The following is a 203,773-nucleotide window of genomic DNA, read 5'->3' on the forward strand; positions in this document are numbered from 1 at the left end:
CCCTGCCCAGAGGGGGGAACACATCTGCTGCAATGGCCCTGCATTCTGCTACTATGGCCCCTGCCCAGAGGGGGGAGCACATCTGCTGCAATGGCCCTGCATTCTGCTACTATGGCCCCTGCCCAGAGGGGGGAACACATCTGCTGCAATGGCCCTGCATTCTGTTACTATGGCCCCTGCCCAGAGGGGGGAACACATCTGCTGCAATGGCACTGCATTCTGCTACTATGGCCCCTGCCCAGAGGAGGGAGCACATCTGCTGCAATGGCACTGCATTCTGCTACTATGGCCCCTGCCCAGAGGGGGGAGCGCACCTGCTCTGGGTGCTCACCTCGCCCCAGGGGGCTTACGCAGCTCCCCCTAGTGGCGCTCTGTTACCATCGTGTACAATCGGGGCCGCTGCACCATGGATAGCACAGGATAGCACCAGCACGAATGATACAGTAGAATCACCGGCGTCTGTTGCTATAGCAGCTGACAGCGGGAGACGTTTCCGGTCACTGATTTGTCCATTGCAAGATTCGAAATTCTGGTAATGCGAATACTCCCCCACCCGCCAGTCGCTTCCTATTGGTTCAAGTCACTGTCTATTCTAGCCTATCAACATCTCAGTCTTGGTGAGCCAAAACAAGTCCACGCCGGCTCTCCTTCAGCCTATCAGGAGTGACAGAGTGGAGTGATTGACAGCTCGTCTGCCCAGTCCGCGCACAGAGTCCTATGCGTGTTCTCTAGCTGGGCGGGACATAGATAAGGAAATGTTTTGTGACAGGCTAACTGAAATAGACAGCTGTCAGGGCCAATGGAAACTGCGCCTGTCAGAATTCTGGCCAATCAGCATAAAGCAGAGGCGAGTGGCCGGGGCATGGGAGTTTAGAGGAAGGTGCATGTTGTTGTGGAAGGTGCTGAGAAGATGGCGGTAGCCGGGGATTGTGCGGTCCTGCTGGGAGCGTTGTGGCTGTGGTTCGGGGTGACAGCGGCCTCCATAGGTTTCCTGAACCTGGAGGAGCTGACGGAGATGAAGTACGGGATAGAGATCCTGTCCGAACCCGTCATCAAGGGGCAGGTAATGCCGGGCAGGGAGCAGCTGTCAGCCCGGGGGCAGCACGTGTGTCCGTACAGAGTGCGGGGGTATGGAGGATGCTTGCTGTGCTGGGGTCTGCGGTGCAGGGCATATGGTACCAGACTGCAGATGTTCTGTGTGCGGAAAGGGCATCTCCAGATGGCACCGCGGGGGACAGGGCATCTCTGGTGCACCGCGCGGGGGGGGGGGGGGACAGGGCATCTCTGGTGCACCGCGCGGGGGGGGGGGGACAGGGCATCTCTGGTGCACCGCGCGGGGGGGGGGGACAGGGCATCTCTGGGGCACCGCGCGCGGGGGGGGGGGACAGGGCATCTCTGGGGCACCGCGCGGGGGGGGGGGACAGGGCATCTCTGGGGCACCGCGCGGGGGGGGGACAGGGCATCTCTGGTGCACCGCGCGCGGGGGGGGGGGGGGGGACAGGGCATATCTGGTGCACCGCGCGTGGGGGGGGGACAGGGCATATCTGGTGCACCGCGCGTGGGGGGGGACAGGGCATATCTGGTGCACCGCGCGTGGGGGGGGGGACAGGGCATATCTGGTGCACCGCGCGTGGGGGGGGGGACAGGGCATATCTGGTGCACCGCGCGGGGGGGGGGGGGGCAGGGCATATCTGGTGCACCGCGCGGGGGGGGGGGACAGGGCATCTCTGGTGCACCGCGTGGGGGGGGGGGGACAGGGCATCTCTGGTGCACCGCGCGGGGGGGGGGGGGGACAGGGCATCTCTGGTGCACCGCGCGGGGGGGGGGGGGGACAGGGCATCTCTGGTGCACCGCGCGGGGGGGGGGGGGGGGGGGGACAGGGCATATCTGGTGCACCGCGCGTGGGGGGGGGGACAGGGCATATCTGGTGCACCGCGTGTGGGGGGGGACAGGGCATATCTGGTGCACCGCGCGTGGGGGGGGGACAGGGCATATCTGGTGCACCGCGCGTGGGGGGGGACAGGGCATATCTGGTGCACCGCGCGTGGGGGGGGGACAGGGCATATCTGGTGCACCGCGCGGGGGGGGGGGGACAGGGCATATCTGGTGCACCGCGCGTGGGGGGGGGGACAGGGCATATCTGGTGCACCGCGCGTGGGGGGGGGGGGGGGGACAGGGCATATCTGGTGCACCGCGTGGGGGGGGGGACAGGGCATATCTGGTGCACCGCGTGGGGGGGGGGGGACAGGGCATCTCTGGTGCACCGCGCGGGGGGGGGGGGGGGGACAGGGCATCTCTGGTGCACCGCGCGGGGGGGGGGGGGGACAGGGCATCTCTGGTGCACCGCGCGGGGGGGGGGGGACAGGGCATCTCTGGTGCACCGCGCGGGGGGGGACAGGGCATCTCTGGTGCACCGCGCGGGGGGGGGGGGGAGACAGGGCATCTCTGGTGCACCGCGCGGGGGGGGGGGGGAGACAGGGCATCTCTGGTGCACCGCAGGTGACATGGGAGTGAAGGGCGTGCACTTGCCTTGTGGCCCACAGAGGGCACACTCTTGCGACAATTCATATTAATGAATGAACATAAATAGGCGGGTTTGCTGGGACACTGGATGTAGGGATTTCCTATAGTGTTGCTTTGTGATTCGCCGTCAGTCACAAATGTTTCCAATGTGACGGATTTCCTGACACACCGCTCACTTGCCATAAACTCCAGTGCACGGCGCATGTGATGTGCAACTTGTCTGTTGTGGTTCAACAAAATCCGAGCCCTGAAGTGATCACATGACGGCAAGTCACAGACAAGGTGAAAAGTCGTCCGTCCTGTGCCCCGCGTCGCCCCAGCCTTAATGATAGCAATAAGGAGAGGAGTAATAGACTTTCAGGGCATCATATAAATGATTTTATTTCTATAGCGTCAACATATTCCGCAGCAATTTACAATTCACAGGGGCCGTGTACGGACGATATCAGACATTGCAGAGTAACACCTAATTCTACTGTTATCAAGCAGTGAGGGCGCTGCTGACAATCTGTGACCATGAGATGTACATTACCGGGCTCTGATCATATTCCATATGACTTGCACTGCTTTGTTATGAATTATATTTGTCCATGGATCATAACATTAATGAGGAGTGAAATCCAAGGGTCCTGGTGTCCTGTCCTGATATAGCACATGTGTACAGAACCTGACACTCATCGATGCCGACAGGACAACCCCTTTAAGGGTAAATGTTTTCTGACATCTGGTGCAAAGTAATGACAGCAGCCACCTGTAGTCTCACACGTCGGGCACGCGTCCTATTCACTGATTGCATCAGCCGGGTCCTCTCTGCCATCCGGTGCACAGCAGCGTTCAGCACCAGGTGTCAGACCAGAGCATGTCGGTCCAAACCTCCCACTAGTGCCGTGCTTCGCTAATAAATTAAAGACGAAAATACATTGACCCGTGTAGATTTTTTGGGATGTGTGTTCATCTGCACATACTCCATATTTGACGCATCTATCAAACATAGGACATGCAATAAACATCTGTATGTACGGGATAGGCTGCTTTCACACTACGTTTTTTTAGCATTCGTCATGAATTTTTTTACTGCAAAAGCGGATCCTGTTTTTGCAAAGAAAAACGCATGCAAACGCATGTTATTTTGCAGGATCCTGTCACTTTAAGTTTATGGGCGGGCATTGGACTCATGTAATCGGGAGTGAGGGGAACTGAACGTGATAGACTGGGAGCCGACAGCTTCAGAGGCTCGTAACCAAGGTAAACATCGGGTAACTTGCTTGGATACCCAATATTTACCTTGGTTAAGAGTGTCTGCAGCTGCTAGGAGCAGGGCTGCCTGCACATGTAACCAAGGTAAACATCAGGTAACGAAACCCGCGGTTACCCGATATTTACCTTGGTTATGAGCGTCCTCCGCTCTTAGGCGGGGGAGGGGGAGAGGGACTGACTGACTACGCGAGGCTGGTTTCTGGGCATGCTCAGTAGAGTAAGCAGGATCCTGTCTATCAGCATGCCAGCGTTTACATGCGTTTGCATGCTGTTTACTCAGGATCCAGCAATTTGCAGTATTTGGACGCAGGTCAAAAACACTAAAAGTAGCGTTTATGAAAAAAGTTAAAAAACTACAAGTCGCTGGATCCTCAATATAACGCACGCAAGCGCAGGTGAACGCATGTTGATGCGAGTCCATTGCAAATGCATTGAAATGAAACCGCACTTGCACTGGATCCGTTTTTTGCGTTAAAAAAACGTTCAGGACGCATGTTAAAATAACGTAGTGTGAAGCAGCCTAAACCAGTATGTTCCTTGCCCACCTAACAATAGGAAACTTATTATACCTCCTTTTTTTTTTTTTTTTTTTTTTTTTTTTTTTTTTTATTTTCACAAATTATTAGATTTTTTTTTGTTTTATAAGCTGCACTGGATTATAAGATGCACCCCAAATTTAGAGAGAAAAAAAAAATGGATACGTCTTATAATCCGGTGGTGTCTTACCGGAGAGGGGGCGGCAGCGGTGGTGGTGCGGGGTCGGAGGAGGCAGGGGCAGTGCTGGAGTAGGGCATTGCTCTCATTGGTGCAGCGGGTGTCCCAGATGGTCACTGCGGACGGTGGTACTGAGAGGCTCTGCTGCGCTGCGGGTGATGAGGCAGGTGCTGCCATCCTGAATGTCGGCAGTGCAAGCTTCAAAGATATGGCGCCCGGAGTCTGTGCATGTGGACATTGAGCTATTGGCTTAACCACAAGCCTAGATCTCATATGCGCACGCACCACCTCCGGGCACCATTTACCTTAAGCCCACTGCAGGGAGATTAACAGGCCTGAGGCGGCACAAGCGCAGATGAGATCTTGAGCCGAGAACTCCATATGCACATGCGCTGACTCCAGGCATTATTATTTGAAGCCCACACCGCTGAAATTCAGGATGGAGACCCCTGCCTTACCGCCCGCAGTGCAGCAGAGCCCACAGCGCACCGCCCGCAGTGCAGCCTAGCGCACAGCACAGCCTGCAGCATCGCCCCCTGCCTCCTGTGACCCCTCTCCAGCACCCCCCGGCAAGCTATATTCGTCATATTAGACGCACCCTTCATTTCCCCCCCAATTGTTTGGGAGGAAAATGCATCATGTAATCCGAAAAATACGGTAATTACCGTATTTTTTGCATTATAAGACGCACTTTTGTTCCCCCATACTTTGGGGGAAAGTAGGGGGTGCGTCTTATAATCCGAAAATACTGATTATATACTGCAGGACCCAGGGGAGGTGGGGGCAGCTCTGGAGCGGTGCTGGCGGCTGAGGCAGGCTGGTGGAGGCAGCGGGAGATCTCATATAATATGCACTGCCGCTGTCCATCACCGTGGTGCTGAAACCGCACTGCGGTGATGGGCTGGGGGAGCGGCGCCTATATGTGCCTGCGCCCCCCTTTGATGTCACATGCCCCTCTCTCCCTGCCGTGTTAGATATGGCCCCCATACTGCTGCCCATCCTAAAATAAAACAGCTTTTACTTATCTCCTCCAGCGTTGATCTACCAGTGTCTCCCCGTTCTCCCTGCTGCCGCTGTGATCAGGCACGCAGAGATGATGTCACTTTGCTGTGCCGATTACATGACCTGCACTGAGAAGCAGGAAGTGGAGGAGCTCGGAGCACGGAGGGAGACACGGGAGGACAGCACTGGAGAAGATAAGTAAAGAGTTTTTTATTTTACTATGGGCAGCAGCATGGGGGCCATATCAAACACAGGGGGATGTGCGCCATCCATAGGCAGCCATGGGCAGCACAGTGCAACATGTGCCAGCTGTAGGGGGCGTGTGCCAGCTGTAGGGGGCGTGTGCCATCACTGGGGGACATGTGCCAGCACAAGGGGGCTATATTCAATATAAGGGGGCCATATCCAGATTAAGGGGGCTAATTTTAGGATGGGAGGCTATGAGGGACATATACCCTATATGATTTGTTAGACGGACACTGGCATTATAAGACGGACCCCATTTAACGTTTTAAAAAAAAAAATCTTTTTCCTTCACCAAATTTGGGGGTGCGTCTTATAATCAGGTGCGTCTTATAAAGCGAAAAATTTGGTGTTAATTTAAATTCTTGTGTTTTATTTCATTTGTTTTGCTGGGGTGACGGCGTCCGGCCTCCCTCCGAGGGTAACTGGAATGGGGTCCAGAGGTCATGTTTCATTCCTCTGCACAACTTGCCCTAAGATGGAGCGTGAATGTAGCGATGGACACACGTAACCCACCCTTCACCTCTACATTCAATATTTATGGGACTGAGGGAAAGGGCCAATCATTGTACTCCACAGTCTCTTTGATTACATGGACTATAAAATGAGTGCACCCTAGTAGATCTGCCCTCTTGCGTCGCCTCCATTAAAGTAATATGTTGTCTTTGTTGCGGCGCTCAGTGTTGGCATCAGTCATGTAGACGCTATTGACGTGTCGCTTCCTTTGCTTATTTTACATCTTACCAAGGAACGGAAAAAGATCTGTTCCCAACACTGAGGGGAATCATTCCTTAATGCTTCCTATTGGTTTCTTTCATCAGTCAGGCCAAGATCTGATTCTTCCTTGGTCAAAACAGTGAGGCTGGTCTGATGAACTTTATGAACAGGGCAATGACTGATATCTAATGAGCTCAGTCCTGAAAACGTGGGTCATAGTGACCGGGGTCAGACGAGCGAATAGCATCGGATATGAGATCCTAATGACACTGCTCAGGCTCTGCTGGGGCCATGATCCGAGCGACATTATACAGTGGTCTGATTCTCTCACATGCGTGTCAGATCACAGGTGAAAAGGAGAGATTAATTTCTCCATCTTCTCCATTGCCTGTCCCTGTGTATATCGCAGTCCGATGTTTCACTCGCGCCTCCTGTAGACTTGTAGGGAGCGGCTGATGCGAGACTCACTGACCATCGTAACTTGCTATGAATTTTTTTTTTTCCTCAGTCTGATTAGAGCTGAGGAAAAACTCACAGACCTGACCTCATCATTGACTAAGATTGGTCCGACTTTCTCACATTGCGCTTGTCTGATTTATTTGCTAATATGCACGAGCTCTAATATTCCGCCTGGCAGTTGTACGTCTCTTCTTGCCTTGGGCACTGTATGTAAATGGGCTGTAGAGTAACAGTACCCATGTCTTATGTCTCCTCCGTGGTGGGTGTCCATATTGTAGTTTGTCTCAGTCTCCTCTCCCCTTCACTATTGTTGAGCTACGCTGGGAAGCAAACTGGATCTCGTTATTCGGATTACTTTCTCTCCATATTGGTAAAATATACGTCTGAAGTGTTTACTGTAGACTAAAAACAAACTATAAATTGCAGAAAGTCTATTTCCATACCTCCACCCCAAGTCCTGGCCTCTTTCTCCTTCCATTACATTCTGCAACTTTCTACAATAGGCTGACCGTGGTGAGGTAAATCCTGCTCTCCTCAGGATGGAGCCGGTCTTCTTTGTGTTGGTGCAGAAGAAATTCTGCATAAAGAAAGCTGAAAACAAGTAGACGCTTTCCATCCTCTCGTAAACTTAGACGTCTGGAGTTCTCATCAGTGTTCTGCCCATAAACCCACCGCTCTCTGACCCATAGAATTTACAGGGCTATTCCTATGTTGGACATTTATAGCATATCCATATTAGAATATTATCTATCTATCTATCTATCTAAGTAGCAGATGCAGATCGGAGGGGGGTGGGAGGCCTTTACTGCTTTTAAATAAAGAGGTGTTCAACTTTCTATACAAATTAATGGGAATCCTGACCACCTCCACAATGGCAGTGGCGTATGTCATGGATGGTCAAAGATACTTGCAGGTTAGTTTTGAGCGAGTAGTTAACTATTTGTACTAGCTATGCTGTTAGCGAGTACTGTCTGCTACTCGTGTATTCGTTGCGAGTAGCGGACGCAATGTAAGTCAATGGGAAATACTCACTAAGTAGCGAGTAACCCAAAAGCCGTACTGTTCGCTACTCGCATGAAGAATACAGCTTTCGGGTTACTCGCTACTTAGCGAGTATTTCCCATTGACTTACATTGCGCCCGCTACTTGTAACGAGCATGCGAGTAGCGGACAGTACTCACTAACAGCATAGAGAGTACGAATAGTTAACTACTCGCTCCACACTAGTGCTAGTCCCATCAATGGGATCAACATCTACTGGACATTTATGGCATAGTTGGCGCATATAGCATAAAGATAAGCACATGGGAATACCCTTTGCTGAAACTTTTCACATATCTACAACCTGGTAACATACCGTATATCGGTGGCCGTGTTGGACTTTCAGAGGGTGCGTGTACTAATTTTATTAATTTTACAGTGGATAACACTGACATACAGTATGTGGAGATAAATGTCTGATAGATTATGGTTCCACCTCTAGAACCAGAAGCTATGTGCAGTAGTTCATCTCGCCCTCCCATGGACGGAGAGGTGGCCATGGATGTCTTCATTGGGATATGCGATTCTCTGAACTGGGAAATACCCCTTTAGACTTGATGTAAATATAAGGTGAGATGTCTGGACTTGCTGATCTTGTGTGTTTTGGGGGCATACCCGGTAGCGGATGTTTGGTGTAGGGGAGTTGGCCATGTTGAATTTTTCCATGTCTGATGTTTTGTTGAGATAAACATGTATGTTGGCCAGAGCTTGCATGACTGATGAAATAGTGGTCTACCTCAACATCACCACTGTGACTGCAGTGGTCTCACATTGTAGACGTGATGTCAGCCATTCACTGGGGCTGAGGGGCTTCAGTTGGTAAATTATTGTTGACTTGATATGTTACTACCTAATCAACCAAGGCCCCGGTTCAGACAAATTCTGTAATCTTTCTATGTCAATATCTGATCTATATGTTCAGTCTCATTTTATCTCTTGTAGAGCAAAGCTGACAACATAGTTACCATCTCCTCGAAGTACAAGCAGAACTATGAGTGTAAGCTTCCCGCAGTCGCGGTGCAGTTTCAGCAGGAGAAGGACGACGACCCTCTGGCGTACTCAGGACTTGGGATATCGGAGCTTTTGAAACCCATGGACGCAGCGCCATGTTTAACGAAGGTATAGGTTACGGCACAGACAGGACTGTTTATCTTCCTTTTATATATTCACTTGTCATCGTGCTAGGAGTCTCTACTATGGATATACGCTGATGATCTGCTGTTAAATGTTGTTTTTTTTTCCCAGACCAAAGACTGGTGGACGTATGAGTTCTGCTACGGAAAGCACATACAGCAGTACCATATAGAAGGTATGTTGGAGAACGAAGTGTACGGTATGATTTCAATGTCTAATACTCTCTCGGGTGATGTGGCCAGTGTCCCCGAAATATACTACTGTCTCAGGTTTAAAAGGGGTCACACGCTCTGTAAGACCGTGGATTCTTTAGGACATAGAGGGATGAAACATTACATTTTTAAGCTTTAATATAAAAATACAGTGCTTACAATAAAAGGTGTAATAGATAAAACGCCACACAAATATGCAGAACAGTTCTAATATAAAAACGGAGAAATAACAGAAATACCTAAACAATTCAATCTACAGTATCCTTGACGTGAATTATGGATCACAATCAGCGTAGACCGACCCCCACCCATCTTGTTATACACCTTGTCTTGGGCTCTTGTTTCCAGGATGGTTTAGATTATTGTCATGAGTGTTTCCTGGTCTGAGGAGAGCTCTGTGGAGTCTGGGACCAGAGGATCACAACGCCTTATTATGCACAAGTCTACAATTTGCATTTGAGTGAATCTACTTTCTTTAGTGCTGTAGGGGTTAAGCACTCTTTCCTATCTGACTGTTCTTTGTAGCCTTAATCTCAGGTGCAGCTCTTTTGTGACTTCTCTCTTCATTATAAAATGTCACGTGTCTTACCACTTGATGCCGTTTATAGATGTTCTTTCTATGCTGACCACTTTGGAAGGAGCTTGTCATTGGAAGAAGCTGTGGAGTCATGACTATTGCATTGGTATTTAGCTGCATTGGAGGAGCCTGGAGTGTTTTTCCTTTTTGTGTTTATTTTCCCTCTTTTTTTTTTTTTTTCCCTTACCTAGTGTTACTGCAGTGGTGAGACTAATGCTGTCACCGGCCTTCTCACTAGCAATGTTGAGTTTAGAGCAAGCAAGGGCCTAGGCATACAACTGGGGAAGGACCAGTAAGGGACTTTAGGGAGCATAGGATACAGACTCAAGTGAATGCAGGAGCATTTCCCATCTCCCTATTGGCAGAGCCTACCTTCTATTACATTGTTACCCTTCTCTTTGGCTGTATGCTCTGGCTTGACAGGTATAAAATTGCAATAGCTGGTCCGTGACTGGACCGTGAGCTAATTTAGGTACACGCACCTTGCATGTTAAAAAAGGTTTTGTCTTCAGCTACCCCTCCATATAGTAACTAGGGAATACCCAACCAGGCTGCAATGATCTTCCCACCCTTTAAAGATTGGCTTACTAGGCCGAGGTGTCACTATTGACACTTCTCAGTATTTTACCAGGGAACACCCAATGGTTTAGAGTTCCTGCAATAAGAATAGGCAGTTATTTCTTTTGTAGAGCCAGTCATGTGGATGCAGACTTACTAATCTCACTTGACTGATGTTAGAATTTCCCTTACACCTCCCCTTTTTTTGGTAGTGCATGGGAGATTGGCATAGGCTGGAGTTACACTTGCGTGATGATCACGTCGCATCACCCGGACCGGCCGGCGGCTCTCTTGACAGGAGTGTTTCATCTCCATAGAAATACATGCAGCTGACATGCTCCTGTCAGGAGAGCCGCCGGCTGGTCCAAGCTATGTGATCCTTGCTTGAGTCACACGCAAGTGTGACTCCAGCCTTCTTGGCCATTTCTCCAGTGCATCTCTAAGTTTGGTCCCTTACTGTGCGATAACTCAAGGTTATGATCTGTGATCACTGTGAAGTTGCAAAAGAACAAACCTAGTAAACAAAAGAAAAGTAAAATAATAAGACAAAAAAACTGTATAAATAAACACACAATGCAACCATGTTATAACCTTGTTTGCCCCTGCTTGTAGAGTTTAATTCAACGCATTACTAAAGTTCAAACTTACTCTTTCCACCTTTTGTAATTGGTCATTTTGGCCCTTCTGCACATGAAACTGAGATAAACCACTTTTATCACTATTTTGTCTGTGTAAATGCCTATTCTTCATCACAATATTGCTAGTTTCCTCCAGGGCTGTGGAGTTGGAGTCTGTGTTCATTTTGGTGGAGTCTGAGTCTGTATAAATAAAATGGACAGACTCCGACTCCTAAAATATATAATAAATTTGGTACATTAGTTTAGTGCAGAATGTGCTGAATATTTTTTCATAGGAATTTGGGAAAGAAATGTCCTATAAATGGCTGTTCTATTCCTGATCTAAAGGCCACTTTACACACAGAGATAAATCTTTGGCAGATCTGTGGTTGCAGTGAAATCATGGACATATTGTTCCATTTGTACACAGCCACAAACCTGGCACTGATTGTCCACAATTTCTCTGCAACCACAGATTTGCCAAAGATTTATCTCTGTGTGTAAAGTGGCCTTAAGGCTACATTCACACACAGCGTTTTTTGAGGATACGTTTTTCAGCTGCAAAAGCAGATCCGCTTATAAAACCGCATCACCTGAAAGGTTTTTGAGCTCATAGATAATGTTTTCAATAGCAAAAGCAGATTAGAAAAATAATGGACAATGCTTCAAACATAAGTACAATTAAACTGATGAATGAGAGTAATGAACATCAGCTAGAAGAAAATTTAGAATTCAGTATGTGTGAGATGGAGCCACAGCGCTGTTCATGTAACTTAGGAACAAACAGATATTACAACAGAAGAACAGCAAAATGATACTTTAGAATTAGATGATCTTGTTGAAGCTGCTTCAAAACACTTTCATATTCATCACATGCGCTGTGTTGTGCACACGCTGCAGCTGGCAAGAAGAGACAGTCTGCAAGAGGGACATGCTAGAAATCTGATTGGAAAAGTGAGTAAAGTGGTTATTGCTGCCAGAACCCCTAAAATTGATTCCATCCTGGAGACGTGCTGGGAGAGGGGCAATTGTCGATCAAGCCACTCGGTGAGGCAGCACTTATTTAATGATTGAGCGATTGCTTGAACTAAAATCATTTCTTATAGATATGGCAAACCCTCAGGTAACCCTAAATGAAGGTCAATGGACATAGGTGGCAGAATTGAAGGAATTGCTTAATCACCCATTTACCGTGACTAAAAAAATACAAGCTGAGGATTTAACTCCTGGCATTTTCATAAGGGAGTGGAAGAACTTGCTATTTTGCCTGTCCCAAAGAGGAGGTTTAATCTCAGATGGCATTTCTGCTTCAATGAAATGGAGAGAGACACAGCTATTGGAAAATAAAATTCTTCTGGCAGCTGTTTATGTGGACTCAAGTCATCGTATACTGCTTGATGATCAACAACTTACTAAAAGAAAAGAAGCTCTGACTGAGGTAGCAGTTAGGATGACCGGCTACAGGACTGCCAGGCGCAAGAGGACTTGGGTCCTGACAGTGCTACTGCTGCCATATCTTCATCCTCATCAGATGAGGAGTTTAACTTTGAGAAGTATTTGGATGACCTGGAGCAGGCAAAGCGTTGCCGCAAGCAAAAAGATTTCACTGCATCTCCTATAGCAGCAGATTGACCAGATTTCAGCAAAATTTTTCACTTGCTCTCAAAGAAATAGAAAACTTCAACCGTTCATCAAAACTGACTGTGCAAGAGGCAATTCTTTTATACCCGGAAATTGTTAGAGATGTTGCCCATATGGTTACAGCTTTGCCTCCAACCCAAGTTAGTGTAGAGAGGTTGTTCTCTAGCCTTAAAACTATTAGGTCAGATTTGAGGTCATCTGCGAAGGAGGATCTGATGGAGGCAAATCTATTTCTTACAACTAATTCATAGACTTCACAAATGTTAAGTGTATTTTTGTTGAAAACTGCTCTCATAGTTTATTACATTGTGTACACACACACACACACACACACACACACACACACACACACACACACACACACACACACACACACAATGTGTGTGTATGTATGTATAAAATGTGTGTGTATACATTTAAAAACAGACCAAAAGTTTGGACACACCTCATTCAAAGGGTTTTCTTTATTTTCATGACTCTGAAAATTGTAGGTTCACATTGAAGGCATTTAAAACTATGAATTAACACATATGGAATGAAATACTTAACAAAAAAGTGTGAAACAACTGAAAATTACTGATTACTGCTTTTCACACTCTTGGCATTCTCTTGATGAGCTTCAAGAGGTAGTCACCGGAAATGTTTTTCACTTCACAGGTATGCCCTGTCAGGTTTAATAAGTGGGATTTCTTGCCTTATAAATGGGGTTGGGACCATCAGTTGTGTTGTGCAGAAGTCTGGTGGATACACAGCTAATAGTCGTATTGAATAGACTGTTAGCTGCTTTTTCTTGACATAATGCAAATGACAAGTAAAGAAAAACGAGTGGCCATCATTACTTTAAGAAATGAAGGTCAGTCAGTCCAAAAAATTGGAAAACTTTGAAAGTGTCCCCAAGTGCAGTGGCAAAAACCATCAAATGTTCCAAAGAAACTGGCTGACATGAGGACCGCCCCAGAAAAGGAAGACCAAGAGTCACCTCTGCTGCGGAGGATAAGTTTATCCGAGTCACCAGCCTCAGAAATTGCAGGTTAACAGCAGCTCAGATTAGAGACCAGGTCAATGCCACACAGCAGCAGACACATCTCCAGAACAACTGTTAAGAGGAGCCTTTGTGCAGCAGGCCTTCATGGTAAAATAGCTGCTAAGCACCCATTGCTAAGGTCATGCAACAAGAAGAGATTTTTTTGGGTTAAAGAACACAAGGAATGGACATTAGACCAGTGGAAATCTGTGCTTTGGTCTGATGAGTCCAAATTTGAGATCTTTGGATCCAACCACCGGGTCTTTGTGCGACGCAGAAAAGGTGAACGGATGGACTCTACATAGCTGGTTCCCACCGTGAAGCATGGAGGAGGAGGAGGAGGAGGAGGAGGAGGTGTGATGGTGTGGGGGTGCTTTGCTGGTGACACTGTTGGGATTTATTCAAAATTGAAGGCATACTGAACCAGCATGGCTACCACAGCATCTTGCAGCGGCATGCTATTCCATTTCGGTTTGTGTTTAGTTGGACTATCATTTTATTTTTCAACAGGACAATGACCCCCAAACACACCTCCAGGCTGTATAAGGGCTATTTGACTAAGAAGGAGAGTGATGGGGTGCTACGCCAGATAACCTGGCCTCCAGTCACCAGACCTGAACCCAATCGAGATGGTTTGGGGTGAGCTGGACCGCGGAGTGAAGGCAAAAGGGCCGACAAGTGCTAAGCATCTCTGGGAACTCCTTAAAGACTGGTGGAAGATCATTTCCGGTGACTACCTCTTGAAGCTCATCAAGAGAATGCCAAGAGTGTGCAAAGCGGTAATCAAAGCAAAAGGTGGCTACTTTTTTTACAAGTGTTAATTAATAGTTTTGATGCCTTCAATGTTAATCTACATTCTTCAGAGTCATGAAAATAAAGAAAACTCTTTGAATGAGAAGGTGTGTGCAAACTTTTGGTCTGTACTGTGTAACATAGTGTATTACATATTTACAATTTATTACAGTTTTTTGTGTTCTAAAGTTGTATTCTAATAAATATATTTTATCTAAATATCTTGATTATTGTATCATAACAATGATGAAATGTCTGATGTTCATACATATGTTCATGTACTACAATGTATTTTTCACTTAAATATAAGCAATATATGTGGGAGTCGGTGGAAGGGAAATTGAGTAGTCGGAGTTGCACATTTGGCTTACCGACTCCACAGCCCTGGTTTCCTCACAATTACTTTTGCAGTGACAATTTCTTTCAATATGTCCAAAGTCAAAGTGACCACATTTAACACATGTAACAGCAATATTGCCTCTCTATTTTTGTATCTGACAATTTGCAGTACCTCGCACTATGACCTGAGCCAACACAGATATAACATCTAACACATGCCTAGACAAGCCCAAAGGGGGCTTTACATGCTGCAACATCGCTAGCAATAGCACCCGCCCACGTTGCTGTTTCGTTTTGGGGGTGATCGCTACGGCAGCATCACACGCACATACCTGCTTAGCGATATTGCTGGAGACACCGAACAATCTCTCCTTTAAGGGGGCGGTTTGTTTGGCGTCACAGCGGCGTCACACGGCAGCCGTCCAATAGCAGAGGGACGGCGGAGATGAGCGGCCGGAACATCCAGCCCACCTCCTTCCTTCCTCATTGCCAGTGGACGCAGGTAAGGAGATGTTCGTCGTTCCTGCGGTGTCACACATAGCGATGAGTGATGGCGGAGGAACGACTAACAACCAGCGGCATGCACCACCAACGATATGAAAAGGAGCGACGTGTCAACGATCAACGACTTTTGACGTTTTTGCGATCGTTGGATCGTCGTTCCTTTTAGTCAAACACAACGATATCGCTAACGGCGCTGGATGTGCGTCACGAACACCGTAACCTCGACGATATATCGTTAGCGATATCGTGTGTAAAGTACCCTTTAGTCTTTTGTTTTCCAAGGTGCCCAGCAAGAGGTACTGTATGACCGATTTTATAATAACTGTTCTCTGAATGGATCGGGAATAGCCAGACGCTTCTCACAGTCCCAAGACTCTGTCAGTGCGGTGAGTCTCTTTATACAGATTTCACTGGCCCCAGTCAGCAAGGCCTTCTGGAAGATCTATTTGTCTGCAGGCCACGGCTTAGTGGGGATACCAGACACTGATCAGATGCTGAGACTGCAAACTGGAACTTCTGTAGGTCTGCCATGTGGGGAGGCTCCTGGGCTGTATTAGGACCCTATTATCCTGGCGGTTCTGTCTAAGACTAATATCTGAGGTTGCGTCTTATCAGCCTGACTTCGAGTCACAGGTGCCCTAGTGTACATCTAGTGTACATTGCTTATACGGCCTCCACCTAGGCCCAGTGAACATCCATTATGTTTTTCTTCTGTACGTTTCGCTGCATCACACAGGACCTCAACCTGGGTTCAAACGTCTCTATGGCATCCACTTGCCCAGCAGGAGCATATTGAGATACCACCCTGCCCCGGTCCGTGCCCAGGAACACATTGCTAGGGATATAACTCCCTTTCCTCAGTCCTTTCTCTGCTTCCCAGTCGGTTTTACACACAGGCCAGGGCATGGCAGGCCTGACTCCTCCCTAACTCCGATTAGACAGTCTTTCGTGGAATTATATCCGCATTGGTCACGATCTCTGAATGCACCAGGGTTACCTCTGCTCCAGTGTCTGAGGCCAATGGTAATCTTATTGCCCAAAGTGAGAGATAGACAGTCACCATTATTCCTCACTTCAGTGCCAGCCATAAATAAAACTGAACATGAATGAGCACCCAGACAGCTTTGTGGTCATAGTGGGGTTTTCTGTACTATTGGGGCAAGCGACACTAACATGTAACCTTGTTAAACATAAAGCATCGGCGTGTATCACCAAATGAATTTCTGGACCCAGAGGCCCCAGTGAAAATAGATGTAGAATGTCCGGATGCTCGGCTGGCAGAGTGACGGGGATCCCCGACTGGCTTACTTCCCTTCCAGCTGAATCCCGATGGCTTCCATGCTTTTGGCATCCTGTTGGCTGCATAAGGGGTGCTTCACACATAGCGAGATCGCTACCGAAATCGCTGCTACGTCGCGGTTTTGGTGACGCAACAGTGACCTCATTAGCGATCTCGCTGTGTGTGACACTGAGCAGCGATTTGGCCCCTGCTGTGAGATCGCTGCTCGTTACACACAGCCCTGGTTCGTTTTCTTCAAAGGCGCTCTCCCGCTGTGACGCACACATCGTATCGAGAGAGCGACGAAATGAAGCGAGCAGAGAGCAGGAGCCGGCGTCTGGCAGCTGCGGTAAGCTGTAACCAAGATAAACATCGGGTAACCAAGGGAAGCCCTTTCCCTGGTTACCCGATATTTACCTTCGTTACCAGCCTCTGCCGCTCTCGCTGCCAGTGCCGGCTCCCTGCTCTCTGCACATGTAGCTGCAGTAGACATCAGGTAATTAACTCGATATGTACTGTAGCTAGGAGAGCAAGGAGCCAGCGCTAAGCAGTGTGCGCGGCTCCCTGCTCTCTGCACATGTAGCTGCAGTACACATCGGGTTAATTAACCCGATGTGTACTGTAGCTAGGAGAGCAAGGAGCCAGCGCTAAGCAGTGTGCGCGGCTCCCTGCTCTCTGCACATGTAGCGACGTTATGATCGCTGCTGCGTCGCTGTGTTTGACAGCTAAGCAGCGATCATAACAGCGACTTACAAGGTCGCTGTTGCGCCACAGAAAATGGTGACGTAACAGCGACGTCGTTGTCGCTATCGCTATGTGTGAACCCAGCCTTAGAGTCGGCAATCTTTGCAGCCTGATAAGCAGTCTTTGTCTCTTGATCAGACAAATTGGCGTCCATCCATGGGACAGATGTGGAATTGATCCTTGACAATGAGATTCTCAAGTTCATCAAAGCTGGTTACAGAAAGTCCCCAGATCCATTGACTGAATATGGTCCTCACAATATCCGTATTGCTGTCAATTTACACCTGCTGTAAATGCCGGAACTTTTTTCGATCCACATCTGGGGTTGAGTTTGTACCTCCTGACCAATGCCTCTTATTGCATTGTAGTCCTCATCTAGCTCTGGTGGAAGGTCAGAAAAAATCTCCAAGGCTTTGCCCTTTTAATCCTGGAGTTAAATACGGAGTCCACTGATCACTGGATCTATGGTATAGCCTGCAGGTTTTTCCAAATCCCCGAAGAAACGTATGTTTGTTTCCATCCTTCTCCTTTACAGGGACGTTTTCCAAATGCAGTCTCCTTGGAATTATGTCCTGAGAATGGGGTTGTAGAGAACTGTTACCCCATTGCATTTGGTTCATCTGAAGCTGGAAATCTGTCAGACTGGCGTTCTGCAGCCTCTCTCTTTGCCCTGGCGTTCTGCAGCCTCTCTCTTTGCCCTGGCGTTCTGCAGCCTCTCTCTTTGCCCTGGCGTTCTGCAGCCTCTCTCTTTGCCCTGGCGTTCTGCAGCCTCTCTCTTTGCCCTGGCGTTCTGCAGCCTCTCTCTTTGCCCTGGCGTTCTGCAGCCTCTCTTTTTGCCCTGGCGTTCAGCAAGCCTCTCTTTTTGCCCTGGCGTTCTTATGGTACTTATGGTAAAAATTAGTCCTGAGCAGTTTAATAGTAAATTAAACTGGGCACATTAACTTCAATGGATTAAATGTTTGTTTTTTTTCCTTTCAGAATCTGAAGTAAAGGGGGATATACTCTATCTGGGCCACTATCAGTCCGAATTTGACTGGAATGATGAAACTGCAAAGGTCAGTTGTGTCCATCTTCCCCCCCCCCCCCCCAATACCAAAATAAAAATAAAAACCTATCACAGCATTTGGTACTTCTGATGATTAACTACTTGGCCCCTTGCGCGTGAGTCATTTATTGATCGTATTTGTGTATATTTAAGGGTATATGCACCACAAAACCAATTTTGTTAAGTGGTCCTCAATCCCTACATGAGTCTGGTTACTTTTAAGAGGGCCTACAAATAGGGATGAGATTAGGGTTAAAGGGGTTTTCTAATCCTAAAACACTTGTGCCCACTAAATAAACTTTGATAGTATCCTCTTCCTCAGGTCCAGTGCCGACTCTCAGCCGCTGATCAGTCTGTTTTGGTTGCAGTGGGGATGTCACATCTATAGCACATGTCACCACTGCAGCCGATCACTGAGCTCAGCGGTTCATGTCGCCTACGTCAGCAGAGCTGCTAAGTTCAGTGATTGGCTGTAATGATGTGTGTGTGTGTGTGTGTGCTAGACGTGACATCACCACTGTAACCAAAACACAGCGGCAGCGAAGAGCCAGCGGTAGGCTGGGGGGGAGGTAGGGTAGATGTTGTACAGTCTTCACTAGACGTGTGTGTCATGTCTTCCATCCTTGAGCTGACTTACAGTTTTCTTCTGTTAAGGTATCAAAACACCACAGACTAAAACGTTACCACAGCCAGATGTATGTGAACGGCTCCAAATGTGATCTGAATGGCAAACTGCGAGAAACTGAAGTCCGAGTAAGAATATGATTTGTGGGTTTGTCGTCATTGCTCCGCTTAGTGTGTAATTTGGTTAACACACTATTTTTAGGAGATTTGCACCTGTGGTTTTGCTTCCTTATTCATAGTCATTAACCCTTTCAAAAAATATACAGCTGCACTCTGAGACGCTATGGTATCCAAATATTGAATATAGGAATTTGGACATGTATTACTGCTAAGGAACTAACTAATTGCAGCTCTATATTTGTAAGAGTATAATTTATGCTCAGTTTGCACCTGTTCACATTTGTCTGTTTTGAAGTGCTGTCAATGTTCTCATTTCTGATAAATCCATTTTTAGTTTGCTGGCTTTTTAAAGGGAACCTGTCACCAGATTTGGTGACTATAAGCTGTGGTCACCACCAGTGAGCACTTATATACAGCATTGCGGAATATTGTATATAAGAGCCCAGGCCGATGTGTAGAACATAAAAATCACTTTCTCTATCGTTTCATTGGGGGACACAGGACCATGGGTTATGCTGCTGTCACTAGGAGGCTGACACTAAGTAAACATAAAAAAGTTAGCTCCTCCCTAGCAGCATACACCCCGAGCCGGAGGCGGGCTCAGATCAGTTTTAGCTTAGTGTCGTAGGAGGCTGATGTGGGCCGTCTCGGCCCCCCTCAGCCATGTATTTTTTGCGCTTTTTTTCTTTTATTCGGCGCCGCTCATCGCTCTCATACCTGTCGTCTTCTTCTTCTCTGCAGGTATTCGCTTCACTCATTCTCCGCAGCCCCGTGGGTACCGCTCCCCAGGGTCGCAGGGGCTTGAGACTTCGGGGCCCTCTCCCCCGCCCGTCCCCGTGGTACCACTCCCGGGGGTGCGCGTGTGGGCAGGTTGTTTTGTGGGCACCCCTGATTCGCCCTGAGGTATCACCCCAAAGGGCGTACAGGGGAGTACAGCAGGGATGGATCCTCCGCAGCGTGTGTGAGATAGATGGGGCCCTGTCACGCTGCATTCTCCTGGAGGGGGCTGTCTACCCCCATCATGATGTCCACTACCCTGCCTTCAGCACGCTCTCCCCCGGAGCCTTCCTGGACGAGCAGCGCTGTTCACAGGCAGGGCAGGGAGCCCTGCCTGCACCGCATCCATCGCTGAGCCGGCGCCGCCGATTGCAGGTAGGACCGACTTCCCTGCTCTTTCCCCCGGCCCTCTCCATAAATTTAGTCCCCGGTCTGGGCCTAGTCGCTCCTGCGTCCTAGCCACGCCCCCGCTGCAGCGCTATTGGCCGATGGTCGTCTCCCTCTCTATCCTCCCACTGCTCTGCCTCCTGGCTGATGGTGGGGGCTGTGAATCCTCCTGGTTTTTTCGCGCCGGAATCCTGCTCCTCCCCCAGCCTCCTCCAGCGTCCCCTCGCCATTTTAGCCTGCCTCTGGTCCCCTGAGGCTGCAGCGCGCCGGCGTTCTGAGTTTTCTGGCCAGCTCATTCCTGGACTCCACTTCTGGACTGGTGGGCAGCACGCAGGACCTGGGTAAGCTCTGCTCCTAAGGAGTAGCCCTCACTAGGTAGCATTCTCTGAGTTTAGGGACGAGTTAACCCTCTCCTGTCTCCTTCATAGCAGCCACCAGGGAGAGTACCTGTTTGCACCATGCCTAAGGCTAAGCCCACCCAATCCAAGCAGGCCCCCTTTGCACTATTTTTTGCATGCTCCTCCTGCAGCTCCAAATTTTCCCAGGGTCAGGACGCCCCACTATGCTCCGTCTGTTCTACAGACGCGCAGCCTCCGCAGAACTCCGCGGCCGACGTTTCTGATACCGCAGACGCCACAGCGCCATATGCTGCAGGGCCCTGCGTCCCGCCCCCCCCCCCCGACTGGCTAGCGTCCCTGTCCTAGTCCGTAGATTCCCTCTCTGAGGCTTCTCGGACCATCGCGCAAGCTCTACGCCTGCTGCCGACGCTCGCCCAGATTCCCGCAGACCCGGCGCAATTGCCTCCGGAGCAGGTGAGCCCCGTTGCAGGGTCCTCCTCTGCTGCTCAGAAACGGACCCGCCAGGTCTCGTCCTCAGACTCTTCCCAGGTTTCACCTTCATCCCCAGGTCCAGACCGTCAGTCCTCCAGGGAGGCTTCTGACTGCTCCGAGGATGATTCCGATGCGGTACCCCTGCAGGACTCAGAGCAGGCGGCCGATATCCGGCACATGGTAAATAGCCTGATAGAAGCAGTAAACCAGACCTTGAAGGTACAGGTGGACCCAGTCTCCTCCCAGAGCACCCAGATCTCCTTTAAGCGGGTGAAGCGGGCCCAGAACACATTCAGCGGACATCTAGAATTCGCTGAGTTACTGCGCAGCCACAGGCAACAGCCGGACAGGGTATTTACCAGCGGTAAGTCCATCGATTTGCATTATCCCTTTCCTGAGGGTCTTAGAAAGGATTGGGCAGGTTCCCCTGTGGTCGACCCCCCCCCCCCAATCTCCCGCCTGTCTTCTCACACAGTCCTTCCACTCCCTAACGGTACGTCTCTCAAAGACCCTACGGACCGTACTATTGACAGGTTGGCCCGTTCCGCCTTCGAGGCAGCGGGCTCATCCCTCTCTCCGGCCTTCGCCTCGGTTTGGGTTGCGAAGGCCCTGATGTCCTGGGCGGACACGCTACGCTGCGGTCTCCGCGCCATTCCTGCCAATCCGGACCTGGTTCCCATCGCCTCGCAGATTTCCCTCGCGGGTGAGTACTTGCTCAATGCAGCCCTGGCGTCTGCAAGTTGCGCGACCCAGGCCGCCAGCAACAATGTGGCCATCCATCGAGCCCTTTGGCTCCGGTCCTGGAACGCGGATGCGGCCTCTAAGAAGTCACTAACTTCCCTGCCCTTCCTAGGGGAGCGTCTCTTCGGAGATAGGCTGGACCAGCTGATCTCCGATGCAACGGGAGGAAAGAGTACATCTCTCCCCCAATTGCGTCCCAAGCGCTTCCAGAATCGGCGCCCCACCGCTCGTTTCCGGCCCTTTCGCAGCTTCAGCTCCAATCCCCAGCCGCGGAAAAGCCGCTCTCCGAGAGACAGGAAGACCCCGTCATTCAAGACCAATCCCGCCTGGCGTTCACGCCTCCGCCAGTCCACGAGATCCTCTTCCGGCTACCGCCGTCGTTCATCCAAGTGACTCGCGGTCGGCGCGCAACAGCGCCAGACTTGTGGGAGGGCGTCTGTCTCGTTTTCAGCATGTGTGGATCCCCCTGACCGCCGATGCCTGGGTCAGAGAGATCATCACATCAGGCTACAAAATAGAATTCGAGGCAAAGCCACCGAGACGTTTTTTCCTATCTCGCCCTCCCGAGTCTACCGCGCGGGCTCGCGCGTTCTTTCACTCCATAGACTCCCTCCTCCGAACCGGAGTCGTGGTACCAGTCCCTCCCGCAGAGCGTTTCAAGGGGTTCTATTCCAACCTTTTCGTGGTCCCCAAAAAGGACGGCTCTGTCCGTCCCGTCCTCGACCTAAAGCTTCTGAACAGGTCGGTGAGACCTCGGCCGTTTCGAATGGAGTCACTCCGGTCCGTCATCGCGTCCATGGAGGTAGGCGAATTCCTGGCATCGCTGGATATTCAAGACTCCTATCTTCACGTCCCGATAGCCACCTCTCACCAACAGTTCCTCCGCTTTGCAATAGCGGAAGATCACTTCCAGTTCACGGCTCTTTCCTTCGGCCTCGCATCCGCACCCAGGGTCTTTACGAAGATCATGGCTGCTGCCATGTCTGTCCTGCATGCCAGGGGTGTCATGGTCATCCCGTACTTGGACGATATGTTGATAAAGGGCTCTTCCTTCGAGGACTGTCGTCTTGGGGTTCAGGTCACGATCGACACCCTTTCACGGTTAGGGTGGCTGATAAATCGGAAGAAGTCCTCTCTGAGCCCGGCCCGTCGGATCACCTTTTTAGGTATGGTATTCGATACCATCCAAGGGCGAGTTTTCCTCACACAGGAGAAGATCTCCTCCCTACAACGAGGACTCCGCGCTCTCCGGCGTCAGCGCCAAGTGTCCATCAGGTTCGGCATGCGAGTCCTCGGTCGTATGGTGGCGGCGATGGAAGCGGTACCCTTTGCACAGTTCCATCTCCGACCCCTCCAGCTGGCCTTGCTGAAGAAGTGGGACAGATCTCCCTTTTCTCTGGACCGCAGGTTTCATCTTTCGCCGGAGACCCGCCACTCCCTCCGTTGGTGGCTCAATCAGCGCAACCTCGCATCAGGGAGGTCTTTCCTCCCGCTCCACTGGAAGATAGTGACCACCGACGCCAGTCTCCAGGGCTGGGGAGCAGTGTTTCGACATCACACAGCGCAGGGCCGATGGTCACCGAGAGAGAGTTGCCTCCAGATCAACATTTTGGAGATAAGAGCCATCCGGCTAGCCTTGCAGCAGTTTCGGCACCTCGTACAGGGTTGCCCGGTCAGGATCCAGTCGGACAATGCGACGGCGGTGGCGTACATCAACCACCAAGGCGGCACAAGAAGTGTCGGGGCGATGCGAGAAGTCAAGAAGATCTTGCACTGGGCCGAGTGTCATCACTCCCTGATCTCAGCGGTACACATCCCAGGCGTGGACAATTGGGCGGCGGACTTCCTCAGCAGGGAAGGCCTCGCCTCCGGAGAATGGTCCCTCAACCGGGAAGTCTTCAACCAGATCTGCGACAGATGGGGAGTTCCAGACGTGGACCTAATGGCCTCCCGGTTCAACCGTCAGGTTCCGCACTTTGTAGCGCGGTGCCGCGACCGCTTGGCTTTAGGAGTCGACGCCCTCACCCTGTCATGGAGCCAGTTCAGTCTCCCGTACATCTTCCCTCCGCTCCCTCTAATTCCGAGGGTCCTCAAGAAGATCAAGGCGGAAGGGATACCGGTCATCCTAGTGGCTCCGGACTGGCCCAGGCGAGCATGGTTCGCGGAACTAACTCCGCTCCTCGCAGACGCTCCGTGGCGCCTTCCAAACCGTCCAGATCTCCTGCAGCAGGGGCCTCTCTTCCATCAGAACTCACAGGTCCTAAATTTGACGGCCTGGCCATTGAATCCTGGGTTCTAGCTAAGGCTGGTTTTTCCTCAAGAGTGATTCAGACAATGATTAGGGCCAGGAAGCCATCTTCATCAAAGATTTACCACCGCACGTGGAAGGTTATCTTCAGGTGGTGTGAAGAGCAGAATATTTCTTCTCCTCTCGCCTTCTCCCTTCCTTCCCTATTGGCATTCTTGCAGTCAGGCCTAGATGCGGGTCTCTCGCTCGCAACACTAAAAGGCCAGATATCGGCGTTATCAATCCTGTTTCAGAAGCCACTGGCCGCTCGTTCACAGGTTAAGACCTTCATCCAGGGAGTTGCCCACCTGGCACCGCCGTACCGGCGGCCTCTAGAACCGTGGGACCTTAATCTAGTCCTAGGGTCACTTCAGGGCTCCCCATTCGAGCCCTTGCGAGAATCTTCCCTTTCTCACCTGTCATGGAAGGTGGTGTTTCTTGTTGCCATCACTTCTATTCGCAGGACGTCAGAGCTGGCAGCTCTCTCTTGTCGTTCCCCCTTTTTGATTTTTCACCAGGACAAAGCGGTTCTCCGGCCAGATCCCGCTTTTCTCCCAAAGGTGGTCTCCCCGTTCCATCTTAACGAGGAAATCGTCCTTCCGTCCTTCTGTCCTGGCCCCTCTCACAGCTTGGAGAGGTCCTTGCACACCCTGGACCTAGTGCGTGCACTTAGAATTTATGTCTCCAGAACCGCGCCGTTCCGTAAGTCAGATTGTCTGTTTGTTCTCCCTTCTGGTCCCAAGAAGGGTGAATCGGCATCCAAGGCCACAATTGCCAGATGGATCCGTTCCGCCATATCAGAGGCCTATCGGATTCGGGACAAGTCTCCGCCGCGGGGGGTAAAGGCGCACTCTACCCGCGCAGTGGGAGCCTCTTGGGCGATTAGGCATCAGGCGTCGGCCGACCAGGTCTGCAAGGCCGCCACCTGGTCTAGCCTGCACACCTTTACTAGGTTCTACCAGGCTCACACCCAAGCATCGGCAGATGCTATTTTTGGGAGAAAGGTCTTGCAGGCAGCAGTTGCACACCTGTAATAGGGTGGCAGCATTCAATTATAGTGCAAGCCCGCCGAGGGAGGTTGTTGTTTTTCTTCCTCTGCGGGTTTTTCGGTATTCCCACCCAGGGACTGCTTTTGGACGTCCCATGGTCCTGTGTCCCCCAATGAAACGATGGAGAAAGTAGGATTTTTGTGTACTCACCGTAAAATCTCTTTCTCTGAGTCTTCATTGGGGGACACAGCACCCACCCTGCTTGGTTTTTTGGTTGATTCAATTACGTTTGCCAGCTATTTTTTCAGTGGTCTTCTGTTCATAGACCTCTTGTTTGCACGGCTGCATTGTTTTAGTTACAACTTGTGTTTATGTATGGTGATTCTGGTACTCCTCCTACTGCTTGTGCACCAACTGATCTGAGCCCGCCTCCGGCTCGGGGTGTATGCTGCTAGGGAGGAGCTAACTTTTTTATGTTTACTTAGTGTCAGCCTCCTAGTGACAGCAGCATAACCCATGGTCCTGTGTCCCCCAATGAAGACTCAGAGAAAGAGATTTTACGGTGAGTACACAAAAAATCCTACTTTTAGAATATTCACCTAGGGGGCGGTCCGGTCCGATCGGTGTCGCTGCTCTCCGGTCCGATGGGTGTCACTGCTCTCCGGTCCGGCACCTCCTGTCTGCAGCGATCAACGTCCTCCTTCGACCCAGCCCAGTATGGATGACGTGTCCTATGTCATCCACACAAGCCGGCATTGTGGTCCTGTGCAGGCGCGCTTTGATCTGTCGTAAAATAACAAAAAAAAATAGTGGCTTGTGTTTGTAGCTATTGCAGAGTTTGTCGTCATTATTTGCAGAGTGCGGCTGCATAGTTTGCATCTGTTAGTTTAGTACATTGGTTATGTGAATGTATTAGAAACGTAAGAGATGTGTAATTGTTCTGTTGTCATTGCAGTTCATGTGTGAAGACGGCTCGGGAGACTACATCGCTCGTGTGGATGAACCTCAGTCTTGTACTTATGTGCTAACCATTCATACCACTCGTATCTGCAATCATCCCTTCCTACGTCCTCCTTCTACGGGCACACCACAGCCTATAAAATGCCATCCGGCTCTAAGCCCGGAACAGTATGTAGAATATGTAAAAGCACAAGTGTGTAAGTATAGCCATAGTGAGCATGGCCACATCATTGAATAGTGACTTCAGAGCTGAATGAAATGTCGCTTTTTGTTTTTGATTTTTCATCTCGGAAATATTAGCTTTAATGTTTTGGTTCTAATTCCCCCTTCAACTAAGGGGTCGTTAACAGAGAGAGGTCATTGGGACACATCCCTTTTCTTTGTCGCTCTATTGGGAGACCCAGACAATTGGGTGTATAGGCTATGCCTCCGGAGGCCGCACAAAGTATTACACTTAAAAGTGTTAAGCCCCTCCCCTTCTGCCTATACACCCCCCGTGCTCCCACGGGCTCCTCAGTTTTTTGCTTTGTGCGAAGGAGGTCAGACACGCACGCACAGCTCCACAGATTGGTCAGCAGCAGCTGCTGACTATGTCGGATGGAAGAAAAGTGGGCCCATATAGGGCCCCCAGCATGCTCCCTTCTCACCCCACTCTTGTCGGCGGTGTTGTTAAGGTTGAGGTATCCATTGCGGGTACGGAGGCTGGAGCCCACATGCTGTTTTCCTTCCCCATCCCCCTCAGGGCTCTGGGTGAAGTGGGATCTTACCGGTCTCCAGGCACTGAGACCGTGCTCCATCCACAGCTCCTAAGACTCTGCTGGATAGGAGCCGGGTATCGTTCAGGGACATGGCCCTGCTACTTGAAGGTACTCTGTGTCCCTGTGGGGACCGCGCACAGCAACACTCCAGCATTGCTGGGTGTGCTAGTGCACCGGGGACCGCGGCGCTGACCGGGTTAATGTGCCATTACACACTCAGCGTCGCTGAGTGTGTTTATGTAGGGGGACTACCGTACTACCGCCGCCGCCATGTTTTTAACACTGAGGCGCGGCTGGGACTTGTAGTGCGCCGGGGACTTCCGCGCGGCCGCGCTTTTATGGCAGCCGCGCTCATTACTTGAGTCCCCGGCTTGTACGGCCTAGTGTTTCCTCCTCCCGCCCACAGCCCTGACAGGCAGGGCAAGGGCGGGACGCTTTACAGACGAGCTGCAGTGACTGGAGCATGCTTTGCATACTCCACTCCCCTTACTGCACTGTGAGGCACCAGTTCCCGCACTTTCTAAGGGTCACGCCCACGGCTTCCTCCTCTCTCAGGACGCCGGCAGCCGTGCCATTACACACTCAGCATCGCTGAGTGTGTTTATGTAGGGAGACTACCGCGCTGACCGCCGCCGCCGCCATGTTTTGACACTGAGGCGCGGCTGGGACTTGTAGTGCGCCGGGGACTTCCGCGCGGCCGCGCTTTTACGGCGGCCGCGTTTATTTCTCGAGTCCCCGGCTTTTGCGGCCTAGTCTTTCTTCCTCCCGCCCACAGCCCTGACAAGCAGGGGAAGGGCGGGACGCTGCACAGGATGAGCAGCACTGAGGGCTGGAGCATGCTTTGCATACTCCACCCCCCTCACTGTCCTCTCCTCAGAAGCCGGCAGCCATTCCTGTCAGCTCCTTGAATGCTGCAGAGGGGGACAAATTCTGACAGACCCAGGCAGGGACCCTGGTGGCCTCACAACCGCTTTATGCGGGGGGTATGCAGCATCTGTGGTGCTAGCCACATTTGTGCAGGAGTGTAATTTTAAATCATATGTTTATAAGATATGCTTTACACTGTATGGTGCACAGTTGATTCTGTATATATATTGTGTTGCTCAGGGAAGTCAACAGCATGGCGCCCATAAAAGGCAGGAGCGCCAAACCACAGGCATACTATGCTGCCTGCGCCGCATGTACGACCCCTCTGCCGGCAGGATCCACTGAGCAATCCAGACCGGTATCTCAGCACAGGGGCACTGTTGAATCATTGCTCCCTGGCCCACCTCAGTTGGACCAGAGGTCTCCCCGGGGTGTCTCATAGATCCCAGAGTGAGGTCTCTGATACAGACCCCAGCCCCTGACCGTCTAAGCGAGCTCGCTGGGAAATTCCCTCGACATCTTCATATTGGTCAGGGTCTCAGCGGGGGGAATCCCTGGATGATGAAGCGGAGACAGCTGATCAGGATTCTGATCCTGAGGCCGCTCTCAATCTTGATACGCCTGACGGGGACGCCATAGTGAACGATCTTATAGCGTCTATCAATCAAAGATGCCACTCACAGGCAGATGGAGCTCTGGTTGAAATCCATCTATGAAGCTATCAGCGCTTCTTTTTACACCAGCATTTGCAGCCGTATGGGTGCTACAAGTTATCTCAGCAGGTCAAGCGCAAATTGACGCAGCCACACAGACGTCGGCATTTGCGTCTTACGCTATTAATGCTGTCCTGGACTCTGCGAGCCGTATGGCGGTTGCTTCCGCCAATTCGGTGGTACTCTGCAGGGCCTTGTGGCTACGGAACTGGAAGGCAGATTCTGCTTCCAAAAAAAAACGTTTAACCAGTTTGCCAATTTCTGGCGACCGACTGGCGAACGTTTGGATGAAATCATCAAACAATACAAGGTAAAGGATACATCTTTACCCCAGCCCAAACCGAACATACCCCAACAGAGGATGGGGCAGTCGAGGTTTCGGTTCTTTCGGGGCGCGGGCAGGTCCCAATTCTCCTCGTCCAAAAGGCCTCTGAATAGATCAAGTGCTCTCCGATTCATGGCGGTCTAAGTCAAAAAGACCACCGGAGGTGCCGCTACCAAAGCGGCTTCTTGATGGCTTTCGGTCTCCTCAATCCGCATCCTCGGTTGGTGGCAGGCTTTCCCGCCTTTGCGACTCCTGGCTGCCAAGGGTAAAAGACCGTTGGGCGAGAGACATTCTGTCTCACGGTTACAAGTTAGAGTTCGCCTCTCGTCCCCCGACTCGATTCTTCAGGTTATCCCCGCCTCCCGAGCGAGCCGAGGCTCTTCTGCAGGCGCTGGGCACCCTGAGGGCAGAAGGAGTTCAGCAACAGGGTCACGGGTTTTTCTCCAACCTGTTTGTGGTTACAAAGAAGGACGGGTCTTTCCGTCCTGTCCTGGACCCGTAACTGCTCAACAAACACGTATAGACCAGACGGTTCCGGATGGAAACCCTCCGCTCCGTCATCGACTCAATGTCCCCAGAAGATTTCCTTGCATCGATTGATATCAAAGATGCTTTTCTCCACGTACCGGTGGCTCCAGAGCACCAACGCTTCTTGCGCTTCACCATAGGAGACGAACACCTGCAGTTCGTGGCACTGCAGTTCGGCCTGGCTACAGCCCCACGGGTTTTCACCAAGGTCAGGGCTACAGTAGTTGCGGTCCTCCACTCTCAGGGTCACTCGGTGATCCCTTACTTGGACGATCTGCTGATCAAGGCACCCTCTCAAGAGGCATGCCAACACAGCCCCGACGCTTCTCTGGGGGCTCTCCAGAGTTTCGGGTGGATCATCAATTTTCCAAAGTCAAATCTGACACCAGCCCAATCGCTGACATATCTTGGCATGGAGTTTCATACCCTATCGGCGATAGTGAAGCTTCCGCTGATCAACAAGCGTTCACTACAGAAAGGGGTGCAATCTCTCCTTCAAGGTCAAGCACACCCCTTGAAGGGCCTCATGCACTTCCTGGGGAAGATGGTGGCAGCAATGGAGGCAGTTCCTTTAGCGCAGTTTCACCTGCGTCCTCTTCATTGGGACATCCTACGCAAATAGGACAGGAAACCGACGTCCCTCGACAGGAACGTCTCCCTCTCTCAGGCAACCAAAGCTTCCCTTAGGGGGTGGCTTTCTTCCCACTTCATTATCGCATGGGAAATCCTTCCTACCCCCATCCTGGGAGGTGGTCACGACGGACGCGAGTCTGTCAGGGTGGGGAGCAGTCTTTCTCCACCACAGGGCTCAGGGTACGTGGACTCAGCAAGAGTCCTTGCTTCAGATCAATGTTCTGAAGATCAGGGCAGTGTATCTTGCCCTAAAAAGTGTTCCAGCAGTGGCTGGAAGGCAAGCAGATCCGAATTCAGTCGGACAACTCCACAGTGGTGGCTTACATCAACCACCAAGGCGGAACACGCAGTCGGCAAGCCTTCCAGGAAGTCCGGCGGACTTTGATGTGGGTGGAAGCCACGGCCTCCACCATCTCCGCAGTTCACATCCCGGGCGTCGAAAACTGGGAAGCAGACTTTCTCAGTCGCCAGGGCATGGACGCAGGGGAATGGTCTCTTCACCCGGGCGTGTTTCAGGAGATCTGTTGCCGCTGAGGGAGGCCGGACGTCGACCTAATGGCGTCCCGGCACAACAACAAGGTCATGGCATTCATGGCACGCTCTCACGATCACAGAGCTATGGCGGCAGACGCCTTAGTTCGGAATTGGTCGCAGTTTCAACTCCCTTATGTGTTTCCTCCGCTGGCACTGTTGCCCAGAGTGTTACGCACGATCAGGGCCGACTGCCGCCGCGCCATCCTCGTCACTCCAGACTGGCCGAGGAGGTCGTGGTACCCGGATCTGTGGCATCTCACGGTAGGCCAAACGTGGGCACTACCAGTCCGACCAGACTTGCTGTCTCAAGGGCCGTTTTTCCATTTGAATTCTGCGGCCCTCAACCTGACACTGTGGCCATTGAGTCCTAGATCTAGCGTCTTCAGGATTATCTCAAGAGGTCATTGCCACTATGAGACAGGGTAGGAAACCAACGTCCGCCAAGATCTACTACAGGACGTGGAAAAATTTCCTGTCGTGGTGCTCTGCTCGGGGTTTTTCTCCCTGGCCTTTTGCCTTGCCCATTTTTCTGTCCTTCCTTCAATCTGGACTGGAAAAGGGTTTGTCGCTCGGCTCCCTTAAGGGACAAGTCTCAGCGCTCTGTGTTTTTTCCAGTAGCGCCTAGCCAGACTTCCACAGGTATGCACGTTCCTGCAGGGGGTTGTCACATCGTTCATCCTTACAAGCGGCCGTTAGAACCCTGGGATCTGAACGGGGTACTGATGGTTCTTCAGAAACCACCATTCGATCCAATAAGGGATATTTCTTTCTCACGCCTTTCGCAGAAAGTGATTTTCCTAGTAGAAGTCACTTCACTTCGGAGAGTGTCTGGGCTAGCAATGTTGTCGTGCAAAGCCCCTTTCCTGGTGTTCACCAGGACAAGGTGGTTCTGCGTCCGGTTCTGGAATTTCTCCCAAGGGTGGTACCCCCCTTTCATCTCAATCAGGATATCTCCTTACCCTCTTTTTGTCATCATCCAGTTCACCAATGTGAAAAGGATTTGCACTGGTTAGATCTGGTGAGAGCACTCAGGCTCTACATTTCTCGTACGGCGCCCCTGCGCCGCTCGGATGCACTCTTTGTCCTTGTCGCTGGCCAGCGTAAAGGGTCACAGGCTTCCAAATCAACCCTGGCCCGGTGGATCAAGGAACCAATTCTCGAAGCTTACCGGGCTGCCGGTTCCCTCAGGGCTCTAGGCCCATTCTACCAGAGCCGGGGGCGCGTCCTGGGCTTTGAGGCACCAGGCTACGTGTCAGCAGGTGTGTCAGGCGGCTACCTGGTCGAGCCTGCACACTTTCACGAAACACTATCAGGTGCATACCTATGCTTCGGCGGATGCCAGCCTAGGTAGACGAGTCCTTCAGGCGGCGGTTGCCCACCTGTAGGAAGAGGCCGTTTTACGGCTCTATTACGAGGTATTATTTTACCCACCCAGGGATTGCTTTTGGACATCCCAATTGTCTGGGTCTCCCAATAGAGCGACAAAGAAGGGAATTTTGTTTACTTACCGTAAATTCCTTTTCTTCTAGCTCTAATTGGGAGACCCAGCACCCGCCCCTGTTTTTTTGTGTACTCATGTTGTTTGGTTTCAGTTCTCCGATATTCCTTCGGATTGAATCTACTTTACACCAGTTTATAATCTTTTCCTCCTTCTTGCTTTTGCACCAAAACTGAGGAGCCCGTGGGAGCACGGGGGGTGTATAGGCAGAAGGGGAGGGGCTTAACACTTTTAAGTGTAATACTTTGTGCGGCCTCCGGAGGCATAGCCTATACACCCAATTGTCTGGGTCTCCCAATTAGAGCTAGAAGAAAAGGAATTTACGGTAAGTAAACAAAATTCCCTTCTTTCCCCTTGTATGACCGCCCTGTTCTCCTACCTGATCTCATTGCTGGCATCTACTGTGATCACAAGCGTGGAGCAGAGCTGTGTGTCAGTACAAACACCTCTCGCAGCTTTCCATTTTAATTGCTCCCCCCTTCCCCCTCCTCCATCCTAACGGTGCATTGACCGAGAGCTGCAATAATTGGTGGAAAGCAAACTGTTGGTTATAAGACTGAACATTAATGAACAGTTATGATGTCTAAACAAATGTTAAATGGGAATTCTGCTTTCTGTCCCTCTATTTCTTTCACACATAGGCTTAGTTGCAGGTAGATCTTGCAGTAAACAAATTGCATTTTCTTTACAGACGACACAAAGCGTATAGTGGAGGAACTTTCTGAAGAACTGAAGACCCTTGATCTTAAAACGTTAGCATCCAAAAGTGCAGGCTCTTTAGATGACGGAAAACCTGTGAAGACAACAGAAACCAATGATGAGCATCAGCAAGTGGAGACTGGTGGGTAGTAGCTTTGTGGACGAAGAGTCAGATCACTATTATGACTCCATAGAAAATACTATATCGTAGTTTAATTGTAAACTATATCTGTATTTCATATTATCCAATTCCATATCACTGTTTTGGCACAAGGACATATTGAAATCCTTCTTACTGAACCCCTTTTCTCTTGACATTTGCTGTTAGGAGAGGCCCTGATACATTATACTTTGGTTTGTTGAAAAGTCTGTGGATTAGCCCAGCTGTCTATATACATTAGATAAATGTATTAGAAGGGTAGAATTCGAAGGGACTTCAAGAGCTATCGGGTCCAAATGCTGTGAGTGCGGGTTTTCCTAAATCATCCCACCTATATGTTTATCCATTTTCCTCTTGAAGGTTGACATTAATGGAGAGCGCACCACCTCCAGTGGCAAATTTTGTCAGCTCTCTCCAACAATGTATAAGGGCCTCCTAGGTTGGGTTATTGAGATGGGATGGATGGAGGTATGTCAGGAGATGTTGAACTGTCTGTGCATATTAATGTAGAGGTCAGAAGAGGTTGGGTCTGTTGGAGTGATATGTTGTGTGTAGGCCTACTTGGCACCTAGCGCTAGTGCTTGGTTTGAACAGTCATTTTGTTCTGCTATATTCTCTTTAAAGGGAATTTGTCAATAGGCTTTTGCTATTTCATCTGAGAGCAGCATATTGTAGGCAAAGAGATTCTGAAACTAACCATGTTAAATTTCGATTACTGGGTAAAATTGTTTTCCTGCATATTTTCAAAGAATTTAGATCCTGGAAAACACCAGAGCTGATTGAGCTTCCCCTCCTGCCCCAGGCTCTCAATAGAAATTGTGCATTGACTTGAGGGGTCAATCACAGTAGGGGGCGTGCTGGAGAACATGGCACTCACCAGTCAACCACAGCAATGTTAATCAGCAAGTGATAAACGCTTTAGTTTACGTAAACAATAGCTCACACACGGAGAAGAGAAGCACAGTTGTTTTTTTCTTTTTTAACCATTGCAGCTTGCTGTCCTTAGTGTACATTACAAAATCCTGCTGACCGATTCCTTTTAAGGACCCTCTTAAACTGGCGTATAAAACAGAGGAGTGCAATGTGAGAAAAATAATTGCCTTGTACTTGGACCAATGTTAATCAATGAGGCAGAGCCGATCTGCAAGTTTTTCCTCAGCTCAAATTAGACTGAGGAAACAATGGCAGCATGCTGTGATTGCATTTGTCTATTGGACACGACTCGTCAATGGGTGCGAGAAAAGAATTGGATGTCTGTTTAGGGATACATTACCTTTCTGTAGCATAGAACACTGCAAATGGACCTGTAAATTACTGTAGAATAATAGCTGCTGAGAAAAAAAATCACATGTCCTATAAGGATGGTAGGTGAACGACATATGGAATTCCAAACAGATTTCACTCATCCCACCTTTCCGGATAAGAATTCTATCCATATTTTTTTAGATATATTTACCTATATCTACCTATATTTATCTATATCATAATTAATATATATATTTCTTCGGCGCTCCATTGGGAGACCCAGACGATTGGGTGTATAGCACTGCCTCCGGAGGCCACACAAAGCAATTACACTAAAAAGTGTAAGGCCCCTCCCCTTCTGGCTATACACCCCCAGTGGGATCACTGGCTCACCAGTTTTCTGCTTTGTGCGAAGGAGGTCAGACATCCACGCATAGCTCCACTGTTTAGTCAGCAGTAGCTGCTGACTATATCGGATGGAAGAAAAGAGGGCCCATATGGGGCCCCCAGCATGCTCCCTTCTTACCCCACTTGTGGTTTGTAAGGTTGAGGTACCCATTGCGGGTACGGAGGCTGGAGCCCACATGCTGTTTTCCTTCCCCATCCCCCTGAGGGGCTCTGAGGAAGTGGGATCTTACCGGCCACCAAGCCCTGAGGCCGGGCTCCATCCACAGACCCATTGAACCTGCTGGATGTGGAGCGGGAGTGCCGTTCAGGGACAAGGCCCTGCAACTTTCAGGTACTCTGTGTCCCCGTATGGCAGGCCACGCACACCCCAGGCTTGCTGGGTGTGCTAGTGCGCCGGGGACTGTAGCGCTGTGCGCTGGGCTTATAGTCCCCGCAGATTACTGGGGGACTTTGTGTGTGGATCGCCGCGCCGACCGCCCCTGGAGCGGCGGCGCAGCTGCGACTTGTAGTGCGCCGGGGACGCGCCGACCGCGCTTTTACGGCGGCGGCGCTTCTAACTTTAGTCCCCGGTTTTCTGCGGCCTAGCTCCGCTTCGTTAACGCCCCCCACCCTGTCAATCAGGGTAGGGGAGAGACGTTGTTCAATCGGCAGCGCCGAGGGCTGGAGCACGATTTACATGCTCCAGCCCTCTCACTGAGCACAGTAGGACACAGGCTTCGCGCTTTTTTCTCTGTGCACGCCCTAGGCCCGCCCCCAGGCTTGCTGCTCCCCAGGACGCCGGCAGCCATTATACACATGCAGTCTGGCTGGAGAACGGACGCAGGCTCTGAGGGACCCAGGCTAGGGGTTTCTGGCGACCACACACCCGCGCTAAGCGGGCGGTAAGCAGCACATACGTGCGACCCCACTAGTGCCACAGTGTTATATTTGTGTACTGCACTGTAAGGTCGCTTCTTGGCTGTACACCCTATATTGCTTTGAGGAGACAACAGCATGTCATCCGCAAAACGCAAGGGTGCCAAGGCACGGGCTGTATACACTGCTTGTACAGCATGTGGGGCTAATCTACCAGCAGGCTCCAACGACTCTCATTGTGTGCAATGTTCAGTCCCAGTGGCACTTCGTCAGCCAGAGCCTATTGTGGTGGTAGCCCAGGCAGAGACGCCTGTGAACCCTACCCCGGTGACGGGGACAGAATTTGCAGTCTTTGCTGATAAAATGTCTGTGACTATGACAAAAATCCTGGAGACCTTGCAGTCCAGGCCAGTTGCTCAGACCATGGACACCGCTGTGTCTATGTTCCCCGGCCCCCCTCAGCTGGAATTAATCCGTAATTCAAGGGGGTCCCAGGCATCACAGGCTGAGGGCTCTGACTCCGATGACAGTCCCAGTCCGCCTAAGCGAGCTCGCTGGGAGAGACCCTCCACGTCATCACGCGGATCAGGGTCTCAGCGAGAAGGGTCTCTATATGATGGCTCAGAGGTGGGTGATCAGGAGTCTTGTCCTGACGCCGCACTCAATTTGGATACGCCAGATGGTGACGCCATGGTAAATGACCTTATAGCGGCCATCAATAGGCTGTTGGATATTTCTCCCCCAGCCCCTTCTGCAGAGGAGGCAGCTGCACAGCAGGAGAAATTCCATTTCCTGTATCCCAAGCGTAAATTGAGTACTTTTCTGGACCACTCTGACTTCAGAGAATCCATCCAGAAACACAATACTTATCCGGACAAGCGTTTTTCTAAACGCCTTAAGGATACACGTTATCCTTTTCCCCCTGACGTGGTCAAACGCTGGACCCAGTGTCCAAAAGTGGACCCTCCAATATCCAGGCTTGCAGCTAGATCCATAGTTGCAGTGGAGGATGGGGCTTCACTTAAAGATGCCAATGACAGACAGATGGACCTTTGGTTGAAATCTGTCTATGAAGCTATTGGCGCGTCGTTTGCTCCAGCATTCGCGGCCGTGTGGGCGCTCCAAGCTATTTCAGCTGGTCTGGCACAGGTGGACTCTCTCATACGTCCAGCAGTGCCGCAAGTGGCGTCCCTAACTACGCAAATGTCTGCGTTTGCGACCTACGCTATCAATGCGGTACTGGACTCTACGAGCCGTACCTCAATGGCATCCGCCAACTCTGTAGTTTTGCGCAGAGCCTTGTGGTTAAAGGAATGGAAAGCAGATTCTGCTTCTAAAAAATGTTTAACCAGCTTGCCATTATCTGGAGACAGACTGTTTGGTGAGCAATTGGCGGAAATCATTAAACAGTCCAAAGGTAAGGACTCCTCCTTACCCCAGCCCAGATCAAGCAAACCTCCACAGAGGAAGTGGCAGTCAAAGTTTCGGTCCTTTCGAGGCTCGGGCAAGCCCCAATTCTCCTCGTCCAATGGGACTCAGAAAGAGCAAAGGAGCTCTGATTCCTGGCGGGCTCACTCACGCCCCAAGAAAGCAACCGGAGGTACCGCTTCCAAGGCGGCTGCCTCATGACTTTCGGCCGCCTCCCTCCGCATCCTCGGTCGGTGGCAGGCTCTCCCGCTTTTGCGACATTTGGCTGCCACAGGTCAAAGACCGGTGGGTAACAGACATTTTGTCTCACGGGTACAGGATAGAGTTCAGTTCTCGTCCTCCGCCTCGGTTCTTCAGAACTTCCCCACATCCCGACCGAGCAGATGCCCTTCTGCAGGCGGTGAATTCTCTAAGAGCAGAAGGAGTGGTGGTCCCTGTTCCTCTTCAGGAACGAGGTCAAGGTTTTTACTCCAATCTCTTTGTGGTGCCAAAAAAGGACGGCTCATTCCGTCCTGTTCTGGACCTAAAACTGCTCAACAAGCATGTGAACGCCAGGCGGTTCCGGATGGAATCCCTCCGCTCAGTCATTGCCTCAATGTCTCAAGGAGATTTCCTAGCATCAATAGACATCAAGGATGCTTATCTCCACGTGCCGATTGCTACAGAGCACCAACGCTTTCTACGCTTCGTGATAGGAGACGACCATCTTCAGTTCGTAGCTCTGCCATTTGGTCTGGCGACAGCCCCACGGGTGTTCACCAAGATCATGGCGGCAGTGGTAGCAGTCTTGCACTCTCAGGGACACTCTGTGATCCCTTACTTGGACGATCTACTGGTCAAGGCACCCTCTCAAGAGGCATGCCAACTCAGCTTGACTGTTGCACTGGAGACTCTCCAGACGTTCGGGTGGATCATCAACTTCTCAAAGTCAAATCTGTCACCGACCCAATCACTAACATATCTTGGCATGGAGTTTCATACTCTCTCAGCGATAGTGAAGCTTCCGCTGGACAAGCAGCGGTCTCTACAGACTGGGGTGCAGGCTCTCCTTCAAAGTCAGTCGCACTCCTTAAGACGCCTCATGCACTTCCTCGGGAAGATGGTGGCGGCAATGGAGGCGGTTCCGTTTGCGCAGTTTCATCTGCGCCCACTTCAATGGGACATTCTCCGCCAATGGGACGGGAAGTCAAAATCCCTGGACAGGAAAGTCTCCCTTTCCCAGACGGCCAAGGACTCTCTGCAGTGGTGGCTTCTTCCCACCTCATTATCACAGGGAAGATCCTTCCTACCACAGTCTTGGGCGGTGGTCACGACAGACGCGAGTCTGTCAGGGTGGGGAGCAGTTTTTCTCCACCACAGGGCTCAGGGTACGTGGACTCAGCAGGAGTCCACCCTTCAGATCAATGTTCTGGAAATCAGAGCAGTATATCTTGCCCTACTAGCCTTCCAGCAGTGGCTGGAAGGAAGGCAGATCCGAATTCAGTCGGACAACTCCACAGCGGTGGCATACATCAACCACCAAGGGGGGACACGCAGTCGGCAAGCCTTCCAGGAAGTCCGGCGGATCCTGATGTGGGTGGAAGCCACGGCCTCCACCATATCCGCAGTTCACATCCCCGGCGTAGAAAACTGGGAAGCAGACTTCCTCAGTCGCCAGGGCATGGACGCAGGGGAATGGTCCCTTCACCCAGACGTGTTTCAGGAAATCTGTCGCCGATGGGGAAGGCCGGACGTCGACCTCATGGCGTCCCGGCACAACAACAAGGTCCCAACCTTCATGGCACGGTCTCGCGATCAAAGAGCGCTGGCGGCAGACGCCCTAGTGCAAGATTGGTCGCAGTTCCGGCTCCCTTATGTGTTTCCACCTCTGGCACTCTTGCCCAGAGTGCTACGCAAGATCAGATCCGATTGCAGCCGCGTCATACTCGTCGCCCCAGACTGGCCGAGGAGGGCGTGGTATCCGGATCTGTGGCAGCTCACGGTCGGCCAACCGTGGGCACTACCAGACCGACCGGACTTACTGTCCCAAGGGCCGTTTTTCCGTCGGAATTCTGCGGCCCTGAACCTGACTGTGTGGCCATTGAGTCCTGGATCCTAGCGTCTTCAGGATTATCCCAAGGGGTCGTTGCCACCATGAGACAGGCTAGGAAGCCCACGTCCGCTAAGATCTACCACAGAACGTGGAGGATATTCTTATCCTGGTGCTCTGCTCAGGGAGTGTCCCCCTGGCCATTTGCATTGCCTACCTTTCTTTCTTTCCTGCAATCTGGGTTAGAAAAAGGTTTGTCGCTCGGCTCCCTTAAAGGTCAGGTCTCGGCGCTATCCGTCTTTTTTCAGAGGCGTTTGGCACGCCTTCCTAAGGTGCGCACGTTCCTACAGGGGGTTTGCCATATCGTACCCCCGTACAAGCGGCCGTTAGATCCATGGGATCTGAACAGGGTACTAGTTGCCCTCCAGAAGCCGCCCTTCGAGCCTCTGAGGGAGGTTTCACTTTCTAGACTATCACAGAAAGTGGCTTTCTTTTTCGCTCCTAATTGGGAGACCCAGACAATTGGGGTGTATAGCTATTGCCTCTGGAGGCCACACAAAGTATTACACTTAAAAGTGTAAGGCCCCTCCCCTTCTGGCTATACACCCCCAGTGGGATCACTGGCTCACCAGTTTTGTGCTTTGTGCGAAGGAGGCAACACATCCACGCATAGCTCCACTGTTTAGTCAGCAGCAGCTGCTGACTATGTCGGATGGAAGAAAAGAGGGCCCATACTAAGGGCCCCCAGCATGCTCCCTTCTCACCCCACTTCATGTCGGAGGTGTTTGTTAAGGTTGAGGTACCCATTGCGGGTACGGAGGCTGGAGCCCACATGCTGCTTCCTTCCCCATCCCTTTTTACAGGGCTCTGGGTGAAGTGGGATTCTATCGGTCTCCAGGCACTGAGGCCGTGCTCCATCCACAGCCCCTGGTACTGCTGGACATGGAGCGGAGTATCTTCAGGGACATGGCCCTGCTACATGGAGGTACTCGGTGTCCCTGCGGGGACCGCGCAGACACACGGCAGCACTGCTGGGTGTGTTAGTGCGCCAGGGACAGCGGCGCTGTCCGCACTAGTGCCATCGCACACCACAGCGTTGCTGGGTGTGTTAGTGTATTGGGTGACTACCGCGCTAACGCCGCTGCCGTTTTTATTTAAGGCGCCGCTGGGAGTTGTGGTGCGCCGGGGACTTCCGCGCCGGCCAGCACTGATATGCCGGCCGCGCTTATTAACTCGAGTCCCCGGCTTCTGGGCCTAGTCTCCCTTCGTTACCGCCCACAGCCCTGACAGTCAGGGTAGGGGCGTGACGCTGCATAGCACAGCAGCACTGAGAGCTGGAGTATGTTTTGCATACTCCACCCCTCTCACTGTGTGCACTGTGAAACCGGATTCCCGCACTTTCTCAGGCACGCCCACGGCTTCCTTCTCTATACAGGACGCCGGCAGCCATTAGTGTCAGTTTCTGTACGATACAGAGACAAGTGTGGAAGATCCTGGCATTCTGATAGTCACACAATCGCTGCAACAGGCGTTAAGCAGCACCTGTGGTGCTAACCCCACTAGTGCAGAAGTGCACTTATAGATATGCTTGTACTATATACATTGCACTGTTTGGTCGCACGTTGTATATACCCTCCTGGATTGTGCGGAGGAGTTATCAGCATATTCTCTGTGTAAAACAAAGGTGCAGAACCACATGTTTTTCTATGCAGCCGGTACAGCATGTACGGCTATACGGCCGGCAGGTTACATAGACCCCCATTGTATCCAACTCAGCCGGAGTCTCTGCTAATGGCCAGAGGATGAGGACGGTGTCTGCAGTATTTACTGACAGATTTTCTGAGACTATGGCTATGATACTAGAAGCCTAGCAGTCCGGACATGTCTCTCACAACATGGGCACTGTTGAATCATTGATCCATGGCCCCCCTCAGTGTGAACAACTAACAGCTCCGGGAATGTCACACGCATCCCAGAGTCACGGCTCTGCACAGACGTCAGTCTCAGACAGCCTAAGCGGGCTCACTATGAGCGGCCCTCGGTTTCATCAGGGTCCTAGCAGAAGGACTCTCTGTGTAATGAGGCGGAAGTAGCGGCTCAGGATTCTGATCCTGAGACCGCTCTCAATCTGGATACACCTAATGGTGACGCCATAGTGAATAATCTTATAGCGTCCATCAATAGAATGTTGGTTATTTCTCTCCCAGCTCCTCCAGTGGAGGAGTCAGCTTCACGTATTTTTCTGGACCACTCTGCCTTCAGAGAGGCAGTCCAGGAACACCACACTTATCCAGATATGCGCTTCTCCAAACGGCTTAGGATACACGTTATCCCTGCCCCCTGACGTGGTCAAGGACTGGACCCAGTGTCCCAAGCGGCATCCTCCAATCTCCAGGCTTGTAGCTAGATCCATAGTTGCAGTGGGAGACGGAGCTGCACTTAAAGATGCCACTGACAGACAGATGGATCTCTGGTCTAAATCCATCTATGAGGCTGTCGGCGCACCGTTGGCTCCAGCATTCTCACCCTTGGGGCACTCCAAGCTGTTTCAGCTTGTCTTACACAGATTGACACGGTTACACGTACATCTGTGCCGCAGGTGGCATCCTTAACCTCTCAAATGTCTGCATTTGTTTCTTACGCGAGTCAGGTTGCCCTAGACTCTGCGAACCGTGCGGCAGTAGCCTCCGCTACTCCGTGTTTTTAAGCAGAGCCTGGTCTGCTAGTTAAGTGAATGGAAGGCACATTCTGCTTCCAAAAAAGGGTGCTTAACCAGTTGCCTTTTTTCTGCCGACCGACTGTTTGGTGAGCGTTTGGATGTAACCATTAAACAGTCCAGGGGTAAGGATTCATCCTTTCCTCAGCCCGGACACAACAAACCCCAACAGAGCAGGAGGCAGTCGGGGTTTCGGTCTTTTCGAGGCTCGGCCAGGTCCCATTTTTCCTCGTCCAATGTGGACTCAAAGGGATCAGAGGAGCTCAGATTCTTGGCGGGCTCAGTCACGCCCAAAAAAGAGACAGTCTGAAAACCCGCTTCCAAGGCGGCTTCCTCATGAATTGCGGCCTCCTCTCTCCGCATCCTCGGTCGGTAGCAGGCTCTCCCGCCTTGGCGATATTTAGCTGCCATAGGTCAATGACCGTTGGGTGTGAGACATTCTGTCTCACGGGTACAGGATAGAGCTCACTTCTCGTCCTCCAACTCGATTCTTCAGAACTTCTCCACCTCCCGGCCGAGCCGCTGCTCTTCTGCAAACAGGGTGCACTATATAGGCAGAAAGAGGGATGACCCCCGTTCCTCTTCAGGAACAAGGTCACGGTTTTTACCCCAAATTATTTGCGGTGCCTATAAGAACGGGCCGTTCCGTCCCGTTCTAGATCTAAAACTGCTCAGCAAGCTCGTGGACACCAGGCGGTTCCGGATGGAATCCCTCCGCCATGTCATCGCCTCAGTGTCCCAAGGAGATTTCCTAGCATCATTAGGCATCAAGGATGCCTATCCACACGTGCCGTTTGATCCAGAGCACTAGCGTTTCTACGCTTCGTTATAGGAGACGAACACCTTCTGTTCGTAGCTCTACCTTCCGGCTAGCGACAGTCCCACTGGTCTTCGCCAAGGTCAGGGCAGCAGTAGTCACAGTCCTGCACTCTCAGGGTCACTCTGTGATCCCATATTTAGACGGTCTACTTGTCAAGGCACTCTCTTAGGAAACATGCCGACACTGCCCGAACGTTGCGCTGGAGACTCTCTAGAGTTTTGGGTGGATCATCAACTTTTTAAAGTCAGATCCGACCCCGACCCTATCGCTAACATATCTAGGCATGGAGTTTCATACTCTCTCAGCGATAGTGAAGCTTCCGCTAGACAAACAGCATTCACTACGGGCTGCAATCTCTTCTTTAAGAACCAGTCGCACACATTGAGACGCCTCATGCACTTCCTACGTAAGATGGTAGCAATGGAGGCAGTTCTTTTCGCGCAGTTTCATCTCCGTCCACTACAATGTGACATTCTCCGCCAATGGGACGGGGAGTCGACCTCCCTCAACAGAGTCGTCTTTCTTTCTCAGGCGGCCAAGGAATCTCTACGGTGGTGGCTTCTTCCCACCTCATGGTCAAAAAGAAGGTCCTTCCTATCCCCATCCTGGGCGATAGTTACGACAGACGAGTCGATCAGGGTGGGGAGCAGTTTTTTCTCCACCACAGCGCTCAGGGTTCGTGGACTCAGCAACAGTCCACCCTTCAGATCAATGTTCTTGAACACAGAGCAGTGTATCTTGCCCTACAAACCTTCCAACAGCAGCTGGAAAGCAAGCAAATCCGACTTCAGTCGGACAACTCCACAGCGGTGGCATACATCAACCACCAAGGAAGAACGCGCAACCGACAAGCCTTCCAGGAAGTCCGGCAGGTTCTGATACGGGTGGAAGACACGGCATCCACCATATCCACAGTTCACATCCCAGGCGTGGAAAACTAGGAGGCTGACTTCCTAAGTCGCCGGGGTGTGGCCGAAAGAGTATGGTCTCTTCACCCGGACGGGTTTCAGGAGATCTGGCGCCGCTGACAGAGGCCGGACGTCGATCTAATGGCGTCACGGCACAACAACAATGTGCCAGCTTCATGGCACGGTTTCACAATCATCGAGCTCTGGCGGCAGACGCCTTAGTTCAGCATTGGTCGCAGTTCCAGCTACCTTATGTGCCACCTCTAGCATTATTGCCCAGAGTGCTGCGTTAGATCAGGACCGACTGCGGCCGCGCCATCCTCGTCGCTACAGATTGGCCGAGGGTGTTGTGGTTCCCGGTTCTGTGGTGCCTCACGGTAGGCTAACCGGGGGCACTACCAGACCAATCAGACTGGCTGTCTCAAGGGCCATTCTTCCATTTGAATTCTAAGGCCCTCAACCTGATGGTGTGGCATTGAGTCCTGGAACCTAGTGTCGTCAGGGTTACCTCAGGACGTGGTTGCCACCATGAGACAGGCTAGCATACCAACGTCCGCCAAGATTGACCACAGGACGTGGAAGATATTCTCAGTGCTCGGCGCAGGGTGTTTCTCCCTGGCCGGTTGCATCGTCCATGTTTCCTTCCTTCCTGCAATCTAGGTTGGAAAAAGGGTTGTCGCTCAGTTCCCTTTAGGGACAAGTCTCAGCGCTATCTGTATTTTTTCAGAAACGACTTCCTCAGGTACGCACGTTCCTACGGGGAGTTTGTCTTCTCAGCACTCCGTACAGGCGGCCGTCAGAGCCCTGGGATCTGAACAAGGTTCTAATTGCTCTCCAGATGCCGCCTTTCGAGCCTTTGAAAGAGGTCTCCCTTCCCGCTTTCTCGGGAAGTGGCCTTCTAGTAACGGTCTCGTCTCTTGGGAGAGTTTCCGAGCTAGCAACGCTCTCATACAAATCTCCCTTCCTGGTCCTTCACCAGGACAGGGTAGTTCTGCGTCCGATTCCGGAATTTCTCCCTAAGGTGGTATCCCTTTTTCATATCAATCAGGATATCACCTCACCTTCTTTGTGCCCTCGTCCAGTCCATCAATTTCAGAAGGATTTGCATCTGTTGGTTCTGGTGAGAGCACTCAGGTTCTACTTCCCGCATGGCGCTCCTGCGCCACCCGGATGCACTCTTTGTCCTTGTCGCTGGTCGGCGTAAACAGTCGCAAGCTTCTGAATCCACCCTGGCTCGGGGGATCGAGGAACCAATTCTTGAAACCTACAGTTCTTCTGGGCTTCTGGTTCTCTCAAGGCTGAAGGCCCATTCTACCAGAGCCGTGGGTGCATCCTGGGCATTACGGCACCAGGCTACGGCTCAGCAGGTGTGTCAGGCACCTACCTGATTGAGTCTGCATACTTTTACCAAGCATTTTCAGGTGCATACCTACGCTTCGGCAGACGCCAGCCTAGGTAGATAAGTCCTTCAGGCGGCGATTGCCCACCTGTAGGGAAGGGCTGTTTGACGGCCCTATCACGAGGTATTCTTTTACCCACCCAGGGACTGCTTTTGGACGTCCCAATTGTCTGGGTCTCCCAATTAGGAGCGAAAAAGAAGAAGGGAATTTTGTTTACTTACCGTAAATTCCTTTTCTTCTAGCTCCAATTGGGAGACCCAGCACCCGCCCTGTTTTCTCGGGGTTTTTCTGTTTTTTCGGGTACACATGTTGTTCATGTGGTATGGTTCAGTTCTCCGATGTTTCCTCGGATTGAATTGGTCTTTAAACCAGTTATTGGCTTTCCTCCTTCTTGCTTTGGCACTAAAACTGGTGAGCCAGTGATCCCACTGGGGGTGTATAGCCAGAAGGGGAGGGGCCTTACACTTTTAAGTGTAATACTTTGTGTGGCCTCCAGAGGCAATAGCTATACACCCCAATTGTCTGGGTCTCCCAATTGGAGCTAGAAGAAAAGGAATTTACGGTAAGTAAACAAAATTCCCTTCTTTCTGGTAGCGATCACATCTCTTCGGAGAGTGTCTGAGCTGGCAGCTCTATCATCCAAGGCTCCCTTCCTGGTCTTCCACCAGGACAAGGTTGTGCTGCGCCCTATTCAGGAGTTTCTCCCGAAGGTGGTATCCTCTTTTCATCTTAATCAGGATATCTCTTTGCCTTCGTTTTGTCCTCATGCAGTTCATCGGTATGAGAAGGATTTACATTTGTTGGATCTGGTGAGAGCACTCAGAATCTACATTTCCCGCACGGCGCCCTTGCGCCGTTCGGATGCACTCTTTGTCCTTGTCGCTGGTAAGCGCAAAGGGTCGCAGGCTTCTAAGGCCACCCTGGCTCGATGGATCAAAGAACCAATTCTTGAAGCCTACCGTTCTGCTGGGCTTCCGGTTCCATCAGGGCTGAAGGCCCATTCTACCAGAGCCGTGGGTGCGTCCTGGGCATTGCGACACCAGGCTACGGCTCAACAGGTGTGCCAGGCAGCTACCTGGTCGAGTCTGCACACTTTCACCAAACATTATCAGGTGCATACCTATGCTTCGGCGGACGCCAGCCTAGGTAGAAGAGTCCTGCAGGCGGCAGTTGCCTCCCTATAGGGGAGGGCTGTCTTGCAGCTCTAACATGAGGTATTCTTTACCCACCCAGGGACAGCTTTTGGACGTCCCAATCGTCTGGGTCTCCCAATGGAGCGCCGAAGAAGGGAATTTTGTTACTTACCGTAAATTCCTTTTCTTCTAGCTCCTATTGGGAGACCCAGCACCCGCCCTGTTGTCCTTCGGGATTTTTGGTTGTTTTTCGGGTACACATGTTGTTCATGTTGAACGGTTTTCAGTTCTCCGACGTTACTTCGGAGTGAATTTGTTTAAACCAGTTATTGGCTTTCCTCCTTCTTGCTTTTGCACTAAAACTGGTGAGCCAGTGATCCCACTGGGGGTGTATAGCCAGAAGGGGAGGGGCCTTACACTTTTTAGTGTAATTGCTTTGTGTGGCCTCCGGAGGCAGTGCTATACACCCAATCGTCTGGGTCTCCCAATAGGAGCTAGAAGAAAAGGAATTTACGGTAAGTAACAAAATTCCCTTCTTTCTGTGACTCCTCATTGGGGGACACAGGACCATGGTGTTATGCTGCTTATCCATAGGAGGACACTAAGTAGATGCAAAGATGTTAGCTCCTCCCCTGCAGTATACACCCCCTGGCCCAGCCAGGCTACTTCAGTTTTAGCTAAGTGTCTATAGGAGGCACATCTCTGCAGACTACTGCAGCAAGAATTTTTTGTTTCTTTATCGATCCTTTGGGAGACCCAGACCTTGGGTGTTTAGCTTCTGCCTCCGGAGGACACACAAAGTACTACACCTAAAAGTGTAGCTCCTCCCTCTGAGCTTATACACCCCCTGGTGAGCCAGTCCCAGCCAGTTTATCGCTTTGTGTTCAGGAGGCATACATCCACACATGCATTCTCATATGATTTTTTCCTTTTTGGAATGAGATTGAAGAAGTGCGGGTCCATGTCTGGACCCACGGCATGTCCCTTCTCACCCCACTGTGTCGGTTGTGTTGTAAGGTTGATTTCCAAGGCTGAAGCCTTACATGCCGTGCTCCTTCACCATCCCTCCTGGGCTCTGGCTTGAAGTGGGAGCCAGCGCGGTCTCCATGCCTGGCAGGAGACCGGTCTCCATCCGCAGCCCTTTAGGACCCTGCTGGACCGGAGCACTCATCCCCAGGGACCTGGCCCTGCGTCTCAGCAGCTAAGTACCTGAGACGTTTATATGTTGGGGGTCCCTGTGCTTTATTGTATGGGGAGCGTGTGCTTACTGTATTTATTTTGGCATTTCCGGCGGGTTCTCTAGCTTTCGCCCGAGAACCGCGCCGATGGTGCCTGCGCATCGGCCTCGCCGCTCAAATTTAGGCCCCGGCTTTGCCGGAGTCCTAGTTTCTGTTCACTGCCCTCGCATGTCACTCATGCAGAGGGACAGGCACGGCTCCTCCCGGCAGCCGTCCTGCACAGGGGAGGGACACTCCCCACTGCTGTGCGTGTCTCCTCCCCTGCAGGTCTCTATGGCCCTCCAGATCCTGCTTTCCTATAGGAGCGCCCCAAGTCCCGCCCCCTCTCTTCGCTCCGGCGGCCATTTTCTCAGACAGGGTTCACTCTGCGCTGGCCTGCACTCTGCATCCTTGCTGAGGTGCTGTGCATTGGGGGTCCGGGCTTCGGGATCTGGAGGGCACACAACACCGCTTCCAGCGGTCTGGTAAGCCACAACCGGTCTCTGGTTGTGGACCTCTGTATATACTCCCTGGGGTTCATTCTCTTTGTAGAGTCCCCACTCTAGCAGCATGTCTCACACGAGGAGCAAGGCTCCAAAGCTTTATACTGTATGCGCTGCATGTAAGCTCCTGCTGCCTGAACCGAGCACCTATCCACACTGTGATGTCTGCTCTAACTTGGCGGTGCCACAGCCTGGAGTCTCACCCCCAGTGGTCTCTCAGGCTGCTTCTGCACCTGTGGCTGAACCTCCGGCCTGGGTAGAATCCTTTTCTAGGTCTATCTCCCAGTCTTTTGCTGAGTCCATGGGACTTCTGTCCAGGACTTTGATGAATATGCATCAGCCCCCTTTACAGGGTGCCTCTACTGCTAAGGGTCCCTTTAGGATCTCTATCATCTGACCTCCGTCCACCGGAGCTCACAGAGGATTCATCATCAGGGCCCAGACCCCGTCCTCCTAAGAGGAGGCGCAGGGTTTCCTCTCCCTCCTCATCCCGCGGCTCTGATTCAAGAGCTGACTTGCAGGATGAGGAGGATGCCTTTACAGGGGGCTCGGAGGCTAACTCCATGTACCCCATTGATCTTTCTGAGGGTGACTCAGATCTTAGTGACTTGATTGCTTCCATTAATTCTGTACTGGATCTCAATCCGCCAGTATCAGAGGAGCAACCCTATCTGGCAGAAAAGCACCAGTTTACCTCGCCTAAGAGAGTAAAGAGTGTGTTCTTTAACCACTCCAGTTTTCAGACCGCTGTGACCAAACCCAGGGCCTGTCCTGACAAACGCTTCCCAAAGCGTGGTTCTGATGACCGTTTTCCCTTTCCACCCTGAGGTGGTCAAGGAGTGGGCTCATTCCCCAAAGGTAGACCCTCCGGTGTCAAGACTTTCAGCCCGGACCGTTGTGTCGGTGGCTGATGGCACCTCCCTTAAGGATTCCACTGACCGTCAGATTGACCTTCTGGCCAAATCCGTGTATGAAGCGGCGGGGGCCGCGTTTTCCCCATCTTTTGCAGCAGTGTGGGCTCTCAAAGCCATCTCTGCTTCTCTAGAGGAGATGCATTCCCTCACCAGGGAATCTATGCCCGAGATGGTTGCCTTAACTTCTCAAGCTTCAGCTTTTTCATCTTATGCCATGTCTGCCATGCTAGAGGCTTCTCACCGCACTGCGGTGGCTTCGGCTAATTTACTCGTTATCCGCAGGATCTTGTGGCTTTGAGAGTGGAAGGCAGATGCTTCTTCAAAGAAGTACCTTGCTGGGCTCCCTTTTGCTGGGTCCCGGCTGTTCGGTGAACAGCTGGATGAAATTATTAAAGAAGCTACTGGCGGGAAGAGTACTTCCATGCCACAAACCAAAACCAGGAAACCTGCCCAGGGTAGGAATCAGTCGAGGTTTCGCTCCTTTCGTTCCTCCGACTGGTCGTCCTCTAAGCCCTCCGCCTTGTCTGCTAACTCAGCTAAGGACCAGAAATCCAACTGGCGCCCAAAAGCGCGTCCATAGAAGACCGCAGGAGCTCCTGCCACTAAGGCAGCCTCCTCGTGACTCTCTGCCCGCTCCAGCAACGTCCTTAGTCGGTGGCAGGCTCTCCCACTTTGGCGACGCTTGGTTTCAACAAGTCTCCGATCAGTGGGTGAGAGATATCATATCTCACGGCTACAGGATAGAATTCTCTTCCAGCCCGCCAAACAGATTTTTTTCTCTCAACTCCCACCTGCTCCAAGGCAGCCGCCTTCTCACAGGCCGTGGCAGCCTTGCAGGCCAACGGAGTAATTGTACCAGTTCCCGCCCGGGAACGGTTCAGAGGTTTCTACTCAAACCTCTTCCTTGTTCCCAAAAAGGACGGTACCTTCCGGCCCATCCTGGATCTCAAGCTTCTCAACAAGCATGTTCGGGTGCGGCACTTTCGCATGGAGTCTGTGCGATCAGTCATTGCCTCAATGACCCAAGGGGATTTTCCTGGCGTCCATCGACATCAGAGATGCCTATCTACATGTGCCAATTGCAGTTTCACACCAGCGTTGGCTACGTTTTGCAATAGGAGAAGATCATTTCCAATTCGTGGCTCTCCCCTTCGGGTTAGCCACGGCCCCTGGGGTATTCACCAAGGTCATGGCAGCAGTGATTGCGGTTCTGCACCTCCAGGGGTTGGCAGTGCTCCCTTACCTGGACGACCTTCTAGTCAAGGCTCCATCCAGCGCAGACTGTCAGCGGAGTGTCTCGCTCACTCTCGCCACTCTAGCCCAATTCGGGTGGCTTGTCAATCTGCCCAAATCCACTCTCACTCCGACCCAGAGTCTCACGTACCTAGGGATGCAGTTCGAGACTTTGCCGGCACTCGTGAAGTTGCCCTTAAACAAACAGCTGTCACTCCAGCTGGCGGTGCGCTCTTTCCTGAGGCCCCGCCGTTATACTCTCAGGCGTCTGATGCAGGTGCTGGGTCAAATGGTGGCGTCCATGGAGGCTGTTCCCTTTGCCCAGTTCCATCTGTGCCCCTTGAAGCTGGACAGTCTCCGCTGTTGGGACAAGCGGCCTTCCTCCTTACACAAGTTAGTGGCTCTGTCGCCACGGACCAGGAGCTCTCTTTAGTGGTGGCTTTGGCCCCTCTCCCTGTCCCAAGGGCGCTCCTTCCTGGCCCCGTCCTGGGTGATTCTCACCACGGATGCCAGTCTATCTGGCTGGGGAGCGGTATGTCTCCACCACAGAGCGCAGGGCACTTGGACTCCGTCCGAGTCAGCCCTTTCAATCAATGTGCTGGAAACCAGAGCCGTGCTTCTAGCTCTCCTAGCATTTCACCACCTGTTGGCGGGCAGGCACATTCGAGTCCAGTCGGACAACGCGACAGCGGTTGCCTACATCAATCATCAAGGCGGGACACGCAGCCGCCTGGCAATGATGGAGGTACAACGCATTCTTCAATAGGCGGAGGACTCCAGGTCCACAATATCCGCAGTCCACATCCCAGGCGTGGACAACTGGGAGGCAGATTATCTCAGCCGTCAAAGCGTGGACGGTGGCGAGTGGTCCCTGCACCCGGCAGTGTTTCAGTCGATCTGCCGCAAATGGGGCACTCCGGACGTGGACCTAATGGCATCCCGTCACAACAACAAGGTTCCTGTTTACGTGGCTCGCTCCCACGATCCTCAGGCCTTCGCCGCGGACGCTCTGGTTTAGGACTGGTCCCAGTTTCGTCTGTCCTACGTGTTTCCCCCTCTAGCTCTTTTGCCCAGAGTCCTGCGCAAGATCAGAATGGAGGGCCGTCGAGTCATCCTCATTGCACCGGACTGGCCCAGGCGAGCTTGGTATCCGGACCTGCTCCAACTGTCCATAGAGATGCCGTGGCATCTCCCGGATCGTCCAGACCTACTCTCGCAAGGTCCGTTTTTCCGCCCGAATTCTGCGGCTCTCACATTGACGGCGTGGCTCTTGAGTCCTGGATTTTGACGGCTTCTGGTATTCCTCCTGAAGTCATCTCCACTATGACTCTGGCCCGCAAGTCTTCCTCCGCTAAGATCTATCACAGGACTTGGAAAATTTTCCTGTCCTGGTGTCGCTCTAACGGCCATCCTCCTTGGCCATTCTCCTTGCCGACCCTTCTGTCTTTTCTACAGTCCGGTCTGCAGCTAGAACTGTCCCTTAACTCTCTCAAGGGACAAGTTTCAGCTCTGTCAGTACTGTTTCAGCGGCGTCTCGCTCGGCTGTCTCAGGTCCGCACCTTCATGCAAGGCGCGTCTCACATCATTCCGCCTTACCGGCGGCCCTTGGATCCCTGGGACCTTAACTTGGTTCTCACGGTCTTGCAGAAGCCCCCCTTCGAGCCTCTTAGGGATGTTTCTTTGTATCGGCTTTCACAGAAAGTGGCCTTTCTGGTTGCCATAACTTCTCTCAGGAGAGTCTCTGATTTGGCTGCGCTCTCCTTGGAGTCACCTTTTTTAGTTTTTCATCAAGACAAGGTGGTTCTCCGTCCGACTCCAGACTTTCTTCCTAAGGTGGTTTCTCCTTTCCACCTTAACCAGGACATTACCTTACCTTCCTTCTGTCCGGCCCCTGTTCATCGCCTTGAAAAAGCGCTGCATACTCTAGATCTGGTGCGTGCTCTCCGGATCTATGTGTCTCGCACCGCTGCGCTTAGGCGGTGCACCTCTCTTTTTGTGCTAACCACAGGTCGGCGCAAAGGCCTCCCTGCTTCTAAGCCGACCTTAGCCCGTTGGATTAGGTCGACCATTTCGGACGCCTACCAGAGTACTCAGCTGCCTCCCCCGCCGGGGATCAAGGCACACTCGACAAGAGCTGTCAGTGCCTCTTGGGCTTTCAGACACCAGGCTACGGCTCAACAAGTCTGTCAGGCTGCCACTTGGACTAGCCTGCATACCTTCTCGAAGCACTACCAAGTGCATGTTCTTGCTTCGGCAGATGCGAGCTTGGGCAGACGCATCCTTCAGGCGGCTGTCGCCCATTTGTGAAGTTAGGTTCTGCCTACTTCTTAGTTTTTCTGTTTATTCCCACCCAGGGACTGCTTTGGAACGTCCCAAGGTCTGGGTCTCCCAAAGGAACGATAAAGAAAAAGAGAATTTTGTTTACTTACCGTAAATTCTTTTTCTTATAGTTCCGTCTTGGGAGACCCAGCACCCTCCCTGTTGCCTGTTGGCAATTTCCTTGTTCCGCGTGTTATCACCGGCTGTTGTCGTGGACAGAGTCTCCGGTTGTTCCGGCTCTTGCTCTGTTCTACTTGTGGGTGGCTATTCTCCTTCAGCTTTTGCACTAAACTGGCTGGGACTGGCTCACCAGGGGGTGTATAAGCTCAGAGGGCGAACTACACTTTTAGGTGTAGTACTTTGTGTGTCCTCCAGAGGCAGAAGCTAAACACCCAAGGTCTGGGTCTCCCAAGACGGAACTATAAGAAAAAGAATTTACGGTAAGTAAACAAAATTCTCTTTTTTTAGAGGGCGACAGTTTCCTTCGGGGACTGATTTCCCAAAACCATCAACAGGCGGGAACGCGGAGTGTCGCCTCTCGTACCCCCTCCTGCGACGCTGGATCCTGGCCTGTTACTCACTGGACGACGGGTCTCATGGCACCGATTTTCCAGAGCCCAGAGCAGATGAAAACTTCCTCAGTCTCTCTTGCAGGCTCTGAGTTGATACACGCTCCGCACACAGCGTGACCAGGCAGCAGACTGCCATCTCCACATGAGGTGAGATCCTTCCGATTTCCAGAGCAGATAAAAAAACTTCCTCAGTTCTTCTGGCAGGCTCTGAGTTGATACACGCACAGCAGGCATCAGAATCTTCACACTGGCTCCCTGACAGGAATTGGAGCAAAGGTCAGCTCCTCCCTGACTGGATTCACATGGGCTGATTGCAGACTCCTGCAGAGCATTCCACCTGTGGCGGGGGGAGGGGGAGAGCTACCAGGACTCAGTGCACCCGCAGCTGTGGTACACTTAGAGTTTTTTCTATATCCTCACCTGCACATTAGTCCACCATTGCTGTGCAGGGCTGGAGGGGGGAAGAGGAGTCCCTTCCCACCATTTTTTTTGGTTTATTATATTTTCTCATGCCTTCTTGTCGGAGCTAAGCCCCGCCCCCTCCGACACACGCTAAGCCACGCCCCCTCACAAAAGCGCGCGTAACCCTCCTCACACAGGAGCTCTGCAGAGCATTGCTCCCTCTTGTGATCAGAGCCTGTGGGCGTCTCTGAGCTGGCTTCCTCCCTCCCACAGGAACTGGGACGCAGGAGGAGGGAGGGGGGAGGGGTCATCAGCGTTCTGGGTCAGTTATAGCCTCACTTGCACTTTAGCTCTGCAGAGCATTGCTCCCTCATTACAATCAGAGTTTGTGGCTCATCAGCCAGGGGCTGCAGTCACATGTTTTATGCCCTGCACAACTACAGCAACAACTACAAGACTTTTAATGAATCTTGCCACGCTGAGCTACTAGGGGATGATAGCACCTCTTCCTTCTGTGAGTCCGGTGCCCCTGTATCCCCCCCCCCCCCCCCCCGCGCCGCCACCGCAGCAACCGCTGCCAGCCCAGAGCCTACGGCTCCCAGTCCCCCAGAATAGGCACAGTTCCCGGAACCTGGTGCTGGCTATACAACATCGTCCTCACACCCCTCGGGGCCCCTGGACAGAACGCAGCCTGATGACTCCTCTATAGAGGGTCCTTCTGAAAAGACTCAGCCCTCTGCTTCACCGGTTGCAGATCAGAAAAAGGGCATGACCCCCATGGTTCTCCCTCCGGGGTACACAGATGGGGTTCTCCCACATGTTCCATGGTCTCTGAGGAGCCGAAGCAAGGGGGATGATTCCTTGGTTTCAACCTCCAAGAGCGATCAAGCTGCGATGGACTTCCTTATTGCAGCAATCAACCAAACTCTGCATGTGGAAGATCTCCCATCCATTACTACTGACCCTGCGGTCTCACGTAAAAGGGTGAAGAAACCTCAAAAAAAAGTTTTTTTGACGCCGCTTTGGTATCTGTAAACTCATGGAGTCCCGGTACCCCTTTGGCTTAGCTGTCTATAAGGGCTTGGCCGATCCGACCTCGGTGGACCCTCACCCGGCTTCCCGCTTGCCTGAAGGACCCTCCTGTCTTTTACAGACGGACAAGTGGAGCAGCTCGAACGCCTCGCCTTGAGGCTGCGGGTCCCTCTCCCCTTCCGTGTGGGTCGCACAGGCACCAGTACTACCAGTTTCCCTCAGACCCTCACAGATGTAACAGTTCACATTGCTGCGGCGGCTGAGTACCTCATGCAGGCCTCCCTCGACGCTGCTACCTGTGCAGTTATTGCCGCCTCAAATACCATAGCCATCCATAAGGCCCTTTGGTTCTGATAATGGAGAGTGGACTTGGTCTCTAAGAAGCCTCTCACAGTACTCCTTTCCAGACCGATGGTTTGCCGATCGTCTGGACAGGCTTTTTTTTTTTTTTTTTTGTCTGACGCCACGGGAGGAAAAGAGTACCTCCCTCCCCCAACTCTAGCCCAGGATGTTTTTTTACTAGACACGCAGGACCCGACCTTCTCAGCCCTCCCAGAGTCCACCTCGTCCTGGCAGTCTAGACAAAGACCGAGGAGTCTCGTCTTCCTCCATCTGGGCCGCCGCTTCAGACCACAAATGGGTGCGATACCTTGTGTCTTGCGGTTACCACATTGAATTCCGGACCCGATCCCCTGGTCTTTTCTCTCAAACCCCCCCAAAGGCTCCAAAACACCGCGAGGCCTTCTCCTCAGCAATCCACTCCCTCCAAACGGCGGGGGCGATGGTACCTGTTCCGGACGGCGAGAGGTTCAAGGCCTTCTATTCCAACCTCTTGTGGTCCCCAAAAAAGGTCGGGTCAGTTCGACCCATCCTGGACCTCTAACACTTGAGCAAACATGTGCACGTAAGGAGATTCAGAATGGAATTCCTAGGGTCCATTATTACCTTTATGGTCGAAGGAGAATTCCTTGCCTCCCTAGCTATCAGGGACGTGTACCTGCACATACCCATCGCTCCAGCTCACCAAAATTTCCTCCACTTCGCTGTTTAGGACTTTTTTTTTTTTCTTTTCATTTGTGGCCCTACCCTCGGCTCTGCCACAGCACCAGGGGTCTTAACAAAGGTCATGGCGGCCTCCATGAGTGCCCTTCACGCCAGGAGAGTGGCTGTTCTGCCTTGCTTGGATGACCTGTTCATCAAAGGCTTAACCAGCGTGCAGATCTCTGTGGGCATCCTATCCCGCTTAGGGCAGCTTCTGACTCCAGTCAAATCATCCCCGGTCCCGTCAAAATCCGTCACCTCCCTGGGCATGTCCCTGGACACCCTTTGGGGCTTGATATTTCTCCGTCAAGACAAGGCGACCGCTCTCAAACAAGCGGTACACTGCCCTCTACGTACTCCTCTCGCTCCATACGATTCAGTATGAGAGTGCTAGGTAGGATAGCGGCAGCTATAGAGGCAGTGCTGCTCGCTTAGCCACACCACCGCCCACTGCAGCTTGCGCTTCTAGCTGCCTGGGACAAGAGCCCCTTTTTCCGTGGACGAACTTTTCACCTGACACCTTCAGTCAGGTATGCGCTTTGCTGATGGCTTCAGTCCTCTTATATATCGAGAGGGAGTTTTTCTCCCCCAAGTGAACTGGCTACTCCTGACCACGGACGCCAGCCTCTTAGTCTAGGGAGCAGCGTACTGGCTCCACACTGCTTCGGGATGTTGGACGCCCCAGGAGTCTTCCCTTCCCAGAAATCATCCCGAAAATCAGCGCGATCTTCTCATGCTCAGGTCATTCCACCCTTTTGCTAGCAGGTCATTTGATTCGGGTCCAATTGGACAATGCTACAGCTGTGGCCTATGTCAATCGGCAGGGAGGTACCAGCAGCAAGACAGCTTATCTCGAGGTCCTCAGGATCCTCACCTGGGCCGAATCGACGTGGGTCTGTGTTTTCAGTGTTACACATACCGGGAGCAGAGAACTGGGTGGCGGACCTTGTAAGTCGCCAAGGCCTGGCCGCCGGAGAGTGGTTTCTCCACCCAGAAGTGTTCCCACACATCTGCACTCGCTGGGGTACACCAGACGTGTATCTAATGGCCTCCAGGTTGAACGCAAAGGTACCCATGTTCTTAGCCAGGTCACGTGATCCACAGTCCATTGGCGCGGATGCTCTAGTCTCCTGAAGTCACTTCCGTCTACCTTACATGTTTTTTGCCTCTGCCCCTGCTGCCGCGAGTAATCGGGAAGATCAAGGCAGAAGGCGTCCCGGTGATACTAATAGCACCGGACTAGCCCAGGTGCGCCTGGTATGCTGAATTAGTACAATTGCTCATGGCGCCTCGTAAGCATCTCAGACCTGCTGACCCAAGGGCCCATTTCCCATCAGAACTCCAGAGACCTGAAGCTGACGGCCTGGCCATTGAGACCTGGACTTTAACAAGAGCAAGATCCTCTCCTGCGGTCATCGCCACCATGTACAGTGCCCGAAAGCCGGCCTTCTTCCTGTATTTACCACCGTACGTGGAAAACTTTCCTTTCCCAGTGCAGGGAATCTAATGTCCAACTTATGCCTCTGGCGATCCCCAGAATTCTTGATGATTTTTTTTTTTTTTTTTTGCAGTCAGGTTGCAAAAGGGGTTGGTCCTCAGCTCCCTTAAAGCCAGCTTTACAATCTGCAATGTATCTTACAATGTGTCGGCAGGGTCACGTCGTAAGTGACGTACATCCAGCATCGTAAGGTACATTGCAGTGTGTGACAGGTACGTCCGATTGCGATTGAACGAAAATCCGTTCATCGCATGCACGTCGTTCATTCCTCATGAATTGAACGTGATGTTGTTCAATGTTCCCGAGGCAGCACACATCGCAGTGTGTGACACCCCGGGAACATTGAACAGATCTTACCTGCCTCCCGCGGCTCCAGACGGCTATGCGGAAGGAAAGAGGTGGGCGGGATGTTTACGTCCCGCTCAGCTCCGCCCCTCCGCTTCTATTGACCGGCTGGCGCGTGACGTCGATGTGACGCCGAACGTCCCTCCCACTCCAGGAAGTGGACGTTCGCCGCCCACATCGAGGTCATATGGATGGGTAAGTACGTGTGACGGGGGTTAATCGTTTGTGCGGCACGTTCAACAAATTGAACGTGCCACACATACGATGGGGGCGTTGCAAATCGCATATGATATCGTATGCAAAATTGCAACGTGTAAAGCTGGCTTAAGGGGCAGGTTTCATCTCAATAGTCTATCAATACCGCCTAGCTTGCAATCCGCAAGTCAAGACTTTCCCATCTAGTTTCCTCGTATAAATGGTCACTGGACCCATGGGACTTCAATCTCGTTTTGGACGGTATCCAGAGGTCCCCCTTTTGAACCTCTTAAGGAATCTTCTCTTGCTCTTCTCTCCCGGAAGGTAACATTCTTAGTGGCGATTACGTCCATCAGACAAGTTTCGGAACTGGCAGCACTCTCTTGCTGCGAACCCTTTCTGATCTTTCATCAGGACAAAGTGGTTCTACGCCCCCTTCCGGATTTTCTTCCGCAGGTTACTTCCCCGTTTCATATGAACAAGGACATTGTTCTGCCTTCCTTTTCTCCACACCCAGTCCATAGGGTGCAAAGGTTTCTTTAGTCGCTAGACCTTGTGAGGGCTCTTAGATATTATGTACCCAGGACAGCCCCTTTAGGAACATGGACTCCTTGTTCGTCATTCCTGAAAGGCTTAAGAAAGAAGAGGCAGCTTCATAGGCAACGCTGGCTCGCTGGATTTGCTCTGCGATCCAGGTCTACCGCTTGCAACTCAAGCCCATTCCTAGTGGGCTGTGGACTCATTCCACGCGAGCAGTTGGTGCCTCTTGGGCCATTAGGCATCAGGCTTCAGTGGAACAGAGGTGTAAGGCTGCGACCTGGTCTTGCCTACATACTGTTTCAAAGCATTACCGAGTCCATACCCAGACTTTGGCTGAGGCGATCCTAGGTAGGAAAATTCTGCAAACGATAGTGGAGCACCTATCTCAGTAGGCGCTCCTGGCTATCTGGGACTGGTTCCTAGTCCTTGGGTTGCGTTTGTTTACCCACCCAGGGACTGCTTTAGGACATCCAATGGTCCTGTGTCCCCCAATGAGGCGTCAAAGAAAAACGGATTTTTGTGTACTCACCGTAAAATTGTTTTCTCTTAGCCATCATTGGGGGACACTGCACCCTCCCTGTTGCCCTGTTGGGCATTAGCTTTTTTCTCTCTCAGTACTTTTCTTCGTCGCTCCATTGGGAGACCCAGACGATTGGGTGTATAGCTACTGCCCTCCGGAGGCCACACAAAGCATTACACTAAAAAGTGTAAGGCCCCTCCCCTTCTGGCTATACACCCCCAGTGGGATCACTGGCTCACCAGTTTTCGGCTTTGTGCGAAGGAGGTCAGACATCCACGCATAGCTCCACTGTTTAGTCAGCAGTAGCTGCTGACTATATCGGATGGAAGAAAAGAGGGCCCATATAGGGCCCCCAGCATGCTCCCTTCTCACCCCACTGGTGGTTTGTAAGGTTGAGGTACCTATTGCTGGTACGGCGGCTGGAGCCCACATGCTGTTTTCCTTCCCCATCCCCCTGAGGGGCTCTGAGGAAGTGGGATCTTACCGGCCCCAAAGCCCTGAGGCCGGGCTCCATCCACAGACCCATTGAACCTGCTGCATGTGGAGCGGGAGTGCCGTTCAGGGACATGGCCCTGCACCATTCAGGTACTCTGTGTCCCCGTACACGCAGGCACAGCACACTCCAGACTTGCTGGGTGTGCTAGTGCGCCGGGGACAGTAAAGGGTTACAGTCACTGCAGCCTAGCTGAGTGACTTTATTTATTGGGAACTACCGCGCCGGACGCTCCGGGAGCGGCGGCGCGGCTGGGACTTGTAGTGCGCCGGGGACTTAGCGCCGACCGCGCTTTTACGGCGGCGGCGCTTATAAATCCAGTCCCCGGCTTTTGCGGCCTAGCTCAGCTTCGTTCCCGCCCCCACCCTGTCAATCAGGGTAGGGGAGAGACGCTGTACAATCAGCAGCGCCGAGGGCTGGAGCCTTATTTACATGCTCCAGCCCTCTCACTAGACACTGTGGGACGCCGGTTTCCCGCTCTGACTTGGGGCACGCCCACGGCCCGCCCCTACTCATACGAGCTGGAGAAGGACGCCGGCAGCCATTCCTGCAGCCCGAGCTGAGAGAACGGACTCTGGGCAAACAGGACTAGGGCGACCACACACCCGCTTATAGGCGGGCGGTAAGCGGCACCTGGGGTGCTGACACTAAATACCGCAGTTTGTCTATTTGTATTTTAAGTACACTGCATAGGTCGCTATTTTGGGCTACATGCCCTCTTAGATGGCGACACATCAGCAGCAGGAAAGCATGGGTGCTAAGGCACAGGCTTTCTATGCTGCTTGTATTGCACGTACTGAAGTGTTCATGTGTATTTATGCTTGTATGATATACACTGCACTGTACGGTCGCTAGTCTTGGCTATATTCGCCATAGAATGGCTAGACTACAGCAGCAGAAAAGCAAGGGTGCTGAGGCACAGGTTTTTTTCTATGCTGCTTGTATTGCAGGTGTTGCAGTGTTCATTTGTACTTATGCCTGTATGCTATACATTGCACTGTATGGTCGCTATTCTGGGCTATATTCCCCTAGATGGCTAGTCTACAGCAGCAGAAAAGCAGGCTTTCTATGCTGCTTGTATTGCATGTGCTGCAGTGTTCATTTGTACTTTATGCTTGTATGATATACATTGCACTGTACGGTCGCCATTCTTGGCTCTATAAGTCGGCAGCAGCATATAAGCAACACAGGCTTTCGATGCTGTTTTTGCTGCATGTGATACTGTTCCACGGCACTGCTCCCCATTGGGTGCAATGCTCCCCTGTAGTACTTGGTCAGCCGGGGTCTCTACTTGACGTGGCCAAAAGAACCACCTCTCAACCCTGTCCAAGGACAGGGACGGAGTTGCAAGGGGATAGAGACTTGCAGTCCGGACAGGCCATGGGCAATCTGGATCATTGCTCCCTGGCCACCCTCACTTGGAATAAAATCGGTGCTCCGGGGGGGGTCCCAGGAGGCTCTCTGTATGATGAGGCAGACGTAGCTCATCAGGACTTTGATCCTGACACCGCTCTCACTCCGGATACACCGGATGGTGACGCCATAAGGCATGATCCTATAGCGTCCATCAATGGAATGTTGGATCTTTCTCCCTCAGCTCCCCCAGCGGAGGAGTCAGCTTCACAGCAGGAGAAGTCCCATTTCAGTAGCTCAAACGTATATTGAGTATTGTTCTGGCCACGCTGACTTCAGAGAAGCAGTCCAGGAACACCACGCTTCCCAGATAAGCGTTTTCTCCAAACGTATTACGGATACACGTTATCACTTTCCCCCTGACGTGGTCAGGCGTTGGACCCAGAGGTCCAAAGGTGGATTCTCCAATCTCCAGGCTTGCGGCTAGAGCCATACTTGCAGTGGAGATGGGACTTCACTTACAGATGCCATTGACAGACAGATGGACTCTGGTTGAAATCTGTCTATGAGGCTATCGGCGTGTCGGTTGCTCCGGCATTCACAGCCGTATGGGCACCCTAAGCTTTTCAGCTGTTCTTGCGCAGCTGGTCTTGAGCACAGGTACATCTGTGCCGCAGGGGCGTCCGTAACCTCGCAATGTCTGCATTGCGACTTACTCTATTAATGCTGTCCTGGAAGGACAGTCGAGGTTTCGGTCCTTCCCAGGCTCGGGCAGGTCCCAATTGTCCTCGTCCAAAAGGGCTGAAAAGCCTCAGAGGGGCTCAGCTGCCGGCCGGGCTCAATCACGCCCAAGGAAGGCAGCCGGAGGAACCGCTACCAAGGCGGTCTCCTCATGACTCTCAGCTCTCTCATCTTTCCGCATCCGCGGTTGATGGCAGACTCGCTCGCCTTTGGCGACATTTAGCTGCCACAGGTCACAGACCGGTGGGTGAGGGACAGTGTGCCCACGTGCACAGGACAGAGTTCTGTTCTCGTCCTCCGACTCGATTCTTCAGAACGTCCCCACCTCCCCACCGAGCCGATGCTCTTCTGCAGGCATAAGGAGTGATTATCCCGGTTCCTCTTCAGGAACAAGACACGGTTTTCCTCCAATCTGGTTGTGGTGCCAAACAAGGATGGCTCTTTCCGTTCCGTTCTGGACCTAAAACTGCTCAACAAGCACGTGGAGGCCAGGCGGTTCCGGATGATACCCTCCGCTCCGTCATTGCCTCAATGTCTCAAGGAAATTTCCTAGCATCAATAGACATCAAAGATGCTTATCTCCACGTGCCGATTGCTACAGAGCACCAATGTTTTTCTACATTTCGTGATAGGAAACGACCATCTTCAGTTCGTAGCTCTGCCATTCGGGCTGGCGACAGCCCCACGGGTGTTCGCCAAGGTCATGACGGCAGTGGTAGCAGTCTTGCACTCACAGGGACACTCTGTGATCCCTTACTTGGACGATCTACTTGTCAAGGCACTCTCTCAAGAGGCATGCCAACTCAGCCTGAATGTTGCGCTGGAGACTCTCCAGACGTTCGGGTGGATCATCGACATTTCAAAGTCAAACCTGTCACCGACCCAATCACTAACGTAGCTTGGCATGGAGTTTTCATACCCTGTCAGCGCTAGTGAAGCTTCCGCTGGACAAGCAGCGGTCACTACAGACTGGGGTGCAGACTCTCCGTCTAGGTCAGTCGCACTCCTTAAGACGCCTCATGCACTTCCTCGGGAAGATGGTGGCGGCAATGGAGGCGGTTCCGTTTGCGCAGTTTCATCTGCGTCCTCTTATTGGGACATTCTCCGCCAATGGGACGGGAAGTCAACATCCCTGAACAGGAAAGTATCCTTTTCGGAAGGACTCTCTGCAATGGTGGCTTCTTCCCACCTCATTATCACAGGGAAGATCCTTCCTACCACCGTCTTGGGCGGTAGTCACGACAGACGCGAGTCTGTCAGGGTGGGGAGCAGTTTTTCTCCACCACAGGGCTCAGGGTACGTGGACTCAGCAGGAGTCCACCCTTCAGATCCATGTTCTGGAAATCAGAGCAGTGTATCTTGCCCTACTAGCCTTCCAGCAGTGGCTGGAAGGAAAGCAGATCCGAATTCAGTCGGACAACTCCACAGCGGTGACATACATCAATCACCAAGGAGGGACACGCAGTCGGCAAGCCTTCCAGGAAGTCCGGCGGATTCTGACGTGGGTGGAAGCCACGGCCTCCACCGTATCCGCAGTTCACATCCCCGGCGTAGAAAACTGGGAAGCAGACTTCCTCAGCCGCCAGGGCATGGACGCAGGGGAATGGTCCCTTCACCCGGACGTGTTTCAGGAAATCTGTAGCCGCTGGGGAAGGCCGGACGTCGTCCTAATGGCGTCCAGGCACAACAACAAGGTCCCAACCTTCATAGCACGGTCTCGCGATCACAGAACTCTGGCGGCAGACGCCTTAGTGCAAGATTGGTTGCAGTTCCGGCTCCCTTATGTGTTTCCACCTCTCGCACTCTTGCCCAGAGTGCTACGCAAGATCAGATCCGACTACAGCCGCGTCATACTCGTCGCCCTAGACTGGCCAAGGAGGGCGTGGTATCCGGATCTGTGGCATCTCACGGTCGGCCAACCGTCGGCACTACCAGACCGACCGGACTTACTGTCCCAAGGGCCGTTTTTCCATCGGAATTCTGCGGCCCTGAACCTGACTGTGTGGCCATTGAGTCCTGGATCCTAGGGTCTTCAGGATTATCCCAAGGGGTCGTTGCCACCATGAGACAGGCTAGGAAGCCCACGTCCGCTAAGATCTACCACAGAACGTGGAAGATATTCTTATCCTGGTGCTCTGCTCAGGGAGTGTCTCCCTGGCCTTTGGCATTGCCTACCTTTCTTTCTTTCCTGCAATCTGGGTTAGAAAAAGGTTTGTCGCTCGGCTCCCTTAAAGGGCAAGTCTCGGCGCTATCCGTCTTTTTTCAAAAGCGTCTAGCACGGCTTCCTAAGGTGCGCACGTTCCTGCAGGGGGTTTGTCATATTGTACCCCCGTACAAGCGGCCGTTAGATCCATGGGATCTGAACAGGGTACTAGTTGCCCTCCAGAAGCCGCCCTTCGAGCCTCTGAGGGAGGTTTCACTTTCTAGACTATCACAGAAAGTGGCTTTACTGGTAGCGATCACATCTCTTCGGAGAGTGTCTGAGCTAGCAGCGCTGTCATCCAAGGCTCCTTTCCTGGTCTTCCACCAGGACAAGGTAGTGCTGCGCCCCATTCAGGAGTTTCTCCCGAAGGTGGTATCCTCTTTTCATCTTAATCAGGATATCTCTTTGCCTTCTTTTTGTCCTCATGCAGTTCATCGGTATGAGATGAATTTACATTTGTTAGATCTGGTGAGAGCACTCAGAATCTACATTTCCCGCACGGTGCCCCTGCGCCGTTCCGATGCACTCTTTGTCCTTGTCGCTGGTAAGCGCAAAGGGTCGCAGGCTTCCAAAGCCACCCTGGCTCGATGGATCAAAGAACCAATTCTTGAAGCCTACCGTTCTGCTGGGCTTCCGGTTCCATCAGGGCTGAAGGCCCATTCTACCAGAGCCGTGGGTGCGTCCTGGGCATTACGACACCAGGCTACGGCTCAACAGGTGTGCCAGGCAGCTACCTGGTCGAGTCTGCACACTTTCACCAAACATTATCAGGTGCATACCTATGCTTCGGCAGACGCCAGCCTAGGTAGAGGAGTCCTGCAGGCGGCGGTTGCCTCCTCGTAGGGGAGAGCTGTTTTGCAGCTCTAACTTGAGGTATTAATTTACCCACCCAGGGACAGCTTTTGGACGTCCCAATCGTCTGGGTCTCCCAATGGAGCGACGAAGAAGAAGGGAATTTTGTTACTTACCGTAAATTCCTTTTCTTCTAGCTCCTATTGGGAGACCCAGCACCCGCCCTGTTGTCCTTCGGGATTTTTGGGTTTTTTCGGGTACACATGTTGTTCATGTTGAACGGTTTTTCAGTTCTCCGATGTTACTCGGAGTGAATTTGTTTAACCAGTTATTGGCTTTCCTCCTTCTTGCTTTTGCACTAAAACTGGTGAGCCAGTGATCCCACTGGGGGTGTATAGCCAGAAGGGGAGGGGCCTTACACTTTTTAGTGTAATGCTTTGTGTGGCCTCCGGAGGGCAGTAGCTATACACCCAATCGTCTGGGTCTCCCAATAGGAGCTAGAAGAAAAGGAATTTATGGTAAGTAACAAAATTCCCTTCTTTTTTTATTATGAGTATTCACTCACGTTTTTTGTTACTTGTTCTCCTACTGCTTGTGTACTAAAACTGAAGTAGCTTGGCCCGGCCAGGGGGTGTATACTGCAGGGGAGGAGCTAACCTCTTTGCATCTTAGTGTCCTCCTATGGATAAGCAGCATAGCACCATGTGTACCCCAATGATGGCTAAGAGAAAACGATTTTACGGTGAGTACACAAAAATCCGTTTATTTGGAGAAATGGGATTCAGCAAAAAGATGAATTTTCAACAAATAATTAAAAAAATCTTCTTCTTTATTAATCCATTAAAATGTTATGACAAATATGTGAGTTCCTCACATATTTGTCATAACATTTTAATGGATTAATACAATTTTTTTTTTTTTTCTTCTTCAATTATTTGGTGAAAATTCATCTTTTCGCTGGATCCTATTTCTCCAAATTCTCTATTTGTTTGGGCACACTCCCTGCCTGGATCCCTGCAGAATACAAGGTGAACACCAACTATTGCAATAAGAGGAACTCCTTTATGGTGAGTTGACTACATGCTTTACACATTGTTTGAGATATAAATATATACTGTATATTATATACACGCCAGTGTGATAGAACACCAACAAAACAAACATACAGAGCACATGAGTATATTGTGCTCCCTGTACTTATTCTAATAGGATTGTCCTGTATCTGAGATTTGAAAGAGAAAATTATTCTGGTTCTTTTAAGGATCCGAATTTCCTCAAGAAACTGAGAGCACCGAAGACGAAACTGCTGTAAATCTAGAACAGGAAGAAGCTGAGGCTGATCTCTGGAATAAAATAGTCCAACCCCGAGGCTCCGACACCCAGGATGCAGACACTCCGGTGAGTCTCCAACAGCTTCTCCAGGGTTTTGTGCTCGATGATCTGTCAGCTGATTCTGTTCTGTCCTATAAAAATGTAATAGAGTAGTCACAAAATGTCACCACACTCGGCTTATTAGGAACTCGCAATTCTTTATCCCTATGAGACCTCTGGACTTTTGGTTTCAGCTCTGACAAAAAATATGCAATCGGCTGTCACCAGCATTGATCTTCTAATGATGTCACCTAGCTCTGTATTATAACTATAGGAGTGTAAGTATAAGAGCCAAACACAAGATTCTAGTGTATGTATGTATGTATGTATGTATGTATATGTATATCTATCTATCTATCATACATACATGCATACATACATGCATGCATGCATACATACATACATACATACTGTGAGACTGTGACCGGGGTTATCTATGACGGCCGGTATGTCTCGCCCCGGTTGTGCTCACTCCATGATAGAAAGTAAATCCACTCTAGGGTTAATGCTGTTTCCCTACAGGCTGAAGGAAGGGTTAAATGGAAACAGGAACAAGGGCAGGTGTGCCGGCTGTGAGGGAGTGAACAGAACTCCCTGAGTTCTCTGCTGGAGAGGCACATGTATATTGTTGTGGACTTTTGTTTGGACATTAAACCGTGTGCTGTGAACCTTAATGCCTGGATCCCGTGTCTTCTGCTGCGCAGCCGACCACGCCACCTCACATATGGTGGAGAATCGGCGGGCATGCCAGCCCGGTGAGGTGTAGCTTCCATTTCTGGTGACCCGGTAGCACATGTCCTGGATTCAAGCGGCTATACTACAGCCCAAACCCGGCAACGCCATGGAGGACATACTAAAGCAGCTGGCTCAGGCTACTGCACAGCAACAACAGATGAATACACACCTGATCCGGACGTTGGATCATCAGCAGCAACAGCACCAGCAATCCTTGAAATTGCAGGAACAGAGGCACCAAGAACAGATGGTCCTCCTGGCCAAGTCGATCCGTGCCGGACCGGCAGCAACAACCCCGGGACCGGGTGACGACGGCAGCGTCCGGAAAGCGGTGAGACAAGCGTTGCAAAAGATGACCCCGGGGGATGATGTGGAAGCGTTCCTGGCGGTGTTTGAGCGGGTGGCCGAGCGGGAAAAGCTGCCGACCCCCCAGTGGGCTGAGGTATTGTCGCCCTATCTGACGGGGGAACCCCAAAAAGCGTACCTGGACCTCTGTACCGAGGACGACATTGACTATGTGACCCTGAAAGCCGAAATACTGGCTCGGTTGGGGGTGAATACCTATGTACGGGCTCAGCGGGTAAATCGGTGGTTCTCTGAGGAAGCCAAACCCGTACGCTCCCAGGCCTATGACTTATTGCATCTTGTAAAAAAAGTGGTTGCAGCCTGACACTCTGAGCCCGGCGCAAATGGTGGAAAGGGTAGTAGTGGATTGTTTTGTGCGCACTTTACCCGTCACCGTTCAACGGTGGGTAGGACAGGGTGACCCGAGTACCCTGGACCAATTAGTGTCCCTGGTAGAGCGGCATGTGGCTACGCAGGACTTGATACGGGACACTGAGACTTTGCGTACCGCCCGTCGGTCCGGCCCCTCCAAGCCTAGGGCCAAGGACCCAACGGTGCAGGAGTCCCCTACCGTCCCGTCAGAGGCCGCGCCCGCCATTCCTGAGGTCCGGAAGGTTCTGTACCCTAAACGACAACCCGTCAAGGGGGTTTCCGTCCCCATTAGATGTTGGCGGTGCCAGCGGGTGGGACATATGGAAGCCCAGTGTCCACTCACCACGGAGCCCATGGATTGTGGGGTTACCCGGCGGGGTTCAATGTATGCTCAGGTGGTGTGTACCGCTGACCTGGTCTCCCCAAAGACGGAGCCCCACTTGTGCCAAATACAGGTGAATGGATGTCCGGTTACAGGATTGTTGGATTCCGGGAGCTTAGTGACCCTTGTGCGATCCACCTTGAGGGCTAAAGTAAAGGCCACAGGACGTACCGTGGGGGTGGTTTGCATACATGGGGACCGCCGAGACTATCCCACGGGGATTGTCACCATCACAGCACCTTGCGGTCAGGTGCAACATGAGGTGGGACTTCTTAACACTCTTCCTTATGACGTGATCCTAGGAAGGGATCTGCCCTATTTTTGGACTTTATGGAGGGGACCCCCTAAGTCCCCTCAGATATTGGTCAGTCCGGGACCTGAGCCCTACAATCCTGAATCCGGGACGCCGGCCGTAGGGGTCACCATGATGGGGACAGAGTGTGAACCCGATAGGTCACCCCTAGAGGTATTGGCAGGAGAGGCTGAAATGGTCGAGCCCATCCCGGAGTTGGGGGCGTCCCCGGATACGTTTGGGACAGCCCAACTCCAGGACCCTACGTTAATACATGCCCGGAGTCGGGTGACAGTAGTTGACGGGGTGGCACAGCTGCCCGGTGCCCAGGTAAGGTACCCCCATTTCGCTCTTAAGCAAGATTTACTCTACCGGGTAGATGAAATACGGGGCGTGGGGGTAGAACAGTTGGTGGTGCCCCAGCCGCATCGCCGGCGGGTCCTCGACTTGGCTCATAAACACCTGAGTGGCCACCTAGGGGTCAAGAAAACGCAGGAGCGAATATTGCAAAGGTTCTATTGGCCCGGGGTTTTTGGGGAGGTAAAACGGTTCTGCGAAACCTGCCCGGAGTGTCAGCTTACCGCACCCCTGACCCATTTTCGCAGTCCGTTGGTACCGTTACCCATTATAGAAGTCCCTTTTGAACGGATAGGGATGGATCTGGTGGGGCCCCTCGTAAAGTCCGCTCGAGGGCACCAACACATCCTAGTGATCGTTGACTATGCCACCCGGTATCCCGAGGCGATACCTCTCAGACATACTGCAGCAAAGCTTATAGCTCGGGAGTTGTTTGCTGTGTTCTGCCGGGTGGGGTTGCCCAAGGAGATCCTTACGGATCAGGGGACCCCATTCATGTCTAAAGTGACCAAAGAGCTATGCCGGCTACTCCAGATCAAGCAGTTGCGTACGTCTGTGTATCATCCTCAAACGGACGGTTTAGTCGAGCGTTTCAATAAAACCCTGAAAACCATGCTCAAAAGGGTGATTTCAAAAGACTGGAAAGACTGGGATATGATGCTTCCCTATTTGATGTTTGCCATCCGTGAGGTGCCACAGGCATCCACGGGGTTTTCGCCTTTTGAATTGTTATACGGGCGACATCCCCGGGGATTGTTGGACCTGGCAAAGGAAACATGGGAGCAAGAGCCCACCCCCCATAAAAGTGTGATTGAACACATTTTGGGTATGCAGAACCGCATAAGCGCGGTCATGCCAATTGTGAAGGAGCATTTACAGGAGGCTCAGGCCGCGCAAAGCGGCCGCTACAATAGACAAGCCACCGTGCGGACCTTTAAACCCGGGGATCGGGTGTTGGTATTAATCCCCACGGCGGAGAGTAAATTCCTGGCTCAGTGGCAAGGCCCCTACGAGATAAAGGAAAGAGTCGGGGTGGTTAACTATAAAGTACTGCAGCCCGGTAGGCGGAAACCTGAACAAATATACCATGTTAACCTATTAAAACCTTGGCAGCAACGGGAAAGCCTGATGACTGTTTTTTCCCCATCTCCCTCCTCTTCGGGTCGTTCACCTCCGGCTCCAGCGACCTCCGGAGAGGACGAACCGGAAGTAAGGATTGGAGAAGCCCTCACCAAGACTCAGAGGCGAGAGGCCAGACGGTTGGTTCAGCAGAACCCCGATGTCTTCTCCGAGCTGCCCGGTAGGACCAGTCTGATACGACATGATATTGTCACCGAGCCCCACCTGAAGGTACACCTGAAGTCATACCGGGTACCGGAGGCTCGACGACAAGCCATATCGGAGGAAGTAAAGACAATGTTACGCCTGGGGGTCATCGAAAAATCCCGGAGTGAATGGGCTAGTCCGATTGTCCTAATACCAAAACCCGATGGCTCCTTAAGGTTCTGCAATGACTTTAGGAGATTGAACGAAATATCCAAGTTCGATCTCTACCCCATGCCCCGGGTGGATGAGCTGATTGATAGGCTGGGACAGGCGCGATATTTCTTCAGCGCTCTATTGGGAGACCCAGACGATTGGGGTATAGCTACTGCCCTCCGGAGGCCACACAAAGCACTACACTAAAAAGTGCAAGGCCCCTCCCCCTCTGGCTATACCCCCCCGTGGTATCACGGGTTCTCCAGTTTTCAAGCTTTGTGCGAAGGAGGTCAGACATCCATGCATGGCTCCACAGATTTTAGTCAGCAGTAGCTGCTGACTATTTCGGATGGAAGAAAAGAGGACACATATAGTGTCCCCAGCATGCTCCCTTCTCACCCCTGGATGGTGTTGTAAGGTTGAGGTACCTATTGCTGGTACGGAGGCTGGAGCCCACATGCTGCTTTCCTTCCCCATCCCCCTGAGGGGCTCTGAGGAAGTGGGATCCTGCCGGCCTCAAAGCTCTGACGCCGGGCTCCATCCACAGACCCATTTGAACCTGCTGGATGTGGAGCTGGAGTACCGTTCAGGGACATGGCCCTGCACCATTACAGGTACTCTGTGTCCCCGTACACACAGGCACAGCACACTCCAGACTTGCTGGGTGTGCTAGTGCGCCGGGGACAGTAAAGGGTTACAGTCACTGCAGCTTTGCTGAGTGACTTTGTGTTTTGGGAACTACCGCGCCGGACGCTCCGGGAGCGGCGGCGCGGCTGGGACTTGTAGTTCGCCGGGGACTGGGCGCCGACCGCGCTTTTACGGCGGCGGCGCTTATAACTCCAGTCCCCGGCTTCTGCGGCCTAGTGCCGCTTCGTTCCCGCCCCCTCCCTGTCACTCAGGGAAGGGGACAGGCGCTGAGCAATCAGCAGCGCCGAGGGCTGGAGCCTTTTTACATGCTCCAGCCCTCTCACTGCACTCTGTCGGACGCCGGATTCCCGCTCTGCCTTGGGGGCACGCCCACGGCCCGCCCCTCCTCACACGAGCTGGGGAAGAAGCCGGCAGCCATTACTGCAGAGCTCGGGGCACCAAGGCAGGACAGTGGCGATCATACACCCGCTTATAGGCGGGCGGTAAGAGGCACACATAGTGCTGACCACGATATAACTGCATGTATACATGTGTTGTTTTTAACTACATAGGTCGCTATATGCCCGCTTGGGGAGCGACACATCAGCAGCAGGAAAGCAGGTGTGCTAGAGCACAGGCTTTCTAGGCTGCTTGTTTTGCACGACTGAGGTGTTCATTTGTGTTTATGCTGATATGCTATACATTGCACTGTACAGTCGCTAGTCTTAGCTATATTCTCCTGGAATGGCTAGACTACAGCAGCAGAAAACCAAGGGTGCTGGGGCACAGGTTTTTTTCTATGCTGCTTGTATTGCATGGGCTGCAGTGTGCATTTGTACTTGTGCTTGTATGCTATACATTGCACTGTATGGTCACTCTTCTGGGCTATATTCCCCTAGATGACCAGTCTACAGCAGCAGAAGAGCAGAGGTGCCAGGGCACAGGCTTCTATGCTGCTTGGATTGCATGTGCTGCAGTGTTCATTTGTACTTGTGCTTGTATGCTATACATTGCACTGTAGGGTCACTCTTCTGGGCTATATTCCCCTAGATGACTAGTATACAGCAGCAGAAGAGCAGGGGTGCCAGGGCACAGGCTTCTATGCTGCTTGTATTGCTTGTGCTGCATGGTCATTTGTACTTTATGCCTGTATGCTATACATTGCAATGTACGGTCACCAATCTTGGCTATATACTTCTAGATAGCTAGTCGGCAGCGGCAAAAAAGCAACACAGTTTTCAGTGCTGTTTTTACTACATGGGATGCTGTTCATGACACCGTCCCATTGTGTGCATGCTCCCCTGTAGCACGTCGTCTGCCGGGGTCTCTAGCACTTCGTCTGCCGGGGCTCTACTAGTTGTGGCCAAAGAAACCTCCTGTCAACCCTGTCCATGGACAGGGACGGAGTAGTCATAATATAGAGACTTGCACCCATGGGCAATCTACTTGAACAAAAGGCAGCTCTTCAGGGCTTTGATACTGACATCGCTCTCAATCCGGATACACCGGGTGGTAACGCCATACGGAATGATCCTATACCGTCCACCAATGGAAGGTTGGATCTTTCTCCCTCAGCTCCCCCAGTGGAGATAGGAGACGAACAGGAGAAGTTCCTTTTCAGTGTCTCACGCAGATATTGAGTATTTTTCTGGCCACGCTGACTTCAGAGAAGCAGTCCAGGAACACCACGCTTACCAGATAAGCGTCTTCTCCAAACGTTTTTAGGATACACGTTATCCCTTTTTTCCCCTGACGTGGTCAGCGCTGGACCCAGGGTCCAAAGGTGGATTCTCCAATCTCCAGGCTTGCATATAGAGCCATAGTTGCACTGGAGATGGGGCTTCACTTCAAGATGCCATTCACAGACAGATGGACTCTGGTTGAAATCTGTCTAGGAGGCTATCGGCGTGTCGGTTGCTCCGGCATCCACAGCCGTATTGGCAACCTAACCTTTTCTGCTGTTCTTGCGCAGCTGACCTTGAGCAGGGACATCTGTACCGCAGAGGCGTCCGTAACCCCGCAATGTCTGCACTGCGACTTACCCTGTTAATGCTGTCCTAAAAGTACAGTCGAGGTTTCGGTCCTTCCCAAGCTCCGGCAGGTCCCAATTGTCCTCGTGCAAAAGGGCTACAAAACCTCAGACGGGCTCAGATTCCGGCCGGGCTCAATCTCGCCCAAGGAAGGCGGTCGGAGGAACCGCTACCAAGGCGGTCTCCTCAGGACTCTCAGCTCTCTCTCTCCGCATCCGCGGTTGATGGCAGACTCCCCCGCCTTTGGCGACATTTAGCTGCCACAGGTCACAGACCGGTGGGTGACGGACATTGTGCTCACGTGCACAGGACAGTGTTCTGTTCTCGTCCTCCGACTCCATTCTTCAGAACGGCCCCACCTCTCCACCGAGCAGATGCCCTGCTGCAGGCGGTGGACGCTCTAAGAGCAGAAGGAGTGGTGATCCCTGTCCCCCCTCAGGAACGAGGGCGAGGGTTTGTACTCCAATCTCTTTGTGGCTCCAAAAATGGACGGTTCCTTCCGTCCTGTTCTGGTTCTGAAACTGCTCAACGAGCATGCGAACGCCAGGCGGTTCCGGATGCGATCCCTCCGATCCGTCATTGCCTCAATGTCTCGAGGAGACTTCCTTGCCTCAACAGACATCAAAGATGCCTATCTCCACGTGCCAATTGCTACGGAGCACCAACGTTTTCTACGTTTTGTGATAGGAGACGAACATCTTCTGTTCGTAGCTCTGCCATTCAGTCTGGCGACAGCCCCACGGGTGGGCACCAAGGTCATGGCAGCAGTGGTAGCAGTCTTGCACTCTCACGGACACCCGGTGATTCCGTACTTGGACGATCTACTCGTCAAAGCAACCTCCCTCGAGGCATGCCAACGCAGCCTGAATGTTACGCTGGAGACTCTCCAGACTTTCGGGTGGATCATCAATTTGGCAAGGTCAAATCTGTCTCCGACTCAATCACTAACGTATCTCGGCATGGAGTTTCATACTCTATCAGCCATAGTGAAGCTTCCGCTGAACCAGCAGCGTTCACTGCGGACAGAGGTGCAGTCTCTCCTTCCAGGCCAGTCGCACCCCTTAAGGCGCCTCATGCACTTCCTAAGGAAGATGGTGGCAGCCATCGAGGCAGTTCTCTTTGCGCAGTTTCATCTGCGCCAACGGCAATGGGACATTCTCCGCCAATGGGATGGGCAGTCAACCTCCCTGGACGGGAAGTCTCCCTTTCCCTGACGGCCGAGGACTCTCTGCAATAGTGGCTCATTGCCATAGCCCCCATCCTGGGCAGTGGTCACGACAGATACGAGTCTGTCAGGGTGGGGAGCAGTTTGTCTCCGCCACATGGCTCAGGGGACGTGGACTCAGCAGGAGTCCACCCTTCAGTTCGATGTGCTGGAAATCGGGGCAGGGTATCTTACCCTATTAGCTTTCCAAAAGTGGCTAGAAGGGAGCAGATCCGAATCCAGTCGGACATCTCCACAGCGGTGGCATACATCAACCACCAAGGAGGGACACGCAGTCAGCAGCCTTCCAGGAAGTCCGGCGAATCCTCATGTGGGTGGAGGACACAGCATCCACCATATCCGCAGTTCACATCCCGGGCGTAGAAAACTGGGAAGCAGGGTTCCTCAGTCGCCAGGGCATGGACGCGGGGGAATGGTCCCTTCACCCGGACGTGTTTCAGGAAATCTGTTGCCGCTGGGGGGGGGGCCGGACGTCGACCTAATGGCGTCTCGGCACACCAACAAGGTCCCGGCATTTATGGCACGATCGCGCGATCACAGAGCTCTGGCGGCAGACGCCTTAGTGCAAGATTGGTCGTAGTTCCGGCTCACATATGTGTTTCCACCTCTGGCACTCTTGCCCAGAGTACTGCGCAAAAATCAGATCCGATTGCAGCCGCGTCATACTCGTCGCACCAGACTGGCCGAGGAGATCGTGGTACCCGGATCTGTGGCATCTCACGGTCGGCCGACCGGGGTCACTACCAGACCGACCAGACTTACTGTCTCAAGGGCCGTTTTCTCCATCGGAATTCTGCGGCCCTGAACCTGACTGTGTGGCTTGTGTGTCCTGGATCCTAGCGTCTTCAGGATTATCCCAAGGGGTCGTTGCCACCATGAGACAGGCTAGGAAGCCCACGTCTGCTAAGATCTACCACAGAACGTGGAAGGTTTTCTTAATCTGGTGCTCTACTCAGGGAGTGTCTCCCTGGCCATTTGCATTGCCTATCTTTTCTTCCTTCCTACAATAGGAGTTAGAAAAGGGCTTGTCGCTAGACTCCCTCAAAGGGCAAGTCTCAGCACTATCCGTGTTTTTTCAGAAGCGTCTAGCACGTCTTTCTAAGGTGCGCACGTTCCCGCAGGGGGTTTGTCATATCGTACCCCCGTACAAGCGGCCGTTGGATCCATGGGATCTGAACAGGGTTCTAGTTGCTCTCCAGAAGCCGCCTTTCGAGCCTCTGAAGGAAGTTTCCTTTTCTCGCCTGTCACAGAAGGTGGCGTTTCTCGTTGCGATCACATCGCTTCGACGAGTGTCTGAGCTGGCAGCTCTGTCATCCAAGGCTCCCTTCCTGGTGTTTCACCAGGACAAGGTAGTGCTGCGCATCATTCCGGAGTTTCTCCCTAAGGTAGTATCCTCGTTTCATCTTAATCAGGATATCTCCTTACCGTCCTTTTGCACTCATCCGGTTCACCGGTATGAGAATGATTTACGTTTGCTAGATCTGGTGAGAGCACTCAGAATCTACATTTCACGCACGGCGCCCGTACGCCGTTCCGATGCTCTTGTCGCTGGTACGCGCAAGAGGTTGCAGGCTTCTAAAGCCACCCTGGCTCGATGGATCAAAGAACCAATTCTGGAAGCCTACCGTTTTGCAGGGCTTCCGGTTCTTTCAGGGCTGAAAGCCCATTCAACCAGAGCCGTGAGTGCGTCCTGGGCGCTACGACACCAGGCTTCGGCTCAACAGGTGTGCCAGGCAGCTACCTGGTCGAGTCTGCACACTTTCACCAAACATTATCAGGTGCATACCTATGCTTCGGCGGATGCCAGCTTAGGTAGAAGAGTCCTGCAGGCGGCAGTGACATCCCCGTAGGGGAGGGCTGTTTTGCAGCTCTAACATGAGGTATCTCTTTACCCACCCAGGGACAGCTTTTGGACGTCCCAATCGTCTGGGTCTCCCAATAGAGCGCTGAAGAAGAAGGGAATTTTGTTACTTACCGTAAATTCCTTTTCTTCTAGCTCTTATTGGGAGACCCAGCACCCGCCCTGTTGTCCTTCGGGATTTCTTGGTTGTTTGCGGGTACACATGTTGTTCACGTTGAACGGTTTTTCAGTTCTCCGACGTTATTCGGAGTTAATTTGTTTAAACCAGTTATTGGCTTCCTCCTTCTTGCTTTGGCACTAAAACTGGAGAACCCGTGATACCACGGGGGGGTATAGCCAGAGGGGGAGGGGCCTTGCACTTTTTAGTGTAGTGCTTTGTGTGGCCTCCGGAGGGCAGTAGCTATACCCCAATCGTCTGGGTCTCCCAATAAGAGCTAGAAGAAAAGGAATTTACGGTAAGTAACAAAATTCCCTTCTTTACCACGTTCGACCTGACCAAGGGGTACTGGCAGGTGCCACTGACTGAGTCCGCCAAGGAGAAAACCGCTTTTGTTACGCCGGAGGGTCTCTTCCACTATGTTGTCGTGCCTTTTGGGTTACATGGCGCTCTGGCCACGTTCCAGAGGTTGAGGGACTTAGTCCTGGAACCCCACCAGGCGTATGCATCAGCTTACCTTGATGACATCATTATTTACAGCTCCGATTGGCAGACTCACTTTGAACAGGTACAAGCGGTGGTGGACGCGCTTCGAACAGCCGGATTGACAGCCAATCCCAAGAAATGTGCGTTGGGACTCACGGAAGCCCGCTACTTGGGCTACGTGATAGGCCAAGGAGTGATTAAGCCCCAAATTAACAAGGTTGAGGCGATCCAGAAGTGGCCTAGACCCCTGACCACGAAGCAGGTTAGGGCCTTCCTGGGTATCGTGGGGTACTACAGGAGGTTTGTAAAGGATTTTGCGGGACTATCAGCCCCCTTGACGGACCTTCTCAAAGGCAAGAAGTCCGTCATGGTGCGCTGGACTCCGCAGGCCGAGGACTCCTTCCGGGCCCTGAAGGGGGTCCTGTGCGGACAGCCCGTTCTCGTACACCCTGATTTCCGGAAGGAGTTCATAGTACAGACTGACGCCTCAGAGGTCGGCCTGGGGGCAGTGTTGTCTCAGGTGGTTCAGGGGGAGGAACACCCCGTCACCTTCTTAAGTAGGAAGCTCACCCCTCCCGAGCGGAATTATAGCGTAGTGGAGAAGGAGTGCCTGGCGATCAAGTGGGCCTTGGAGTCCCTACGCTATTACCTGCTGGGACGGCAGTTTCGCTTGGTGACGGATCACTCTCCACTGGTCTGGATGAGGTCCGCCAAGGAACGGAATGCCCGGGTTACCCGGTGGTTCCTTTCTCTGCAGAACTTCCGGTTTATGGTTGAACATAGGGCCGGTGGGTTGCAGGGCAACGCCGATGCCTTGTCCCGCGGCCCGTGTTTGATGGCGGGAGTTCAACCCCGCACGCTTGAACTGAGGGGGGGGGGGGTATGTGAGACTGTGACCGGGGTTATCTATGACGGCCGGTATGTCTCGCCCCGGTTGTGCTCACTCCATGATAGAAAGTAAATCCACTCTAGGGTTAATGCTGTTTCCCTACAGGCTGAAGGAAGGGTTAAATGGAAACAGGAACAAGGGCAGGTGTGCCGGGTGTGAGGGAGTGAACAGAACTCCCTGAGTTCTCTGCTGGAGAGGCACATGTATATTGTTGTGGACTTTTGTTTGGACATTAAACCGTGTGCTGTGAACCTTAATGCCTGGATCCCGTGTCTTCTGCTGCGCAGCCGACCACGCTACCTCACCATACATACATACATACATACATACATACATACATACATACATACATACATACATACATACATACATTCATTCATTCATTCATTCATTCATTCATTCATTCATTCATACATACATACATACATACATACATACATACATACATACATACATACATACATACATACATATCCCTCTCATATATATATATATATATATATATATATATATATATATATATAATGTATATGTGTGTGTGTAAATATATTTGTGTGTATATGTATGTATGTATGTATGTGTGTGTATATATATATATATATATATATATATATATATATATATATATATATATATATATATATATATATATATATATATATATATATATATATATATATATATATATATGAGAGAGAGAGATTTTTATTTCAACAAGCTGTTGCTTAATTAAATTAATTTAAAAAATTAATATAAAAAAATATATATATATTACAGTGGAACCTTGGATTACGAGCATAATTGGTTCCGGGAGTGTGCTCTTAAACAAAGTTACTCTTATATCAAAGCGAATTTTCCCACTGGAAATAATTTAAACACAGACAATTCGTTCCACAACCCAAAAACATTTACTGTATTTATACAAACTTATTACAGTGATACAAAATAATGTACTGTATTCATATAAAATTAGTACAGTGCACTAATACAAAATACTGTACAATAAAAGCATTTAAACCAAATTTAAACTGCACTTTAGCTTACAATAGAATTGTTTGTGTGCGAGAGGTACAGTACAAGCAATGTGCTGCACTGCAGAAAGAAAGTACAATACTGTATCCACAAATGCAAATTGATAGACATGCTATATAGCATATACTGATATACTGTACTGTACAATGTTATACTGTATACAGTACATATGTATAGAAAGTTACGTCCAGAGCGCGGTGAACGGACAGAACCAGAAGTGTGCACGGTGAGTATTTGCTCTTCTTGCAAAGCATTGCTCTTAAACAAAGTTACAAATTTGTAAAAAGCTTTGCTTGTCTTGCAAAATGCTCTTAAAAAAATTTACTCTTAACCAAGGTTCCACTATATAGATATCGTGCGTAGTCACTATCGATGCTTCTAATCTGCTAGAAAGAACAGGACATTAATTCTTCCAATGTCCGCTAGATGGCAAAATCCTTTGCGTGTATTATCAAAGATAACTGATTGATGAATAATGCGAAAAAGGAAGAAATATCTGCATGATCACATGCTAAAAAATTATTAATTCACAAAATATTTGTGAGACGTAATACTTATGCTGAAAGCTATTTATACAGGTCTTTGCACAGTGTTCACATATAGATATGCCAGAACACATGAGAAAAAACAGGACTGCTAATGCATAGAGAGACCGCTAGAAAGCCTTGGTGAAGAAACCAGCAAGCAAAGGGAAGAATGACCAAAGCAACGATAAAAGAAAAAAATCCCAGAGTGTGAGATCTGGGATGAGATACAGGACAAGATAGGCCAAACAACCTGGGGTATTGGGGGGCTCTGACGCACTTTTTGCCTACTGCGTCTTCCTGGGAGCTGAATTGGGAGAGATACCTAGGGTTTTTAGAACTGCTCACCTATTGCTGCAGTGGTCATGGCACTTTCTTCTCCCTGTGACCGCAGAGGTAGATGCGGGAGATGCAGTCACATCTACAGATCAAGCCTAGAAGGGTTAAAAACAAAAAACCTCAGCACCATTTACTTTGAAAAGAAATTGGGTTTCATATTCTAATTTTTGTTTGTTTTTTTTTTAGGAAGAAACAATCCCCAGTCTCAGTGCTCCAGATGGAAGAACAGCAGGTTTGTGCTTCTTGTTAAATACACTTCCTCTGTGCTACCTTTGATCCTGGCTCTTGGGGTACATGCTATAAAAAAAAAAAAAAAAAAAAAAAAAAAAATCGCTCCAATTCTCATCCTGAAAAGTGGGACAAGTTTAATGCATATATGATATCATATATCATGAATGCTATGTGAGTTTGATTATTTATATATATATATATATATATATATATATATATATATATTTTATTTTATTTTATTTTTTCCCTCCACCACTTGGCATACGTTTGTCATATAGATACTATCTGTATACAATGCATTTTTAACTTTTACGTACTATAATGTCATATTAATAAACCGATCTTATCTTTCGATCTTCTATCTAGATCTTTATATATTACATATATAATGTGTAGATAATAGATTTATATTAGATGGCTATCCTGGAGCTATATAATATCACAACCCCACCTACATATTATACACTTGCACCCTTTAGTGCCTTTCATGTGGACTTTATTCTGCAGCTGTTTAGGCTTTTTTTAACTTAATAAATAAATTTATTAAAAACGGATTTTGTGTACTCACCGTAAAATCTTTTTCTCTTAGCCATCATTGGGGGACATAGGACCTTGGGTGTTATGCTGCCTATCCATACGAGGACACTAAGTAGATGCAAAAGCATAGCTCCTCCTCTGCAGTATACACCCCCTGGCCGGGCCAGGCAGTCTCAGTTTTAGTACACAAGCAGTAGGAGGAAAAAAAGCAGAGGAACATGAGAAAAGAAGAGTCAAAACCAAATAAGGTACTGAGAGAAGCAGGGCAACAGGGTGGGTGCTGTGTCCCCCAATGATGGCTAAGAGAAAACGATTTTACGGTGAGTACACAAAAATCCGTTTTTCTCTGATGCCTCATTGGGGGACACAGGACCATGGGACGTCCTGAAGCAGTCCATGGGTGGGAAACATAAAAACAAGACAACACAACCCAAGGACTAGGAACCAGTCCCAGACAGCCTGGAGCGCCTACGGAGAGAGGTGCTCTACTGCCGTTTGCAGAATTTTCCTACCCAGATTTGCCTCAGTTGAAACCTGGGTATGGACTCTGTAATGCTTTGAAAACGTATGTAGGCTAGACCAGGTTGCAGCCTTACACACCTGTTCCACTGAAGCCTGATGCCGAATGGCCCACGAAGCGCCAACTGCTCGTGTGGAATGAGCCCGCAGCCCACTAGGAATGGGCTTGAGTTGCAGGCGGTAGACTTCCTGGATCGCAGAGCGAATCCAGCGAGCCAGAGTCGCCTTTTGAAGCTGCCTGTCCCTTCTTAGGCCCCTCAGGAATGACGAACAAAGAGTCCGTTTTCCTAAAGGGGGCTGTCCTGGATATGTAATATCTGAGAGCTCTGACGAGGTCTAACGAATGCAGAGACCTTTCCACCCTATGAACTGGGTGTGGACAAAAGGAAGACAGAACAATGTCCTCGTTCAAATGAAACTGGGTAAGAACCTTTTGGAAGGAAATCCGGAAGGGGGCGCAGAACCACCTTGTCCTGGTGAAAAATCAGAAAAGGCTCGCGGCAAGAGAGTGCTGCTAGCTCCGAAACCCGACTGATGGACGTAATTGCCACCAGGAATGTTACCTTCCAGGACAGAAGAGCAAGGGAGGATTCCTTGAGGGGTTCAAAGGGAGACCTCTGGAGACCGTCCACAACGAGATTGAGGTCCCATGGGTCCAGCGGCCGTTTGTACGGGTGAACTAGATGGGAAACGCCCTGAAGGAAGGTCTTGACTTGCTGTTTTTGAGCCAGGCGGCATTGGTAGAAGATTGAGAGTGCTGAGACCTGCCCTTTAAGGGAACCGAGAGCCAACCCCGCTTGCAAGCCAGACTGTAGAAAGTCGAGAATTCTGGGGATGGCCAGAGGCATAGGCTGGACGTTAGTTTCTCTGCACCATGAAAGGAAGATTATCCACGTACGGTGGTAAATGCGGGATGAAGCAGGCTTTCGGGTGCTGATCATGGTGGAAATAACAGCGGGGGAGAATCCCGCTCTTGTTAATACCCAGGTCTCAATGGCCATGCCGTCAGCTTCAAGGCTCTGGAGTTCTGATGGGAAATGGGCCCTTGGGTCAGCAAGTCTGGGATGTCTGGAAGGCGCCACGGTGCGTCTGTGAGCATTTGTACTAATTCGGCGTACCAGGCGCACCTGGGCCAGTCCGGTGCTATCAGTATCACCGGGACTCCCTCTGCCTTGATCTTCCTGATCACCCGCGGCAGCAGGGGTAGAGGTGGAAATATGTAAGGCAGGTGGAAGTGGTGCCAGGGGCAGACTAGAGCATCCGCGCCGATGGACTGCGGGTCGCGTGACCTGGCTATGAACGCGGGTACCTTTGCATTCAACCTTGAGGCCATTAGGTCCACGTCTGGTGTGCCCCAGCGAGTGCAGATGTGTAGAAACACATCTGGGTGGAGAGACCATTCTCCGGCGGCCAGGCCTTGGCGACTTGGAAAGTCTGCTGCCCAGTTCTCTACCCCCGGTATGTGTACCGCTGATATCACTGATCCCGTCGACTCGGCCCAGCTGAGTATTTTGTGGGCCTCGAGATAATCCGCTTTGCTGCGGGTGCCTCCCTGCCGATTGATATAGGCTACAGGTGTCGCATTGTCCGATTGGACTCGAATCTGACGACCCGCTAGCAGAGGGCAGAACGCTTTGAGCGCGAGGAAGATCGCGCAGAGTTCCAGGGTGTTTATGGGTAGGGAAGACTCCTGGGGCGTCCAGCGTCCTTGAGCAGTGTGGTGCCGGTACACTGCTCCCCAGCCTAGGAGGCTGGAGTCCGTGGTCAGGACCAGCCAGTTCACTGGGAGAAAAGATCTCCCCTTTTGATAGGGATGAGGACCGAAGCCACCAGCGGAGTGCGTACCTGACTGAAGGCGTCAGGTGAAGATGTCTGTCCAGGGAGAAGGGACTCTTGTCCCAGGCCGCTAGAAGGGCTAGCTGCAGTGGGCGGAGGTGCAGTTGAGCAAAAAGGTACTGCTTCCATAGCCGCCACCATCCTGCTGAGCACTTTCATGCTGAATCGAATGGAGCGAGACTGAGTACGTAGAAGGCAGCGTACCGCTCGTTGAAGAGCGATCGCCTTGTCCTGAGAGAGAAGGATCAAGCCCCGACGGGTGTCCAGGGACATGCCCAGGAAGGTGAAGGATCGTGATGGGACCGGAGATGATTTGTCTAGATTCACTAGCCACCCTAAGCGGGATAGGGTGTCCACAGTGATCTGTACGCTGGTTGAGCAGTCGCGGAAGGAGGGGGCCTTGATGAGGAGGTCGTCCAAGTAAGGAAGAACGACCACTCCCCTGGCGTGAAGGACGCTCATGGCGGCCGCCATGACTTTGGTGAAGACCCTTGGTGCGGTGGCAAGGCCGAAGGGTAGAGCTACGAATTGAACGTGGGAGTCCTGAATTGCAAAGCGGAGGAACTTTTGGTGATCTGGGGCGATGGGTATGTGCAGGTACGCGTCCTTGATGTCTATGGATGCGAGGAATTCCCCTTCGACCATGGATGCAATAATAAACCTTAGGGACTCCATTCTGAATCTCCGTACGTGCACATGCTTGTTTAGGTGTTTGAGGTCCAGGATGGGTCAAACTGACCCATCCTTTTTGTGGACCACAAAGAGGTTGGAATAAAAAACCCCTGAACGTCTTCTCGTCGTCTGGGACAGGAATTATCACTCCTGCTGTTAGAACCGACTCGGGGGTCGGGTCCGAAATTCTATGTGGTAACCGGAAGACACAAGGTCTCGCACCCATTTGTCGTCTGAGGCGGCAGCCCAGATGTGTTGGAAGAGCCGCAGTCTACCTCCTACAATGAGTGTGTCTTCCGGGGCGCCGAAGGAGTCATGAGGGGGGGAAACGTCGAGGCCAAGTCTCCCTAGTCCTGGACTGTTTCGGTCTAGGCTGCCATAACGAAGTAGGTTTCAGGGAGAGCTGAGAAGGTCGGTCCCTGCGTAGTCCGCGGCTGGTGGCGTGGACAGCACGGGGTGTCGACCAACCAAATGCGTTCTGGAAGGAGCGGAACGAGGACTATGGACGTCTGGTGAAGGACGTCCTGGACTTCAGCTGGGGGAGGGAGGTACTCTTTCCTCCCGTGGCGTCAGAAATGAGCTTGTCCAGACGTTCGCCAAACAATCGGTCTGGAAAAAAGGGGAGGCCCGTGAGAGACTTCTTGGAGGCAGAGGCCGCTCGCCATTGTCGGAGCCAGAGAGCTCTACGGATGGCTATGGTATTTGAGGCAGCAAACGCTGCGCAGGTAGCAGCGTCCATGGAGGCCTGCATGAGGTACTCCGCCGCAGCGGCAATTTGAGCTGTTACCTCTGTGAAGGTATGAGTGAACTGGGATTCCTTAAGCGAAGTGTTAATGGATTCTGCCCAGACTGAGATCGCCTTTGCGACCCACACAGAGGCAAAGGAGGGCGAGAGGGAGGAACCCGCAGCCTCAAAAGCAGAGTGGGCGAAGTGCTCCACCTGTCTGTCTGTCGGGTCCTTGATGGAGGAACCATCGGGTAAAGACAGGAGCATCTTTGTGGTAAGGCGGGAGACCTGGGGGTCGACCGAGGGCGGATCGGCCCAGCCCTTAGGGGCAGGTGAGGCAAAAGGGTACCGGGAGTCCATGAGTTTTCGGTTACCGAAGCGCCTGTCAGGCTTCTCCCTTTGCTTTGTGAGGATATCCTGAAACTCTGGGTGATCAGCAAAAACCTTTTGGGGTTTCCTTGCCCTCTTAAAGGAGACCGCATGGTCAGTGGTAGTGGATGGGGGATCCGCCACATGCAGAGTTTGGTTGACTGCTGCTATAAGGGAGTCTATTGCAGTTTGATCATCTGGAGAGGATGAAACCAAGGAATCCTCCTGGTACAAACAGCATTCTCCCTCCTCCAGCTCTTCAGAAGCCGTGAAGCGTGTGGGAGAGCCTGCCCTGTGTGCTCCCGAGGGAGAGCCCGCTGGAGACACCCGGCCGTGTGCTCTTTTCCTGATCCTTGCAACCGATGAAGCATGTGCCCAGATTACCTCAGAAGGATCCTCCATAGGGGTATCCTCAGGCTGCGTTCCGTCCAGGGACCCAGACCCAGAAGGGTGTGGAATACGACATTGCATAGCCAGCACCAGGTTCTGTGACCGTTTTTTCCATGGATTGGGACAGAAACTGTGCCCATTCCGGTGGGCTGGGAGCCCTAGGCTCTGGGCTTGACGGTTGCGGCGGTGGTGGCAGGGGAGTCTTGGAGGGCTATAGGGGCACAGGACTCTGAGAGAAGAGGTGTGTTTTTGTGGTAGCTCAACATGGCAGGCAGTGCTGGCTGAATAATAGACTATGTGAGCCTTAGCCCTCTTGATAGGAGTATGCTGGGAGGGGGAGCAATGCTCAGCAGAGTGATCAGTGATCAATGAACAGTGATCAGCACCTTACCAGAATCAGCCGATGGCTGGAGATCTTCCCACGCTTTCCTAGGGGGGGGGGGTTGCGGGGCTTAGCGCTAAAAGAGCGCGAAGAAGTAGTCGGTGTGCGCCCCCCCCGCTGTGGGTAGTTCAAAATGGTGAAAGGGGCTTCTAATAGTTTTCCTCCCTCTCCCTCTAGTCAGCACACAGGGTGTCACTGGTGGTTATCAGCCAGCTTTTCTGCTAGATGAAAGAAGCAGAGCAGATAATAAACAGTGCGAGTCCCTGAGCTCTGTGATTCTCTAGCCACCCCCTCCCCCCTGCCACCGGGAAATTCTGTGCAGGAGTTTGCAAACAGGAGGAACTCCGACCCACCCCCCCCTTTTCCAGCCAGCAAGCTAGGGAAAAGTTAACACTGTGTTCAGGATTCTTGGTGGCTCTCTTCCTTGCATTAGCCAGGGACTTTCTCATAATAAATACTGTATATTCAGCCCTGGGAGCCTTTCCTGCACAGCCTTTTCTCCCTTTGTCTGGGAAACCAGTCAGGGGGGATCTCACCTTAAACACTGCTTCAATCCAGGCAGTGACAGTAGCAGAGTCAGCTTGCTGTATCCGGTCACAACTGTGCCTTATTCAACTCAGAGCCTGCAAAGAGGGGCTGAGGAATTGTGCTTCTGCCCTGGGCTTTGGAAAATCGGTGTCTATGGAACCAGTCGTCCAGCCCCAGGATCCAGCGTCGCGGGAGGGGGTACGTGTAGGCAACACTTCACGTTCCCGCCCGTTGATGGTAGTGGGAGATCGGTCCCAAAAGGAAACAGTCGCCCTCAAAAAATAACAAACCTTGAAAGGAAGTGCCTCCTACAGACACTAAGCTAAAACTGAGACTGCCTGGCTCAGCCAGGGGGTGTATACTGCAGAGGAGGAGCTATGCTTTTGCATCTACTTAGTGTCCTCCTATGGATAGGCAGCATAACACCCATGGTCCTGTGTCCCCCAATGAGGCGTCAGAGGAAAAAAAAGGTACATAAATGAAAAGAAAAAACGTGGGGTCCGCCTTATTTTATGAAACAAGCAAAGGTAAAGGAGGAAGCTGAGGGCTAATATTATCAGCCTGGGAAGGTCCACGGTTATTGGCTCCTTCCCAACCTAAAAATACCAGCCCCCAGCCACCCCAAAAGGGGAGCATCATGAAGTGCACCAATTCTAGCGCTTCGCCTCGGCTTTTCCCGATGAATTCTCCCCCCCCCCCCCCCCCTTTATGATCAATAACGTGCTCATTGGTCGTGTCGCTGTAATCACCGCTGACTACTGCGGTGATCCGCACACATGTCCGCTGATTTGATCAGCACACGTGGGGCTAACAGGTGTGGGTGGATCTGCGATCCATCTGCGACTGCTTGCCACTTTAGATCGCGCTGTCAGAATGTGACAGCACAATTTAAATGGCCGCGATGGGAATCACACCGTTCCCCCGCTGCCATTGGTGGGCCCGTGACGTGATCAAGGGGAGACTATGGTTGTCATGGAAGCTCTCGGGCTCATGTGACTACCCCTGATGTGATTATGACGTTCCTATAAGAGCCGACAGAGCGGCGGCTCTTAAAGGAACAATACATTTTTGCTGATCAGAGTTGTGCAGGTCTGATTTAAGAAATGCACAAGCAATCAGACTGCTGATCCATAAAGTTCCCTGGGGGATTAGTGAAATACATAAATGTGGAAAAATTATTATTTTATTTTTTTTTTTTAAATATAAAAAAAACTTTAAAGTTCAAATCACCCCCCCATTCGCCCCATTGAAAATAAACCAATAAAAAATATATACATATATTTGGTATTGCTGCTTTCAGATATGCCCAAAATATAAAATCAATTAACCTGATTGGTAATTCCAAACTCCAAAATTATGTTTTGTGGTCGCCACAATATTGCATTAAAATGCAATAACATGATCAAAACATCGCCTCTGCGCAAACGTGGTATCCTTAAAAACATCAGCTTGAGACGCAAAAAATAGGCAGTCACTGAGCTCCAGCTCCCGAAAAGTCAAAACGCTACGGATCGCGGAAAATGGCGCCAAAAGCGCAACTTTTTTTTTTTTGACAAACTTCTGAATTTTTTTTTTCACAAATTAGATAAAAGTATATATGTTTTGTAACTACGAACTCACACCGACCTGAGGCATTATATGGACGCATCAGCTTTACCATATTGTGAACACGGGGAATAAAATACCGCCAAAACAATAAATGCAATTGCGTTTTTTTTGCAATTTCACTGTACTTGGATTTTTTTTTTCCTTTTCCCAGCACACTATATGGTAAAACTACTGGTTTCATTCAAAAGTACAACTCATCCTTCAAAAAATTAGCCCTCCTATGGCAAGATTGACAATAAAATAAACAAGTTATGGCTCTTGGAAGAAGGGGAGCAAAAAATAAAGCCTGAAAGTTACCCAAGGGTAAAGAGATTAAACTCCCAACTGGGGGAAAAAAAAAAGGGCAAATCAATTTCCCAAACTGCTCAATACTGTAGATATTACCCACTGAAAACCTGTGTGTCCCGCTGTTTCCTAACCGTTTTCCCATAGTTTTATCCTCTAGTGCTCAGACAGGTCGCACATGCTCAGTAGAGGCCTCTATAGTGGGGAGCCTCCCCTTTCTTGGCAGTGATTGCACCTCTCCTGTCTAAGGAAGAATAACAGTTCAACTGCTCCGTCTGTTGTGTGATAGATTCAGCAGAACAAGCGCAGAAGCACCAGACACTAAACCCACCAGCATTTTCTCATTTAAAATCATGATTATTTTCTTATTCGCTACAATGGACGACTCCTTCCTAAAAGTATGGCTGGGCACTCCTCTTGAAACTGTCTGCATTGTCCAAGATATAGAAGGGTGCTACTGTGTCTAAACTTTAAAGGGAACCTGTCAGGTGCAATATGCACCCAGCACCACGAGCAGTTCTGGGTGCATATTGCTAATCCCTGCTTAACTGTCCCTGTATACATTAGCCTAGATAAGGGGATCTTTAGAAAAGGTATTTCTAAAGATCTTATATCGTATGCTAATGAGCAAGGGCAGTAGCCCCCTGGGCGTTAGTTCCCCGGCCAGTCGGCCCTCATTAGCATGTTAGTACGCCCCTGTGGGTGTACTAACATATTAATGAATTTGCAGCGTCAGAGGATGGTCTCACTCACCTCTCCGCTGCCATCACCGCCTGACGGGGGATTTCGGCTCCGTGCGCATGAACCTGGAGTTTGGGTCATGCGCACTAATTCAGTTTGAAGAAAAAAAGGGGAACCAGCACGATCTGAAATTGGCATGCATCATATAAAAAGTGAAAATTCAGAGATATATTCCAACTGTACTATAATAAAAAAAAAAATGAGATTTTTAGCAAATAATCAATTTTTTGAGCCAACCCTGCCAACGTCACGGCAAATCTCAATAGGGGGGTCCTACTCTATATTCTGTATTTCATGTGCCATGCGGCCTCCTAGATAAAGTTTAAAGCAGAACCATAATGGAGCACACATACCTGCAACCTGTATATAGCCGCTTCCATGTTGCAAAAAAGGCACTTGTGGATAGAGACTAGCCCAGGTCCCAGCATGTGGAGCAAGCTCTACACATACCAGGACTATATCAGAACTGATCCTCCCAGTGCCAAACAGCAACCATTGATAAAGGCGGACCAGATCCAAGAATGGTGCTTAATTAGCATTGCCTGTGGAAAGGGGTGAGGTAACTGAATCTGAACAGCTACAAACAGGAGGAATACATTTTAAACCAAAATCAGGCGTGCATGGTATGGTGATGGTCAGTCACCAGAATTGTAGCATAACTACAGTCATAACAGAGAAAAAAAGGGAACCAGCACGATCTGAAATTGGCATGCATCATATAAAAAGTGAAAATTCATTTGGTTGTAGTTATGCTACAAATGTCTGGTGGCTGGTCACCACCATGCTATGCATGCCTGATCTTGGTTTGCAATATATTCCTCCTGTTGGTAGCTGTACACATTCAGTTGCCTCACCCTTTCCACAGGCATTGCTAATTAAGCACCATACTTGGATCTGGTCCGCCTTTATCAATGGTTGCTGTCTGGCACTGGGAGGGTCAGTTCTGATATAGCCCTGGTATGTGTAGAGCTTGCTCCACATGCTGGGACCTGGGCTGGTCTCTAGCCACAATTGCCTTTTTTGCAACATGGAAGCGGCTATATACAGGTTACAGGTATGTGTGCTCCATTATGGTTCTGCTTTTAACTTTATCTAGGAGGCCGCATGGCACATGAAATACAGAATATAGAGTAGGACCCCCCTATTGAGATTTGCCGTGACGTTGGCAGGGGTGGCTCAAAGAATTGATCAATTATTTGCTAAAAATCTCATTTATATTACAGTACAGTTGGAATAAATCTTTGAATTTGCACTTTTTATATGATGCATGCCATTTTCAGATCGTGCTGGCTCCCCTCTCTCTCTAATTCAGTTTGAAGCCAGGACGTGTACACCCGGCTTCATAGTGCGCATGACCCACAATCCGAGGTCATGTGCATTGAGCCGAAATCCCCCGTTGGGGGGGTGATGGCAGCGGACAGGTGAGAGATCATCCTGTGACACTGAGTATTCATTAGCATGTTAGCACACCCACGGGGCTGTACTAACATGCCAATGGGGGCGACTAGCCAGGGGAACAAACACCCAGGAGACTAAATCCCTGCACTCATTAGCATACGATAAGATAAACAGATCTTTAGAAAAAGTATTTTCTTATCTATGCTAGTGTATACAGGGACAGTTGGGCAGGGATTAGTAATATGCATATTACACCTGACAAGTTCCCTTTAAGTTGCATAATTACTTTTCTTCGGCGCTCTATTGGGAGACCCAGACGATTGGGTGTATAGCACTGCCTCCGGAGGCCACACAAAGCAATTACACTAAAAAGTGTAAGGCCCCTCCCCTTCTGGCTATACACCCCCAGTGGGATCACTGGCTCACCAGTTTTCTGCTTTGTGCGAAGGAGGTCAGACATCCACGCATAGCTCCACTGTTTGTAGTCAGCAGTAGCTGCTGGCTATATCGGATGGAAGAAAAGAGGGCCCATATGGGGCCCCCAGCATGCTCCCTTCTCACCCGCGGTGGTGCTTGTAAGGTTGAGGTACCTATTGCTGGTACAGAGGCTGGAGCCCACATGCTGTTTTCCTTCCACATCCCCTGGAGGGCTCTGTGGAAGTGGGATCTTGCCGGCCCCCAAGCCCTGGGGCCGGGCTCCATCCACAGACCCAGAGAACCTGCTGGATTTGGAGCGGGAGTGCCGTTCAGGGACAAGGCCCTGCAACTTTCAGGTACTCTGTGTCCCCGGCAGGTACGGACACTCTCAAGGCTTGCTGAGTGTTATAGTGCGCCGGGGACAGTAGCGCTGTGCGCTGGGGTTAGGTCACTGCAGCTTTGCTGAGTGACGTTACATGTTGGGAACTACTGCGCCGACCGCTACTGGAGCGGCGGCGCAGCTGCGACTTGTGGTGCGCCGGGGACTTTGCGCCGACCGCGCTTTTACGGCGGTGGCGCTTCTAACTTTAGCCCCCGGCTTCTGCGGCCTAGCGCCGCTTCGTTCCCGCCCCCACCCTGTCAATCAGGGTAGGGGAGAGACGCTGCTCAATTGGCAGCGCCGAGGGCTGGAGCTTTATTTACATGCTCCAGCCCTCTCACTAGGCACAGTGGGAAGCAGGCTTCCCGCTCTTCGTCTGTATACGCCCAGGGCCCGCCCCCCCTCTCCACAAGGACGCCGGCAGCCATTACACAAGCGGTTTGGCTGGGGAAAGGCAGCAGGCTCTGGGAGACCCAGACTAAAGGGATTTCGGCGACCACACACCCGCTCCTAAGCGGGCGGTAAGCTGCACTTTAGTGCTGGCCCCACTAATGCCTCAGTGTTATATTAGTGTACTTTTTTCTTGGTACCATATATATATATAGTTGCACTGTAAGGTCGCTTCTTGGCTGGACACCCTGTACTGCTCTGAGGAGGCAGCAACATGTCATCCGCAAAACGCAAGGGTGCCAAGGCACAGGCTGTGTACACTGTTTGTACTGCATGTGGGGCTAATCTACCAGCAGGCTCCAACGACTCTCATTGTGTGCAATGTTCAGTCCCAGTGGCACTTCGTCAGCCAGAGCCTATGGTGGTAGTGGCCCAGGCAGAGACGCCTGTGAACCCTGCCCCGGTGACGGGGACAGACTTTGCAGTTTTTGCTGATAAAATGTCTGTGACTATGGCAAAAATCCTGGAGACCTTGCAGTCCAGGCCAGTTGCTCAGACCATGGACACTGCTGTGTCTATGCTCTCCGGTCCCCCTCAGTTGGAACTAATCCGTACTTCAGGGGGGTCTCAAGCATCACAGGCTGAAGTCTCTGACTCAGATGACAGTCCCAGGCAGCCTAAGCGAGCTCGCTGGGAAAGACCCTCCACGTCATCTCACTGCTCAGGGTCTCAGCGACAAGAGTCTCTCTGTGATGAGACTGAGGACGGTGATCAGGATTCTAATCCTGAGGCCCCTCTCAATCTGGATGCCCCTGATGGTGACGCCATGGTTAATGACCTTATTTCGGCAATTAATAGACTGTTGGATATTTCTCCCCCAGCCCCTTCTGCAGAGGAGGCAGCTGCACAGCAGGAGAAGTTCCATTTCCTATATCCCAAGCGTAAATTAAGTGCTTTTTTGGACCACTCTGACTTCAGAGAATCGATCCAGAAACACGACGCTCATCCAGACAAGCGTTTCTCTAAACGTTCTAAGGATACCCGTTATCCTTTTCCCTCTGAGGTGGCCAAACGCTGGACCCAGTGTCCAAAGGTGGATCCCCCAATTTCCAAGCTTGCGGCTAGATCCATAGTCGCAGTAGAGGATGGCGCTTCACTTAAAGATGCCAACGACAGACAGATGGACCTTTGGTTGAAATCTGTCTATGAAGCTATCGGCGCGTCGTTTGCTCCTGCATTCGCGGCCGTGTGGGCACTCCAAGCTATTTCAGCTGGTTTAGCACAGGTGGATGCTTTCATACATCCAGCAGTGCCGCAAGTGGCGTCCCTAACTTCGCAAATGTCTGCGTTTGCGACCTATGCTATCAATGCTGTCCTAGAATCTACGAGCCGTACCGCTATGGCGTCCGCCAATTCTGTGGTTTTGCGCAGAGCCTTGTGGTTAAAGGACTGGAAAGCAGATGCTGGTTCCAAAAAATGCTTAACCAGCTTGCCATTATCTAGAGACAGACTGTTTGGTGAGCCATTGGCTGAAATCATAAAACAGTCCAAGGGTAAGGACTCTTCCTTACCACAGCCCAGAGCAAGTAAACCTCAACAGAAAAAGTGGCAGTCGAGGTTTCGGTCCTTTCGAGGCTCGGGCAAGGCCCAATTCTCCTCGTCCAAAAGGACTCAGAAAGAACAAGGGAGCTCAGATTCCTGGCGGGCTCACTCACGCCCCAGGAAAGCAAATGGAGGAACCGCTTCCAAAGCGGCTACCTCATGACTTTCGGCCTCCTCCCTCCGCATCCTCGGTCGGTGGCAGGCTCTCCCGCTTTTGCGACATTTGGCTGTCACAGGTCAAAGACCGGTGGGTAACAGACATTCTGTCTCGCGGGTACAGAATCGAGTTCAGTTCTCGGCCTCCACTTCGGTTCTTCAGAACCTCCCCACACCCCAACCGAGCAGATGCCCTGCTGCAGGCGGTGGACTCTCTAAGAGCAGAAGGAGTCGTGATCCCTGTCCCCCCTCAGGAACGGGGGCGAGGATTTTACTCCAATCTCTTTGTGGTTCCAAAAAAGGACGGCTCCTTCCGTCCTGTTCTGGACCTAAAACTGCTCAACAAGCATGTGAACGCCAGGCGGTTCCGGATGGAATCCCTCCGCTCAGTCATTGCCTCAATGTCTCAAGGAGATTTCCTAGCATCAATAGACATCAAAGATGCTTATCTCCACGTGCCGATTGCTACAGAGCACCAATGCTTTCTACGCTTCGTGATAGGAGACGACCATCTTCAGTTCGTAGCTCTGCCATTTGGTCTGGCGACAGCCCCTCGGGTGTTCACCAAGATCATGGCGGCAGTGGTAGCAGTCTTGCACTCTCACGGACACTCTGTGATCCCTTACTTGGACGATCTACTGGTCAAGGCACCCTCTCAAGAGGCATGCCAACTCAGCCTGAATGTTGCACTGGAGACTCTCCAGGCGTTCGGGTGGATCATCAACTTCCCAAAGTCAAATCTGTCACCGACCCAATCACTAACGTATCTTGGCATGGAGTTTCATACTCTCTCAGCGATAGTGAAGCTTCCGCTGGACAAGCAGCGGTCTCTACAGACTGGGGTGCAGGCTCTCCTTCAAAGTCAGCCGCACTCCTTAAGACGCCTCATGCACTTCCTCGGGAAGATGGTGGCGGCGATAGAGGCGGTTCCGTTTGCGCAGTTTCATCTGCGTCCACTTCAATGGGACATTCTCCGCCAATGGGACGGGAAGTCAACATCCCTGGACAGGAAAGTCTCCCTTTCCCAGACGGCCAAAGACTCTCTGCAGTGGTGGCTCCTTCCCACCTCATTATCACAGGGAAGATCCTTCCTACCACCGTCTTGGGCGGTGGTCACGACAGACGCGAGTCTGTCAGGGTGGGGAGCAGTCTTTCTCCACCACAGGGCTCAGGGTACGTGGTCTCAGCAGGAGTCCACCCTTCAGATCAATGTTCTGGAAATCAGAGCAGTGTATCTTGCCCTACTAGCCTTCCAGCAGTGGCTGGAAGGAAGGCAGATCCGAATTCAGTCGGACAACTCCACAGCGGTGGCATACATCAATCACCAAGGGGGGACACGCAGTCGGCAAGCCTTCCAGGAAGTCCGGCGGATTCTGATGTGGGTGGAAGCCACAGCCTCCACCATATCCGCAGTTCACATCCCCGGCGTAGAAAACTGGGAAGCAGACTTCCTCAGTCGCCAGGGCATGGACGCAGGGGAATGGTCCCTTCACCCAGACGTGTTTCAGGAAATCTGTCGCCGCTGGGGGGTGCCGGACGTCGACCTAATGGCGTCACGGCACAACAACAAGGTCCCAACCTTCATGGCACGGTCTCGCGATCAAAGAGCGCTGGCGGCAGACGCCCTAGTGCAAGATTGGTCGCAGTTCCGGCTCCCTTATGTGTTTCCACCTCTGGCACTCTTGCCCAGAGTGCTACGCAAGATCAGATCCGATTGCAGCCGCGTCATACTTGTCGCCCCAGACTGGCCGAGGAGGGCGTGGTATCCGGATCTGTGGCAGCTCACGGTCGGCCAACCGTGGGCACTCCCAGACCGACCAGACTTACTGTCCCAAGGGCCGTTTTTCCATCGGAATTCTGCGGCCCTGAACCTGACTGTGTGGCCATTGAGTCCTGGATCCTAACGTCTTCAGGATTGTCCCAAGGGGTCGTTGCCACCATGAGACAGGCTAGGAAGCCCACGTCCGCTAAGATCTACCACAGAACGTGGAGGATATTTTTATCCTGGTGCTCTGCTCAGGGAGTGTCTCCCTGGCCATTTGCATTGCCTACCTTTCTTTCTTTCCTGCAATCTGGGTTAGAAAAAGGTTTGTCGCTCGGCTCCCTTAAAGGTCAGGTCTCGGCGCTATCCGTCTTTTTTCAGAGGCGTTTGGCACGCCTTCCTAAGGTGCGCACGTTCCTACAGGGGGTTTGCCATATCGTACCCCCGTACAAGCGGCCGTTAGATCCATGGGATCTGAACAGGGTACTAGTTGCCCTCCAGAAGCCGCCCTTCGAGCCTCTGAAGGAGGTTTCACTTTCTAGACTATCACAGAAAGTGGCTTTTCTGGTAGCGATCACATCTCTTCGGAGAGTGTCTGAGCTGGCAGCTCTATCATCCAAGGCTCCCTTCCTGGTCTTCCACCAGGACAAGGTTGTGCTGCGCCCTATTCAGGAGTTTCTCCCGAAGGTGGTATCCTCTTTTCATCTTAATCAGGATATCTCTTTGCCTTCGTTTTGTCCTCATGCAGTTCATCGGTATGAGAAGGATTTACATTTGTTAGATCTGGTGAGAGCACTCAGAATCTACATTTCCCGCACGGCGCCCTTGCGCCGTTCGGATGCACTCTTTGTCCTTGTCGCTGGTAAGCGCAAAGGGTCGCAGGCTTCTAAGGCCACCCTGGCTCGATGGATCAAAGAACCAATTCTTGAAGCCTACCGTTCTGCTGGGCTTCCGGTTCCATCAGGGCTGAAGGCCCATTCTACCAGAGCCGTGGGTGCATCCTGGGCATTACGACACCAGGCTACGGCTCAACAGGTGTGCCAGGCAGCTACCTGGTCGAGTCTGCACACTTTCACCAAACATTATCAGGTGCATACCTATGCTTCGGCGGACGCCAGCCTAGGTAGAAGAGTCCTGCAGGCGGCAGTTGCCTCCCCGTAGGGGAGGGCTGTCTTGCAGCTCTAACATGAGGTATTTCTTTACCCACCCAGGGACAGCTTTTGGACGTCCCAATCGTCTGGGTCTCCCAATGGAGCGCCGAAGAAGGGAATTTTGTTACTTACCGTAAATTCCTTTTCTTCTAGCTCCTATTGGGAGACCCAGCACCCGCCCTGTTGTCCTTCGGGATTGTTGGTTTGTTTGCGGGTACACATGTTGTTCATGTTGAACGGTTTTCAGTTCTCCGATGTTACTCGGAGAAAATTTGTTTAAACCAGTTATTGGCTTTCCTCCTTCTTGCTTTTGCACTAAAACTGGTGAGCCAGTGATCCCACTGGGGGTGTATAGCCAGAAGGGGAGGGGCCTTACACTTTTTAGTGTAATTGCTTTGTGTGGCCTCCGGAGGCAGTGCTATACACCCAATCGTCTGGGTCTCCCAATAAGAGCTAGAAGAAAAGGAATTTACGGTAAGTAACAAAATTCCCTTCATTGTTTTACAAGTATGTCTTTTTTTTAAAAAAAAAAAAAAAAAAAAAAAAATGTGATCTCTGAAGGCACAGTTGGTTTTACTTTTTATAGCACTTTTTAGGTTATAGTGAGTTTGCAGAAATAATAGATTCTGGGACAATTCCTTATAATAACAAGAGTCTAATTCCACCAATGTGTCAGTTTGCATGCTGTAGGTTTGACAAATTGAAAGTAGTTTTCTGCCTATCCGCAGTGTTCACAGAAATCTATCAATCAGTGGTGTGGGCGGCGTTATAAAGGGCTCACCATCCAGAGAACTACTAGGTCTGCAGGAAATATATCAGTAATTTTATCAAAACTGCAGCAAGCAGCCCAGCAAGTGACATCTTTGGAATCATTATCTTTTTTTTTTTTTTCTCTGACGCCTCATTGGGGGACAGGACCATGGGTGTTATGCTGCCTATCCATGGGAGGATGCTAAGTAGCTCCTCCCCTCCAGTATGCACCCCCTGGCTGGGCCAGGCAACCTCAGTTTTAGCTTAGTGTCGTTAGGAGGCACATCTTTCAAGGTTTTGTTATTTTTTGAGGGCGACTGTTTCCTTTTGGGACCAATCTCCCAATACCATCAACGGGCGGGAACGCGGAGTGTTGCCTCCACGTACCCCCTCCTGCGACGCTGGATCCTGGGCTGCCTTTTACTGGACGACGGGTCCCACAGACACCGATTTTCCAGAGCCCAGGGCAGAGGCTCAATTCCTCAGCCCCTCTTTGCAGGCTCTGAGTTGAACATGGCACCTGTGTGGCCGGACACAGCAAGCTGACTCTATTTCCACTGCCTGGACTGAGACAGTGTTAAGGTGAGATCCCCCCTGACTGGTTTCCCAGACAAAGGGAGAAAAGACTGTGCAGGGAAGGCTCCCAGGACTACTTAATTTACAGTATTTATTATGAGAAAGTCCCTTGCTGATTGCAAGGAGGAGAGCCCCAGGGATCCTGAACACAGTGTAAATTTTTCTCTAACTGCGTGCTGGCTGGAGGAGGGGGGAAGGCCCTCGCTGTTTGCAGAAAATCCTGCACAGATAATTTACCGGTGGCGGGGGGAGGGCCCAGAGCTCAGGAACTCACACTGTTTATTTGCTCTGCTTATTTGCTCTAGCTGCGTGCTCTGATTGCAGGAAAGCCGGCAGTGATAATCCTCGGTGACAAACTGTGCTGACTGGAGGGAGGGGGAGAAAAACTGTCACAGAAGCTCCCTTCCCGCCGTTTTTGTTACCGACAGCAGGGGGGCACACTGACTTCTTCTTGGCGTTCTGTTAGCGCTAAGCCCAGCCCCCCCACGGGCCGCGATAAGCCTTGCCCCCCCTAGGAAAGCGTGCGAAGTTCTCCACAGAGCTTACTCCTTCCTGAGGACGCAGGGCCATCGGCTGATTCTGGTGATGTACTTGCTTCACTTGTAGTGCTGAGCATTGCTCCCCCTCCTGGCATACTCCTATTAGGAACATGCAGAATTCTAAGGGTACGAAGAGATTATTCAGCCTGCACTGCCTGTCACGCTGAGCTACCTCTTCTCTCTGTGAGTCCTGTGCCCCTATAGCCCCCCAAGACCGCCCCGCCGCAACCGTCAGCCCAGAGCCTAGGGCTCCCAGCCCACCGGAATGGGCACAGTTTCTGTCCCAATCCATGGAAAAACTGTCACAGAACCTGGTGCTGGCTATGCAATGTCGTCCTCCACACCCTTCTGGGTCCCTGGACGGAACGCAGCCTGAGGATACCCCTATGGAGGATCCTTCTGAGGTAATCCGGGCACATGCTTCACCGGTTGCAGGGATCAGGAAAAGAGCACACGGCCGGGTGTCTCCAGCACTCTCTCATGGCCCCCATGGCTCTCCCTCGGGAGCACACAGTTCAGGCTCTCCCACACGCTCCACGGCTTCTGAAGAGCTGGAGGAGGGAGAATGCTGTTTGTACCAGGAGGATTCCTTGGTTTCATCCTCTCCAGATGATCAAACTGCAATAGACTCCCTTATAGCAGCAGTCAACCAAACTCTGCATGTGGCGGATCCCCCATCCACTACCACTGACCATGCGGTCTCCTTTAAGAGGGCAAGGAAACCCCAAAAGGTTTTCGCTGGTAACCCAGAGTTTCAGGATATCCTCACAAAGCAAAGGGAGAAGCCTGACAGGCGCTTCGGTAACCGAAAACTCATGGACTCCCGGTACCCTTTTGCCTCACCTGCTCCTAAGGGCTGGGCCGATCCGCCCTCGGTCGACCGCTCCTTCGGTACTCATTGGTTGGTCGACATCCCACTCTGTCCCCGCCACTAGCCGCGGACTACACAGGGACCGACCTTCTCAGCTCTCCCCGAAACCCACTTCGTCATGGCAGCCTAGACCGAAACAGTCCAGGACTAGGGAGACTCGTCCACGACGTTTCCCCCCCCCTCATGACTCCTTTGGCGCCCCGGAAGACACACTCATTGTAGGAGGTCGACTGCGGCTCTTTCAACACATCTGAGCTGCCGCCTCAGACGACAAATGGGTGCGAGACCTTGTGTCTTCCGGTTACCGGGACCCGACCCCCGAGTCGGTTCTTTCTCTCAAACCCCCCCAAAGACTCGAAAACGACGCAAAGCTTTTTTCTCAGCAATCCACTCGCTCCAAACAGCATTTGTGATAATACCTGTCCCAGACGACGAGAAGTTCAGGGGTTTTTATTCCAACCTCTTTGTGGTCCCCAAAGAGGATGGGTCAGTTCGACACATCCTGGACCTCAAACACCTGAACAAAAATGTGCACGTACGGAGATTCAGAATGGAGTCCCTAAGGTCCATTATTGCATCCATGGTTGAAGGGGAATTCCTCGCCTCCATAGACATCAAGGACGCGTACCTGCACATACCCATCGCCCCAGATCACCAAAGGTTCCTCCGCTTCGCAGTTCAGGACTCCCACGTTCAATTCGTAGGCCTACCCTTCGGCCTTGCCACCGCACCAAGGGTCTTCACCAAAGTCATGGCGGCCGCCATGAGCGTCCTTCACGCCAGGGGAGTGGTCGTTCTTCCTTACTTGGACGACCTCCTCATCAAGGCCCCCTCCTTCCGCGACTGCTCAACCAGCGTACAGATCACTGTGGACACCCTATCCCGCTTAGGGTGGCTAGTGAATCTAGACAAATCATCCCCGATCCCATCACGATCCATCACCTTCCTGAGCATGTCCCTGGACACCCGTCTGTGCTTGATCTATCTCCCCCTGGACAAGGCGATCGCTCTTCAACGAGCGGTACGCTGCCTTCTACGTCCTCCGTCTCGCTCCATTCGATTGAGCATGATGGTGGCGGCTATGGAAGAAGTACCCTTTGCTCAACAGCACCTCCGCCCACTGCAGCTAGCCCTTCTAGCGGCCTGGGACAAGAGCCCCTTCTCCCCGGACAGACATCTTCACCTGACGCCTTCAGTCAGGTATGCACTCCGTTGGTGGCTTCGGTCCTCATCCCTATCGAAGGGGAGATCTTTTCTCCCAGTGAACTGGCTGGTCCTGACCACGGACTCCAGCCTCCTAGTCTGGGGAGCAGTGTACCGGCACCACACTGCTCAAGGACGTTGGACGCCCCAGGAGTCTTCCCTACCCATAAACATCCTGGAAATCTGCGTGATCTTCCTCGCACTCAGGGCGTTCTGCCCTCTGCTAGCGGGTCATCAGATTCGAGTCCAATCGGACAATGCGATAGCTGTAGCCTACATCAATCGGCAGGAGGACACCTGCAGCAAGGCAGCTTATCTCAAGGCCCACAGGATCTTCAGCTGGGCCGAATCGACAGGGTCAGTGATATCAGCGGTACACATACCGGGAGTAGAGGACTGGTCAGCAGACTTCTAAGTCGCCAAGGCCTGGCCGCCGGAGAGTGGTCTCTCCACCCAGAAGTGTTCCTACACATCTGCACTCGCTGGAGTACACCAGACGTGGATCTAATGGCCTCAAAGTTGAACGCAAAGGTACCCGCGTTCATAGCCAGGTCACACGATCCGCAGTCCATCGGCGCGGATGCTCTAGTCTGTTCCTGGCACCACTTCCGCCTGCCTTACATTTTTCCACCTCTAACTCTGCTGCTGCGGGTAATCAGGAAGATCAAGGCAGAGGGAGTCCCGGTGATACTGATAGCACCGGACTGGCCCAGGCACGCCTGGTACGCCGACTTAGTACAAATGCTCGTAGACGTACCGTGGCGCCTTCCAGACATCACAGACTCGCTGACCCAAGGGCCCATTTCCCATCAGAACTCCGGAGCCCTGAAGCTGACGGCATGGCCATTGAGACCTGGGTATTAACAAGAGCAGGATTCTCCCCCGCGGTTATCTCCACCATGATCAGCGCCCGAAAGCCTGCTTCATCCCGCATTTACCACCGTACGTGGAGAATCTTCCTTTCTTGGTGCAGGGAAACTAACGTCCAGCCTCTGCCTCTGGCCATCCCCAGAATTCTCGATTTTCTGCAGGTTGGCTCTCAGTTCCCTTAAAGGGCAGGTCTCTGCGCTCTCAATCTTCTACCAATGCCGCCTGGCTTAAAAACCGCAAGTCAAGACCTTCCTCCAGGGCGTTTCCCATCTAGTTCACCCGTACAAACGGCCGCTGGACCCATGGGACCTCAATGTCGTTCTGGACGGTCTCCAGAGGTCCCCCTTTGTACCTCTCAAGGAATCCTCCCTTGCTTTTCTGTCCTGGAAGGTGATGTTCCTGGTGGCAATTACGTTCGGAGCTAGCAGCACTCTTGCCGCGAGCCTTTTCTTCATCGTTCCTTATGGGAGACCCAGACAATGGGTGTATAGCTTCTGCCTCCGGAGGACACACAAAGTACTACACTCTAACATGTAGCTCCTCCCTCCGGGCTATATACACCCCCTGGATGACAATCTAACCAGTTCAATGCTTTGTGTTTCAGGAGGCACACACACATGCATTCTCTGATTTTTCATTTTTAAGATTTTGATTTTAAAGATATGGAAGAAAAGCGGGTCCAGTCTGGACTCCCGGCATGTCCCTTCTCACCCCACTATGTCGGCGGTGCTGTTAAGGTTGACTTTACAAGGCTGGAGCCTTCACATGCCGCGCTCCTTCAACATCCTTTTCAGGCTCTGGTTTGAAGTGGGAGCCGTCTCGGTCCTCTCTGCTTGCAGGAGACCGGTCTCCATCCGCAGCCCTGTCAGGTTCCTGCTGGACGGAGCGTTTAACCTTCCCTCAGGGACATGGCCCTGCGTCTCAAAAGCTAAGTATTGAGACGTTTTTCAGGGGTCCCGGGTACTTTTATTGAGGGGAGAGTATGTCTTTTGTCGTTACTGTAAATTCCGGCCGGTTCTCGGGGTTTTTCCTGAGAACCGCGCCGAGGGTGCCTGCTCGTCGGCCGCATGTTAAAATCTAGGCCCCGGCTTCAGTTTGGGCCTAGTTTCGGTTTCAGCTTCCCCTGCATGTCATTCATGCAGGGGAATAGTGTGGCGCCGCCCACTGGCCGGCCAGCAGAGGGGAGGACACTCCTTGGCCCTCCGGTTTCCCGCTCTTGGGCTAATCCCCCGCCCCCCTCCTCCTTCCAGCGCCATTTTCTCAGCGTTCTCACACTGATCGGCGCTGGATGCTGCAGCTGCTGCATTTTAGGAAGGCTGACGCTTCACTGGGGGTCCGAGCTGTGGAATCCGGAGGGCACACAGAGAGCGGTCTGGTAAGCCACAACCTCTGGTTGTGGGCTTTTTATTATACACTCTCAGGGCATTCTACAGGAGTGTATTCTTGCTGCAGAGCCTCCACCTCAGCAGCATGTCTGTCACTAGGAGCAAGGCTGCAAAGCTGTACGCTATATGCACTGCATGTAAGCTCATTCTGCCAGAGCCAAGCACATACCCACATTGTGATGCCTGCTCTAACATGGTGGTCCCTCAGCCTGGAGCCTCCTCAGGGGTTCCTCCGGCCGCTCCAGCCCCGGTGGCTGATCCCCCGGCTTGGGTAGCATCTTTTTCCAGAGCTATTTCCCAGTCTTTTGCCGACTCCATGGGACAGCTGTCCCGGACACTGCTGACCATGCATCAGCCCCCTTCTCAGGGCGCCTCTGCTGCTCCGAGCTCTGCAGAGCTCTCAGAGCATGTTCTAGGACCCCGTCCTCCTAAACGGAGACGCAGGGACCCTTCTCCTTCCTCGTCCCACGGCTCTGATTCACGAGCCGAGGTGCAGGGCGAGGAGGATACTTTTACTGTGGGCTCAGACGCTACCTCTATGTACCCCATTGCCTTGTCTGAGGGTGATGCGGATGTTAGTGACTTGATTGCGTCCATTAACTCCGTACTGAACCTCAATCCACCAGTGTCAGAGGAACAAGCCTCTCTGGTAGAGATACATCAGTTTGCCTCACCTAAGAGAGCTAGGAGTACGTTTTTTAACCACTCCAGTTTTCAGGCCACTGTCACCAAGCCCAGGGCCTGTCCTGACAAACGTTTTCCGAAGCGTAGTTCTGATGACCGTTTTCCCTTTCCACCAGATGTGGTGAAGGAGTGGGCTCAGTCCCCAAAGGTAGACCCTCCGGTGTCTAGAATCTCAGCCCAGTCACAGTGGTGTCTAGAATCACAGCACAGTCGTAGCTGTGGCCGATGGCACCTCTCTTAAGGATCCCACTGACCGCCAGGTTGACCTTCTGGCCAAGTCTGTATATGAGGCGGCAGGGGCCTCGTTCTCCCCGTCTTTTGCGGCAGTGTGGGCTCTTAAGGCAGTCTCTGCCTCTCTGGCGGAGATACATTCCCTCACCAGGGACTCTATGCCTGAGATGGATGCCTTAACTTCTCAAGCTTCGGCTTTTTCATCCTACGCCATGTCTGCCATTCTGGAGGCTTCTCACCGCACGGCGGTGGCCTCCGCTAACTCTCTCGCGATCCGCAGGATCTTGTGGCTTCGAGAGTGGAAAGCAGACGCTTCTTCTAAGAAGTACCTTGCGGGTCTCCCTTTTGCTGGGTCCCGGCTGTTTGGTGAACAACTGGATGAAATAATTAAGGAAGCTACTGGCGGGAAGAGTACTTCCTTGCCACAAACTAAAGCCAAGAGACCTGTCCAGGGCAGGAACCAATCGAGGTTTCGTTCCTTTCGTTCCTCTAACTGGTCATCCTCTAAGCCCTCAGCCTCGTCCACTACCGCAGCCAAGGATCGTAAACCCATCTGGCGCGCGAAGCCGCGTCCTCAGAAGTCCGGAGGAGCCGCTGCCACTAAGGCAGCCCCCTCTTGACTATCTGGCTGCGCCAGCAACGTCCTTGGTCGGTGGCAGGCTCTCCCGCTTTGGCGACGTGTGGTTTCAACACGTCTCCGATCAGTGGGTGCGGGATATCATCTCCCACGGCTACAGGATAGAATTTTCTTCCAGCCCGCCAAACAGATTTTTTCTGTCCACCCCCCCCTGCTCCAAAGCCGCCGCCTTCTCTCAGGCCGTGGCATCCCTGCAGGCCAACGGTGTAATTGTTCCGGTTCCCGCCCGGGAACGGTTCAGAGGTTTCTACTCAAACCTCTTTCTAGTCCCCAAGAAGGACGGTTCCTTCCAGCCCATCCTGGATCTCAAGCTTCTCAACAAGCATGTTCAGGTGCGGCGTTTTCGCATGGAATCTCTGAGATCGGTCATTGCATCAATGACCCAAGGAGATTTTCTAGCATCCATCGACATCAGAGATGCCTATCTGCACGTGCCTATCGCGGTTTCACACCAGCGTTGGCTCCGCTTTGCAATCGGAGAGGAACATTTCCAATTCGTGGCTCTCCCCTTCGGGTTAGCCACGGCCCCTCGTGTTTTCACCAAGGTTATGGCAGCAGTGGTTGCGGTCCTGCATCTCCAGAGGTTGGCAGTAATCCCCTACCTGGACGACCTTCTAGTCAAGGCCTCATCCAGTGCAGACTGCCAGCGGAGTGTCTCGCTCACTCTCGCCACGCTCGTTCAGTTCGGGTGGCTTGTCAACCTGCCCAAGTCCACTCTGACCCCGACCCAGGGACTTACGTACCTAGGGATGCAATTCGAGACTCTGCCGGCACTTGTGAAGTTGCCCTTAGTCAAACAGCAGTCCCTTCAGCTGGCGGTGCGCTCTCTGCTGAGGCACCGCCGTCATTCCATCAGGCACCTCATGCAGGTGCTGGGTCAGATGGTGGCGTCAATGGAAGCGGTTCCCTTTGCCCAGTTCCATCTACGTCCCCTGCAGCTGGACATTCTCCGCTGTTGGGACAAGCGGACCTCTTCCTTGCACAGGCTAGTGGCTCTGTCGCCACAGACCAGGAGCTCTCTTCAGTGGTGGCTTCGGCCCCTCTCTCTGTCACAGGGACGCTCCTTCCTGACTCCGTCCTGGGTGATCCTGACCACGGATGCCAGCCTCTCCGGTTGGGGAGCAGTATTTCTCCATCACCGAGCACAGGGCACTTGGACTCCGTCCGAATCAGCCCTCTCGATCAATGTGCTGGAAATCAGAGCTGTGTTTCTAGCTCTCCTAGCCTTTCACCACCTGTTGGCGGGCAGGCACATTCGAGTCCAGTCGGACAACGCGACAGCGGTTGCCTACATCAATCACCAGGGCAGAACTCGCAGCCGCCTGGCGATGTTGGAGGTTCAGCGAATCCTCCAGTGGACGGAGGACTCCAAGTCCACCATATCAGCAGTCCACATCCCAGGCGTAGAAAACTGGGAGGCCGATTTATCTCAGCCGTCAAACCGTGGACAGCGGCGAGTGGGCCCTGCACCCGGCAGTGTTCAGGTCAATCTGCCGCAAGTGGGGTACTCCGGAAGTGGATCTAATGGCATCCCGGCACAACAACAAGGTTCCGGTTTACGTGGCTCGCTCCCACGATCCTCAGGCCTTCGCAGCGGACGCGCTGGTTCAGGATTGGTCCCAGTTCCGTCTGGCCTACGTGTTTCCCCCCTCTAGCTCTCTTGCCCAGGGTTCTGCGCAAGATCAGAATGGAGGGCCGTCGGGTCATAATCATTGCTCCGGACTGGCCCAGGCGAGCTTGGTACCCAGACCTGCTCCGCCTGTCCGTAGAGGTGCCGTGGCATCTCCCGGACCGCCCAGACCTTCTCTCTCAAGGTCCGTTTTTCCGCCAGAATTCTGCGGCTCTCAGATTGACGGCGTGGCTCTTGAGTCCTGGATCCTGACGGCTTCAGGCATTCCCTCTGAGGTCATCTCCACTATGACTCAGGCTCGAAAGTCTTCTTCGGCCAAGATTTATCACAGGACTTGGAGGATCTTCCTGTCCTGGTGTCGCTCTTCCGACCATTCTCCTTGGCCGTTCTCCTTGCCGACCATCCTGTCTTTTCTACAGTCTGGTCTACAGCTAGGACTGTCCCTCAATTCCCTCAAGGGACAGGTGTCGGCTCTGTCAGTATTATTCCAGCGGCGTATCGCCCGACTGGCTCAGGTGCGCACCTTCATGCAGGGCGCAGCTCACATCATTCCTCCTTACCGGCGGCCTTTGGATCCCTGGGACCTTAATCTGGTCCTCACGGCCTTACAGAAACCCCCCTTTGAGCCTCTTAGGGAGGTTCCCTTGTTTAGACTTTCACAGAAAGTTGTTTTTCTAGTAGCCATAACTTCTCTCAGGAGAGTTTCTGATTTGGCTGCGCTCTCTTCGGAATCCCCCTTTTTGGTGTTTCACCAAGACAAGGTGGTTCTTCGTCCGACTCCGGACTTTCTCCCTAAGGTGGTGTCTTCTTTCCACCTTAACCAGGACATTTCATTGCCCTCTCTTTGTCCGGCCCCTGTGCATCGCTTTGAGAAGGCGTTGCATTCCTTGGATTTGGTGCGGGCGCTACGAATCTGTGTCACGCACCGCCGTTTTTAGGCGGTGCACCTCACTGTTTGTGCTAACCGCGGGTCAGCGCAAGGGTCTCTCTGCTTCTAAACCGACCCTAGCTCGTTGGATTAGGTCGGCTATCGCCGATGCCTACCAGTGTTCTCGGGTGCCCCCTCCGCCAGGGATTAAGGCGCACTCGACCAGAGCTGTCGGTGCCTCTTGGGCTTTCAGGCACCAGGCTACGGCTCAGCAGGTTTGTCAGGCTGCCACTTGGTCCAGTCTGCACACTTTTTCGAAGCACTACCAAGTGCATGCTCATGCTTCGGCAGATGCGAGCTTGGGCAGACGCATCCTTCAGGCGGCTGTCGCCCATTTGTGAAGTTAGGTTTTGCCTACTTCTCAGTTTGGTTTATTTCCCACCCATGGACTGCTTTGGAACGTCCCATTGTCTGGGTCTCCCATAAGGAACGATGAAGAAAAAGAGAATTTTGTTTACTTACCGTAAATTCTTTTTCTTATAGTTCCGACATGGGAGACCCAGCACCCTCCCTGTTGCCTGTTGGCAGTTTTTGTTCCGTGTGTTTTCACCGGCTGTTGTTGTAGACACAGTTCCGGTTTTTCCGAGTTTTACTCTATCTCTACTTATGGGTGGATGTCCTCCTTCAGCTTTTGCACTGAACTGGTTAGATTGTCATCCAGGGGGTGTATATAGCCCGGAGGGAGGAACTACACGTTTGAGTGTAGTACTTTGTGTGTCCTCCGGAGGCAGAAGCTATACACCCATTGTCTGGGTCTCCCATGTCGGAACTATAAGAAAAAGAATTTACGGTAAGTAAACAAAATTCTCTTTTTCTGATTTTTCACCAGGACAAGGTGGTTCTGCGCCCCCTTCCGGATTTTCTTCTTCTTCTCCAAAGGTTCCTACCCCGTTTCATTTGAACGAGGACATTGTTCTGCCTTCCTTTTGTCCACACCCAGTTCATAGGGTGGAAAGGTCTCTGCATTCGTTAGACCTCGTCAGAGCTCTCAGATATTACATATCCAGGACAGCCCTCTTTAGGAAAACGGACTCTTTGTTCGTCATTCCTGAGGGGCCTAAGAAGGGACAGGCAGCTTCAAAGGCAACTCTGGCTCGCTGGATTCGCTCTGCGATCCAGGAAGTCTACCGCTTGCAACTCAAGCCCATTCCTAGTGGGCTCATTCCACACGAGCAGTTGGCGCTTCGTGGGCCATTCGGCATCAGGCTTCAGTGGAACAGGTGTGTAAGGCTGCGACCTGGTCTAGCCTACATACGTTTTCAAAGCATTACAGAGTCCATACCCAGGTTTCAGCTGAGGCAAATCTGGGTAGGACAATTCTGCAAACTGCAGTAGAGCACCTTCTCTCAGTAGGTGCTCCAGGCTGTCTGGGACTGGTTCCTAGTCCTTGGGTTGCGTTGTCTTGTTTCTATTTTTCCCACTCATGGACTGCTTTAGGACGTCCCATGGTCCTGTGTCCCCCAATGAGGCATCAGAGAAAAATGGATTTTTGTGTACTCACCGTAAAATCGTTTTCTCTTAGCCATCATCGGGGGACACTGCACCCAACAAAACCACAAAAAAGAGATATATTCTCTTTTTCCCAGGGGTATAGAACTGTTATACCGAAGAAAAGACCCCTTTTGCTATAAATAAATATATAAATTTTATTCAGTAACCACACAAAAAACAGTGCAAGTTAAAATCAATTCATTGATACATATATTATGGTAGGAGGAGGGTCTTTGGGCCTTTCCCTATTCTCCCCCTTCCTAACCGTGGGGGTCGACACCCTAAGACGTCACGCCAAGGTGCCCCCACTCTTCGTCGACTGGCCCTTTCTAGCCCTCTGCTTCACACTAATATGTGCTGCTAATCTATATAAGGGGCTATATCAGGTTACAGTGATTCCCATTCATGCCTATGAGATCTCCCTTATTTACTGATTCCAATGTTCACAGTTAGTCTGGAGCAAACTAATTTCTTTACTCAGAGTGTTTAGGACACAGTCTTAAGTTTATGCATCAATTCCAGAATATTTTCAAAAAATGGATGGATCGACATAGTAGCCCATCCTTTTTATTGCCAAACGCGTTTCCCCTCCAGGACTTTCTATCAAACGGAGGTTCTTCAGGGGCTTGTCCAGATTAGGATCACAGGATCACATATATGGTGAACTGTAACAACAATTTGTCTCAATTAATCAAAAAACCTAGTTATAATTCCACCAGCCCTATATATGACTAGACTCCTTAATCAGTCCATACTTACTAAATATTCCACACATCAAGGAATAAGTCCATCCTTCAATGAGGAATCCTTGATTGCTGAAAAAAAAAATAAAAAAAATAAATATATATATATATATATATATATATATATATATATATATATATATATATATATATATATATATATATATATATATATATATATATATATATATATATATATATTAGACATTTTATTCCAGGGTCTCCCTTCTAAATTCCAACACTTATTCCTCACCCTCAATGGTACTTACTACCGTGTTTCCCCGAAAGTAAGACAGTGTCTTACATTCTTTTTACCCCCCAAAAGTGCCACTATGTCTTACTTTCGGGGTATGTCTTATATTGGAAAAAATCCCACAGCAATCGCAGCAAGTCTCCATGCAATGTACCGTATGGGGACTTGCCGCGATTGCGCCCTAAGTGTACCGCAAGTTAAGGAAACTTAACCACCAGCGGCTGCACATGAGGGCACTGAGGCTGCTGATTTTATATGTTGTCCATGGTCCTGATGTACCACGGACAACATTACTGCAACATTTCAACATTTCTCGGTAGCCGAGCGTTCAGCTGAGCGCCCCGACCGCCGGCATGTGTCAGCTCTCAGCTGAGCGCTAAGCTGCCGGCATGTCAGGGCGCTCAGCTGAGCGCTAAGCCGCCGGCATGTCAGGGCGCTCAGCTGAGCGCCCGACCGCCGGCATGTGTCAGCTCTCAGCTGAGCGCTAAGCCGCCAGCATGTCAGGGCGCTCAACTGAGCGCCCGACCGCCGGCATGTGTCAGCTCTCAGCTGAGCGCTCAGCCGCCGGCATGTCAGGGCGTTCAGCTGAGCGCTTTGCCGCCGGCAAGTCAGGGCGCTCAGCTGAGAGCTGTCACATGCCGGCGGCATGTCAGGGCGCTCAGCTGAGCGCTTTGCTGGCGGCATGTCAGGGCGCTCAGCTGAGCGCCCGACCGCCGGCATGTGTCAGCTCTCAGCTGAGCGCTAAGCCGCCAGCATGTCAGGGCGCTCAACTGAGCGCCCGACCGCCGGCATGTGTCAGCTCTCAGCTGAGCGCTCAGCCGCCGGCATGTCAGGGCGTTCAGCTGAGCGCTTTGCCGCCGGCAAGTCAGGGCGCTCAGCTGAGAGCTGTCACATGCCGGCGGCATGTCAGGGCGCTCAGCTGAGCGCTTTGCCGGCGGCATGTCAGGGCGCTCAGCTGAGCGCTTTGCCGCCGGCAAGTCAGGGCGCTCAGCTGAGCGCTTTGCCGCCGGCAAGTCAGGGCGCTCAGCTGAGCGCTTTGCCGCCGGCAAGTCAGGGCGCTCAGCTGAGCGCTTTGCCGCCGGCAAGTCAGGGCGCTCAGCTGAGCGCTTTGCCGCCGGCAAGTCAGGGCGCTCAGCTGAGCGCTTTGCCGCCGGCAAGTCAGGGCGCTCAGCTGAGCGCTTTGCCGCCGGCAAGTCAGGGCGCTCAGCTGAGCGCTTTGCCGCCGGCAAGTCAGGGCGCTCAGCTGAGCGCTTTGCCGCCGGCAAGTCAGGGCGCTCAGCTGAGCGCTTTGCCGCCGGCAAGTCAGGGCGCTCAGCTGAGCGCTTTGCCGCCGGCAAGTCAGGGCGCTCAGCTGAGCGCTTTGCCGCCGGCAAGTCAGGGCGCTCAGCTGAGCGCTTTGCCGCCGGCAAGTCAGGGCGCTCAGCTGAGCGCTTTGCCGCCGGCAAGTCAGGGCGCTCAGCTGAGCGCTTTGCCGCCGGCAAGTCAGGGCGCTCAGCTGAGCGCTTTGCCGCCGGCAAGTCAGGGCGCTCAGCTGAGCGCTTTGCCGCCGGCAAGTCAGGGCGCTCAGCTGAGCGCTTTGCCGCCGGCAAGTCAGGGCGCTCAGCTGAGCGCTTTGCCGCCGGCAAGTCAGGGCGCTCAGCTGAGCGCTTTGCCGCCGGCAAGTCAGGGCGCTCAGCTGAGCGCTTTGCCGCCGGCAAGTCAGGGCGCTCAGCTGAGCGCTTTGCCGCCGGCAAGTCAGGGCGCTCAGCTGAGCGCTTTGCCGCCGGCAAGTCAGGGCGCTCAGCTGAGCGCTTTGCCGCCGGCAAGTCAGGGCGCTCAGCTGAGCGCTTTGCCGCCGGCAAGTCAGGGCGCTCAGCTGAGCGCTTTGCCGCCGGCAAGTCAGGGCGCTCAGCTGAGCGCTTTGCCGCCGGCAAGTCAGGGCGCTCAGCTGAGCGCTTTGCCGCCGGCAAGTCAGGGCGCTCAGCTGAGCGCTTTGCCGCCGGCAAGTCAGGGCGCTCAGCTGAGCGCTTTGCCGCCGGCAAGTCAGGGCGCTCAGCTGAGCGCTTTGCCGCCGGCAAGTCAGGGCGCTCAGCTGAGCGCTTTGCCGCCGGCAAGTCAGGGCGCTCAGCTGAGCGCTTTGCCGCCGGCAAGTCAGGGCGCTCAGCTGAGCGCTTTGCCGCCGGCAAGTCAGGGCGCTCAGCTGAGCGCTTTGCCGCCGGCAAGTCAGGGCGCTCAGCTGAGCGCTTTGCCGCCGGCAAGTCAGGGCGCTCAGCTGAGCGCTTTGCCGCCGGCAAGTCAGGGCGCTCAGCTGAGCGCTCGGCTGCTGTAACTGTACTGTACTGTAAAGAAGAAAAAAAAATACATTTTTACTACGTCTTACTTTCGGGGTACGTCTTACATTAGCCGACCCCCCCCAAAACCCCCACTACGTCTTACTATCGGGGGTGTCTTACTATCGGGGAAACACGGTAGCAGACAGAGCTGCGTAGATGAATAGGGCATCTGTCTGTGAAGCACTGATGGATAGGCGCTTGCTTAAGTTAATCACCCATAGGGTATAGTCATCCCTCCAATGTGGAGTTATTAGTCACTGCAATACATATACAGATATCTGTTTCTCCAGTGTCCCTCCAACATTGCAAAATAGGATTAGTTCCCCATCAGACAAAGTACTTACTATTGGGTGAAGCGGCATCAATGTGCTGGACGTTTTGCTAGGAAAGCAGATGGTACGCGCCTGCTTATTATGGCCACCCGTGGGGTTTAAATATCCCTCCATACACCCGTAATTTCCGGTCCCTCATGTGGGAGTATTGATTGTCACTCCCCCCAGCCAATCGGGCTGTAAGGTCCTCATGAGGTCACTTCCGGGTACCTTATTTGGTTCTCCGGGACTGAAGCGATACGTCACTTCCGTTCCGATACTCCATAATATTACATACTTGTACGGGGTATAGTAGCTAATAGCATATCCCGCCGGTTGTTTGGGGTCTATGATATAAGCGGCCACTTGTATTGATTGTCTCCTATACACTTATATGCGGAGACAAATAGCGATACGTCACTTCCGGTCCTGAGCGCATCTAGCGAAGTTTATATACCGGTGCGTCGCTTCCTGTTTCTATGGTGACTACGGTTTACCCATATGTCATGTGTGGGGCGGTGTGTCCACGTGACTCCACAGGGCTACATCCACCCATGTTTGATATATATCGGCGACTATTGGTTAGCTGTCAAGACGACTTTCTATAGCTCCACCTCTACTCGTATAGCACCCGAATAGATCGCATAGACACACCTGGAATCCCAATACTATGGATTTTAGATTAGTATGTCAAAGGAGATGGTTTGATATCAGTTAGGACTAAATTATGGAGTGATCTCTTGAAGGAATACTTTGGTGGATTAAATCATGGTTTTGTATATAATTTCTTGAGTCTCACTCCCACCTTATTTGTTATGGTAATCAATAGCTCAATCACATTGTTAAACTGCTATTCAATCTTAAGCAGCCCCTATTTTTCGACACTCTCCTTCCCTTGGAAGGTACCTTATGTGTCTGCTGGAAATTTCTAAAGTTTTAACCTATATGAAGCTCACAAAGCTGAGCTGCTCGTTAAGCCCCTTTTGGATGGGTGGACTGTAGCCAAAAAATCAAACGTGTCTCCCTCTGTATAATGATCTTATCCCAATCTCCCCTCCTTATGCATTTTGGCACTGTCTCAATAATTCTAAAGGACAGAGATCCCACATCGCCCCCATGACAACTGTTCACATGGCGGACAATGGGGGTATCCCTCTTGTTCCTGACATCTCCCAAATGCTCACTGATTCTAGTTCTTAGTTGTCTTTTTGTCTTGCCTACATAATTGAGTGGGCAGGAGCATGTACATAAGTAAACTACCCCTTCGGTTTTACAGTTACCAAAATTTCTATTTTTGTAACCTTTGCCTGTACTAACACTACTGAACTCCTTTTGATGGAGCAATAAATTTACAGAAAGAACATTTCCCACACCTATACGTGCCTACTCCTCTTTGGTCTAACCAGGTCCCTGTCTTTTCGGGGGGGGGGGGGGGATATACAGACTTTGTACCACATGGTCCCCAATCGTACGCCCCCTCCTGTATGTTACTGATGGTGTCTCCATGATGGCATCACCAATGTCCGGGTCACTCCGGAGTATTCCCCAATATTTCTTCAAAATCCCTAACTGTTATTCTGGTCATCAAATGTTCCTATTAACCTCGTTTTACCATCCTTATCATCCCTCTGTCTAGGGACCAATAGTTCAGTCCTCTGGCTTCTCCATGCATGTTCATGGGCCCTCTATATTGTTTCCACAGGATATCCTCTCTGGAGAGATCTATTAGTCAATTATCTTGATTGTTTGTCAAAATCGTCCACCAAGGAGCAGTTCCTGCGCAACCTCAGGAACTGTCCCTTGGGTATGCCTCTTTTTAAGGGGGGTGGATGGTAACTCTTCCAATGTAATAGGTTATTTGTACAATTCGGTTTTCTGTAGACATCAGTTTTCAATCTTCCATCATCATCCTTTTGGATGAAGATGTCAAGAAACGGAATTTTGTCCCCACCTATCTCATACGTTAGTTTAAGGCCCAGGTCATTAGTATTGAGATGCTCGACAAACGAAATAAATCATTCACTGGACCCATTCCACAGAATGATGACATCGTCAATATATCTCCCCCAGAAAGTAATCTGGGGGCTCCATTCTGTCTCTTCCGCACCAAAAACTACAGTATCCTCCTATCAGCCCAGGAACAAGTTTGCGTATGTGGGGGCACAAGGGCTCCCCATCGCTGTGCCCCTGAGCTGGTGGAAAAATTGAGAATAAAAATAAAGTAGTTTCTGGTGAGGACGAACTTCATAAGTTCTTGTACAAATTCATTGTGGAGGCCAAATTGGATCCCACGGGATGAAAGGAAGTGATTAATGGCTCTAATTCCGCAGGAATGGGGGATGCGACTATACAGTGATTCAACATCAATTGATGCTAGTATAGTCTCCTTATCTACCGTCATTCCTTCTAATCTCCTGAGTAGATCCATCATGTCCCTAATGTGTGAGGGAAGGGCCGTAACGAAAGGTCACAGTATCTGGTCAATGTAAGTGCTGCTATTCTGGCATAAGGCGTTGATCCCAGACACGATTGGTCGTCCTTTAAGGGGATCTAACCCCTTATGCACTTTGGGTACTGTGTAAAAGGTGGCTATTCTAGGATTTTTGGGTAGGAGAAAGTCAAGTTCGTCCTTGCTAATCAATTTGTTGTCTTTAGCCTTTATCAATATTGATTTTAGTTCCCCAAGGAAGGTATCCGTTGGATCATGTTTCAGGACCTCATATGTTTGTTTGTCAGATAAAAGCGTCATACACATCTATATATATAATTGCCTTATTCTGTCTGTCTGTCTGTCTTGCTCCAAAATTGTGTCCTTACGGTGACACAAAGCTGATTGGCCGCTGGGCTCGCCATGGCCCCGCCCCCCGCACGGATTGGCCGCTCGCCCAGGCTCCGCCCCCCCACAGATTGGCCTCTCGCCCCGCAGGCATTGGCAACTCTGCCACGCCCCGCCCCCCTCACGCAATGCACGCTAGCTCTGGCCCCGCCCCCCCACGCATTTCCCGAACCGACACGGTCACGGACCCACGACTCCCAGGTGAGTACTGTACCCCTGGGAGCCCACATCAGCGTACGCCGCCAAACCAGCCGACACATACCCTCGCGTTGCTGGGGCTGGCCGGTGTATGCTGGTGTGGGCTCCCGTGCGAGCGGGGAACGAGATACGCTGGTAACCATGGTAGCATAGTTACCAGCGCATCAAGGTCCTGCAGCGGCGGAACATACACACATAACAGCACACACACAACAGTACACACACATACACACACATCAGATCTCACTCACTCTCACACACACATCACATCGCATCCACACACTCACAACATCCTGGGATATCGCTTGCTTCTCGGCGGCGATACTGTGATGTGAGCTTCCAGGACCTGCCGGAGGATCACATGGCCAGAAGCATGTGGTATCTCCGGATGTTGTGAGTGTGAGCGCGTATGTGTAATATCGTCAATGTGTGTGTGCGTGAGTGTATGCGATCGGGTGTGTGTGTGTGTGTATGAGTGTATGCGATCGGATCTGTGAGTGTCGGCAGAGGAGCACGGCGTGCTGGAGGAGGCTGGGAGGAGAGAGGCTGATCCTGGGGAAGGCTGGGATGGGGAGGCTGAGAGAAGAGAGGCTGATGCTGGGGGAGGCTGAGGCTGGGGTAGGCTGGGAGGAGAGAGGCTGATGCTGGGGACCGAAAAGGCTGATGCTGGGGGGAGAGAGGCTGATGCTGGGGGGAGAGAGGCTGATGCTGGGGGGAGAGAGGCTGATGCTGGGGGGAGAGAGGCTGATGCTGGGGGGAGAGAGGCTGATGCTGGGGGGAGAGAGGCTGATGCTGGGGGGAGAGAGGCTGATGCTGCGGGTAGAGAGGCTGATGCTGCGGGTAGAGAGGCTGATGCTGGTGTAGCATGGGGGATGGAGCACGATGGGGGGTGCGCAGCATGGTGGGGGATGGAGCACGTTTGGGAGTGCGCAGCATGGCGGATGGAGCACGTTTGGGAGTGCGCAGCATGGGGGATGGAGCACGATGGGGAGTGCGCTGCATGGGGGATGGAGCACGATGGGAGGTGCACACCTCCCCTCAACACACACACACACACACACGCGCACTGCACAACACACCACACACACACACTGGGAACCACAAACAACTGCCCTACACAGACACCCACACACACAGACAACGCTGCACACACAACACCCAACACACAAACACCGCGGCACACACAAATATACGCACATACCGCACAACACACATTGCACAAAACATACCTCCCCCCCAAAACACACCACACACACACAAACCGCGCAACACACACACACACAACACGCTACAGACACACAGCGCTCCACAAACAACGCAACACACAAACACTTGGTAACTACACACAACAATATAATATATATATAATATATATATATATATATATATATATATATATATATAAACAAAAATCATACATGAACTACACAATACGTAAATTCTAGAATACCCGATGTGTAGAATCGGGCCACCTTCTAGTATGTAAATATTCATCCCTGTTCATAATGACCGTATTTCCGCCTTTATCAGACACTGCACCCACCCTGTTGCCCTGTTGGGCCTTGGTTCTCTCAGTACCTTATTTGGTTATGACTTTTTTTTTTTTTTTTTCTCATGTTGCTCTGTTGAGAAGTTTTACTGGCTTTTTCTCCTACTGCTTGTGTACTAAAACTGAGCTTGCCTGGCCTGGCCAGGGGGTGTATACTGCAGAGGAGGAGCTATGCTTTTGCATCTACTTAGTGAGTGTCCTCCTATGGATAGGCAGCATAACACCCATGGTCCTGTGTCCCCCAATCATGGCTAAGAGAAAACAATTTTATGGTGAGTACACAAAAATCCGTTTTTTACATTACACTTTTCTCAGTTGGGGTAGTGAAACCTGATAACACTTCTGAGAATATATATATATATATATATATATTAGTGCCTTGCGAGAGTATTCAGCCCCCTTTAATTTTTCAATTTTTCAACCTTTTCCCACATTTCAGGCTTCAAAGATAAAGATAAAAATTTTAATTTTATGGTGAAGAATCAACAACAAGTGGGACACAATTGTGAAGTTGAACGAAATTTATTGCTTATTTTAAACTTTTATAAAAAAATGATACTCAATATTGTGGCGTGCAATATTATTTGGCCCCTTTAAGTTAATACTTTGTAGCGCCACCTTTTGCTGCGATTACAGCTGCAGTCGCTTGGGGTATGTCTCTATCAGTTTTGCACATCGAGAGACTGAAATTCTTCCTTTGCAAACAGCTGGAGCTGAGTGAGGTTGGATGGAGAGCGTTTGTGAACAGCAGTTTTCAGCTCTTTCCACAGATTCTCGATTGGATTCAGGTCTGGACTGTGACTTGGCCATTCTAACACCTGGATACGTTTATTTGTGAACCAGTCCATTGTAGATTTTGCTTTATGTTTGGGATCATTGTCTTGTTGGAAGACAAATCTCCGTCCCAGTCTCAGATCTTTTGCAGATTCCAACAGGTTTTCTTCAAGAATGGTGCTGTATTTGGCTCCATCCATCTTCCCATCAATTTTAAGTATCTTCCCTGTCCTTGCTGAAGAAAACTAGGCCCAAATCATGATGCTGCCACCACCATGTTTGACAGTGGGAATGGTGTGTTCAGGGTGATGAGCTGTGTTGCTTTTACGCCAAACATATCGTTTGGCATTGTGCCCAAAAAGTTCAATTTTGGTTTCATCTGACCAGAGCACCTTCTTCCATATGTTTGGTGTGTCTCCCAGGTGGCTTGTGGTAAACTTTAAATCACACTTTTAATGGATATCTTTGAGAAATGGCTTTCTTCTTGCCACTCTTCCATAAAGGCCAGATTTGTGCAGCGTACGACCGATTGTTGTCCTATGGACAGACTCTCCCACCTCAGCTGTAGATCTCTGCAGTTCATCCAGAGTGATCATGGGCCTCTTGGCTGCATCTCTGATCAGTCTTTTCCTTGTTTGAGATGAAAGTTTGGATGGACGGCCGGGTCTTGGTAAATTTGCAGTGGTATGATACTCCCATTTCAATATGATCGCTTGCACAGTGCTCCTTGGGATGTTTAAAGTTTTGGAAATCTTCTTGTAACCAAATCCGGCATTGAACTTCTCCACAACAGTATCACGGACCTGCCTGTTGTGTTCCTTGGCCTTCATGATGCTCTCTTTGCTTTAGGCCTGCGCCACACATCCGTGCCTCCAGCACGTGTTTGTCATTTTTTACACGTACCGGCGGCACGGAGACATGTACAGCAATGCTACCCTATGGTAGCAGGCACACACACGTAAAACCACACGGAACGTGTGTCCGTGTGCGTTTGTACGTGTGTGCGATTTTCAAAGCGCTGACATGTCAGTGTTTTCTCCGGCAGCACGGGTGTTACACGGCCCGCACCCGTACCACACGGGTGTAGTGTGGATGCGGTCCCGTGTGACACGCGCCGGAGTAAACACACATGTCAGGGAAAAAAATAAAAAACATTAACTCACCTTCTCCAGCCCTCCTGTCTCTGCCGCTGCTGCCTCTTGCTGCCGACCGCCGCTCATTATTCTCATTGAATATTCACTTCACTGCCTGGCAGCAGCAGCAGCGGGGAGACGGGAGGGCTGGAGACCGAGGATCAGCACCACGGACAGCAGCGCGGACATCAGGAAGGACCAGGTGAGTATAATAATTACCGGTTCTACGTGTGCTATCGCGGATAGCACACGTAGAACACACGTGTCACGCACGTACCAGAGACACGTACTTACCTGCACGCAACACGCAGGGGAAATACGTGTCTCTCGGCACGTGCGTGAAATTCACGTGAGTGTGGCAGAGGCCTTAAACAGAACACTGATACTGTCACAGAGCAAGTATATTTATATGGAGACTTGATTATACACAGGGGGTTTATATTTATCATCATCAGTCATTTAGGAAAACATTGGATCATTCAGAGATCCTCAATGAACTTCTGGAGTGAGTTTGCTGCACTGAAAGTAAAGGGGACGAATAATATTGCACACCCCACTTTTCAGTTATTTATTTTTTACAGAAGTTCAAAATAAACAATAAATTTTGTTCAACCTCACAATTATGTCCCACTCAATGATTCTTCACCATAAAATTTAATTTTTTTTTTATCTTTATGTTTGGAACCTGAAATGTGGGAGAAAGTTTAAAAAATTCAAGGGGGCCAAATACTTTCGCAAGGCACTATGTGTGTGTGTATATATGTGTGTGTATATGTGTGTGTGTGTATATATATATATAATATACACACCGTATGTTTCGGACCATAAGACGCACCCTGGCTGTAGAGGAGGAAAATACATTTTTTAAGCAAAAAATGTGGTCATGACACGGTTATGGGACGATGAGCTGCTGCTGACACTCTATGGGGGTAATTTTAAAAATAAAATAAAACAAAGTCTCACAGCTGGGGGCTGGTATTCTCAGGCTGGGGAGTCTCACGTTATTGAGAGCCCCCCAAGCCTAAAAATATCAGCCAGCAGCCGCCCAGAATTGCCGCATCCATTAGATGCGACAGTCCTGGGACTTTTCCCAGCTCATCCCGATTGCCCTGATGCGGTGACAATCGGGGTAATAAGGAGTTAATGGCAGCAGCCCATAGCTGCCACGAAGTCCTAGCTTAGTGATGGCAGGCGTCTGAGACAACTCCCCCTCCATCACTAAGCTGTAAGTGAAAGAAAATAAACACAAACACATAAAAATCCTTTATTTGAAATAAGACAAAAAAACACCCTCTTTCACCACTTTATGAACGCCTTTAACACCCAGGTCTAATGTAATCCACACGATGTCCCACGACGCATCCAGCTCTGCTACATCTAACAATCACAGAGAGCAGCCATAGAATACGACTGCTCTCTGTGTGGGTCAGGCCGCAAGTGAAGTGAGCCGCCGGGATCAGCAGTGACTCCAGCTGTCACCGCACATCACCTGACTGAAGTCACCGCGGATCTCTGTCACTTCAGCCGCGGCCGTATTTGCGGTAACAGCTGGAGGACTCCCGTGGTATACTCACCTCTCCTCACTCCACGCAGCATCGCTCGCTTCCTGTGTGCCAGCTGACCTGTGTGGAGCCGTTTGTACAGAGATGACGTCATCGCTGTGCTCACCGCTCTCCACACAGATCAGCGAGCCGGCAGACAGGAGGACACAGTGATGCTGCAGGGAACAGTGAGTTTACCGTACTTATTCACTGTCCCCCATGCTGATGAAGGTTGCACGGTGGCCAGTGAATATAGCTGCAAATGATCACTCCAGGCTGTAGTTGCCTGGGGTGATCACGCAGGCCGTCCGTTTTTAGTATGCGCGCATCACCCGTCCATCATCCCACCCACCTGTCAGTGCCTTCTTCAGCGCTGAGAGATGGACGGGATGATGGGCGTTCATATCAAATGAGCGGGCCCACGTGGTCAGGGTCGCGTTGCTACAGCCTGCTCCTGCCTCTGATGACCCGCTCCACCACCACCGCACCGCAGCCATCGGACTATAAGACGCACCCCCCCCAAAAAAAGTGCGTCTTATAGTCGGAAAATACGGTACATACGAATGTGTGCGTGCGTACACACACACACACACACACACACACACACACACACTCTCTCTCTCTCTCTCTCTCTCTCTCTCTCTCTCTCTCTCTCTCTCTCTCTCTCTCTCTCTCTCTCTCTGCTTTATCACACTGATGAAAGGGATTGGACCCCTTTTTTTTTTCTCTTAGGTCATCAGTGTCTGATTGGGAAGGTTACGACACTTGGGCATTTTATTTTACATTTTTTGAGCAAAAATTTTAACCAAGTCATCCAATAACATTAAGGTTGTATGGATGGACCCTAACTGATGTCTCTATGTGCCCAGTGAGGCCTCAGATGCAATGGGGAATAAATAGGAATCGGGCCTCAGTCATAATGAAACCTTTTGGGAATGAGGGATAATGGAGCACAGTAGAGAAGAGGGCTACACCCCCAATTCACACTACAGAGCTCTCCTGCTGCTGTCCAGTGTATGTATATGTATGTATATGTATGTATATGTATGTATATGTTTCTATATTGCCACAGCTTATTTGTGTCCCTACATAGTAGTAGTATCTAATGCATTTTCCCATTCTTTATTGATTAATTAGTCCCCGACCATTTTCTAATCCGCTCCCCGGTGCGGTCGGTCGGTGATGAGCCTTACAAGTTGCTTTCTATTGAGAGATTTAAATTCTACTAATGTCCAAAGAAGAAGAAAACAAGTGTGCGACCTACAATACTTCACTCATCCGTTTTGTGCCTTAGGATCATCCAGGACTCCCCGCTATAGAATAATCAAGAATCCAGAGGACTTGGTAAAGTTCATTGCAGACCTAAAGAAAACGCATAAAAAGGTATTGGATCCAGGCTTGTTATAGTATTGCCATTAGACTGATTGTATCGGCTATTCATGTGCTAAGGATATAGGTTTGTCTGTAGCTACCCATACACATGTGATGGCTATTGCGTGAGCATGAATAATGGGGGAGGGCAGACAAGTAGGAAACGTCCAGCCATGGTAAAGGCTCTGCTCACGTCTCATGTTGAGGATACACTGGCGGCATACTGGATGTCGAAAGGATCTCCCAGTGTGTACCTCAGCTGTAAGGCATGTGTGGGACATGTTACCTATATGCTTTAAAGTTAAGAAAAAAAAAATGAAAAAATTGTGGGTTTTTTGTTTTTTTTTATACTCTATCCCACTTAAAAGGGAAGTATAGGCTGCGGTTTCATTTACACTGGGGAAGAGACTGTGGGAAATAAAATAAAAAATAGTATGTTGTGCGAGCACAGACCAGCGTAGGTCAGCGGGGTTTGTATATGCTGGGTGGTTTAGGGTCTATGGACATGCTGGAGGGATACTTACTGCCCTGTTAGATGGGCGGCCGGGTGCGGTGGAATTCGTGACAGAAACTGCCAGTTTGCTGCAGTACAGCCCTGGTACAGTTCTCTGCACCGCCTCCGCCCCTCTAGTACAGGGGAAGGGTTGCTGGGGCTTGTAGTGCGGGACACTTACTTGGAGACCAGGGCTTGTTCCATCTTCAGGACCGCTTCCCAGCTGCCGGTTGCAGCAGGTCCCACTGCCCTCACACACCACAGACTGACCCAGACTTTTCTGAACAAAAACATCTGTTTACTTGTAACATCTCACCAGTGGTGAGCACATCGCTTTCTAGTTACAGGGTACATCATTGTTAATAAATACTGTCCTTTGGACACACACTCTGGCTTTCTCTTCGATCGTTGCCATTAGCGACAGGAGCCACTCTTAATTTGCACATTTTGCTGATCGACTGCTTCCCTGGTACTCTGGCCCCGGTTAGGGTTCCTAAGGTCCTCTTCCTCCCCTTTTAGCTTCACTATCCACAGCAGAATCAACCGTCTTTCCGGTTAGTCAGGTCCTACACTTCTCTCAAGAGCGTACTGACCTTCCGCTGATTGAAGGGAATCGTCCGGTATCCAACAGGGAATGGCCACCACCCGGAGTCGACTCAGAAGTTTTCACCAAATTAAAGTTATTGGGGTTTTCCTCCACCACCCCTCTCACAGATGCAGTCTGTCGCTCTCCGTCAGGGACTCTCCTCACCAACTGACTCCTTAACTGTTGTTTTTCAAGCTAAGTCCTCCCCTTCACTAACTCCCTCCAGCCCGGGAGCACCAGGGAAGCAGCTTACACATTGTGACCACCTAGTGGCCGTTTAAAAACATTACACCAGAACATAAACTTTAAATTTTGCATTTCATACAGAGTGGATTGGCAGGTCTGGGGAGGCCGAGCCTTACACCCCCTTACAGCCCAGTGCCCGGCTTCACTTTAACCCCTTCAGCCCCCAGCCTGTTTTCACCTTAAAGACCCGGCCATTTTTTGCAATTTTGACAAGTGTCACTTTGACAGGTTATAACTCTGGAACACTTCAACGGATCCTGGCGATTCTGAGATTGTTTTTTCGTGACATATTGTACTTCATGTCAGTGGTAAATTTAGGCCGATATGTTTTGCGTTTATTTGTGAAAATTTCGGAAATTTGGCGAAAATTTTGAAAATTTTGCAATTTTCAAAATTTGAAATTTTATGCCCATAAATCTGAGAGATATGTCACACAAAAAAGTTACTAAATAACATTTCCCACATGTCTACTTTACACCAGCGCAATTTTTGAAAAAAAAAAAATTTCCGTTAGGAAGTTAGAAGGGTTCAAAGTTCATCACCAATTTCTCATTTTTCCAACAAAATTTACAAAAAAAAATTGTTTAGGTACCACATCACATTTGGAGTGATTTGAGAAACCTAGGCGACAGAAAATACCCAAAAGTGACCCAATTCTAAAATCTGCACCCCTCACTCTGCTCAAAACCACATCCAAGAAGTTTATTAACCCTTTAGGAGCTTCACAGCAACCAAAGCAATGTAGACGAAAAAATGAAAATTTTACTTTTTTAACACAAAAATGTTACTTTAGCCATAAAAATTAGTATTTTCACAAGGGTATCAGGAAAAATGCATCATAAAATGTATCGTGCATTTTCTCCTGAGTACGCAGATACCCCATATGTGGTGGTAATCAAATGTTTGGGCACACAGCAGGACTCGACAGGCAAGGAGCGCCATTTGAATTTTTGAGTGCAAAATTAGCTGCACTCATTAGCAGACACCATGTCTGGTTTGAAGACTCCCTGAGGTGCCTAAACAATGGAGCTCCCCCACAAATGACCCCATTTTGGAAACTAGAGCCCTCAAATATTTTTTCTAGATGTTTGATGTGCACTTTGAACCCCTGGGGGCTTCACAGAAGTTTATAACGTTGAGCCGTGAAAAGAAAAAAATTTTTTCTTAACAAAAAACTGTTGCTTCAACCAGGTAGCTTTTTTTATCACAAGGGTATCAGGAAAAAATGCACCATAAAATGTATTGTGCAATTTCTCCTGAGTACACAGGTACCTCATATGTGGTGGAAATCAATTGTTTGGGCGTACGGCGGGGCTCAGAAGAGAAGGAGCGCCATTTCACAGTAAAATTGATTGGAATTATTAGCAGACGCCATGTTTCATTTGGAGACCCACTGAGGTGCCTAAACAATGGAGCTCCCCCACATGTGATCCCATTTTGGAAACTAGACCCCCCCCCCCCCCCCATACAAAAAAAATTAGTTTGGCGAAATAAAAAATACAGACATCAGTAAAAAAAAAAAAAAAAAAAAAGAGCGCCTGCCACTAAGACCAGTGCCAAACGTGAGAGCAATGCACGAGTCTCGCATCGCATCATCCACTGCAGTCTGGAAGCGAGCAACTGCGCTGGATAATGCGATGCGAGAGGGCGGGGTGGCAGATGAGAAAGGGCGCAGCGGATGGAAGATGGGAAAGGGCACAGCGGGTGGAGGAGCGGCAGAGGATGGGAAAGGGCGCAGCGGATGGATGATGGGAAATGGCGCAGCGGATGGATGGGAAATGGCGCAGCGGATGGATGGGAAATGGCGCAGCGGATGGAGGAGCGGCAGAGGATGGGGGGGGGGAGGCGAGATGGGGATACCTACCTTACAGGATGGATCTAGGCAGCAGGATCACAGCAGACAGAAGAGGCAGCAGATGAAGGAGGCAACAGATCGAGGAGGGTGAGAGGGGGCAGTAGATGGAAAATGGGAGAGAGCAGGCAGCAGATCGGGGAGGGGGGCAGAGTCTGATGGGAGAGAGAGATGGCACATGGAGGAGGGGGGCCCCTGGGGGGAGGGTGGCTTGCAGCACATGTGGGGGGAGGGTGGCTTGCAGCACATGTGGGGGGAGGGTGGCTTGCTTGCAGCACATGTGGGGGGAGGGTGGCTTGCTTGCAGCACATGTGGGGGGAGGGTGGCTTGCTTGCAGCACATGTGGGGGGAGGGTGGCTTGCTTGCAGCACATGTGGGGGGAGGGTGGCTGGCTTGCAGCACATGTGGGGGGAGGGTGGCTTGCTTGCAGCACATGTGGGGGGAGGGTGGCTGGCTTGCAGCACATGTGGGGGGAGGGTGGCTTGCAGCACATGGAGGGATAGGTGGTGTGGCGATGGAGAAGAAGGGGCAGCCGATGAAGGAGGCGGCGGCGGCCGCCGATCGGGAACAGTGGGGGCCGATTCGGGGGCAGCAGCGGCTGAAAAAGGTGGGTGCGGGGACAGTGGCGAGCATGGCGGCGGGGACAGCGGTGGATCGGGAGCGGCGGCGGGGACAGCGGTGGATCGGGAGCATGGCGGCGGGGACAGCGGTGGAGCGGGAGCATGGCGGCGGGGACAGCGGTGGATCGGGAGCGGCGGCGGGGACAGCGGTGGATCGGGAGCATGGCGGCGGGGACAGCGGTGGAGCAGGAGCATGGCGGCGGGGACAGCGGTGGATCGGAAGCGGTGGCGGGGACAGCGGTGGAGCGGGAGCATGGCGGCGGGAACAGCGGTGCATCGGGAGCATGGCGGCGGGGACAGCGGTGCATCGGGAGCATGGCGGCGGGGACAGCGGTGCATCGGGAGCATGGCGGCGGGGACAGCGGTGCATCGGGAGCATGGCGGGGACAGCGGTGGAGCGGGAGCATGGCGGCGGGGACAGCGGTGCATCGGGAGCATGGCGGCGGGGACAGCGGTGCATCGGGAGCATGGCGGCGGGGACAGCGGTGCATCGGGAGCATGGCGGCGGGGACAGCGGTGCATCGGGAGCATGGCGGCGGGGACAGCGGTGCATCGGGAGCATGGCGGCGGGGACAGCGGTGCATCGGAAGCATGGCGGCGGGGACAGCGGTGCATCGGGAGCATGGCGGCGGGGACAGCGATGCATCGGGAGCATGGCGGCGGGGACAGCGGTGAAGCGGCAGCAGCGGCGGGGCGATCGGAGACAGCGGCAGCAGCGGCGGGGCGATCGGAGACAGCGGCGGGGACAGCGGTGAAGCGGGAGCAGCGGCGGGGCGTTCGGAGACAGCGGCGGGGACAGCGGTGAAGCGGGAGCAGCGGCGGGGCGATCGGGGACAGCGGTGAAGCGGGAGCAGCGGCGGGGCGATCGGAGACAGCGGCAGCAGCGGCGGGGCGATCGGAGACAGCGGCGGGGACAGCGGTGAAGTGGGAGCAGCGGCGGGGCGATCGGAGACAGCGGCAGGGACAGCGGTGAAGCGGGAGCAGCGGCGGGGCGATCGGAGACAGCGGCGGTGAAGCGGGAGCAGCGGCGGGGACAGCGGTGAAGCGGGAGCAGCGGCGGGGCGATCGGGGGCGGGCGGCGGGGACAACAACTTACCGCTCTCCTCGGCTTCCAGGGACGGTCACAGGCCGCAGATCCACATTGATTGGAGAGAGCGGTCACAAGACCGGTCTCTCCAATCAGAGCTGGGGGCGGGTGAAGCATCGATCACCCAGCTCCAGCCAATGGCCAGTGCTACAGCAGCACTGATCAGGGCTGGATTTCAATGTTCCAGCCATTTTCAATGGCTGGAACATTACAGTGGCTGTAATTGGCTGAGCGGCGTTCGTCAGCCAATCACAGCCTCTGTAGGTTCGGGGAGGAGGCACCACCCCTCCTGAGGTCAGGCAGAGGTCCCCTCCTTCCCGAATCTACCGTTTAAGTAAACAAATTTCACTCCCCGGGGCTCCGGGACCGCGATTTCGCCATGACGTACTGAGTACGTCATGGGTCGTTTAGCACCATGTCACCATGACGTACTCAGTACGTCCAAGGTCGTTAAGGGGTTAAAGGAATTGTCCACTACTTTCTTTATCGTTCCTTTGGGAGACCCAGACCATGGGTGTTTAGCTTCTGCCTCCGGAGGACACACAAAGTACTACACCTAAAAGTGTAGCTCCTCCCTCTGAGCTTATACACCCCCTGGTAGCCAGTCCTAGCCAGTTTATCGCTTTGTGTTCAGGAGGTCATACATCCACACATGCATTCTCATCTGATTGTTTGACTTTTGGAAAGAGTTTGAAGAAAAGCGGGTCCATGTCTGGACTCCCGGCATGTCCCTTCTCACCCCACTGTGTCGGCGGTGTTGTTAAGGTTGATTTACAAGGCTGAAGCCTTACATGCCGCGCTCCTTCACCATCCCTTCTGGGCTCTGGCTTGAAGTGGGAGCCAGCACGGTCTCCATGCCTGGCAGGAGTCCGGTCTCCATCCACAGCCCCTTGAGGATTCTGTTCGACCGGAGCACTCATCCCCAGGGACATGGCCCTGCGTCTCAGCAGCTAAGTACCTGAGACGTTTATGTTGGGGGTCCCGGTTCCTTATTGTACGGGGAGAGTATGCTGTATGTGATTGTTTTTAACTTTTTCGGTGGGTTCTCCAGCTTTTGCCCGAGAACCGCGCCGATGGTGCCTGCTTGTCGGCCTCGCCGCTTAAATTTAGGCCCTGGCTTCGCCGGAGGCCTAGTTTCGTTTTCCTGCCCTCGCATGTCACAATCCCCACTGCTGGGGCGTCCCTCCTTCCCGGCAGGTCTCTATAGCCCTCCAGTTCCGCTTTTTTATAGGAACGCCCCTAGTCCCGCCCCCTCTCTTCGCTCCGGCGGCCATTTCTCAGGCAGAGTGCACTTTGCTCTGGGACATCCTGCATTCTGCATCTCTGCTGAGGTGCTGCGCTCTGGGGGACCGGGCTTCGGGATCTGGAGGGCACACAACACCGCGCTCAGCGGTCTGGTAAGCCACAGCCGGTCTCCGGTTGTGGACCTCTGTATATTCTCCCTGGGGTTCATTCTCTGCAAAGCCCCCACTCCAGCAGCGTGTCTCACACAAGGAGCAAGGCTCCAAAGCTTTATTCTGCATGCACTGCATGTAAGCTCCTGCTGCCTGAGCCGAGCATTTATCCACACTGTGATGGTTGCTCTAACTTGGCGGTGCCACAGCCTGGAGTCTCACCCCCAGTGGTCTCTCAGGCTGCTGCTGCACCTGTGATTGAACCCCCGGCCTGGGTAGAGTCCTTTTCTAGGTCCATATCCCAGTCATTTGCTGAGTCCATGGGACTTTTGTCCAGCACTTTGATGAATATGCATCAGCCCCCCTCACAGGGTGCCTCGAATACTCTTGACAGAGGACTCCTATCCTCTGACCTCTGTCCATCAGAGCTCACGGAGGATTCATCATCTGATCCCAGACCCCGTCCTTCTAAGAGAAGGCGCAGGGTTTCCTTCCCCTCCCCATCCCACGGCTCTGTCTCAAGAGCTGACTCTCAAGATGAGGAGGATGCCCTCACTGGGGGCTCAGAGGCTATGTATCCCATCGATTTCTCTGAGGGTGACTCAGATCTTAGTGATTTGATTGCTTCTATTAATTCTGTGCTGGATCTCAATCCGCCAGTGTCAGAGGAGCAACTCTCTTTGGCAGAAAAACATCAGTTTACCTCGCCTAAGAGAGTAAAGACCACTCCAGTTTTCAGACCGCTGTGACCAAACCCAGGGCCTGCCCTGACAAACGCTTTCCAAAGCGTGGTTCTGATGACCGGTTTCCATTTCCACCTGAGGTGGTCAAGGAGTGGTCTCACTCCCCAAAGGTAGACCCTCCGGTGTCTAGGCTCTCAGCCCGGACCGTTGTCGGTGGCTGACTGCACCTCACTTAAGGATTCCACTGACCGTCAGATTGACCTTCTGGCCAAATCTGTGTATGAAGCTGCGGGGGCCGCGTTTTCCCCGACTTTTGCGGCAGTGTGGGCTCTCAAAGCCATCTCTGTTTCTCTAGAGGAGATGCATTCCTTCACCAAGGAATCTATGCCTGAGATGGTTACCTTAACTGCTCAGGCTTCAGCCTTTTCATCTTATGCCATGTCTGCCATGCTAGAGGCTGCTCACCGCACTGCGGTGGCTTCAGCTAATTCTCGTGTTATCCGCAGGATTTTGTGGCTTCGAGAGTGGAAGGCAGATGCTTCTTCCAAGAAGTTTCTTGCTGGGCTCCCTTTTGCTGGTTCACGGCTGTTTGGTGAACAGCTGGATGAAATCATTAAAGAAGCTACTGGCGGGAAGAGTACTTCCATGCCACAAACCAAGACCAGGAAACCCGCCCAGGGTAGGAATCAATCGAAGTTTCGTTCCTTTCGTTCCTCCAACTGGTCATCCTCTAAGCCTTCCGCCTCGTCCGCTAACTCAGCCAAGGATCAGAAATCCAACTGGCGCCCAAAAGCGCGTCCGCAGAAGACCGCAGGAGGTTCTGCCACTAAGGCAGCTTCCTCATGACTCTCGGCCCGCTCCAGCCACGTCCTTAGTCGGTGGCAGGCTCTCCCACTTTGGCGACGCTTGGTTAAAGCAAGTCTCCGATCAGTGGGTGAGAGACATCATATCTCACGGCTACAGGATAGAATTCTCTTCCAGCCCTCCAAACAGATTTTTTTCTCTCAACTTCTCCCTGCTCCAAGGCTGCCGCCTTCTTGCAGGCCGTGGCGTCCTTGCAGGCAAACGGAGTGATTGTCCCAGTTCCCGCTCAGGAACGGTTCAGAGGTTTTTACTCAAATCTCTTCCTAGTTCCAAAAAAGGACGGTACCTTCCGGCCCATCCTGGATCTCAAGCTTCTCAACAAGCATGTCCGGGTGCGGCATTTTCGCATGGAGTCTCTGCGATCAGTCATTGCCTCTATGACCCAAGGGGAGTTCCTGGCGTCCATCGACATCAGAGATGCCTATCTACATGTGCCAATCGCAGTGTCACATCAGCGTTGGTTACGTTTTGCGATAGGAGAGGATCATTTCCAATTCGTGGCTCTCCCCTTCGGGTTAGCCACGGCCCCTCGGGTATTCACCAAGGTCATGGCGGCAGTGATTGCGGTCCTGCACCTCCAGGGGTTAGCAGTGCTTCCTTATCTGGACGACCTTCTGGTCAAGGGTCCATCCAGCGCAGACTGTCAGCGGAGTGTTTCGCGCACTCTCGCCACCCTAGCCCAATTCGGGTGGATTGTCAATCTTCCCAAATCCACTCTGACTCCGACCCACCTCACGACCCCTCACGTACTTAGGGATGCAGTTCGAGACTTTGCCGGCACTTGTGAAGTTGCCCTTAATCAAACAGCAGTCTCTCCGGCTAGCGGTGCGCTCTCTCCTGAGGCCCCGCCGTTATTCCCTCAGGCGCCTGATGCAGGTGCTGGGTCAAATGGTGGCTTCCATGGAGGCGGTTCCCTTTGCCCAGTTCCATCTGCGTCCTCTGCAGCTGGACATTCTCCGCTGTTGGGACAAGCGGCCTTCCTCCTTACAGAGGTTAGTGGCTCTGTCGCCACGGACCAGGAGCTCTCTTCAGTGGTGGCTTCGACCCCTCTCCCTGTCCCAAGGGCGCTCCTTCCTGGCTCCGTCATGGGTGATTCTCACCACGGATGCCAGCCTATCCGGCTGGTGAGCGGTACATCTCCACCACAGAGCTCAGGGCACTTGGACTACGTCCGAGTCAGCCCTTTCAATCAATGTGCTGGAAACCAGAGCTGTGCTTCTAGCTCTCCTAGCCTTTCACCACCTGTTGGCGGCCAGGCACATTCGAGTCCAGTCAGTCAACGCGACAGCGGTTGCCTACATCAATCACCAAGGCGGGACACGCAGCCGCCTGGCAATGTTGGAGGTCCAACGCATTCTTCAATGGGCGGAGGACTCCAAGTCCACCATATCCACAGTCCACATCCCTGGCATAGAAAACTGGGAGGCAGATTATCTCAGCCGTCCATCCGTGGACGGTGGCGAGTGGTCCCTGCACCCGGCAGTGTTTCAGTCAATCTGCCGCAAGTGGGGCGCTCCGGACGTGGACCTAATGGCATCCCGTCACAACAACAAGGTTCCTGTTTACGTGGCTCGCTCCCACGATCCTCAGGCTTTCGCCGCGGACGCTCTGGTTCAAGACTGGTCCCAGTTTCGTCTGTCCTACGTGTTTCCCCCTCTAGCTCTTTTGCCCAGAGTCCTGCGCAAGATCAGAATGGAGGGCCGTCGAGTCATCCTCATTGCACTGGACTGGCCCAGGCGAGCTTGGTATCCGGACCTGCTACAACTGTCCGTGGAGATGCCGTGGCATCTTCCGGACCGTCCAGACCTGCTCTCGCAAGGTCCGTTTTTCCGCCCGAATTCTGCGGCCTTCAAATTGACGGCATGGCTCTTGAGTCCTGGATTTTGACGGCTTCTGGTATTCCTCCTGAAGTCATCTCCACTATGACTCGGGCCCATAAGTCTTCCTCCGTCAAGATCTATCACAGGACTTGGAAAATTTTCCTGTCCTGGTGTCGCTCTTCCGGCCATTCTCCTTGGCCATTCTCGTTGCCGACCCTTCTGTCTTTTTTTACAGTCCGGTCTGCAGCTAGGACTGTCCCTCAACTCTCTCAAGGGACAAGTCTCAGCTGTCAGTACTGTTCCAGCGGCGTCTTGCCCGGCTGGCTCAGATCCGCACCTTCATGCAAGGTGCGTCTCACATCATTCCGTCTTATCGGCGGCCCTTGGATCCCTGGGACCTTAACTTGGTCCTCACGGTATTGCAGAAACCCCCCTTTGAGCCTCTTAGGGAGGTTTCTTTGTATCGTCTTTATCAAAAGGTGGCCTTTCTAGTTGCCATAACTTCTCTCAGGAGAGTCTCTGATTTGGCTGCGCTCTCCTCGGAGTCACCTTTTTTGGTTTTTCACCAAGACAAGGTAGTTCTCCGTCCGACCCCGGACTTTCTTCCTAAGGTGGTCTCTCCCTTCCACCTTAACCAGGATATTTCCTTGCCTTCCTTCTGTCCGGCCCCTGTTCATCGCTTTGAGAAAGCGCTGCATACTCTAGATCTGGTGCGTGCTCTCCGGATTTATGTGGCTCGCACCGCTGCGCTTAGGCGGTGCACTTCTCTTTTTGTGCTAATCACAGGGCGGCGCAAGGGTCTCTCTGCTTCTAAGCCGACCTTGGCCCGTTGGATTAGATCGACAATTTCGGACGCCTACCAGAGTACTCAGGTGCCTCCCCCGCTGGGGATCAAAGCACACTCGACCAGAGCTGTCGGTGCCTCTTGGGCTTTTAGGCACCAGGCTACGGCTCAACAAGTCTGTCAGGCTGCCACTTGGACTAGCCTGCATACCTTTTCGAAGCACTACCAAGTGCATGCTCATGCTTCGGCAGATGCGAGCTTGGGCAGACGCATCCTTCAGGCGGCTGTCGCCCACTTGTGAAGTTAGGCTCCGCCTACTTCTTAGTTTTTTTTCTGTTTATTCCCACCCAGGGACAGCTTTGGAACGTCCCATGGTCTGGGTCTCCCAAAGGAACGATAAAGAAAAAGAGAATTTTGTTACTTACCGTAAATTCTTTTTCTTATAGTTCCGTATTGGGAGACCCAGCTCCCTCCCTGTTGCCTGTTGGCAATTTTCTTGTTCCATGTGTTATCACCGGCTGTTGTCGTGGACAGAGTCTCCGGTTGTTCCGGCTCTTGCTCTGTTCTACTTGTGGGTGGCTATTCTCCTTCAGCTTTTGCACTAAACTGGCTAGGACTGGCTACCAGGGGGTGTATAGGCTCAGAGGGAGGAGCTACACTTTTAAGTGTAGTACTTTGTGTGTCCTCCGGAGGCAGAAGCTAAACACCCATGGTCTGGGTCTCCCAATACGGAACTATAAGAAAAAAAAGAATTTACGGTAAGTAACAAAATTCTCTTTTTTACACTGATGGCCTATCCTTAGAATAGGTCATCAATGTCTGATCGGCCGGGGTCCAACACCCACTCCCCCGCCGATCAGCTGTTCTCTGTACCGGTGGCAGCAGCAGGCAGCCGGAAATGCTCCGTTCCGGAGCTGCTCTGTTTTCTGGTAACGGCCAGGTACTGCACATCTGCCTCCTAGTGATTTAGAATGGGATGCGGATGTGCAGTACCCGGCCACGGCCACTATCCGAAGATGGAGCAGCTGCGGAACTGAGCATTTCATGCTGCCGGCACCAAGAACAACTGATCGGTGGGGGTGTAGGACCCCGGCCATCAGACATTGATGACCTATCCTAAGTATAGGCCATCAATGTAAAAGTAGTGCACAACCTCTTTAAGTAATGCTTCATTTTAATGCTGCTGTCTCATTTTATTAAATTGGTAAAAGTCAGTAACTCTGCAACTTACCTATTAATAATAATCTCTCAAAAAGGAGGGATTTTTAATTTTATGGTGTACAGCTTGTTGCCAAGGCTACCTTTTAATTAGACGTTGTTTTTTTTTTTTTTTTTCAGGTTAATGGTCTCTTAAACTGGTTTTACATTATACACTGGTTGCCACAATAGCCCTTTAACCCCTTCAGCCCCCGGGCACTTTCAGTTTTTGCGTTTTTTGTTTTTTGCTCCCCTTCTTCCTAGAGCCGTAACTTTTTTTATTTTTCCATCAATCTTGCCATATGAGGGCTTGTTTTTTTACGGGACAAGTTGAACTTAAATGAAACCATAAGTTTTACCATACAATGTACTGGAAATCAGCAAAAAAAAAAAAGTGTGAAAAACTGCAAAAAAAAGTGTGGTGGCACAATACTTTTTGGGATGTGTTATTCACCATGTTCACTATATGATAAAACTGATGTGTGGGTGTGATGCCTGAGGTCGGTGCGAGTTTGTAGACACCAAACATGTATAGGTTTAATTGTATCTAAGGGGTTAAAAAAAAATTCACAAGCTTGTCCAATAAAAGTGGCGTACGTTTTGCGGCAGTTTCTGAAACCCGTAGCGTTCTCATTTTTTGGGATCTATGGCTCAGGGACTGCTTATTTTTTGCCTCTCGAGCTGACGTTTCTAATGGTTTAATTTTTGCGCAGATGCTACGTTTTGATCGCCTCTTATTGCATTTGCGGCAACCAAAAAACGTAATTTTGGCGTTTGGAATTTTTTTGCCACTACGCCGTTTACCAATCAGATTAATTGATTTTATATTTTGATCGAGCATTTCTGAACGCGGCGATACCAAATCTTTTTTTAACCCTTTAATTTTCAATGGAGTGAAAGGGGGGTGATTTGAACTTTTTTAGGTTTTTTTTTTTACTAGTTCCCCTAGGGGACTAAAGCGATCAGCAATCCGATCGCTCTGCCCTATCTGCAGATCTCAGCTATACAGCTGTAAACAGCAGATTTGATCACTTCCTGATTCTTTCGGCTCCGGGCCGAGTGAAAATGAAAGTGACTCGTCATAGCTGCAGGCGTCATCTCATCTGTGCTACCATGGCAACCACCGAAAGTCACGTGATCACTCACGTGACTTCCGGTGGGGGCGGCGGTAAGTAAAAATCATATACATCTCGCTGCCAGACTTTGGCAGCGAGGTGGAAGGGGTTAATGTTACAGGTGGAATGCGATTCCACTCGTAACATGCAGGCACACATGTCAGCTGTTGAAAACAGCTGATATGTGCGCGGATCGCCACATCCTGCCTGCGGCAGGGGGCGGGGCTTAACATCACACGCTCCATGACGGATAGATCCGTCAAAGGTCGTGAAGGGGTTAATAAAGGTTGTATTATGAGATTTCTTATTTTTATAGGATGATAAAAGTGATGCTGAGAAAGAATTGCACAGCGAAGATGAGTCCAGCCCAGAGTCTGATATTCGGGACCCTGAGGATGAAGACGAGCGGGCCCTTATGCAGGAATTTGAGAAGGAGCTAGAAAATATTCTACTTCCCAAGTCTGACGCTTCCCAGATAAAGGAAAATGTGAAAGCGGAAATGGAGAAAGAATTTGATAACATTATTGATGAGGTGAGCCCCATTCTTTGTATCTTATGGTTTGTCCTCATGGCTGCGATTTTTTTTTTATTTATTTTTTATTTTTTTTCCTTCACATTTGCCTGAAAAAGTTATGAAAAACTCCACAAAAATGAACATACTGCGCAGCAAAGCCAAAAGGAGCTGCTGTGCATGTGTTCAGTCTGTTGTTACACTGTTTAACTGTAAAGTGGCTAAAACCAGTATTCACCCTTCAGGAGGCATACTCACGGATTGTGTGTATTGTGTGTGTGTGTATACATAATATATATTACACACAATATTATATATACACACACACACAAGAAAAAAGTATTTAGTCAGCCACCAATTGTGCAAGTTCTCCCACTTAAAAAGATGAGATTTGCCTGTAATTAACATCATAGGTAGAACACAACTATGAGAGACAAAATGAGAAAACAAATCCAGAAAATCACCGCGTCTGATTTGGCAAGATTTTATTTGCAAATTATGGTGGAAATTAAGTATTTGGTCACTAACAAAAGTTCATCTTAATATTTTGTTATATATCCATTGTTGGCAATGACAGAAGTCAAATGTTTTTCTGTAAGTCTTCACAAGGTTGGCACACACTGTTGGTGGTATGTTGGTCCATTCCTCCATGCAGATATCCTCTGGAGCAGTGATATTTTGGGCCTGTTGCTGGGCAACACGGACTTTCAACTCCCTACAAAAGTTTTTTTTAAGGGGTTGAGATCTGGAGACTGTCTAGGCCACTCCAGGACCTTCATATGCTTCTTACGAAGCCACTCCTTTGTTGCCTTGGTGGCGTGCTTTGGATCATTATCTTGCTGAAAGACCCAGCCACATTTAATCTTCAATGCCCTTGCTGATGGAAGGAGGTTTGCACTTAAAATCTCACCATACATGGCCCCATTCATTCTTTCATCCTGTGATCCTGATTCCAGCGATGTGTCACTTACTGGGCTGCTTAGTGTAGTTGTGATAAAATCACTGTTTAATCTGCACTGTTTAATCAGCAGTAGATTATCATTAGATGACTTCTTGGCATGCTGCCAGGTAGTCCAGCATATTCCTGAGCTCTGTATAACTGCTAGATCTGCAGCAGAGAAAACATTGATTTCATCAAAATGACAGCAAACAGCTGAGTAAGTGACACATCGCTGGAATCGGGGTCTCTGTCTCTACATTATGCTGCTCTCAGATGGGGCAGCAAAAACCTGCCGTCAGATTTAGCTGGATGCTGCCTTAGGCTGCTTTCACACCTCCGGTTTCTGCAATGCGGCACACTCCGGCACTTTGCAGGAAAATCGCAACCGTTTTTTTTTTGCTGCCGGTTGCGATTTTCCTGCATAGACTTTAATTAGTGCCGCATTGTGCCGCATGGCCTTGCGTTCCATCCGGTTTTTGCCGCATGCAGCAGATTTAGCCGATGCGGCGGCTGGATGGAACGTTGCCTGGCACGTTTTTTCGTGCGGCAAAAAAAACCGCATCGCGCCGCATTCGGCCGATGCGGCGCATTTTTCAATGCATGCCTATGGCGGCCGGATGCGGCGCGATGCGGCAATAACCGCATCCGGCCGCCGCATGCGGTTTTTGCCACTGCGCATGCGCAGTAGCATGCCGCAAGCGGCAAAAACCGGACTGGCCGCAAAGGAAAAACTTATGCAAAGGATGCGGTGTTTTCACCGCATCCGTTGCATAGCTTGCACAGCCGGATTGAGCCGCAGAGCTCAAGCCGGATGTGTGAAAGCAGCCTTAATAAGAGGGTCATGGGACTCCCATTTTCAAAATGGGTCTTGTGATATGTCATACGTGTCTGAAGTGGGATTATTTTTTCACCAATACATAATCACGTATATCTTCACATAGTCGCACTTGCAGAATTTGTGTTAAATAGGTTTGTTATTCGCAGGCAGGATTACGTTTAAAGGTAATGTATCGCGTTTTTTTATTTTTGTATTAAAAATAGTGATTATGAAATCAAGTTTTTTTAATACAAGATGAAAATCGCAGCTTATTTAGTTTTTATGTATTTCTAATTTTACTGGAGGCACTGGGGGCTGCCATGCTGGATTTGTTGTGTGTGTAACGACAGTAACTCACTTCTTTATGGCAGCCCCTGTGCATAGAGAACAGTAGTCTGGATCCGACCCCATTCACTAACGTTACAGTGGGCGTCTGCTGTGACCTGCTCGTGCCCACTAGGCTGTCCAGATCACAGCAGAGGAAGGAGATCAGCGCCATCATTGTGGAGCTCAGTGTATACTGTTTGCTCCACTATACCCCTGTCAACCGCCAGGATATGGGAGTACGGGCTGCCTACCCTACCCTCCCCACGTTACCATCTCCTATGACACCCCCTCCCTCCACTCTCCCCAGCCACCGCTCTGCCCGCCGCTGCCGCTGTTTGTTTGTGTGTGTGTGCCACTGCATGTGAGTACCGCCGCTGCTACCGCTGATACTGTCTGCACGGCTGTGAATCTAATCCTCTCCTGTGATACTGTCTGCTGAGCCGTGTATCTAATCCTCTCCTGTGTGATACTGTCTGCACGGCTGTGTATCTAATCCTGTCCTGGGTGATACTGTCTGCTGAGCTTTGTATCTAATCTTATCCTGTGTGATACTCCTGCTGTCCTTGGTGACACTTTAGACATTTCTGGTCACCAACAAAATGGCTCTGCACTATGTCCCTACATGTCATTCTCTGTTATGCGTTGTAAACACTCAGATTAGGAGCGGAAGGCGTGCCATCACACACAGGAGAGCAGACTCCGCCCACTTTACTGCAGCTGTAATCTGAGGGTTTTTTCTACAATTGAATTTCTGTAGGATTTCAGAAGCTTCTCCCACTAGTGTTTAACAGTGGGAAAATATCAACTTTTTTTTTATTTCATATATTTTGCTCAATTAAAAAAAAATAATAATATTTAAACAAAACATTAAGGCTATGTGTGCACTAGAAAAGTGATTTTTGTTAAGAAAATTTCTTGAAAAACTTCTGATAGTTGAAGATTACCGCACCTGCGGTAAAAAAAAACGCGGAAAAATGCATGCGTTTTTGCGGCGATTTTGCCGCGGTTTTTCCGCTGGTTGGTCCCTGCGGTTTTTTATGCTGTAGCTGCAATAAATAATATAGATAATAGATAGACAGACAGATAATGGATAAAGGGAAAGATGGATAGATGAATAGATAGATTAGATAGGATAGCTAGATAATAGATGAGAAAGACCTATACAATGTACCACCTCCCTGCATATTCTAAGCTGGCACCCTTTTGGTGACTTTGATGTGGCACTAAAGGGTGCTTAGCCTTTAGCCAAAAAATAAATAAAAAAAAAAAACTACGTGAGGGCCCCCCTATCTTTTGTAGCCAGCTAGGGTAAAGCAGACGGCTGCAGCCTGCAGACCACAGCTGGCAGCTTCACCTTGGCTGGTAATCCAAAACAGAGGGCACCCCACGCTGTTATTTTACATTAAATAAATAATTTAAAACAAAAAACGTGGGGTCCCCCCCAAATTGGATCACCAGCTAAGGTAAAGCGGACAGCTGTGGACAGGTATTTTAAGACTTGGGTGGTCAATTGTTATTGGATACTCCACAGCATAAAAATAGGAGGCCGAAGCCGCCCCAGAAGTGGCACATCCATTAGATGTGCCAATCCTGGGGCTTCGCCCCAACTCATCCCGTTGCCCTGGTGCGGTGGCAAACGAGGTAATATATGGGGTTGATGCCAGATGTGTAATGTCACCTGGCGTCACGCGTCTATCAGATACCTGACATTACTAACCCAGTCAGTAATAAAAAAAAAAAAAAAAAGACAACAAAAAAAAGTTTTATTTGAAAAAACACTCCCCAAAACATTCCCTCTTTCACCAATTTATTGAAGAGAACAATCAAATCCGGGTAATCCAATAAGGGGGTCCCACGACGATCCATACCATAGTCACTGTCCCAGTCAATGAAAAACAGAATGTTCCCCATTGGCTGGGAGAGCAATGCAGTGACCTGAGCTAACATCAATAGGACAGCCCAGGTCACTGCAGGGGATGACTAGTGCTGACTTCAGGAGGTTAGATGAGATCATTACCTGCAGTGACGATCTCCTGCACTGCTGACGTCAGCGCTGTCACTGCCTTCTATGGCCGCCGCGTTCTTAGCAGTATCGCGAGAGCCCGTGACGTCACTACTAGTGACAGTCTCTGGCCGCCCGCGAGATGGCCATAGAAGGCAGTGACAGCACTGACGTCAGCAGAGCAGGAGATCGTCACAGCAGGTAATGACCTCATCTAACCTCCTGAAGTCAGCGCTCGTCATCCCCGCGGCTGCACGCACTGCAGTGTGACAGCTGCTGACACTGCGGGCACACACTGACACTGCAGGGTGACAAGCTGCTGACACTGCGGGCAGACACTGCAGTGCAGGCAGCCGCGGGGCTGGAGCGGGACACAGACTGCACGGGCACCCGCCGGAGGTCACACTGAAGTGCTTCTGTGCGGCGTCCAGGGAGTGTGACGTGTGTGTTTACTCTGCTCCGCTTCCTCTTCCTGTCCTAATGACATCACTTCCCTGCAAAACTCAGGGCAGTGATGAACATTACCGCAGGTAAATCGCGGCTGTACTGAGGGTATACCGCACATCATTTGCTACCTGCGGTATACGTGATTACATTACAGTGAATGGAGTGAAATACCGCAGGTAGCTGCGGATAAGAAGTGACATGCACATTTTCTCAAGAAATTTTCTCAAGAAATTTTCTCAAGAAATTCTGCAGAAAGAATTTTCTTGAGAAAAAAAACGCAGTGTGCGCACAGCTATTTTTTTTTTTTTTTTTTTTTCCATAGGTTTTGCTGGGAAATGTCTGCAGAAAGATTACAAACATTTCTCAAGAAATTTATGCAGCAAAACCGCGGGTAAAAACGCAGTGTGCGCACAGGGCCTTAAATATTATTACTTTACATTTTTTCAGTTATTGAATTTTTTTTTTTCTGACGATACATTCCCTTTAAATCTTGTAGTGCCACAGATACATTAGGTGGCGCTGTTTCTCATAAATTGTAGAGCAAGACTGGATCAAAACTAAGAAGAAATGACCTTCTCACTAGATGCAGAAAGTTACAGGAGGGATTTTTTTTCCATTGCTGTGTAATTTAGAAAATTAGTGTCTCCTATCCTACGCAATGTTACGGCATTCGTATTTGGTGAGTTTTTTACCTCAGTATTTGTAGCCAAAACCAGGAGTGGGTAAAAAAAATGCAGAAGTGACACCCGTGTTTCTATTATACTTTTCCTATGATTATTCCACTCCTGGTTTTGGCTTACAGTCAGAGGAAAAGTAGAATAGAAACATGCTTAATGGATAGCAATATGTTTGGGGTTTTTTCCCCCACAAAATTCTGTGCCCTTTTTTTTTTCTCCACATACACCTTTTGATCATTGCGGTCAAAGAGTTCTATTTTAATCTCATCAGCCCACAGGATTTGTTTCCAAAATGCATCAGGCTTGTTTAGATGTTCTTTTGAATTTTATGGTGAGGACGCAGGAGAGGTTTTCTTCTGATGACTCTTCCATGTAGGCCATATTGTTGCAGTAGAACAATGTACTACAACTCCAGAATCAGTGCAAAAGACCTTCAGGAAGATTTGGCAGAGAAGTGAGGGTTCTGATTTGCCTCTAGCAATCCTTCCAGAAGCTCTCATAGAAATTTGCTTGGTCTTTTCAGATCTTATCTTGACCTCCACTGTTCCTGGTAGCTGCCATTTCTTAATTTCATTTCGAACTGAGGAAAAGGCAACTTAAAAACATGGATGGATTTCCATCATTTTTATTTTCAGAGTGCTAGGCAGTTGCTTAGAAGAACCTATGGCTGCTGTTTTTTGGCACAAAGTTAGAGGAGGCTGGGTTTTTATAAAACTATGAAATTTGCATCACCTGGCCTCTCCTAACGATGATAGTGAGCAAGCCATAATCCTAACAGGCTAATTAAGGTCTGAAGCCTTGGTCAAAGTTATTTGCGTACACAAATCTCCAAGGGCGTCCACACCTTTGCACTGGCCCATTTTTCTATTTGTAATTTTTCAAATGTAAAAGATGAAGAAAAAAAATAACTTTTTATATATGTATATTAGGGTGATTGTAAAAAATCGATGTCGGAATCTTGTTCGTCTGGACCCCACAAAATGATTCCCCTTTCCAGATATTGAGAGAGCCAAAATTTTTGTTCCACATGCATTTTCTGCAGCCTTTTGACTTAACACTGTCTAGAGCAGAGTCAACAAGGAATCCGCATTAAAGTGGTGACATTAACATAATAAAATTACTGTTATTGTGAACAGTGAAGCAAATTGAAATGGTCTCTAAAAGGCAGGAAGTTAAAGATAACATTTGCTTTGTATTTTAAGCACACAAAAAAAAATAAATAAATAAATAAATACATAAAACTAATATATATCTATATATTATATACATTATATACATTAGGGTGACCGGATCTCATATGGGGGGGGGGGGGGGGAGTCGGAATCTTGTTCGTCTGGACCCCACAAAACGATTCCCCTTTCCAGATATTGAGATAGCCAAAATTTGAGCTCGATCAAACGACGTTAACCCGTGCCGCTCGTCGCTCAAAGTTTGAAAAAAATCCAAATTTTTGGCCAAAAAGCTGACACATGGAGCCATAACTCCAGAGCGGTAAATAATAAAAACACACTTAATATCTCAAAAGAAAGCTAATGTTGTTCTTCAAAATTTATATTTTATACATAATTGTTATTTTAAGTCAAACTGAGTCACAACAGCTTTTAGCCCCAAGAACGTGACCTGGTACCACTAGGAGCATACTTCATATATTTTGTTATTAAGTGATAAATTTTGGGGGGGGGGTTTCGTATATTTTTGAGTTTAAAGTAGAAATATAACAAAAAACAAGTAATACTGATAAGTCTAATGACATTTTTTTTTTATTTTAAAATATAAAAATGAGGTGTATATAATACATACAAAACAGACACAGAAAAGTTAGACGTAGTACCTACATGAGTTGATAATTTTACATAGTTATCTAATCTATTCTAGAGCTTTTGTTAAAGTAGTTTTTGAAACGTCAGAATATAATGCTCGGCATTTGCTTACAACTTGCAGGACATATTGCTTTTGTTCTTCATCTTTTGTCAGAAGGTCGTTAAAGTCGGTTATTAATTTAACACCACGCTCAGCCATATCATTAACTACTTTTAATGTTTTGACAATTTTCAATCCTTCTTGGAAGTCATTATTTCTTTATCGTTCCTTTGGGAGACCCAGACCTTGGGTGTTTAGCTTCTGCCTCCGGAGGACACACAAAGTACTACACCTAAAAGTGTAGCTCCTCCCTCTGAGCTTATACACCCCCTGGTGAGCCAGTCCCAGCCAGTTTATCGCTTTGTGTTCAGGAGGCATACATCCACACATGCATTCTCATATGATTTTTTCCTTTTTGGAATGAGATTGAAGAAGTGCGGGTCCACGTCTGGACCCACGGCATGTCCCTTCTCACCCCACTGTGTCGGTGGTGTTGTAAGGTTGATCTCCAAGGCTGGAGCCTTACATGCCGTGCTCCTTCACCATCCCTCCTGGGCTCTGGCTTGAAGTGGGAGCCAGCGCGGTCTCCATGCCTGGCAGGAGACCGGTCTCCATCCGCAGCCCTTTAGGACCCTGCTGGACCGGAGCACTCATCCCCAGGGACCTGGCCCTGCGTCTCAGCAGCTAAGTACCTGAGACGTATATGTGTTGGGGGTCCCTGTGCTTTATTGTATGGGGAGAGTGTGCTTACTGTATTTATTTTGGCATTTCCGGCGGGTTCTCTAGCTTTCGCCCGAGAACCGCGCCGATGGTGCCTGCGCGTCGGCCTCGCTGCTCAAATTTAGGCCCCGGCTTTGCCGGAGGCCTAGTTTCTGTTAACTACCCTCGCATGTCACTCATGCAGAGGGACAGGCACGGCTCCTCCCGGCGGCCGTCCTGCATAGGGGAGGGACACTCCCCACTGCTGTGCGTGTCTCCTCCCCTGCAGGTCTCTATGGCCCTCCAGATCCCGCTTTCCTACAGAAACGCCCCCAAGTCCCGCCCCCTCTCTTCGCTCCGGCAGCCATTTTCTCAGACAGGGTTCACTGCGCTGGCCTGCTCTCTGCATCCCTGCTGAGGTGCTGTGCATTGGGGGTCCGGGCTTCGGGATCTGGAGGGCACACAACACCGCTTCCAGCGGTCTGGTAAGCCACAACCGGTCTCTGGTTGTGGACTTCTGTATATACTCCCTGGGGTTCATTCTCTTTGTAGAGTCCCCACTCCAGCAGCATGTCTCACACGAGGAGCAAGGCTCCAAAGCTTTATACTGTATGCGCTGCATGTAAGCTCCTGCTGCCTGAACCGAGCACCTATCCACATTGTGATGTCTGCTCTAACTTGGCGGTGCCACAGCCTGGAGTCTCACCCCCAGTGGTCTCTCAGGCTGCTCCTGCACCTGTGGCTGAACCCCCGGCCTGGGTAGAATCCTTTTCTAGGTCTATCTCCCAGTCTTTTGCTGAGTCCATGGGACTTCTGTCCAGGACTTTGATGAATATGCATCAGCCCTCTTCACAGGGTGCCTCTAATGCTCTTACTAAGGGTCCCTTAGGCTCTCTATCATCTGACCTCCGTCCACCGGAGCTCACAGAGGATTCATCATCAGGGCCCAGACCCCGTCCTCCTAAGAGGAGGCGCAGGGTTTCCTCTCCCTCCTCATCCCGCGGCTCTGATTCAAGAGCTGACTTGCAGGATGAGGAGGATGCCTTTACAGGGGGCTCGGAGGCTAACTCCATGTACCCCATTGATCTTTCCGAGGGTGACTCAGATCTTAGTGACTTGATTGCTTCCATTAATTCTGTACTGGATCTCAATCCGCCAGTATCAGAGGAGCAACCCTCTCTGGCAGAAAAGCACCAGTTTACCTCGCCTAAGAGAGTAAAGAGTGTGTTCTCTAACCACTCCAGTTTTCAGACCGCTGTGACCAAACCCAGGGCCTGTCCTGACAAACGCTTCCCAAAGCGTGGTTCTGATGACCGTTTTCCCTTTCCACCTGAGGTGGTCAAGGAGTGGGCTCATTCCCCAAAGGTAGACCCTCCGGTGTCTAGACTCTCAGCCCGGACCGTTGTGTCGGTGGCTGATGGCACCTCCCTTAAGGATTCCACTGACCGTCAGATCGACCTTCTGGCCAAATCCGTGTATGAAGCGGCGGGGGCCGCGTTTTCCCCAACTTTTGCAGCAGTGTGGCCTCTCAAAGCCATCTCCTGCTTCTCTAGAGGAGATGCATTCCCTCACCAGGGAATCTATGCCCGAGATGGTTGCCTTAACTTCTCAAGCTTCAGCTTTTTCATCTTATGCCATGTCTGCCATGCTAGAGGCTTCTCACCGCACTGCGGTGGCTTCGGCTAATTCCCTCGTTATCCGCAGGATCTTGTGGCTTCGAGAGTGGAAGGCAGATGCTTCTTCAAAGAAGTGCCTTGCTGGGCTCCCTTTTGCTGGGTCCCGGCTGTTCGGTGAACAGCTGGATGAAATTATTAAAGAAGCTACTGGCGGGAAGAGTACTTCCATACTTCCATGCCACAAACCAAAACCAGGAAACCTGCCCAGGGTAGGAATCAGTCGAGGTTTCGCTCCTTTCGTTTCTCCAACTGGTCGTCTTCTAAGCCCTCGGCCTCGTCCGCTAACTCAGCTGAGGACCAGAAATCCAACTGGCGCCCAAAAGCGCGTCCACAGAAGACCGCAGGAGCTGCTGCCACTAAGGCAGCCTCCTCGTGACTCTCTGCCCGCTCTGGCAACATCCTTAGTCGGTGGCAGGCTCTCCCACTTTGGCGACGCTTGGTTTCAACACGTCTCCGATCAGTGGGTGAGAGATATCATCTCCCACGGCTACAGGATAGAATTCTCTTCCAGCCCGCCAAACAGATTTTTTCTCTCAACTCCCCCCTGCTCCAAGGCCGCCGCCTTCTCACAGGCCGTGGCAGACTTGCAGGCCAACGGAGTAATTGTACCAGTTCCCGCCCGGGAACGTTTCAGAGGTTTCTACTCAAACCTCTTCCTAGTTCCCAAAAAGGACGGTACCTTCCGGCCCATCCTGGATCTCAAGCTTCTCAACAAGCATGTTCGGGTGCGGCACTTTCGCATGGAGTCTCTGCGATCAGTCATTACCTCAATGACCCAAGGGGATTTCCTGGCATACATCGACATCAGAGATGCCTATCTACATGTGCCAATTGCAGTTTCACACCAGCGTTGGCTACGTTTTGCAATAGGAGAAGATCATTTCCAATTCGTGGCTCTCCCCTTCGGGTTAGCCACGGCCCCTCGGGTATTCACCAAGGTCATGGCAGCAGTGATTGCGGTTCTGCACCTCCAGGGGTTGGCAGTGCTCCCTTACCTGGACGACCTTCTAGTCAAGGCTCCATCCAGCGCAGACTGTCAGCGGAGTCTCTCGCTCACTCTAGCCCAATTCGGGTGGCTTGTCAATCTTCCCAAGTCCACTCTGACTCCGACCCAGAGTCTCACGTACCTAGGGATGCAGTTCGAGACTTTGTCGGCACTCGTGAAGTTGCCCTTAAACAAACAGCTGTCACTCCAGCTGGCGGTGCGCTCTCTCCTGAGGCCCCACCGTTATACTCTCAGGCGTCTGATGCAGGTGCTGGGTCAAATGGTGGCGTCCATGGAGGCTGTTCCCTTTGCCCAGTTCCATCTGCGCCCCCTGCAGCTGGACATTCTCCGCTGTTGGGACAAGCGGCCTTACTCCTTACACAAGTTAGTGGCTCTGTCGCCACGGACCAGGAGCTCCCTTCAGTGGTGGCTTCGGCCCCTCTTCCTGTCCCAAGGGCGCTCCTTCCTGGCCCCGTCCTGGGTGATTCTCACCACGGATGCCAGTCTATCCGGCTGGGGAGCGGTGTGTCTCCACCACAGAGCGCAGGGCACTTGGACTCCGTCCGAGTCAGCCCTTTCAATCAATGTGCTGGAAACCAGAGCCGTGCTTCTAGCTCTCCTAGCATTTCACCATCTGCTGGCGGGCAGGCACATTCGAGTCCAGTCGGACAACGCGACAGCGGTTGCCTACATCAATCATCAAGGCGGGACACGCAGCCGCCTGACATTGATGGAGGTACAACGCATTCTTCAATGGGCGGAGGACTCCAGTTCCACCATATCCGCAGTCCACATCCCAGGCGTGGACAACTGGGAGGCAGATTATCTCAGCCGTCAAAGCGTGGACAGTGGCGAGTGGACCCTGCACCCGGCAGTGTTTCAGTCGATCTGCCGCAAATGGGGCACTCCGGACGTGGACCTAATGGCATCCCGTCACAACAACAAGGTTCCTGTTTTACGTGGCTCGCTCCCACGATCCTCAGGCCTTTGCCGCGGACGCTCTGGTTCAGGACTGGTCCCAGTTTCGTCTGTCCTACGTGTTTCCCCCTCTAGCTCTTTTGCCCAGAGTCCTGCGCAAGATCAGAATGAAGGGCTGTCGAGTCATCCTCATTGCACCGGACTGGCCCAGGCGAGCTTGGTATCCGGACCTGCTCCAACTGTCCGTAGAGATGCCGTGGCATCTCCCGGATGGTCCAGACCTACCCTCGCAAGGTCCGTTTTTCCGCCCGAATTCTGCGGCTCTCAAATTGACGGCATGGCTCTTGAGTCCTGGATTTTGACGGCTTCTGGTATTCCTCCTGAAGTCATCTCCACTATGACTCGGGCCCGCAAGTCTTCCTCCGCTAAGATCTATCACAGGACTTGGAAAATTTTCCTGTCCTGGTGTCGCTCTAACGGTCATCCTCCTTGGCCATTCTCCTTGCCGACCCTTCTGTCTTTTCTACAGTCCGGTCTGCACCTAGGACTGTCCCTCAACTCTTTCAAGGGACAAGTTTCAGCTCTGTCAGTTTTGTTCCAGCGGCGTCTCTCTCGGCTGTCTCAGGTCCGCACCTTCATGCAAGGCGCGTCTCACATCATTCCGCCTTACCAGCGGCCCTTGGATCCCTGGGACCTTAACTTGGTTCTCACGGTCTTGCAGAAGCCCCCCTTCGAGCCTCTTAGGGATGTTTCTTTGTATCGGCTTTCACAGAAAGTGGCTTTTCTGGTTGCCATAACTTCTCTCAGAGTCTCTGATTTGGCTGCGCTCTCCTTGGAGTCACCTTTTTTAGTTTTTCATCAAGACAAGGTGGTTCTCCGTCCGACTCTGGACTTTCTTCCTAAGGTGGTCTCTCCCTTCCACCTTAACCAGGACATTACCTTACCTTCCTTCTGTCCGGCCCCTGTTCATCGCTTTGAAAAAGCGCTGCATACTCTAGATCTGGTGCGTGCTCTCCGGATCTATGTGTCTCGCACCGCTGCGCTTAGGCGGTGCACCTCTCTTTTTGTGCTAACCACAGGTCGGCGCAAAGGCCTCCTTGCTTCTAAGCCGACCTTAGCCCGTTGGATTAGGTCGACCATTTCGGACGCCTACCAGAGTACTCGGCTGCCTCCCCCGCCGGGGATCAAGGCACACTCGACCAGAGCTGTCGGTGCCTCTTGGGCTTTTAGGCACCAGGCTACGGCTCAACAAGTCTGTCAGGCTGCCACTTGGACTAGCCTGCATACCTTCTCGAAGCATTACCAAGTGCATGCTCATGCTTCGGCAGATGCGAGCTTGGGCAGACGCATCCTTCAGGCGGCTGTCGCCCATTTGTGAAGTTAGGTTCTGCCTACTTCTTAGTTTTTCTGTTTATTCCCACCCAGGGACTGCTTTGGAACGTCCCAAGGTCTGGGTCTCCCAAAGGAGCGATAAAGAAAAAGAGAATTTTGTTTACTTACCATAAATTCTTTTTCTTATAGTTCCGTATTGGGAGACCCTGTTGCCTGTTGGCAAGGTCCTTGTTCCGCGTGTTATCACCGGCTGTTGTCGTGGACAGAGTCTCCGGTTGTTCTGGCTCTTGCTCTGTTCTACTTGTGGGTGGCTATTCTCCTTCAGCTTTTGCACTAAACTGGCTGGGACTGGCTCACCAGGGGGTGTATAAGCTCAGAGGGAGGAGCTACACTTTTAGGTGTAGTACTTTGTGTGTCCTCCGGAGGCAGAAGCTAAACACCCAAGGTCTGGGTCTCCCAAGACGGAACTATAAGAAAAAGAATTTACGGTAAGTAAACAAAATTCTCTTTTTTGAGGCCAGGTGTTTGGATTTTGTTTTAGGAAATCTGTTTTTATATTAAATCGGTCAAAGAATGTAAATGTTTCTTCGGTAAGTAAATTTACCAATCCTCCATCAACTACCTCTTTTTTAATTTTTCTTTCCTAACTTTCCTAACTGCATAAAACAAGAAACGCCTTATCTTCTTCCGATTTCATCAGAGCCAAGGCATCTTGTTGAGCAATATCAAAGAGATCATTCAACGTTTCAACAAACTGTTTAAATTTGTTCTTGGCCGTTTCCGATGTTTTCTTCCGGTCTTTTTGAAAACTTCTCCACTCGGTGTGAAGTTTTTCCATCTTAGTAATTGCATCTTGCTCATGTCTAGTCGGGATTTGAGCTTTCCCCCAAAAAATGAACACTTCTCGTATGGTCAGTTTTGCTGATTCTCTTTCAGTTAATTTCACAGTACGTAAATTATAAAATAAAGCACATAAGACTTGACGATTTGAGGGTAGTTTACAACCGGTGATCTGGTGAATGGGATAGCCCACAAGAAATATTTTATCCTTGTTCCGGCTTTGTACACCTGATGTGAATGCCATTTCAGAGTCCAATAGGTAAATAACAGTTAACTAGAAAAACGAAACAAAATATATTACAAACTTTAATTTCAATAAAATATTTTCAAATATCTTTTAAAATAATACTATAATAGCTATAAAAACAATAACACACACACTTGGAAAATTTACAAAAAGTTAAAATATCTTCACTGGATAATTGTTCGATCTAACCAGCTCAAAGGCACTTTAGAAACTAAACTGAATAAATAAAAGGTCGGTTGTACGCTGAAGTAAAATCACCATCCCTAAAATAGAAATTACATGCACCCTGTGTGTAACATATATAAATTTTGAAGAACAACATTAGCCTTCTTTTGAGATATTAAGCGTGTTTTTATTATTTACCGTTCTAGAGTTATGGCTCCATATGTCAACTTTTTGGCAAAAAATTTGGATTTTTTTCAAACTTTGAGCAACGAGCGGCACGGGCTAACGTCGTTTGATCGAGCTCAAATTTTGGCTATCTCAATATCTGGAAAGGGGAATCGTTTTGTGGGGTCCAGACAAACAAGATTCCGACTTTTTTTTTTTTTTTTTTTCCCCCCCATATGAGATCCGGTCACCCTAATGTATATAATATATAGATATATATTAGTTTTATGTATTTATTTATTTATTTTTATTTTTTTTTGTGTGCTTAAAATACAAAGCAAATGTTATCTTTAACTTACTGCCTTTTAGAGACCATTTCAATTTGCTTCACTGTTCACAATAACAGTAATTTTATTATGTTAATGTCACCACTTTAATGCGGATTCCTTGTTGACTCTGCTCTAGACAGTGTTAAGTCAAAAGGCTGCAGAAAATGCATGTGGAACAAAAAGGCTTGATATTCAAAGCTGCGTCAGATCTGAAAATCTTATTAGTAGTTTTTAGTGTTGATAAATGCTGCTGCCCATAAACCCACTGAACACAATGATGCCTATTTTTAGACGTTGCTTAGTGTTTTGGGTGGGCATAAACTTAGGATAACAATTTTGCATTGTGATGACAAGTGCTGATTATAGAATTAGAATATGCCGCGTGTCTTTCATTATCTCAGTCACTAAGAAAGTGTTCAAATCTGAATGTTTAAGGCTCAAGAGGAGTTGGAGACAGAAGGTCTGAAGGGCGAGTTTGATAGAAAACAAGCCTCAAAATCTCTGGCCACAACACTGAACAAGCTGATTGATAAACTGGACAGTACTGCCGCGGAGAAGGAAGAGGAGATACCGGCCGCCGAGAGCGATGAGGCCACCACTAATGATGATTACAGCGATCCTGCCGCCAAAGCTCCAACCGGTAGGTGGTAGGATACATGGGCGACCAGATCTGGTAAATGCTGTAAAGTTTGTAATAATTGCTCAGTACTTTACTCCGCAGCACTGACCGGACGTCATCAGACTGTAGAGGCGACTCCATTGACCTGGGGAATGTACCATCTGTTTTTAATTGACCAGTTTTCGATGTATTCATACATTTCCAAGAAAACTAATGGGAACAACACAACATGTTCTAGTAAATGCTGCAGATCTAATATTCATGGGTAGTTCAAGCATTTAACGTAATAACTTTGGACAGTTGACGGGTGTCCTTTATATTTAGGTGAAATTTTTAAGATATTTTCCAGTAGAATGTATCTGTGTCGCCCAGGGTTAGGGGGTACTCAGAGGAGGGCCAATGGGGTCGCTTCTAGAGTTATCACGGTGGCGTGACCCGGTCTGTGATCCCAGGCTCCACAACAAAGAAAAAGGAGAATATGTACAGGGAAGATTGTCTGTGACGCCACCCGTGGGTTGCGGTGATGAGATGGTGGCACTGCCGCTGCCTCTGGGGACCGTGCCCGGGACTGGTGGTGTGGGGCAGCAAGGTGGAATCCCCTCCACTGGTAGGGGAGGTGTAGTCCCGGGGCCCAGTTGGGAGTTGTGGTGGTGGCAGGGATTGCAGGGAGCAGGGAACTCACAGTTCGGTTGTCTTGGTGTTGGATGAAGCTAGGCTGATGTTGTGGTCATAAAACAGAGTCCTTTGTAAACCAACTTGCCAGTGACCAGGAGCTTTTTGGAGGGGTGTGCTGGTCCCACACACGGTGCAATAAGCAGGAGCCCTCTTTTGTTGCACTGCACCTTGTAGTCTGCTTAGCTCCTCCGATTGGAACGGGGGAAGTCCACTTCTCTGCACTATTCCGGGTTCCCGATGCCGGCGGGCCACTACCCTGACTTGTTCCCGGAGTCCAGGGGCTCCAACCCCTGACCGCTCTGCAAGTTTCTCTGCAGCCCAGGAGACACACTCCTGACTGCTCTGCTGCTCTCCTCCGACTCACTGAAGTCCTCCCCTGCTGCTCTTTTCAGCTCCTAACTGGGGGGGGAGGGGCGGATGCTCGTGTGTGTGTGTGTGTGTGTGTGTAATCCCAAGGAGGAAGCGATTCCTGCACCCTTGGTGGGGGGTACAGTCATCTGTGACTACCTGGTATTGCCAGGGCGTCACATAGCTTTGTCCTGAAATAGGTCATTTTGATGGCATGAATCTGCAGAAAAATGATGAGTAACGTGTATTGTTTATCTTCCACAAGTCCTGAACTGCAGCCTGTATTTTACCCCAGAGCTGCAATCACAATTCTTTGGTCTCTGCATGCCCTCAGTCTTCTGTTCCCCATTTACTAACTGAAGGAGCCCTGCGTCTTGTGACAAGTTTAAGATTTGACCCAGGACAAAAGCAAAGTAGCACACAGGCCTGACTATTTTGTACCTGGAAAGCCATATAGACCAGGTGTACAGCCCAAAAAGAGGGTGCCTTACCCCTGTATGTTCAGAACCGAAAGAAATAATGCAAAAACCGTAGCAGTGGATCATCACTCCTGTTGGTACAATTGCCATGTGTAGATGCACATTCACACTGTGGCCATCAATAGCCAAAACCTGCGCTGTTCCTATGTTTGGCCTTTTGACTAGTCGAAGGGGCGTTGTTTCCCCTGACTAGTTGTCCCTCTTTCCATGATTTCACGACCCTGTGGGCGTGATAACATTAATTCTACGAGCCAGCATCCCCACCAGCTCCTGGAAATCTTGCTTATTTGCGCTGCTCAGTTAGGCAGCGTCAGTGTGCCTCAGAAGTCTGGTGTACGCAACTCTGTTTCAGAGAGGCAAACTGCGTATGACCAGAAGTGCAGAAGCTGCTCTTTCGATCATGCGTAGTGCACCTCTCTGAACATGTAAAACCCTGCTTCTGAGGCACACTGACGCTGCCTAAATAAGCAGCGCACATGTGCAAGATTTCCAGGAGCTGGTGGTGATGCTGGCTCATAGAAAAAAATGTTATCACGCTCACAGGGCTGTGAAATCATGGAAAGAGGGCCTACTAGTCTGGAGAAACAATGTCCTTTCGACTAGTCAAAGGCCTAATAAGCATAGGAACAGCACCGTTTTATAAATGCATTATTTTTTTTTTAAACATTGATGTTAGTGACTAGCATTATACAGGGCTGGTTATGGGGGAGTTTTGGCATACAGATGCTGGTTTGGGTCCCATTCAAGTTATATGGTTTCATTAAAATCTATATCTGGATATCTGCTTTGACGATTTACCATAAAGTCTTGTTTCCAAATAGTGGAAGTATTGTACTGAAGAACTGTGTTTCCCTGGATCAGTTTTTGGGGCTGCCCAATGAGTTTCTATTCTGAGAGATGATCACTCACTGCGCAGTGTTTGTATAGTCTGATTCTCGATTAAAGATTATTAGGATTTGTCTGTTTTCTTTGTTGTTGATCTGGTGAATGGGTGATTAACATTATTGCATTTCAGGATCTTTAGAAACTATATAGTTCTTTGTATCCGGGCTCTGCTTCTAGGCTTGAGAGCATTAGTGTAAATGAGATTATTGGCGAAAGATGACTTGTGCTGGGTTGTACAGGGACTTCGTACCTAGAATATTGGACACAGTCATGGCTGAAAGTGTTGACACCGTTTGAAATTTGTCTGGCTCATTTTTGGGGTTTTGTGTGAAATTTATGTCCAATTTGCCTTTTTTTCCATTTTTTTTCTATTCTAATACGCACAGGAAATAAACATGTGGAATTGCAATAATTGTCTGTTAGAAATGCTTCATTTTGTAGAACAATTTCAAGGGTGCCAAAACTTTCGACCATGACTGTAAATTTAGGCTTTCAGGTCTTCCTTTCCTGCTGCTTCTTGTTTTGCTAGCAGTGTTTCTTCTGTCTTTTCATAAGTGTGTTATGTTGTGCAACTTGACTCACCCGAACGGCCATGAACCCCCTCTATTTAGCTGTTATTTATACTAGTATATTGATGGGTTAAATTTTCCTATCATCTTCTTCACATCAGATGACCGTTCGGATGGCCGTGTAAAAGTCAGGGTCACAAAGATACGACGGGGCAGCTCTGAGCATCCCGAGAGCAAGGAAATGAGCAGCGAAAACCCACAACTGAGACACATTGAGAATGTTGTAAAAGACCTGCTTGAAAAGGAAGGCCTGAAGGCGGAAGGTAGGCTCCTCGCTGAGTGCTGGGCTGGCTCTATGGCATTGAGTAGAATATTCTGCTTCAGTGGCTTTTTATGCTTCCAGGTAGCATTTGGTGTGAATATATTATATAGTGTGATTACTGCTCATCTTGGCTCTGGCAGCGTCTCTCCCAGTGGCGTAGCGGAGGGGGCAGTCCGCCCCAGGCGGCACGTGTCAGGGGGGCAGCATTTTGGGGGTAAAAAATAGATAAACATAGAAGAAATAATTGTTGATTAACCTCTTAACAACCCGTGACATACTGGGTATGTCATGATGACATGGTACTTAACGACCCATGACGTACCCAGTACGTCATGGCGAAATCGCGGCCCCGGAGCCTCGGTGGCTGCGATCGGTGTGCAAAAATGCAAAAACCTTAGATTCGGGGAGGAGGGGACCTCTGCCTGACCTCAGGAGGGGTGGTGGCTGAAACACATTGAAATCTAGCCATGATCAGTGCAGCTATAGCACTGATCTCTGGGTGGAGCTGGGTGAACTTTGTTTCACCTGCCCCCAGCTCTGATTGGAGAGATCGGCCTTGTGACCGATCTCTCCAATCACCTTGGATCTGGGGCCGGTGTCCTGTAGGTGACCACTCCTCTCAGCTTCACTTCATCCGTGAAAGCTGAGGAGAGTGATCCCTGTAAGTGCCATTTGGTAAGTGCCCTTGATCCACCGCTGCAGCAGCCACTGCCCCCTTTCAGCCGCGCCGCCGCCTCAGCAGCAGTAGTCACCGCCTCCGATCTGCCACCGCCCTCTTCCATTTGCTGCCCCCCCCTACATCCACCACTGCTCTCACCATCAGCCGCTGCCCCCCTGCATCCACCACCGCTCTCCCCATCAGCCGCTGCCCCCCTCCATCTGTCACCCAATACCCAAGATACCCAAGTTATATATATTCCGGATTATCGATGGCCAACGGAGGGGGGCGGCAAATTTGGCAGCCGCCCCAGGCTTCAAAAGCAGTTGCTATGCCACTGGTCTCTCCTTATTCTATGTAATCCTTTCCTGTTGATGTAATCTTCTAATTTACTGATTGTTAGCTCTTATCTCTTTATCTACTGTTGTAAACTAAACATTTTTTCACCTTACACAGATCATGAACCTCTTAACGCAGTTTTATCAGCCATTTTCTGCAGGGAATAGTATTTTGTATTTAGACAGTAAACTTAGGATCCTTGTATACAGTATGATGGTTCTGTTATATCTTATCTACAGATGGTTTTAGCAGAGTCTTCATGAAGTTCCTCTTTATAGCTACTGGTACATCAAATGTTTAATAGGATAATGAGCTCTGCATGGTAAATTAAAGGGATATTATAAAAGGTCAATGACTGTTGCGAACTTTGTTTGTAAGAGTGATAACTTTATAATGGATGCTGTAGTGGATGGGCAACCAGTACAAACACTGGCACATGGTGGCGGGATTAGCATAGCGGTTGGACAGGAATATGATCCTGACTGCTGCATTTATGATATATTGGAGAATGGAGCGTTTAGTAAGTAGGAGACTGATTACCATCTGCACTACTGCAACACTCTAGTAATCTACTAGAGCAACTAAATGTTTTTGCAAAGTCAAAGGTCGAGTTCTAGAGATGTTTTTTGAGGTTCAGGTAACACGAGCGAGTGATCAGATATAAGGAGTGAAGGAGAGATCGGAGTCAAAGATAACCTCAAGACAGCGGACGTGCTGCTCGTGAGTAATGGTAGAACAACACACCAAAATGGAACTTTCAGGTTTAGGAAGGTTAAAGGGAATCTGTCACCAGGATTGTGCAATGTAAGCTGAGGACAGCATGCTACGAGGGTTAAAAAAGTAAAAACATCTGTGTTTCATTCATTGATCTGTGTGGATCTATTTACTTATACTAAAAGGTTTGACACCTCACAGTTAATGCACAATCTCTATAGCGGACTGGGTATGGGCAGGGACAGCTCCCAGCTCTGCTAAACTTAATTCTGAGATAAAGTCAGAACGGCTGCACAGAGTGATCTAAGATAACCGTGGTTAGTTTCAGAAACTCTGCCTACTACATGCTGCTCTCAGATGAAGTAGCAAAAACCTGCTGATTTGATTCCCTTTAATTGAGGGAAGAAACACAAGGAGCTCAGGTTTTGACAGATTCCGTTTTAAATAGAGGGAAGACATGATGCTCAAGACAGCAGAGAGATAATCACTGGTATTTTGTACTAATGCAGGGGTGATGTCAGGAGCTGCTGTGTATAATTGGTTGTCATCAGCATACAGATGATACTGGAAATCTAATCTACTGATGGTTTGTCCAATACGGGCAAAATATAGATAGAAGAGGAGGGGACTAAGGACTGAACTCTGAGGAACCCCAACAGTAAGGGGAAGAGAAGCCGGCAAATGATAAGCCAAAGGAGCATCCAGAGAGGTAGGAGGAGAACTAAGGGAGAGCAGTGTCCTTTGGACCGATAGAGTGGAGAATGGTGAGGAGGAGCTGATGAACCAGTGTCATATGCTGCAGAGATCCAGGGGATTCAGCATGGAATAGTGACCATTAGATTTAGCAGATCCTCAGATACTTTAGTGAGGGAAGTTTTTGTGTAGTGTAAAGAGTGGAAACAGGATTATAAGGCCTTGTGCGCACTGGGAAATGGAATTTTCTTGAGAAAATTCCGCACGCTCTCAAAGATTACCGCACCCGCGGTAAAAAACCGCAGGAAACCGCACCCGAAAACCGCATGCAGTTTGCTGCGGTTTTACCGCGGTATTATTCGCGGTATTGCCGCGGTTTTGCCGCGTGCGGGTTGGGATGTGCTTTATTGCATTCAATGCAATAAAGCACATTGAAAAAAAAAAAAAAAAAAAAAAGTCATTTAATTCTGAGATAGTAGATAGACAGAAGAATAGATAGAGGGATAGATAGACAGACAGAGGGATAGATAGATAGAGGGATAGATAGATAGAGGACAGATCGCTGCATTTCCCACGGTCGGCAGTGAGTTCACATTACCGGCCGTGGGAAATGACCGGTAATTACCTCTGCTGTCTGCTGCTTTCATTCAGCGCTGTGTCTGTGACAGTCGCGGCTGGATGGAAGCAGCGCAGGACCTGTGGATTACGCCGGAGCTTTGGTGCGGGAGGGGTTAATGGTGAACGAGGCTTGTTTGTTTTATTTAAAATAAAGGATTTTTCGGTGTCTGTGTTTTTTTCACTTTACTTACGGGTTGATCATGTCAGCTGTCACATAGACGCTGCCATGATCAAGCCTGAAGTTAATGGCGGTGGTCCCCCACCACCATTAACCCCTTGTATTACCTTGCTGCCACTGCTACACGGTGGCAAGAAGAGCCGAGGACACTCCGGTATTGCCGCATAATGCATGCGACAGTGCCGGGGCAGCTGCGGCTGATATTCTCGGCTGCCGGAGGGGGAGTGAGGCGGGGGACATTAACCCTGCCCCTCTCCCTCCCCAGCCTGAGAATACCGGGCCGCCGCTGTGTGCTTACCTCGGCTGGACGGTAAATATACAGCGGAGCCCACGTTCTTTGTTTTCTATATTTCCGTTTTCTTTCTATGTGTGTTCTTTCTATGTGTGTTCTATGTGTCTGTGTCTATGTGTTCTATGTCTGTGATGTGTGTGTGTGTGTGTGATCTGTGTTTACTCTCTGCACGGCTTCCTCTTCCTGTAATGACATCACTTCCCTGCAAAACCGCAGACAAGCGATGTACATTACCGGAGGTAAACCGCGAAATACCGCAGGGAATAGCGCAGGAAAATGCAGTGAACCGCACAGAATTTGCTGCCTGCGTTATTCCCTGCGGGATTTCATGATTAACATTGGAGTCAATGGAGTGAAATCCCGCAGCGATGTGCGGAAAAGAAGTGACATGCACTTGTTTTTGCTGCGGGATTCCCGCAGCAAAACATGCAGCTGTCAAATTCCGCCCAGTGCGCACAGGATTTTTTTTTTCTCCATAGGATTTGCTGGTGATTCACTGCAGAGATGTTATGAACATTTTCTGCAGCGAAACATGCAGCAAATCCGCGGAAAATCCGCGGCAAAATCCGGTAAGTGCGCACATAGCCTAAAGGGTCAAGAAGAGTTCTCTCTAAAGCTGGGTTTACACAATGCAACATCGCAAAGGACATCGCTGTAACGTCACCGGTTTTGTGACGTAACAGCGACCTTCCTAAGTCTCTGCTGAGTCTCTGGTGAGCTGTCAAACAGGCAAACCTGACCAACAACGCAACAGCGATCCGGACTTGCAGAGCGACCTAGCTAGTCATTGGGGACGTTGATAATCAGCTTTTTGAAAGGGAAGTTGCTAACAAAGTCGCTGCAAAGTCTTTCACACACTGAAACTTTCTAGCGATGCATGCTGCACAGCGGGAAACAAAGGACCTAGGAATGGTCCTGAACGATTTGTAGCGATTACAACTTCACAGCAGGGGCCAGGTCGCTGATAGGTTTCACACACTGCAATGTCGCTGGGGAGGTCGCTGTAACGTCACAAAACCGGTGACGTTACAGCGATGTCGTTTGCGATGTTGCAGTGTGTAAAGCCAGCTTAAAGTGGACCGAGCGTTTCAGGAGTTTAGTGATAAAGGGGAGATTAGAGACAGGTGTGTAGCTAGCAGTGCAGTTCTAGTCAAAATGTGGTGGACTTTTTGTTGTGTTTTGATTTAGTGATTTATGATTGTGTTTTTGAAGGAAGAGGGGAAGATTCTGGTAAAAGGAGAGAGGTTAAATATTAGTTGGGTAGTGACAGCTGGAGAGAGGGACTGAAGAAGGTGAGAGGGAATAGGGTCACTGTTGCAGGTAGAAGGGCGAGAAGAAGTGAGGAGCCTGGTGACCTCCTCTGTGACCGGTTCAAAGACTTGCTGAAGTGCGGGAGGAAGGAGGATCCATGATATTAGGAGATGGAGACTATTTCCTTTCAGATATGATCAATTTTTCCTTTGAAATAATGGGCCAGATTCAGTGCTGTGGTGGGTAATAAATAAGACTGAGAAGGGAGCGAATAGTGTCAAATACTAGGGGCTACTGATAAATTTTTGGCTTTGTGATCTTTTTTTTTTTTTTCTATGGTAATGAATGTTACATCACATAAAAGCCTTATGTGTCTTATATATGTTTTCAAAATTTTATATTTGTTGCTTATGGCAACAGTGTTCTACATATGTGGGAAAACAAAATGGCGGCGTCTAATGCGATGTTCACAGCAACTGAGAGTAGAGGAGGGATAACATTGTTTCTGCAAGGAAAGTCTGCAAAGGATATTCATGGTGATATGTCACAGACATTGGGGGATCAATGCCCTCCATATTCTACAGTTAAGAACTTGATTGCCAAATTTAAAACTGGCCACTTCAGCACCAATGATGAGGAACGTCCTAGACGACGAGAGTGGTGGTTGTTCTGGAGATCTTCGTCGTAGTAGTATAGGATTGTTGGATAGTGAGGTGATGAGGGTGTTCATGTAGGCTTGTTTGGAAAGGTGAAGGGCAGAGTTATATGCTATAGCTCTTCTACTCACCAGAATGGTCATTCAAACAGCAGCTAACCCACAGGACATGGCTTGTTACATGCCCTTGACCGCTGGAGATAATTGCTGACATTGATGATAATGCTAGCATGAATGGCATAAACATCTCTTGGACATTTCTATCAGCTGTCAAATAAGTGGAGGTAAACCAGAAAGCGTGCAAGATTATAGAATTGTAGAATTTAAGAGTGACATTTTACAATTGTGCATCTTGAGATTATCAGATGGAGGCAGCGACTTTTTTCTGCTCAATGACTATTAAGAATACAGGTTCAGGGCTCATGCAAACGTCAATTCAAATCTCGGACCATAATGTATAGACTGGCTGTGGCTTTCAGACTTTGAGATATATGAACCGGTTATGCTCCAGTCAAAAGACTTTCAGCAGTGGTCCCAGATCGGACGGATTTGTACAGTCGTTTGCATTATTATTATTATTATTATTATTATTATTATTATTATTATTATTATTATTATTATTATTATTATTATTATTTATTATTATTTATAGCGCCACTTATCCCATGGCGCTTTACATGTGAAAAGAGTAAACATAATAGGGACAAGTACAATAATCATAAACAAAACCAGGCACAGACTGGTATAGGAGGAGAGAGGTCCCTGCCCGTGAGGCCTCACAGTCTACAGAGAATGGGTGAGGATACAGTAGCTGAGGGTAGAGATGGGCGTGTGGTGCCATAGTGGACTGAGGGTTATGGCAGGTTGTAGACTTGTTGGAAGAGGTGGGTCTTCCGGTTCCTTTTTAAAGCTTGTCAAGGTGGGCAAGAGTCTAAGTTGTGGCAGAGCATTCCAGAGTATGGGGGAGGCACGTGAGAAATCTTGGATGCGGTGGTGGGAAGAGGAGATGAGATTGGAGTAGAGAAGGAGATATTGTGAGGATCGTAGGTTGGGTGCAGGTAGGTACCGGGAGACTAGGTCACAGATGTATGGAGGAGACAGGTTGTGCATGGCTTTGTATGTCTTAGTTAGTGTTTTGAACTGGAGTCGTTGGGCAATGGGAAGCCAGTGATGGGATTGGCAGAGTGGTGAGGTCGGTTTGCATGAGCTTCTTTGTAAACTACATAGGGTACATAAAATGTAAATCCAGAATTCGTTCTATAACCAATTTGAATAAGTAATCTCTCACAAAATGCACATGAGTTGGGCAATATTTACACCACTTTTTCTTTATCGTTCCTTTGGGAGACCCAGACCATGGGTGTTTAGCTTCTGCCTCCGGAGGACACACAAAGTACTACACCTAAAAGTGTAGCTCCTCCCTCTGAGCTTATACACACCCTGGTGAGCCAGTCCCAGCCAGTTTATTGCTTTGTGTTCAGGAGGCATACATCCACACATGCATTCTCATGATTTATTTTATTTTTTTTTTTCTCTCTTTGGAAGAGATTGAAGAAGTGCGGGTCCACGTCTGGACCCCCGGCATGTCCCTTCTCACCCCACTGTGTCGGTGGTGTTGTAAGGTTGATTTCTAAGGCTGGAGCCTTACATGCCGTGCTCCTTCACCATCCCTCCTGGGCTCTGGCTTGAAGTGGGAGCCAGCACGGTCTCCATGCCTGGAAGGCGACCGGTCTCCATCCACAGCCCCTTGAGGATTCTGCTGGACCGGAGCACTCATCCCCAGGGACCTGGCCCTGCGTCTCAGCAGCTAAGTACCTGAGACGTTTATGTGTTGGGGGTCCCTGTTCTTTATTGTATGGGGAGAGTATGCTGAATGTATTTATTTTGGCATTTCCGGCGGGTTCTCTAGCTTTCGCCAGAGAACCGCGCCGATGGTGCCTGCGCGTCGGCCTCGCCGCTGAAATTTAGGCCCCGGCTTTGCCGGAGGCCTAGTTTCTGTTAACTACCCTCGCATGTCACTCATGCAGAGGGACAGGCACGGCTCCTCCTAGCGGCCGTCCTGCACAGGGGAGGGACACTCCCCACTGCTGGGGCGTGTCTCCTCCCCTGCAGGTCTCTATGGCCCTCCAATTCCCGCTCTCCTACAGGAACGCCCCCTAGTCCCGCCCCCTCTCTTCGCTCCGGCGGCCATTTCTCAGGCAGAGTTCACTCTGCGCTGGGCCTTTCTGCACTCTGCATCCCTGCTAAGGTGCTGTGCATTGGGGTCCGGGCTTCGGGATCTGGAGGGCACACGACACCGCTTCCAGCGGTCTGGTAAGCCGCAGCCGGTCTCTGGTTGTGGACCTCTGTATATTCTCCCTGGGGTTCATTCTCTTGCAGAGCCCCCACTCCAGCAGCATGTCTCACACGAGGAGCAAGGCTCCAAAGCTTTATACTGTATGTGCTGCATGTAAGCTCCTGCTGCCTGAGCCGAGCACCTATCCACATTGTGATGTCTGCTCTAACTTGGCGGTGCCACAGCCTGGAGTCTCACCCTCAGTGGTCTCTCCGGCTGCCTCTGCACCTGTGGCTGAACCCCCGGCCTGGGTAGAATCCTTCTCTAGGTCTATATCCCAGTCATTTGCTGAGTCCATGGGACTTTTGTCCAGGACTTTGAATATGCATCAGCCCTCCTCACAGGGTGCCTCTAATGCTAAGGGTCCTTTAGGATCCCTATCCTCTGACCTCCGTCCATCGGAGCTCACCGAGGATTCATCATCAGGTCCCAGATCCCGTCCTCCTAAGAGAAGGCGCAGGGTTTCCTCCCCCTCCTCATCCCGCGGCTCTGATTCAAGAGCTGACTCGCAAGATGAGGATCATGCCCTTACGGGGGGCTCAGAGGCTAACTCCATGTACCCCATCGATCTTTCCGAGGGTGACTCAGATCTTAGTGACTTGATTGCTTCTATTAATTCTGTACTGGATCTCAATCCGCCAGTATCAGAGGAGCAACCCTCCCTGGCAGAAAAGCACCAGTTTACCTCGCCTAAGAGAGTAAAGAGTGTGTTCTTTAACCACTCCAGTTTTCAGACCGCTGTGACCAAACCCAGGGCCTGTCCTGACAAACGCTTTCCAAAGCATGGTTCTGATGACCGTTTTCCCTTTCCACCTGAGGTGGTCAAGGAGTGGTCTCACTCCCCAAAGGTAGACCCCCCGGTGTCTAGGCTCTCAGCCCGGACCGTTGTCGGTGGCTGACGGCACCTCACTTAAGGATTCCACTGACCGTCAGATTGACCTTCTGGCCAAATCTGTGTATGAAGCGGCGGGGGCCGCGTTTTCCCCGACTTTTGCAGCAGTGTGGGCTCTCAAAGCCATCTCTGCTTCTCTAGAGGAGATGCATTCCCTCACCAAGGAATCTATGCCTGAGATGGTTGCCTTAACTTCTCAAGCTTCAGCTTTTTCATCCTATGCCATGTCTGCCATGCTAGAGGCTTCTCACCGCACTGCGGTGGCTTCGGCTAATTCCCTCGTTATCCGCAGGATCTTGTGGCTTCGAGAGTGGAAGGCAGATGCTTCTTCAAAGTACCTTGCTGGGCTTCCTTTTGCTGGTTCCCGGCTGTTCGGTGAACAGCTGGATGAAATTATTAAGGGAGCTACTGGCGGGAAGAGTACTTCCATGCCACAAACCAAGACCAGGAAACCCGCCCAGGGTAGGAATCAGTCGAGGTTTCGTTCCTTTCGTTCCTCCAACTGGTCGTCCTCTAAGCCCTCCGCCTCGTCCGCTAACTCAGCTAAGGACCAGAAATCCAACTGGCGCCCAAAAGCGCGTCCGCAGAAGACCGCAGGAGGTTCTGCCACTAAGGCAGCCTCCTCATGACTCTCTGCCCGCTCCAGCAACGTCCTTAGTCGGTGGCAGGCTCTCCCACTTTGGCGACGCTTGGTTAAAACAAGTCTCCGATCAGTGGGTGAGAGACATCATATCTCACGGCTACAGGATAGAATTCTCTTCCAGCCCGCCAAACAGATTTTTTTCTCTCAACTCCCCCCTGCTCCAAGGCCGCCGCCTTCTCACAGGCCGTGGCATCCTTGCAGGCAAACGGAGTAATTGTACCAGTTCCCGCTCGGGAACGGTTCAGAGGTTTTTACTCAAACCTCTTCCTAGTTCCCAAAAAGGACGGTACCTTCCGGCCCATCCTGGATCTCAAGCTTCTCAACAAGCATTTTTGGGTGCGGCATTTTCGCATGGAGTCTCTGCGATCAGTCATTGCCTCATTGACCCAAGGGGATTTCCTGGCATCCATCGACATCAGAGATGCCTATCTACATGTGCCAATTGCAGTTTCACACCAGCGTTGGTTACGTTTTGCAATAGGAGAGGATAATTTCCAATTCGTGGCTCTCCCCTTCGGGTTAGCCACGGCCCCTCGGGTGTTCACCAAGGTCATGGCAACAGTGATTGCGGTTCTGCACCTCCAGGGGTTGGCAGTGCTCCCTTACCTGGACGACCTTCTAGTCAAGGCTCCATCCAGCGCAGACTGTCAGCGGAGTGTCTCGCTCACTCTCGCCACTCTAGCCCAATTCGGGTGGCTTGTCAATCTTCCCAAATCCACTCTCACTCCGACCCAGAGTCTCACGTACCTAGGGATGCAGTTCGAGACTTTGCCGGCACTTGTGAAGTTGCCCTTAATCAAACAGCAGTCTCTCCAGCTAGCGGTGCGCTCTCTGCTTAGGCCCCGCCGTTATACCCTCAGGCGCCTGATGCAGGTGCTGGGTCAAATGGTGGCGTCCATGGAGGCTGTTCCCTTTGCCCAGTTCCATCTGCGCCCCCTGCAGCTGGACATTCTCCGCTGTTGGGACAAGCGGCCTTCCTCCTTACACAGGTTAGTGGCTCTGTCGCTACGGACCAGGAGCTCCCTTCAGTGGTGGCTTCGGCCCCTCTCCCTGTCCCAAGGGCGCTCCTTCCTGGCCCCGTCCTGGGTGATTCTCACCACGGATGCCAGTCTATCCGGCTGGGGAGCGGTATGTCTCCACCACAGAGCGCAGGGCACTTGGACTCCGTCCGAGTCAGCCCTTTCAATCAATGTGCTGGAAACCAGAGCCGTGCTTCTAGCTCTCCTAGCTTTTCACCACCTGTTGGCGGGCAGGCACATTCGAGTCCAGTCAGACAACGCGACAGCGGTTGCCTACATCAATCACCAAGGCGGGACACGCAGCCGCCTGGCAATGATGGAGGTACAACGCATCCTTCAATGGGCGGAGGACTCCAAGTCCACCATATCCGCAGTCCACATCCCAGGCGTGGAAAACTGGGAGGCAGATTATCTCAGCCGTCAAAGCGTGGACGGTGGCGAGTGGTCCCTGCACCCGGCAGTGTTTCAGTCAATCTGCCGCAAATGGGGCACTCCGGACGTGGACCTAATGGCATCCCGTCACAACAACAAAGTTCCTGTTTACGTGTCTCGCTCCCTCGATCCTCAGGCCTTTGCCGCAGACGCTCTGGTTCAAGACTGGTCCCAGTTTCGTCTGTTCTACGTGTTTCCCCCTCTAGCTCTCTTGCCCAGAGTCCTGCGCAAGATCAGAATGGAGGGCCGTCGAGTCATCCTCATTGCACCGGACTGGCCCAGGCGAGCCTGGTATCCGGACCTGCTCCAACTGTCCGTAGAGATGCCGTGGCATCTCCCGGACCGTCCAGACCTACTCTCGCAAGGTCCGTTTTTCCGCCCGAATTCTGCGGCCTTCAAATTGACGGCATGGCTCTTGAGTCCTGGATTTTGACGGCTTCTGGTATTCCTCCTGAAGTCATCTCCACTATGACTCGGGCCCGTAAGTCTTCCTCCGCTAAGATCTATCACAGGACTTGGAAGATTTTCCTGTCCTGGTGTCGCTCTACCGGCCATCCTCCTTGGCCATTCTCCTTGCCGACCCTTCTGTCTTTTCTACAGTCCGGTCTGCAGCTAGGACTGTCCCTCAACTTTCTCAAGGGACAAGTCTCAGCTCTGTCAGTGCTGTTCCAGCGGTGTCTCGCTCGGCTGGCTCAGGTCCGCACCTTCATTCAAGGCGCGTCTCACATCATTCCGCCTTATCGGCGGCCCTTGGATCCCTGGGACCTTAACTTGGTCCTCACGGTTTTGCAGAAACCCCCTTTTGAGCCTCTTAGGGATGTTTCTTTGTATCGTCTTTCTCAGAAAGTGGCCTTTCTAGTTGCCATAACTTCTCTCAGGAGAGTCTCTGATTTGGCTGCGCTCTCCGCGGAGTCACCTTTTTTAGTTTTTCATCAAGACAAGGTGGTTATCCATCCAACTCCGGACTTTCTTCCTAAGGTGGTCTCTCCCTTCCACCTTAACCAGTACATTACCTTACCTTCCTTCTGTCTGGCCCCTGTTCATCGCTTTGAAAAAGCGCTGCATACTCTAGATCTGGTGCGTGCTCTCCGGATCTATGTATCGCGCACCGCTGCGCTCAGGAGGTGCACCTCTCTCTTTTTTTGTGCTAACCACAGGTCGGCGCAAGGGCCTCCCTGCTTCTAAGTCGACCTTAGCCCGTTGGATTAGATCGACCATTTCGGACGCCTACCAGAGTACTCAGGTGCCTCCCCCGCCGGGGATCAAGGCACACTCGACCAGAGCTGTCGGTGCCTCTTGGGCTTTTAGGCACCAGGCTACGGCTCAACAAGTCTGTCAGGCTGCCACTTGGACTAGCCTGCATACCTTCTCGAAGCACTACCAAGTGCATGCTCATGCTTCGGCAGATGCGAGCTTGGGCAGACGCATCCTTCAGGCGGCTGTCGCCCACTTGTGAAGTTAGGTTCTGCCTACTTCTTAGTTTATTCTGTTTATTTCCCACCCAGGGACTGCTTTAAAACGTCCCATGGTCTGGGTCTCCCAAAGGAACGATAAAGAAAAAGAGAATTTTGTTTACTTACAGTAAATTCTTTTTCTTATAGTTCCTTATTGGGAGACCCAGCACCCTCCCTGTTGCCTGTTGGCTATTTCTTGTTCCGCGTGTTATCACTGGCTGTTGTCGTGGACAGAGTCTCCGGTTGTTCCGGCTCTTGCTCTGTTCTACTTGTGGGTGGCTATTCTGCTTCAGCTTTTGCACTAAACTGGCTGGGACTGGCTCACCAGGGGGTGTATAAGCTCAGAGGGAGGAGCTACACTTTTAAGTGTAGTACTTTGTGTGTCCTCCGGAGGCAGAAGCTAAACACCCATGGTCTGGGTCTCCCAATACGGAACTATAAGAAAAAGAAATTACGGTAAGTAAACTAAATTCTCTTTTTTTACAGCAGGATGCTGCCATATATAGCAGGATGGGTACATAATTAATAACTTACACAGCAGGATGGCACCATACACAGCACGATAACTCCCTTTATGGCGCCATCGTGCTGTATATGGCCTAGTCCTGATATATATCTTTCTACAACAGGTATGCCTGGATTCAGCATCTTAGTGCCAGTATGGCACTGTCTTTATTTTATATAGCGAAATCCTGGTGGTTGGTTCTCTTTTAAATGAAGCCTGGGTTGTTTAAAAAAAAAATGATATATTTGGTCTCCAGAGTGTCTTTGCTGCACATCTGCACAGAATCATAATTATTTCAGATAGATGGCGCCTAACAGAATAATTTGTGGTAGAGATTGACTCTGTCCTTGTATCTGTAGTTAGGCTGCATTCCTTAGGACAATATAGGGCTCGTGTGAGGAGGCTACACGACAGCGGGCAGTGAACGCTGGCTTTTGCCTCTGCAGCTGGACTGACATGAGAGTGGCAGACTATGAATACAAGCAGAAAAACAGACCAAAAATAGTATGACATCTTCCCGCACCCCTCCCCAGAGTCTACAAAAAGCTACAATTGTTTGTGTTTTTTTTTTTATTCATCTGAAACAGGTAAAATAGAGATAAAGATACTTACCGGGGGGTTTGGTGACGATGATGATGGACACTGGCTTTCAGAAGAGGACACAAGGAACTTGAAAGATATATTTTTCAATATATTGGTATGTATGTCACTATAAATTTGTTGGTTTTTTATTTTCTTTTTTTAAACACAAGAAGGCTATGTGCACACGCTGCAGACATTCTGCATCCCGACCTGCATCTCCTGGCAGGAAAAACGCTGCTGCAAAAACGCACATTTTTGCCACATTTTTTATGCTTTTTTTTTTTTTTTTTCTTTATTGTTTTTAATGGTGATAATGCAGCTAAAAGCGCAGAAAGAATTGACATGCTACAGATTATTTCTGCAACAAAATCTTGAACATGCGCACGGAACTTCAAGATTCTCATAGACTTTGCTGACGTAAGGATATCTTTTATAGATATGTGATCTGCAATAAAATATGCTGCAAAAAAGCACCATGTGCACACAGCCTAAAGCTTGAATTCTAAAACCAATTACATTAAACTCACCTCTACCCTTTTAACACGTTGTGAAACTGCTGCCCAGCACCTTACACTTAACCGCTCTATTTTCTGCAATTTAGTATCAAAGCATAACCTTTTGTAAAAATACTTAAAATTATGTTGATGATTATTAGCCAAGCTTGAAATGCACAATATCTCTTACAGGGGTTGTCCACTACTCTGACAACTCCTCAATACCTATGTTTTTGCCTGGTAACATACCACTTGGTCACCTCCAGTGCCATTCCAGTGCTGTTGGCACACGCTCTCGAGGCTCACATAAGGTTGTTACATCCCGCGATCCCTAAGCCCAATTAGCTCTGCCCTCACTCTCCCGGCTTTCAGATGAATCAAACCTCAAGAGGCAGTGAGCGGCCAGCCACAGCTAATATTTAACAAATCATAAGTTTGAGGCGAGAGGTGATTAGTTGTATAACTACTCACATACACACAATTTAATATAAATTTAAAAATCACCTCCCTCACCTCTTCTCTCACCATCCCTCATAAATATACTGAAGGACGCATACACTTCCTGATTGCTAAGATGGATGATATCATGAGGAAAGGTTCCTGTGACCTGTGAGGCTGTACAGCATGATAGATGAAAGGAACAGCCCGTGACCCTCTGTCCTAATGCCATTTGCATGTTACGTCCGGGTTTGTTTCCAACTTCAGAAACTGATATCAAATTAAAAAAAAAAAAAAATCTTACATTGGGTTCAAGGTTACATTTTTGCACTTTGTTTCAAATCCGGAGTCTGTGAAGTGTCTGAATTGTAGTTTTTTTTCAGGGAGTTAGACAGAACCCTTGATGGAATCACAAATGTGTGGCCTAAAGGGGTATATCCATCTCAAAGATCCTATCCTCCTATCCCATTATGTAGTAGGTGTAGTAGTAATAATAATAAAAATAATAATTAATAATAGCAACTACTACACTTCTAATTGAGAGTATACTTCTGATTCACTGTGTCTCTTACCTCATGTTTAGGGCATTGCAGGACCATAGCTATCCATGGTTATGACCACGGGCAACTAACTGTGACTATATGCATGGTCGTAACCATGGATACCTAACGTCCTGCAATGCTCTGAACATGAGGTAAGTGACATAGTGAATCAGAAGAACTATACCTTGTTTCTCTGAAAATGAGACCTACCCCAAAAATAAGCCCTAGCATGATTTTACAGGATTTTTGAAGTATGCTTGAACTATAAGCCCTACTCCAAAAATAATCCCTAGTTACAGTCATTGCTGGTGTTAAGGTGGTGTCAAACTTCACAATTTCTCAGGGCCCCACTCTCTTAGGGTCCCAAGCAGTTGTATTCCAAGGTTTAGATTGTTTAAGGACCTTTTGACTTCACAGTCATGTGACCAAAGGTCTCTGAATTGCAGGAATCTAAAAGAACTGAACAGGAGACAGTCTGGTGTGCAGGACTAGCATTAGGGGAAGGGAGAGCAAACTGGGACATTTTCCCTGCCGCCCATGACAGCACCACCTGAGAGATAGGTTCCGCCCACATCAGGACAGGAAACCCACTGATAAAAAGGCGGCACCTCTCCTCCACATCAGTTTGGTTTCCTGTCCTGGTATGGACAACCCATTGCTGTCCCAGGTCCGACCCAGTCTGGAAGCCTGGTACTTACCAGAAGCCGGTGCTCGGGCCTGGATGCACCCCCCCTCGGTCTCAGACCTCTGCGGCGGTGAGGCGCGGGCCTGGAGCTCCAGGGATGTGCGCACTCACGGCGGCCGCTGGAAGGCTTGTCCCTGCTGTGCAGCACGCTGGAGTGAAGCAGGACGCTCCGGCCGGAAGTGACACGTGTACCCTGGTGACGTGCGCAGTGCGACCAGGAAGTGACTGGTGTGCGCATGCGCACTAGGATCCAAGATGGCGGCGCCCCTGTAACGAGGGATCTCAGTTTAAAAATGTGGCCGGCGCCTGGGACTGGTGAGTTTTTCTACTCCATTCTTCTCTATTATGGCAGGAGATTCACCCCGCAGCAAGGAGCAGCGTAAGGAGTCGACACAGCGTGGCTCAGAACGCGGCTCAGCAGATCGTTCCAGGAATGCTGTGTCCAGTCCGGGCAGCGTTCGGTCGGTGGGTCCCAAGAGGTCCAAGGGAGATAAGAATCCGCCTCCTGATCCGCTATTGCCAGGAGTCGTGGGGGTGAGTGAACTTCGTGGTCAGCCGTGTTACTAAGACCCCGTTTCCGTGTCCCCTCTTTTGTTAGGTACAGAAAAAGTGTACCTCCAAGCAGCGTCACAAGGAATGTGCAATATGCCAATCCTCCCTGTCTACTGATTACAACAAGGCCCTATGTGCAGGCTCTATCCAACAGACCCTCCTCAAAGAAGGGCCAGGGTTCTCGTCTGAATTACATTCCATTATCAGAGCAGAAGTACAGGAGTCCCTTAAATCCCTTAAGGGGGGCAAGAGACGCAAGAAATCTCGTCATCCTAAGCGGTCTACTCCCGATACCTCGGCGGGTTCGGCTCATGACTCTCGGTCGTCAGGCTCCTCGGGATCCTCCCCCTCTGATTCTGACTTCCGATGAAGGTGGCCGACCTTGTTTCCCTACTGCGGACGTGGGACCCTTGGTGAAGGCGGTGTGTTCGACCATGGGCATGGTGAACCCCAGGGGACCCGAATCTACCCAGGATGTCATGTTTGGGGGCTTGGATTCCAAAAAACGTAAGGGGTTTCCTATTCCCCAGAAGGTTCAGGGTCTCATAGCTGACCAGTGGAGAAAAGTGGACAAAAGATTGAACCTTAGCTCTTCCCTTAAAAGAAAATACCCAGTGGATGGGGAGTCGTCTACCTCCTGGGATAGAACCCCGAAGATTGATGTCGCTATTGCCAAGGCTTCCCGCTCCACTACCTTGCCGTTTGAGGACTTAGGGTCCCTTAAAGATCAGCTGGATAGGGAAGGCTGATGGGTTTCTGAGAGGAACTTGGGAATCCACAGCAGGTGGCCTGCGCCCTGCCGTGACCAGCGCCTGTGTTGCCCGGTCTTTGATGGTGTGGCTTCAGCAATTGGAAGACCATTTGAGAAATGACACTCCAAGGAAGGATATTATCTCGTCCTTGCCCTTGATACAGGTTGCTGCAGCCTTTATGGCAGATGCCTCGGTTGATTCCTTAAGACTTTTCTCTAGATCGGCGGCGCTTTCCAATTCCGCGCGTCGGGCCCTCTGGCTGAAAAATTGGAAGGGTGATGTCCAATCCAAGGGACGGCTGTGCGGCATGCCTTGTGAAGGTACCTATCTTTTTGGCTCAGGCCTGGATGACCTCCTCACTAAGGCATCCGATAAGAAACAGGGGTTTCCGGTTTTCCCGGTGACATCCTCTCGCAGTCGGCTCTTTCGGAGACGTCAGTTTTTCACAAAGAAGTCCCAAAAACCGCAAGATCAGTGGAAGGACCGTAGAAAGAATACCTCGGGCTTTCTCTTTGGCAAGCGCTCCGATAATAAGAACAAACCCTCCCAATGACGCCAGTCGTCAGGTAGGGGGCCGGCTGTCCCTCTTCCTCCATGCCTGGAAGGCGATCTCCTCCTTCAGATTGTGGCGGAAGGGTTAAAATTGGACTTCAGTTCACCCCTTTGGGGGTCTCTAATAATAACATCCTTGCGGTCCCCAGAGCGGCAGATGGCCTTGGAAGTAGAAGTACTGACTCTCCTCTCGAGGAACGTCATTCAGGAGGTCCCCATAGGTCAAGAAGGGGACGGCTTTTACTCCACTCTGTTTCTTGTTCGGAAGCCGGACTCCACTTTCCGCACCATCTTCAACCTGAGGAACTTGAATTTGCATCTGGTGCAGCGAGCCTTCAAAATGGAGACCATGAAGTCAACTGTCAGGCTGTTGTATCCAGAGTGTTTTATGGCGGTCCTCGACCTAAAGGACGCCTATTATCACATCCCCATTTGGGCTTTCCATGGCCCCACAGGTCTTCACCAAAGTCCTCGCGGAGGTCATTGCACATGTCAGGGAACAGGACATATTGATCGTTCCGTATCTGGACGACCTCCTGATAGTGGGTCAGTCGGAGTCTCTATGTGCGGCTCACGTGTCCAGGGTCATCACCATCCTGGAAGGCCTGGGGTGGGTGGTGAATCAACAGAAGTCCAGACTCCAGCCTCTCCTATGTCAAGTCTTCCTGGGTCTCGTCTTGGACTCGACAAGCCATTTGTGCCACCTGCCAGAGGACAAGGTCGCCAGGATCTTGTCCTTGCTCTCTTCCGTAAGGAGTTGCCCAGGCATGTCCTTACGGCAGGCTATGTCGCTGGTCGGGACTCTTACCTCTTGCATCTCAGGAGTATGGTGGGCCCAACTACGTTCCAGAATCCTCCAGATGGAGGTTCTTCGGTTTCAGAGACTGTTTCGAGAAAAAATTGACCCTGTCTGCAGACACCTTGCACTCCCTGGGTTGGTGGCAGGACCCCACTCCCCTCCGGACGGGGGTTCCTTGGCTTTCCCCAGTCACAGACACAATAGTCACGGATGACAGCAGTTGGGTGTGGGGTGCCCATCTGCGCCAACAGGTGCTTCAGGGTCCCTGGGACGCTCAGTTGGTCAGACAGTCCTCCAACTACAGGGAGCTCATGGCGGTTCTCAAGGCACTAGAGGGGTTCCTCCCCTTCTTGAGAGGTCGCCATGTTCGGATCCTTTCGGACAACAGGGTGACGGTGACATACGTCAACAATCAGGGGAGGCACCAGATCCCCTTCTCTTCTGACTCTGACTATGCGCATCTTCCAGCTGGCTGAACAACATCTCTCCTCATTAACAGCTCTTCATATCAAGGGGACGGACAACGAGGAGGCAGACTTCCTCAGCCGGCACTGTCTCAGTCAGGGGGAGTGGTCCTTAGACCCGGAAGTCTTTCGCAAGATCACGCTTCTATGGGGTGTCCCTGTTCTAGACCTGTTCGCTACCAAGGCGAATCGGAAATTGGACAGGTTCTGCTCTCTCAACCCCCGAGACGATCCTGTTGCCCTCGATGCGTTTCAGAGGTCTTGGTTTCACGGCCTCCTGTACGCGTTTCCTCCTCTGATCCTGTTGCCTTCGGTTCTCCGGAAAATCCGGGACGACAGAGCGGAGGTTATTCTCATCGCCCCCTTCTGGCCGAAGCGGGCATGGTTTTACTGGCTGCGAACACTGTCTCTGGTGGATCCTTGGGTTCTCCCGGACGCCCCTCATCTCCTTTCCCAGGGCCCAGTCCGTCACCCCCCCCCCCGACCCGGCTCTCCATTTGACGGCCTGGCGTTTGAGCGGCGGCTGCTAACTCGACGGGGTTTTTCATCTGGCTTAATAGACACTCTTCTTCACAGTAGAAAAGCTGTCACCACGGCCATTTACGGGAGGGTCTGGAAGCGTTTTCTCATTCAGTCCGGGGCTCGGGCGGAGGACCCCCCCCCCTCCTATCTCTGCTATTCTAGAATTCCTCCAGAGGGGGTTGGAATTGGGGCTCTCCACCAGTACACTCAAGGTGCAGGTGTCTGCCTTAGGGGCACTGTTTAATTGTAGTCTGGCACAGAATGAGTGGATTTGCAGGTTTATTAAATCTAAGTTCAGGTCTGTACCTGTTCAGGCTCCCAGGGTTCCCCCATGGGACCTCAATTTAGTGTTGGATGCCCTCACAGGGCCACCGTTTGAACCCTTAGGGGAGGTACCTCTCAAACTCTTGTCACTTAAGGTTTTTCTCCTCGTCGCACTCACCTCGGCCAGGCGGGTGCGGGATCTCCAAGGGTAGTGTTGCGGACTGATCCCTTTTACCTGCCCAAGGTTTCTAAACCCTTTCATCGGTCCCAAGAAATCGTGCTCCCTTCCCTCTGTGACCCCCCCCCCCCCATAACGAGAAAGAGGCTAGGTTGCACACGTTGGATGTCCGGAGGGCCTTAATCACGTACCTAGATAGGACTAGGGAATGGAGAAAGTCTCAAGTCCTGTTTGTCACTTTTCAGGGGCACTCCTGGGGGCATGGGGCTTCTAAGGCTACCTTGGCCAGATGGGTCAGGGATGCCATCGGCTTGGCATACTCGGCTAAAGACGCCACTCCTCCTCAGGGCATAAGGGCGCACTCCACTAGAGCAGTGTCTACGTCTTAGGCAGAGAGGGCGGATGCCTCTATTGACCAGATCTGTCGGGCGGCTACTTGGTCGTCTCCTGGTACTTTCTTTCGACACTATAGGCTGGACTTATCCTCCACAACTGACCTTTCCTTTGGGAGACGGGTCTTACAGGCGGTGGTCCCTCCCTAAGGTGGTGGTCTATATAAATCTCTCAGGTGGTGCTGTCATGGGCGGCAGGGAAAAATCTTAATTACTCACCGGTAATGGGATTTTCAATAGCCCATGACAGCACCCTTAGTTCCCCCCCCCCCTTTATTCACTGGTTGTGGGCACCCTTCGGGGAGTGTTAGAGTTATTGGTGTTTTTCCTTGGGTGGTGGTATGATTAATGTTTGTTGTGTTTTGTTGGTCCTCTCTGGCTCTGAAAACCTACTGATGTGGAGGAGAGATGTCGCCTTTTTATCAGTGGGTTTCCTGTCCTGATGTGGGCGGAACCTATCTCTCAGGTGGTGCTGTCATGGGCTATTGAAAATCCCATTACTGGTGAGTAATTAAGATTTTCACAGGTCCCCCATTCTCCTAGCGGCCCCAGGGTTAACATCCTGATATGACTGTTTCAGGACCTTTGTGACCAAAGGGGTGTGTGTGTGTGTGTGTGTGTGTGTGGCCCGTTTCACACGTCAGTGAAAAACAGACGTTTTTCACTGGCGTGTAAAACACGCACATGTCCCTGCGTGTGCCGTGAATCACGGCACACGTGGGTTGTCTAAGTGCAATCCGGGCTCCGTTCTCCGTGGCCCATGATTGCACTTAGAGATTAACTCACCTGTGCCCGCTCCCGCTCTCCATGGTCCTGATCGCTCCCGTGGTGCAGCATCCGGCCGGCGCTGACCCCCGCAGCAGCTGCTTCCGGGTCGGCTGTGTCGTGCATCATTAATATGCGCGACAGTAATCAGCCGGCTCAGAAGCAGCAGGGAGAACAGGCTGCAGAGAGCGCGGCTGAAGCCGGGTGAGTTAAAATGTTTTTTATTTTAGAAGCACGTTTTTTTTCTGGCACGTCTCTCACAGATCACACCACTGCGTGGTCCGTGGGACATCAGTGATGCCAGAAAAAAATGGACATGTCTCTGTGGGACAATCACGCACACGCAGGTACGCCGCACGGAGACACGTGCAGTGAAAAATCACTGACGTGTGAGCAGACCCATTGATTATAATGGGTCTGCGTGTGTCAGTGATTCTGGTACGTTTAAAAAAAAGCACAAACGTCCCAGAATCACTGACGTGTGAAAGGGGCCTTAGAGATAGCTAATACGCAGATATTAAATACATAGATAAACAGATACACACATACGTTACACACATGGTTTGGAGAGTTATGGTGATGTTCCAGCATACAATATGACCATATTTGAATAAATGTTGATATTTCTCTCTCGTTTCATTGGGGGACACAGGAAACCATGGGTGTATGCTGCTGTTGCTAGGAGGCTGACACTATGCAAATTAAAAAGTTGGCTCTTCCCCGGCAGTATACACCCCACCGACCGGAGCTAAGCTGATCAGTTTTTGCTTAGTGCCCACTGGTGGTAGACATGGGGGGCTTCAGCTCTGGGGTTTTTTTTTTTTTACATTTTTTTACATTTTTAGTTTTTATATCAAGTTAGGAAGACTGACAGAATCCTTGACCATCAAATTAGTTTGACTTTCAGGTAGACGATCCCTATATAGTATTCTCTCTTTAGCGTACATTCTACAAATAACTCTCTTCTCTTTCTAGACATATGAATGAGGATTCATGTTTCTTCTTCCTAAGGGTACCCTGCTCTGTCTTTTTGACCTAGACTTTTTAGCATCTCCGGCAGTGACTGGTTCCGTTTTAGGATTCAGTTTCCCTGCCTGGTACTCATAATCATTTTTTTTCCACCCTCTAAAACTGAAACTGCTTTAAGACGTCCTATGGTTTCCTGTGTCCCCCAATGAAACGAGAGAGAAAGAAGGATTTTTGTGTACACCGTAAAATCTTTCTTGGAGTCTTCATTGGGGGACACATCTCCAGCTCTTCTGTTATTATCTTTCCTACAGTCTAGATTGCCTTTCTTAGGGTCAACCAGTCTGTATCTCACAACGCTTCTCCTACTGCTCTTACACTAACTGATCAGTTTAGCTCCGGTCGGTGGGGTGTATACTGCTGGGGAGGAGTCAACTTTTTCATTTGCATAGTGTCAGCCTCCTAGGAACAGCAGCATACACCCATTGGTTTCCTGTGTCCCCCAATGAAGACTCAGAGAAACAGATTTTACGGAGAGTACACAACAATCATTATTTTTTTGGGTCAAGAATGAAGTTAAATGAGAAATCCCCTGAAAATAAGCTCCAGCCCATATCTCAGAGCAAAAAATAAGACCCTGTTGTATTTTCCGGGAAACACGGTATTACGTTTCTAATTGGAGGCATTTGCTAATATTATTATTATTATTATTATTATTATTATTATTATTATTATTATTATTACACCTACAATACCTGGGATAGGATTTTGGAGATTGAAATACCCCTTTAACCATGATGCAGTGATTTAATCGTTTATGTGAAACTACTACTGTTTTTGTGTTTTGTTTTTTTTAACTCCTTATTTCCTTTAATGTGTATCCTCTAATTACTTCCTCTAATGTCCGGGCGGTCCATGTCCTACTCTGCATTGATGTTTAGAAAATGTGTAGCTGCGGGAGCGAGGTTCCAGGCTTCAGAGGGAGCCCGAGTGTCATAGAGAAGGCACAAACTGTTTATTACCATCTGTGCATTTTCGATCACTGTATACACACGGCTGAAGAAGCGCTGTGCATGCAGAAGTCAGAAGTCCTGATGGTGCTTCCTCCTCCATACACAGCCGGTCTTGTGATTGTTGTATATAGGGAGGGAGCAGGAACTGCTGGGCCATAGGAGATCCAGACATGTCTGTTATGCAGTCAGCAAGATGTATTTCCTTTGTACCTGGGACTAATATACCAGTCCCTGTTACAGGGGAAATGAGATGAAACTAAAAATATTAAAATGGACCCCAAAGTTTTTTATGAACTTATGGAGGGCACAATGTGTAAAATAAGTGAAAACCGAAAAAAAATGGCACTGTCAATCCAAATTATTGTTACTAGCCTTGCTCCCTACAAAAAAAGCATCCAATAACTAAAATTACAGAATGAATAACACCTTTTTAAATGTATTTTAGTGGTCCTGTGCGGCCATAAAAAAAAATGTAAACAGGTAGAACAGACCCTATAAAAATAAGATATCGAGCAATATGAGCTAAAAAAGACACTGACATAAAAATAAAACCCCATTTATCACTATTTAAAAACGCTAACATTTCTTAAATATCCGAGGGATGAAAAAAATTCATAGTTTTTGAAATTACATGTACAAAAAGAAAAATGTGCCTATTCAGTAACCGGGGGTAAATGGCCTGGTCTTGAACTGGTTTAACACGAGTTCTAAAATGAGTATACAGCAAAAAAACACTTAAAAATTAACCTTTAATTAGTCTCTTTAAAAAGAGGATTCATCATACCTCTATAAAATCAATGCCTGCCACAGAAAATGCCGTACTATAACACCCACTTTTTTCAGAGGGATCCAAGTACTCTGCCGCAGAAAAATATATAAAAAATATAAAAATGACCACCAGGCCACAGGTTAAGTGCTGAACTATTCACAGACAACACACTAGGGAAAAGAATTGGCTACCCCCACCAATGTGTTGTTTCATAAATATATGCAGTAGTCCTTGATTAGGGGACAAAGCAAATATGTACACAACCTGTTGATCAGATAATGATCATTACCTTACTGACCTATAGGCATCAGTGGTTCAAAAAAAGCATGTCACTGCTCCCAAACACCAAGATTCACTGGGGCAATAATACATGTAGATACATGGAACGATCTCACCATTGCTGGTGCATACAGTTACCACAATCATCCAGCGGACAGTTTCCAATCCTTATAGGCGTTTCCACAGTTCCTTTAAACTAAGATCTGGGATCCCTCTGGATTATAAGTTACTGTCCTTCCCAAGTTCTCCTTCTCCCGACGCGTTTCATATGTCCCATAATCATCAGGGGAGGCTTGAAAGCGGAGAAAATAGGTTCCAGTTATGAAACCTTACCAAGGTTTACTAGTGGTGACAGCATACATCATCCAGGCTGCACACCCTGGATGTGTTGGTGTGCAGCCTGGATGATGTATGCTGTCACCACTAGTAAACCTTGGTAAGGTTTCATAACTGGAACCTATTTTCTCCGCTTTCAAGCCTCCCCTGATGATTATGGGACATATGAAACGCGTCGGGAGAAGGAGAACTTGGGAAGGACAGTAACTTATAATCCAGAGGGATCCCAGATCTTAGTTTAAAGGAACTGTGGAAACGCCTATAAGGATTGGAAACTGTCCGCTGGATGATTGTGGTAACTGTATGCACCAGCAATGGTGAGATCGTTCCATGTATCTACATGTATTATTGCCCCAGTGAATCTTGGTGTTTGGGAGCAGTGACATGCTTTTTTTGAACCACTGATGCCTATAGGTCAGTAAGGTAATGATCATTATCTGATCAATAGGTTGTGTACATATTTGCTTTGTCCCCTAATCAAGGACTACTGCATATATTTATGAAACAACACATTGGTGGGGGTAGCTAATTCTTTTCCCTAGTGTGTTGTCGGTGAATAGTTCAGCACTTAACCTGTGGCCTGGTGGTCATTTTTATATTTTTTTATATATTTTTCTGCGGCAGAGTACTTGGATCCCTCTGAAAAAATGGGTATTATAGTACGGCATTTTCTGTGGCAGGCATTGATTTTATAGAGGTATGATGAATCCTCTTTTTAAAGAGACTAATTAAAGGTTAATTTTTAAGTGTTTTTTTTGCTGTATACAGATTTATTGATCTATTAATACCATACCAGTAGCTATATTGCTTGAGTTCTAAAATGACTCCTAGTCCTCATATGTGAATGTGGCCTCTGCAGTGAGGGTTCTTGGTACATTCCAACTTATTTCAAAGATTTTTGTTTCTATACCGGCTCTGTAGTGCGTATACCTTAGTGTATGTTTTGTTGTTCCAGATACAGGGGTCAGAAGATGCGCACAAAGAACAGAAGCGGCAGCAGCAGCTTGAGGACAATTACCGATTTGTCTGGAACCAGAATAGCGATGATTCTAAAAGCTCCAGCACGTCCACAGACTCGGAAGACGTGGATTTTTAATAAGAACTGACATACAAACCAGACCTGTGATCTTGCCCCATGGATTCGAGCTTTTGTAACAAATCTTTCAGGTTGAGCGCTATTTCATGAAAATTGTGGTTTGCAAGCCTAGAAGGATCAGCGGAGGACTCGGCTTCGCCTGCCGTAGTGTAAAGCAGTGTTAGATGACTCTGAATGTGTGCAAAGTCCAACTAGGAGAATAAAAAAAAAACAATGTGTATTTATATATTTCAGTCTTTCCTTTAGCTTTGCTGAAGATAAGAAATATAACGTTAACAGATACTGTGACTACGGCTCCTCAAGCACCAAGCGAGATATGGCGTTAGGCCTCCTTCAAACAAGTCTTTCAGCTTTTGTAAATACTAAAAAAAAAATGTGTTTTAAAAGGATTTTAACAAGTCAGCATTTTAAAGGGGAAAGAATAGTACCCATTGCTGAAATTATGATTGGGTCTGGTCTAGAATGTCCACTGTTTGCAAAATAGACTGCAGGAACTCTGTACCCAATTTAATGCAGTCCTTCCTACTATAAGAATCCCCAACACCCCTAAATTGGGACCCTCCTGGAGCACCAAGACCTTCTTTTCAGAGTTCAGCTTTATAAAACAAGAAAAATATACAATAAGCGTGGTACAACTCAGGTGTTACTCACTGCAATTCAGACTTCTCTGCGAGACTCTGGTGACTGGACGGTGCTCTACTTGTTATTCTCAAGAAGGGGTGTGATGAAAACCAGGCTGGAAACAGATCAGCGGCACTCATCCAACAGAAAAAAAATCTTTCACCTTTAAAAACGGCAACCACGAAGCGGCAGAGGGGTATCCACAGCAATGCTGAGCCGGACAACGACCATTTCGTGCCAATCGGCATGAAACGGCCGTTGTCCGGCTCAGCATCTCAGCGGATACCCCCTCTCTCCCTTCATTCACGAATACCCCGTGGTTGCTGTTTTTAAAGGTGAAGCAATTTAAGATTTTTTACTGTTGGATGAATGCCGTTGATCTGTTTGCAGCTTCCCTTCTTTCCAGAGTGCCATATTCTATCCTCTAGCTCAATAGTTTGCAAGTCAGACAAGTACATTTTACGCAAATTATCCAATATTTCTCCCTTCCAGAAAATACAAATTAGTTTAGTGTCAATCAAGCATTTCCCTAAATATATCCCTTACTTGCCGGAGCTTCATAAGGAGAATCGGTACCTTGTAAGAAACAATTGTTCTAATATATTGTAGCAAAACATCAGCACAAGCTGGAGATTGTGATGTATGGATCTCACTGATTTACCTAGATTCTAGATTTATTCGTGAGAAGTGATTGCTGTGTACAGATTGCCAGTCTCTGAATGTAAAAATGTTTCCATGCTTTTATGGCAAATAGAGATTTTAAGTTTTTACTAGTGGTTTGTTTTTTTGGTTTTTTTTTAAATTCTTCTAAAATATTGGACCAGCTTTGAGGGGAAAAAAGCAGCAAAATTAAAGCTCATAAATGTTCCGACTTTTAGCATTTTCACGCCAGCAGCTTCTTCCAGCTCTGATAAAATGGACAGAGCTGAGGTGGGACATTACATCTTATCTAATTCATGACACACTGTGGCATTTGCCCAACAAGACCTAAATCCCACTTCAGTAACTGTCTGGCGTGAAGTTCCCGGAGAAGTTCACGGAGTTGCACGCATCTGTTCAGAAATCCAGAGCGTCTGACTCCAGCACACATTCTCGTCAAGACAGGCCAGAATAATGCCTTGAATGCCTTAATGCAGTGGCCCCCAGTTTTTCTGACCTTGAGAGCCTCATTCAGCTCTTAAAGTCGTGACCCACATTTGACTCCCGCCCCTCACAGTAGTGACACCCAGAGCCCTCATTACCGGTATAATGACAGCCAAAGCTTTTCCACAGAAATCGCCGCACCAAGGCAGTATACCAAGATCCAGGGGTTCCTACTTCAATTCAGAGCTGATCTTCTGTGTGGCGCTACTCACAAGTGTCACCATCTGGAGACCCATTTCTCTGTGTGGAGCTACTCATAAAAGTCACCATCTAGAGACCTGCTCTTCTGTGTGGGGCTATTCACAAATTTCACCAACTAGAAACCTGTTCTTCATAGCTGTTTGCATGACGTGGTGCAAATGCACCTAGCTAGCAGACAGCTGTGAGCCACACAACATGGACCCACGAGCCAGAGGTTGGGGACCTCTGCCTTGATGAAGCAGGCCCATTGTCTTTACCGGAAAACTAAAACCCCTGTCCACAGTAAATAGATTGATTGGAAGATGAAGTGATTGTGATTTCTTCCTTTTGGCAAATGTTCCAGTTTGGCTTTTTGCTATTTCACTATTCTGCATAATATTTAAATTAAAAAAAGTCCATTATACACCCCTTCCTTTGAGGAAGCTGCAGCAGTGGAGCTTCAGTGGAGAATGTAAGCTTTGCTGCTGTATAGCTCAGGAATTACGGTTTCTATGATGTATAAAGGCTTGACATAATCCTTTCTGAAGAATAGGGCTGTATGTTGTGCATTAAAACTGTTACAAAAGAAATGTATTGCAGGCCATTCATTGTCTTGGGCATAGTATGCTTAGAGTAGATGGAGAAAAATGAAAAAAGTTTTGCACTGTTACTCAAAAAAGTGCACATTTTTGCAAGCTGTGTTTGGAGGTGTTTTTTTTTTGTTGTTTTTTTTAAGTGAGAGAATGCTTTTATTGTCGCTGACCTGAGGTTGTGAATAATTTATGAAAATTCGGTGTTCCAAATAGAAATATTTATTACAATAAAATGCTTTTACATATAAATTCTATTCTTTATTCCCTTTTTAAGTGCTAGATGATATTATGAACGCTGTTCTTATAGCATGCGCAAAGCTAAAGGTGGAGGGTAGAAGGTTAATATGTGAAATGTATTGTGCAACCTGAATATTGTGATACCCTATTAACATGTAAATATAAATCAGTGCCAGGGATACACAAACAAAAGAAGGACCAGGAAAAATAATTGTCAAATACAAAATACAGTTTTAGTGATACAAAAGGTGAAACAAGTGTATAGTGGTGGCAAATAAAGAGTGGAACATACTTTACCCAGATAAACACAAAGTACCAAAGATGGCCTCAAGATGGCAGTATAGCCTGACGAAGCCTTTCGGTGAAACGCGCGTTGAGGTCCTGCCCTGTGCCTGGTCTGCGTCATCTTTTTTTCCTGCTGCCTTTATCATTACTCAAGGCATTGTTATTTATTTTATTTTGGTTGCCAATGGAGGAAGCACTTTAGGGGGATTAAAATAGTTCGTGTGACAGCTACAGCACCCTCTCCTGCAGCCACCAATGTTTGTATATTTATACCTTTACAGCAGGCTATACTGCCATCTTGAGTCTGTATAGCCACTCCATAACCTTGTTCGACTGGAACCAAGATTTTACTTGTTTACTGGTCTGTGTAGGGTTGTTGTCTTGTTCAAACACCCATTTGAAGGGCATTTCTTCAGCATAAGGAAATATGACCTCTTCAAGCATTTTTGATATATGTAATCTGGTATGTGGTAAATAGTCACATCACCATCGTAAGAGCCACATGCCCATATCATGATGCTTGAACGGCCAGATTTATGGTCTACAGAGTAGACTGTGGCTTGAATTCTGCGTTTGAGGGTCGACTGAACTGTCTGCGGCCCTTGGACCCAAAAAGAACAATTTTATTTTCATCTGTTCACAAAATGTGTATCAATTTCTGTTTAGACCAGTTGATGTGTTTGGCAGATTCTATTCGCTTCAGTAAGTGTGTTTTTTTTTTTTTATTATAATAAACAGTGACTACAGGGACTTCTTGCTAATAGATCAGCTTCACACAGGCGTCTAACTATCCCCGTACTCACAGGTAACTTGAGATGTTTTTGATCATTGGCTGAGCCTTTGCCATTCTGGGTATTCTATCCATTTGAATGGTCGTTTTCCATTTTTTTCCACGGCTGTTTTTACTTTCCATTTTAAAGCATTGGAGATCATTTTAGCTGCATTGTCTGCTTTCATTTTAGCTGCATAGTGCATTGTCCGCACTTAAGTGTTTCTCTCTCTAATCAACTGTTTAATCAACGTACGCTGTTTTTCTGAACAATGTCTAAAATTACCCATATTTCCAAGGCTTTCAAGAAGAAATGCATGTGCAACATGCTCTTGCTTCGCCATTAAAAAAGGGCCACTTAGTTCACACCTGTTTCTTCACAGAATGATTGATCTCACTAATGTAACTCCACACTGCTATTATTTTAAACAACCCCTTTCAATTAATTTATTGAACTACACAGACTCAAAAACCTGCAGATCATGAATGCAGAGTCTGGTGGTTTTCATAAAATCATAGAATGGTAGAGTTGGAAGGGACCCCAAGGGCCATCGGGTCCAACCCCCTGCGAGTGCAGGTTTTCCTAAATCATTCCAGCTATATGATTATCCAGTTTCCACTTGAAGATTTCCATTGATGGAGAGCTCACCACCTCCCGTATTAGCCTGTTACACTTTCTGACAGCCCTTACTGTCAGTTTGTCCTCATTTCTAATCTGAATCTCCTTCCTTTTTAGTTTCATCCCGTTGCTTCTTGTACTTCCTTGTGTTAGTGAGAACAGGGTAGTTCCCTTTGCAATGTGACTTCCTTTCAGATATTTGTAGACCACTATTAAGTCTCCTCTCAGCTGTCTCATTTTCAAGCTAAACATTCATAGTTCTTTTAGCCAGTCTTCATATGACATGGTTTGCAGACCTTCTACCATCTTGGTTGCTCTTCTCTAGACTTGCTCCAATATATCGATGTATTTTTTTGAATAATTGCGCTTAGAACTGTACACAGTATTCCAGGTGTGGTCTGACCAGGGCAGAGTATAGGGGAAGAATGACCTCTCTTGATCTAGATTCAATACTTGCCTTGATACATCCCAGAATTTTGTTGGCCTTTTTAGCTGCAGCGCCGCATTGTTGGCTCATGTGGAATCTGGGATCTACTATTATGTCAAAGTCCTTTTCCCTGGTGATATCACCTAGTTCTATTCCTCCCATACTATATATGCTTTTCACATTTCTTTTACCCAGATGTAGGACTTTGCATTTGTCCCTGTTAAACACCATTCTTCTGCACCAACTGGTAAATTGTTTGACATGTGGTAATATAATTTTACACCAAAAGCAGTGAAAAATCTGGTTAGACATATTAGACTGTTAATATTTTGAACACTACTGTACTTAGGAAATGAACATGGGAATGCCCACGTAATGTTGGCTGCACCTTTGATTTTTGACAAATTCTGCCGATCTGACTCTACTAGTGTATATATTGTTAAATTCCTTCCCTCCTACATGTTTTATATCCTGTCTTCAAAATGTTACCTGCAAAGCCATTCTGTGTTGCCTGCTGCAGAGGGACAACATTCATTAATTGTAAAATGTTCTTGATGGTGAAGACTAAGGAATGTTAACGGAGAGACCCTGGAGGGGCAAAACTCCGCAGAGTTTGCATGTCCGAGTGTTCGGATGGGCACCAGAGGCCACTTTGCCATAGGCAATTTTCAAACTGGTTTATTTGTATTCAATATTTCCTCCATGGTTTTTTTTATTTTCTTGATGAAAGTACAATGCGTGCGTGCATCTGCAAACCAGTAGGGTTATTCAGCATGTGTGTATTTTTCTGTCAGCACAGAATGAATGTTCAAATCAAGTACAGGCGTTCGGTGCACTCTTGGCTTGGTCAAACCGTTAAGTGCACCTCTCCGCGTACTTGACTTTATAGTGTCAGAGAAGAGTGGAGATGGGTAGAAAACAAGCAGGTGGGAAGGTGTACTTAAATGTTTGACTATACCTTGGTTTTGAACAGTCGTTCGGTGCTGGCTGGGTTCTTTTTGCTACTTTTAGCCACTGTATGGATTGATTACACACTATGGAAAGTGGTTAAAATACAGATGCACCAGTATTCTCTTTGTTACAGATTGGATTTTTGGCCATTAAATTAAATCTGCATTTGCATTCATTGCAAATGTATAATTGAATGTTTTCCAGGGCTATGGTAGCAAAATGTATATATGCACAGGGGAAGAAAACCGAAGCTAGTTCTCCCTCACAGTATGTTGTTCCATCATGCCATCTGTTTGCAGATGAATATTAAACCTCATATGAAATTTATCAATGTATTCACACTGGTGCTTGAACTTTTTGGAACCCTTTAAAATTTTAGCATATTTCTGCATAAATTTGACCTAAAACTAATAGAAGATCAAAACAAAAGAACCAAATAAAACGAGTCAAAAATATTAGTGTGGGCTCATATTCTTCATTTAATAAAAATTGCTATTCGAGAGCATGTGATAGTTGTCAAATTATGTGAACCTTTAGAATGAGTAGATAATTTGAGTATTGAGTTTTAAATCAATGGGATGACAGGTGAGTGGTTGACCTGTTTTGTTTAAAGGGAACCTGTCATATAAAATGTTGTTAACCTGCAGCTACAGGGTTAATCTACAGGTTAATGGCATTCAGACGCCGTGCGGCCGCTGCATTGAGGCCTCAGTTATAGGAGTGCAGTTGCTACCGCTCAGTGTACAGTGAACAGCCGCTGAAACCACGCCCATGGCACTGACTGATAGCCATCTTGACGGGGGCATAGTTACAGCTGCTAATGACTATTCAGTGAGCGGTGACTGAAATCATGCCTCTGTGAATGAAAGCCGGAAGCTGCCAGGAGCATTAAAAATAATTTCCTCTAAGGAGCATGGATCTCAGTGCAGTGGCTATACTGCATCAGAATGCATTAACCCCATATCAGTAGGTTAATAGCACTTCTGTACATGACAAGTTCCCCATAAAAAAAAAAAAACATGGATTTTGCAAAGTCTAATATTCACAAGACATTTATGGAAGTTCAAGTGCATCTCAATAAATTAGAATATCATCAAAAAGTTACTTTATTTCAGTTATTCAAAACAAAAAAAGAAAACTCATATATTATATAGAATCATTACACACAGAGTGATCTATTTAAAGTACTTATTTCTGTTAATGTTGATGATTGTCTTACAATCAATGAAAACCCAAAAGTCATTTATCTCAGGAAATTAGAATATTTAAGACTAACTGAAAAAATGATTGTAAACTCAAATATTGAACTACTGAAAAGTCTGTACAGTAAATGCACTTAATACTTGGTCGGGGCTACTTTTGCATAAATTACTGCATCAATGCGGCGTGGCATGGAGGTGATGAGCCTGTGGCACTGCTGAGGTGTTATGGAGGCTCAGGTTGCTTTGATAGCAGCCTTCAGCTCGTCTGCATTGTTGGGTCTGGTGTCTCTCATCTTCTGCCTGACCTGGTTTAGGTCAGGTGAGTTTTCTGGCCAATCAAGCACAGTGATATTGTGGTTATTAAATCAGGTATTGGTACTTTTGGCAGTGTGGACAGGTGCAAAGTCCTGATAGAAAATGAAAAATCTCCAAAAAGCTTGTTGGCAGAGGGATGCATGAAGTGCTCTAAAATTTCCTGGTAGATGGCTGCGCTGACTTTGATCGTGATAAAACACAGCGGACCTTCTCCAGCAGATGACATGGCTCCCCAAACCATCACTGATTGTGGAAACTTCACACTAGACCTCAAGCATCTTGAATTGTGGCCTCTCCACTCTTCTTCCAGACTCTGGGACCACGATTTCCAAATGAAATGCAAAATTTACTTTCATCTGAAAACAACAACTTGTACCCCTGAGCAACAATCTATTTCTTTTTCTCCTTGGCCCAGGTAAGATGCTTCTGACATTTTCTATTGGTCTTGAGTGGCTTGACACAAGTAATATGACAGTTGTAGCCCATGTCTTGGATACGTCAGTGTGTGGTGGCTCTTGAAGCACTGACTCCAGCAGCAGTGCACTCATTGTGAATCTTCCCCAAATTTTTGAATAATAATAATTATTCATTTATATAGCGCTATTAATTCTACAGTGCTTTACATACATCAGCCTATTCTTAACAATCCTATCAAGGCTGCGGTTATCTCGGTTGCTTGTGCACCTTTTTATACCACACTTTGTCCTTCCACTCAACTTTCCATTAATATGCTTGGATACAGCACTCTGAACAGCCAGCTTCTTTAGCAATGACCTTTTTTTTAGAATGAGGAAAAATTTTCAGCCTCTAAGGGTCTGTGCGCACTGGGAAATTTGCTTTTCTTAAGGAAAATCTGCACCCGCGGCAAAAACTGTGGTAAAAACCCACCCGTGGTTTTGGCACGGTTTTTCCGCGGGTTGGTCCCTGCGGTTTTTTACCATTATCTATGGCAAAAACGCTGGTACCTCTGGAAATTAAGTGACATGCTACTTCCTACTTCTTTTTGCTGCAGAAATTTTGCAGCAAAATCTATAGGAAAGAAAATGCAGTGTGCGCACATCATTTTGGTTTTCCCTTAGATTTTGCTGGGGATGGACTGCAGAAAGGTTATGAACAAAAAACACACCTTTTCTGCAGCAAAAATCGTGGCAAATCTGCGGCAAAAAACGCAGTGTGCGCACAGGGCCTAAATGTGTAAAATTGGTAAAGACCGACCCCAAAAGATTCACAGCAGTAATTATTGACTCAGGGGGGGCTGAATACAAATGCACGTCACTATTTTCAGATTTATAGTTTTTAAATATTTAGAAAACCATGTATCATATCCTTTACGCTTCTCAATTATTTGCTAGTGTTGGTTTATCGCACAAAATCTAAATAAAATACATGCAAGATTGTTGGTGTAACGCGAAAAAATGTGGAAATGTTCATGAGGTAAGAATATTTACTCAAGGCACTGGATAACAGGATTCTAGTCTGTAGTCAACAGTACGATTTTCATGTTGGGTAAAAGATTGACTCTTGAACCACAAGGGCACACACCCATCTTACGCACTTGTACAGTGGGGTTGACCTGTGAATGGAACTAAACTGTTACAGCTGTAATTTACTGACAGCTCTGAGCCTGAGCATGAAGAACATCCATTTTTTTTAATCCTCTGCAGTCATTTTACGTCACAGCAGGGGAGGATTAGTAGTCCTCTTTCACTCCTGGATTTATGTAAGAATGTTGCTGCTTTCATCATTTTAGATGCACATTTTTGTAAAGGTATACGAAGCTAAACATGATTCAGTAGTTAAAATGGATTGCAAGAAAACTTTCACCACTGTAAGATCTAAAATGAATATATCTTTTTAACCCCTTAATGACCTAGGATGTATACATAAGTTTTAGATGTCCTCCCTCCCTTTTGATGTGGGCTCATACAGCGAGCCCACATCCTTCCCCGCACATGTCTACTGATCTGATCGACAGACATGTGCAGCTAACAGGCGCGGATGCATCGGAGAAGCATCACTCTAATCAGCAGGAGCAATCGAATAGTGCAGACATAAAGTCACCAGAGGGGATTAGAAAAATCAGTAAAAAATGTAAAAAGAAAAAAATTTTAAAAAATTGAAAACCTCAAAGTTCAAATCACCCCCCTTTTTGCCCCCATTGAAAATTAAACAATTAAAAAAAAACATATTTGGTCCTGCCAAGTTCAGAAATGCCCGATCTATCAAAATATAAAATCAATTAATTTTCATCCTTAAAGGGACTAACGGGAAGAAAAATAAACATGCCAGAATTATGTTTTTTTTGGTTGCCGCAACAGTGCATTAAAATATATTGTCAGGCAATGGAAACAAAATTAAAAATATCAGCTCAAGACACACAAAAAATAAGCCGTCACTGAGCCCCAGATCCCGAAAAATGGCAATGTTACGTGTCTCGGAAAATGGCAACAAAAGCACAATTTTTCTTTTACAGACTTGTGAATTTTTTTTCACCACTTAAATTAAAAGTAAAACTATACATGTTTGGTATCTATGAACTCGTACTGACCTGGGGAATCATACTTACCATATAGTGAACATGATAAATAAAAAAAAAAAAAAAAAAACAATAATTGATTTGCAAATTTTAGGCAATTTCACAGCACTTGGAATTTTTTCCTTGTTTTCCAGTACAATATGGGGCAGAAAAAATGATGTCATTCAAAAGTACAACTTGTCACGCAAAAAAACAAGCAGTCATATGACTATATTGACTGAAAAATAAAAGGTGATGGCTCTTAGAAGGAGAGCGAAAAACGGAAAGTTGCCGGGTTGTGAAGGGGTTAAAACAATACAATAAATTGACTGACATCCTGGTTTTTCCCAAGTAATGAGGGGTCCACAGGGGTCTAATGATAGGAGCACAGATTGTCAGGAAGCATTTACTGTTGCTCCAATATTATGGACACCTATCACTAACATATGAAAATGTAGAATATAGATTTAAATTGGGATTTTAATTTTTCTCCGGACCTGTATGACCAACCTCGCCAGATAGAATCAGTGTCTTTATCAATATTTATGTACCAAGTGCGTGTGACGTAGTTAATTTTTTTTTATCCGGAAGGTCAATCCTACACGTGGACAGTACGCTGTAGAGCCTTTCCATTTACAATGAGTCATGTTTGCTCAGCCTTTGTTTCATTGCACAATTTCATTGGCGCAGAGTGACCTGTTAACTACATCATTTATTATACAAACTAGATTGTGCAACACATATGTACACTACACCTGATGGTATGTACTTATGTTTCATCAGCTAAGTCTGTAATCCTGGATCACCAATGAGTTCCAGGAAGATAATTCTCTGAACCCTTAAATCAATTGCGTTGTGCAAGGTTACTAGAATCAGAAACTTCTGAGCAGCGCAGAAGGACTGAAACTCATTCATGCTTTCTACTAAGTACCATAACTTTCTTTATTCTTCTGTCGACACAGACCTATTGTTCTTGTTTTGAATGATACTATTCAGTTTACAATATAATGTACTGAAAAGTAGGAAAAGAATCCAAATGGAATGAAATGGTGAACAAATGGAATAAAGTCATTGTTTGTTTTTTTTATTGGTTTGGGTTTTATTTTTACAGCATTTGTTTAGTACAACTATGATGATGCAACCCCCCCCCCCCCCCAAAAAAAAACCAACAAAAAAACAAAACATAGTGTATGCCTAGGTCATCTTGCCATCTACACTGACAAGCAAAAGGGTAACAATGATTTTAACTTTTGACTTTCAGACTACATAATTCACCATCCACTGTATCACCAAACATGTGACTACCTTCATTTCATAGGCAATCATCTCAGCTATCTCCTACATAAATTTGACTTGCAACTATTTCGCATATGATTAGTTATGCAGATTCTTGTCATGTCACTGCATTGTTACTGTTTTGTTGCTAAAAATCTACATTTTAATTTTTATTTTGTTATTATTTTGTAAATCCACCTTTTGGCTTTCCACACTACCCGAATCCTTCTGAGCATTGCCTCAATCAAGTTCAATCATGTCTCTACCAGAATCTGATCCTAGGTCTCTTCTACACTTTCCCAATGTTGGTGCATACTAGTCGACTAACTTGGGTATGTATATAGCTTTTTCTTCATCTCTACCCACAAGTGTTTGATTGGTTTGAGACCTCAGGACTGTGGAGGCCAAGCCAACACCTCTCCTTCATTGTCATTGAACCATTTCTTCATCATATACTTCAGGTTATTGTCCTGCTGGAACACTATGTTGCCCTCTTCATACCCATAGTACTCGAGTGTATGAAGTAACTTGTCTTGTAGGATACTCATATAGCTCAGTATGGAGACTACCTTTGACTGGTGAAGCACCCAACGCCTTTGGCTGTGATATAACCCCATCATTAGGTTTCTTCCATAAACTTAACAGTTCCTTAAGTTTCTCGATCCATTGGCCCCTTTTTTTCCTCCTTGTTTCTTCCAGACCCACTCACAACCAGCAGAGCAATGTCTATTAACTTTTGTCTCATCGCTCCAAATCACCTGTTTCCCAACTTGTACTATCCACTTTTCTTACTTTCTTGCAAACTTGACCTAGTGCTTCTTATGATGATATTGACGTTGAGGCTTCACCTTTTTTGGTGGCCACCATTCCTGACTTATCTAACCTGTGTCACACAGTGCTTGCATGGATGTCTTTCGCTTGACATTTTGCTTGAGAATTTACCATTAAAAACTGAGCTATTAGGGAATATGAGAACAAGTTGTAGTTTTGTAGCATACAGGAAGAAAAAGATTTTTCAAACACCAGGAGCAAAACAGTAACAATTATGTGACCTGACTAGAATCTGCATAACTAACTATATGCTAAATAATTGCAAGTCAAATATATGTATGAGATGGCCAAGATGATTGTCTATAAAATGAAGGTAGTCTAACACTCAAAGCTTTATTGGATGGTTAGTTATAAAGCCTGAAAATCAAAAGTTCAAAAAATTGTTACCTTTTTTGCTTGTCAGTGTAAGTATAGTATATGTTTATCTGGGTGCTCATAAAAGTGTTCAGTCACTAATCCACAAAAAAGAGAGTTCTAGCACTTGCATTTGGAGCCTTTATAAAATTTCACCTATGTTTGAATATATTAACACCTTCATGACCTTAGACCTACTGGTACGTCCAAGGTCATGTCACTGCATTTGATATAGGCTTACATGCAGATTCTCCCACCGCTGTTAGCCAGTTTAATCCCACTGTATATCTCGGACAGCGGGATTTAACATGCACCAGTGGGGAATGCACCACTCTCTGCTCCAATTGCGGCCCCATGACATGATCACAGAGCACCAATGGGATGTCGTGACAGCCAGGGGTCAGCTGATGACACCTTTGTATGTCATGATGAACTTGCTGTTAACGTTGGCTGCAAGAAAAATAAAAAGTTATGGTTCTTGGAAGAAGGCGAATAAAAAAAACGAATATTAAAGGATCACCAGGATTTTCGTATATAAGCTAGAGCCAGTGCTATACTGGCACTATCAGGCTGATTCTCTACATACCTGTAGTGGTCAGCTCGGATGTTTAGGTTTTGAAATCCAAGAAAGTAAAGTTTATAAAATCAGCAGCTTCTTGAGTGACAGCAGCTGAGGATCAAATAATATCGGGGGGCAATATTCATAGTTCTCCCCTCACCCTGTTAGAATTAGCATAAGTATTATACCATTGATTTAATATTTGACTTTCAGGTCATACTCATATTACCAGAAGGGGCGGGGCCCCACTGGTCATTATGGTAGATTTCCTGATGAAGAAGTGGGGTACACTTCGAAACTCGTTGAATTAAACCACCTCGTATTTTACCTCTCCTGGATGTGTGTCGTATCTCCAGCAGTGCAGTAAAGGTTCCACATTTACAGTGTTCCCAAGTGATCTTTGGCTTCTTCAGCACGTGGACTCTGCAGCAGCTGGCTTTACTTCTAGTTGTGTGATACACAACCCAATAAGGTTAGCACATTCCCTTATTACTTTTATTCCTTGTTACTGGGTAAGACCCTATTGCGCTCTTTTCGCTCCAGCTTTTTGCATGGGTTACATCTTAGCACTGTAGGTCTTGATTACATGCACCTGGCTAGCTTTAAGTTACAGGTCATGTGTTCACTGTTGTCTCTGAGTCTGCTATAGATTAAACAGAGTGTAGTGTGAGAACTGCTGAGGGACTAAGCTGTGTAGTGTGAGCTGTGCACAGATTAGAATAAGTCTGTTTATTGCTGAATAGAGATGAGCGAACTTGTTTGGAAAAGGCTCGCCAATTTCAAATTTGGCACAATCTTTGCCCTTTTCGGATTCATGTTTGGATACCTGAGCAAGTTTCTCAAGTCAACAATGTTTGGTAACTATTCTCGGTTTTTAATACCTTACTATTACTTTGGCTATGATAATGGTGTTGTATGATGAGCGAGAGGGACATGTTTGATCAAGGGAGGGGGAGGGGAGAGGTCATTCTGTGAAGCACCTGGGGGATGAAGGTGCTCACCACAAATCTAGGTAAATTCCTTGAAAGGTCTAGTTCCAAAAATCAGGTGACTTGTGGGGGTTTCAGCTGTTTAGGCACATCAAGGGCTGTCCAAAAACGAAATGTAGTCTGCTATCGATTTCAGCTGATTTTGTGTTCCAAAAATCAAATGGCACTTCTTCCCTTCTGAGCCCTCCTGTGTGCCCAAACAGTCATTTTTCACCACATATGAGGTGTTAACGTACTCAGGAGAAATTACACAAGAAGTTGTATGGTGCATTTTCTTTTGTTACCCCTGTAAGACTAACACAACATTTTTATGGGGAAAATTATTTTTTTTTCTTTTCACACCTCAATATCATAAAATTCTGTGAAACACCTGGAGGTTCAAGATGCTCATCTCACATCTAGATAAATTACATGAGGAGTCTAGTTTCCAAAATGGGATTACTTGTGGGGGTTTCCACTATTAAAGCACATCATGGGGTCTTTAACCCCTTCACCCCTAGGCAATTTTCAGTTTTTTGTTTTCATATTTTGCTTTCCTTCTGAGAGCATAACTTGTTTTTCTCCGACAATCTTGCCATATGAGGGCTTATTTTTTGGGTGAAAATAATTCCAAGTGCTGTGAAATTGCAAAACAAAAGTGCAATTGTGCGATAGGTTTTGGGATATTTCATTCAGTATTCAATATATGGTAAAATAGATGTCAGTATAATGCTTCACGTTGGTATGAGTTTGCAGATACCAAACATGTATAATTATTCTTTTATCTAAGGTGTTAAAAAAAAAAATAATTCAGAACTTTGTCCAAAAAAAGAATTGCGCCTTTGGCACCATTTTCTGAGACCCGTAATGCTCTCGCTTTTCTGAATCTGGGGTTCACTGATAGCTTATTTTTTTGCATCTTGAGCTGAAGTTTTTAATTCTATCATGTTTGTGCAGATGCTACGTTTTGACCATCTGTAATTGCATTTTATTTTTTTATTGCGGCGACCAAACAACGTAATTTTGGCTTTTACAATTTTATCAGATTAATTTTATATTTTGATAGCTTGGGCATTTCTTATTGCAGCAATACCAAATATGTGTATATTTTTTAAACTTTTATTTTCAATGGTGCGACAGGTGGGTGAGTTGATTTTTTTTTTGGTTTTATTTTTTTTATTTTTTTAAAAGCTTTTTTTTTACATTTATTTATTTTACTAGTCTCCCTAGGGGACTTTATGGATCAGCAGTCTGATTGCTTATGCATTTCTGTTGATCAGAGCTGCACAGCTCTGATCAGCAAAAATGCACTTTTCCTTTAAGAGCCGCCACTCTGTCGGCTCTTACAGGTACTACGCCATGATAGCAACAGGAGTCCTCACATGACCTGTCGATACCATCTCCACCATCGGCTCCCCGTGATTGCATCACAGGGCCTCTGACGGTGGTGGGAAACGGCGCGATCCCTGCCATAGCCATTTAAATCACACTGTCACATTTTGACAGCGCGATCTAAGTGGCAAGCAGGTGTCATTGGATCGTGGATCCACCCGCACCGGTTATCCCCACATGCCTGCTGTTCAAATCAGCAGACATGTGCAGGGATCATCACCGGCTCAAAGCAGCAGTCAACGGTGATTACCTTGATACGACCAAGGATGCACAGTTAGTCGTAAAGAGGTTAAATGCAACATGGCGTCTGATATTGACTCCAGATGATTTTGTGTTTGAAAAGTCTTCCAAGCCCACCCGTGTACCCAAACAGTAGTTTTCCACCACATATTGGGTCTCGACGTAACCAGGAGAAATTGCACAACAAATTGTGTAGTCTCTTTTGTCCTGTTACCCTTGTGAAAAATCAAAATGTGGGGCTAAAGCGACTTTTTTTGGGAAAAAGTAAAATTTTCATTTTTTCCTTACACATTGCTTTACTTCCTGTGAAGCATCTAAAGGGTTAATAAACTTCTTGAATGTAGTTTTGAGCAGTGTGAGGGGTGCAGTTTTTTAAATGCTGTCACTCTGTGATATTTTCTATCACCTAGTCCCTTCAAATGTGATTTGGTCCTTAAAAAAAAAATATTTTGTAAATTTTGTGGGAAAAATTAAATTTACACTTTTAGGCCTAGGACACATGGCGAGTAAAATCGAACGCGTGGAATGGGATACAAAATCGCATTCCACTCGGACCAATGTTACTCTATTAAATCATTCTGATTTGTGATTTTTTTTTTCTCCACTCTAATCGGCTTGAGAAAACAATTGCAGCATGCTGCGGGTGTCAGCGAGAGATCTATCAGTTGCACCCATACAAATCTATGGGTGCGAGAGAAATATCAGACAGCACTCGGATGATACCAGAGTGCAGTGCGATTATATGCATCAGCTGGCAATGGAGGTGATGGAGAGATTAATCCCTCCTTCTCCTCTGCAGCTGTGATCCGGTCGCCAGATCGGATCACAGTTGCATGACACTCTCTTCACGCTTGCAGCAAAGTAGGAGCCGAGAGTCATTAGCATACGATGCTCTATGCTTGTGTGGCCCCTAGCCTTATACAAGCTGTACACTGACTACTTTACATTGTATGAAAGTGTCAAATCTTCAGTGTTGTCCCATGAACATATATTATAAAATATGAGGAGTGTACTCCTTTTTGTGATATGCAGTGTATTAATCTTGCATATATAGTCTAAGTCTATTATACCTGTATAAACTGGATGATCATTTGAGATTTACTATGACATGGGGTGTATGTCTAATGTGTCCATTGTTTCGGCAATAATTGCCCATTGTTTAATTTAGATATTAATCTTTGTATTGTTCTATAAATGTCACCGTGACCCTGCCCTGTGTGTGATTCTAATGAAGCCAGTAGCTCCCTGAATTATAGTTCTTATCTTCATATATTGCTTTGAAGTCTGAAAAAAATTGGATATTGTGATGAGGCGTGTGACAGAGCAGGCCCGTGAAAAATCCACAAATATTTATTGCGTCACTTGGAGAATATCCCACCAAACATAGATCGAATTCCCCAAAATCTGTAATGTGGCCACAAACAAAAGGAACAAATCCAGCACCACCACACTGTAACCCGACAGACAGGAGAGTACAACACTGATACTTAAAATACTTACCTAAATCCAGAAGGGAGTGTAATGGACTATTGGTGTCGTGTTCCTGCCCCTGAAGAGCAATCGAGTTGTGTGGTGTAATGTGACTAATTTCTTGCGTCTTTTGTGTATATGTCATGTGAACTGTGATGACATTGTGTGTATTAGTGTTGATAATGTGTAGTGTAGGGTTATATGTTGCAATGTAGTGCATAACACTTTGTGTAGAAAGTTACCAGATCATAGGGTAAACAGTTACTGTGTCTCACAAAAGTAAGTACACCCCTCGCATTTTTTGTAAATATTTTATTATATTTTTTCATGGGACAACAGTGAAGATCTGACCCTGTAATACAATGTAAAGTAGCCAATGTACAGCTTGTATATCAGTGTAAATTAGTTGCCCTCTAAATAACTGAACACACAGCAATTAATGTGTAAACCACTGACAACAAAGGTGAGTACACCTCTAAGTGAAAATGGCCAAATTGTGCCCAATTAGCCATTTTTTCTTCTCAGTGTCATGTGACTCATTAGTGTTACAAGGTATCAGGTGTGAATGAGAAGCAGGTGTGTTAAATTTGGTGTTATCACTCACACCCCCACATAGGAATAACCCATATATCTTTTGGCCACTTTTCATGAGTTACTTTGTCATTTTAATTTATTTTTTATGATTTAGAAGGACATAGGTTTTCATATGGGTCATCGTGTCCTTTACACTTATTTTTTCACTTGTGGTTTTGTAGCATAACCAGGGGCGTAACGATTTCGGTCACAGAAATCACGACTGTGACCTGGCTCAGCAGGGTAGGGGCCCGAAGTCCACCCTACAGAGAAGCAGTTGGCTCCTCTCTTTGAAAGAGGATCTGCGCTGTTCAGTGGCAGACAACGCGGCCGCTATGGGGCCAGTGAATCAGGGTAGCCAGGTGCCAGCGGCGGCACTGGGCTCCCTTCGCCCGTGGGCTTTTGTCCGTCATTGCACACAGCAATGATGATGAATAGAGCGAAGCGCTTCGCTCCATCCTTCTTCATTCTCCCTTGGCACCCGAGCTCGATGTCTCAGTGCAACAGAGTGCGGTGACATCACAACTGCCTGACTGCTGTGCTAAAACATGCAGAGTGCAGCACGGAAGGACGCTCTGACCAGAACAGCAGGGGAATGAGGAGAGGTGAGGACTTGCTTGTTTATTTAATCAGTGAGTATACAGTGGCCACAGGCCTATGGTGGTGCATTAAACGGTTTGGGGACTGCATAATACAATATTAAAAATACCTTATACATGGACTATGGGGGTGCATTATAATACATGGAGGACTATGGTAGTGCATTAAATGGTATGGGGGTTGCATAATATAATATGAAGGACTATGGGGCTGCATTATAAAACATGGAGGATTAAGGGGGAGCATTATAATACATGGAGAACTATTGGGCTGCATGCTAAGATATGCAGGACTATGGGGCTGCATTATACTATATGGAGGCCTATGAGTGTGCATTAAACCATATGTGGGTTGAATAAAACAACATCAAGGACACCTTATACATGGACTATGGGGTGCATTATAATACATGGAGGACTATGGGATGCATTATAATATATGGAGGACTATGGGGGTGCAGTATAATACATGGAGAACTATGGGAGGTGAATTATAATACATGGAGGACTATGTTGGTGCATTCTAATATATGAAGGGTTATGAGGGACCCATTATACTATATGGAAGACTATCTGGGGGCCATTATACTATTTGGAGAGCTATATATGAGGGGGGACAAAGATAAAAGCATGAAATGGGAAAGTTTTGTGCTGAGGGAGGGTTGACCTAGATCCATCTTCTTACCTTTCTTACATATTGGTACCATGACAGCCATCCTCCTGATACAAGCACCAACCCTGATACAAGAGAGTCGAAGAAATATGAGATACAGCGGTCTGTCAATTACTAAACTCAATTCCCTCAATATCCATGGATGAATGCCATCTGGTCCCGGGGAGTTGTCTATGTTTATCTGGCTCAGACGCAGGCATACTTCATCTTGTGTAAATTCGTTATGTCAAGTGGCGAAAATTGATTTTTGCCTTGTTGATTGATCCCTGGAAGTCAGTTCCTTGGTGAACATGGATGAAAAGTGCCTTTTTAACATCTCCGCCTTTTCTTTGTCTCTACAATTATTCTGTTATTATTTTATAAGTGTTATAAGTGGCTGATACCATCCTTTGCTTTTCTTTTTAACATTGATGTATTTATAACATTTTTGGGGATTTATTTTAAGATTGTTGGTGATTTGTTTTTCAGTAGCTAATTTTGCTTGCTTGATTTCTTTTGTATATTTCCAATTGAAATCAATATACTACTGAAATGCTATTTCTGTATTCACAGCTTTGCTTTCAAGATTTTGAATGCCCTTTGTTTTTGTCTTTGAATTACCATATTTATCCGTAGTGGTTTCTTTTTATTCCTGGACATTTTATTACCAGAGGGTATAAGTTTTCTACAGGAATCTAGTAGTAGATCTTTAAGCTTGCCCCATTTATGTTCAGTATCTCCAATTACCATGACATTGTCCCAGTCTACACTGTTAAGCGCTTCCCTTAGTTTATTGAAATCAGCTTTCCTAAAGTTCCAGGTTGTAGCATTTCCTCTTTGAAATGTTCTATTGAATATTACTTTGAAACGTACCATATTATAGTTGCTGCTGCCCAAGTGCTCCCGGACCTGTAGATCTCAAATTGTATCCGATCTATTTAACAGGAACAAATCCAGCAAATTATCTCCCCTCGTCGGTTCATCTACCAACTGAGAGAGGAAATTGTCTTAAATTGTAGATAAGAATTTGCAGCTTTTAGCAAAACCAGAAAATTCTATGTCCCATTGCATGTCTTAATAGTTGAAATCCTCCAGAACACGAACTAGGTTATTTGCTGCCTTTTTAATTCCTTGCAGTATTTCATCCTCTACTGTTCAGGTATGTTACACAGCTTATAGCAAACTCCAATTAGCATCTTTCCATTATTGATCTCCCTGGGTACGTTTACCCATACTGACTCGACATTGGGGGAAACTGCGACAATGTAATCTTTAAGCACAGGTTTTAAGGTACCTTCACACTTTAGCGATGCAGCAGCGATCCGACCAGCGATCTGACCTGGTCAGGATCGCTGCTGCATCGCTACATGGTCGCTGGTGAGCTGTCAAACAGGCAGATCTCACCAGCGACCAGTGACCAGCCCCCAGCCAGCAGCGACGTGCAAGCGACGCTGCGCTTGCACGGAGCCGGAGTCTGGAAGCTGCGGACACTGGTAACTAAGGTAAACATCGGGTATGGTTACCCGATGTTTACATTAGTTACCAGCGCACACCGCTTAGCTTTGCTCTCCTAGCTACAGTACACATCGGGTTAATTAACCCGATGTGTAATGCAGCTACATGTGCAGAGAGCAGTGAGCCGCGCACACTGCTTAGCGCTGGCTCCTTGCTCTCCTAGCTACAGTACACATCGGGTTAATTAACCTGATGTGTAATGCAGCTACATGTGCAGAGAGCCGGCAGCACAGGCAGCGTGAGAGCTGCGGAGGCTGGTAACTAAGGTAAATATCGGGTAACCACCTTGGTTACCCGATGTTTATCTTAGTTACAGCTTACCGCAGCTGCCAGATGCCGGCTCCTGCTCCCTGCTCGCTTCAGTTCGTCGCTCTCTCGCTGTCACACACAGTGATCTGTGTGTCACAGTGGGAGAGCGCCTTTGAAGAAAACGAACCAGGGCTGTGTGTAACGAGCAGCGATCTCGCAGCAGGGGCCAGATCGCTGCTCAGTGTCACACACACAGCGAGATCGCTAATGAGGTCACTGCTGCGTCACAAAAAACGTGACTCAGCAGCGATCTCGGCAGCGAGCTCGCTGTGTGTGAAGCACCCCTTAACTAAGAACTAATTAAAATACACACCCCGACACCTTTTTTTCTTTCCTATCCTTTCTGAATGTAGCATAGCCCTCAACGTTTGTCACCTAGTCATTTCTCTTATCCAGCCAGGTGTCCGTAACGTCCACCACATCGTATTCCATGGCTGACATAAGAGTCTCCAGGTCATTCATTTTGTTTGCAAGACTTCTAAGACATTTAATACTATTAACACACTTAATACTCCTCACCTCCCTACTTTCCTTGCATCTCCCAGCCCCCCTAAATTCTCATTGACCGATAATGTCTCACTTTCTCTGTGTACTCTATTTATCCCCTTTTTTGCACAACTAACCTCCCTCCACCCAGATCCAGGTTAAACAATCAGTCTGACCATTTTTCTTCAGCGCTCTATTGGGAGACCCAGACGATTGGGGTATAGCTACTGCCCTCTGGAGGCCACACAAAGCACTACATTAAAAGTGCAAGGCCCCTCCCCCTCTGGCTATACCCCCCCGTGGTATCACGGGTTCTCCAGTTTTAGCTTTGTGTGCGAAGGAGGTCAGACATTCCATGCATAGCTCCAAAGATTTTAGTCAGCAGTAGCTGCTGACTGTTTCGGATGGAAGAAAAGAGGACACATATAGTGTCCCCAGCATGCTCCCTTCTCACCCCTGGATGGTGTTGTAAGGTTGAGGTACCTATTGCTGGTACAGGGCTGGAGCCTGACATGCTGTTTTCCTTCCACATCCCCTGGTAGGGCTCTGTGGAAGTGGGATCCTGCCGGCCTCTCAGCTCTGATGCCGGGCTCCATCCACAGACCCATTAGAACCTGATGGATTCGGAGCAGGAGTACGATCAGGGACAGGCCCTGCATCATACAGGTACTCTGTGTCCCCGGCAGGCACAGACACACTCCGGGCTGGCTGGGTGTTGTAGTGCGCCGGGGACCGCAACGTGGAGTTGGTGTCCCTACAGATTACTGGGGGACTTTTTTGTATATGGGAACGCAGCGCCGACCCCCTCTGGACCGGGCGGTGCTGCTGTGACTTGTGGTGCGCCGGGGATCCGCCGTCCGCGCTTTTACGGCGGCGGCGGTTATAAATTTAGTCCCCGGCTTTTTGGGCCTAGGACGCCGGCAGCTCCGATTCGTTCCCGCCCCCACCCTGTCATTCAGGGTAGGGGAGAGACGCTGTTCGCTAGCAGCGACGAGGGCTGGAGCCTGATTTACATGCTCCAGCCCTCTCACTTGGCACAGAGGGAAGCAGGCTTCCCGCTCTTGGCCAGGAACGCCCAGGGCCCGCCCCCCTTCCTCTCTCGAGACGCCGGCAGCCATTACATGCATGCCTGGCTGGAGGAAGGACGCAAGGCTCTGGGAGACCTGGACTAGGGGCTATCTGGCGACCACACACCCGCTTTTTAAGCGGGCGGTAAGCGATTTTTCTGTGATGGTCCCTCTAGTGCCTCACTGTGTATCAGTGTACTGGGTACAGATATATAGATATTGTATTTCTTGCACTGTGAGGTGCGCTTCTGGCTGCATATCCCAGATCGCTCTGTGGAAGCAGCAACATGTCATCCTCAAAACGCAAGGCGGCCAAGGCAAAAAGGGCTGTGTATACTGCGTGTGCTGCATGTGGGGCTAATCTACCAGCAGGCTCCGATGACCCCCATTGTGTGCAATGCTCCGACCCGGTGCTGCTTCGCCAGCCGGAGTCAGGAGAGGTAGCGACCCAGGCTGAGACGCTTGTAAGTTCTGCCCCGGTGACAGGGACAGACTTTGCAGTTTTTGCTGATAGTATGTCTGTCTCTATGGCAAAAATACTTGAAACCTTGCAATCTATGCATGGGGCTCAGTCTCTGGGCACGGCGAGGCCTCTGTCCTCAGGTCCCCCTTACTTGGAATGTATCCAGCCCACAGGGGGGTCCCCGGCTTCACAGGCCGAGGATTATGACTCAGATGATGGCCCCAGCCACCCTAAGCGAGCTCGCTGGGAAAGACCCTCGACGTCTTCACACTGCTCAGGGTCTCAGCACAATCAGTCTCACTGTGATGTGTCTGATGAGAGTGATCAGGAATCCACTCCTGGAACCCCTCTCAACCTGGATACCCCGGATGGGGATGCCATGGTGAACGACCTTATCTCAGCCATCAATAGGCTGTTGGATATTTCTCCCCCAGCCCCTTCAGCAGAAGAGGCGGCTGCGGAGCAGGAGAAGTTTCGTTTCCTTTATCCCAAGCGTAAATTGAGTGCTTTGTTAGATCACTCTGACTTCAGAGAATCAATCCAGAAGCACGACGCTCACCCAGAAAGGCGTTTCTCTAAACGATCTAAAGATACGCGTTTCCCTTTCCCCCCTGAGGTGGTCAAGCGCTGGACACAGTGTCCAAAGGTAGACCCCCCGATTTCCAAACTTGCAGCTAGATCCATAGTTGCAGTGGAGGATGGCGCTTCACTTAAAGATGCCAATGACAGACAGATGGACCTTTGGTTAAAATCTGTCTATGAAGCTATCGGCGCGTCGTTTGCTCCGGCATTCGCAGCCGTATGGGCACTCCAGGCTATTTCAGCTGGCTTAGCAAAAGTGGATGCTATCATGCATCCAGCAGTGCCGCAAGTGGCGCACCTTACCACGCAGATGTCGGCGTTTGCGTCTTACGCTATCAATGCGGTCCTAGAATCTACCAGTCGCACCTCAATGGCGTCCGCCAATTCGGTAGTTTTGCGCAGAGCCTTGTGGTTAAAGGACTGGAAAGCAGATGCTGGTTCCAAAAAATGTTTAACCAGTTTGCCTTTGTCTAGAGAAAGACTGTTTGGCGAGCCATTGGCTGACATCATTAAGCAGTCCAAGGGTAAAGACTCCTCTTTACCACAACCCAGAACATCCAAACCTCAGCAGAAAAAGTGGCAGCAGAGGTTTCAGTCCTTTCGAGGTTCGGGCAAGACACCATTTACCTCGTCCAAAGGGACTCAGAGGACGCAAAGAAACTCAGATTCGTGGCGGACTCACACACGCCCCAAGAAAGCAAATGGAGGTACCGCTTCCAAAGCGGCTACCTCATGACTTCCAGCCCCCCCCCTCCGCATCGCCGGTCGGGGGCAGGCTCTCCCGCTTTTCCGGCATTTGGATGTCACAGGTCAAAGACCGGTGGGTGACGGACATTTTGTCTCGCGGGTACAGAATCGAGTTCAATTCTCGTCCTCCAGCTCGGTTCTTCAGAACCTCCCCACATCCAGACCGAGCAGATGCTCTGCTGCAGGCGGTGGATTCCCTAAAAGCGGAAGGAGTGGTGATCCCAGTCCCTCCTCAGGAACAAGGGCAAGGGTTTTACTCCAATCTCTTTGTGGTTCCAAAAAAGGACGGCTCGTTCCGTCCTGTTCTGGATCTAAAACGGCTCAACAAACATGTGCACGCCAGGAGGTTCCGGATGGAAACCCTCCGCTCTGTCATTGCCTCAATGTCCAGAGGAGACTTCCTTGCCTCAATAGACATCAAAGATGCTTATCTCCACGTGCCAATTGCTACAGAACATCAACGTTTTCTACGTTTTGTGATAGGAGACGACCATTTTCAGTTCGTAGCTCTGCCATTTGGTCTGGCGACAGCCCCACGGGTCTTCACCAAGGTCATGGCGGCGGTGGTAGCAGTCTTGCACTCTCAGGGACACTCGGTGATCCCTTACCTAGACGACTTATTGGTCAAAGCTCCCTCTCAGGAGGCATGTCAGCACAGCCTGAATGCTACGCTGGAGACTCTACAGTCTTTCGGATGGATCATCAACTTTCCAAAGTCGATCCTATCACCGACTCAGTCACTAACGTATCTTGGCATGGAGTTTCATACTCTAGCAGCGATAGTGAAGCTGCCGCTGAACAAGCAGCGGTCACTACAGACAGGGGTGCAATCTCTCCTGCAGGGCCAGTTGCATCCCTTGCGGCGTCTCATGCATTTCCTAGGGAAGATGGTGGCAGCCATGGAAGCAGTTCCCTTTGCGCAGTTTCATCTGCGCCCACTTCAATGGGACATTCTCCGCCAATGGGACGGGAAGTCAACGTCCCTGGACAGGAAAGTCTCGCTTTCCCAGACGGCCAAGGACTCTCTACAATGGTGGCTCCTTCCCACCTCATTATCTCAGGGAAGATCCTTCCTGCCCCCATCCTGGGCAGTAGTTACGACAGATGCGAGTCTGTCGGGGTGGGGAGCAGTGTTTCTCCACCACAGGGCTCAGGGGACGTGGACTCCGCAGGAGTCCACCCTTCAGATCAATGTTCTGGAAATCAGAGCAGTGTATCTTGCCCTACTAGCCTTCCAGCAGTGGCTGGAAGGAAAGCAGATCCGAATCCAATCGGACAACTCCACAGCGGTGGCATACATCAACCACCAAGGAGGGACGCGCAGTCGGCAAGCCTTCCAAGAAGTCCGGCGCATTCTAATGTGGGTGGAGGACAGAGCATCCACCATATCCGCGGTTCACATCCCAGGCGTAGAAAACTGGGAAGCAGACTTCCTCAGTCGCCAGGGCATGGACGCAGGGGAATGGTCCCTTCACCCAGACGTGTTTCAGGAAATCTGTCGCCGCTGGGGAGTGCCGGACGTCGACCTAATGGCATCCCGGCACAACAACAAGGTCCCGGCATTCATGGCGAGGTCGCGCGATCAAAGAGCTCTGGCGGCAGACGCCTTGGTTCAAGATTGGTCGCAGTTTCAGCTCCCTTACGTGTTTCCGCCTCTGGCGCTCTTGCCCAGAGTGCTACGCAAGATCAGATCCGAGTGCAGCCGCATCATACTCGTCGCTCCAAACTGGCCGAGGAGGTCGTGGTATCCGGATCTGTGGCATCTCACGATCGGTCGACCGTGGTCACTGCCAGACCGACCAGACTTACTGTCCCAAGGGCCGTTTTTCCATCAGAATTCTGCGGCCCTGAACCTGACTGTGTGGCCATTGAGTCCTGGATCCTAGCATCTGCAGGATTATCTCAAGGAGTGATTGCCACAATGAGACAAGCTAGAAAGTCGAATTCTGCTAAGATCTACCACAGAACGTGGAAGATTTTCTTATCCTGGTGCTCGGCCCAGGGAGTGTCTCCCTGGCCATTTGCATTACCCAAGTTTCTTTCTTTCCTGCAATCAGGGTTAGAAAAGGGCTTGTCGCTCAGCTCCCTTAAAGGGCAAGTTTCGGCACTATCCGTGTTTTTTCAGAAGCGTCTAGCACGTCTTCCTAAGGTGCGCACGTTCCTGCAGGGGGTCTGTCATATTGTGCCCCCGTACAAGCGACCGTTAGATCCATGGGATCTGAACAGGGTACTAGTTGCTCTCCAGAAGCCGCCCTTCGAGCCTCTGAAGGAAGTTTCCTTTTCTCGGCTGTCGCAGAAAGTGGCGTTTCTTGTTGCCATCACATCGCTTCGGCGAGTGTCTGAGCTGGCAGCTCTGTCATCCAAGGCTCCCTTCCTGGTGTTCCACCAGGACAAGGTTGTGCTGCGCCCCATTCCGGAGTTTCTTCCTAAGGTCGTATCCTCTTTTCATCTTAATCAGGATATTTCCTTGCCTTCTTTTTGCCCTCATCCGGTTCACCGGTATGAAAAGGACTTACGTTTGCTAGATCTGGTGAGAGCACTCAGAATCTACATTTCCCGCACGGCGCCCATACGCCGTTCCGATGCACTTTTTGTCCTTGTCGCTGGTCCGCGCAAGGGGTTGCAGGCTTCTAAAGCCACCCTGGCTCGATGGATCAAAGAACCAATTCTAGAGGCCTACCGTTCTGCGGGGCTTCCGGTTCCTTCAGGGCTAAAAGCCCACTCAACCAGAGCCGTGGGTGCGTCCTGGGCATTACGTCACCAGGCTTCGGCTCAACAGGTGTGCCAGGCAGCTACCTGGTCCAGTCTGCACACTTTCACCAAGCATTATCAGGTGCATACCTATGCTTCGGCGGATGCCAGCTTAGGTAGAAGAGTCCTGCAGGCGGCAGTGACACCCCCATAGGGGAGGGCTGTTTTGCAGCTCTAACATGAGGTATTTATTTACCCACCCAGGGACAGCTTTTGGACGTCCCAATCGTCTGGGTCTCCCAATAGAGCGCTGAAGAAGAAGGGAATTTTGTTACTTACCGTAAATTCCTTTTCTTCTAGCTCTTATTGGGAGACCCAGCACCCGCCCTGTTGTCCTTCGGGATGTTTTTTTGTTGTTTGCGGGTACACATGTTGTTCATGTTGAACGGTTTTTCAGTTCTCCGATGTTATTCGGAGTTAATTTGTTTAAACCAGTTATTGGCTTCCTCCTTCTTGCTTTGGCACTAAAACTGGAGAACCCGTGATACCACGGGGGGGTATAGCCAGAGGGGGAGGGGCCTTGCACTTTTAATGTAGTGCTTTGTGTGGCCTCCAGAGGGCAGTAGCTATACCCCAATCGTCTGGGTCTCCCAATAAGAGCTAGAAGAAAAGGAATTTACGGTAAGTAACAAAATTCCCTTCTTTTCCTTCATTACAGCTGCACTCTCCCCATTAAGTTGTAACCAGTCCCTACGGTAGACCTGTAGCTGACCAAGAAGTCGGCCCAGTTTTCCATGAACCCATACCCTTCCTTCCTGCACTAATTTCTAAGCATACTTTCACACTTGCGTTCAGCGGAGTCCGTCACTATGGAGAATAGCACAATCCATTAACGCACTGTGCTATTCTCCATAGACTTGTATGGACGACACACTGTAACGCAAGTGTCAGCGTTGCATCCGCTGGACAACGCAGCGTCGTTATTTTGACGCTGCGCCGGGCGGGTGGAACGCAGCATGTAACGTTTTTTTGAGCAGCGCAATCCGTTGGATTTCACTGCGCATGCTCTCTCTGGCTCCTTGCACCCGTAACCAAGGTAAATATCGGGTAACCAAGCAAAGTGCTTTGCCGATATTTACCCTCGCTACGTGTGCAGGGAGCCCGACACTTCCCTGCTTGGCTCCGCCCCCTCCCGCACTCCACTCTGCATGTATGTACACATACACATACACACACACACACACGCACCTGTCCTCAGCGCCATGGCCCGCTCTGCTCCACCCACTCCTCACTCCGCCCCCCGCACACATTCTCGGAGGCTGAACGATCAGCTGAGCGCCCGGCCGCCGGCATGTGAGACCGCTCAGCTGATCGACCGGCAGCCGGCTATTGAGAGCGATCAGC

The 203,773-nt window shown here is 49.6% G+C and overlaps 1 protein-coding gene across 3 annotated transcripts; it reads left to right on the forward strand.

The window, feature by feature from the left end:
* Positions 1-846: 846 nt before the first annotated feature.
* Positions 847-176,119, forward strand: OS9 (OS9 endoplasmic reticulum lectin). Of its 3 annotated transcripts, XM_075337094.1 has the most exons (15): positions 847-1,063; positions 8,899-9,075; positions 9,202-9,265; positions 18,356-18,432; positions 19,077-19,175; positions 26,133-26,334; positions 32,685-32,834; positions 64,969-65,105; positions 78,397-78,442; positions 119,030-119,118; positions 132,164-132,379; positions 147,220-147,424; positions 150,461-150,622; positions 163,887-163,996; positions 175,599-176,119. In XM_075337094.1, the coding sequence occupies exons 1-15, from the start codon at positions 911-913 to the stop codon at positions 175,737-175,739; spliced, it is 2,028 nt and encodes a 675-aa protein (XP_075193209.1). In that variant the 5' UTR covers positions 847-910; the 3' UTR covers positions 175,740-176,119. The 3 variants fall into 3 exon arrangements, with proteins under 3 accessions (XP_075193209.1, XP_075193211.1, XP_075193210.1); XM_075337096.1 differs by lacking the exon at positions 150,461-150,622; XM_075337095.1 differs by lacking the exons at positions 847-1,063; positions 8,899-9,075; positions 9,202-9,265; positions 18,356-18,432; positions 19,077-19,175 and adding an exon at positions 19,640-20,318.
* Positions 176,120-203,773: the final 27,654 nt, after the last annotated feature.

This window comes from Anomaloglossus baeobatrachus, chromosome 2 (assembly GCF_048569485.1).
Source record: "Anomaloglossus baeobatrachus isolate aAnoBae1 chromosome 2, aAnoBae1.hap1, whole genome shotgun sequence".
Lineage (NCBI taxonomy): Eukaryota > Metazoa > Chordata > Amphibia > Anura > Aromobatidae > Anomaloglossus > Anomaloglossus baeobatrachus.

Coding starts and splice junctions, on each gene's coding strand:
- OS9 (XM_075337094.1), top strand. CDS start 911: ATGGCGGTAGCCGGGGATTGTGCGGTCCTGCTGGGAGCGTTGTGGCTG. Junction 1,064..8,898: donor AACCCGTCATCAAGGGGCAG/GTAATGCCGGGC, acceptor TATCTCTTGTAG/AGCAAAGCTGACAACATAGT. Junction 163,997..175,598: donor ATATATTTTTCAATATATTG/GTATGTATGTCA, acceptor TTGTTGTTCCAG/ATACAGGGGTCAGAAGATGC.